General features: G+C 42.5%; 4 protein-coding genes and 1 long non-coding RNA gene across 11 annotated transcripts; 1 reads left to right on the forward strand and 4 right to left on the reverse strand.

The window, feature by feature from the left end:
* Positions 1–13,754: 13,754 nt before the first annotated feature.
* SINHCAF (SIN3-HDAC complex associated factor) lies at positions 13,755–32,022 on the reverse strand. 2 transcript variants are annotated; one of them, XM_027668368.1, is made up of 6 exons: positions 31,968–32,022; positions 21,530–21,677; positions 19,765–19,864; positions 18,705–18,831; positions 17,125–17,275; positions 13,755–16,285 (listed from the first exon to the last, which is right to left on the reverse strand). In XM_027668368.1, exons 2-6 carry the CDS (start codon positions 21,655–21,657, stop codon positions 16,123–16,125), a joined length of 669 nt encoding a protein of 222 aa, XP_027524169.1. In that variant the 5' UTR covers positions 21,658–21,677; positions 31,968–32,022; the 3' UTR covers positions 13,755–16,122. The 2 variants fall into 2 exon arrangements, with proteins under 2 accessions (XP_027524169.1, XP_027524179.1); XM_027668378.1 differs by lacking the exon at positions 31,968–32,022 and adding an exon at positions 28,917–28,934.
* A 16,108-nt stretch (positions 32,023–48,130) lies between these two features.
* On the reverse strand, positions 48,131–161,984 carry DENND5B (DENN domain containing 5B). Of its 4 annotated transcripts, XM_027658895.1 has the most exons (23): positions 161,861–161,984; positions 116,368–116,433; positions 109,753–109,862; positions 103,931–104,597; positions 91,627–91,814; positions 87,857–88,387; positions 86,222–86,453; positions 83,978–84,128; positions 73,016–73,109; positions 69,574–69,705; positions 68,312–68,464; positions 67,978–68,010; positions 67,704–67,782; positions 66,424–66,505; positions 61,330–61,458; positions 59,886–60,007; positions 57,973–58,118; positions 56,169–56,287; positions 54,908–55,095; positions 54,161–54,243; positions 53,889–54,015; positions 52,902–53,076; positions 48,131–52,088 (listed from the first exon to the last, which is right to left on the reverse strand). In XM_027658895.1, exons 1-23 carry the CDS (start codon positions 161,970–161,972, stop codon positions 51,905–51,907), a joined length of 3,903 nt encoding a protein of 1,300 aa, XP_027514696.1. In that variant the 5' UTR covers positions 161,973–161,984; the 3' UTR covers positions 48,131–51,904. The 4 variants fall into 4 exon arrangements, with proteins under 4 accessions (XP_027514696.1, XP_027514705.1, XP_027514698.1 ...); XM_027658904.1 differs by lacking the exon at positions 116,368–116,433; XM_027658897.1 differs by lacking the exon at positions 67,978–68,010.
* A 14,267-nt stretch (positions 161,985–176,251) lies between these two features.
* On the forward strand, positions 176,252–183,424 carry ETFBKMT (electron transfer flavoprotein subunit beta lysine methyltransferase). The gene is made up of 4 exons (XM_027654537.1): positions 176,252–176,379; positions 178,392–178,827; positions 181,663–181,793; positions 182,498–183,424. Exons 2-4 carry the CDS (start codon positions 178,520–178,522, stop codon positions 182,860–182,862), a joined length of 804 nt encoding a protein of 267 aa, XP_027510338.1. The 5' UTR covers positions 176,252–176,379; positions 178,392–178,519; the 3' UTR covers positions 182,863–183,424.
* Positions 183,425–184,071: 647 nt separating this feature from the next.
* AMN1 (antagonist of mitotic exit network 1 homolog) lies at positions 184,072–209,445 on the reverse strand. Of its 3 annotated transcripts, none has more exons than XM_027654512.1 (7): positions 209,407–209,445; positions 193,992–194,124; positions 191,729–191,873; positions 191,146–191,363; positions 189,620–189,676; positions 187,846–187,957; positions 184,072–187,237 (listed from the first exon to the last, which is right to left on the reverse strand). In XM_027654512.1, the coding sequence occupies exons 1-7, from the start codon at positions 209,409–209,411 to the stop codon at positions 187,164–187,166; spliced, it is 744 nt and encodes a 247-aa protein (XP_027510313.1). In that variant the 5' UTR covers positions 209,412–209,445; the 3' UTR covers positions 184,072–187,163. The 3 variants fall into 3 exon arrangements, with proteins under 3 accessions (XP_027510313.1, XP_027510329.1, XP_027510323.1); XM_027654528.1 differs by having other exon boundaries at positions 209,326–209,412; XM_027654522.1 differs by lacking the exon at positions 209,407–209,445 and adding an exon at positions 203,081–203,265.
* Positions 202,335–202,826, reverse strand: LOC113952450. The gene is made up of 2 exons (XR_003529550.1): positions 202,624–202,826; positions 202,335–202,541 (listed from the first exon to the last, which is right to left on the reverse strand). It is a non-coding gene; the product is annotated as an uncharacterized LOC113952450 (long non-coding RNA).
* Positions 209,446–235,067: the final 25,622 nt, after the last annotated feature.

The raw sequence follows: 235,067 nt of genomic DNA on the forward strand, positions 1-235,067 counted from the left end.
ATCACCTAGCCCAGACCCTAGTGGATCTCAACTCAGTTTGAAGCAGTCACCTAGAATGGAAGAGTTCATCTGGAATGGAAAAAGTGTTAAAGCAAAAGCAAATTTTAAAAGTGCTGGGTAACCTTAGTAGTAAGAGGGCCCAGCTGAGGAGGGAGATGATGTGGTCTGAGCAGTGTAAGCAGCGGCACCTGCCTCTGTTAATGTCTCTGTCCTTGCTTAGGATTTCATCAAACCTCAGCTGCAAAAAGGGGAACAATGCAGAGCAGGCATTCATATGGGATTTCTTTTTTTGTGTGTACACGAGAAAAAATTTCTAAAGAAATTCACTGATTTCCAGTGGTGAGATCAAAGGGAACGTTTGCCCATGAACACTTTGCAATAAGGATCAATCCATGGAAGTGGATTTGTTATTTGTGTCAGAAGCATTTTTTTCATTGACCCTATAAAAAAAGTTTGTTTACTTTTGGAGGTTGCAACTCACACATATGCTTGTTAGGGTTTTTGGCAGCTAAACTCTCTCCAGACTTCATGTTCAGAGGACGTGCAGACTGTCAGGTTTTGGATGGCCACTGTGCTGTGGGATCACTCTAATTTTCAGGATGGGAATCTTACTTTTCAATTCTCTGTGTTTCTGCTACCAAGCACATAGGCAAGATGCTTAACTCAGGTGCAGAGGAGATAAAAGGGTGGAAGATAATATATGGAGCAGAAGAGGAGTCAGAGTGATAGACTATTGCAGAAACCTTGGAAATTTGATTCAGTTAATTTTATGTCTATCTGATGGTATTTTGATATATTGACAAATGAACACATTTAAAGTGTTATTTTCTCCATGAAACTCCTCCCTTCCCCTTTCTTTGTGCCTGGCATGGATGTGGGCTTAGAACAAAACTGGATTGTGCATTAAAACTGTTGAGTTCAGGACAGGAGTTAGTTTTTGCAGGATTTAGAACACTTAGAGTGAATGAGCAAAATAACTGCAGAAAAATATATTTTTATGGATAATGCAAGCAAACATTGGCTTTTAAGCTAAATTAAGCTACTTATTTCTGCTACATAATTCTGAAGAACTTTACGTGGATATGTTCTTCATTTTCTAGATGAATTAGGATCTGGTTGTAGGTACAGAGCATTCACAGCTGCAACTAGCATCAATAGGTGGGATGCTTTGAGCGTAACATAGCCCTCTGAATATAAATCTCCTGGACAATGAGGCATTATACGTCTTGAATTACGCACTTAAGGTTTGTAGCATCTGTGACTTTTTCCTGTAGAAAAGGGGGATAATCCCACCTCCACCATTCACCAGAATGCTGATAAAAAGCTGCCCAGTGTATTTGTCCATTTGAAAACAACACTGTCTCCAAAACATATCTTTATTATTTAGTTTTGGTAGTCTGTGGAGAAATGTTTTCCTTTTCTTAAATGTGAAGGGGAGTTTTGTGGTGGAAAGAGTTTCTTACAAAGAGGAACTGTAGAACTGTACATGCTCACCATTCTGCACAGAGATTAACCACATGATACTCTGAGGTACTGGGTGTCCTACCTTCATTTGCTCCACTGGCAGAGCCCAGATAGTCCAGGGTTTCTTTGCTTCCCAAAAAGTAGCTATGAATTGTTCAGTGACCCTGTCCTTCCATCGCAGCCCCAAAGAACCCTTTGATTCTGCCGGCTTCCATTAAAATTTTATTCTGTTACATTTTTCTGTTAGAGCACTTCTTTTTCTATGGTTTTCATATCCATTAAAGCAGCTTCTCAATGGTTTGTAAAAACCTTTCTCAAACACCTGAGGTCCATCATTTTCAGATTTCTGAGTTCTTATGCAAACACACTTTCTTCTCACAGAATCTGATTTGCTTGTTCACTGACTCAGGATCCTTAATGGCTCATGGCTCCAGCTTCTGTGCAGCAGAGCATCTGCTGGCATCTCACAAGCATGAATCTCAGACTGGCTGTACGCTTACAACTATGATGCATGGCTCAAAAATATTTAAGCCAAATAGGCCTTAAAAATATAACAGCTTGACTTTGTTGGGTTGTTTTATCCAGTTGTTTATCTTAGGTATGGTTTAGATAGCAGTGATTTGGGCAGCTTGCATGCCTTTCATCCTAAACCCAATAACCCTGACTCCTCCAGAGAAGCTAATGGATTTTTATTATTCCCAGGGAAATACTAATAACAGATTTATTTCCTTCCTGTTGCCACGTAAACACCTTTGATCTCAGGCTTTTCAGGTGGACCAATGAAAAATATTTTCATTTGTGTTTCCCTTTGACTCCTACTATGTCACAGATGCATTCTGGGACTCATTTAAACTTAATTTATAAGTCTGGTTTCAGACCATAGCAGACTATCTCTACAATCTGGTAGCTTTCTCTGCATCACTACCCAATAAGTTGTGAGGAAAGAAAAAAATAGGCCCCACTTTCTGGTTTTTTTCTCATTAGGAAGAAAGGATGGATGGCAGACAGCTGACATTCCTGAAATCCATCTGTGACCTGAATTTAGGACGCAGTCTCTGTGGCTTCATTTTTTTTGATTCTGCAAGTTCTCAGCAATGTAATATGCAAGATGTTGTGTGTCTGTATGTAACTGAATAAAAAGAGGGGAAGAATTTGGCAACTTCACAAAGTGCTATTATGAGACTCAGTAGGGAAAAAAAAAACATCCAAAATTACTAGGGAACGAAGCTTGAAGACTGTAGAGATTTTTATTATAGTTATTTTATTTAATTCGTCTGTGTTCCTGTAAAAATTTAAAACTTACATGAAAGAATATGGTATTTCTATGCGGAAGATTTTAACCAAAGTTTAAAATGCATGATAAATAGAATTTATAGGGAAAATTAAATGCAGAAACCCAAAACACCCCTCTCATACTCTAATAAACTGGAGAGGTGTTTTCTAAAAATGTGCATGCATATGCTTAGTTTTATGTTGGCCATTTTCTCACAAAATAAAACAATGTTGATCACATGAATACAAATAACCATGTTTAAGATTTATAGGATAGGGCCTGACTTTCCTGAAGACTTCCAATAATTCCTTGTAGAATTCAAAGTATAAAAACCAATTTTCATCATAGTCTTTAATTTTCCCACTTTTTAATAAAATTCAGGCACTTTATTAATTTATATTCTAAAAAGATCTTATCTTGCTACCATTATTTGCTTAGACTCAGCAGCAAATAAATTGTTCATAAATCTATCAGTATCTTTCTGATAAATAGGAATAGATTTTTATGAGAAATAAGAATATTGTTGACAGTTTTTAACAGGGCTGAAACAATTTCATAAAGCCCTTAGAGGGCAGGATGCATTTATTCAGGGATCCTGGCAAGTTGGGTCTTAATATTTTTGTACTATTAAAATGAATTAAATATTGGCCATTGTTTTAATCCCCTGCTTCATCTAACTCCTATTTTCATTTACTCTCGGTATTTGTTACGAACAAATCTCCCTCTTAAAGTGCCTGCATAGAAACTAATCTGGTTTTCTCCTACCTTATTAAGTTTTGCTACAAGAAGGAAGCTTTCACTTGGAACAATTTGATTAAGTACTTTGCATTTTTTATGTTGGCTGTGTTGATATAAGTGCAGTCATTCACATGAATGTTGGAACATGGAGCCACAGGGAGCATAAACTGCAGTAGAGCCTGCAAATTATTTTTTTCTTCAGGACCCTTAGTAACCATTTGCATAAACCCATGCTTAACTCTGAGCAATTGGCTAATCCCCCTGACTTCATTAAGACAATATACAAATTTAATTTTTATTAAAGGTTCCTATTGAAAAACATGGGGGTTTTGCCTTTGCTGTTTTTCCTGTTCACAAGAATTGTGATCTTAATGGAACAGTTCATCTTCTTAAGGAGGAGCAGTAAGAGCTTCCTTGAGATAAAAATCTAGAGAGCTTTCCAGCACAGTATTAGTATGCTAATGAAAGTTACATGAAAGAACTTTACTTAAAGTGTTGATGAATAATAATTTACTCTCTGTATTATTCATTCATATAATTCAGATACATATGTATCATTAGATTTTAAAGGTTACAAATACCAGTCAATTCAGAGATCCTGCTGAAAGAAAAAAAAAGAAAAGCAAACAAAACCTTAGGGTTTCTGCAGCACTCGGAATATCGAGACATAGTTATGAAAAAGCAATGAATAATGTTGTCAAAAGCATACTGCTGTTATAGCTCACAGACCCAATGGAATATGAGGAACATTTTCTGGTAAAAAAATACCAGAACCATCTCTGAAGATTGCCAGAATAGAGGAGAATAATTTCAATTTTCCTGTTTTTCAACCAGCTGTGCACTAGCACGATTGAAGACAAAAATCTGGGAAATTATCAGAGCCTTCAGCCTCCAGACAAGTTACCAGCAGCAGAGTGTTTTCAGATCCTCAGAAAAGCAGAGCAGTATTATACTCCTGCACCACTCCCACTGCTGATAACAAAACAAAGAGCCAGGGGTGAGCCTGGGAGGGAGAGGCAGAGATTTAGTGACCATCCTATAGCTTAGAAGGAAAACTACAAGAAAGCACAAATCTTCTCTTCCAGTAAGGCTGAAAGGCAGATGTGGTTATCTTCATGTTTCAGTGGTAAACAAACATGCTCTCATTTCACAGACCTTGATTCACTCAGGAGTCAACAGCATGATGATACACAGGATCGTTAACACAAAGTGAAAAAAAATTCCGTTTTGAATGCTGCCCTGTCATACCTGCCTAGGTTATGGCCACACCATCCTTGCCACCAGCATGTAAACAAGAGCAAAAAATGCAGGGCCGTGTGCCTGGATTGTGGCCATACTTCCCAGGCCTCAGAGTCCTCTGGAACCACTTGAATTATTTGGTGTTACATGTAGGGACGTGAGCTGATGAAAGTCAGCCTGTTTGGCACCCGAGTTTCCCTCCCGAACAGCCAGTTGCACACACCAGGGCCCAGGCTGGGCACGCTCCAGTGGGGGTGTGCAACTGGTGAGTGGATCAGATCTTGGATGCAGAATCAAGAGCCCTTTCATCCTAACACCCTCCAAGTCCCCTAGGGTAGGTAGACCTCCAGGTAGCCCTAGACCGAGCAGGCAACTCTGTAACTAAAAGCCTCCACTTCCAGAAATGCTGAACCACTTGCAGCTCCTTCTGACATCCATGGTAACCAGAAAGGCTCAGACACTCTGAAAACTAAACCCAAAGCCCCCAAGTCTGTAAATATTTGTTCACAGGTTTATCTTTAAATACATAAGTAATTTTGCAAGACATTATCCAGCCTTCATCGAAGCCATTGGAGACTTCTGTGGGCTTCTTGGAGGGGCCTCTCAGTATTTTGCCCCTGACTCTCACTGTACTTACGTATTCAGTGGAGGCCTAAATTTGACTTATGTGCTCACAAAAAAACCCAGCCAACCAACAAACAGAAAGTAATCCCCACTTTGAATATTAGAATATATTTTATGAGAGAGATTTTAAATTAAAACCCTCCACATTCCCCCTTACCTTGCCATAATGCCGCTGCTAGTTTCACACCCAAAGGATTACCAGTTTCAGCTTCACATTTTATTTGGCTGCTGTTAGAAGTTTCTTCTGCTGTGTAGTTCAAGTACATTGTATCATTATAGAAAGGCACCTGAAACAGTGCCTGACTGCAGTTAGGTGGATATTTTTGCTCTCTACAGGGAAACATACAGTAAAAACTCACAGGATCTCAAAAAGTCACTAGAAACTGCATGACTTTATAAAGATGATACTCAAGTATGATGGCCAAATGAAATGCCAGTATAATTTATAACTGTTCTTTTGGGCTTTTTTATTTATTTGTCTTTCTTCAGTGGATCACAGGCTGAATCTCAGACTCTCTTAATAGCTGTGGGTTGTTTTCAAAAAACACAGGGGATCCACAGACCTGGAGCATCCCCAAGTATAAAAGGGCTCTACACAGAGCGGTACAGTACTGGTCAGCTCCTCTTCTGCCCTTTTCTTTACATGGTGGGAAGTAGCAGAGAAAACCCAACATACTAAACACCAACAATTATGAATGACCTCGGGGTTGAACCTAAATTAGTTGCCTAAATTTCCAATGCAGAAATATTTATTTTCTTTATTTCCAGTAAAGAAAATATTTTTATGGAACTCCTATCCCCCCCCCCAGCCTCACAGAAAATTACCTTTCTCACAGCTAATCAAGATATGATTATTTACTCTGAAATTCTATATACAGACTTCAAGTAGAAAAATTATAGCAGTTTAATGAGCTACAAAACATTTTACATTACAATCATCAGAAGAGGAACATGTGCTTCTCTCCATGGGTGTGGAGGAAGGGGGGCCATTTACATTTTGTAGATTGAGAAGAAACAGGGGTATTTCTGAGTGGATACATTTTATATGATTACTGTCCAGCAAAGCACAGACTTCAGTGCATAAGAGATTGACTGCCTCCAATGTAATTTAACACCCTTTTTTTGGTGATTTTTTTTTAGTTTCTTTAGGTTTTTTAAAAAGTATATTGTTTAGCTAATAAGAGGTTTGTTAGACTCACATCAATTGTTCCAGCAAATACTGTAAGTGCAGCATTCAGACAGAGCTCATTAAATTTGATCTGGCACCTTTTATGGGAATCTCATGGTTGTCTGGAAGTTTCCCATCCTGGGTGAGAGCATCTGTGGTGATGGGTAGCATTCTGATGAGGGAAGGAAGTTAAACTATGTTTTTAGTAATCTGTTGATTAGTTTCATCATTAGTTTCCTTTTTTATCCATCGTCCAAATATTCCATAGGGGGTGTAAGACCTGTGTCCAACACTTTTTCATTGATGCTGCTTCCCTTCTTCATCAGACAATTACACAATATGAAGTGTGCAGCATGCAGCTGAAGTGGTGCGAAGGAAAAGATGTCTTGAACTCATTATTTGGAGAGATGTGTAACAATGAACTATTTGTGATGCTGTTGGAATAACATATGAAATAGATTAAGTGGAACTGACTTTACCATTTTGCATATGATAATGGAGAGTTTTAAAGCAGTGTTTTAAAAAATTATGAAGTTGATTGAAATTATTATACATTTGGTTTCTACCTCATACATTAATAAGAGAGTTGTGACAGTGATTTCTAAATAGATAATAGAGAACAGTGAACTCATACACATGCTTTAAAACCATGATTTGAAAATTTTCCACTTTGTTGCATAGTCATGAGGCCTGTTACTTGCACAATTAATGTCCTTTGAATCCTTTTAGCACAGTGAATTATTATAATTATTAAATGAATGTACTGGAGACTGAATCATTTGTTATTTTTACTGCTATCTACATAGTAAGGCAGGTAGATGTGATGAAGAAGGTGGGGTTTTTTTGAAGCCAAATGTTCTATTTATTCTGTTGGCCATAATTTTTCAACTAATTTGAAAAGTTAAGTGAATTTACAGCTTACAAGAGATGACAGAAAGACAGTGCTAAAAACAGAAATCTAATTTTCCTTTGTGTTGGGTTGTTCACAACAACCAGTGTACTTAAATGGGCTATGGCTGAAAGTATGCATGGAGTAGTGGTCAGCTAATACCCACAATGAATTAGCATGTTTGGTTTATTGTCTGGTGGTTGGTTCTTTTGTTTTTTTTTTTTTTTTTTGGTTTGATTTGGTCTAGGTTTTTTGGTTTTGATGTTTGAGTTTTCTGTTATTATTATTTTTAAAACCCACAAGCTTTTAGAAAACCTAAAATAAATTTTAAAAAAAGTTGAAATTAGATGGAAGTTCCAAGGGTGGGTTCCAAGGGGAAGGGGTAGCTTTAAAGTTAGCAAAGGGCCTGGGTAAACTCCCCATCTCATGGACATACACCTGTAATTCACACTATTACTACGCTGTAAATGAGAGAAAAGACTGAAAGATAAAGATGCAATTTTCAGTTTGTTCTAGTTTAGACAAGAGCAGGGGTGACAGCATAATTTTTGAACAGTCCTCTCACTAGGTTTGGCAATAACTGTCCAAACCCCTCTAAACAAGGAGGCAGGCAATAATTCACACAGTTTAAAATACCATCTCCATACTCATTACAGGATATAGAGCTGTGACAGGACCCATCCTGGGTAATGGAATGGGTTCCCCTGCAGCCACCAGAAAGCATAATCCCTCATACAAACACTGCCTTTTTATTTTGGTCACCTCATAGGTATGTAATCTCCACATTAGAAACTTAGGAGAAATCTACCTCGTGGTTTACAGCTTGCTGATTTTAACCTAATTAAAGAGATGTAGAAAACAGTGAAGAAGTAACATGAGAGGGGAAAGACACGACTTTCCTGAAATTTTTGTGTTAGAAGATCGAATCAACTCTAAGTATGTATCAGAGTGCCAGAATCATCTTCCAAACCACACGGCATAAAATTCCCCTCAATAACTTCTCCCTTGCCCCTCAAAGCCTACAAAAGTCTGAATTACCCTTTCCTGCAAGGATATTAAATCATTCCTATTTAGTCTTAGTTTCTTTTCTGTTTTCCCTGCAGGCAAAAATAGGTCTGAGGAACCTACACAGGGTCACTGTGGTTGGAGATTTTGCTCCAGGGAGGACATATGGGAAGATAGCTCTCTCTGCACATACTCCAGCGGGTCTCTGCTGTGTTGTGTGCCTTCCCTGCAGCCCCACGCTGTCCCGGGGCAGCCATCTGCAGCTCACAAGCTTCCCATGTAAGCCTGGGAGCCGTGCATCGTGCTGCACAGAGCTCTGTTCACACAGGCACAGACAATAGCCGAGGGTTAGCTTGTGTAAACGGTGGGAGGCGATGGGGAGGGGATGGGCTCTTCACTCACCCGCCTTCAAAAGAGGAGAAAGTGCCTGCCCAGCAAAGCGCCTGTCTCACATGGAAAGCTGGTAACACAGACGAGGTGAAGCTCCTGCCTCCCGTCTGCTGACAGAGGCCTTCCAGAAGCAAAAGAGAAAACAGATGGTTACTGTGTGCCAACACCACTGCAAATCTGTTCGAGTCCTGATATTTCTCAGCTCTAGTTTTATTCCACATTGTCACATATCTCTGTATTCTCTCATACCTTTCCTAAAAAGCACATTGCTCACCTGCAATAGGAACATGCGTTATATGAGTGCCACTGTTTACATTTAGAAAAACCATCTTTTTCTTCATTTAGAAAACTTACTTTTTTCCATTTTCTCTTAAGAGGAACATTAGCTTAGTCTTCTTGTGAAATCTGTGTGGATACTCTCTGTTCCCATTTTCCATCTGATCTTTGTTTTAAACATTCAACTTGTATCAGGACTCCCATCTACTCCCAAAGGTGCAGAGCCAGCAGTGAAAATAGAACCAGTTATCACTCAGACTTCAAAATTCTGTCCAATGGGATAGACAGAAATTACAGAAATGACAGAAACACTAGAAGAGACAAAGCTGAGAGAAGGAGAGAAAACAGGAGGTGGGATCAGACTAAGAAGGTGATGTTACAGAGGTGATGTTACTTAGGAGAGCTAGTATATAATATGATTAGATTTTGCTCAGTTTTTCTTTCTAGGGTACCTTGACCTCTGTTTAAGACTATTTTAAAATTTCTAGAAGCTCTGTAACTCCAGAAGATGAAAAATAACAGAAAAAAAGGGAGCAAAGAGGTTTCTATATTTGTGTTTTATTTCAACAGAACATAAAGGAGGACAATAAATCTGCTATCCCTTCAGGACATAAGACAAGATGTTAACTCCAGTATCCTCTATGCCACAGCAGCTCCAGGAACAATTGCCCGGCTTGTTTCCTTCACTGGCCTTTCTGTCCCTGTGGCTGCTTCAGTATGAGCCCATGGACTGACTGTGTGGCATTGGGGCACACATAAAGGCTGTGGTTTGCACTCCAATTCCTAACAAGGTGGCCTTGCCATGAAAGCAATCCTTGTGAGGAGGCATTAATTAATGACTGACCTGTGATGCTTCACCTGGATTCAATTCACTGCATTTTTCCAATTACTTAGTAAGGTTTCTCAAGCAGGTGAAAGACCTCCTCCTACTAGATCAAAACTCTGCTTCAGTACCAAACTGCTGTGGAATGCCATGCCCTAATTAAGGCAATGTTAATGAGCAGCAGCAGTACATGGCTAAGAAATCTCATTGGAGTGGAAAAAAAGTTGTTAATCCTGGTTACATTGTGTCTGAGAATCAGCTGTAAAATTCTCAGCCATTTAATTTGCACCTGTTCTCAGATGAACAATTGCAGATTGATTCAATTGCAGTGGCCTGCATCCTTCAGCAGGATTTGGCTCTTGATACTTAGTGGACTCCACAAGCGATAGATGCCACGTGTTCCTCCTGTGTGTCCTGCATTTTCATTTCTTGAAGATAAAAATCACAGAAGGCATACCAGCAGCTAAGGGGAAATGAAGAACACCAGAGCCTCTTGATGTAACAGCAAAATTCACCTGCTGATTTATGACCTGATGTGTGCTCTCCCTAAAGCAGACTTGAAAAGAGGCTGTAGATGGGTATTATATCTGTTTCTCTCACAGTCACAGATGGTGAGGAAGAGGTCATGGTCCCTGGTCAGCTCCATTTCAGGTGGAAGGGGAGCCCAAAGATCATCAGTTGGAGGCAAACACCAAGGATCAAGCTATGCCAGATCAGTCAGAGTCATCAGGGAGCAGTTACTTCTTAGATGTCAGAAGGTGAAACACTCAAGATTGCCAATCACCAAGGCTCACTGTTTCACAGTTTAAATTCTTGGGAGCAGACCTGGCAGCAGAAGCATCTCCAGCCCAGCTTCTAAGAAAATCTCCTGCCGTGCATACCAGCTCGCAGCAGCGCTGGGCCTGTGCCCTACTTTGCCGTGGAGGGCGGCCAAGTGGAGCGCTGCTCTCAGAGCCTTGCAGGGCAACCACAGGCTGAAAACAGCAGCACCAGGGGCCAGCACTACTGTGAGTGTGGCTGTGGCTCTCACATCACCACACAGCAGCAATGAGAGCTGACAGACATGCACGTCACCCACTGAGCTGCTTTCCCTGCTAAGTGATCCCGCCAGCAGCGACTCCCCTGCACCCCTTATAGTCTCTGGCTGACAACAAAGACCATCACTTTGGGTTTGCCCAGGTAAAAAAAAAAAAAAAAAAAAAAATTTTTTTTTTCCTAGTAGCTCTTTGCTGAGATGGAATTACAACGATTAAAGCCCCAGCTTCGTGTGCCCTTGGAGGAGGTCCTCACCGGAGGCGCTGGCCGTGCCAGTGCAGAGAGCCGAGCGCTGCCAGCAGTGCCTGAGCGGGGGCAACTCACGGCTCCATCCCAGGGCTGCGCCGGGGATGCCCTGGATGCTGTGACTGCCAGCCGGGAATGCCCAGGCCGCTGGGACTGCCAGCCGGGGAAGGGAAGGGACGGCCGGTCTCTGTCACCGGGATGGGCCGGGCCGGGCCAGCGCCACCTCGCGGCCACCGGGAGGGACCGGCCCGATGTCCCTTCCCCAGCTCCCCCTGTCCCCGGGGACTGAGGCTTTTCGACCTCCTCCGAAACGTGGGTGTTTTCCCCGGTATCGTCAAGCCACGCTGTAGAGGTCGGCAATAACAGGCACCCGTGCCATCCCTCTTTGCGGCTGCAAAGGGCCCGATTCCACCGTCCCTTTCTGACGAGTCTCACCTCTCCCATGTTTCCCAGTGCATTTCCAGCCTTCTCCGTTTTGTCTTTGCAGGGAGCCAGGGCTAGGTTCACAGGTTCCGACAGTGAGAGTCCCTTTTCGGCTGAGCAGGATCGTGAACAGTCCCTTCCACAGAACTGAGGTCTTCGGGACATCTGGGCAGTCTGTTCCTTTCCAGTCGATCTTCTACTGGGCTGGAGGCTATGGCAAAGCAGATATCATGGACTCCTGTAGGGATAACTTCTCTCAGATACAGTAGAAAGTATTCTCCAAATAACTCTCAGTAATAAATGTAAAAGAGAAACAAAACCTAAAATCATTGCGCTAAATGCCTTGAAATGTGTCACATGCACTCCAAAAACATTCAGGATTTGGAGTACACGAGTGCTCTGCATACCATTTTTTTATTCCAGAAAGTGTAACTTCTTTGTAAGCCCATAACCATTAACTTACCTGTTCCTCACCAACAGAATTCAAAGCTGCTGCAGGTCAACACAAACATGGAATTTCCAATAGAAATACAGACTGGAACCTCTCCTCCAAACGGCAAAGTGGGGTTTACTGAAAAGGCTGGATTGGCTACATGATGCCCATCACAACCAAATAGATACCTCCAACAGCTTTACAAATCCTATATATAATTATCCTGAAAGGGAGCATGGGTTTTGTGTTTGTTTACTGTAGACTGTTTATATGGAGGAAGCATTTTCTGGGTGCCATTTCCAGTGTCTGAAAAAAGGGAACTGGACACGTGCTCCCTTTCCTCCTCACCAACAGATTTTTACGGAAAGAAAATAGAAAACAAGAACCAAAAGGAGATAGTTGTGTCTCTGATGTTGGTACTTGCAGGGCCAGGTCTGCAGAATACATGGCAGATTGCTCTTACCTCTGGTCTGGACAGCCTAAAAAATTACATTATATACTGCAAGGACCATTTAGGAGGAGTTTCCCTTTTTCTTACATCATAGTGGAACTAAGTTTTTATATGACTTCATAAGAGCTGCAACTTTTGGTCACTGGGGCTGGATGGCACCCAGTCACCTGCTCAGAAAGCAGGTCATAGGCTCAGTGTTGTAGAAGTCACAAAGAAACTTCAAAATTGCACAAATCGGAATAAAATTGCTCTTCATGCAGCACCATACAAAAGCAAACAGAACTTGCCATTGCATGCTTCAGCAGCAGCACTGGACACCCAGCTCAGGCTTTGGAAATCATGGATCTGCTCCCTGTCCATTGGTGGCCTTTGACAAAACATTTTGTCACGTGCCAGATTTTTCTTGTCTTTTGCTTCTCTTCAGTAATTTTAGATAGTAAATTCATTTTAGGTGAACCGAACTATGCTCAAGGTATGTTTAGGCATCTTCAGCAGATGTGTCAAATACATCAAAAATAGATGCTATTGTACTAAAATCATGTGGTCTTGCAGTTTATGCAGAGCTTTCTCTGAAGGGATTTCTACATGAATCTCTGGATATCATCAAACTCAATTTATGAGAAAACAGCCAGTGTCTCAGCAGGAATAAATCAGCATCTCCACCAAAGTCCAAAATGGTCTCTTGCAACAAACTTAAGTTGCAATGTTTTCCCCATTATCTTCTAAACTCAGATACTCACGGACAGCTCCTACCAGACAGAGACCTTGCTCCCACCAGTCTGCTGGAGCTTATCCAGCTGACTATGCCTGTTGTGGAAAGGAACACTCCAGGTTCCAGCTTCAGTAGAGGAGCACCAGTCTCTTCCACCGACTCCGCTGGATCTGGAAAGGGATGTTTCCAAATGCTGTCAGCATCAACCCTTTAATGTTGTTACTTCAGCTGGCCTTCAATGAATGATGGTGAGTCAGAAAGAGAGCAAGCTCCCCGTGAACACCCAATGTCAGCACCACCCATTCCCAGTGAAGGAATGCCTGATGCACACGTGGAGCCAAGGGAAAGCTCTGGGATTCCGCCCCAAGACAGCTGTCTATCATAACAAACACACTCTCCTTCCTTTGCTCTGCTTTTCTTTCCAAATTAAATAGGAAGAGAATTACCTCACCCCACCTCAAAAAAAAAAAAGTCTTGGTCTTGTTCAACATGGGTTGCCTGGACTGGTTCCAACACCAAGTCTAATTTAACAGAAGAGAGTTGAAATAAATAGAGGAGAAGTTGCTTATTTTCTAAATAAGTCTAAATTTATTCATTACCCTAGTAAAAAAAAGTTTGGATTACAAGTGTCTGAACAGTATAAAAGTACAAAACAGGTTCCATAGATTTCTAATACATTAATACAAAGTGCATGACTACATACAGTTCTTTTTTTTTTTTTGCATTACTACCATGAATGGAAGAGGTGGGAGGGAGTAGGGGAAGCAGTTGGTGGTTGAAATCTAGCAATAAATAAATAAATACAGAAGAGATGATTCGTATCAGAGCACATCCTACCACCAATACTGCAGCCTCACGTGTACAGAATTACTGATGCTGAAAACACAAATTCACATGAAACAAGTGTCTGCAAAAAATAGCGAGGACTCTTGCTCAAGCACTTATTGGACATGACCAACCTAATTATGCCTTTATACAACCAAGTATCCATTATATCTATGGCTGGACTCGATGCTCTCAGGTCTTCTCCAACTCAAATGATTCTATTCAGTTGAGGATGAAAGCAAGGTAAGCAGCTTTGTCCTCCCTTCAGAATCTCCAGAGTTTAGGAAGAGCAAAATAAGTCCAATGAAAGCTCTAAGCTGTAAGGCTGTGATAAGTCAAAGCCCTGTTTCCCCTGATTTTCTTTCTCTCCAGAGGTTGGTTTACTCAACAGATGGAGAGGAAAAAAGAAAGAAAAAAAAAGCTTTGAAGGCAGAGGCTCCTCTTAAAACCTGTGTATCTTTCCCTATCTATATTTTCATTTGCTAAGTATTCCCATTTCAGGAATGGAGACTACATGGAAATCCAGTCCTAAACCCTACCCACCACAGTATTATGCTGATGACTCTCACAAAAAGGAAAGCTTAGAATCATAGAATATGCTGAGTTTGGAAGGGACAAACTCAGGATCATCAACTCCAACTCCTGGCCCTGTGCAGGACAGCCCCAAAAATCACACCATGTAGCAATCCATTGTAGGATATCCCAAAAGAGTAATCCTAAGAAAAAAATCCCCCTCCCCCCAAAACCAGAAAAAACAAACAAACAAAAAGCAGATTTCCCAACTCACACAAGTTAAACCTTCATAAAAGGAACATGAAGCAACTGGGAGCTAAAACTGCAGCACGATCTTCCAGGAAGCTGCTTCCACCCCACGGGCAAAGGGGAGTTTGAAGGAGTGTCACAATGATTTGCACATGAGCTTGTCTGGGAATCTATGTAGAAAGTATTATCTTTTGATCATGAATGCAAACAGAGCTGCCTTGATTCAGCACAGAACCGTTCTTAGCAGAACTTTTCATATTCAGTATTCACAAAAGCGTTGATCTGGCAGTTGCTTAAACAAACAAACAGAAAAAACAAAACCCAAACACAGAGAAGCACTGTAGGGGAAGGGTTTCAAAACAGCAACTGTGAATCCAGACCCCAGGCTGCAATCAGATTATGTCCCTGGACCAGAGCCTGATTTGCTTAGCAAGGGGTTTGGTTCTATGTCAGGTCCAAAATCAGCAGGAGTTTTGTTTGTGGTCACAGTGCAGCTGCACTGGGCCAACTGGGAGCAGTTACTCAGTTTTGGCCATCCCTTACACCTAACTTGGGCATCAGGATGTTTCTTGGTCCATCTCTCCCCACCAGCTGGTTACTACACCATGCCCAGGGTGTCTGCTGATGGCTTAAAACAAAGTAACCTCCGCTTTTGCTATGTTCCTCCTCAGCTAAGGTGGAGAGCTCTCCCATCTCTTCTGAGGAGGACTGTATGTTAGAGGCCTTCTCAGCAAGCTACCACTCATAGTAGAGATGTCTGCAGTTTACCAGTCTGTGTCACAAGGGAGGGATGAAATATTTGTCTTTGTTACGTCAGTAGTACAGGGTGAAATCTCCACACCTTTAAAAATATATATTTATATAACTAGAGAGGTGACTTATAACATTTCTATGTATTAGTTCATCTTATTGACTCATACATGTCTAAGAATGAAATATTTTCTTGGGGATTTAAGGGAGTTTACCAACCAACTTTTAAAGAAAAAAAAAAACCTTACAACCACTGCTTCTTTCAATTACAGAAACATGAACTACATATACTTTAATATACAAACCCCCATCCTCATGTTCACTTGTGAAGTGAGTGTGGGGGGAAGATCAGACAACCTTGCAGCAGCATTCAGCTTTGCCAAGTGTTCCACAGCATCTTAAATATTATGTACAGTCTTTCTGAAAGGATACAAACTGGCTTCAGAGTTTGTGGAATTGTAGCAGTAAAACCCAAAACAGTTCTAGGGAATAGTCTTTTGGCAGCACAGCAGGTGTCCAAAGTGAAGAGTCACTTTTCTAGTATTTTTCCAGAGAATAAGAGGATCTGTGTAACCTTCTGCAGCTATCTAAGGAAGTCACCACTCCTCTTGGGTGGAGATTGCTGGAGACTGTGGTCCTTCTTGTTCTGGCTTTTCAGTGGCAGACTTTTTATTGCTACAGCAAGGTTTGAAGAGATGAGTGTCTATGAGGACCTCCCCAAAACGACCTTTGTAAATAATTCCACAGCAGACCTTTTGCCTGGAAGAAATGGCAGGGAGACAGATACTTTGTGTGTTTAGAATATACAGAATTTACAAACATGCAAAAAATAAGTCTGCCCCCAGACTCAGAGGATAGGGGCAAAAAGGCTGCTCACATAAAGAGAGAACAAGTCTGTGTCTAAATGCACAACACTGCTTTGCGGAAGAAACGAAAATATGGAGAAAAAATCCGAACATATCTCTGCAAAACTAAGTCTCCCACTTTGCTTCCCAGAGAAGTTTCAGATACACAACTATCTGGGCTGAACTAACCTTGGCTACAATGCACTTGCAAACATTATTTGAGAGGAGGCAGTAAAGTCACAACAATTTCAATGGAGCAATTAGCTAAACAAGGGATTACTGTGTCACAACATGCAATAAAAGATAACAAGCTAGTCAGCTCCCAGAAAACCTTGTGGTTTTCCTCCCACTCCAGGATTTATTGTTTTTTTCCAAATGACTACCATCACAGGTCAACCCAATCAAATGCTATGTTTGCTGGCAAGCTGAGAACACTCTTGTATTTGGCAACACATCACATCTACAGGGCATAGTTTTAAGAAAAGATAATGACAGAGAGGAATATTATCAGTTGCTCCCAAAACCAGTAAAAATATTTTCCAGCAACTGCATTAGTATTTAAGGAACTGGAAGGAGATAGGGGAAAATGTCTCAAGTACATGGCATTTCTTCCCAGGTATTGTCTAATGCTCTGTGACTTAAATTATATCCTTAAACTAAAAACAGTTCAGCAGCAACAAACTCCTGAAGAAGCAGAATCAAGCAGTGTGTATGTGACGTTAGTCACCACCTGCACAGAGGGCACCTTTTTACCTTTTCCAATATGTGAGATCTAAAAAGGAGAACACTGGTGTTCTGCTGGACCCAGCGCTCATCTCTGTGTCAGAGCCATCGTCAGACTGGTTACTGTAACAGGGTGACTGAGCTGGGGAGGCACTCGAAGTTGTGCTGTGGGCATCAGAATCTGCAGGGGAAAGAATAAATGCCACAATGAGGACATGCATCCAATGACTTAGCCTCTTCCTGACTTGTAAAAAAGGTCATACATGGACTGGGAACAGAGAGACAGAGGTTTTTTAATCAACAAGAAAAACCTAACAATGACAACCCGTTTTTTTTAACTTGCCCCCACCAGGTTTCAATACAGAGACGATCTGTCAGCATTTCCAAAGTAGACCTTGGAACTGGAGGGGGTCCTTGCATGTGAGAGATTGGAAAGAGGTTCAGGATCAGGCTTCAGTTCCTGGCTCTCAAACATAGCCCACGCAGGCCATGCTCTGGAATCACTGAAGATCCTTCAAAACAAAGGGATCTGCTCTTCATACCTAGTAACCTTTCTCTCTTACTGTAAATCTTCTTTCTCACCTGTTCAGGTAAAGTCTTGTAAAGCTCTTCTCTCTAGTGTCTGTGTGTGCATGTGTATATTTATATATACATATATTTATATTCTCATCATGCATTAGATAGTATTGAGCTTTTGCTGGGTCAAGACTGTAAACTATGGACTCTGTGCAGACACACACCTTAACAGAGTGTCTACTCCCCTACCTTTCAGCTGTCATCTCTAGCAGACACAGTAACACAACTAGATTAACTACAGCACATTGAATGAGGAGATACAAGCTCTTTGGGTCAGGACCTTTACTAATTCTTTGGAGACTTCTCCTTCAAGCCAGGTAGGATAATTGAAAGAGAGAGAAGACCAAGTCAGCAACAGTTAAGAAGTTAGGAGGTTTGCTTTAGAAAAAAACCCTAAAGGACCAACATATATTTAGAATATAACTGGCAGATGGCTTTGTTGGAAAGCTATGAATCCAAATCCATTTGAATAGTCCATGTGCTACTGGAAAGAAATCACTGAGACCAGCAGAGGAAGGTACAAGGAAACATGGTAAGAATTTAAATTAGGGGTGGGCGAGGGGAAGTCTAGGCTAAATACAAAGCCTGGGTTGAAAACATATATGCAAAAAAAAGATTGAAATCTTCTTGGGAAAAGAGAGCTGAAAAATGGCCAGAGCACATTACTGAGAGCAGGGGGAAGCCTCTTCCAACTTCAGTTTCAAAGAGGATCTTGCCCAAGACGTTCTTTTTAAAGACATGTCATTTAAGTGTTGGACATAAGCTACAACTGCCCACTCTTTCAAGCCAGGCTCCACACTCCCCCCTTGTCACTTCCCCACCTCTGTCTTGCAGCCCACTCTGCACACACGTTCTTCCTCCTCATTCCACCCCCTCTCCAAGGTCCAAGAGAACAAGAGGTTGTGAAAACAGGCAGCACCCAAATGTGTGAGTGTACAGTCAAATCTAGATGGTGATTCAACTTGGCCAGCTAACTGTAAGCTATGTGAGGGGAGGCTAAAGTTTATTGCCAAAATCTCTCTGGATCCACTTACTGTGCCGCTTGAATTCCTTTTGCAGTTTGCTGATTTGATTGCTCTTTATTCTGCTTCCAGACAGAGTTTTCATTTTCTTTGGTTTCAATGTTGTTTTAAGACTGGGTCCAGCCCTGGCATCTACCACCTAGAACACAGAAAATGCATGCCTAACACTTTTGCATCATGCCCAGATACTGCCCCAGTCAAGGCACCTGTACTGACTTAGCTGAAGGTGCTCAAAACCAATTTAGTTAATCCAAGGCAGTTCTGTGCAGTGACACTCTTACGTTTCATTTAAATCTGGGTTGTAAGAGGCTGAGTCTGTAGGGAAAGGCAAAAACTAGTTTTAAAAGCACATTTAGTTCAACTTTTGCCGACTTACCATTTTTGACAAATTCAGTTTAGCCAACAACAGTTGTTTAAACTAATACAGGTACAGTTAGGAGTGTCTGCCAAGCATTTGCCCTGCAGTTTTTGGTTTTTTAATCATAAATTCAACCTCTGAGCAAAGCTAGTGGTAGTGATAGCTATAGTTCTGGCTCCCATTACCATCAAGGCTTCCTGGATAAAGATTATTACATACACAAGGAATCCTGATCATCTTCCCAGCCCTAGGCCCAAATTGAATTAGGTGTATCAAACCAGAATATATGAGTGGGAATTGCTGCGAGATATTAGTCATTGTAATTATCTGGCTAAATGACATTGATTTATGTGTTGCTGGAGCAAGTCACTTGCTTGGAAAAAGAAAAAGCATCCCGTTTTGGATAGAGGCCAAATTTGAAATGTTTTGAGTGTCATAAGAGACTTCTGGACAAAGTTATGAGCTTGTGAAAACAAGGAATTACAAGGTAAGTCAGTCTGTGACTCCATCTCGGGCTTGCATAATCACCATTTGCACATAAGCCAAACGAAGGCAGGTAAGAGCCACATAATAGGAAATACTCCAGGAAGGATTTAGAGATGCTGAGAGTGGGAAGAGAGAGCGTGGGGGAAACAGTAAACCCCAAATCTTTGCCAGCACCTCCCCTCTCTAGAAAGAGGTGGTCTGGGGAACGAAGAGAAATAGATTACTAACGTGATTCCAGTTTTTTTTGGATCCTGCTGGCAATTTTTTCCATCTTTTCACCAAAAGAACACAGGCATTGCAAATATCTCCTGAACGGGCCTCATGGAGCCTGGTAAAAACAAAAGGAAAAATCACTTAACTACAGTTAATAAAAGCATACCCCCACTTGATAACAGCAAGCAGCATAAAAATTGATGAATAAGAGGAGTTCTGAAGCTCTGTTTTTCGGGCATTACAAGTCATCTGCGGTGTTCAAACATTGCCATTTAAAGACCAGGTCTCACTTTCAAAAAGCACTATTCCACACAGAAATAAAAGGTGTCATAATCTGCCTCCAGAGGGGCACTGAAAACAGCAGTCCTGTCATCTTCAGGTTCTGAGGTTTTTTCCCCCCAAAACCAGAAAACAACACACAGTTCCAGTGGGTTTGTTAGTTTGATTGGAGAAGGAGGAATAATCATGTTCTTCAAACGTACATTTGGGAACAAACATGAACGGCTTACTCAGGTCTTAACTTTCTCACAGAGCTTCAAGGATGAGTAACAAATACCACCTAACACACTCCCACATAAGCACAGGATAAGGTTTCAGAAACAGCAGTCACTGGAATGACAGCAATACTCGCTCCCTTTAACAAGCCTTCTTCAGGAATCATCTCTACTGCTAATCCATGCTAAAAGAAATATAAAGGGGAAACCTTGTAGAATTTTTCAGCTATTTAAATAGGAAGACTTTGAAGATTTATAGATGAATGGGGCAGGCTTAGATATTTGCTCAGTGTTAAGACTGCATTTTTACCTTGGCAAACAGAAAGCATGAGACCAATGGCTCTGGTACACTGCAAGCTGCTTTACTGCAGTTAACAACAACCAAAAAAAAAAAAAGCAATGTATCTTCACACAGTCTTTGACTGCCAAGGACAGTAGTCAAGAAATATGATAAGGAAAACTGTCACCACCAGACTTATGTACAAAAATCCCTGGTAAATAAAAAGCACTATAAAGTTGTACATGAAAGTAGTGTTTCTAGAAAAAGAGGGGAAGAGGGAAATATTTATACATAATTTCAAAGCTCTTCGAAAGTATTTAAAAAAAATTAAAAGGTCACAGTAATTGGCACAAGAAATCACTCATATTTAGTTTTATTACCAGTGCTTTCAAGCAACATTACCTAATTTGAAAGCTAATTACTTGACGCTTATTTTTTTCCATTAGAAGGGGTTTCCAATGAGAAGTTGAAATTACATGTTGACATGTCCTATTTGAACAAAGACACCAATATCCATAACAAGTACTTCACATAAACGCTGCTGAAACTCCTAAATATTTCTCCTCAAGTTTTATCTAACATTCTTGAATCTTCAGAGCCACAGAGAGCCTCCATGGACCTGCACAGTTCATCATTTTGTGTAGGTATTTACACCTCTGTGGAACAAGTGGAAAATGCACAGTTTGAGAGGGGTTTAAATCCCTGCATGTGCTGTGAGCTGGGTGAGGCACGAGCCCAAAACTTTGCTGTTAGGAATTAACAGTTCTCCATGGGCAGTGACAGCAGACCAAAACTAAAATGGTACCGTACACAGCAGCAGAGGATCCAGCCCCTCCTTGTCTGCTCAGGAAAGCTGCGAGGAACCCACAGGCAGCCCTTTCCCACCACTCACCTCTGCTAACCTAATCTTTCAGTCTTACAGAGCAAGAAGGACAGCACACCAGGCTGGAGGCCTGGAGATCAATGCCACAACTGACCATGACATTGACTAAAGAAAGAATCTTACCCAAAACAATTCTGGAAATCCTTTTCATAACGTTTGCTGTCAGTGAAACGGGAACTGGAAGACTTAGCTCTGCAAATACAGCAGCCCTCTATACTGCGATACATCTTCGGTTTGTGAAAGCCAAACATCTTTTCCTCCCAGCAGTAGCCTGTGAAAACAAAGAGAAACTGGTGTTACTTATCACTGTAGATACTGAAAAAAAAACCTGGGCAAAGGTAAACTATAATTCAGATGGGAAACTGCTAGAGTGGGGCACCATTTTTTCATGTCATGTTGCCTCAGAAGAGCAGAGGCATCTAGAATGCACTTGGTAAAAAAATTATGTAATTAACAGCTGGAATATTAAGCAATACCCAGCAGGACTTGTAACAACCTCATTTACTGCACAAATCTACTCTAAGGGCACATCTAGAACAGCGCAACCCAGAGGTGTGAATGCAGCTGACTTGGCTAATGAAAGCTCTATGTATGTGGTAAAACAGGCTGCAGGACAGGCCATGTGAATCTGCCTGAGCCCCTGGATAAGGAGCTGGCAGCTGAACTCCAGGTCACTGGAACTACCTCGTCACTACCACCGGTGTTGGTTGGAAACAGCCCTGCCAAACCTTGCTGAAAGTGAGTAGGAGTCATTTCAAATGAGCTGCAGTCATACCTCCAGGCTGTAGGGCAGACATACCTGAAAAGCCACTCTAAAAACAGCAGGGTGGAGTCCCACCCAGCCCTCAGTGGCCATGTCTGCACTGCAGGACCAAGGAGCACTGCTCTGTTCTCAGGCCTGGGTGAGCATCCCAGCCACATCCCAGATCCATGTCAGCACATGCTCCGTTCTCGCCCTCCTGCCTTCCCCACCCTGCTTTCCATGGGAAGCAAACCTAGCTAGAAAAGGGCCAGGGAGCAGGACCCTGGGGCACATCTCAGCATGTGCCTACCACACAATGCTGCCAATAACACTGGAACTCCAGTTACAGGAAATTTTTTAACCACCAGCTCTGCAAACTCAGCACCAACACAGAAGGCCAAAAATGCCATCCTGCTCTCACAGGTCTGCCTATTCTTTTCCTAAGCTAGGATTTGCTATCAGAGCAGGTATCATACAGTGAGGCTGTTTTCCAGGCAGAAACTTTTCAAGTTACTCACAAGTGGATTTACTGCAGTCACAACGACACAGACCCTTTCAACACATGATGTCCCCACCACCAAACAAGTTCTCCTCTGGTGCCAACTACTCCCCAGCGCAGATTCCTGTTAGGCACAGTCTGACACGGCATGAGAAGCTGTCAGAGCAAACACAGTTCCCACAGCACTTCAAAAAACCAAACCAATAACTGAGCAAAGCTGGTGCTTTTCTGGCGCTGGGCCTGGACACACAGCAAGTCCTCACAGGCCACACAGTCTCTGCCTCATAACACAGGCAAGGACTGTTCCAAGAAGCTCTCTTTTGAACAGACCCTGGTGCAGGGTTTGCCTCAACCACCTGCTGCAGGGAGTGAGCAGCCACCCCTGCTGCTTATCACACACTATCTGCTCAGAAGGGGACAGGCCACTGGCTGCAGAAAGCTCCGTGAGAACAGGTTCCCACTGCTGAGAACTTCTGCTTTTAAAACATTAAAATTGGATGGAGCCCTGCAAATAACACATTTCCCCCTCTTCCCTTAACAAAAGACCAAGTCGTTATATTTTCATAAACTACCAGAAAACTAACTGGCCTTCCCACAAATGCTACTGAAAGACCAAGTAGCTCAGGCAGGACTTTTGGGAAAGCAGCATCTCCATCACTTGTGGGCTAGTCTAGTGAGAGGGAAGTCCCAGTCACTTCCCAGTCCCAAGGACTGCCAAGTCCCAGCAACCCAACCTGGGTTACTGGTTAATGTATGTGGCATAGTCATCTGTCTCCAAATCTTCCACCTGCAGGAAGGTAAGGAGTGTCATTCTAATATCTTCCAGTGGGACAGAAAATTAATCTCAAATCTTCAGTCTACGCTGCCAAGACTTGCCACATCATTATGGCAATAAAATAATTTGAAAGGCAGGTTCAGGTGAGGTCAAAAACATGCTTCCACAAAACAACTGTATGTAGCATTGTGCTTACCTTACTGACAGAGAGATTTTGTGCAAGGAAAAGAGATCCTGTGCATTTTTGTGGGACCACAGCAAAAGCTAGTAAACCACCCAGGTCTAGCAGTCTTCCACACACAGAGGTGAAAACACATCCCCCACACCAACCCCAGAGGGGAAGATCAAGAGCACAGCAGTACTGCAAAATAAACACACCGTTTCCCAAGCTGCTGAGGATAAGAGAAAAGCAAAAACTGTATCCAATATTTTTGGTTAATACTCTTACACAAAATCCATTAAGGAACCCATATCCAGCTGAGAGTGTGTATGTTCACATTTCGGTATAGCACACACAAGACCACTTGGTGCCCACTGAGGTTGAGTCTCCTTGCAATTACCACTGCAAAAACACTTAGAAAGACATCAGTCAACTCCCCACAAAGCTTGTCTTGACTTTTTGCAAAGCCTGTTAATGGCAAGGGACTAGTGCAAGCTGAATGCCAAGGAGATTCTCCATGCTGAGGAGAGAGATGGAGGGGATAGGTGTCTCCTTCCCCCCATCCCACCTCATGCTGTCTACCACAGGCTTGAGGCGCTGTATTCCTTTCTTCACATTCACACCACGCTCACCTAGGGCTACGTTCTCCCAAAGATGACTTGTGCAAATATCCAGCAAAGTCACCTCAAACTCTGCCAGGCTTTTTAGAAGATACACCGCTCCCTGCACTAGCACAGCTGTGGCCTGGAAGCCCTGAGCAGGTACAGTATCCAGTGCAGGTGGCAGCAGGCACGCAGTCCATGACCTGCTGAATGGGCTCACTGAGGGATGGTTACTACCCTCAGCTTCTGCTGGGTGTGTTTTCAGGGACACGTAGCAAGCTAAAGCACAACCCAATCAGGTCAGTATCCCTACCCTGTGAAGGCAAATACACAACACAGTGCCTAGGCAAACACTCAGAAGTATGTATTTTGTTTCTTAGCATCTGATGTCCTTCTCCAAGAGACACTCTATTATGAACACTTTAACAAGCCTCTGGAGATCCAACAGCATACTCACCTGGGAATTTTCAACTTCCAAACAGCAATTTTAGATACTGTTTGACTACCCCAATGTTAAATCCATGGTCTGGTACTTTTATTTAGAAAGTCCAAGACTGATTGCAGACACAAGGTTCATCAATGCTGCAAAACTTATGCAGCAAGTACATCTTGACTGCTGCATGGCAAGCACAGAACTCGTATCAACATCAACAACGTGATTTACTTTCTAATCCAGATTCTTCCAGAAATCCAGACGCTGATAAGATGATCTCTGTCACCAGCTGGTATTTACACCACAGTAGAACAAGATGTATTAATGTTCTGGCAAAGACTGGCATCAAACACATATTCTGAAAATATTTTGTTTTGCATCATTGCTGCCATTCTCACAGGAGCGGCCTTTCAACACCATCCTTCAATAGAAGGGAAACTAGTGCCATCTGTTTCCCACTTGATGAATGGTCAGCAACAGTATTACCATACATCATGCCTGAATGGGGAAGAGCTAGTAGCAAAACCACAAGTTAAACAGATTTCTCTGACAACTGCATTGAAGTGCGGTTATAAATGGAAGGCGTCAGTTCAGTCACACATTTAATCCTAAACAGTTGCCATTTGACCATTATACACTAAATATTCTGTCAGCTGGAGAGCTTAATAGCTAATATGCACTTAGAAGTACATACGACTGTGCCCTTTGAAAGGTTTTAACCTGAAAGTTTTGCAATTTAGATCTCAAATTAGAACCAGGGAGTTAGACTGCCAGCTACCCTAACACCTGAATCTCAGCTGTGGTATTTTAACCATGTGAAATCTGGGACAGATAAAAAGATGGCAAGTAGGAAGTAAGTAACTTGCATAGAAATTAGAAAGAATTACACAACATAATTTTGCCAAATCTAAGCGCACTAATAATGTTACTTAAGCTTGTTATTATTTGCCAAATTTAAGCATGTTATTAAAATATATAGGACATTTTTTAAATCAGCACTTGCGCAGAAGCGAAAGGGACAGCTCACCAGCAATGAACCAGAAATTTCAGCGGAGTGTATCTGTCATTCTACAGAAATGGAGATTTACCTGCATTAGCAGGGAAGCTTTATTCCTTCAAGTCAGGGGAAAAGTGTTTCTCCTCTTCCTCCTCCCTGGTCTCCCCCTCTGCAGCTTCTCCCTGCAGAAGTTCCTATTCCCCCAAGTTCTGCTTTACGTAACTGCTTTAGCAACTTGAATGGATTCAGAAAAGACTCCAGGAAAAACCTCTCTCCATTATTCTACCCTCTCACTTTTGGAAAAGCAGCCTCAAAACCAGAAACTTGTCTTGCAAAAAAATCTGGAGTTAGGAAGAGAACAATAAAGTAAGTGGGAAATAAAAGAATCCCCACACCCTGCTTATTACCTTTGTGAAAGGCTGGTACAAAGCAGCATGCATCACTACATGTGTGAAAAAAGTTTCATGCTTTTGTTGCCTGTCAGGACTAGAATTTGGTGCTTAGTTTTCTTTGCAAAATTTAATTTGATGATCTAAATTAGAAGGAGGTATTGCTTTAGATGCTCATTAAGTTTTCAATTTATGGAAGAACTTCTGAACTCTTAGATTTTAAAGTAAGCTGAGCCACTTCCATTTGCTTTTCCAGATTCCTTCTGCATTCTTTCTGATCACCCAAGAAGAATGAAAACCTTTTATAACAGAAAGGATGGAATTCCTAGAAGGCAGGCATGTCTCCCTCTGTAACACAATTATCAGGCCAGTTGGAATGAATGTGCTCACCTGCTTCTTGCAAAGATGAAAGAGAAACATTCCCTGGACTTATGGGAAAGCAGAGGGATGCCAGTCCAACTACTCAATACCTTCCTCTCTTCCTATTTCTTCATTCTGACCCTGGATCATTCACCCTTCGTACAATCCAAAACTGCCAGTACATTGACAGAGAAGAGGAGAACAATTTGATTTGCCTTTATGTGTACAAAACAGCCTTGGCACAGCCTCCCTCAAGTTGGTCTACAAAAAAATACGATCTAGCCTACATATGTTGATGCAGCCGGTTCCTGTCAGTAAAAATCTCACAATTGTTGTCTCTATAGCATTTCATTGGAACTAAGAAACATAGCCAAAACGGTATGATTTTTTTTTTCTTTTAAAGGGAAGGAAACATGCCTTAATATAGAAAGAATATACATGCTCTGCCTTTTGCATCTGCAAGTGCATACACCCAGGCACATGCACACACACGAAAAATGCTTCCAGAGCTGTCTAAGGCGCCAGGAGCAGAGTTGTTTCTCGCAATAAATTCTTGGGCCTGTCCCTCTGCGGAAACAAACTGCAATACCTCTCCTGAAAATCAACTGTAGGACAGAAAACTGTACATCAACAGAGGAGCTGATCTATATCAGAGACTCAACGTAAACATACCTCCACCATGAGTTTACACGCTGCAAAAAAACCCCCTTGGAACAGAAGTTAAAATTGGACCCCCCAAAAAACACTTTAACGTGCACAAAGCCAGAATGCTCCAAGGACATAAGAGACCAATCTAATTGGGGTCATCTGAAAGTGCAATTTCATTATCTGCAGCAACATTTCTCTTACTCGGTCATCTGTCCTTATAGCTCAAAAAAGAGTGACTAGTTTCCAACACCCATGACGTAGAATTGTGCATACTTGTACACTCCTCTGGCCCCCTATATCCTCAGATTTTCCTTCCACTTCCCTTCCTCTCTCCATCCAAAACAACTTTACTTGGAGGAAAGCTGTATTTGGCCATTACAGCCTAGGACACATCTGAATATAACAGCATGCTGTGGAGTTGTCACTTGATGTGCTGAGTAAAACCAGCAAAACTCAAAACTACATTTTCTCTGCCAAAATAAGTAACTCACTCTTTTGCTGGTAGTTGTCTACAGCTACTGTCGTGTGCTCAGAGCTGCAGTAAAATCTTAGCACACCAGATGCAACTGGCAGCAAATACTAACCACGTACCAAAAATCAAATTGGACATTTCTTTCCTGTGTTTGAGCATTCACAGCATCCTGGCTGGGTCACAAGCTGTTCTGAGTTAAGTTTTCAGAAGCAATTAAGTCACAAAGGACCCTAGTTACCTGTTGATCTTCACTGGGAAGTAAATTCCTAGCCCACTTAAACTACAGAATTGAAGGGCTAAGTCACTTGGGTGTTCCTCTAAACTGTCATGTGGTTAGTTCTCCAGAAGAGATAGGCCAAAGCATGAAAACAGTAATCAGTAAGATTTGCATAGGGGTTAAAAAGAAAAAAAAAAACCACCCTAACCTACCCCACCTGCAGACATTCCATCTTGAAAGATGATTCCCCCTGCTCCCTGTTGCATAACTAACATCATGCTCAGTCTGAGCACGAGCCCAACAAGGAGAACCTGGGATGTTCTCAAACAAGCGCTGGAGTTCAGTCTGCGATGCTTATCTGAAAGCAGTCACCACAGCTGTTATGATGCTGTTTGCAATCACCTGCTACTGAAAAAGCATCACAAACACTTGTGATCATGAGACACTGAACAGTTTTGGTTTGTGTTTTTTGGCTGGGGTTTTTTGTTTGTTTGTTTTTAAAGAGGGTAACATACCTAGACTGGGATTTGAACAGAAGGTGTAGTAATTATTTGGTAGAACAGCTGAAGTGACTTCATTAAAAAGGATACATTTTCATTTTGTTAAGTAATATTACTGATAATTCCACGTGGACTTTGGACTGAGCACATTCTAAAATGGCAAAGGCTTAAGTTGTGAAATGGAGTCCTGCTCATGCATTCTGCATAACCACTCAATTTTCAAGCCCCAGTTCCGTGGCTGCTTTTTTGTGTTAAAATGTAAGTGCTACAAGGGGTGCAAGTGTGAAGCTGATTGTCAAGTAGAAACATCTGTATGTTTTTCATCTCGTTAAGGAAGAGGTACAAAGCATCAGGTGTTAAGAATCAATGCAAAGCAGAGTTTGGTAACAGAGAAAGAGCTGTTCAGTACGAGTAAGACAACAAACCATTAGTTTTAACTTTATTTTTAACATCTGAGAATTTATCATCTCTTTTAATGTCTTCTACTAAGAAGTCAGTGATATTTTCTTCTTAAAGGAAGACTAATCACATAGGCAATTAGCTTCTTTTAGAGAATGAAGTGAGGAGGAATTTTTCCCAGAGGCACTGGCACTCAATCCCACCTACTTTCAGTGGGAGCTGGATGCTACATGCCTGTGGGTGTGTTTGAAAATTCCGACTTGCTACTTGCTGATTCTTTACCACATACCACAGATCCCAAGAAACCTAGAATTTACCTGTGTGCCAAAGGAGGTCAGTGTCCACTGGTGTCAGCAGAAAGGTTTCCAGTTCACTGTCTGTCCCTACGGTGCAGAGTTTGGGCGATCTTGTTCTCTTTAAAAAAGCTGTAAACTACACAGTGAAACTGTCTGTGTCCAGACTGGGCAGGGGTGCACACACCCAGCACATGGCTGACAGAAACTGTCTCACCTCTGTAAGTACACACACAATAGTGAAGGAGTTTGCTGAGGAAGCACTGCTCTCCTGGCATGCCTTATCAATGAGTTAAAGAGTAGTCTCTATGGCCATCAAACTGCCACCTTCCTGAGCGCTGAATTAAAACTCAAAATGAAAAAGAGCATCCCTGGTAACGCTCAAGCACGTTACTCGGTCTCCACCCCAAGTGCAATGCTATTGCAGTTCTGGGCTCAATTCAGGACGCTGGGCCTTCTCCTCCCCACTCCCCAGCCACGAGGGGATGATGGCAGGGCCCGGCCTTGAGCCCAGAGAGACACGTGTTCCAGGCGCACAGCGCCAGGTTGGGGGGCAGCATCCTGCGCCAGCTGCCTGCACAGCCACAGCGCAGCTCCAAACTTTTTTGCAATTGTAATGATTATTAAAGAACTTGGGTCGAAAGGACGGGCCGTCAGCAGACAAGGCTCTTTATAGTACGAACCGGGGCCGTTCCCGCCAGGAAAGAGCCGCTGGGGGAGCCCCGGGGCAGGCGGGATTCAGCCCAGCCCGCTGCATTAAGGGACGGCCCGAGTAAACAACAGGTTTGGCAGGTCCCTTTAAATCCCCCTCACGAGATGGATGTACGAGAGGAGTCGGCAAGTTTTACCTCACGAAAGGGAGAGCGCGACTGGGAAGCACTTCCCCGGCGCAAAACACCGCAAGTTTGAAACAAAAACAAAACAATAGCGAGTAAGAGATGCCCGAAAAGGAGAGCCCGGTCGCGCCGCTCCCGCCGGGCACCGCGTGGCGCGGAGAAAGCGCCGGCCCCGGGCACGGCCCCGCTCCCCCCCGTTAACGCCGGCGGGGCTGGGGCCAGGGCCGGAGCGGGAACAAAGACCCCCCCCGGGGCGAACGACCTACTTTAGCGGGCGGCCCCGCCGGTCAGGTGGAGCCGCGGGAGCGCACACGGGGGTGGCCGCGCCTCCCCTCCCTCCCTCCCTCCGCGGGGCTGCCAAGCGTTCAACTCGCCGAGAGACGAATAAAAATTAAAAACTAAATGAGAAGAGCGCAGGAAGGGGAAGGCGGCGCGCCGGGGAGGAAAGCCCCGAGCGCTCGGTGGGCGCTCCGAGGCGGCCCCCGCGCTGCAAACGCCGCCCCACCACGCGGTCTCGGTGCAGGCGCCCCATCCGGCACCGGGGGGAGCGGCGGGAAGCGCGGATCCAGCCGCACCGCCGAGCACCGGGGACCCCCGTCCCGGCGAGGTGACGGCCACCGCCCCCCTCTCCGGTCCCGTCCTCAACCCCCCCCGCCCCGCGCCGGTTCCTCATGGCTCGGCCCTGACGTAATTCAAACATGGCAACAGTTTCACTTCAAAGGGCCGTCGCAGACCTCCCAGCAACGCGGTCACGCCGCGGCGGGGGCGACGCGGACCCTCCCCCGGACCCCCGACCCCGCGGCAGCCCCGGGCCGGCCGGCGGGGCTCCCCCGCCCGCCCCGGCGCCGTGCGAGCGGCGCGGCGGTGACACGGGCAGCGCGGGCGCATCCAAAGTTTCACCGCCCCTCCAAACTCCTCCAAAAACGGCAGCCAGCCCCCTAGAACAACACCATCCCGCGCGGAACAAGTGTCACCCCCACCGACGCCCCCCACACGCCAGGGCCGAGACCCCACCCCACCCCCCCGCCCCGGCGCGGCCGAGCGCTGTCCCCCGGCGCGCCGGGAGCCGCGCCGCCCGCAGCACATGCGAGCCCTTTGTTTTCCCTGCAGCCGGGCGCTGCCTACGTGCCGCGCCGGGGGCACGCCGCCCGCCCCGCTCCCGCTCCGCACAAACGCCTACCGGAGCCGGGAGTTAAAACTTGTTGGCGCCGGGCACAGGCACACGCCGGCGGGGACGGGAGCGACTTGCAGCGGCGCTGGGCTGCGGGAACGGCAGGACGCCATCGCCGCCCGCCACACCGTCCTCCCCATGCCGGCAACGCCGCGCACCGGGCCGGGGGCAGGAGGGGGAGAGGCCCCACGCCGCGACCTGCGCGACCGACAGCACGTGTCGCACACCAGCCCACAGACACGCGTTTTGCCCCGTCTCGGGGCGTGCCCACACTCCGACCCCTCCGCGAGTAGTAGCGATAACAGAAAAGCAGCTGCCGGCTCTCCCCGCCGTGAAACACGGTGAGGGAGAGAGGGAGGGATGGCGGGCACCGGCGGGCCCCCCCTCCCCTCCAGCGCGCCGCTGGCACCAAGTTGTGCTCGCCGGCGCTACAGGTGTGCGCTGCGGGGCGCACCCGGGGCCGCACCTGCGGCACCCGCTCCGCACCGGGCAGGCACGGCCGGCGGGGACACGCCGCCCGCGTGGTGGCGAGGATGGGCAGCCGCGGCCCGGGAAAGGCGCCGTGCAGCCCGTCATCACCAGGCAGCCCAGTTTTCCCCACTCGCTCCGCATCTCGGGACCGCTTTCGAAGTTAAATCGCAGGAAAACTCGTTTCCCCTAAAGGCTTTAACCGTACTTTGGGGTGGGGAGGACAAGTCAGAGTTATCGGGATGGGTCTGCAACAATGCGGGGGGCGTTTCTCCCCGCCCGCACCTCATTTAAAACTCCACTAATAGATGAAAAAGAAAGGGGGGGAAACGCCGCGCGCAGAAACCACGCGTGTCAAACAGTTTCAAGGCGGCAAAGTCTTTTTGCCGCTGCAGAAACTGCAGACACGCTCCGGGAAAGTAAAAGTTGTGTGGAACAGAAACCACCGGCTGCTGGATTTAAAAAAAAAAAAAAAAAAAAGAAATCCCAACAACAACAAAAAAAATAATAAACCCCCCAAAAGCTCAAAGTTTAAACCCGCCGTCCGCACTTTGCCTCCCTCCCTCCCCACCAAGGAGCCAAGGGACAGCAGTCACTCACCGCCGCGCTGCGCCCACCAACACACACCCGTGCGGTGCGCGGCGCTCCCGCCGCTGCGCGCGCTCCCGGATCCCCGCGCTCTGCCGCCGGGCGCGGGCGGGCGGGCGGGCGCGCGCGCGCGCGAGCCTCCTCACCCCTCCCGCCCACTGGCCCGCCCCGCCCCCTCGCCGGCTCCGCGCAGGCGCCGTTCCCACGGCCCCCATTGTGCTCAATCGAGCCCCCTCCGGCCGCGCGCGCCCCGTTGTCCTTTTAAGGGAGAAAGGGCCGCGCGGGAAGCGCGGGAGGGGGCGGGGCCCGCGGGGACGGGCGGAGGTGACTTGACGTGCCCCCCCCCCCCCCCCCCCCCCCCCCCCCCCCCCCCCGCCTCCCGCCCCTCCCGCGGCCCCGGAACGCTGCATCCCGCGAAACAGCACCGTACAACACCACACCACACCAACACAACACGGCACCGCAGCCACTGCCGCCGTGAGACGCCGCTCCCCCGAGCGCGGCGCGTCCCGTCCCCGCAGCGTGGAGCGGCCGTCGGCGCCTCTCCGCAGAGGGGGGGACACCGGCCCTGAACCCCTCGGGCGGAGCGTCACGGCCCCCGGGAGAAAGAAGGAAAGTTGTGTTTTGTTGGGGGTTTTTTGTTTGTTTGTTTTTGTTTGTTTGTTTTTGTTTTTTGGTTTTTGTTTTTGTTTTTTTTTTTTTTAGTTTTATTTCTTTTTTTGTTGTTGTCGTTGTTTTTTTTTTTTCTTATCTTGAGGGGTTTGGGTTTTTTTTTTAATTTTTTTTTTTTTTTTTTTCCCGCGATGGGTTCATTTTTTTAAAGCGCTTTAAAAGTCGTCATCGGCGCCTTATGTAATTTTTTTCCCGCGGCGTCAGAATGAGCGAATTACCAAAAAAAAAAAAAAAAATCAAAAAAAAAGTCGGTTCACGCTCTTTTGTGCGATTTTGGAAGAGCTGCTTCACGAGGCGGCGGACGGGCTGTGTTGAAATAGGTTTCCTTTAAAAACTGTGTCAGACGGATTAGCATGTGATATACAGGGTAACACCTAAGGAGTTATGACTTAGCACCATTACAGCCGATAACTGCAATAAAGTTGCAAGCTACTCCCTCCCGAGCTGACACTCAAATCAAGCCCGAAGATGGAATGCCTTCTTTCAAAGTGTTTAAAACTTTCCTACTGAATGAACAGCAGCTCAGGCACAGTGTGCAGTTGTTGAATACTCTAAAATACTAAAATAATGCCATTTCTATATTTCTATAACAATTTCTTTCTTTTATCCTGCTAGTGACCTTTTCAGTCTAATCCTGACTTAGGCACAGATTTAGCAACTCACGAACTGCTGAAATGATTCTTCTTCCAGGAGCAGCACTAGCTAACCTCCGGAATTTTCAGGAGAGCAGGACAGGCCACTTCTCTCTCCTTACCTTCGTCTGAGCATCTCACATCTTCTCCACTTGTGTGTAAATATCTGGTAATTCTACACCATCTCCTTCCTCCATGCTGCAAAACCAGACAGTTTGGGCACACAGTGTGGGAGGATGTCTCCCAGGGAAGTCTCCAGGTTATTATGTGAATTTTTTTTTTTTTTGAATGAACATAGTGTGCTGCCTTTGGTACCAGTGCTTCCTTCCAGACACAGCTAAACCAAATCACATTCAACTTGTGCAGCAAATGCTGAATATTTTCTCAAAATACATCTATAATTTTCCTGGTTTTCCTAGTCTAGGGAACTCTTCCAGTGCTTTTGACAACCTTTGTTTGCACGTAACATGTGTCTGGGTTTATCTGCTTCTTTCTTTTTGGTTTGAGGGAGTGATTCTCCCAGATTTTCTCCCACTGTTTCCCAATTTTTTTGTTCTCCATACTTCTCAGGGCCCCTTAATGACATTCCTTTTAGTCCAGTGCCATCTAGTATGGCATTTAAATCCCCAAATGAGGATGAAACGGCATTTTCAAGGAGAATTCTCCTAGGTATCAAGCTGCCTTTCAGCACCCAGTGGAACAAAGCTGATCTCTCGCTGCCAATCAATTGCTGCCCTTGTCATCACCGTGCTGAACATCCATGGAACAGCTCAGGGTGGGCTCTGACTGCAAGCAAACCAGGGCCAGGACAACTGCTCGGATATTTATTTCACAGCTTTATGCCCTTACACTCTGACTTTCATGAACACAGTTGTTGCTGTAACCTGGGGAAGATCTGAGTTTCCCAACACTGTGTTGCTCCGGCCTGTGAGCAGCTTGGCTGCCCCTGGCCTCTCAGAGGAAAACAACTTCTGTCCACAGAAGGCCAAATGGCAACAGATAGATGAAAAACATGGTCAAACCCTTCATTTCTGAAACATCTCCAGTCTCCTTGAAGTGTTTGCTGGGGACATTTCAGGGCTACCCTGTAACTCAACAGTGGGTTGAGTTCTCATTTTTGGCTAGTAGCCGGCTTGCAAATAAATAAAAGGCACTTAAATAGCTAATGAGCTTTCACCAAGGTCCCTCTAGCGACTTGCCTTTGAGCAGGCCACTTGTGCTCCCCACACCATCAGAGGGACACCTTGTCTGACCTTGCTGTGTGGATAGAGGGTGATGAAAAATAGCTCCAAATTTGGGACTATTAAACTCCAAGCCTAGGGAGTTTTATTTGGAAAATGCAGAAACCACATGTGCACCTTTACACTGTGAGTAAAGCCTCATTTGACAAGGCTCTGTTTTAAAAAATTAAGCATTTTTCTTTCCACTCAGAGCATGGTATAATGGAGGAATATGGAATTTCATGTAGATCCCAGGTGACCTGGAATATGAGCCTTAGTCCAGGGAATTTATTCTCATCTAGATCAATTCTAAAAAATATTTACTTTCAGAATGTGTGTGGTCTCTGGAAAACTAATGGGACCGTTCTGTGTTCCAGTTAAACTGGTACCTTTCCTGCATGGGCTCTTAATTATTTTATCTAGGAAGCTAAATTATTTAAGTGGTGTCATAATAAAGCTAAACATGAGGGGCTTTTACAGATAAAACATACATGTATCATCAATGCTGAGGCAGAGGTGCTAACACAGAGGAAAAGTAGGGCATTTGCCAGCAAGGACATCTGATCCTATTGTGTTATTTTTCAATATTAATGAATAAGTAAACACAAATAGGCTGCTTGTTGTGAGGAGAAGAGCAGCTGTCAAGATCAAACCCAGGCAGCTGTTCCTGCTTTGAGATTTCACTGTAAAATATTTTTTGTAACTTCAATAATCTGAAAATTTGCTTTATTGGCTATATGCCTGGCCAAAGGATTTTGAAAAAATTACCAGGAGTTCTTTCAGGAAAAAGAAAAAAAAAAAAGTGTTGATTGACTTAGAGTTGTAAATAAGATTTTGCCAAGAAGTACAATTTTAGAGGGAGATATCGTTGACAGATCCATTCTTTAGCTCCAACTTGCACCAGCGGCCCATATGAGTAACAGGATGTTAATTTTTTGAAGGTGCAAATGCTCCCATAACTGGTAGTTTAAACAAGCTAATAAAGAAATGTGATTTCCCCCTCTGTTTTATGTTTTAGCCCAAATAACAGATGGCTACAAACCATGACAGCAAAGTCTGATGAAAATAGAAATTGATACTATGATATACATGCTGCCAAAATGAAGTACTCAAGTTATGTGGCTCAGAGACACAGGACCCTGAACTAGTTTACTCCTAGGAATAAGGCAGATCATTTATAGCCCAGCCTAAGAAATCCATCAGGGCTTAACACATGCTTTCTGAAGCATTTTTAATTGACATTTCAAATTCCTTAAGAGGAAGATAATTCTCTTAAATTCTTAAGACTTGCTCAAATTGTATTGCAAAATGACCATTTTCTATTACTTCTTAAACACCTTTAATGCAGCTTCTCAAGTGCTGCTCATTTCTTTGCTTCCATACCTATTAAAGCCAGTAAGACTATTCTATGGGGATTTATATTAAAGCGATTTGAAGACACCATTAAGAAGATCAGTCCTCTCTGCCTGCCAGGCTGTTTCCTGTCAAGAAAGTTATCCTCCCTCCTCCTGTCATTTGGGGTGGTTCTGAAAACGGAGACCAAGTGTTCGGAAACCCAAAAGAGATCTCTCCTCTGAACCAAGAGCCCCATCTTTCCCAACAGCATGGAGAGAAGTTCCAGCTTTTGTACTGATGATTTCAGAGTAATCTTTGGGGAAGAGAAAGTTAGTAACTCCTTTAGAGAGTGTTGTGTAGGCCCGGTCTCAGGTGAGATCATTTAGGGGACAGAATTAGTTCTTTGAAGTTCCTTACTGAACCTAAGACTCCTGACCAAGTTAATCCATCTCCTTAACCCTATTTACCACTGCATGGCCCTGAACACAGACATAGGTGGCTGGGAGAAAATGAAAAGCAAGGGTAGGTAGCTGAGACAGCATCCATAGTGCCCAGAAAGCAATACCTCAGTGTGACAGGCTTTTTCCCTTGACCTCTTTCTCAACAGGAATCAAGCAGGTAAATAGGGATGCCTGGGAATGGAAACACCTAGGGAAGCAAATTGATTTTTGTCATGTTTCAGAAAAGAGGTCATGTCCCGATGCCTGATATCCTCTCCTGGGAGCAGCCAGCACGTTCAGCACGGGGGGCAACAGGACTCCTAGTGGGAGCTGCCAGGAAGGATTTTCTTACAGGTGTAGGTGCTCTATGCTCATACCCAGAACTCTGCTAAATAAAAACAAGCAACCTGAGGCACTATCTTTCCAGGTTAAAGCATCACCCATTCTTTCTTTGGAAAGGTCTGTCCTCAGTGACACCACTTCGTAATCTACAGTAAGAGCAGACAAAACAAAGTTCCCTTTTCAGGGGGAAAAAAGCTACACACCCAGAGAAAAAAAAAAAGAGAGAGAGAGAGCCCTAGCAAAGGAGAAAGGCATTTTGTGGAGGTGACAAAATTTCAGATTTTGACTACAGGGAGCCAAATAAACTAGGAAAAAAGCATATTTCTCTGTGGGCAGTTTTTACTCAGTCAAAGCAAGGCAGAGGATGCGTACAAGGAACAAGTCTCACAAGGGGATAGCACTTTGCTGACCTTACTGCCAAGCTGCCAGAGACAGACAGAGTACTTCCAAGTCTTCTGGTGAGGAAGAAGAGCTGGGGGCAGACCTGGCTAACCAAGGAAAGGAGGCAGTAGGAGGAGATAGTCCTTGAAGGAAATATGCAGAACCTGCAGTCTCAATCACAAGCTTTGATCAAGCAGCCAAGAACCAAGTGGAAATCTACCTCCAAAATCTGGAGGGGGGAGCTGGAGGCAAAAATTTTTGCAGGGGTAGGAGGGAATGGAGTTGACTAACAAAGCCACCACATTACAGAGATAACTTCAGATAGCTTAATTGGATTGAGTCAGCTAATTGGACTGCAACAAATCAACCAAGTTTGACACTTAATATCCTCTAAAAAACAAGCCAAGGGCAGGTAGAGGAAAAGAGCCATCAGGAAGAGTGCAGCACAAAGGAAGGAGGCAGCAGGATATATCTCCCCTCCTCAGGGCAGAGGCATCCCATTCTGAAAACAAAAAGAAGATAAGGAAAGGTGAAAGACTTTCCAGGAGGAAGTATTCACTCACTTCACATGTAGATAGGGGAAGGCAGAGGCAGGATGGGGAAGCTTCAGGCAAAATTTGAGCAGATGTTGATCCCGGAGATCCCCAAAAGCAAGTTGGGTCCCATAATGGATGTTCATAGTCAGGAATTAACTCTACAGGGTGATGAAAGAGACTTAAATAAACCCAAACCAGGGCACATGTCTGACCATAGTGCCTTCCCTCAGGTCTAACTGCTCCTTCATATTGCAAATTACAGCATGCAGAGAAGTCAAGGGACCCAGATGCTGCCTGCAGGGCAGAAGTGGCAGAGCCTGAGCCACAGAGCCAGTGTGCAGCATGAGCCCTGTGCTACACAGGCACAGAGTGATCTGATAAACACCTCAGGGCCAGCGGGAAAGCTCCTCTGCCCTCACTGACCCAGTGATGAAGAGACCACCAAGGACACTAGAACCATGTGGGTATAGAAAAGAAGGGATGCAAGAGAGCACAACCCTGCAGGGCCAGAGAAGGTATTTTGCAACTTATTTCCATCCCCAGGAAAAACATATGAAGCCTCTAAGAAAGGATAGGGCAGCTTTTGAATCAGGAAAGTTCAAGACTCCTATACCACATACATTTTAGCTTCCAAAGTGTCTTTGGTTAGAGGCACAGTTGGGTTTTTTTCTTTTTCAGTCACTGGGATGTAACTGGGTTTAACTGTGAGGGGTTGTGGCTGATTAGGAGCTGTGGGAGGAAGGATACTCCAGCTGGGACTGAGCTTACCTGAGCAGGCTGGGGGTTCAGCCAGGCAGCAGTGCCCTGAAGCACATGGGAAGTGCAGGGAGCCCAGTCTCCTCACAGCATGGTAGGTGAGCATGTCTAGGGTGGCTCCTTGAGCAATCCCCAGGTTGGACTCCTGGGGACATTGAATAAGAGCATCCTGCAGGGATGACCAGGCTGTGAGGAGGTGTCCTAGGATGGCACTGTCCTTGAAGCATGGGCATTTTTTAAAAAACAGTAAACAAGTGATAGCTATTTACAGAGTAACAAGCTGGCCAGAAACACTTCAAAAACTGGCTTTCCTAAAACCAACTAGCAGTGTGGTTTCTGAGATGCTATTTTCAGCATGCTGTCAAAACAAATCTCTATCCACAGCTGAACTGACTGCATCTTCTTGTCAGGATAACTACCCTTAGCAGTGGCTGAACCACTCCTAACACAAGGTTTCAAAAGCAAGAGCAATATTTACTGGTTGATTTGTTATCTGTAGGAGGGAAGATGGAAAACTGGATAGCTCTGGAAGTGACCTCTTGTGCTGATCCTTCTTTGCCCTGCAAATGCCAGGGCTCAGTACTTGTACTCGGAGTCGAATGGGGAATCATGAATATCCCATTCTTGCCATATAATAAAAAAGAGAAATGTTTGAACAAGGGCTAAATCCCTCCTGCTTGGGCCAACTGCTGAATGGTGAGCAAAACAGTTTGAGGTTTCAGGCACTTTTCTCTGTGCCATCTAGTACCAGCCATGGCCCCAGACAGACCCAGACTGCAGGTCTGACCAGCCTGGCTTTCCCTCTACTTCTAGATCCTCAAGCTGTTTCAGAACAGAGAGAGACCCAACACATTTAGCCACACCAAGAAGGCAGAGGGAGTGGCTCAGCGGAAACCCTCAGGAGCAAGGATGGTGGTGCCCATCAAGCAGACGTGTGTGAGCTGTGAAAGTCTTTCCTAGTTGTGTATGTGTGTGTGTAAGCATTCAAATGCTTCTCACTTAAATAGTTGGGCCAAGTTTACCCTCTTATAAACACATCCTGCTGTAAATTAGAATAAATAGCCATTCATAGGAGGCCTGCAAAACAGGGGGTTTTGTTAGTGCCACTCTTTAAGGCAGCAGCAGCCCTTTAAAACCTCTTTTATAAGCTGTGGCAAACGGGCTTCCAGCATGCTCCTTACACTGAGTCAGCATGTAGACGCTGACTGGAGCATGGAAACAACGTTTTGAGGGTGTGCTGGGAGGTTTGGGGGACAGATACCGATAGATAAACTCAAGAGTCCACTTCAAATCAGTGTCACCTTTTTATCTATCCCTAGACAGGTGTGAACCTTGTGGAGGCACAGCATGATAGGAACTCAGCTTCATGGGGACTGACTGAAACAGGTCAGTGTCATAGTCCACTTTCCTTCAAGACTTCTGCATGGATCCCCCTGTACGTAACAACAGACTTTTAGGTTTGGTAAATACTGCCTTGGTTTGTAATCTCTGTGCCATGACAGTCCACACTCATGTTCATGGTCCCAGGCTCTCAACATTCCCTGCCTTAAGGCTGTGATGCTCCTGTGCTGGCTTTTACACCCATCCCAGCTTCTGGGGGACAGCAGGGTGCAGCAATGCCTCCACAACTTTTTGCCTTCCAAATATTTTGGTGCATCTTCATGCTGGCCAGCTTCTGCTCTGCAACACCACGCCTCCTTGCTGGGTTTATATAATCTGCTGTCATCACTGCTTCCTGCTCCACATGTTTTTAGGGCTTTAAATGCACAGAGAAAGACTCAGACTCCCCCCCAACAGGTACATGCAGTCATGCTTCAGGCAAGTCATACCCTAAATGATACAGGACTGTTTCCAGGCAACTCTTGTGGTAGCAGTTATTCATTTTCCATTCACCAAGGCTGCCATGATAGGTAGACAGGAGTAAAACACGTCATCTGCCTGTGTGAAATTCACATACAGTCCTTGCAAAAACACTGAGAGTAGCTGGTTATGGCATCTTAACTACATTCCTCATAGAAATTCAGGCTGAGTTGATGGAGTGCAACCTGTTACCATCAGTCTGGAAGCCCTACTAAGTGGTTACTCTGATGTAGTGGGTGACAGCTGTTTCAAACTTGAAAACATCTATAAATCTCTTCAAGAAACATGACAAGTTCCCTTCAGTGCTAGTTCTCTTTTGGCACTGAGGGCTCCTAAAACTCACCTATATTCTAGATGTGGTCCTGGTGTTTCCCTCTCCATAAAAAGGAAATGGGAGCACCCAGCTTCCCTAAGGTCAGTCAATAACCTGTTGCTAGAAAACTCCTGTTTCTCTCTGAGGTAGCACAAATAATGCCCATAATAACATGAGTTACAGGAAAATTAGAAATAGTACTCAGCTATAACCAATTGCAAAGTACATGTACCACAAAATGATCTTACAATAAAACATCTTCCAAAGTAGTCATCAAGTAAGTGACAGCATCCATTCCACATAGCTGTCAAAAGAGCCACACATGGTGTCTGAAGCAGAGTGGAGTCTCCTGTCCTGGGAAAGTAAACTGCATCATTGTGTCCAGCTTAAAAAAAAACAAAACAAACAAAACGCCATCTCTCCTGAAGGATTTTGACACAGGCCTTTCAGTAAAGAACAGATCTGGACTATGTTATTGAGCCAAAAGTCACCAGATTTGTGCTTAGTCACCTGTTGTCTTCGCGGACTTTTAAGTCTGGTTTTATCTCTGCATTTCAAGGGTTTCACTTACATGTCATTCCCCTGCTGAGCTGTATGGAAAAAGAATATAAAGATACATCCTCCCTCCAGCTCTCTCCTCCTTCCTCCTCCTCACAGGGGCCAGCACCACCACTGCTGACGTGCTGGTGTGGTCTCTGCCACGCTGCTGCTCCTCCTCCAGCTGCCTCTGCCTTCACCCAGGTCTCTGACTCATGCTCCAGTACAGCAGCAGGGAGCGAGCACCAGTGTTTTGCCCACTCTCCTGGCATTTTTTCCTTGTGCCTTGCCTTTCTCACTTTAAAAACTTTGTGGAATAGCACTGGCTGGCTGCCTGTGAACCTAGACTCTCCACCAGCCCTGGCCTCATCCATGCTGCCACACAAGCTGCCTCAGGGCTGGCAACCCTATTGATCTCAGTTGTGGTTTTGTTTCTGCATGAAAACAGAAGCACTTCTCTAAACATTTCCGCAATTTCCTTCTAAGAAACAGGGGTTTAGGATTGCTGATGCTGTTCAGCTCAGCAAGGCTAGAATGTTCACAAGGCTTTACATGCTCTCGTAATCCCAGAGTTCTTAATTTATTTATCTTTTAAAGGTTTGATAGACTCAGATTAGAGTGCTCAGAAGTCAGATCAAATCCTTTCAAGCTAATTTGGCGTTGTCACAACTGGAGAAGAATTACATCAGGCCTGTTCTGAAACATCTTTATCAGGTGCAAAGAACAACCAAGGAGTTTCACTCGCTTTTGCACCAAAGGTTCATTTTGTTCTTGTACAAAACACACCTGGGTTTTGATATAAATGAGAATACACAGGAGCTGTGTGTCCTTATATTGGACTGAACTTTGTTCCTGGCTTCACATTCACATTTTGTGCCTTTCTTTTACATTACAGCAGATCTGCTATTGAACATGCATTGCACATTTAGCCAGAAATTCAAGAACACTCTCCTGTCTCATCAAAACTTTTTTCACCTGCTTTAATGTGTTTAATGTTTCATCTTCCTACTTACTTGCTGCTTGTGCTAAGAACAGAATGCCCTTGGAAAAATCTTGTTTCACTGCATATATCAGACCATGTATATCTGTGCTAAATCCAAAGATGGGCAAAGCACAATACAAAGGTGTTCAGACAGCTTTGGCCCCTGCCAGCTGTTTGTCTTTGCACTTTTCATACGTTTTTAATTGTACACACTTCTGCTTGTCCACAGCTTAATCCTTTCATGAAGAAAGCCTGGTATACACTTGATTTGCAGCCATCCACTTCTTTGCAAGCAAAATCCTGTTTCATAACAGCCTTACTGTAACTCGGGTGCTGGTTATACCACAGAACAATGTTTTAATAAATGTTATTTACATTTTTCAGAGTAGCTAGAGGGCTTTTGGTTTTAATTAGCTGAGTAAGAGAGTCATGAGTTATTACACAGACACAAACAGAGCTGCTACCATCATCTACCAGCTCCTTACCCATGGTTCCTGTGCCAACACAGGAAAAAAATAGTACAGGCCCTTGCAGGCAAGTATTTTTTGAAAGAGGGGGAAGGGGAAATCGATTAAGATGTTACAGGGAGTATTGTGCCTGGAGTCCTCAATAGTTTTTCATTATTATTGAGAAACTGCCTAAGCCAGAGGTAGAAAGTCTCTTTTACATTTGGGAGGAGCAAAGGGAATACAAGCCCTCCTGCCATCCTCCCCGAAGCAATACTTTGGTGGGGGAAGTCAGGGAGGTTGCTTGCATGGAAACACTGCCTGCTGAGAACCATTTCAATGAACTATGGACTCCTTCCTCCCCCATCTTGCTGCTGGTTCCTTCTTCCCTTCCTAAACCTTACTCTCAGCACAAAAGTCACTCAGAATCCCCCTGCTTATGAAACCTGGAAGAAACAAAGTCCAGGTGAGAGAGGGGCATATGAGGAAACCCTTTAGAGAAGGGACCTTGCTCAGTAACAGCTTAGGGCATCACTAGGAATGTGGCCAGCTTGGATGGCAAAAGAACTAGACAAGGCATTATTAGGCTTGCAGTCCTTGGAAAAACTTGTAAGTAGCCCTGCATAATTTTTTGCATGAAAACTTCCCAACACTTTGGGCATTTGCAGGAGCTGGTACCATTGCAAACAGGTTTAACCTCCAATGTCAAAGGAAAACTTAATTCGGCTACAGGCCAGATGTGAATGGAAAATGGACGAGTGCATTTAGTTGCAAAATGCTTCTGATAACTTGAGCCTGGAGCAACTGTGGAGAGGAGGAAATGGACATGCCTGTACTGTTGTCTTCTGTGGCTGGTTCCTGCTCTACTGTGGCGAATGGGGTCTCAGATTTGCCCACAAATGTAATCTGTGATGCTGGGCTGGGAGGGATCTGCCCAGAACATCCTGCACTTCGTGATAAGACAAGCCATGCCATTCACAATTCTACACAGAGTCAACACCATCAGTCTTCTTGGTCAATCTTCTGTTTGTCAGACCCTGTGTACTTCCACTTTTCTCTTCCAGGCTATCTCAACCAAGAGATGAACGCAAGGCTTTTGAATATCTTCATTAGCACAAGCCTGGCCCTTCACAGAGATAAGTATTTGTACTTAAAATGCTGAGATCACCTAGAAGCAAACTCTTATGTATAAGACTGGGACTGTCTTAATAAATGCTGTGTGTTGAAAGTAGCAACAGTAGTCACTTTATTATTTTCCCATAAGAGAGTTGCTTCTCTTCTGTGCACAAACTAATAGGTTTTGCAGACTACAGTGTTCATGAATGCCTGTCTAAACTCATCAATTTTAGGAACTTTCACTGGCTTCAGCAAGCCACAGTGGATCAACTTGTATTTGCACTTCTCAGAACACACATTTGAATTGAAGATCAGCTAGTTCATTCCTCACTTTTTAGCATTGTGCCAGTTAAATACAAATAGCTAAGCCCAGAGCAGCTATCCTGTTTCTCACTGAACACAGCTACCCACACTACCCCTGTCTAGCACAAATTCCTGCTGACATCTGAAATTCTCTTCTAACAGAGTCCATGTCGAGGATGAATTAAATAGCTTCTCTGGTCTGCAAGTTTTTCCTAGTTCTCCCGTGTTCCTGTTAACATGAATGGAAACCTTTTCCACAGCTTTAAGAACATTAAAGCTGGGCAGAGCCATGGAGTGATGTTTCCACTTATGCTCCCTGAATACAGTTTTTCTGAAAGTAATTTTATGGGTTGGGAGAGAATGTCCTGTGCACTACACCCACTTTCAGCCAGCTTCATACTATTTAAACAATCAGGAACCACAAACCATCTGAGAGAAGTTTAGATCCCAGGCAAGCCAGTAGCCACACTAATTCCAAGCTGGTGGGTTCATATTCATGGTCCAGTTTAGAACACATCCTATTTATCACATGGGGTAAGGACAGTTCAAAAGCTGCATGTGTGCAAGCAGGTAAACTTAATTCAGGTGAGACCATTGAGTAGAAGGAACAGGCTAAGGACACTTCATGGAAGAGTTCACAGCTATTTCAAGTACAGAAGCATAGTCTTGGGTCTGACTTCCCAGTTCATTTGTAATTAAATCCATGCCTTAAAAAATAACCCAAAAATCACAACCAAACACCACCACCACAAAGATGATTCTCGGTTGTACTGACAATTTCTGACTACTACTCAGGATCTCTGGTGAGCACTACATATGTCTTCCTCCATGCATTTTCTGGCTGATGATCTAGTTGGCCTTACAATGAGCAGGGACAGGTTGTGGGGCAGAGAGGGGACATGATTTACCCAATGTTAATGAATGTCTGTACCTCCTAGAAGAGCTATAGGCTCAAGATAAAAAGTCAGGGAAGTTGCTTTTGCAAAGTATCTGTTTCCTCTTCTTCCCTTTTGGTAGGGAATTGGCTGCCATCCTCACACAAGCAAGTATTTATATGCATTTCTGCAGTGCTTAATCACATTGCAGATAGTAACTGTAATTACTGTATTGTAGCTAAGTAGGAAGAAAATCTGTTCTTTTCTCCTAATGATTACAAAACTCTCTAACAATATACTGCTTGACAGACTGGCACATGCCCACACCAACACCAATCAACAGGTTTTACCAATGCCTTTAAACTGGATTTAACCACAGGTGAGACCTCAGGTCAATTCTGTCACAGCAGCACTGAAAAGCAGCTCTCAGTCACACACCAGTGGATGCAGGATGAGCAGTTGCTGACCCCAAGGCTGAACAACCTACCTTGGCGAGGCAGAGACTGGCTCCACTGAACTCCCAGCACTCCCTAACTGCAAGATAGGCTGTAAGCATATTGCCTAAAGTTCTTGGTGGAAGTTAGAGAGACCTAAAAATTGAAGCCACGTTTTCTGGTCTCTCTCCTGTGCCTCTGTAAGACAAATAAGGACTTTGTCTTCATATCTAAATTATCAGTATATTGTAAAAATACAGCTACCTGAGTCCATCACTTTAACCTTTCACGCTTGTAAACTCTTCATTTTTTTAATGTGTAAAGAACATGCCAATATATCAGTTGGATGCCTTTGAAGGAATGAACTCAGTATGGGAGGACAGTGCTGGGGGGAATATTCGTAAAGATTAATGCTAGCTTAGCCTTCAGGGACAAGCTGCCTCTGTTGGACTTCTCTAGGCATAATTAAAAGCAGCCTAGTGAGGTTTCTCCTTGCAAGGCCTACTGAAGGAGCCCATCTTTTCCCACTGGCTGCAGAGGCAGGGCAAGGAAAATGGCTTCCTTAGGCTAACACCAGCCTTTGTGTTCCTAAGCAGGAGAATGCAAGGATTGCAGAGCACCAAACCCAACATCTGGCTACTACTGAGCTTATTTTTTTTTCTTTAGTTTAGGCTTTAGTATCAGCTGGCTGTGGGACCAGGAGAAAATCTATCACCGAATGCACTGTGTGAGGATTGGGACATCTCTTGCATTCTCCATGCCTGCGTCTTGCTGAGAGAAGAGATGCTCTGTGATAAGCATTTGAGATCTTCTTGGGGATTATATCTGTTGCACAGTCCTGCCAAATGCACTTTGCAAATAAAACTCAGTTGTCCATTCACCATCTTCACTTATTTAGCCCTTCACCCTACACAGGGCTTGAACACTGGAAACAGGGTGAACAGACCACTCCACAATTCACCCATTGTAACTGGCTGCTTTGGCCACGTCTAAAAGTCAGTGGATTCAGGGAAGAGGTCATGTAAAACCAAGAGGTCCATATATTACTGTATTACTCAGAGTAACTGGTACGAACACCTGAGTCTCTCTGATAGAACCCACAACTATTTTACATTTATGGATCCCGCTGAACTCATTATTGAATGATAACAAGGTTGTCACTAGATGACATAGCAATGAGGTCATTTACAGCAATGTCTTTTGAAAAATATGCTGTGGGTAAGGACCAGGGGGGCTTTGGCTGTGTTTCCCCCTGTGGCTTTTTCTCTGCTCCCCCCAAGACAAAGATGGGCTTGGTTCAAGGAGAAAATAATTTGTCTGGTCACATTCTGAGAGAAGCTCCTTCAGAGGATCTGAGATGCCCTATGAGGTCTGCAGGGAATACGGATGGGCCCATTAAACCGTCAAGCTTTCCCACAGAACTCCAGCTTTCCACTGGCAAATCAGCTCTGCAGTGCTTCGGCGGATAGTTTACCATAACCAGCCACCAGATAGCAGACCCATACAGAAATCTTCCCATTCCCTACAAATCCTGTGCTGAGATCAAACCGGCTTATAATGATACATATCTGATGGAATAGCAGGAGAGAAAACAGGAATGTCAGCAATGAAATGCTCCTTGACCGCAATGACAGGAGCCTCAGCCTCTGATCTGATGGGGTGACAGTCAGGGAAGCAGCTTCACTCTTAACTTGAGCATAATTTTTTTATCATACAAGCTTACCTGAAATGCTGGAAGGAAAAAAAGCTTGGTGAGCTCTTTCAACTCCTACCATTTTCTCAGTTTTCTTCTGCTTACCCTTCACAGAAAACATTGCAGTGTTCCCAGACTTCATCAAGGACAGTGCAGTGGAGAGGAAGTTATTTGCACTTCCTCATCTGGACAAGCTTAGTCCTGCCATACTTCAAGTACTTGCTGCCTTTGAGATCTCAGATCTCACTATCTCTAATTTACATACATAAGCCTAACACATTTAGTAAGCAGGTGCAGTATTAAGCACGGCCACTCCTCCCATTGACATTTGACAACAAGCGGCCCTACAGATTTTATCCACAGTTATGGGATCCTATAATTTTTCTGCAACACTGTTGATAAACACCAGCATAAGCGAATAATATATTTCAGGATTTCCACATATATAATCCTAAGGTCTGAGACAGTCCTCTCTTGAGATTCTCTGCCTTTTCAAAACTGAGAGTTAACATGAGTGAACAGACATGCCCCACACACATACATGCAGGGGTCTGCATTTCAACTATCAGGTTTTCAAAAATTCTATTTTTGCAAATTCCACCAAATCTACAGCTGTGAGGGACATGGGGGAAATTTCTGAAAATCCAGTCCAACCTGGAAAAGCAGGGCATTTCATTATCTTTTTGTTGCAGGCATCCATCTCTCTCTTGTCCATCAACCCTTCTTCTTACACAACACACTGACAGACTGGAGGACATGAGTTTCATTCCAACATTTGAAATTACCAGAGCAGCTCACATCAAGAGAGGAAAGAGATCCGTGGCTACAGTTCCCATTTTGCTTCCAACACTTTTGCTTCCCACACTTGCCATTTTGCTGCCAACAGGATCCTACCCTCCTTCTCCCCAATATTCCAGATACCAAGAGCAAAGGAACACAGGGTGCCTGGCAAATACCACCATGGTTAGAATTCAGCTTCACTGGGATCCCATTTCTTCCCTTTTATCAGCCATGCTTTCCACCTAAGTCTGCTTTCAACCTAAGAGCTGCTCAGGCTCAGCACAGTCTCTGCCTCCCCTTTGTGTCAGGGGAGGTAGAAGGACAGGTTTTGAGAGCAGGCCCTCAGACTCCCTTCTCCCCCACTTTGCTGCAGCAAGTTCCCACTACCAGGAGTCACCATCAGCTTAATCATTTCGTTGGACTCGTTCCTTCTGTGGAACATGCCCTCCAGGTTCAGAGCAGCTCTTCTGCTTGAGGCCCGAATCTCTTGGTTCCTCTGCAAGGAGAAAGTGACACCAACCATTATTCTCACAGTTTTATTTGTAAAGGACATAGCATGAAAAGCTGTATTTCAATGTACTTCAAAACCTGAAAAACCCATGTCGGTTTGTGGTATGTATGTTAAAGTGCTTGATATAGCAATACTTTTACTGATGTCGTCTTGAAAATAATCCAGTTCTTATTTCAGTTAGTAGTAATGTAAAGACAAAATATACTTAATGGAGACATTTAAGGATCATTTTAAGCTATACAGGGCACATTTGTACATTTCAAGTGTAACACACAATATTTCCCCTTAAGATGCGCACCTTCATTTGATTGAAAGAAGGAATTTTCTCAAATATGCTGTTGCGCAACTATCCTAAAAACCCACATTTTTGAACAATGATATCTAATTACACAAACCAACTTGGAATAAACATGAGCAGATTTTTCACTAAACAGTACGATTTCATTTATTTCAGAGAATTATAAATACATATTTTGTACATAGTGAGGCATTTGATTCTCTGACTCCCTCAAGCTACCATGCTGGGTGTTAGTATAACAGGACTATGCAAACTCAGACATCTGCAAACGGGCATGGGATAGGAGTATTTTATTTTTTTAAAAAAAAGCAGATACCAGAGAGCTTTGGTCTTTTCCAAGATTCCCTTTCTCAACCAAAGAAGGTGCTTTAACACTGAAGTAAAAACTGTGTTAGCTTAGAAGAATCCCAGTGGGTTTCTCACCGTGGGTAGAATGATTTCTGTAAACCTTACAGAAAAAACCTCACAGTTTCCAATAAACAAAAGTAGTCCGCTAAAAAATTAATCATACATAGTGGAATAAAAATTCACTACGAAGAGCTGTACTCCCAAGGTTGTCAAAGAACTAGTCTTCTAGGAATCCGAGGCACTCAGCTGTGCCCCTTTCAACATATCTTAGGGTGGTTTATTGCCTACAAGGAAACATGAGACATACATAATTTTTATTGTATTATTATTAACATGATGTGAAACCTGACAAAACCAAACAAGTCAACACTTGCTGAAAAAGCTGATGAAGTTGTGTTAAGTGCTCAAAGGTTTCTTAATGTAGTTTGAAATGGGGAAAGGCCCTGATTTGAATTTTTAAAATTCTCAGGTTTTCTTCTTCTAACTTAAGAAAGACTTCACGTAGTTATTGCCTTTTTCTCTTCATGTGGATTATTCATTTAGATGAATGACCTTTAGAAGTGCCCACATTTCTACTTTATTCTGCTTGTGCTTAACCCTTGTCATGTCAGATGAATGTTACGACTGCTTAAGTCATATATAGCCTTTGGAGAAGTATGCAGCAGTATACTTTGGGAAGCATCCAGCTAGTAAATGCAGATGATGATGTGAAGAAATCCAAAGACTAAAGAGGTGGTTATTTCAGTAAAATGAAAGTCACTTAGACTGGGTTGGGCGTGAAAAAATCCTGTATAGCAGTCATTAGACATAAAAGGCCTGAGCTGTAATAGAAATCAAAACATCCTAAGCAGTCATTACCAAATAATGCTGCCACATGGTTTCTGGTGCTAAATGTATAATTCATTGATAGAGTTAAGTACTAGGAATGCATTTTCAATTGCTGCTGAAGGTTTGTCATGCATCATGTGCTGACTTTAAGCAGTCTTGCCTGGCCACACAGAAAACCTTAACACCCCAAATTTCGCATTTCTGGAAACGTAAGAGAGATGTCTAACTCATGATACCATTCACAGACTTTATGTTAGTTACTCACACCCACAGCAGTGACATGGCAGTGCTGCCTACAATGTTTGGGATGAACTTAGTTTAAGGAAGCACAAGCCCAGGAGGAAAGAACGGTTATGAAATGCTGGAACCCTCATTAAAGTTGAAGACTCCTTGACAGCGTTATTTTACTTCTTTCTTAGAAACAAAAAAAAAAACTTCTGTAACATAAAACTCTCCTTTCCAATGAAACAAAGTCACATGAAGAGTTTTCTTCTGGCTAGGAATATAATGTGAAACTTTGACACTAAAGTAAGTGCCGTTTTAAGAACTGGACAGCAGGAGGACCACAGGAAAGTAGAGAAGCTTGACAAAAGGTAGGTGAGAAAGCAAACCCTAATTCTCGTCCTCTTTCCTTTTCCTTACCTCTCATCCCTCTTTCCACAATGTGCACACTATGCCAAGACCTGCTACTGTCCACCATTCCCAAGTCCCTTCTAATGCCACGTGAGAGCACAGTGCGAGGCAACACACTTACAGTACCAGTCAGGGGCCTTTCCCAAGCCACAGTTGACAGTGAGACTGTCTTTCCCAAGAAATCCACTGACAAAATGCCCAAGATCATAGGGAATAAACAAATGGAATCAAACACCTATATTCAAACTAACCTCCAAAACCTAAAACCAGGTGAAGCTAACTGTGTCCTCAGATCCTTCCAATTCCCATCCACAAGAATGGAAAATACTCTCCGTATTTGCTGCATGGTATTCACAAGATGATCTTTATACAATCTCTTGTTCAATTTGTAGCATACAGGATTTCAGTTGCTTCCAGTTCCTCATTAGGAGCTGCATCTATATATATGCTCCATATTAGTAACACATTAACTGGAAAAAGTGCAGGAGAGAAGCCTCAAAATACCAAAGTGAGATTCATTTTTTTCCTCCTTTTACTTAAATCCTTTTCTTTTTGTAGCTGGATCATTTAAATTAAAAAAAAAAAAAAGTAATCAAAGATCCTGTACTCCCCTAGGAACACTGATTCTGCAAGATAAAGGAAGACTATAATCTGTCAGCATTTCAAAGCCAGCTGATAGAGTTCAGAAGCACAGCAACATCGGTGTTTGTGGCTCTACAGCAATGATTGTTCTCGAGTACAGCAAGAATTTGGTATAAACCAAATTCCTCAATGTGGGAAAAAAAGAAAAAGGTCATCCACAACATAAACTGGCCAATGGTGAGGAGGAATCATCAGGATGTGCAGAGAAGAGACACAGTGAGCGAGTCAAGCAAGCCATCATTCCCCATCTCAGGCTGCAGCAGCACTGCTTAAACAGATGTCTCATGGTGCCTCAGGTTCTGAGGCTGACAGCAGTCCTCCTCTGCATTTTTTAAGCATTTCAACATGTTTCTCCTCCTGGAGATCAACAGAAGTGACACAAAAGAACTTACAGGAAAAAAAAAAATGGATGGCTCACAACTTCCATGCGTGGAAAGGTGAGCCTTCAAACAAACTAAAAACTAAGAGAGACCATGTACAGTAGGGTAAACCAGCATATGCTTACAACATTTCCAAGAGTAACACAATCACAATGGCTACATAAGGATATTTGCTGTATTAATCTGCAATACCTGAAAAAAGCCCTGCTGAGTTTGCGCTGTATTTACACACTGATTGGCTTCTTCCTTACAAGCAAGTAGTGGCATCCCTTCCCACCTTGGTCCTTCCCTCCCCCAAGTCCTTCCCCTAGGTTTAACCTACTCATAGTCAGAACAAGAACATTCAGTCTAAGAAAAATTTCTTAGAGTAATATAATTTCTTAAAGAAGATAGCATATTTACACACATCTAAACACATGAAAATACTCTATTTTTGTACTAAATTTCTGTTTCAAATAAACTACAATACTGCATCTTAGCTTTCTGCAGCTTTATAGGACAGTCCCCATCGGGCACAAACCGGGCTTCCCAATTCCGCTTCAACCGGCAGCTTTGCCTTACAGTGGTGCACTACCATCGTGTTCAAGTCCTGACAAGTCTCCAACAGTGGTTTGCTTGCTTGGGAAAGGAATAATGAAGTTCTCAGCAAAGCCATGCTAAACATCCACTCCTTTGATGAGTGATCCTTCTAGGATGATGTTGAAATCTTGCAATGTCTGTAGCACTCGGATAAGGGAGTTGACAGTCATGCGGTCCCGTAGGAGAGCATTCTCCTCATACATCCTTGTAATGGGGGGGCACTCTGCCAGTAATGGGATCCACTGAGAGAGCAAGTGGTCCCTGAAAAGGGGATGAAAGGAAATGTTTCAGCACCAAGCAAAACGGATCTCAAACTGAAATTCTTCCCCAAGAACACAACCCAAAACACGCAGTCCCTCTTTGTGAGTGGCGTGTGTTGTTTGCACATAAATGTTTCCTGTGTAATTACAACTCCTGATTTTGTTACTAAAATACTACATACTGTAGAAATGAAAATGGAAAGGTATCAGCAGAACTGGACACATATAAGAATTCAGCAACATCTTCAGATCAGGAACAGGGAAAGTAAAACTCAGACAATACCCAACAGACTGTTTTCCAACTGGCTTTCCAAGTATCCAGGCAGATGAGACAAAAATGGTACCTATTTCTAGACATATCAACTTCCACCCTCCAAAATACAACTAATCCCCCCTTCCAAATGCAAGACGGAAAACATCCTATTAGGAAAGAAAGGTTCATATAGAATAGTTCTGTCAAAATTATAACAGACAACCTGTTTTCATAGGCAACTCAATAAGGATTTAGAAATTCATCAGCTCCTGAAAAGAAACTCTGCATTCCCAAAATCAGTACTTCATCAAAAACAGTGTTTCAAGGCAGATTTCATACATATGACTGTCAAGCTAACAGTTATAAAAAAGCTCAAAACATTTTTAGCAGTTTAGACACTATCCATGTATCATTACTGCTTCTTTGATTCAATTCTCACATAGTATTAGAGCTGCCTAAAATAGGCATGCCTTAAAATGGAAGTCTAAAGGTAATAACATCGGTGTAAAAATATTCTAGTCTAATGCAAGAGGACACATATAATGCAGAGCAGTCAGGTACCTTGTCCCCAGGCAAACCAGGATTTGGAATTTGCCATCCTTTCCAATGTTCCTTGGAGCTGTATTGATGGCATTCACGTAATGACAGAAGGTTTTGCATGAAGATCTCTGAAGCAAAAGGGCCTCCTCATTGTCTCCAATCTGATCACTGGTTTCCAAATAAGCAACAGCTTTCTCTGTGGAAGGGAGAAAATCAGAACTCAGTGAGCAGAAGTACTTCATTATGACACAGGATTACACGAGGGAGGCCTTAAAAGAAAAACCTGCTGAGAGGTCTTGAACAGTTTATATAAGGATTCCTCACTCTGAAGATCACAGGTAGGTGGTCATGTCCACATCTTCAATGACACAGCAGTGGTCAGACTGGCTGATGTCTAATACAGCCAGGTAACATCAAGGAGCTGCTCCAGAGCACCTATCTAGGGTTTCACTGTAAGTGATATCATCAGCTTTGATTTTTCACTTTTTCTGAGTAAGCACTGAACCTCACGCTGGGTATCTCAGCCTGTGAGCCCGTTTTAAAGGGGTAAGTACATCTTGAATTACTGCAACATAGGCCTACAGGTTAAGCATCACCAGAAGGCCAGCACAGGGATTAGGAGAGTTCTCAAGAGCAACTAGAAATCTAAACCTTTCATTCCCTTCCCTTTCCCAGCTCTCCTCCAAACATCAATTCCTACTCTACCCCAACCTCCAGCCTACTTTCTTTCTGGGTAGAAAAGCAGCTGTTTGAACATTCATCTACAAATAAATTACAAGAATCTGAAGTACTCTTAAATTTCTGCACAGGCTCACACTCTTCCCTTACACAGAGTTTAGTATTTCTCACCTTCCATCTGTTTTCTTATTGACTTTAAGCAACCTGGAGCAGGTGCTTGGCAGGAGAAATGGCACCCTAGCTGATGAGAATCCAAGGTCTGTGTGTGTGAGTAGTCATTTTGCTCTAATCTTTCTTTCCCTTCTGCTTCCAAATCACCTAGCAGCTTACCTATGAAATCCCAGATGAAGACATTTTTATGAAAAATGCGAGCTGATTTGAATCCATGGTGGAAGACCTGCTCCAGTGCTGCAACCAGACCATTTTCTCCACACAAGAGAATGGTAAGGCTCCCCCTCTGTGGGAAAGGGAGAGTTGGTAAATACAACTTGCCTTGTTTGCGTGCCAGAAACTTCAAATCTAAACGTAGTGCATCTACTGGTACTTCAGTTCCATTTCTGTTTATAAAAATATGCAGGTAAGTAATGAAAAGAAGGAATTACCTCTTTCTCTGGCTTGTGAAAGTGTTTCACAATATTGTTCACAGCTTCCCCAATTCCCTCTTGGATCTGTCCTGCATTAGGCTCTGTGAAATGATGGAGAACATACTAGCTGAAGTGGTGGTTTTTAAATGCTGCATTACTCTTGGACGCTAATCTTTCCCGGCTTGGCATTTCAGCAGTCATGTCCTGTAGTTTTACAGGAGCTGGACAGAGGTATGACCAGGATCTACACTATGCTTTAGCAGAGAAAGCCTTGCATGACCTTTACATTCCCATGTCCTGTTGTAGCCAGGTGCAGTTACTCATAAAAGTTAATTTTAGGGATGTGAAGTTGATGTCCCCCTAAGTCCCCCTGGAGATATGCTCCTCCGGAAGGCAGTTCACAGCATCCACATCAAGCTCTGAACTGCCCTTCTGAGAGAACTTCCCACTGACTGCAGAGTGAGCTGGGAAGCTGAGCAGCATCAGCTACTGTAAATTCTGCTGCCTCCTCCTGCCTCATCTCACATCTCCATGCTCCATAGAAAGAGATTATTATCCCTCAATTGTCAAATGGGGACATTGAAAGAGGCAATGTGTGCATCACTGAGCAAACACAAACTGGGGCAGGAAAAAGTCATCAGCTTGCAGCTGTTCCTCCGCACCAAGCCTTGCTTCAGGACGACCTCTCCTGTTCACTGGAGATTTTTCTTCTCAGCAATTGCTGCCCCCTTCTCTAGGGCCCTGGGGAGAAAGGAAAGGACTTACTGGTGTTCCTCCCTGTGAGGGAAGTGATGCTCAGTCGCCGAGCCACAGTAGGAGATTTCTGCTGGGGTGGGGTTCGGCACTGCTTTCCCAGTTCTTCGTCAGACGTGGAGGACACCAGCTCTCCAATGAGTATCCGTTCCAAACTGCCATCGTCGACACCTTTTCCCAGCCATCGCCCACAGGGAAACCTGCCACACACCCAGGACAAGCACAGGTCAGACACACAGGTAGTGCAGCTTGATCTCAAAGCTAGAGGGACAGCTAGCACTCAAAAAACACTGAGAACAGGCAGGGAGTACTCGGTACCCTGAAACTTCTCAGACCAGAACCCTGCAGGCAGCATCCCCTGCACCCCAACTGATCATCCATAGGAAAGGAAATACACAAAGCTTGGGTTATACACATATTTCACAGTCCACATCTTGCTTTCTGCCTTTTTCACTTGCAACCACAACTGATATTCAGCCTTTAAAAACATTGTGATGATTAACAACTAAATCCCCACAGAGAGTTCCCACCCAGATGAAGCTGTGACATCTCCTTATACTCACCTCACATTTTATTGCTGTACTCTTTGAGTCCATACACAGTCCTAATGAAATCCATGAACATGTCCACACCCCCAGCCCCTGTACCCCATTTTCTCCTACTTTCCCCTGTACGCAGTGGCCAACTCTGAGCTCTGGAGCTCACCTCTCTGCATTCTAGTTTTCCAAGTTCACATTTAATAGAATTAAGTCTGCTTAGCCAGATGTTTTGTAAAACCAATGATGAGTTAGGAGACTTTTGACACAGGTATGTACTCAATAGAAGATTAAGAAATCATCAAACCCTTTTATTTTCTTGTAATCAGAGTTTCTTAAAAGAAAAAGAAACCAAAGATCTGCCAACTCTGATTTCAGCTCTTGGGGTTTGAAGAGTTAATTTGTGCACAATATTATCACACTACTTTAAAAAAAGAGATTTAATTATTAGACACAAACACATGAATCACTTCAAAAGTATCTATACTGTCTGTCCTGTCTCAAAATGATGCAAAGAAAATCCTACATTCAACTCTCATTTATCAGATTATCTAACTTCAACTAGGCCTTCTGAAATGAGAGAACTGGGGGTGGGGGAGACCAACCCAACCCTATCGGGGACCCAAATCAGCCCACACAGTGTTCCACCAACTAAGGAGAAGGTGAATGCCTTCTTGATTTCTTTAAATTTAGCACAGAAGAATTTCAGACAAAGAAAATTAAGGCTTGTTGCTTACTTGTACGTGTGTCCTGTTATTTCATTCCTGACCATGACACAATCAACCAGCCACTTGGCCAGCAGCCCTGAGTTGTCATGGCCAATCTGAACAGTCGTCAGCTTCCCTAAGTTCTGGCACTGAAATGAGTAACAGTTTTTACTTAATTTAAAAAACAACAGACAACACACACCCCCACCACATGCACACATATGGTCTCAAATGTATGCCTTTATTCAGTTTCCTTTGATTTATAGAGCAAGTATTTTTGACCAAACATGTAGAGCATCTTGAAAAACTGCATAATTATTTTAAGACAGGAGCAAAGAAATAAAACTATTAAAAGCTTGTGAAGAGACTATATTCTTTGTTGTGAGCACTCACTCAATATTTTTGAGAAGTATTAATTACAAATTTCTGAGCTGAGATGATAAAAAGGTGTGCTTTTGTAGAAGAAATAGGTCTTCAATAAAAACAGCTTTTCAAAAATGCATTTAGAGCATACTGACCTTCAGTCAACTCACTCTATACTACGAAGCAGTCCCTAGATCTTTTATTATTTTCAGAGATTGATATGCTTATTTGGGGCCAAACAAAAATCACCTACATGAGACTTAGCACCATAAAGTCACAGAAAAAGGAAAACAAGGGGCTGTGAATTCCAGTGCTCTATGTAACTGTAGGTGGGGCTGGCAGCAACATCTGTTAATGTCACCTAAACACTTCCCTTGCAAGACCTTGGTTTTCATTGCTTCTAATACTGCCAAACAAGCAGCTTGGGCTGACGTTTTCCATAGTGGGTGGCTACCCAAGTTGATATTTTAGGAAAGTTTCAGCCAAAAGAATAATCCAGAATAGCATTAATACAGTCCTTAGAAATATGTCATTTTGCTTGTTAGAAGCCTGGAGATCTTTTCTGCGAAATAGTAGTATCTGAATGAGAAGCAGGCATTTATCACAAAAATATCCTCCCTATGTCAAAATCTACCTATATTTGGCAACAGTGGTTTTTTTGCTATTGTTGCTGAAGGTCAGTCTGCATATGCTCCATGGATACAACCTTAATTTTAGCAGCAGATTTTCCTACAAAATCACTCCTTAATGGATATGGTACAGCCTGGAGGGAGCTGCAGGAGCTTGATGGGGCTCTCCCTGCAATTCCTGCTAGCAGCTGCTTTGGTGTGGCACAAAGCCAACCTGTAATTGATGGGCGGGAAAGCAGAGGGGAACACTGGGAAATCAAACCTAAAGAGAAAACCCCAGCAAGCTCAGAGAAGAGAACCCGGTGGGGATGGCAGCTCTTGGGTTTTCCAGGGGCCAGCACCAGAGGCTGGGGTGTTGAAGAGCTCAGGGGTTAGACTGCCTGGCTGGAAGGAAAGCAGTAATGCTGGACAAGGAGCTGGAGCAGCAGAAGAAATCTGGAACTGCCCAGATGTAGAAAGGGACCTGGGTGGTGGTAAGTGGAAAGACGGACTGAAAGAAGGGAAAAGAAACTTGGAAGGCAGATGAGGAGCTGGAAATGAGGGGTGAAAGGGAAAAATAGGCAAGGAGGCATGGAAGAGAATGAGATATGGAAACAGACTGGCTAGGTGAGGAGTCCTGGGCTGGGACAGGGATGGCAGTGAAGCCTGTGCTTAAAAGTGGTACGTGCTCATAGGAAACCTTCATCTCACACAGGAGGGGCAGGCAGCACTATTTTCTTGTACATATTAAAAACTGAGACAGAATCTGAAATACTCTGCTCTTAATAACCCCTGACCAAATTAATGTTTATTTGAAAGCACGTTTCAAATTGAAAAGTAAAATGTAAAGAGCATGTACTCACCTCAAACGTCATTTCTAGGTGATTTTTGGGAATTTGCATTACCCCAGTATCTCCTAGTTCTCCTGACACACATATCCACGGGTTTGATGTGGTTATTGCATTGCTCAGTTTTTTGATGGGAATTATCACTGACCTGTAAGGGATCACTGAGAACAGGGCGGGGAAGGGGAGGGGGGAAGTACGTTAGTCTTGATTTTTTTTTTTTCTTTCTTCTTACAGTAAACTCGATTCCTGGAGCAAAGCACACCTTCCCCTTGAAGGGAAGTTCTTGTTCCCTGTCTCAGCAAACAACCAAGGAGAACCCCTCCTTCCCTGTGCTCAGAGGGGGCGGCGGTGCCGCACGGTGGTGCTGCAGCCCCGCGGCAGAACCCGCAGAGCCGGGGCAGCGCAGGGAAAGTTCCGCAGCCTGCCCAGGGAAGGGACGAACCCGCCTGCGGCAGGATCCGGGGAGGAGGGGGTACACGGCAGGATACGAGGGAAACGAATGTCAGAATCATTGAACAGTCTGGTTTGGAAGGCATCTTTAGAGGCCATTTAGTCCAACCCCTTTGCAGTGAGTAGGGACATCTTCAGGTAGATCAGGTTGCTCAGAGCCCTGTCCAACCTGATCCTGAATGTTTCCAGAGACGAGGCATCCACAACTTCTCTGGGCAACCTGTGCCAAGGTTTCACACCCTCAAAATAAACAACTTCTTTCTTATAGCTAATCTAAACTGACCCTACTTTAGTTTAAAACCATTACCCCTTGTCCTATTGCAACAGATAAATGATAAAATGTTCGTCCCTCTCTTTCTTACAGGCCCCCTTCAAGTACTGAAAGGCTACAGTAAATAATGCTGGCGTGGCCAAAGTCTCAAGTATGATGCGTCTCTGTGGATACCTCCCCACTTATTATTCTTATTATTTTGGTTTTAAATCTGTACCATCTATACATGCTTAAGACAAGGACTGCCACCCACCCCAATTTGGATTTGACTCCCGATACTGCACCTCTAGCACTGCAAGATTCTCTCTCTCCTTATGTTTCACAAGCTGCCTTTTTGACTGGGGAAGCTAAGCCAGCCTTTTTTACTTTTGTGTGCCATCCAGTGATACTGCACTCAAAAAATACTCTCAGATTCCAAGCACTTGTCCTACAGGGAAGAGCTGTCAAGCCAGATGCCCCGCAGAAATAAGGTAATCAAGGATGAATAAATCTCTTTGCGCTGTGTTAGTTCTGAGGGGATTTCTTGCTTTAAGAGGAGAAAAAGTAGAATGAGTGCCTGCTTTGACAGCCACGTAAAGCTTGCTTCACTTCACTCTGAACAGGCAGGGAAATGAAGACTAGGAACTGCCCAGGTGAATCCAAATAATTAGGTCATCTCATGGGACCCTGCCTTTTCCACATTGACCAGTGTTGGAAAGACGAAAGATTCTTTTTCAGATATCAGTCCAATCTCTGCTCTCCTCCTTAAAAGAGAGGATGAGAGAGGGAATCTTTCTGGCATTTAAGGAGAGACAAAACGAGATTTAAAGTACACAGTGGAGCACAAAGTCCCATGTATTTCATCCTCCAATCTTCCATCTCCTTCTCAGTCTGAGGAGAACAGACTGTTATGGTGCATGCTTAATGCAAGACCAGAAAGAAGCATTAGCATGTAGAGGACTTGTCTGGGAGGGAAGATGAAAGAAACTACACAGAGAGCGGCACTCTGATGATTACTCTCCTTTGTGCAATGCTCTTATCCAGAGCACTTCCATACAACATTGCCCCTCCAGCTGGTTTCCCAGAGCAACACCCAGCAGCCTCGCAGCAACAACCAAGGTTTCCAGAGAACGGCTCAGCTACTCAGGCACCAGCAACACCGTCTCTTACAAATCATGACAGCAACTACTTTTTATTCAGGGGGAAAAAAATTGATTCTCCAACTCACTGATTGTGGTGAAGACGCTTGTGAAGCAGAAGTAATCCACAGCATTGAGTGAGAGCAGGTGATACAGAAACTGTTCCCGTTCTTCCTCGCAGCGCAGGAAAGCGTAACGCTTGTAAAGCTTCCTGGTAGAAACAAAGACATTGCATATTTTTGTAGCTGTTGTTGAAAAAAGCACCACGTATCTTAAAAGGTGTTTGAATCTTGAAATATCAAATGAAGAGTGGATCTTAATGGTAGGCATGATTCCCCACCAACACAAGCTGCTAGAAACCCACGGAGGGTGTGTAAGTCTGCTACACATCTGTGTTACAGACCACTCTTGGCTCCACGCTCCCACAGCAAGGCTACAGAGTTCATATCAGTTTTGGGTTTGCTGCAAGGCACAGATATGAACCAACACTACTCACAGCAGCAGACGTGGACCAACCTAACAGCAACCTCATTTCTTTCCCATATCTCCCCACTCTGGAATGATCTTGTCTAATCTTCTTCTCCATACCGTGGCAGAGAAAACTAAGCCGAAGGCACCAAGCAGCAGATGGGATCCTCCCACTACTCTCTCAGTTCAGGGACCCAAGTGTACATCACCAATTGCCCTAAGCAGTGCAAAGGCACACCAGGAATTAAACTGGCCCCGCTCTGAGACAGCACAGAGCTTGTGACAAGGTCTGTAGTCTGAAAGGAACAGACTCCTGAAGAATTGCTGAGGTAGGTAGATGTAGATGCACCTTCAGGAAAAGACAGGTCTGTCACCATGCCTTTAGTTGAACTCCCAAAAGGTGACTGCCTCCAGTTACTCTTCTTTCTTCCTGCTAGCAGAGTATTTGGTAGCTTTTGGCATAAATCATTAATGCAACCCATTACAGAGCCAGAACTACTTGCAACAGCTAGGATGTTTTCTTTTCCTAATGTTTGAGGGTTTTTTACTAAATGCATTGCTTTGGGAAAATGAAGTCAGGGGACATCTACACAGGTGATCCCTAAGTGCCTGTACTTGCAAAAGGAGGCAAAGCTGGGAGAACAGGCTCGGAGGGTTGGCCTCTGACCCAGCTCATGGGCAGTCAGGATGGGGGCCTGTGCTTGGCTGGAGTCAGCCCAAGGCAGGGCTGCTGTGAGATGGGGCATTCCTGTCCCTGCTGCTTCATTTGCAAAAGACACAATGAGTGTAGGGGCTGTGATGTGGCTTGGATCAAGGCACTGATCTGACCATGATCTAATGCCTCCTTCCTGAAAATTGTGATGCATTTTCCATGCGGACGAGCAGAGTTCTGCCCTGCTGGGTGGGCAGTACCTCCTCCCCCAGCTACCCTCTGCCCTTCAATTACTTCTAGCTGGAAATCACAGTACCCAAACAGGGTGTGTGGCTGTGCCACAAGCAGCAGCACCTTGAGACATCACTAAGGCAGACATGAAAGCAAAGCACTGAGAAAAGGAGCCAGCTTACTTTGCAAGTGCCTGGTTGGAAAGCAGTTGCTTCAGGTGCTGAGATAAAAGCTTCTTCTCCAGAGAAAGCCTTATCCAGGCTCTGGCTCTCCCCACATCAGTCTTTATCTCACTCATGTTCTGAACATGCCTGAAATGTGTGGGAAAGAAAATAAGTAGATGAATCATAAAAATTCTACAAATGGCAACATCAAGTGTGATGCTGTAGCTGAACTGGAAGATGTCTTCTGACATCAGTTCTACAGAGACCTCCAGCAGAACCCCACAGAACCCCTCATTGTGGCACTGAGATCCCTGGCAGCCCCAGACTGGCAAGAGAACATGGGGCAACTTTTCCTGATGCACCACAGCCCAAATTAGCTTCTCTGTGTTTGCTTGGCCAAGGTAAGTAGGAGTAAATCTGCTCATCCCCACATTGCTGGAAGTAGATGTCCTCATGGACACTGCTAAAACCTAAAAAAAGCAGCTACCTCATGACACTCAGTTATATCACAGTTGCCCCCTCAGGCTGCTGAATCAAAAGGGTGCATCTGGGAGGGCAGAGGACAAACATGTATCTTGAGAGTTTCTCCAAATGACAGTCTACTTGGAAGGCTCTTACAAACCCCTTGAGAGCAGCAGCAATGGGAAATCTAAGAAAAGGACTATTGGGGCAAAAACAGCAACAGGAAGCCTCAAGCAGAATCACATTTTCAGAGATATAAGAGGCCCTTGTGTAAGTGATAATTTGAACAGCCTTCCACATGCTTCATCTGTAGGAAAGCAGAACTGTTCCACAGGGGCTTTCTTCTATGGTTTTGCTTTTCTCTTTTTTTAAACTTCCCACATTTCAGTTTGGAGAATGCCAGAAAACTCTCATTTTAGAGCACAGGGAGTTTTATAAGAGGAAGAGAGCAGCCATGGCAAGGCCAAGCTGCTTCCAAAAACCCCCCACTTGGTTAAACAAACAACAAGAAAAATGAGTAACGGTTTCCAGCAGGAGAAAGAAAAGGCTGCAATTTCTTCATTTTCATGCAGTTTGCATGTTAAGTGCACAGGTGATTCAGCCCTCCAAATCTCTGTGGCAGGCTCCAACTACCATCAGCTGGTCTGAACTGATCTCTGCTGCGATTTCCTGTCCAACTCCTGCATCTTCCTTGACAGCCCTCCACGCGTTGCTGAGTGCTAGGCAATATTTACACCAAAGGAAATCCAATGAAGTCATGCTGTGACTGATGCTTTTTACATTGACTACCATAGTCTCACTGTCTTGTGCTTTCCCCCATCTGTTACACCCAAGCGTGTGCTTTATGTTATATTTAGATCCTGCATTATTTGACAAAAGTACTCTCTTGTTTATACAGCCTCTAACGTGACAGGCTCAGGACCTTTAGGGCAAATTTGCAAATACAACTTAGTGCTGTCTGGAAATACAAGTTCACTCTGCACAAATGAAGTGGATACTGGACACAGTCCAGCTGCACTGCTCTCCGTCAGGCTGCCCCAACTCTCAAAATACGGGTCTACCTTCACAATCCACACTGAGGTGTCTGTATCACACAGCTCAGTGCTGTACGTACATATCTGAAGCACCATCAATAGGAGTGATGGTAGCTTGCCAGTGGCAAAACCTAGGTTGCTTAAACCCTCTTAAAAAAAAAAAAAAAGAAAAAAAAAGGCCTTTTTTTTTTTTTAAAGAAGCTTCCTCCTGTTTACTAACACACAGGGATAGTTTTCTGATGGACCAGATAAGTTCTAATTCTTGCTGAGCTGTAAAACAAACACAGGAGGGCACATTACACTCACACACATGTCCTTGCCCTTTATAACCAAGCTCAGCAGCCTCCTTTTGTCAGCAGTGATGCCTACCATCTGAATTGCTGCTCAGAGCCTTGCTCCTGGCACTGGAAATCCCTGGCTCAGGATGTGGTAGCCAATGTTAGACCTTCCAAGCCACACAGCTGGACACATGATCCGGAGTCCTTGAGAAACTGGATGCATATTACACTCAACTACATCGTGTTGAGACACTCTTCTCAGACATTTCAAGTCTTTTGAGATGGGAAGATCAAAGCACAGACTATCATCCCCCTCCCTCTCCTTCCCCCAGAGTGCTCGGCTTGAATCACATCTAATATGAAACACCGAGCAGAATATGTTATTTCACTGTGAGAAGATTCAAGTACAGATGGACTCAACCTTATTCCATGCATGCTCTGTGCCTCTTCATTACCTGCTTCTGGCTCAGACTAGATTAGCATTAATTCTGCATTTGGGAAAAATAAGGATCTGCAACCATACAGCTTGCCAGAGACATTAAAAAGATCCAGTAATCAGTCTTGGTGTCAGCAAAAGCAGAGTGTAACAGAACAGGGCATTCAGGAACCCAAATTTAATTCGCTCTCAGCTGTGAGAGTCAGAACAGCTCTATTTTTATCAGTGACCTCAGCATAAGTACTGTGTGCTCAACACTGCACAGCAAACTCTTCTTGTCAGAGCACTGAACAGCCATTTCAATGCAACTCCCTTGGCTGGGACTTGCTTTTAATCCCATTAGTAATAACAAAAAATCTATTTACCCTGTCAAATGTAAGCCTGGGGTATGGGAGGACACCCCCTCTGTAAACAGCTGTGCTGACAGAAAAGGTTAAAACTGCTCAGTGCTGCCATGCCCCTGAGGATGGTGTGCACGCTCCCCATCCCAGCACCATCAGGAACGAGCCACATTAGTTCATCCCAGGTAGGCAGCAGGTCTTGGCTAAGCCTTCTTTTTGACCACAGCAGATTAAGTATCACTGCTGTGGGCCCAGCTCCCAGCTCACATTCTCCACTTGCAAGTTCCCCGCAGGAGGGGAGGCACAACACGGGCATGAAAGCAAGCGCTGATAGCAAGGAAGAACGTGCCTGAAGGGAAAGGATCAGAAACCTGAACCCAGCTGGACCAAAGGCTTTGGGGAGTTGCCTTGGTGTTGACTGGTTGGGTTGGACGTGCAGCAATGTGCCCGAGGGCTGTGGCCATGCTGGAAGCAGGTTGCAGCAGGAGTCTGACGGGGAGCTAGAAGAGGGGTGGGAGAGATGCTGCAGATCCTCGCCAGGGGAGAAGCTGAAGGGCATACCCCCAAACATGCTTGTGCCAAGACTCCATGCACAAAGCCAAAATAAACACCTTGAGCATCTTCCTTACCACATCTAAGATGCCTGGCTTGGCAGGGGAGGTAGAGGACACACCACTTTACCTGTAGCACAGGCTCATGGCACACTCAGAGCATGACTGTGACTCAGCCCTGCTTTCTAAGTTGTTTACATAACCTTGCATGAGCCATCAAAAACAAGCCATGCTTAAGGCAATGCTTAATCCTCCAGCCACTAGTTCAGTTAGCACCGCAACCCCAGCAATTTAACAATTACCCATCCTTCTAACTTCAGCCTGAATCTGTGTGTGCAAACAAATATTAAGTGGCATTCCCTCCAAGCAGGAGAAAGTATGCCAAGAGATTACAGATGACAAATTCAACTCACCATCTGCCCAGCATTTTCCATGACCAGACATGTTTGTGCACAATCACGAATACCCAAGATATTACAGAAGGTAATGTTCTGCTTCTGTACTTTTTCCTCTGAAGAGCAGCAGAAAGAATTTTGTGATTCAAACAAGAGAGCTCAGATCCATGCTGAGCTTTCATTACTCCAGTGGAAGTACGTGGAAGACAGAACCCCTGCACGCAGCAGTGAGCACACACAGCCTCCTCTGTCAGCAATTCCCTCCCAGCACGTGAGTTTCCGCTCCAGATCCTCTTTCATCCTTTCCTCAGACTGACCCTCTGCATGCCTGTCAGCCTTGCAGGACTGAATTAAGTAGATAGCTGCCACATCCCATGAGAGGGATGCTAAAATGACAGACACATGTTCAAAATGACCTCTTGGCACCATACTCCTAATTACACTGTATATATTCCCTCTCCCACTTTTGCATGTTGTTTTAGCCTTATGTGACATGTCATATTCTTCAAAATCAGAGCACAAGACTCACACTATGTAGCATCAAACAAAAAGGTTGGACACTGCAGGTGGGAAGTACAGTGATTTTCTTTCAGAAAAGTCTGACTAATCTGTGTGATCTCACATCAGAAAAAAAATATATCTGTATCAATACACATAGTAAAAATCACACTGCCGTAATCACGGTTTTGTGAACTTACTACAACTAATTTTATTTTTGCCATAAGATTTTTTGCCATATTTTTATGTGGAAGGAGGACATGTATTACAAGAAGAAGTACTCATATTGTCTCACACGTTAAATTGCCAGCAGTTGTTAGCAGCTCTTTACAGATGTGCATTATTGCGTTAGTCCTCCTCTCTCTTCATGGTACATTTAGCCCACTGCAATCCTTAACCCCAGCAAAACAAGTGTCAAAAAAGTAGCCTGACCTGGCAGTGGCTTGATCAAGAAGATGCCCTGAAGAACTTCTGTCTGGTGCTGTCACACCAGCCTCCACCTCTTCTTACCCTCTAACCCTCCTGGTTCCAAACTAACATTGCTTGAATAGGTCTCCGTAGCTAGGCTGTGGTCTCCTGCAGAGCACCTGCCCTAACTTCACATCCTAGCTTTAAACTCATCCAAATTCTAAATTTGAATACATTTCTATATTTGTTCATTTATTACTATTTGCCATAAAATGCTAGCTGAGAAGAAAGAACGTTGCTCAGGCATTGCGAGCAAGTTTTTACGTCCCTTTGCTCTATTTATCAACTGTACTTGCTCAGTCAGTACTTTGACACAAACAAAAAGAAACAAACTCAAAGAACCAAGGAATTCAACATATCTGCTGTCAGTTATAGAAGTTGGCTTTACTGCTGGAAGAACCCCACCCAGGGAAAACTAAAATCCAAGTAAAACGCATGTGGCTTTCACTGTCTTTTAGATAAAATAGATCAAGTGAACATGCAAAAAAGGTTTTTCAAAATAGAAAGGCAATATGTCATAGATTTGAATGTGGGCTGAAGAGAAGGTTTAATTCTCCTTAGCCTTTGTAGACCCAAAGCCAGGGTGGATCTTTACCTTATGCTACACAGTTAAAACCACAATCAATGCTTTAGGAACCAAATTGCGTACCTCATATCTTGTATCAGGGAAACCCTCAATGTAGGCAGAGTAATTCCTGTATCAGACTTTCGTCTTTCTGTTCCAACACCAACTACAATGGAGAAAACACATGAAGTTAATGCAACACTACAGAAATAGTCTGCAATGCATTTGTTTCACATACAGCTGAAACAATCATAAGTGGCTGGTAACTGCAGAGTTTCTGTGCATTATCACTAACTCCATCCTGGAAACGTAGAAATAGACAAAATGAAAAATGCTGAATACATTACCTATTCCTTCCTTAATCCAGCACTGAATTCAGAGATTTAGCTTCCTTTTTTGTATGTGAAATACATTAACATAAATCTGATGTTTCTAGGAAAAACTCACAACTGAGAAGAATTCGATAAAATTAAGCTACAGTAACATATTCAATGCTAAGAATGCCATGCATTTCTATGCTCTGCTACTGATCAAACCGCTTTTTGGTGACACATTTTGCTCTCAGGAATTTGTGCCTGCCAGCCAGATTGTTTAGTGCATTACTCATTGAAGCTTATTAAAAAGTCTTTTCATGGGAGAGACTAGTTTTTCCATAAATGCATCTTTGAGGACTGACCATACAAGTTCCCATCAGCAGGATTTGGATTGGAGAGTCCTTGGAAGATGACCAACTAAAGTTCAGAGACTTTCACTACAATACCCCAGCCACTGGGCAGGGAGATCTCCAGGTCATCAGAAAACCAATCTCTCTCACAGCACAGAAGTAATTTAGTGATTGTGAAGGGCCAAGCCAAAGCTTAAACTGAGCACCTAGACTGATGTACAGAGATGAATTACACAGTTTCTGAACTGTACCATCCACCAGTATAAAGATTTAGTGAATATGGAGTTATTCACATTGGGATCTGAGAGACAGATTATGCTCACTGAAAGAAAAATATCAGCTGTCTTACCCCCACTTCCACACTTTCAGCTTCTACAGAAATCATCTCTTGTGGAAGCACTGCTTCTCACACCTCACTCAATGCTGATTAAAAGGAAATGTAGGTAGTGAACATACATCAAGTGATTTTTCCAGACAAAGATAGTTACTATGTTCCTTTGCCTCCAAGGATTTCAATCTATTTAGTCCAGACATCAAGACATCCTCACAGTGATGATGAAAATCTCAAAATGTAAATGTGATATTAGCAAAGAAATACACCAAAAATCCTGCATGGATTCCTACGGTTGCACTGTTCCTCCCATGCCCAAGTTCATTCACTGTGATGGACCCTTCACGGAGTCAGTTGCCAAGTACTTACCTGGTGACTCTGCACTGTGCTCCTGCTTCTCTTCTCTCTCTTGGTACTGAAGCAAATGGGACCACAGAGCAGATTTCCCCTGAAAATGGAATACACAGCACGCAGCTTTAAATAAATTCAGGCAAAAGAAAAGAGGCCAATAAACACAGCAAAATGGAATGGCATTTAAATGGGTAAAAGGTTCAGTAATTATAATCAATCCTTCTCTCTTGGATCATGAAATCTTAGGAAAAAGAGAGGACCATCCCACTGACCTAACAGTCACACCACCCACCTTGTTTCTTTGTCCTCTCTCTGGGTTTTCCTTGTGAAGGTTGAAAGAGAAGAAATCAAACACATACTTGACAACATCTCTGCAGTTTCCAGAGGCACCTCTCAAATAGAAAAAGAAAAAAAACAAAAACCCACCCCCCCCCCCCCCCCCCCCCATCCCTAACACCCAAAACTCCTCAACCTTAGCAAGATATGAACCAGGGACTCCAAGCCCAAAGGTACCTCCCACTTTATGTTGGAATGACACCACTGAGTAGCAGCTTAAAAGGTAGTGATGGCATTCAGTGTTTGCTAGACTAGTGTTCACACAAAGTTCCAAGTTTCCAGCTACCAACCTGCTTGACCTGCAGACCATGGCTCCAGATCCTTTCTAGCAGATCACAGAGACTAGCAATCAATGTATTTTCCTCCAGACCTGTTATGTTGGCTTCTCCATGTCCCAGCTCAACTGCTTCATGGCCCATCTTCTCTACCAACATGCGTTTAGTCTACAAATAAATAAAAAAAAAAATCCCCAAAGGTTTCTAAGAATATTATCCAGCAAGGGACAGAATTTCTAGATGAGTTCACTTAAAGGTGCTTAATACAGAAACCATTGCTAATAGCCTGACCAGAGAAAGTCTAAATATCTTTACAGGGTTTGTAAATTAACAAGAATAATTATATTAAAAAAAGTTTGCATGATTACTTCAAATCACAGACTATCCTGAGCTGGAAGGAACCCACGAGGATCATCAAAGCCCAACTCCTGATCCTGCACAGGACAGCCCCAAGAATCACACCATGTACCTGAGAGCATTGTCCAAACACTTCTTGAACTCTTTTTGAACTGATGCTGTGACCACTTCCCTGGGGAGCCTCTTCCAGCTGTCCTATTTCTATACCCTTTATCCATTGTCCTATTCCTACACTGTTGATCTATTACCAAGCAGAGTATAGAGCAAAACAGAGAAAAGCACTAGATACATTTTCAGTCTTACTGACTTTCTGGTTTTCTTCTTGTTACAACCATTAAAGTTTAACACTCAGGTAATGCAGTATAACACCAGCTGCAACAGACACAAGCTACACTTTCATGTCTATAAAAGCTCCTTTAATATTTGAAACTGCTATACCTCATTTGCTCTGCATAAACAACATGCACAAGTGACACATGCTGAAGTCTTCCCTTTTGACTGAGGGTCTCGAGCCCGTTCTGTTTAGGCTACATGTAAATACTAACAACTAAAAGAAATCCTCCTGGAGATGTCTGATCACACTGATTCTCCTTCCTGTCCTTTTTACTCTTTCCATCAACTTCAACTGCATAAATAGAAGAGCGAGGACACGTTCCTTTCTTTTCTAGCTGTTGAAAAATGTAACACTAAATTGATACACTAATGTACCACTAACGATACGCTAAAGATACACTTACTGATATACTATATTACACTATAGGTAATACTAATGTAAATGTTACACTAAAGGGATATCCACTCTGGTGAATAGCCTGGTATTCCAACAGACTAATGCGACTCCAGCTTTGAATCAGACCACCATCTGCAGATGCTATTTAGGCTCAGTGTAATTAAGGGGAGAAACACAGGGGACGACCTACCTTCATGCGACATTCCTTCAGCAACCCTTCCACAAACTTCCAGTTGGTTTGTGCAATCACAGCTGGAGAGAGGTCTGAGAGTTTGGGCTGCCTTAAATTTTTCCCCAAACTCCTTGCCTCCTGCATGTATTTCTAAAAATAAAGAGAATAATTTTAGATATTACAAGTCAGAGGGACTCTCCTCATCCTAATCCTAGGCAAGCAAATGCTGGTGGAAAGGAACGAGCTAGTGTTAATCTAGGAACAAAATCTTGATTTGTCTGATGTTTAGGTGTCAGCCTGGAGGAGTGGAGCGATTCCTTCTGACAACAGAAAAAGCAAGATATTTTCCTGTGTGGTACAGAATCAGTCAACACTAGCTAGTGAACTGTGCTGTTAGCCACCAGTATGAAGTTAGGCACAGCAGGTGCATAAAGTGCAACACCTTCATTAAGCAATAAAGTCAAAACACTCAGTAAAGTTTCTTTTCACTGTTAAGTCTCACTTAAAAAAAATAAATAAAAAAACTGACTAATTTGTGATCAGACTATATGTGAATAGAAAAAAAAAAATCGTCTGAAAATAAATTACAAGAAGTAGAAATACACTTAGTGAAGGAGAAAGATTTCATCCATTACTTTTCATCTGGATAGTTTATGTGGGAAAAATGAGACTTGTCTTTATTCTCAATTAACTTCTTGATTACGAGTGAAGCTCATTTTAAACAGAACTGACAGTAAGGATCATTTTTATATGGAGTGGTAATTGTGAAGTATGGACAAAAAAATCAGCATACTCTTTAAAGAAAGATCCAAGCTGTAATAAAAGACTTTTAAACTTTCCTGCTCCACTGCCTTGTCTTCAGGGGTGGGGTATTTTTTGGTTCGGCTTTCATTTGTTAAGCCAAAAAACACATCAACAAAAAAAAATCAACAAGTGATCTCTGACCCAAACATCAGCGAGAGGGCTGAGCAAGGATGAGAAGCTGGCCAGTTGTTCAAGCATTATTCATAAAGTTTTTGTTAAAAAAGAGTAAGATAATAGAATGATGCTAAATAAAAGTCTTGAAACACAGTGCTCATAGCCTGGTGTGGGAATGCTCTGCTTCCATAGTGTGCTTTCATCCAGTTAATGATGCCTCTTTGGGGGATGGTATGTGACAATGATCACTCCTTCCCAGAGAGGGCTGGATCACATCTCCCCCAGGGACTTGGTGCTGCTGCTGGCTGGGTTTTCTGGGAAACTGAGAGGTCACTATGGCTGTTGCATCCTTGGAGCTTTCTGTCTGGGCAGAAAATTTATTTCATAGAATAATAGAATGGTTTGGGTTGAAAGAGACCTTAAAGGTCATGTAGTTCCAACCTTTCTGCCAGGGCATGGACACCTTCCACTAGATCAGGAAAAGTAAAAGCAAAATCCAAACATATTGAAGTTAATTGAAATAGCTCACTTTTTTTTTTTTTTTTTTTTTTTTTTAGGGATTGTACAGTTTTTCTGACACAACTGGATTTTTTCAACACAAAATTTGGACAAGAACCACTTAAGGTCACCCCAACAGGTCAGACAAGAACGTAGGGTTCTGCCATGAAAAGCTGTGTTCATCAAAAGCGCTCAGTTAGGCGATTACAGTTGCACCAATACCGTAAGGATTTTAAAATAGTTGAAAAACTACAGGTGGGAATTAAAAAAAAAGTCACAGATGATGAAAGCGTGTTGTCCATCAAGCAATCTCACAAGTGACTTCCATCTAACTCGGTGCAAAAATTAACAGCAAAAAAAGTGAAAAAAATAATAAAGGGAATATATAACTAGGAAATCTAATATTTCTTTTTAAAGGGATAAATTAAATGCAAAGTGTGGTTATAGTCTGAAGAGTACAAAACATGGATAACCTTATTTTATTCATGATATATCTTATTACACTAAAATAAAAAAGAATAGTATTAGCTCTTGTAAGTTCAACAGAAGAACAAGGTTGATTGCACTTTGCCTGTTCATCAACATCCACCACCACCTTCTTCCACACTGGGATGCAATGATTCAGCAGTCAGAAGGTGATGATTTTTGGATTTGACACCAGCTTAGCAACACGGGGAAAAAAAAAGACAGTGAAACAAATTCTTGTCTTTCAGCCTTGGAGCCAGTGTATTTGCTAGGGAACTGAAGTGGAAGCTCATTTCCAGCTACTTTTCTGATTATAACCACACTTCCAAGCACTACAGGGACCGTGCTCCTACTCTACGAGAAAGGGAGAGGTTTGAGGCGCCGTGAAGACAGAGGTTCCTCATGCTAGCAACATCTCAAAAGCAGCTTTCAACAAGAAAAACTAAAACATACCAGGCAGCATTCAGAGAAGGATTTTTTAGGAGGCCGTGCAGGAGGGGGTGGTCCCTGATCCCACTCCCAGAAGGCCATTGAGTTCTGACGAAGCAAAAGCTCCTCCGATGGCTAAGAGGAGGCAGATGCCCCAATGGCAGAACAGCCAGAAAGAAAGAGGAGACAAAGCAAAAGAAGCATGCATATGATCCACAGCCAAAAAAAGAAAAAAGTAAATACATGACAAAGTATTGAAAAGGCTCTGCTGAGATACACACGAGGCACTGTTTAAAATATACTTGCAAAGCCACATTAGCAAAAATAGCAACAAATATGTAAAAGTGCTGTTTTGCTGTGTTTCCATTGAAACGTCATTTGAAGCTATAATTGAAGAGTCCACTCATCTGCTCAGGTCCTTTCAGAGGGCAAACTCCAACACTGTCAATGTTATTCAGCAAGATTTACCACAAAACAGCATGAGTGTTTTATTTTTGCTATTGACATACAAAAGAAGCACATGGACATCAATGGAAAAATGTGGCAGAAAATATTTAACGAAGGACAAGGAACTGAAAAGATGGGAAAGAAATGCATGTATGTGACTGACATTTAAAAGATGCATGGGAGTTTCCAAGCTTTAGGCATAAAAAGGCCCCAAAGTCTTAACCTTTCAAATAGGCTTACTCATGTCAGGAATCTACACAAGAGAAAGAAAAAAAAATTCCTTTAAAAGAAAGGAAAGAACCCTGCCTCATTCGTTTCTACAGCACTGACATTTATTCAAGGACTTGACTTTTCCAGAGACTGGCTAGAGCTCAGCAGCTGCACTCAGGAAAGCACAAGGGCTCTGCTGCCTGCATGCAGCAGCATGACCAGAGTCTAAACCAGCAAATAAGCCATTTTTTCTGAAGACAACGGGGCTGTCTTTTTCCTAAATAATAAAAGCACTTTATTTATGTTGCGTACTTTGAAGTTATACAACATATACAAGCATCTGTGACAAGCAAAGCGGGCATCTAAATGGCTACAGAGACCCAAACAAATATCACAGTAGCCACAAAACTGCCCTAAGCAATAAGCACATTGTTTGTCCAAACCTCCACCTCCTGGATCACAGCTTGTGCTGCCCGCAGATGATGCCACCTACCTCCCTCAAATCATTGTCCAAGCCGATGTGCTCCGAGTGCTGCCGCAGGCGGTCCTTCCTGCGCTGTGTGGTGGTGCTGCGGCTGGCCCAGCGGCTGGGAAGTCAGAGAGAGAGAAGACACACATGAGCAGCAAAAAAAAAAAAAAAAAATCAGGAGGGAAAGCCTAGGTCAGGAGCCACAGACATCCGATGGGGCTGCAGCAAGAGAAGGAGAAGCTGAAATTTGGACCGTGCAGTAAACACAGGTGCAAAGTGGTGCCTGACCTCCCCATGTGAAGCCATCTGGCAGGTAACAGGCCACTGTGCACCCAAGGGACAAAAATCCTCATGGAAATGTGCCCACTGCCTGCCATGGTCTGCAGTGAGAGCTCCTGGTATCCAAAACACAGGTCATGCAGTGCCACTGATGCCACCACCAGGTAAACTGTTGTACTTAATTACCCACCACCACTGCTGCATGTGATGAAGTTTGATAAAAACAGTGTCTGTAGAAACAAACAAAATTACAATGATGTCTTTTGACCAGCAACTTCTATAATTTCCCTCTTTTGTGAGAAGTGCTACTTCTCCTTTCTGCACTTCCAGGAACTATTTGAGAGAAATTTCTCATTGCAATAGTAACTACTGTGATATCGGGTGCATTTCTGTCTAAAGGTTATAAACAACATTTATGTTCCTGGGATTAATCATGTTGCTATCTTCATCTTCTGGTTTTTTTGCACCAGGTTTCTAAATACCAAAAAAAGGCCTCGTTATTTTCCACATGTTCATATATGTCCAGTCGAATTTTTCCTCATCTGAAGCTGTCACCTGAAAGCAGCCACCTGGTAACCAGGTTTGAAACTGGGCAACGTTGAAGCTCTCAAGTGTCCAAACTCCTTTATGCCAAATCCTTGACAACAAAAATGCTCAACTGGTGCAGAGAAAATGAAGTTAATGCAATATTTATAAAAGAAAGCGGAAATAACACTGTATAAAGCAAACTATCAAGTATTAAAAATAAGCAGCTTAATGCACATAAAGGTTATATCTTCAGAATATCACTTGATTACTGTAGTCGTGTTTATTAAACTTAAAATTATCTTTCAAATGCAGTTTAAAAAAAGCCTTTAAGTGTATAGCCTTTCAGTCAATTCATGAAGTCACCTGCCTCTCTCCTGCACTCAGAAGATAAAGAGTGAAACCAAGGTGAAAGAGAACACAAATCCTGTTCAGAGCAGTGCTCCAGCTCTGGTGCCTGGTGGGATGTATGAAAAAGGCTCTACCTACAGGAGGAAACTGCCTGGAAGAATTTGAGGGGATAACCTCAATCTGGAAGAAAAAAATAATAAATAATAAATAATTTTTAAAAAAGCAATAAAAAGAAAACAGAACCCACACTTGCCAACCTTGGCACTTGAGTCAAAGGGACCAAAGGAACCCTTCAAAATCCATCTCCATCCTGGCCCCTCTACTCCAGACTGAAGTGTCCATGCTGGGCACCATGCCAGAACAACTGCTCTGAGATGGCTTTTTCTATAGGAATTGTGATCAACAGGCAAAGCCCCTCAAGATTTGGTTTCTCTGCTTTGATAAATCTATACAGAGGGCACCTGGAGATGTCCACATCAAAGACAGAAGTGTGTGCTTTGTGAGACTCTCCACATTGGTGGTATTGGTGAGAACAGCAGTCTCCAGATCCCAAATCCATCAAATTCTCTGTATGCACCCCAAACAAGAGCATACACAAATAAGATCTGGGATCTGAACTGTTTGGGCAAAGAGTTTCAGCTGGTGACATAGGCAGATACATGCCAGGGGGAGAAAACTCTTGCACTGAGCTGGACTTGGGCTCTGACATGTCTGACAAACCATTTGGGATATGTAGGGAGAGGAGCCTGACCCAAGAGAAGTACAGAGATGTGACCCCTGATAAACAAACCCTCCTGTTTCCAGAGAGAAGGACTTTGCATACATGTACCTAAATAACTATCTCCACCAATTCCTCTGGTGGGTCAATTGAAGACTGAATTTTGGCTAACTGCACAATAAAAAGGGGAGAAAAAAAGTCATAGGAACTATAGTTTTTATAGTCAAACTGAAGTCCCGTCCTACCTCCCAAATAACATCAAGAAAACAAGTACAAAGGAAGAAATCTGGGTCTGCATGTAATTATGGTTCTTCACCTCAGCATCCCATACAACAAGGAATTTATTTTTAAAGCAATGTAGCCTCAAGTCTCTGGTAACTAAATGAAACAGCCCAATAGGTGTCTGTACAGTAAATGCTGATACCTTCTCAGAGGAATACATTACTGACATAAGTGTCTCTGCACCTCTGCAGAAGTCTTAAAAATAAACAGCCTCGGAGTTTATTAAGTCACAATTTTTAATTTTTTTTTCAGAAGCAATAGCCAAAACCTTATTAGATGACTGAAAGGGGAGAAATAAAATCCTGCATTTTAATAATCTCAACAAGTAGAAATGTAGCATAAAACCCCACACCCTTGAACAGAAGATAGCAGACATAAGTGACTTTAGCTACCCAGCTCTGGAGACCTTCCATTTATTGCAAGCCAGTACCATGTTTATGTTTCACATGATAGAATGCCAATAACACACTGGAAAGTTAAGATATAGATCAAACATTACCATATAATATTTTTCTGCTCCAATTTATATGGTAGTTTCTGAACTGTAGACAGAGCTTGGATCCCTCTCCATCTGCATTTCTGCAGTTAGTGGAAGACAAAAGAATTGCTAGAACTGTCCTTTGAGGGAACACGTCTCACCAAAGGTGAAAGCAGAATGAAAGCTATAGAATAATTACAGCTACTACACCATCATTAAAGAATCTTCAGTTCATTCCAGTGCCGCACTTCATCTGGGAGAAGGCACAGACTATTCTCCAGATTATTAATCAGAACCATTTGAACATTTTAAGGATACAAATGTAAAGATCATTGGGTGTTAATGAAAAAAATGACTGCTGCTCATTAGCTGGAGCAATTACATACGCAATGAGCTGCACGTTCCTTCTTCCCCAACCTCTAAGCTGAGGAAGAGGAGCTGTTGAGACACTGAGTGAGGTCTGTGCATTGAGATGCTGCTCTGAATCTCTCCAGGAGATTTCGTGAAGATCTAACAGCAGATAAGCAGGATTAAGCAGCTAAATCTTTTAAAGCCTTTTCTTTACTGGGCCACATAGAATTTTCCCAAAACAATGCTTCAATATTATAATAACCACTCCTCTTACAAGCAGCAACTGCATTTTAAATTACTCTTCCTCTCCTTTTGACTACTCAGAGTGATTTTAAGGGGTATAAAAGCCCATCCCAGCAGCCACACCACCTTCCCTGAGCTGCCGAAATCCCATCCGGGTGCTTCTCCTGGCACTGCCGTCAGCTACTGCTGTATTCACACCTCAGCCAAAGCAGTGAGAAAAGCTGTAATCCCACCAGCAAACACCTGCTTGTCAGCCCTTAGTCTTGGGCTTTTCAGCTGAACCACTACCACCCATGTCCTTATGGAGCAGGTACTTGAGGAGACCAAGCCCTCCTGGCTGGTCCCTACCTTGGAGGGATGAGCCTGGCACCTGGGAGTGCACAGCACTGCAGTGCTGCTGCTCAGCCTGAATGCTCCCCAAGTATTTCCTGACCCACAAAATGCCCTCTCCCCTTTATTTTTTGCTGGTAGAGCCGTGAGCATGGACTACAGGCATGTTTCATTTATTCCTCACAGCGGAGGCATTGCTACAAGCACCAAGTCTCTGGGGATTAAGCAGATACAGCTTAGGCACAGTATTGTGGGGAGCCCAGGGACAAACTGCCTATATGGAGAAGTGAGAAAAAGTTTGTTTCAGTATGTCTGCCTGTATATAACTCCCATGTTCACAGATGAATGGTCGTCACATTCAGGGACCATGAGAAAGCAGGGATATTTCAGAGGAGGGATCAAGGAAGACTGTGCTCTGTTCAATATAGAGAAATGAAATGAAGGCATCTCATAATAAGATCCTTCTAGCACAAAAACAGTACATTTCAGTCAGTGTTGTTTAATATCAAATGAGACACAACAAGCATAGGAATATGTTTGCAGAGGTTGGAGGAAATGCAATAGTGACACTTGCAAAAGAAGATACTTAACCTGTGATGCTTAATTTCTATAACAAAAGTGATAAGGTAGTCAGCATCAAAGCTGTCAGAAACAATCTAGCAAAGCAGCAGCCTCACACCAGGGACTGGCTGTGTTGTATTGCAAGACTGTGTACATCTCTCTCTCTCTCTTCCCCTTTTCCCCACCCTGCTTTTTAAAGCTCTATGGAGAAATGAAGAAATTATGTCTACCCAAACCAGACATGAGTTTAATAGGTAGGATATATACTGCAACACATGAACATGCTGCTAGAGAACATCATTCACAGATGGATTTAACCAATATTGGCATCACCATGAAAGTCACTATCGTAATTTACAATCTATTTACAGTGTTAAAAGAGAAGGAAGCAGACAAATGCACTTGTCTATAGGACGGAACCTAAATCTCCTCATCTAAACCATCTCATGAGGCAGACTGCTACTTAGGTCTGCAAATCATGACAATACCCTTTCTACCTAAATATGCCCATCAAAGAGTGATCTTTGTTTCTGTATCCACAAATTAGCACATACCTGTACTACACCCTCCACCAAATCTCCCTAAAGCATGCATGCAGCCTCCATACATTAAACACACACAGGCTGCACATGCAAACTGCTTCGGTTCAGATGCAGTTTGTGTGGGACTGCACAGAGATTCCAAATCAAATACATGTCAGACCAAACAAATTAAAAGGAATGTCAAAACTGAGCTCCACCCAATGGAGCTCACGGGGCTGACAGGGGAGGAGATCCACACTATGAATCTGCTTCACAAACACTGCTCTGTGGTAAGGAGAATGAAGGCTCAGAGAGAGACATGCACCTTTCCCAGCTCTGATGTAGGGTGGAACAGGAAAGCTTTGAAACTGCTCATCGGGTGGACAAAGATGAGCAAAATGCTTTAAAGAGAGTGGTCTTGCACTGACAGGCTGTCTCATCAGTTTACATGAAAAGAAGGGATTTAAAAGGGTGGCACCCACAACCGCCATCCTCTGCAAGGAAGAGCGGTAGCAAACCAGCAGCATCACCTCTGGAGCCCCGAGGAACCACTGTCCTAAGCAGTATTTAATTTGCAAAGTCCCTTGAGACAGTAGCACTGCTCAGGGGAGAGCAAATGGAACAGAGAATGCAAGGATTCGATGCAGTTTTCCCTGAGAACTTTAATTCTGCAGAGCTGTGTTAAAATGATATATTAACTCAGAGAAGTTAGTTGCACTTTCCCCACCTTGCACAAGTTGAGCAGAGAATCAGCAGTTCAGGAGACTTGCCCATCAGGTTCCAAGTCACTACAGCACATATTTCCTATCTCAGAAACCATTTTTAAGCACAGATTGTCAGTCACACCTTATTCTCAAAAATGCATGTATTTAAATACAAGTGGTTCCTGTTTTCATTGCACCTGTCAGTGGTTTGCCGTATTAGGTTACCTTTTGTGTAGTAACTGCATCTTTCAGATTTTCATATGTAAAAGGTGAGCTTTTACTACTCACAAAGTTTAAATAACATCAGAGCTGTGTGGGGATGCTCGTTGCTGACTCATTTCATGCTCATTTAGATGCACTGCAGAGATGCTATGCTATATTACTTGAAAATGCAGTTGTCTGGTTTGATTAAAAAAAAAAAAAGCTTAATTGAAAATAGACAGCCTTGAAATGGTACCCAGCAGATAGGGAGGTAATAAAAGACCACATAATATGAACTACTCAGTGAAAAAAAGACAATCTCTCATACAAAAACTAGTTCAGTTAAAACCAGAACAAATTCTGTCATCATATAGAGATTCACTGACTCCTCTGCATTTTATATATATATATACACATATATAATATTTTCTTAAAAAATATTAACTGATGTTAAATGTTAGTAACAAGCAAGCAGCACTCCTATTTAAAAATGAGGAGAACCAGAGCACCAGGCAGCCCTGGACAGTTCCCAGCTGGAGGAGGGGGCTGATGGTGGAGGCCACAGGACAGTGTCCACACAAGTTGTGCCATAAACTGGAGCACAAAAAAGAACCAACTTCATACACTCCTAGTGCATGATTTTTACAAATAAATACTGACACACACAGTGGTGAGATCAGCAAAATACAGATCAGGAACAAATGCCTGGAGAAAGCAAAGAATTTTGAAATCTGCTTCATGGGCAAGAGCAACTCATCACTCAGCTAAAGCCTGAGGTTAGGGGGCCAAGTATAGCAGGATTTGTGCTTGAAGACTCAGACTGTGCCCTCCTTTGGGGATTGCTGCAAGTCAGGCAGGACACAGAGGACAGACAAAGCTGGGATATAAGGGAGAGGACTCAGGAGAGAGAAATGGCCAGGGTAGGAAGAGGAAACAGGCTGGTCAGGGAAGTAAGCAAGGAGGAAAGCAGGGCTCAGATAATGAAGACAAGAGAAAAAAGACCTAAAGAGAAAGGAAAGCAAAAGAGGGTAGTTTAAGCCATTTTGTAAATGTGTAACAAAGCAAAACCTTCATTTGAAAACCAAAAGCTATAAGAAAAAAATCAGCTCAGTTGTTCTTTGCAGGCATTCACTTCAAATCACCAGAATGCAAATATATTCCCATGCTTTGTGCACAATCAATGTTTTCCTCTGCAATATTTAATCTCATTTATCAAGCTTCTTAGTACAAATTAAGTTACAAGGTAATCAATTAGGTTGAAAACACAGCTTGTTTCATTGTTTTAATTTTGCACTGTAAGCATATTCCCCCTAATTTAACAATTAGCTAATCAGAAACCATGAAGTGTTTATGTAGCTTGGTTTTTTGTCATTCAAATTCCACTCCTGGATCATTGCAAATGCATCAGTCAGTAGAGCCCCAGCTACAATTTTAAAAGCCTGGCAGAAAACGCACACAGAAGAGGAAGAAGGGAACATGTAGAAACCACAGTGTGGTGCTGAGGTTTGAGAAAGGAAATGAGGACTCTGGAAACCACAGCTCTTTTCCAGAATAACAGACAAATTGCCTAAGGGACTGCAGCCTGTTTTCTCCTGGGACGCTTTCTAGGAGGACTTCTGCAGAAGCCACTGCTTTACAAGGTTAGAGCAGCATGATGGGGGATGCTTTTGTACCCAGAGGAAGCTGCAGCTGCTCTCTGCAGATTCAGAAGGTTTTCCCATGACGTGGGGGATGTATCAAAGGCAATGAGAGCAGAGGGAGTCCCTCAAGTGGGACACCGCCTGATGGGAAAGAGAACAGAATTGGGTGAGGTGATTTTTGTTCAGTTGCTGCTAGCTGGGATGAATTGCTGTTTTCTTTACAGAAAAGTAATATTCCTTTAAGTTATAGAAAAAATTTGGATACAACAGTAATCATCTTTCATTTAAGTTTAGATCAGCATATTCTGCAGCTATCCATGTTCTGTGGTCTTGATCAAAAAGATGATTAGGGAAACTAATCATATACCTGGGACCCTGTTCTCCAGTTTTATGGAGCTAGGGGGCTGGGGTGGAGTGTTTTGTTTGTTTGTTTGTGGGTTTTAGTGGTTTTGATTATTGTTTTGTTTTTTTTTTTAAATTATTTGCTTACCTTTAAACTTTTCATTTCTTTTCAGTAAACTGAAGTTTGGAAGCTTTTTTCACTGAAGTTCTTCTTTAGCTGAGCAAGTCAACATTTCCACACACCACCACAGGGGAAGAGGTGAACACCAGCCCTAAATGACACTGGGTAGGTACCTACACCCTAACAGCTGGTAAGAACAGGAGCAAGTGTAAGAACAGATGCTCTCCTGATCCAGAAATGACCAAGCAGGTGAGAGAAAGCAGCAAGAGCCTGATGCTGGCTGGGGCCAGAGAGCACAGGTTCATCCCCTTGTCCAGTCCTTTAAAGGACACCTGTAAAGGGGAAGCAGGAGGAGGCAGCTGAGTGACAGAAGTGGGGCAAAGCACGCTGCTAAGCACGGTCGTGGGCTGATAGATGAAACATCAGTGGACTTCCTTTGATTGACAGACTTCTTTAACACTTACACATCCTAATGTGATCAACCCTCCAGCATCAAAACTGACTATTTACTCTGATTCTCTCTTTTTTATCATTTATCCATGCAGGAAGCTTCCCTTTTTAAGCCCTCATTGTTTAGATAGGTTCAGGATCCCCATGCCTAATGTTGTCCCTAAGGAACCTTTAAAGGCCTGCCTTCTGCTCCCATGGAGTTCTTACTCTCAGTTCCACCATCCCTGTCAGGTTTGTACTGAAACAAACCTTAATCCCAGTCTGGCTAGGGCTCAGGTTCAAACTGTGATCTTAGCAGTGGCAGGTTTACTGTTGGACTCTATGATCTTCAGGGCCTTTTCCAACCTAAATGATTCTATAATCCTAAATAATCCTATGTGCCTGTCGACCCCACCTCTGTGCCCAAGCCCTGCCCTCCAAGCCCCCAGCAAGTAAGTGCCAGACACCTCCCAAACACAATTTCTGCCCACCTAGGCAACGTGGTTTTCTGGGATTAAATACAGGATCTAGAACTGAAACTAAAAGTGTTTGTTGTTTGCATTTTATCTGTGATTTTGAAGTAACATATTACATATATAACAGCCCAGCGACTGACAGACGTATCTTTAGTGCTCTGCCTGGTTACAGGAACATTATGAGCTCTAGTCAGTTTATCAGCCCAGACAGGGAAGCAATAAGTACCTGATTGCTGGCCACTGAGCTGAGCTTTTCAGCAAAACAGCTTTGAATTGGTTTATTTGCTACTGTTCAGCAACAACTGACTGAAACACGGGAATGGATTTTTTTTTCCCCCTCCAAATACACTTCCTTACAATATTCAGGACAAAATTTGCTATACTAAACTGAAGCTGCCTGCAAAAATAATTCTCATTGACATAACAATATCCTTTGCATTAACTTGATAATATAAACACACAATAGCTACATCTGAAGTGTCTGGGAATGCAGCTGAAATGTTCTCTTACCCCGCACCCACATGCAAAGGTCCAGTCCTACAAGCAAATAAAACGTATCTCCGAGAATTATACACTGGGAAATTCAAATTAATGGAAGACTATACTTCAGTTGATTTTGTGGTCAAAAGACTCATGCTTTGTGGTCAAAAGACTCCCTGTATTTGCAAGGAGCATGAAAAAGCTATCTGTTTTATGCATGGGTGTAAATTCAGCAGAATTACACATCTGAAAAGGGAGAGAACGTCCTCTCAGCTGCTCACATGAAAATCAGGAAGCAGAAAGATATAAACAGATGGTCTTGAGATTTTTCAATTACAAACCTTTTTGGCAATATACAACTGGAGGACTTTCAAACATTTGTCATTTTGACATCACTTTGCGATAAGTAATGGGAGTTTTGTACTTACAAATTCTGAAACATGCTGCAATCTAAATCAAAATTATCACTCGAGGAGTTAGAGTCACATTTTAGAGTAGGTACCAATCTAACAGAAGCATCTCAAAAGACATAGGAAAACTATTTTTAATTTGATGCTTATTCATAGATAAGATGCTGCAATAGAGCCAGAAGATATAACAACTTCGAGCAGGCTGGGCACACTCACACTGTTACTGACACTGTAAAACTGAAACATTATAAGGATAAGAGGCAGACTGCTAAATACAGCATCCCACAAGATGAAGAAATCCTCCATTCCTCAAGGGACCATTACCCATAAACTTTTGTCTCCATTTGGAGGATGACTGCAAACAAAGGACCTTTGAAATACATGTAGCTCTTTTTCTCCTTTTTTTTTTTTAAATTTCTGTTAAAGAATTGCAATTCTTTAAACATCAAATCCTAAAGGGTACCATTTGCAAATCTTTTTCCCAGCAGGTTATTAAAAAGGGATTAGATAGCACTGGGGTGCACAAAAGGTGTATAAATAGAAATGAGTGGGAACTTCATACAGCAGCTCAGAGTACCTTGTGTGCATGCACATATCTCAAACAAGAACTTGCTTTAACATTTGGACAATTGTAGCTTTTGAGGCTTTTGGATTTATCTGTGCTCTCACACTTTGACTTACCACAGAAACTGGAAGTGAGAGCTTGAGCGAATAATTTAATGAATTTGTGATCACTGGTACACAAATATTTCATTTTTGAAGAGGGAGAAACCCCCTTGGGGGAGTGTTTGAAGGAAGAAAGATTAAAAAAACTCACAGCACTTACTTTGTATTATAACTGTACAAATGTAAAGTGTATCAGTATTCCAGGTTGTCATTTTACATTAGGTACATTAACTATGTACTGGCACGCTCAATTACATAGCTATAGGTACCCCTACCTTAATATCAAAGGGCACCACAGAACCTTATCAGACTTAAAAGAGAAACCCAGGAACAGAACCACATCCCTTCTACCTTCACCAAGTTATTCTTCCAGGGTATTCCAATGAGGAAACTAAAAGAGAGCTACAAAAATCTCTGGGTCATGTCATAACAGTTAAAGAAAAGAGAGGAACAGAGAGGGCATTAATTTCATTCTGCATGATGGTGTGAAGGTTTCAGTGCCAAAATTTCTTTCAGAATCTGAATTTTGGCTTGGGTTTCAAAATTATCCTACTCAGTGCAAACCAGCAAAGAAATTACTTTTAAATTCATAAGAGCAATGGTAAAGCTAAAAATATATATGAGAAGAGAGAGTACTTACCACTTAACAGAAAACAGTTCTGAGGAGTCTTCCCCAAACCAGAGCTGACACTTCCTAACATAACCCAAATTATAGTTATAACTTCAAAAATAATAGCCCATGCAAACCAGAAATGGAAAGAGTTGCTGGGTTCAATAAACTGGAAATATGCCATCCAAAATTAGGACTTCTGTTCAAATGTTGAACCTATTGTACAAGAAATGTGCTTTTAAACACAGAAAACAAAACCTGTGCTTACTTGTTATTGGTGGGTCCCGTTGCCAAGACATCCGACTGCAACTTTGGGAAAAATCCTTGTTCGTACTTCCCTTGGCCGATCTTCATGTCGAGTAAGTGCGGGTGGATTGCTGTGTGGTCGATCTTCATCAGCCTCTGCTCGATGGACTGGGCTGCAAGTTACAGTCACAGGTGAAAACTGCACTAGAGAACCACCTGAGGGCACGCGCTGCCACAACAGGAGGGGTCATGCTCACATCCCTGAAGACCCGCTGAAACAGTTAAATAGTGACTTCAGACACGGAAATCTGTCGCTTACAGAAGTGAGGAGACACTTGGGGTTTTTTTTAATTTTGCTTTTAGTTTCTTTACCCAACACAACTAGCGCTGGCACAAGCAGGTTAGCTGTTAAGTAAGCAGGTATTTACAGGAGCCTCTGGGATGCATTATGAATTGGCAAGTGCAGTGTAACCATTCCCTGCAATTCCTTGCTTGGTTTCAAGGCTCCTTCAGCAGAACGGAGACCTCTGAGGCCAGCTGCAACTCTCTGTGGGACCAGGCACCTCGCTTTGCCCAGACACATCTCCCTGGGCAGATGCATGGCGGGAGGAAACCTGAGTTTTGCAAACATCTGGCACCTACAATGATCCTCCTCCTGAAATCAGATATGCCATTACTGGGTGACAGGCCGTCAAAAAACCATAGCCAACTGTAGCAGGGCCTGAGCAGCATCAACAAGATGAACAGATGCTTGGAAACAGAGGAGGCTATGGAAAGAGGACTCCCTGGGAATCCTGGCTCTGCTGAGACTAATGCTCAGTTGTTTGCTTCAAGGAAACGAGGGTTTCAATCTCAAATCTTGAGCAGGATGAAAATAAAACCTGTCACCCTCTCAACACTGAGTCAGATGAACTTGTGAAGGATTGGGGTGTATGAGGGAATTGAACATTTAATTAGCAACTTTAATATTCAACTCTTTATAGCTCACCCATTAATGGGTAGGCCTGTTCTTTTGGCTTATCACAACTAGTGAATAAATATGCAAAATGTGGAAGCTAAACCCCTTTTCCATTTTTCAAGAACAACACAGAACTCATTTCCTAGTTTATAAAACTGTGATGGGAAAGAAACTGTCATAAGATTTACATACATTATCATTAGAAACTTGGCAGGGTTTTTTTCCCCTTTAAAAAAAATAAAAATAAAAATCACTTTGTATGATTCCATTTTGGAGAAAAGGAGTGGGTAGTGTGGGGTCAGAGGGTTTGAAGGGTTCTGAAAACAGCAGGTTAAACAAACAGGTGCTGGATCAGTGCTGAGGTGATATATATTGTGAATGGTAAATATGAAGGAAAGTTGGTATTACTATCAGGTTGCTGCTTTTCACAAGATAGAAAATGAGGTTCTGGTGCCACAATATCTGCCAAAACTAGACGCTGAATAGACAGTTGACCTGCAAATTAGAATTGGGTTTAGACAGAAAAAGTTAAGCACACAGAGATTTCTATTTCTGCCATTTTTATAACATGTAAAACATTCTGAAGGAGTTAAACAAAAGAACCCCATGAGAAATGTGTTTTCCTCAGTTTATTAATATATATCCCAACAAATTTAAGAATATAATTTCCCTGTATTACTTAGAAATGAAATAAATACTTGTACATGTACTGAGTAAGTAACTCCAGTATAATTTGAAAATGCATCCTGTGACTGTAATGGAAAATAATCTAAGCCTTCAGTACACAGTGTTATTGTTCGTTAACAGTGAACTCTACTGCTGAAGGTACTAAATATGCCACAGAGGATTACATCCCCAGCACCCCCTGCTGCTCTAACCAAATGGCATAAGGTAAAACAAGGTCTTTTTATGGGAAGGGGTAGACAAGGCCAGTGGAGCAGGCACTGGCGCTCGACTCCTTGGCGTGGCTGGCACTGGTCCCACCACCACGGCGAAGGAAAGCTCTCCTGGCAACAGAACAGGAGCTGCCTGAAATGAGAAACCCTGAGCCCAGTGCCATGGTTTGGGTTGTGTTTATTAATGGCACCAGCCCAGGTGAGCTCAAAGGGAACGTAAAGGCTCACGCTGTTGCTGGTGTTCAAAAGCATGCTGAAGTTTTTGCTTAGGGAAGATAACGGCACTGCTGAGCCCTCCTCAGGTAGCTCTAGAGCTTCCTCATTGACTGCAATGCTCAAGTGACTGAGGACCTATATTTCTTTGTGGCTAACATTGTACTTTTGAATATCTTACTATCCCGTCTGGACGTACCTGCTTCCTTCAAAGTGCTGCATTTCTGATAGTTGGATGTCCTCAGTGCAGGGGCCCTTACATTATACAGCTTTATTTTCTCAATTCGGGAGTCAAAAACTCGTAGGAAAGGGTCCTTCTCTTCCCACTGGGAGATTATCTTATTATCTATGAAGGTTGCAAACATCTGTGTTTCGATGAAGTGTGAAAGGAATGGGAGGTAAGGCTCAGGTTGGTCCGAAAGGAAGGAAGCCTGAAATACAGAACAGCTGGTTAGTGCCATGTTCCCACCCAGCGCTGACATGACGAGTCATCCTGCAGTAGCAAACCGATCCAGCAGCCAGCAGGAAGGCTTGGGCAAGGCTTTCCCACCATAAAACCACCTCTCAGATAGGTTCTGACTCCATCTACTAAAGGGGTTTGGTTCACAGGTCACCTCTTTGGTCACAACAGTGAGAAATAAGCAGTCAGGGAGGCTTCCTAACAGCTGGAGCAAAGGGGAAATGGAGTTACTGAAGAAATGCTCACGCTGCCAGCTTTTGCAAAGCAACCTAGCAGCTATCACTCACAGGAACAAGCCCTGTGCAACACATGCCAGAACACCACCATGTGTGCCCACTTGGGACCTCTGGTCTGGGCATTCCAGCTTGGGATCATATCCCATATTAAGGTGTCATACATATCAAGGGATGCACAAGTGCCTTTCAGCTAATGCTCTTTTGTGATGTTACACAGGGCAATTAATCACGAATTTCCAATTAGAACTGACTGTGTGCCTACATCTCTAACTGAGCTTTGAAAACCCTAAAATTAACAGCCCATTTTATTGTAGAAGTACTAGCAGAGATTGCCTAAATTTCCCCCTTCTTTTGGATGCTGCACTGTTTAATGCCTGAATACAAACAAACCAATAAAAGGCAAGGCAGCAGGTTTTTTTATCAAAAACTGACTCAGATCAGTATATAGCCTGTTCCTCATTGCTTACCCTTCTAACATTCTCCTTAGAGAAGGACTTGTATCTGAAAAAGCTGATGGCTAAAAGCCCTATCTACTTTGCAGTCCCTAAGAAAGAGCAACTGTGTGAGCTTCCCAACATTTCTCATTCCTTTTGCTAGCCTGCTGTCTCTATTTCTCCATTTCTAATCTCAGCTTCCTTTTCACTCTTCTATACACACTGTAATGGAGTCATAACAGTACTCTTGTGCCACACCAAAGTGATGACCTTCAGAACAACACTACCCATTACCAACAACCTCTACTGTGAGTTTAGGTAACATGAAAGGCTGGATTTGGTTTTTGTCTCATGTGTGCATCTGTCCTCTCAAAAAAAAAAAAAAAAAAAGACAGACAGAAAAAATAGTCACTTTGCATTGCTACCCTTCCACCAAAGCCAGAGGAGTAGCCCCATCAGCAGGCAGAAGCCTGCCAGCTTGGTTTGTGCCAGCTGGGACAGCTCTGACCGGCTCCATGGATGTGCACTGATGTGCTTTGGCAGGTGATGTGGGCCTGTGTAATGAGAATGGACAAATCTCCCGGTGAGGCAGAGGAAGAACGGCAGATTAAAGAGTGCCCAGGCTGTGTATACATAACACAGCTATGCTCCCTCCCCCTCAAAAGCACTTTTAGGTGGAAAAACGAATACACGGCTATCTTTACTTTGTCAAAGTTTTGCATTTGTTCCCTGTTTGTCAGCCACGACTCCATGTCGGGGGCAGCCTGGATGACAAAAGCCTCGTAGTCTGCAAACATCTGCGTGAAGCGGTTGGCGAAAACCTCGCGAAGCTGCACGTTCAGTTTGTAGTCCCTCAGCTCCAGCTCCTCGCATGACAACTTGCCATCCTTCTCCTTCTCTGTGAGGGGAGTTGTGATTTTTTCCATCGTCACACCCGTTCTTTTGGCGAGGGCCTGCAGGCGGGCGATCGTCTCGTTGCCCTTCAGCAGCTCGTACATGTTGAGGGCGTTGCTGGGGATGTTCCCGTTCTTCTTGTCGTTCACCAAGTCGCTAAGAACCAAGTTCTTGAGTTTGGTGGCGCTGTCACTGCAGTGTAGGTTGCCCTCCGGGGGGATCCCAAACTGTAGGAGGACCTCAGAGATTTCCTGGATGAACTCCAGCTTGTTGGGGAACTGGGGGAATTCCTCTGGCAGTTCGATAAAATGGTTATCGATGTCCACAAAGCACAAGTTTGCCTGAAATACAAAGAAAAATTTCAAAATGGACACTTGAATTGGCTTCTCTGTGATGCAGCCTTATTTTCCCAGCGTGCTTCAAGATAGAAGGGTAAGTGCTCACACACAGAGGAGACTTTAGCTGTGTTGTCTAGCCTGTGACATTTCAGACTTCAGTCAAGCTCAGGGCCAACTGGATGACAATGACTTAATGAATAAATAAAGTCTCCTGCCCTCTCCTGTAACATCACGACTTACAGATCCCAAACTTTGCACTACAAAGATTTGATAAGCCCTCCCAGACCAACCAAGGACACAGCAGCAAGTAGGGTAAAATAAAATTCTCAGCCCCTGTAAATACCCTCTGTGTGAATTACTGCACCTCATGGGCCCATTTATTTTACCATGATCCAATTGCAAGAAGCCTCTGTACCTGTGCTACCGAGGAACGAGATGTTCAGTGAGAAAGATGACATTGCTAGGAACAAATTACAGAAGAGGGTCCCATGTAAATCCTTTGGGATCATGTCTGAGTACAGCCTGTCCACTGGAAATAGTGCCCTATTTCCCCACTCCCCTGACCCCCTGTTTCCATGGAGGCTTTTAATCTTGGCAATTCCTCTGCCTGAGATTTAAAGAGAGTGCTTTTAGCTTTGCTATGAATGGAGATGGATCTCAGCCGGTAAGATTAAAGTTAAGTGAAGACATTAATCTAGCAGAGCAGATACTTTTACTAGGAAAATGTCAATGGAGGGATGGAAGAACCCCATATAAAAATTAATTACATGGCAAATGCACCCTCAGGAATAATAGCAGAATGAAAAACAGTAATTGATCTTCTGAACTGAGGCTTACATCTGAAATTCGCTGTCTGAGCGCACTGTGCTGAGTAAAATCTTAAACCAGGTCAGATTCCCAAGCTGCTGAGCATTGACAGGTTTCACCCTGGCATAAAGCTGCAGAATGGGAGATGCAGAAACCCACAGGACAGCAGCAGCAGGTCTTTGTTAGCTTGATTTGACCACTAGCACAGCTCCTCCGCCTTCTCCAAGGCACTTTGACTGTTCTTTACTTCTTAGCAAACACTGTAGACTAATCTTCAGATTATGTGAACAGAAATGACTTGTTTTCCTCCTTTTCTGAAAAGGTTAATTTTCAGCAGAACAAGACATTCCACAGTAAACATGTTTATAATATATCGGATATTTCAGGGACATGTTTGACATTAATCACCTTTCACATAGATATTTTAAAGGGTATTAGGATTCATTTGGTGAAGCAGAAGTGTCCCTTCAGCTCCCTTTTTCATATTAAATTCAGTCTGTACAAAGAAAAGCATTTCTTCTTACAAAATGATTTGCTTTATTTAACTATGCAGCTATTAAAGAGTTGTGGTATGCATCAGTACGGTTCTTTAGCTCAGGGACTGCCTTCTTATCTATCAATATTTCATTTCAAAGGCTTTTTAATTTCAGCTCTGCATATCATTTACAAAATTTGAAAAATGAGATTTGGATTCAGAAAACCCCGGGGGAATTGGTCGCACTTCTCTCTTCAAAAACATCTGATGATTAAAGTTAAAGCAGAGAGATTAGTAACCTTAAGACAGCATGATGGCCAGTTGTTAGAATTTTTATCTCTAACAAACAAATGGTTTATATTTAGAGCAAGAGCTTGAAAAGCTAGCCCCTGGCCTGAACAACAAAGCAGTGCTAAAGCGAACAGCACTTCACCACTGCTCGCATGCTGAAGGATTTTTCGGTTTTTTACCGTCTACAGGAATTTGAGATTAAGATCTTGTCTGTTCATTATGCCTTCTTTCTTTCCCTCTCCCATAGTTACTGGACCTGTGGTGTTCATAAATGCTGATTTTTTCACTCATTTGTTAAACATCAGGGGTGGGGGGCAGATTCTGCCCCACTATTGCTCTTCTCTCCCTGGTGATACTTAATTTGTTATTCCAGCGATACTTCAAGCCTGTCACATTAAAACTTTAATTTAAGGAAAATGACAGCTTAATCCACCAACTAAAAGCATGTGACTAATAATTTTTAAAATCACAGTAATTATATAATATTAGCATGATTTTACCGAGGAGCGTAGCTAGATACCAGCTCCATTTCCTCATCAATGCAAACTTCATGTGCTTTGGTGATTGCACCCATGAGGTAAAAATTGATTTGCAGTTACATGCCACTGAGGCTAAGACTCAGTCCCCTCCATGTAATATTTGAAACAGACCTTTTTAAAAAAACGTATTATCCTTATCCTGTGTGTATCCCTCCACTTCCACATACAAACTCTCTCTCCAGCATATTCTCCTCGGTTGCTGCTTCCAACCTGCCTTCTAAGTAAGAGGACATATTTGCAAGCCTTAGGGACTCTGCTCCCAGGAGAGGTCTCTGCACATAGCTGAGCTCAGCTCTGCCACTGTCATACTGCCATATGAACAGTTATTTTTGGTGTTCCCACCGATTTTAAGAAGAAACCCAAGTTAAAAAGCATGGTTTGCTCTGCTTCCAGTCACCATCTGGAATGCAGACAGGTTAGCCACATCCCAAAGACTTTGCTGTATAACCAAATTAGAATGTGAAGCAGTTTTCACCATCCTGGTCAAATTTCAAGGAGAAAAATATCCATTTTACTCACTACCATCACCTAGGATTTTAACACCCAAATGAGGAAGATGGCCTCTCCTTCCTTTTTTTTCCTCTCTAAGTGGTTCACAGGCACAGTATCAATGCAAATCTGGCTTGTTTGAAGCCAGCATGCTGGTCTAGTAATAGACCTCAACCCAGCCATGAACACACGGGCTCACAATGGATAGGACGAGGTTGGCAGGACAGGGCATGCTTTGTAGCAGCAGCAGCAGGGGGACAGGTTTACACCATCTAGCAACTGCACCTGAGATCCAGATCCATAAAGATCATCCCCGAATGAAATGCTCTTTAGCCCTCTGTCAATAGGACTGTGACACTGACAGAGTAACAGAACCTGGGGGAGCATGTGATGCAGGGAAAGCAGAGAAACTTTCAGCATCACAGCAAAAAGCAGAAGTCAAGACAACCAGTGGTACTCATTAAATTCAGAAATGGACCAGGAAGGGCTGCAGAGAATCCCCCTACTATCTCAATCCTGCTGACAAAAAGTCTCCACAACGCCAGAGAGGCCTCCTAACACCAGGCACGGCATTTTCCAGCAGGAATTCACACATATTAATAACACGCTTCAGGATAGCAACCCCAAAGACAGAGACTGACCTCCTGAGGCAGCTCCAGCTTGGAGCGGTCAGTTCCCTCCTTAGACTGCAGCCCCATCAGGTAGGGAACAGGAGCATCCAGAAAATGCAGGAGAGAGGCAGGAAGGATGGGGACGTACACATGCTGCCACTGAAACGGGAACAGCAGCGTTGTGATTCCCTCTGCCACCGTCATCAGACGCTGATAATCTAGACAGGGGGAGAGAGAGACAGATACTGAATTATATCCCTGTGTTTTGCTTTTGAAATCTGTTTGGCAAGGACATCAGTGACAAAACAAGACAGAAACCATGTTTATATGGTAAGATGTTCTTTTGAAAATAAGACAGTACTTACAAACCTTAAACTTAAAAACCTTAGACATTATTTAATTTGTCAAAGCTCATTACTCCCAGAAAAACTGCTGAGCATAGATATTCATATCTTATCTAGATCTATTCTGTCATTAAATTAATTTATTAAAAAGATACCAAAAGTTCTTTCTACAGTACAGGATAATAATACTGTAATTCTATAAAAGGTATGTATTTTTACAAGGGAAAAGGAGGAGAAAGAAGTGGACTTCAAAGAAACATTGTGGTTTCTTGCTTGCTCCTGCCTGCCTGCTTCTGCTCCACTTGCTACTACTTCTAAGGCTGAGTGCACTTCCCAGAAGACTTGCCTTGGTCACATACCAGCAGAAGATTACAATCCCTAAGTATTTAAAAGTACTGCTTTCAAGTAAAATCCAAACAGAAGCCTAATATAAATTTAGTCCTCAAAAATATTCTGTGTAGATAGTATATTTATATTGCATCGCTTTTCCAAATTTGTATTTAATCCACTAGTTCATTGCTTTGCAACATTTTGATTCAAGTAAACATACCACGCATTATTTTTTAAATCAAAATTTATTTTGATCCAGCTGAGCTGCCAAAATATTTCAGAATTTTGGTAAGAACAAATTATTTCTCAAATATCCAACTGGCATGACGGAATACCACAACCTATTTATTAATATAAATAAAGGAATATATTGAGAACAATATTTAAAAATATATAAATAAATAAATCACACGTTGGTATTAAAGAGATCACCCTTACAGCAAATCTCAAACTGCAGACAATCCATCTGGAAACAGGTAAAGATCCCTGGGTCTTTTAAGCTGCTGGTGAATGTGAAGCCAGATGACCAGATGTTTGCTTCTACCTCATCTTACTACAGCATCTGAATTAACAAAAACTCCCCCTAAATTTCGCACAACATGAAAGTACTTAACCCCAAATTCCTTTCGAATCTTAGCTGATAATGAAGAAGCAGCACATCTCATTTAAGGGTAGTGGTTAAAGACAGGAACACCAAAGTGCAAAGCTGTGACAAGAGAGGGAGTTAGTTCTGATTCCCACCCTGAGCCTCTGCCACTTGTGAAAGCTGCTCTTCACTATTTGCAAAAAGAATTGTTCCCCTCAGCTTCAGTGCATGGGTATGTCATCAATAACCAGCAAGAGTGGTAAAAGGGACATGTCCTCCAGCCTCATCAGTGCCAGGTGAGTCTCACAAGCTTTGGCTTGAGCATCCAAAAGACTTTCTCTCTCACCAAGGCCAGACCCAGATCCTTGGTAACGCTTGGATTGCTGCCCATCTCTCCTGATCCCTCTGCTCTGCTCCAGAAAATTAAAGATACATGTATGAACACTCTGGTTTAGAGCCAGGTAAGAAGGTTTTTTTCCTATAGCCCCACTGACTGCTTTTGCCTGGAGAGAAACCCAGCCTGGCCCTTCCCGTTTCCTGAACAAGCAAGCCAGACACCCTGGAAAACATCAACAACAGCAAAAGCGCTGTCATCTGACACTGCTCAGCTATTAGGAGGTCACTGGGAAGATACACTTGAATAAATATGCAAATTAGGACAACAAATTGCATAAGCCATTCTCCTTGCTAGCACTTCTCTGTGGAAAACCAGCCTCGATCTGCAGAAGGTCAGTCAGCAGGGCAAGAACATTTTTCATCTTGTCTTACCAACAGCTATTCACTCAGTCTTCAAAATTAATTCATGCATGCAAGTCAGTCTCAAGGTTACACCTCAAAATCACTCCCAGCTACAGATCAGCCATTTATGAATCCCTCCCCACGCTGCAATGGTCTATAATTATACATTTCCATTTGCTGTCTTGTTGAGGAGCACATATACAAACCCAACTTACAGTACCTACTGGCGAAGCTTAGGAGTCTCATAACATTTCATAACTCTGCAAGCTTTAAAGGCTAAAAAAAAAAAAAAATCAAATAGAGAAAGTAGCATGTCTTAGTATGCATGAGAATTTCAAAGTCCCTTCCGATCTACGTAGCCACATGAAGTAACAGGTTTTGACAGCAAGGGTGCAAGTATCTTCTAGAATAAGGGCATTCAGCTCAGGAAATGCATGCTCACTTTTCTCTGGTCCTACTGATAACATTTAACATGGTCACTAGCACTAATTTTGTAACCACTTTACTATGAGGAAATCTGTTTAAAAAAAAAAAACCAACAAAACAAACAGCCAAAAACCAACTAGTGATGACCAAATTATTAGCTAATTGTTACCATCTAGCAATACTTGTCAGTGATTAGTACAGGTAATCAGTTCAGTTTTGACTGAAGTTCCCAGGTTCCTCCAGAAAAATAATATAAAAAAATCTGGAAATTATTCTTTTGATATCTGTTCAAAGAAGTCATAAACTCGAATTACTTTTTATGTTCTTTCAAACCTGTAGAAGGTTAGACACCTATCCTGTAAGGTCTTAAGTGTTTTTTCTGATGGTGAGGTCTTGTACAATCATCACTTGTGGAAAGTTTGCATGGTTACTGAGGGAAACCTGGAAACAAAGGATTACTCCATTTTCTCAAACCAGAGACAGAAAAAGGGGAGGCAGAACAGAAAACAAACAAACAAACAAAAAACCCAAGGGAAACAAAAGTGAATGGGAAAAACAGGGTTTGTGTAGACTCAGTGTGCTTGTGTAAAGGGAGAGAGTGTTTCCAGATTCTATCCCACATCACCATTACACTTTGATAACAATCTCCAACTTCATGACAAGTTTTGCCAATTATTTTATGAATTACAGGTAGGAAAACTATTCTCTGATCCTACTCCAACCCATTCAACTGTCATCAAGAAACATTTAGAAAAAGATACAAAAAGTAAAAACACTGTCTAGGTGATATCCACAGAAGGTCACAAACTCAGATTGATGAATGGCTCAGATCCAGGCAGTTTCCTGAGATCTGTGAAACAAATCCTTTCCTCTTCTTGGGGCTCACCCACCTCGTGGGGTGCACAGCACACTGGTGCAGTGAAAGGCCCTGCCATGCCAACAAGGAAGGTTACTGCCTGACTGCTTTAAATGCATGAGCAGAAAGTCACAGCCCACGGTGATGGCCCACAGCAGCAGCTGCTGCTACCAGAGCAAAGATCTGACCCATGCAAAATCATCCCTGGGTACAGAAATTAATAGTGGACAGTTGAGACCTAAGCCCAGGGCAGTGCCTGCCTTCTCTTTGCTGTGCAGCCCAGGACAGTGGAGAAAGGACCCAAAAGATCCTGAGGCTTGCCAAGTGTCCCAAACAGTGGATGTGTTTCTCTAAAGCATGCAGATGGGCTTTGAGCCTTAAATTTTTTCTGCCCTGGATCTCCTTCCATCTAATTGCTCCATCTCTCTTACATGCATCACATACATTACATTGCCAGTGATTGTCCCCCTGTCCTCAGCACTGGTGAGGCCACACCTCTAGTGCTGTGTTTGGTTTTGTCCTCTCACTACAGAAAAGACATTGAGGTGCTGGAGCATGTCCAGAGAAGGGCAATAAAGCTGGTGAAGGGTCTGGAACACAAGTCCTATGAAGAGCAGATGAAGAAACTGGGGTTTTTTAGCCCTGAGAAAATGAGGCTCAAGGGAGACTTTCTTACTCTCTACAACTACCTGAAATGAGACTGTGGTAAGGTGGGGGTCGGTCTATTCTCCCACGTAATAAGCAATAGGACAAGAGGAAATGGCCCCCAGTTGTGCCTGTGGAGATTTAGATCGGATATTAGGAAAAATTTCTTCACTGAAAGGGTTGCCAAGCAGGGAAGGGGTTGAGTCACTGTCCCTGGAGGCACCTAAAAGACATGTAAATGCAGCACTTAGAGATATGATTTAGTGGTGGACTTGGCAGTTGGACTTGGTTTATGGCTGGACTTGATGATCTTAAAGGTCTTTTCCAATCAAAATTATTCTACGATTCTTCGTGTTCAGAGTTAAATCTCTAATTTGTTCACAGAACACTTTCCAAAAGAAACTGCTCAGGAGGATAATCCCAGAGCAAAGTGGTCCCTGGGGCTTCTATTGCAACTGCTGCCTCCTAACAGCCGCTTAAGCTGGATTTGGCGCAGCGTTGTCTCTCACACTTAACCTTCTCCCTGAGTGAAGAAGAGGGCAAAACAGTCAAGTTAAAAGAGCCTGGATCAAACTGCCTTTTCTGGCATCATCTGCTGGGGGCCCTCAGCCAAGTCCCTGTATCTCAATTCCCTATGCAGGACATGTAACTGCAGTGGGGGACCTGCTCCGCCGCAGGCTGCCAGTGCTGCACGAGCACCACACTCCAGCCATGCTTTACAAAGGTCTGGTAACATTCATATCTCTCATAAAATACAATGTAGTGCTTAAAATGCAAATCCTGAGACATTCCTGTATAATTATGAATCGCTGTTTTCTGCTGGAGATGGAAACGGTTTCAACGTTTGAACATCAATTCCCTATAAATGTGTTTCTGAAAGAGGACAAAATTTGACAATTATTTGTCCTGACGTTGATTCTCCACAACACAATAACAGGAAAATAACCAATCAGCACAGTATAACAACAGATACTGAGCATGCAGAAATATCTATCTCAAAGAGCTTGAAGTTCAAACAGAGGCAGTGACTGAGAAAACAAAACAAAATTATCTTCCTTGCATTTTACAGGCTCTGTAGAAGCTCTGAGAGGTTAAACAATTCACAAAGCTCAACATAAAAATTACTTTTCCTGCTACAGAGGCGTCTGATATTTCAAAATCCTTCCAGTGCTGCAGCAAAGCAGAACCAAAATCCTTCTAAAGGGAAATGAGACATCAGTGTTTTCCCTGTCAAAACAGCTAAGATCTCATTCAGGTGCTACTTCCAAAACAGGTTCAAATCTTCAGTCATAATCAAACAGAAGAGAATTTCACCTGTGACCTTCCCAGCAAATGCCCAACCACAGGAATTTTGTATATAGGGCATGTGTAAGAGCACACATGCTCATTCAAACCAGAAACGGCATTCCTGCTGTGATCAGTACACATTCCAGTTTCAACACCCCCCTCCTTCCCAATGAAAGAACAACTTGGCAGTATTCCAACTCTCTGTTCCTGTAACCTACCAAAGGTATGGCAGGAAGCCTACTGCAGAGCTGGAGTCACAGCCTGGATCTTCTAAATCCAGTCCGATGCTTTAAAAATAGACCATGCTTCTTTCCTTTCCTTTTAAAGTCTGGCTTTACATACAGTTTAAAAGCACTTGGAAGTATTGGAGACAACGAGTTAGCTGGACACCAGTTCCTTTCCTCTACTGCTTTTTGAACATGCATGAAGTATAACTGCAGCTTTGCAAACCTACGTATTTAAATACGTATCCTGGAAGATGGTAATCGGATGATGTTCTCAAAGAGTATCTTATCAAAATGCACAAAACAATTCTAAGCAATACTTTTAAATAAAACAAAGCAACAATAGAGAGAAAAAACCATCAATGAACCTTAATGCATAAAAGGTAATTCTTCAGAGTGAAATACCTGTACAGGCTTTAAAAAATTCTTGTGACCAATAGTTTTTCAACATGCTACCCCTTCAGTCAAAGTATTATAAGCAATTGCTGTTCAGCTGCTTTTTTTTTTTTTGTAACAAGATATGAATTAGATGAGCCAGGAAAAACTGGAAATAAAAATTAGTATTTTGCTTTGAGCTCTGAGCATGAGTCAGGAACGGCATATAACTGCTATGAGACCTGTCTTGGGGCTTGGTACCTTCAGATCTCTGATGTTTATATATAGCCTACTGCAGATGAAAAACAAAATCTGAAATTCACATCTGAGACAAAAATTGTTTATGAAAGCAAAGGTTTTCAAATCAGATCTCAGCAGCTTCACAGAAGCAGCACATATAAGGGCTGCAGACATCAAAGCAGCCTGGAAGCTTCCACCTTTCATCTGCTTTGTATACTGGCAGCTGCGATGAGCAGCAAGCCAGTCCAGGTGATTTTCAAGAGATGTTCAGATAAAAAGCACAGAAGTGGTTCAGGAAATGTTTATTCACTATACAAATCACCTTGTAGCAGTGCTGCATTCAGGGAACTTGGGCAGGTGCAGTGACATGGGGTTGTAACCAGCAGCCTGTCCTGGGGAAGCACCCCATGGTACCTCAGTGCCCTTCATCCCCAGCGGAAGAGTGGATTTACCAGTGAGTGACACAGCACAGGAGTTACTCAACAAAAGCAGAGTGGCATTTTATGCAAATATCAAAATACATATTTTCTTAAACAGAATGGTCAAGATGAGCCTGCGTCTAATTGCCTGAAGTAAGAATTAGCCTCTCAGACTGGGGGTCAGCTCTACCCACAGGGAAACATCTCAAGGCCAATATTCACCGAAGCCAGTTCTTACCCTTTTCCCTCATTGGCAAATGTATAATGTAAAAAAACCATCCCACTTCAATGAATTTCCATTTATACGATTTATCCGTGTCACAGCCTGCCATTAGTGGTTTAGCATAAATTAGTTTATGATTAAGAGCCACATTAAGAATTAGCTCCCATTACCAGCAGGGTTAAGTCTCTGAGAGGAAGGCGAAAGTCCATGACAAGGCTGACAAGGTGCCAGCAGGACACATGAGGATGCTCCTGAAGACACAGGGAGCCCCTTGCTTGTCCCTGCAGCTGCTGGGACACAGCAGGCTCCCAGCAGGCAATGAGGTGGTGGAGAGGACACAGACCCCAGCAGGGAACAACTTTGCTCAAGACCACTTTTGACTGTCATGATATTTATCTGGCATTTGCCATAACTAGAATGAAAAGGCCTAATTTAACTTTCTTCCCCTCATTCTTAAAAGGAAAAGAGGTTTCATCATGGAAAATAATGAGATCCAATTAATGAGGTGGTGGAGTGTGTGTGCATGCATAGCGTTAAAAGCAGTGACCCAATCTTCCTTTACAGCTCATTGTGAACAAAAACAGGAGTGGAGTTGCAATACAGACCTGTACTACCTCCTTTTCCTTATTTCCAGATGCTTTAAAACCTTGACTTTTCAGCTTGTATTGACTTTGGCTAGCAAAATTGAGCAACTTGTAATTAAAAAACAGTTTTGTCTTTTCACCTGAGTTAAAAAGGAAGAGTATAATTCATTCTCTGATTATTCTATCCAGTTACTTGTCTCCTTTCCAGGGGAACATGCACTGTAGCCTCCTCTGAGTGTGGTGTTCTTGAGGCCCTAATCCCAGGTCTCTTTCACAGCACAAACAGATTTTCACAGAATCACAGAATATGCTGAGTTGGAACAGACCCATGTAAATCGTTCTCTGCAATAACTTCCCATTGATTTTGATGAATACTAGTGTGGGGGGCAACTATTAAAACAAGGAGCAGAAGAACAAAGGTTTTCTACATAGCAATTTGGTGTAAAAGTGCTTTAAAAGACAGACACATCATGTGCATATTAGTTTTTAAAAATCTCCCCCAAAACAGACTTCATAAGAAAGATCTTTCAGACACTACCTTTTTCTAGGCAATGACTTTATATATGCATAGTCATTTGTATTATAATTTTTAAGATTAAAAAAAAAGGCTAATAATATTTCAATCTTGGAGAAGCAATTACTCAAGCCCTTGGAAAAACAACTTGGAAAATGCTCAAAAATATAATGAGTAGAAACAGTCTAAGCTCTAAGAAGTTTATCTTTGTCTCATCCACACGTTCCCCTCTTGTGCTTTAATCCCTGGAAAGGCAGACATACAAAATGGATTGCTGAGGTTTCTGCAGAGCTTACAGTTTAATTCATCTCTCTCCAGCAGAAGTCTCACACCAGTGGCATTTTGTTACCGATCCTTCAGAAATTGTAGCAGCTATTGCAGAGTGGACATAACAAGACCCTTACATCTGCGTGGTCTTACTGGAGAGCTGTGCTCTGAATGAAAAAAAAAGGGCACTTGCAAGAGCATTGCAAAGACTGCAACCCCAAGAATTGCCAGGAAAAAAAATTTCTAATCTCTCTCCTTGGTTTTCAAAGCCCCAGTGTTAAAATCTGTCCCTATTTAATCTTAAAAGTGTTCTTTATATGCAGAGAGATGTAACCTGAAGACATGGGAGTTCAGCTTCCAACGCTTTCAGGTGCAGCTTTTTATATCACCTTTGCAGATCAAAGCTGGCACTTAGAGCAGTCTATTACATCTACCCACCAACAGTGGTTTTGATTAACTCCCTGGAAGTCCACACTGTCTCCATGAACAGTAAGGGCTGATCTTTTCAGTCTCGTCATTGGGGTGCAAGCACAGATCTCTGTCACTCAGCCATCTGTGTCACTTTGTTCTGTGTTTTGCCTTAATGCTGCCACAGCACCATTTGCTGCTCCCAAGAAGCACGGACATTTCAAAGATTCAGACTAAAATGCTTTGGTCAGAGTGGCTTTTGCCCCAGAAAGATACAGATACCTACATTATTAGTTCCCAAACTGTGGTTTGTAAAGCCACAGGGAGAGCTCTGTACCACCAGGCTGCTTTAAAGTATAAACTGTAAACTTGAGGATTAAGGTAGTTGTCTGCAGTCCAAAATGCAGCTTAAAAAATGAGCTCATCATTCTTTCATGTCACTTTGTCCAACCTTCTGCTTGACCACCACAGCTGTAAATTGAAGTTACAGTTCACCACAATCCCTGCATTTTCCCAAGTGATGGGATACCACCCACAAACAATGCAACCAGATACCCAGAGCTGACTGCAGCAGCCATGGTACAAACAGCTACCTGTCCTGTCCCCACTGCAGAGCTGTGCCAGACACTCTTGTATCATGCTGGGAAAATATCCAGGGCAAGCTGGGTAAAGTCATCCAACACCCTCACCTCCTCATTTAGTTAGGTGCCTTTGTTCAGGCTGCTGGAAACATTATGCCTCAGTTACAGGGTTTAAAAATAAACTTTTTCATCATCAGTTCCTGGTTCCCTTGAGAAAAGCCACTCCAGAAAAGCCAGTACAGACCCTGTGCAACCTTTCTGCCAGCTGTTATCACCAACTAGGCTCATTGTATGGTCAGGGTTGTGCACCCAATTATATTTTCAGTCAACTTTCCAAAATAACTATTTATTCTTTAAAAGAATAACAAAATTTTGGGGTAAGACTGAATTAAAAGCTTCCTTCCAACAGGGCTAGGAGAACCACTAAAAAATCAGCTTCCATTTCCCATACATGTTATTAGCAGCTCTCCCACTGAAATAGTTTGGTGAACTAAAGCAGGTTTTGGTCCAGTGCTCTGATTTCTTGAGTATTATAGCAGTAAGTCAGTGAATTCTGATTTGGGTAAATAATGCTGTCTTGCTTGAGATTGCAACCAGTGGATGCAAGACCATCTCCTACTAATTTCTTGTTGAGTTTAGGAATGTCACAGGGAGGCCAGGCTACTGGAAACACAGTCCAACGAGTCCATCCTCTTTTAAAGCAGGAAGGGAAGGAAGGATGAACTTGCAAAATCCCTCTCTCATTCTTTATTTTGGAACAAGAGATAAGCCAAAAACTTTTCCTCTTTTGCCTTGAAAGAACTTGCGAGTTAAGAAAGTGTTTTTCCCCAATGGATCTCAAAGCTTGGAGAGATTTCAGGGGTATCTAGGCTGGTTACATCTCAAATAGGAAAGTAGCTGCCGTTTTCTCTTTCAGGAATTGCAAGACTGACATTTAAAAGAAGCCACAGTGCACAATTAGCCAAGTACTCAGCTGTCAGGGTATGCCAAAACTGAGGCTTTGCACTTGCCCTCCACTCCACACTCCTCACCTCTGGGAACTGGCATTATGATGCTATTTACATAATCACAGAATTTCCCTAATACAACTATGCACTTTTCCCCATGCACCATTAAGTTGTGCCTATAATAAATAGGGAAGTAAAGGTCATGTCAAGGACATCTCTAGATTCACAAATTATAGAGGGAGAGAGAAAAAAAAAAGTAATCTGAGTTTTGGAGAGTGGAAAGGATTACTTCTCATTATCTCATTTTTGTTTAAAAAAAAAAAACCTACAGAGAAAACAAAAAAAAGAGAAGACTCTTAAATTATAGACAGTAATTGGAAGAATACATTTTTCTAACTTATGGTGGCACTGAAAATCGAGTCAAAATTATTTAGTGTGTATTTTGTATCTGTCTGAAGGACTGTTACAAAACTAACGCATACACAGGTTGCTCTCTACAAAACATTAAAATACAACCTGACAAGCACATTTTTGCTAATACTACTACCTTAGAGGGGAAAAAAAAAAAAATCAGTTGTCAGTGAGTCCATTAGCAAGGACCAGGGTGGGATCAACTAGAAGGGATGGGTGGGGAAGCATTTTAGTGGTGCTGCTATTTAATGTCAAATCCCACTGTAAAGTGACAAAGGCAGCACAATTCAAAGCAGGAAGAAAGGGGGTAAGTGCACAAACACACACACACACACACAGGAGCAGAAGGGAGTGGAAAAGGAACCTAATCAAAACTAACAGCAGGATTTCTGCTCATACTTCAAACTGAGAGCAGATAAACCCCTTCATTTTCAGTTCTTGCAAGCAAACCCCTGGAGCTCATGTGGAGAAGAGCTCTGCAAAGAACTAGCAATCCTTTGAATTCCATCATTTGCAGAGGAACTACCCTCTTTCCACCTCCCTGAACTTTCTTGCCCGTTCTCAGTCATTTAGTTATTAGCATTACCATTACATACTTACTGACCTTTTCTTTTCCATGACAAAAACAAGCATTCCCTTTTGAAGCCTGAGGGTTCACTACCTGTACTCATTTTAGATGACTTCCCATCCTCTCTCCTCTCTCCATTTCAAACTGTGTGTTGCTTGAGCCACATCTCTCGAGAAGCCTAGGTATTCAGCACCTTTTCCTCTTTTCAATAAAAGGTATGTATATCTCCTGGCTTCATGTTTTTCATTCTAGTCTGATGAAACCAGCCCCCTCAACACCCCAAAAATTTTTCCCTGAGGCACTGTTTCCTAGTTGAGGGTCAGCATTACAGATGCCATTTGAAAACCCAAATAATATGAACAGGGATCCAGTGAGACTTGGAGGAATCTCCAAAAACTCTGAGCATCCCTTTGAAAGCCAGCAGGAGACTTGAATTTGACATGTTTGGACACCCTGGTGCATTGAAACATTTGCAGCACTTACTTTTAGAACCTGAATATCACCAGGGATAGACCCACAGCAACCAATATTGTACAGGAAAGAGGGTGTAAAACCTCAGAGCATTCCCAGCGCTAAGTCGGGATTCCCCAAACCTGTAGCAGAGTTTTGCACTATTGCAGAAACACACAACCATAAGAGAAAAGGTACAGATCAGATTTTCAAAAGATTACTGGCACACTTCAACTGCATAGGCTCTGTGCAAGCAACTTCTGCCAGTGTCACCAGCCTTGGCCAACTGCAGTCTTAAGTGTTTCAAAAAGAAGTACCAGCACCCTTGTCAGCAAAGGTCCCAAAGAGCAGGACTACAAAGGGATTACCTGTAACTCCACTCAGTTTCAACCCAGCATTACATCTTCAGCCTCCAAGTGCTAAAAAACTCCCAGCATTTTAACCAGAACATATCCATCACACAGGAGGGAGGAAATTTCACCAAACATCAGTATGCTGCTGAAATTTGAAAAAGAAAGTAGCAAGAGTGTCTTCTTCAAGATGTATTACACTTTCTGCTGGTATTCTTGCGGAAGACAAGATTTGTCTCATGCTGTCTTGCAGCATGATCAAGGGCAGTGTATGGATAATAATCAAATTAATTCTACTGCTAGCTTTCACAAGTGATAAATACAACGCACAATTAAACAAGCGGCACCAAGACTGCCTGGAGGAAACAATTATTTAGTGCTTTCATTAGGACAGACTCACTTCTCTCACATTTTTTCTTTCCATTCTCACGTTTCACAAATCCCCTAAGGATCAATGTTAGCTCCACATAACATTAAATTATTGTATCTCCTGTGGCTGCAGCTGCCCAGGAACTGCCCGATGGAAACAGACCCAACATGCACCGCTGGACAAGCGCCCACCTTGTGAGTACAGAAGGATCTGCATCTCCAGAAGAACGCAGGTGAAAACCTGGACCAGGTTCTCCAGGCCCAGCAGCTCAAAGACCTCTCGCAGTGGGTAATCAGAGAGCGGCAGCTCGTTGGGCCCAGGCCTCTGGCAAATGATAGGCTCATAAACCCCATAAAACTTGAGCGACCTCCCTGGGGGCGGCAGGGGCACCTCGTAGAGGATGTTGTGGATGTAGCTCTCCAGGGGCAGCGGCGGCGGCTGCTGGGAGGTCACTGCCTTATAAAGCTGGATCAGGAACTTCTTGCAGGCTTGCATGAAGGGCAGGGGGGTGATGAGGCATATGCACTTGGAGACGTACAGCGTGTCTCTGCTGATGTCGTAGGAGTTGTACCGCTGGAGCTTGGCGAGGGACGTGGCATCGCCCTCGTCGATGCTGCTGGCCAGGGAGTCCATGCTGCACGAGGAGGAGGCACAGACGCTGCTGTACTGCTCTGCATTGTGCATCTGGTACAGTGTTTGCATGGCCGTGCAGATCTGCTTGCTCGTGACCTCCTCGTAGAACGTGAGCACAAACCCATACGTACGAGAGCCGTCCTCTCTGGTGATGATGAACGAGTGGAGCTGCGGATCCCTGTTATCTGCCTGCGTCCTGAAGGACAGCCCTTTGGGCATACACAGCTAAGAAAAGAGAGAAGAAATAGACATAGTTAGCTAAGCTACAATTTTATTTTGTTATTTTTGCTGTACAGGCACATTCTTTTTATCCGCTGCATCACAACAAGTCATTTATTATTAAACATAATGCCCCTGAAAAGTATTCAAGAACAAACAGCCTGAAACTGATGCTACTTAAAAGAAGAGGTAGATACGACTGAAGAAAGGAAAACACCCTTCAAAATTACCCATCTATTAAGTCATTATGAGCCATTTTCGTTACTTTCTGAAATTATTTTCACTGCTGAATAGTCTTTGTGTCGTTTACTTAAGCATCATATAAAAACATCCAGTTTTGTTCTCATTTCCATATATCATCCTCACAGTGCTCTAAAATCAGAGAGCCAAGGAATCATCTTATACCACTGAATTAAAATTAAACAGACTTCTTAAAATTCTTTGATCTTCCCTAATTTTATGGAAAAAAACCTCAACAAACCAAACCCCAAATTACTGGCAGCTATTAAGCTACTACATTTACTTTCTTCTTTAAGTGCTACAAAATAGCTTAGACTGGAAAAAAAGGGTGTAGGAGGGGATGGGGAGGGAAACACCCAAAATCTATGACAGCCTCCTTTTTGATTTACCATTCAGCAAAATCCTTTACAGTGATTCTACTACACTGGGTGTTTCTCTGAAATATGGTCCTGGTGATAACTGGAGGCATTTTTCCAGACATTCCTCGGGAATGCTATCAGCCATCTAATACAAAATAACAAACATCCAGCAAAACTTGTTTGAATGTGCATCAGCAGGAAACTCTTCATGTTCTAGCTAAATCAGTATGTTTATAAATGAAGAACTAAAGCTGCCTTTGTACCTTCCAACTGAAGAAATAAAAAAGAAAGAAGAGAGGGAGAGCCTTCAAAGTGTTCCTCCTTTTCCAAAAGGCAACAGTTGAAGTCAACTTTCCCAAGGGATGTGAACCTACACACAGCTGAGCGTATCCCCTACTGCCTCACCTTGACCTGGAGTAAATTCTTCTGATGGTAGAAGAGGTCAAGAGAAATAATCATATATTTTCAGGCACATCCTACCCTGAACTTCTGCAGTGCACCTTGCACAGACCACTTGAAAATCTGATTAAGCTGCTACCAGCCCAGCTGGGATTCATGCAAGTGGTCCAGACTCACTTCACAACAGGCTATCAGGCCCCTAAATTATCTAGGACAGCTCTTATATATTGTTCAAAAAGGTAATGTATAGGGAAATAAGTAGCATGGAGCTGACAAAAGAATTTAGTTCAACTGATGGGATTTGTTGATACATATCATGAAACTCCAGCTTGAACCATTTTTAAACAGCAGCCACATTTTCATTCAAAAGCTTTATAGCTTTTATTGAGACATTAACAGTAGTGCCATGGTTAAGGCTTCTCCAATAAAGAAGTAGTAAAAAATCCTTGTTTCGCACTTTATTTAAGTTTATTCTGCCCAATAAATATCTCTCTTCACCTCATTTTTTTGACAGGCTTGCTTAATAAAAATTTATTTCTAGAATGCAGGTTTTCAATGGTGGCTATAAGCCTTATCAAAGCCAACCAGGCTGAAATCACAGGTTTAAATCTTAATGCTATCAAAGATTATATTTTTCTTCACTCTACAGAAAAATACCTGCATAAGCAAATTATATATATGGCTAAGATCAAGAACAGATAAGCATCAGGGAAATGCAGACCAGCTGAGACAGTTTCAGAAGCCTGTTTAAATAAATTTCCTCCAAGACTTAATTATTATTCCCTTGTCCTTTATATACTGAGTATATACACACAAAGGGATACTCATCTATTAAGTTTCAGCCACAGCTTGACATATGTAGAATAACAACATTTTAAGACTCTGGCTGCAAACCCTGGCACAGAGACTGTTGCTGTTGTTAGACCTACAAGAGGACATGGGAGAAAGCAGAGGAAGAAAGAAAGAAAGGAGATGGGAAGCACCGAGGCAGGAAGAACAACCAGGAGACACTTAAGAAGCTGAGATCAAAAGGAAGAGCCTGCACTCATTTACCAGCAATACAGAAAGCTTTGAATTTGCGGTTAATGCATGAAAACTTTCATCTTGAGGCCTTGGACATCAATCACTTCCCATCTCATCTGTGTCACACATGCCACAGGAGAGTGTTAGGGAAGGGTAGCTTGGGATGTGCTAAGGGGGGTGAAATCTTTGCCTGCTGGTGTGAAGCTGGCTGGCTAACAGTGAGAAGGCAGTCAGTCACCTGTACTGCATCTCTGTACAAACACTGAAAACTGTCCAAGGTTACTGATCAAAGGACAGGATTTTGGTTTCCAGAGCACTTTACTATTTGCATTTAAACGTATTCATCAGCAGAAAAATGTGGAATTAAATTGTATTTGCAATAAGGCTTATAACCAAGATGGTTTGTGAAAATAAAAGGAAGCTGCACCAAGACAGTTAAAAAGGTATCAACTAATCCATAACCTGTCTCTAGAAGTCATGAGTAGGAGATACCCTTTCCCTAAACACAGAGGCAGGACACAGACACTGTAATCCTCCCCTCCTTCTTCTCCTGGACATCATCCCTTCCAGATATTTCTGAAGCAAAGGTCCCCTCTGGACCTCTGCCCACTAGCACTGGTTCATCTCTTCTCCATTAGATCCTCCATTTCACTTTTTAAGCCTCTATATATTTCTCATGTTCACAATATGCAGCGGCAGCAAGCTCCATACCCAAATTGCACTGTGGGTGAGGGGGTGGAGAGAAAGATGCTTTTGTTTGCGTTAAAGCTTGATCCTTCAAATTACACCAGGGAACCTTTGATTCTTTTATTTCAGTACATGAGACGTTAAACAGATAACGCCTCCTTGGAGTTCAGAAATACAGGCAAAGATTTATATAACTTGATGAATCAGAGGGCTAAATAGGAGGCTTGTTTCCTAAAAATTCCAGTTTCCTCTCTACTGATAACTTAGATTTGGTACAACACATCACTTGCAGAGTGACCACAGAAGATAGCACGTGAGGCTAGGCAGGGATAATCACAAAAAGTATGGGGGGAATGAAACACTTCCCTATTAAAGAGAACTCTGTACTTTGATACATACTTTGAAAGTGAGAGAAAACATGACTTTTAGGCAGTTTGACTGCTTGGAAGTTCAGGGGGTTATTTTTAAAGCAATAGGATGGTTCCAGAAGGCAATTGAAATTCCTTAAGCATCCAGCAAAGCCAGAGTTCTCACTAAGTTAACCTTCAAGGATTTGTGCATTTTCTTCTCTGAGGAAAATTGCTTCTGGAAGCTCACATAAAGCAAACACATAGGCAGAACTAATACAGCAAGGCAAGATCAGAAAGGCCAATAATTGCCTCAAGGGATTCTGTGGAGGTGGATATTACTTTAAATGATGCTTCAGATCAAAACAATAAAGAAGTTTTCCAAAAGATGATTTAAAATATCATTAAATACTGCTGCTGTTAGTAAATGTGTTTTTTTTCCTCCAAGACACATTGCAAATGAAAGATGTGTTCTTCAGCTGTTTGATTTTAGTTGAATGAAGCTCAGTTCAATTATTTTATTTTAATAGGTCTCTTGCTGGTTTTAGCATTCCATTTTTTTCTGATACTATGACTACATTTCAGGAATATTAGACATTTTCAACTGTAATGTGAGAGACAAATAATGCAGCAATTCCAGCTGCTATATTCCTGCTGCACAACCCCCATCACAGCTCCTCTTAACATCCCCAATTCAAAGGCAGAACTAAAAGGCATAAATAGCCTTGGCAGTTGAATTATTACCATCTTAACTGCTGATGAAGCATCACTCAGAGTCCTCCGTGACTTCTGTATAAGCAAAGTGATGTGGAGACCTGCCCAAATACCACACCAGCTCCATCAGTGCACATTTGGAAGCAGAGGACAGAAATCCCCAGCTGTCAGTAGGCAGAGGGAGTGACTGGGCTCATCTCTGCCTTTCAGTGCATGTGCAGTGCCACAGTATCAGTTCTATGTCACTGCTACTTCCAGCTCCTGTATTTCCATGTTAAATATTTGGCACAGTGCTTAAAAAGAGAATTCAGTGAAAACTGCGATGAACTTCAGATTTCTACATCTTCGTGATTGCAGGGAAGTTACAAATTCATTTTTGTGTTTGCAAAAGCCATTTTATTGTGGGGTTTATCTATTTTTCACCTCTCCTGGGTGAGGGTCAGGAGATTCTCCTGACTTCATACCTGCACCATACAATGAGATCAGGTCTGTTTTGTAGCTAGTATGCAGTCCTACCCTATGCAAATGCAAAGAACATCTAAACCAGACTGGGGGGTAAAGGGGCTCCCTAATTTTCCAATATTGAGTTAGATCCAATACACATTTTTGAAAACAGCAAGAAGCTGGTTGCTTTTAAGTTGTAAAACAAATAGTATTTTCTATACTGGGAAGCTCAAACACCAGTAATCTGTTGTCAGGTTACATTCCTAAGAAGTGCTTCGCTGATATTCAAAATATCCTTTGAATATCAGCTCTTCAGAGAAATTCCCAGTGGATCATCAGTCTTTCAGTTGCCACTGCCTCTCCTACAATAACTGTTTTTTCCTCCCTTCCCAGTCCATGGGACTTAGCAACATAGATCCCCACATCAAATTTAGCTGAGAGGAAAGAGATGTACCAAAGATGCATTGATGCAGAGGTGCCATTAAAAGTGATTATCCAGCAACAGCTGTGATTAAGGTAAGTTCCAGTTTCTGCATAAAGATTCCTCTTTCCCTTGCTATATGCAGAATCACAAGGTGTTTTGTACTCAAAAATTTCACAGGGATATTAATATCTTAAAAATTCCTTGTTTTGCCTCCTGTGGATATGTATCCCTTCTCACCCAGTCACTGGGACGGTGGTTAGATTTGTTCCATCATGGAGTAGATTTAAAACTACAACTAACAAGGGAAATTCAGTATTTTACTTTTGCTGCACCTGAAAGTATCTTGTATTTTCACAATACCTCCTCCTCTACAGCTTTCTGACCAGCACACCCAGTGGGTCCTCTTAGTCCCAGCAGAAGCACCCCGTTCATCACATCACAAGGGCTGGTTGTAAACAACCCAGGAACTGCTTAAGAGTTGAAATTGTCAGGTAACAGCTTGAGAAGAGAGTTTCTCTACCTACCATGTTGACAGCATCCTGGTCAAAGGGGTTCCACTCGATGTTCTGAGGATAATGGGCCAAAACTTTGGACTTGAAGGTTCTTCTTAAGGGACTCTGGTCGAAATTCTCTCCTGTAAAAAATGAAGAAATAATGACTTGTCACAGGAGTGTGGCTTCAGAGGGAGCTCACTTGGGCAGCTTTTTTTTTTTTTTTCTTTTTTTTTTTTCTTTTTTCTTTTTGTTTTTTTTTGTGAAATCTGAAGGGCATTTTCACTTCCAACAGAGGTACTACTCTTAAAAGAGAAACAGAAAAGATGCACATTCGGTCTGACCTTACCCTCCTTCCCACAAAATCTTAAAAACCAGTTTCCAGCTTAGTATTTACAGCATGGAAATATAGTCAAGAGAAAAATGACTGCTGCGATTTTATAGAAAAAGATCCTGAAAGGAACTGAATTCTTGACCTTCCCCTATAGCTTGAATATCTAGAGATGGCTTTACTTAGTCACTGAAATAGCACTTCCCCTCAAGTTTGTTAGAAACTGTCTTAAGGTCAACAAAAAAATATGAGCACCTCTTGGCTATTATAAATTATTCAAGGATTCATTACAGATGATCTGTTTTATATCACAAGTCCTGTGTGAAAAATTAAACATTTACTTTTCTCTACGTCAAATTTCGAGGGCAGACATTTTCCACACAAAGAATCCAGCAAATGCAAGGAGGAAGATCGAAATTAGACTTCAAGCAGAAATGCATCCAGTTATCAGCATACAAATACTGTATTTCACAGTGATATTTTTAATGGAGTTTCCCCCACTGGATTGCCTACAGTATGCAAGAGAGCCATCAAAACAAGAAGTTAAAGTCTATTAATTAAATTACCATCTACTACACTTTTTTCAGGTATCAGGTTACTAATTCCAGTGTTCTTGCTTTAAAAACTACGAGTGTATCTTTTCTATTCATTTGCTTTCTGAGAGAGATGAACGGGATGGTGCCTTAGGTTCATAACGTGGAAAGTTTTTCACTAACTCCTGCTTTCCACTTAAAAGCTCCCTCTGGGGCTTCTTAATGTTACCTAAGTACTTCTCAAAATACATTACTGAAATAGAATTGGATTTCTTCTCTTTACAAAAGAACATTATTTCTCCTTATACTTAAAGAGTGAACCAATATTTCACTAATGTTTTTAATGAGAGATTATTTTGGATTAAAAAATAGTCAATCGCTTGGTGAGTTCTAAAGGCAATTCACCAGTCCTGAGGTCACTAACCCCTCTCTGAAGGCAACATGGACCACAGGTGTATAACCTGTGTTTTCTGAGTTACATACAACAGCTAATCCTTCGTGCAGCGAGCAGCCTATGAGGTGTTGCAAAATTCACAGTTCAGGAGTTACTCGAAGGTTTCTGAGGCTGCATCCACTCGGCACATTCCCTTTGCTCCTTGCAAAGCACAGTCTACACAATTATTTGTCTCAGAGTGAATTGATTCAAGGAACTTTCTGTACAAACTGACATGTCAAAGTAGAGTTTTTTGCTTTTTTTTACCTGGCAGAGCTTGGGGTCTGGAGGTAATTGCGGGGAACACAAGGTAATGGAGAAAAACACAGTGGTAGTTCACCAGGTAAAAATTATCAGGGCAAAGTTTTAGGAGGGTTGAAAACCATTTTTGTATGAAACCCTTAGCACATCTTCAATGCAGAGGGCAGAAGCTGCACTGTGTCTCAGGGGCCACAGTGGCAGGGCCATTGCAGCAGCACCTGCACAACAGAGGCAGGTGGAGGAAGAGGAGGCAGAGGTCAGGCATTTCTTACACCAACACCAGCTGCCTGTTTGGTCAGGAAGGGGAAGCAGAGGCTTATGCTGGAGTTTCCCTCCACAAGGGTGCATGTAGGTGGATGGAAATTCCTCAAGACACGTGTCAGTGGTGCTGGGATTGCATCTCACCCTGCTGTGAGAGCCACTGCACCAAGTTCAGGAACCCGGTGGAGCAGAGCAAACCAGCTCCTCCAACAGCACTCACATGCGAATGCATTCAGAGGGTTTAAAATCTTTTTCTTCCCAAGTAATCGCTATGATTTTAAAGATATCGTTATTTTTACACAATGGATCATTTTGAACACAGGATTTAGACACATTGCAGCATTGTGGTGAAATCACCATGTGGTGAAATGTGGTGTTCAAAAAAAACATGTGTATGTGGCACTTGGGGACATGGTCTAGTAGTAGCAAGGCAGTGCTGGGTTAACGGTTGGACTTTATGATCTTAAAGGTCTTTTCCAACCTTAATGATCCTATGATTATTTTTCTTCTAGTCCTACACCTGTCTCACTTCGTTTTGGTGAGTAACCATGTGGGGAGAAAAGCAAATAAGCTTCAAGAAGGCTGTTTTGGGCTGGGGAGGAGAAAAAGTCTGAGATGATGCAACACTGCAGCTGTATTTCCTGGAGAAGGAAATGGTAAGGTGAGGAGTGGATGAGGGGACTGGGGAGATCTCACTCTGTACAACTGCCTCAAAGGAGGTGGTTGTGAGGTGGGGGTCAGATTCTTCTCTCAGGTAACAAGTGACAGGACCAAAGGAAACAGCCTCAAATTGCATCAGGGGAGGTTTATACTGAATATTAGGAAAAATTTTGGGTTGTTAAGCATTGGAATGTGCTGCTCAGGGAAGTGGTTGAGTCACCATCCCTGGAGGCATCTACAAGACATGCAGACATGGTACTTAGGGACATGGTTTAGTGGTGGACTTGGTAGTGCTGGGTTAATGGTCGGAGTCAGTGATCTTAGAGGCCTTTTCCAAACCAAATGATTCTATGATTCCACATGAGGAGCTCTGGTAGGCAAAAGCAGCCTGTTTCTGGAATTGCTCAAGGCAAACCAGAAATCCAGCAAAAGTGTATGCATCACTGAAATAAAGAAAACTGAAGTTATTAGCTAAATTGGATCAAGTTCAGAAACATGAAGACCCTCTCTCCATGCTCAGTTACAAAGTCAGATTGAAATACCAAAAAACAGAGACCATTACTCTACTGCAGAACATGGCAGTAGAATAATGTCTTATTTTGGTCTAAAAGTTCTTTGCAGAGGCATTAGAGATAAAGATAAAATGCCACCCACCAATTCCTAAAGCTTCACAAATAAAGATCCCAACAACCAACATCAGCAAAAATTCTCTCTCCGGGTATGTACTTAAACATACTCAGCAACATTTTTAATTCTTAGTATCAACCATAATTAATGTGCTTGCATAATCAAACAAATATGGATGAGGTTATTGCCTAATTAGATCTTCAAGAATTCTCACATCTGACAGAGTTTACCTGACAACTGTGAATTGGCAGAAAGGCAGATATTTGATGCTAAACTTGTTTGGTTGCTTCTACTAAAATTTAGAAGAACTGGATGACTTCATTAAGTTCTCCACTACTGACAGCAAATGATTGCTGGAGTCCAAATTTCTTTAAAGTGTTCCTTTTCCATAACACAAAAAGGTTACTGTAACCTCGTGGATGGATGCTAATTGGGTAATGTGCATGCTTCAGAGGTACTCATCACTTTTGCAGTTCAACACTTGAGTCCTTCAGAGGTTCTTTGGGGGCTAGTGTTCCACTCTACATCACAAAGATGTTGTAAAAACACCTTTTGCTTGAAAAATTTATTTCCAAGTTAGACCAAAAACTATCACTGGGGATGCAAGAGCAGTGAAGGCCCTGATATCTTGTTGTTCTTATTATTTAACATCCTTCATCTCATTTTTCCTATAAACCACCACCACCCCCAACTTGGGGGGCAATACTCTGGAGCATCTAGAACCAGTGGAGAAAAACAAGGCGTATTTGCCAATCAAGCACTGTAATAATGATAAAATGAGGGTTTCAGTCAGCTTTTGGAAGTGACCAATAATTTGTATGCTGCTGAAGATATTTGTGCAGTTGTTTAGATGACAGATAGGTCTAAAATGTTTTGGTTGTAAAGTACAAGCAATGCTTTAAGAAATCCAGCTTCCCAAAACCAGCAGTTACAATGTTCTAGTAGGCTGACAACATGGATTCATTTTATCCAAGAAAGCAGATGGCACAAACAACTTACCTTTGCAGAGTCTCTGCAGTGTTTGCATTTTACTACTCCGAAGGTTTAAAAAAATATAAATTAAAGGTAAAACACACATGGACAAAATACAATTTTCTCAATCAGTGATCACAAAACGAAAGAGAAAAAAAGCCAAGAACCCACACCGCAGTGAATCAATCAGTTGTTAGCTCAAAAGAACTCAACATTGCACCCCCCATACAAAGCTACCTCCCAGAAAGTCAAACAGGGTAAGCTTTTAGAGGAGACACACAATTTAGGAAAGAAACAGTATGAGAATATGACAGCAAGCAGCCAGCATGTCAGGGTGAAATGGCATCCTTTGGCCAAACTAGCAGGAAACCCCTCAACTCTCACTGAAATGAGATGAGAGACAAGGACCACGACAGCCAGCCCCACACTGACAAGCAGCTGGAAGAGAACCACAGGGAGCAAAACCTTCTTGGCAAACAAGAGGGAAGGGATCTGGACCAAAGGGTACCTGATAGTATCAGCTCTGAGCCTTGGTAGTTCTGAACTACTGAGCCACACGTGGCAAAGAATTTACTTAGCTGTTATTCTAGACAAACAGCGAATTTTCATTAAAGTTACTATGTGCTTTTAAGTGCTTGCTTAGTAACTTCCCAAACAGGATTAGCAAGGCACATTAAAAATGAAGTAAGTATCAAATGTGAATTGAATCCATATACTAAAATATTAATGGGCAGATAACAGTACTGTGAATGCAGACAGAAACATCTTATTTGGTGTGTGGTGCCCATTCATGCAAACAGTATAACTCATAGGGTAAGCTGGCCCTCAGAGGCAAATTAAAAAAATTGGGTTCGAATAGAAGCCTTTTGCTCTCAGGATATTTTAAAAAAATATTCAAGTACTTTTCAAAATTGTATAAAATGTGTCACACTCAATTTCCATTTCAATTGGACACTACATCCTATGTAACTGTACTCTTCACAACCAGTCCCTTTAAGGCACTGGTTTTTAAAGGAACATTTAGTTTCAAATTAAAAGCAAATGGTGAAGTGACAGATGCTAGATCAAGAAAAACTGTGCTAATTTAATTTCAAAATGAGAAGATTTCTCAAAATTAGAAAATATCTGTGTTTTGGATACAGGATACAATTACTAGGGAAATGCAGCTACAATTGTGAGGTTGTCAGTCATGATGGCTTTCATAAGAGTGATCCTATGTATAAATGTAGTGATCTTAAGGTTTAAGCAGATCTGTTTCAATTAATAATCACAGCTACAGAGGCATAGAAAGCCATGTACCAAATAGGCAGAGGCATCCCTCCACCCACACCCTCTGGTCCAGGGAATGCAAGCTATCTGTCTCTCCTTCCAAGCTCTGGAATGTCAACAGGAATGCCTGTGACTACAGAAATAAAAATATCTTTTATTCCTTTAGAGGAACATACTGGCAGCACAACTATGTACAGTGCTGGGCCTCGTGGTGACCATCTCTTTGATAGCTATTTCCAGTTAAAAGTGTTCAGCACATCCAGCTACGTTCTCTGCCTGCAGACGGAACTTTAGGTTTATTCTGGATGACCCTGCACAAGAAGCAAATAGTATACAAGGTGTGAGTGAGAAAACAATGTGGGAGCAGCAGTAACAGCGCTTGGCTTGGGAGCAACTAAGCTGTTAATTGTTCAGGAGCTGGTAAGTTTAAGTAGCCCAGAAACTGCTCTGCTGGTTTTACTCTGAGCCCCACTAGGATGCCAAGGTGGCAGTGGAAGGCTAGTCAGAGCTCAAGGACATTAACTCAAAGGTGTTATTTCTGAGCACAGTCTCACAGTAGAGAAGGGAGACAATATGAAAGAGAGGACTGGGACAAAGCAGGCAAAACAGTTTTCATACCATATTTTTAAAATCTGCATTGTCTGTAAGACGGTGGTGGCTGTCTGGGGAGCGGTTGAGGAGGGGGTCGGTGTCTAACCTACCTTTTGCACATTGATACATAAAGGAATTGATGGATCACATTTAAGCAGGAAGCCATAGGGGGTTGTGTACTCTTCAATACATTATTTGGATTTTTTGAGGGCAGGGGTGGGGGTGTGTCTGTGTGAACCTCACCAGTATTACTATTTAAATCTAGACTGCAAAACATGCTTCCTTGAGATGTCAGGAAACTTTGGGTCTCTGCAGCAGATATTGGTGCAGCTGGACCTCCCAGTCCCCTTTGTTCACAAATCCACACAACCAAGCCTATCTAAATTTGTAGATAAGTATCCTCCAATGCAAGATATTATTCAGTCTTTATCAAGCACAGAAAGATCTAGCATATCTCATCTCCACCAATATACTGACTCCACTACTGGGATTTTGCTGGAGAGGGGAAGCACATCTGCCGAGAGAGCATCAAGAAATAGAACAAAATTTACCAGATATTGATTTAAATTAGGTAAAGAAATAAAAAAGTCCAAGGATTTTGGCTTTGATTTTGATCTCTGATCCTTAATTTGATTCAAGGGGAGTTGGAAGACTGAAAATAAAGAAACAGAGAGGGCCTGGTGATTGTTTTGTCCTTAACTCCTTTTTACCTGAGGTTTTGTCTGCAGTATCTGAGCTCTTGCCATGGAGATCTGCTTGTAGCCATTTGTACAAGACTACACAACATAACAGACAGAAATAAAAAAAAACAAAAACAAAAACAAGTATGAACAAAATGAAAAGACATCCAAATGTACTGGGGAAGGGAAAAAATGTGAACCAGACATTAAATACTCCCCCTTGCAATCTCTCTTCCCCCCACTACTGGCAAGGGTAAATCCATGTGACAAATAAACCCCTCTATGACCGTATTACTACAGAGGTGTTGAATGCAATGACAGACATGGTAGAATACTTGACAAAATTAGTAACAAGATTAAATTCTCAGTACTTCAAACAGCATCCTGCCTTACAGCTTTCCTATTATGAAAGACATCTTTGTTCACATATTGAGCCATTCCAGAGCCCATGAAACTCAGGGGGGGAAAAAAAGACATCAGTTCTTCAACTAGTGTTGAACTAAACCCAAGAAGTTTTATTTAACATAATACTGTTAGCTATGTTGTTACACCTTCAATCCTGTACTGCATACCATTTTCAGGACTTCCTGAAGTTACCTAATAGCTCTAGTCATCATTTCTGTCTCATAACTGGGTGTTTTTAGACTAAAATTTGGATAAATAAGCTATGTTTAGAACTTGGCTGAACAATTTTAATGTCTTCCAGCAACAGCTATCCCAGCAGGCACTTCTAATGGAACAGCTTCCTCAGTTAGCCTGCCTAACTAAGGTTTCTTCCAACTGGCTTGCTCATCTCCTGCAGAAAACCAAAAAATGTTTTCAGATACCATGGAACTTCTTCATCAAAAAAGTTGCATTTGCACACTACACAAAGGCATTACACAATCCTTCTCAAGGTAAATCTATTTTTATAGACATGGCACACACATTAGAGCTGCAATACCATTGGCCTCTCTAGTGATTCAGTTCCTAGGTGTAAATTCAGAGTATTTCCACCACAACCTCATACTTGATCCTGTTCAGAGGACCAAGACAGTTCTGCCAAGGCCAGATTTTTTTGGAAGGTAGCACTCAGCAGAGGGCACAGGAGTTCTTCCAATAGAGATTCTTAGATGTGAATTTGTATTTTAGAATAACTTTCTCTTTTCTTTAGGATACACCTGAAGATAGCCCACATTAGAATCTGCAGGGTAATGTTTTCCCACCCCACGCATCTTAAGTTATTTCATTCTACTGTTGAGTTGCTTGAACTAAAAAGTTTTGTAAATATTCAAATTAAAGAAACAAAACAATTGTCAAAGTTAGAGAAGACTTGCTAATTACCCATTATCCACACTACCTTTACAACTCTCTCTGCCAGGCTGTCCTCTCAGTTCTCCCCTAAAGATTATCATACAAAGAGAACTGGGCACTGAGCTTCCACGGACTTTGCCACCACCTCTGCAATAGGAAGGGTGAAAAGGGAAGATGTAACAACTTTGTGAAATAATGTATAGCTCAATGAACTGGGACAGGTTTCTACTACCCATTTCAGCACTCTGACCATTTATTATCATCAATCATGTGGCTAAACAGTCACAGATGTTACGTAAAAACTCCTGCACAAGAAGTCAAATTGACAACAGACAGAGCTATGGACACCGTTGTACAGCCTAATTCTTTACACAAACACAATGTAATGGAATAATACCATTGCCACAAACTAATTACACTTAGGAAAGGCTCACTATTTCAAAAATTCTTTTAAAAAGGAGTTTTGTCCACCCAAGAGTTATGGCACATCTAAATAAGGATAAAAAGGCTCTAACATGAGAAGTTTAGGTTCCAGCATCCTTTCCTTCTGACCTTGATTAAAATACTGAACTCTCTGCCTACAGAGTAACACTATACAGCACCAACATTATCAGAGTCTTAAAATAGCCCCAAGTCCCAGCTGCCAACAGACCACAGACATCTCACTACACTCACCAAGAACTATGAACTATACCACCCCTTTTACATAAAACTTGCATCATAATCTCGTCAAATTAAAAAAACCTGTGGCTTAAATTACGTCAATTTGGCTGATTATTTGCATTGGGGTGGGCAGAGTTAAAAAACCAGGTACCCAAGGCATGGTGCTCCTACACAATTGCCTGCTATCTTTTTGTTTAGTTACACAGCAAGTGAGCATTGTACATAAAACCATACGAAGGGTTAGAAATCCAGCTCTCAGTTCCCAGAAGAACAGCAGAGTGAAAAATTTTCAAGCAAGAGCAAGACACCAGCACAGGTCCCTAAACACAGCAGGATGCTAAAGCCTGTCTAGCAAGGGATTCCTGGCTTTGGAGCAACAGGCACCCAGCTACAGTCTTGTGCTGAACTGTCAAAAAAGTGAAGGTGTCTAAAAAGATGCCATCATATTCTCTATGAAGTTTGGACAGATTCCTACTCATTGCAATCCCTGTTTCCCACTCCTCATTTCATGTGCTCACCTCCCTCCATGAACAGAACACAGAATGAGGTACCCAGTCATGCCTTTTGCACAGGACACCTTTCACGCTTGAGCTTTCTACTTATTTACCAGGACAGGATCGAGTTCAAATAGACCTGATTTCTGTCTCATTCTCAGTCTGGTTTTGGAAAAAGACTCACAATTATAATTTTTTATTCAAATGAATCTTAAAGCAGGTTTTGTTCTCTACTCCACTATAACAGAGGTAGTACAAGCGTCTTGTCTCAGGATCTGCTTTGCTACAGTTGGTATTTCTGGAGAAAAGGGGAAGAAAAGACCACAACCCACAAACAACCAGAACTTGTCATCCTAAAAATCCCTGTATTATTACTGTTTAGGTTTGTGTGCGAGAATGCAGGAAAGAAAGGGGAGTTTTTCAGTAAACTTTGCTTTGGGGCTTTTTTATGACAAGAACAGCCTTATTTTTATAATTCCATCAATCTAGTTGTCTTTCAAACTGGGCTGTACTAAAATAGATATTTTTTTTTTTAAAACCACTCTGTAGTACACATAATATCATGCACCAATATCAATCTCCACTCATCAGGATAGCAAGTTTCAGGTGTTTTGTTACTTGAAGCAGTTTCACCAAAGCTGTGTTTATACAGTGGCAGAGTGTGAATGAATTCACAGATTTAAAACCTTCTGCCGCCCTAATTAAGCTTAGTTTGCAAGTCACTACAAGAAAAGAAAGAAGTTTAATTTGGGCTGGAATGTTTTCAGCACTAAACAACTGTGATATAAACAGAGTACAGAGATGCCCATACTGCAGCTCAGCTAACCAACTATGCCTGACTGGGGTTTTGCTTTTTTCTAGCTTTCCTTTTACCCATCTCACACAAGTTTGGGGTCTCAGTTCCCTGGACTCAGCACTGTTGCACTGCATTTCTCCAGTTTAAAGGAAGCCCTTGCTTTCTGATGTCCCCAAGAGCTGTCCCTCGGTGTACTCAGCCATGAAGAGGATCCAAAGGACTAGTGGTTGGTTTTTACTCAGCACTTTCCATAGGTTGTGGTGATAAGAAGGAATTTATCCCCAGTTTCCAGGGAAGATTCTTCTTCTTCAAACAGCACAATCCACAACCCACTAAAGGCACTCAAGACAGCTACTTAGAACACCCTGAGCAGGGACAGCCTCTTTGCAGTGCTCTGAAGAACTGGCCCACACATCTGTGAGGTTTAGACAGCTGGTTTTCTCAGTGGGCAAAAAGTGGATTTAAGGAGAGTGGGCCCAGAAGCGGTCCCTCACTGTAGTGAGTTACTTTTTTGCACACCCTTTACAAGCAAAGGGTTACAGGAAGACAACTGTTGCCTGTCAAAGGCTGCAGCTGCTAAGCTTTATGAAAACTTAGTTAAAAAGTGGTTTTGATGAGAAAAGGGTCTGGCAAAGAAAAAACTTTGCTTCTTGTGGTCAAGAAAGCTCTTTCATCGGCATAAAGCAGAAACACTCCCTTGTGTAGCACAAACTTTGTTTAGGGAGTTCTGAAAAACTGCTGTTTAAGCTGCTGCCAATAAAGAATTGTCCTTATGACAGTCTCCAAGAGCCAGTCTTCCGCCAGTTTTCAACAAATGAATCCTTTCAGAGTAAGAGAAGACAAAAAAAACCTTCTCCACGCTGAAAAGTCACCAGAACCCTCAGGCAAGGCTTGAAATTACCAGAGCTTCTGGACGGAGAAGGGTGGTGAGCAGGAATGAAGATGCAGAGAGACAAGGATCTGCTGCCCACGCAGCCAATATTGGTCCTTAATGCTGGTACTTCCACTTAAGAACTACCCCAGAAACCATTTCAGTTTGGAGATTCTTCTCAGCTGCTTCAACCCAGTGCTGCACCACAATAACTGGAGATCAGCATATCACTGCAAATGCTTCCAATGCAGGAAAAGTTGTCACTGAGACAAGGCATTTATGCAACATGCTGGATGATGCAGTTATTATTAGCTCTGAAAAAAACCCAACAACTTTAGTTTTGTCAACTAAAAGTGTTAGAATATTGTTAAGAGGTAAAAAATATCACATTGAAAGAAAGATCAGTTGTTGTAACTACTCAGTTAAAATACCTTTTCTGCCATGAACATCTCTGCAAGAACCTACATGTCTTAGTCAACACCAACTTTGTTTACAATCTGAAGAACAGGTTGCTGCCAGTGAGTTTATAGAAGGGATCATTAAGAAGCTATCAGTGTGCAGCAATTGTGCATGTAAGGCACACGAAAAATATTTGTTATGCTTGTGCAAACATTAAGTAAATCACTGCTAGTTAGATACAGCTTTAGTTTTTTTCACTGCAGCAGAGCTCTAAGTATTTCAGACAAAGTATAAACAAATAGATATATCCTTAATCAGTGCTGCCCATTTTGTGGCCAGTTTCCAAGTCTACTGAAAATACAGAAAGCTGAAACCAGGACTCAACCACCAAGTCACTGTAAAGTGTCAGGATTCAAATCCAAAGGCATGGACAAATATTAATTTCTGGATCCAAACTAGACTCCAGGTGGGAAACTCAAAGCATAGCAGGATTTCTATTTTGCCTTTAGATTTAGTTCTGATCCCTACAAAGGCTACCAGAAACTAAATCCTTTGGCTTCCCTTAACACCTTGGGGAATATTAGGTGCCAAAGCATCTGTAGAAAGATGGATCTCATTTGAAAAGGCCAGAAGAGTAATTGTCTCTGGGTTCAGCTCACAAATGCCCCTGTGCCTCAGATCCTTTCTTCCCTTGTCCCACTCATCCCCACAGACATCTGGAAATGGAGGATATTGTGATTCTGCAAGTGCAGTCCTAACCTTTGTGCCTTAAAAGCACCACTTCAAGGCTTCTATCACATTTCCTCTCTGGTGTATTTTAGGATTGCCTGCTCTCCCAACAACCCAGTTGCCATCAACAAAATCTCTTAAAGAACACAGGCAAAAACTCAAAAGGGATCAGTGCAAAGGGCTCTGTATCTTAAAAGTCTCTCCTTTGCCAAAGCCCAGTAATTAAAACCAGTCTCTTGCCTCTCTCTCCCCTCACATTTCCACTTCCAATCCTCTAAAAATCCCTCTATAGAGTAATAAATATCCATGTAAGAACAGTACGTTTCAGGGATGTTTTTAGACCCTAAAGCTAAAAAGACTGCAGAGAACAACAAATGGGAACTGTGAACATTTCCTGGCCTCAGAAAGCATTGAAAAGAGCCAGTGGAACTCTGAAAGTGGACCTGGAGAGATGTACAAAAAGAGAGTAAGAAACTGAAGTCCACTTTCACCCAAAGTGCGTGTTTTGCCTATTATTTCAGTGCCCCACTAGTAGGGATGAAAGCAGCAGAGGACAGAGATCTAAATAACCCTAAAAATTACTTGGCATTTGAGCAAATGTTTCGTCTTTACCACTAATCCACTAATCTTTCAGTGCCTGGATCCCAGGTTGATTGGCATGCTAAAAATACATAGGTAGAAGGCACGTAATTGCTGCTCTAATTTTTACGTAACCGTGAGCTGTCACCAACTCCAGAGAAGCTACTTCTAAACCAAGGCTTTTAGAGCCAAACAGACACTTGGAGTCCCCCTGGCCACTGCACACAACCCCTGCTGTTTCTGCATGACATATGTTATTGTATTTTACACATTCCTTTCGCATAAAGTGGAATTTTATGGAGTTAAATAAAATGCTTCACCTAATGAGGCAAGACATACCATGCTGTTTTGGAGACCTCGGTAGCTGTTACAACATTACATATTAGAAATGGAGTATTTTTGTGCTGAGCAGATCAAGGCTGCATTAGGCATGGGCCATAGCTAAACACATTTTAGTAACTATGGTTTCTGTGAGTATACAGAGGTCTGGAAAGTCTAATAAATGCAGGGAAGTGCCATGCAAAAGGAAAGACAACTAACAAAATGTATGGGATCTGAAAACAATGGTGTCTTGGTGTGACAATGTGCAACAGCTAAATCTGAGCATCCTGTTACAAAAAAAAAAAAAAAAACAACCAAAAAAACAAGAGCATTTCCATTTTGCTTGGGAAAAGTTGCTATTCCTTCAAATCAAGTCAGGAGAGACTAGTTTTTAATGCATAAGGATGGGTTTCAATAGTCCCCACTCAACATTCCCTATAAAACATAAGCCCACCAACAAAAGAGCATTATTCTGTGTAAAAGAGAGTGTATGTGTAATGTATTCACAAGCATATATATGTGCATGCTCCCTCTCTCCCAAAGAGAGGGGACTGGCAGGAACAGTCTGTTATGGTTCAAAAGCTGCACCCTGCACCTGGGGCTCTTCCACAAAATGGCCCCAGCAACAACAGAGAGTCCCCAAACCTGGGGCACCAGCTGGCTCATAATTCCTCACAAGACTGCGGTAGCATCAGGAGTTCCTGCATTGCTCCCATGGGATTAAAATTCCCATCTCAAATCAAACAGGATACGCACATGTCAGATTGAAGAGACGCAGGCATTTGCATACCTCTTCAGGGTTTGACAGGTTTCTGGTGATTTATTCTGCAACATGCAAATACACCAAGAGTATCCCTGATGGATACCTCCTCAGTGCACAGGTTAACAGGGCAGCGTGCCTTGGATTAAATATTTACATTTAGGAAGCAATTCTTTTTTAATACTTAAATAGGAAGCACACACAAGAGGAAAAATCGAAACTATAAATATTTGTGACAACAAATGATGTAGATCTCAACAGTTACACAGCTGTTAGCAATAAGTTTACCAGAGGATAGCTGAGCAAAAGTATTACTGGATATTTGCTGAAATAAAACCTGTAGTTCTATTATCAGGCTGAAAAAATACTTTCTTGTTAAGGGCTGTAAAATAATTCACTAATATAAGATTACCAGGACTATAATGAATATTTCAAGAGCTTCACATGTACACAGCCAGTCAGTCCAACGAGGCTGGTCTCCAAGTAGTCACAAGAACAGGGAGTGCATGTGGGGAACAGAATTCCCCTTTGAAATCAAAAAGACTATGTACGTATATGAGATTAAAGGAATTTGAGCACTTACATACATCTTACAGCTGCAAATTCAAGGGTCATGAAAGAATTACGAAACATTCAAACTTCTAGCTAAGATTATTTATAAGCCAAAACAACAAAGCTTCCAAAACACACTCCTCTTGCCTTAGAAAAAAGCTGCTTGCTAAAGTAGGACTCTACCTCAGGCTTTGAATTCAGCAAGTTTTATTCTGTGTTTATACTGATATGACAGCCTGAAAGTGACTTATTTTAATACAGAAATATGAAACTTCAACCTGAATCTGTATCTTGTGGCATCAGAGTATCAATTTATAAACAGCCTGAGGAACTTTCTGTTCTAGTGGTGCTTCTCGTTAACCCCTTCCCAAAATTAATGCCTCCCCAAAGAAACATCCTTTTGCCACTCATTCCAGAGCTCTAAACTCTTTGGTGTATTTATTCAGGTATCCCCCTCACCCTTCCTGCTTCCTTTTTATACTGGTGCTTCCCAACATAGCTGGTTTAGGCTGCAGGTTAGTGCTGAGCCACATTTCATTCAGGTCAGGAACACTTTGATTTTACAGTGAGGGTAACAATCCTCCAACAGCACTATTCCATATCACCTTCCCACCTCTCCACTGCTTCCTCCATGCCTAAAGAGATGATGGATTTTGATACAACCCATGGGGGTAAATCTTGAGCAGTTGACTTAATGGCAGGAAAACCTGAGCCTCATATAGGCACAGGCCCTCCTCCAGGTCAGATCAAAGTGCAGTTGCCCTACCCAAATGATAACACACAGACTCACATGACTCCACAACAGTCATCCAGCTGGACTCCCTGACAGAGGTTTGCACTTTCTTTGGCAAATTACAGCATTGCTTCATCTCCCTGAACCATCAGAGAATGTCAAAGAAGCCATGCAATTAACACTGTCTAAAACAACTGGTGTTCCCCAAGCCTTTTAGTTTCTGCTTTGAAAATGTGTTTAATTGTAACTTTGTGTTAACCTGCAGAAGCAAAAGCACTTACTTCTGTTAAGACACAAGGTCAGTTTTTCCCTTTCCCCAACCTTTCTTTTACTTAATATTTTGGAAATTGTGCTCCTTTGAGAAATATTGTATCCTATGCAATTGTAGTTCAGTAAGCACACCACAGTAGAGTGTAAGTAACACAAAGCTGCACCACCTCGAATTTACTGGGAGGGTGGTGAGTAACTGGCACAGATTGCCCAGAAAAGCTGTGGATGCCCCATTCCTGGAAGTGTTCAAGGCCAGTTTGGATGGGGCTTTGAACAACCTGTCTAGAGCAAGGTGTCCCTGCCCATGGCAGAGGGCTTGGAACTAGGTGATATTTAATGTCCCTTCCAAGCCAAACCTTTTATGATTCTATGAATTTTCCTGAAGAGCCCTTCTACTTGAAAATCAATAATTAATTCCCTAACATGCAGAACAGCTCTGCACTTCTCACAGGATGCCCTGAGGCAGAAAGCAAGAAACTGAGATCTGGACAGGAGGGGAGCCCTCAACATAATGATCTGTCAGGAGAGCGTGGGTAAGCAAGTAGGACCTCAGGCCCCAGCATCGGCCATCACAGGGAGCATCAAATCCCACATTTGTCAGGGAAACAGGTTCTGTTCAAATAGACTTGCAGAGTCTTGCTGCTCTCTTCTGAAACCCGGTTTGTCATCACCAAGGTAAGAGTGAAATCATTCCAGCATCCCTTTAGCTGCCATCTGCGCTCCCACAGGGAGGGGGCTCAAGCTTGTCAAATGCCTTGAATTAAAAAAACCAACCTCTTACCTCAGAAGTGTCAAGAAGTGGCAATTTCAGGATAACAGCCTGAAGCCACTGGCCATCAGCAGAGCACACTGCCTATCATGGCTGGGTTTCGTGAACGAAGATTTGGGAAGGCTTTATCCACATTTGTTACAGGCACGTCGGTGACTTATGAGGCCAATACGTGACAGACATATCCGATTGCAAAAGGCACACTGCCTATGATTAAGCATGAAAAACAGGTCCCCAGAATCCAATCCCCAACTGCACTGGGGACAGTAACTTTTGAAGATTCAGAGACTCACAGAGAGACTCTGAAATTCAAAGTGGTAACTTGTTTAGGAAACAGTACCAGTCTTTAAGGACAGAAGAAAGGGAGTTTGGATTACAGCAAATACAGTTTCTGTTACTGGCCCTCCCTCTTTTAAACAGTTATTTTTGATCCCTATTGTCAGGGAAAGAATGAGACATATCATTAGCATGAACATGGCAGGAAAGATATTGCTGGAAGATGACCAGGGAAAAGGAGCAACCTGAGATGAGGTGTGCTTGGTATGGAATGGTCCAGTTTGCCCGGCAGTGTGGGACGTGAGACTGATGAGGAACCAGATCCTGCCCAGCCCTCCTTGTCTGCTCTGCCTACCTGCAGCACGGGCACAGCTCACACACAAGCCATGATTCTCTCATCCAGGACAGGAAAAAACCAAAACCAACCAATCGACCAAACAAAAATCAGAGCTACCGGAGTTGGAGAGGCTCATATATATTTTCCACAGATGTATGTGAGGACCAACCATTTCAATGACTGTTTAAAGATGTGCATTGGAAGCTCCCTTGAAAGGCCACCCAGTTCTGTTAGTACGCAGCTGGACAGCAGGTTTTCAAAAAATCAGTGGCCTTTTTGTTCAGTTGGGTTTTTTTTAACCTTTTACTCCCGCTTAAGAGTCTACCACAAATCATTTCACCTCCCTTCAGGAAAACTATGTTTCAGAAGGTACTGCTGGTAGCTGATACTCTTCTGCCTAATTAATAACCTCACACTCACTAAATATTCCATGCTGTCAGACACTGCCTGAGCAGACAATCTTGTGTACCAGTAAACATAAGGCAAGGTTGGGCCTTTGCTTCCTTCTTCACCAAGGTCCAAAGGATTTTTCTCGTGATGAAAGCCTTCAGAAAGCCACTCTGGTCTTGTGTCTCAGTTCACTCAGACAGGTTTGCTGCTAAAGATTTTTCCCTAAGAAGGAGGATTTCTTATGTTGCATAGCTTTTAATTAATTGGGGCACCTCAGACCAGAAGGTCTGCTTGCTCCCCCTAAGTGAGCTTCCTAAACAACAAAAACATGCTTAACATGTGGCAGGGTTATGGTTCAAAAGTTCATTTGGGCTTAGCTTTGTGCTAGAAAACAGTTTTGACATGTAAATTTACGCAGACTCAGATTTACCAGAGGTCTGGGAGGCCTAGAAGGCATTTAGAGCATGGCTGTGCTGGCTGTGGATAACACATGAGCGTGCCCATTTCATGTTGTTACACAATGCACTGTCATAGCTGCAGTCAGAGAAGGGATGACTAATGCTGAGCAGATACACAAACAGACCGACCCCTAACAGAGTCACAGAGGAAACTGGAGGAATTCAGATGTAGAATCATCCAAAACATGTACCTGTAAAAGCAAGGGGATCGGGATTGAGTGGATCAGAATAATTGGGTCGGGAAGGACCTCTGGAGGTCATCTGGTCCATGCCACAATTTGAAGCAGGACTGACTTCAAAGCCAAATCATGGTGCTCAGAAGCAAGACAAAAATATTTTTTGAAATGAAAAGCTGCAAAGAGAATTCAATAGCTGTAGGGAGGGGAGTGCAAAGTAAGACATCAACATCTCAGCATCTTTGGAGCAAACAGTGTTAAGTCAGGATTTCTCTGATTTAATGCTTTCAGTGCAAACCAGGAGGCAGTCTTGAACCTGCAGTGTAAATACCAGGTGGGAAAACAGAGTTTGTGAGGCATTAAAGGTATGAATCACCCCTTGCCAAGCCTCTGGTCTTCTCTTTGAAATACTTCCACCTCCCAACAGAAGCATCAGTAACATCATTTTTTGGCTGGAGACCATACACTGAACTTATTTCACTGTTTGCCACCTTGCCTCTCCAGGAGAGGAAAGCCCGGCAATGCTCAAAGGCACCATTTGCATCTCCTGGATATTACAGCTCCACGGTCCCTGTACCTTCTCCTGTGACCTCTGGTCACATCCAGCAAATCATGCCCATTTCTCACTGGGAAGCCACTTTTTTTTGGCAGTTGGTTGCTTTCACAACAACAAGGCCCAAGAAAAATAGTCCGCACAGTTTTGGTGCCTTTCCTAGCGCAGCTGCATCCCAGGCAGGACTTAGGCTAATCCCTCCTGAACAGCCTTGTTGCTCTTGCCTTGCTACAGAGCAGCTTGCTGCAGCCCTCCTGACATTGGTTTAATGCTGATTAGTCCCGACACAATTCTGGTGCAGGCTTCCTGCCAGGCAAGGGAACGAACAAAATTGGTTTGTGCACAGACCAGACGACAGCTGCAGTCACTCCAGCTCAAATCTGTTGAATAAGGACCCTTTTCTTGTTTACCAAGATGAAGCTAAATTAGCCCAGCATGAGACAGAAGGACAGAGCAAATCCTAAAAGCCAGCAATGCCAACCTGGCTCTGAAGGTGCGAGATGTGACTTGGTCAGGCCGCGTTAGTTGTGCTCAAAGAAGCCACCGGGGAAGCATAAGCTTTGTGTTAAGTGAATCCCCCAACTCAGGGAAGAGCTGGAATTTTAAAAAGGAAGTATTTTTTTGGGGGGGATAGCTTACAAACAGAATGCCCTCAGGTTTTTTCAGAGCTAGAGAGGCAGTTGGTGCACACTTGGAGCGTATTTTTCCCCTTATCTTTTTCTTCCAGCCCTAAGAGGAGAAAAGCCTCCAGCCCTCATGAGCCCCCTGTTCCCACAGTGCCCTTAAGGCAGTGTCAGGCCCTAACCTCTACCACTTTTTCCTCCTGTTGTGATTTTTTCTTATGCTGAAAGACTGGAATCGACCTGCATTTCTCCAGCTGACTTCAGATGCTTGTATTACAGTATTTGGAGCACTATAAAGCTCATCAGGCACACACATATCACCACACTGTTGCCAAAGCAAAATTCAACATGCTTTCTGTCAAAAGTCATTCCGGTACATGCTTAAGGACAGACAGTCTTTAGGTGCAAAACCATTAAAACCGATAATATACTGTTCAGGCTACAGAATATAACTAAAATTAGGAGGCATCAAGATTCAGAGAAGTAGTACAAGTAAAGATGCACTTAGATGATTGCTGTGCTTGGTTTAGAGATGGGGAAATAGGGAAAGAAGGAAGAATGAAGACAGATTCAATCACAAAAGAAACAGCGGCATCCCTGTCTATGGCACGGGGGTGGGTGAGATGGTGGGAACTCTTAAGGTCCCCTCCAATCCAAGTCTTTCTGTGATTCTACAAATCAAGTTATTTTTCAACAAGATGCTTGTATCTTTCTCATTCACCTGTTCTCTTGCTAAAACTGCATTACACATAGCCATGGAAGATGCCTGAAGAGCAAAAGGTTAAGGGTATGCTTTTTGCTTGATGGTGCAGTTTGAAGGGAAATTTCTATCATCTCTTAAGCATATGCTTCCATGTTCCTCTCCTTGGAGAGCACCTGGGACTCCCGTGTGCTGCCCCTCCACATGCAAAAGACACTCAACAATCTCAGAGATGCTTTAAAGAGAGTGTCCACAAAGCTATGAAAGTGTCTAAAATCAGATGCCCTTATCAGCATGCTGTCAGTAAGTACCTATATAACAGTATTAGCTATGATGCTTGTTTTTAAAATGCACAGGGTATCCCGTTTGGAAGGTTTTCCGCTCAGGAGTGATCTATTGACTTGATCTGGAGCATCATCTCTGTTTGCAGAATGACACACAGATCTCTTGACATGAATTACAGAATCCATCACCTTCCCAGAGGCAGCACATGCACAGAGGCAACAGTTGCACGTGAGCTGCATTCCCAATTTTTGTCAGCAAGGCTGGTATTACTCAGGCTCTTACAAAGTGATTTAATGGAGAAGTAACACTGCTCAGCTCTATGGTATTTGCAAAATCTTTAAACCCATATCCAAAAGTGGATACAGCACCACAGGATTTTCCTTCTATATATAAGAAAAGCCTGGCTTTTGGCACTTGCAGGGTTGGCTGCTCACTGATTGAGGTTTATGGATTTGCTAAATAACAACTCCTTCAGCCTGGGCATCTCAGCTCTGCAGGATGCTCCTGCCCATCACATTTCCTTCCTCAGTCACCAGAAACAAATCTCCTGCCCATGTCAGCCACAGTTTAGGCACCGCTTTGCCTGGTTTCCAATCCCTGCACGACCTGATCCAGCAAGGCAGAAGGTAAGCTTCCAGTGTTTTACAAGCACAGCACCCTCAGAGAATGCAGCTACAGCTTTGTGCTGGTTTTGGCAGGGGTAGAGTTAATTTTCTTCACAATAGCTAGTTATGGCTTGGATTTGTCTTCCGAAGTCACTGTTATGTGTGATGGAGCCCTGTTGTCCTGGGGATGGCTGAACACCTGTCTGCCCATGGGAAGGGAAGAATGAATTCCCCTTTTTTTCCTGCTTTGCTTGTGCATGCAGTCTTTGGTTTACTCATTAAATTGTCATTATCTTAGCCCACATTTTCTCATTTTTACTCTTCTGATTTTCTTCTCTACCCCACTGGTGGAAAGTGAATGAGCAGCTCTGTGGGGCTGAGTCACTGGCTGGGGCTAAACCATCACAAACTTCTTTCTAAGGGAATGACAGAACATGGTGCAATAGGTAGAACATTTGCCCTCACGCATGAAAAATTTGTTCAGTTTTTTGCTTGCTGGAGCAGGGTGAAACTGGGTCTAAATTTTCCCTCTCCCACCTCCCGGAAGAGATGATATCCACAAAAAATGGCTTGCTGCACGATAACAGAAGTGCATCATCAATAAGTTGAAAGGGAGACATGCAAGAAGGATCTCAGCCATGATCCAGTGGTCAGTATTTTGTGCAAGTGCATGAATATTCCTGGGGTCTGCTCCCTGCCCAGCCTCACGTGCATGGGGATCCTCATAACCAACATTTAAATAGCAGAAGTCTCCAGGTGGTACCTCTCAAATGATGTGTCTAGCCATCAAAGGAGATTCCAGCAACTAAAAGCATCTAAAGAAAGATATTCCTTAGTTTAGGCTTACTTCATATATCACCTACAATACTCCAAAAGAGTAATATAGTATCTTTTATAAAGGTCATTTAAAAAACAAACAAACAAACAAAAACCAACAAAACCCAAACAAAAATTTTTCCTGTTAACAGGATTTGGGGCCCATACATTCTTGAACAACAGAAAGAGCAAGGGAAGAAAAAAAAATTTTGTTCAGGACCATCAGAAGGCAAGCTGAGGTAGGGGAAAGGTAATTGTGTCTTTGAAAGAATGGAGAAGAAGTGCAACAATTAACTTTTCTTGTAAGTTTATTAGTGCCTACGTAACTTCTGTTTTACATATACTTATCATAAATGAGTAAAAACACAAAGCTTAATAAGAGTTTTTCTTATATCCTACTCATTTTAAAAAAAAAGATGTCTCTCCTCTCTGCTCAGGTATGGCCCCCAAGTTTTAGGACAACTCTATCACCTTGCCTAAAAATGCAGAGCCTTTCTCCGCTTTATAAAGACCAAATAAAGCACAGGCCTGAAGGACTTTGGCAGCTATCTTTGGCAATGAACAGTATCCTCCAATGACTTGGGTACCTCCAGAAGAAGGCATATCACCCTTCTGATGGCACAGAAGGGCTCTCAATATTACAGCAAGGTTCCCAGAGCTACCAGCTGCTACTTCATCATCCCCACAAGCAACTCCCACCAAAACAGGCAGCTTTTGCTCAGAGGGAAGAGGAAAAAAAACAGTCTTATTGATGGATGCTGAAAAGAAAAAAAGTAACAGTTTTAAAAGACAAAAATGGACACAAAAGGGGAGGGGAAAGTACAAACCGAACTTTTATATGTCTATATATTGACAAGACAGAAGTGTTACTAATTTTAAATTCAGAATTTATTCATGCAGTTAACAGCTTTTCTGAAGTTCCTCATTTTATCTCCAAGACTTACTGTGTCTACGTATCAAAGACTGAGGAAGATTTTAAGCATCTCAAGACGAACATCAATAAACCACTGGTTTCTGGAACAGTAATTTCACTTCCCTGAAAGTTGCAGCTGGGGCAGAAAGGCCAGTCTTTTAGCAGTCAGCAACCATCAGTAAAGGGTTCAGTAAATTTACCATGGCAGACTTATTTACTGCACCAGTGCTGAAAAGTCACTTCTGCTAAAACATTATTACAGATGAAGCTCAGCAGAACTCTTGGATCCAACAACGAACAAGCAGTGCAATCCTCCTTCCATCATCCCTCTGAGAACAGGCACTCAAATGAGTTTCTGGTAATCCCTTTGCTACACTATTGCCTTGTGACTAAGTTGCACAAGTTACCTTCAAACCGACTGTCACCTCAAGTGACTGACTAACATCATTGCTGGTCTTGTGTGAAACTTCGTAGCATACAAAGTGTTTTGATCACTGTTACATATAGATTTGTAAGATTTGATATGGAAAAATCTAGTGATTTGCCACCAGCCCTTTAAGACATAAGGCTTAGTCAGGTACCAGACCAGCATGCAGTTGGCTGGCTCTTGGGGAGATTGTGGGGTTAGAGGGATATGAGGATCTCCAAGGCAGGGAGGTACAGTCAGCTGTTTGGCTAGCAGGAGGTAGTACAAGAAAAGAGAGCCCTAGTCTTCCTTTCATCCCTGTTCACCTGTTTTTCTCAACTTCTCAATTGTGTTGTCCGCATTTCAATCTTGTGATTTATTTAATAAAATAAATTTAAACCAAAATATCTTCTATGTTGACCTCAAACTGCTTCCCAATAGAAAAGGTTTCAGGCCAAGTGATGGACATAAGATATTGTCTTCCTTCAGGGTAGCTATCCCAGAAATCACTGTGTCAAACCCTCTATCCTCCAGATATTCTGGAGAAAACAATGCAGCTCTGAGGTGGCCATCCCTGGGCTGCACACAGCAGGACACAGCCGGGCAGGCTTCCTGGTACCAGCAGGACAAGGGGTGAGAGCACCCCAAGCCCCAACCCTGGTGCCAGGTGATACACACAGGCCAGAGCCAATTTGCTACTCAAAGGGCAGAGTCCACAACCAAAGGCAATTATCACAAAGTGTGATTGACAAATAGTTGAATATTGCTACAGTTTGTTGCTTTGCTCCCTTCCCTCTCAATAACCGAACATCTTATTCCTATTCCTAATCCCACCGGCCCCAGGTAATCCTGACACTTCAGCACTGGTAAACAAGCATAGATTGCTCCAGTAGGCACCATTTTATGTAACAGAGCTTGATACTATTCAGAGCAGAACCCCAATTCCCAGTTTGCAGTCCTGCCACTTTCCGTTCAGTCCCCCCTAAACCATCTCTGTTACAACTCCCTATTTCTTTACTCACACGTGACCTGAGTCACAAACACCACTGTAAAAGAGAAAGAAAGCTTGCATTATATGATTATGATCAAATTTCCTTTGCTCCTCATTTGCAATAATCTTCTATCCAACCTTTACAATAATCTAAAAAGTAAGGCAAACTCAGGCATCCAGAGAGAAGACGGAATAAACATTGTTCTGTTTTCATGTGTCCTCAACTGTTATTTATATAGATGTCTAATTACCCCAGGCTTTTTGCAGTACAAAAGCTGACTTCAGCCTGTGCTCATGCCACAGGGCTTGTGGATGTTTTCACAAGGCAAAGCTTTCGAACAGAAACCAGAACAAGCCCCAAGAGGTCAGTTCCCAAGCAGATAACATGCCTTCCCACTGCTACTATTCACCCTGCTCCCCTGTGGAAACTCCGTGTTCACCGGCATTAGTGAGATAACAGCAGTGACATCTCAATCTGCTGCCCAGGGGAAGTCAGGCAGAGGAAGGGGCTCCCTGGGAGAGGCAGCTCGAGGCCAACCCAAAGTGGGTAAGTGCCACAAGAAATGCTGGCTGCCTGCTCGGCACCACTCGATGGAGAGGGGCTGTCCCAGCTTCTCACTAATGTGTGCAGGGGTGAGAGGGACGTGGGGCAGTCCCACTACTTACTGGCAAGTGTTTCTCCCTTGCATCCCTTCAGTGGCTGCCCAGACCCTGCCAGGTCCTCTCTTGTGTCCTCTCCCATCTCCAGACAAGAGCAGCCTGGTGACTCAACCTCCCCATTTGCCTCTCCAGTGAGCTCAAGGGATGAGCACCTGGAGATGGCAATGGTGACCTGATATGCACTTGTGCTAGCAAAAGTAGATGGCAAAACTGGGGAAATCCCTCTGCTCCAGCCAAAGGTGGGTGTAGAGAGAAGATGAGAGAGAGAAAAAGACACCACAGCTCCCACCAGTGCTGCCAGGTGCCCTTTCTCCCCAGAGACGCGACACAAGGGAAACACCACAAAATGCCCCAGCTGTGAGGAAATGCTTGTGCTCATTCTCAGATGGCAAAAATCAATCATCCAAAAGGCAAATCCACAGGAGACCTGGGCTCCATTTGTTCCAGCACTCAAGGAACTGCTGGTTGTTTGCTTTAAATATGTATTATTTCCACACAATAGCAGTTAACGTACCACTTATTACTCCCACCATCTGATAGGAAGATGTACATTGATGCTGGTTTGTAGTTGGCATGCAAGTCATCTACTGATAACCCAGGAACTGTCTTAGAATTGCACACAAAGAGCACTTTGCAATTTAGGTTAACTGGTAGTAGGAGAAAAAAAATCCTCTTGCAAGCAGAACAAAAACCTGTTTCCAGTGTCTGTCTCCATTGTCTTTAGTTACTGTTTTCCAACAGTAGCAGCCCCTAATCCTCAGAAAGATACACTTCCACTTAAAAATACTGCACAGAAATGAAAGAACAAATTGGAAACTATAAACTTGCAATAATGACAGGAACTGCTACTAGAAGATTTTCTGTGCCCTTCTGGCTCCTATTTAGCAGGTTTCTGTTCCAGTGTAACCATAGGAACAGCAGTGAAGAGTCTCATTTAAAAGCCTTCACTTCAGCTGGTAGGTTAAGTTATGAGACTGCAGTGGGCTTGAATATTAAAAACATTCAAACGGCTCTAAAAAGAGCTCAATTTTTATTGTAGGAGACAGACATCTGTGTTGTAAACAGACACAGTGCCCCACCAGCAAATAGAACAAACCAACCCTACTGAAGGAGGTTGCTAAAAATCAGGCTCAATAAACAGGTTAAGAATACAAATTGTGAATTGTTTAACACACTAAAACTGAAACCATATGTTTCCTGTGGCTGTTGTTTCGTTTAACAGACCACAGCGAGACAACTGGATGAACAGTGACAGTCCTCAGTAATACAACAACTTCACAGCAACGTTCACCTAAACCAGCAAATTTAATATCCTAAATGTTACCTAATCATTCAAAGTAAAAAATTCCACAGTTCTGTCTCATCATCTTTCCTTCAGGAAATATGAAAAAGCACATGTTAGCTATCTTAAAAGAAAGCCACAGGAACCAAGCCAACCAAATACACAGCCCAAGCAGACCAGAGGTGTTAAAGGGAGCACTCGGGAGCAAGTGAAATAAATAAATTATGAATCAAAAAGGTCTACCTAGGTGCCCTGTACCTATGCATTTACACCTTTCTCCTTAGGAACTTAAGACAGCCACTCACCCTAAAGCACCTGTGACTTTTCACACATTAGCAGTAAGACAGTAAGCAAGCAGTAAGCAAGCAGAGTTGGAGACACATTCAATTATTCAACAAAACCTATTTAATATATTGTACTATAATAAACAACTGGACAAAAACCATATGGGAACATTTGCATTGCACTCACTACAAAGGACAGGCCTGTACATCATAGGAAACCATAATAACCCTTTTTTATAGGTTAGTGAATACGGTTTCTTTTAAGCAATTATTATGTCCACGGTCTAAAGAAAAAGTAAACAATCTTTTGGTACTTATCTGTACAATTTGCTGCCTAAATTCAGAAAGACCATAGACATTTTTCAAGCAGTTACAAAAACTACAGGATCTCTGTAAGACCACATCAGAGATGAAGCAGAATATAAAATGAAGCTTCAGTAACCATCTACATACATTTTAGGGAAAAGGATTTGCTGTCCCTAAAGTGTCTGCAATCTTCTGCTTAATTTCTCATCCATGCTCCTGCTCCACAGGCTCCAGCTTGGTAGAAGGCAGGAAGAAATGAATACTTTGTTCTCCAGGCTGCCATAGCATCACTTGTCAAGTATTCAGAAAGGATCAGACACATCCATATTCTTCTTCTCATAACTTGAATCATTACCATTTTGCTGGCTCATTTACAATCTTCTGTCTATTGCTACTGTTCCAACATGGTCTTTGGTCTGTCTTACACACATTCACTTTTAACTAACGCAGAGGCTTTGTCTCCACAGGCCACTATCTGCTTTGTCTGCAGCAATCAAATTTTCAGGAGTGTTTGGGATCTCCCTGCAAAAGTATAGCTGATGTGGTAAGTAACATGGAAAAGCCCCAGCACTTTTATGTTCTGTGGTATAATGCTGGTCATACCTAATCAGAGCTTCAAAATTATGATCTTTGTAGCATTAGAGAAACCAAATAAAATGTAGGATCGTGCTTCTTTGAGCTTTTCACATCCAAGCTACAGCCAGCAGCCTTTACTGGCTGGACTGTCGTCAGGAGGAGACTACAGGTGTTCTACCAAGAAGGTTTGTACCAGCTATAAATAGGCATCACAAGCTGTGCTTGTAGTTAATTTTGGCTTTATTTTAAGGGAGAAATCAAAGTTCTAAGCAACTGTGCAGCTGAGTCAGTTCCCTTTGCTACAAGTGCCACAAAAAGATCTCAGACATCCCTGGTTCAGGTTTTCGCATTTCTTTCAAATAAACTCCCTCATTATTAATGTAAAGCCCTGTGCTTGTTTTATTTACAGATGGTAAGTGATGCTATGTTCAGATCCACATATAAAATTTTCATGTTAGACATCTGCAAGTTAATTACGAGATAAAAGTCTCCACAAGCTCCAGTGCATCGTATGGCAGGCTGGCAATGCCTCAGAGGTGATTTTAGCCTCTTGTGTTAAAAAGAGGAGGATGGGAAGGATATGGAGAAAAGGAAGCAAGCAGCATCAGCTTTAAACAGTTCAGGGAAACTGTTTCTGATTTCACAGACAAAAGAAGCTTTAAATTTCTGAAAAGCGGAAATTTTTCTTTAAATGAAGAAAGGTTTTAATGTGTATGGATTCAAAAAACGACAACAAAAGACATTTTCTCTAGAATGTGAAACCCCAAACTTGCAAAAGAAAACTGCTAGGATACAGAAGAAAGGAAAGGAAGAATGAAATATGTGAAAACCAACCTGAAATGGGGAATGATGAAAAATATTGAATTACCTATTTTTGAAAGAAGGTTCCCATAGCTACCTTACCAAAAGGTGGCTTACGAAGGGATAATTGTGGGGGTTTCTAAATATATAGCCAGAGACTCCCTCTCAGGAGGATACTGATCATTCCTGCCCTCCCTCCCACTCTCTCTCTCACACAATCTACTGCAAGGCAGGCCAATACTATGCTGCTATTCAACATGACTGCATTTATAATTTACACCAAGGAAACCACAGCAGTGAGAGAAACCTGCCCAAGGCTCTTCACTGCTTTGCAACAGCCATCCCTGCGGTGAGCTAGGGACGTTTTATTATTTTTTTAAAATGCATTCATTATTTTTAAATAAAGGATCAAATGAAGAGAACTACCAGTTTTACAGAACCATTGAACCATAACTGCTACACACATGAACAAAAGGCCCTGTTGGAGACGTATGCAACAGTTCCTGAGCTCTGTGTATCGCAGACACAGACCACGTCGCTGCAAGTGGGATGCTCCAAAGCATTGCCAAGTCAATCACTACCCACAGTCCTTCATTAAGGGTTATGCAGTACTTCAAATGGTGCCATGCCATTGACAATACTTTACTAAAGGGAAAACATCATGCCTGGCTAAGCCAAAAAGCTAATCAAATGCCCACAGAGAAGACCTGTAAGGTGACACCACTCACCTGACTGGGATGAGCTCAACCCTGTCAGGTGAAACACCTGGCCGGATCCTCAGATGGACAAAACACAGGATCAAATCCTGGGAGTGTGGTCAGGGACTTCAATTTCATGTTGAACCTTGTAACTGCATTACAGAATTAAGATTCTTCTTGTGCTCTGCAGCTTTCCTTAGGTCAGAGAGATTTATGAGCCCCACTAAGGAGGTGGTGATGAACAACTGCTTTTTATTTCCTGGAGCAAGCTGTTTTATAAATACAAACTCAGTGTCTTAAATCCATGCAGATTCCTGTAACCGGCACTGCTAATGTCATACTTTATTTTCTGATGCTTCCTCTCTACTATTCTGAAGGAGAAGAAGGGCAGGGGAAATCCTGTTCACATGCATATTTCAAGATGATTTTCGCCTGCTTGAACTCACACACTGAACATCAAGTTCTAACATTTTAACGCGATGGCTCAACCATGTTTGTTGTAGTTAAAGTTTAACAATTTTTCAAAGCAAGATTTTAAGCTCTACATTAATATTTCACAATGTACTGCATTACCTTGGTGCCATGCCCTACCAAATACTTTACACAACCTGCAAAATCTTTTTATTCAGCCAGATTCTGGAGTTCTCCAAGACACATCAAAGCAGTGACTTGTCTCCTGCCCTGGGAGAATGCACTTCTTCACACAGCCCCCCAGAGCCACTACTGGCCTTGCAATACAATCAAAAGGTTTGTCCTTGTAAAGTGAAGGTAAACCTTGGAAAATGAACCACAGGATGACATTGAAAAGATGTATCAATTTATGTTTTATACCACAAGGATATTTAATCTTCTCATCAATGACAACTGAGCCAGGAGCTGCTACTCTGAAATCATACACAGCATCCAGTCCTAGCCATTCCACATGCTCACACAACTTCCAAAGAGATTTTCCCACCCACCCTCTTTTCTTCCATGATATACTTGCTGTAGGCAACCATCATACACAGTGGGACCTTAGCTTTCCTTAAATAGCCAAAGTACTTAATAGTCCCTTTGTGAGGAGAGTTTTAGCACAAGGACTTACTCTTTCCTCAATCCCACAGACACTGTGCATCAATGAGAAGGCAGTGTTTTAGTGTCACCACTTCTCTTGAGGGGCAGCTCAGGAATACTGCTTAGAAAGGAGAAGGGAGAAGGAAACAGCAGGGAAGAGCATGCAGCCTGGGCACAAGACTCTTGAGCGGAGCCCTCCCAAACCTCTGTCAGCCTGTGCCACTGTTTCCCAGGTGCTTGGAGGTGCAGACGAATCCTCAGCCAACCACAACACAAAACCACAAATTAAAATAGGACCTAGAAGCTCTCTTTGCTGTTCCTAGAAGGAATCTGAGCAGCCTGAGGAATTTTCTATAGTCAAGCCCAAACTTAAGGCCTATAAACAGCTACGTGTCTACTTCATCGGCAGACCTGCAGTGAGCAAACACACTGATAAACTAAGTTTTGATGCACAAAGTTGCTTCCTGTGAAGCACTAAGACTGTCTGGGGAGAAGTAATAACTGCATAACAAATGAACTGGATAAAATGAATGCATCAAACAGCAAAGTATCGATGGAATCATTCAGAAATGAATGGAATTCATATTGATGAGTCCATTACTTTGTTGCAACTGCTTTTGTGCTAAATAGGAGGGCAGTTTTGATTAATGTAATGATTGTATTGAACTTCAGTCTGCTTAATATTTTATTTCTTCATATTCTTGCCTCTGGACCACGGCTTGTTGAGCATGAGTAACCATGCTGTACCATTTGAGACAGGTTTCCAGAAGGGCAGGGTGCACCAGCTCCCTTTTGGGGTAATGCATGCACTGCTGCTGCAGTTTCTTAAGACTACTGGAAAGGCCCAATATCTTCCTGAGCTAGGACAGCTTCCTAATATCGTGTAAAAGTGTAGTGAGCACATTCTTCAAAAATGCCAAATCTGCCTGCACTGGGTACAGTCTTCAGAAAGTCAATATGGTAGCCTCAAGGAAGCAATCCAAAAAGCTACATTCCCCTCTCTCTCACTTCCAAAAACATCATCATGTCTCAACAAGTTATGTCATTTCCCTCCCTTCCTCAACTGACTAAACAACTTTCCAAAATAAGGTTAAAAATTCCGATAGAAAGGTAATACAGTGATGGGGATAAAATCCGATCCATCAAAGTTATACAGGTATCACCTGAATTATTTTACATGTTGGAGATGACCATGAAGAGAAGAACTCTGGATTCAGGATTGGAGACAGGAAAACAAAAACTCACTGATATCAGTAGAGGATGAAAAGCTGACTGGCCATTGCCCATGTCTGCCTGTCACAGCACACTGCATGCCTGTGCAGAAGGATGCTTGTGCACACACACAAGCTTCCTACTATTTCAGTATGTAAATCAACCTTTCCAAAGGGTAACCATAAAGATGTGTCCCTGCAGAATAGTTATTTCATAACATTGTCCATGGATCATACTCCATAGCAACAGCATATACCAGTTATTAGACAAGATGGACAGTACCCCTGATCAGGATAGGAATTCCCATACAAGAGTTACCCACCGTGAGTGGGTAATAGAAAGCACTCTGAATCCTCTCTGGCATTAGGTTGACCCTTTGGCAATCTAGACAGACATTGATATGCAGTGTAGAACAGCATTTGATGCTCAAGCTACTTAATCAACATGTGGCATTGCCTGGAGGAGACAACCTAGTTTTTAATTCAGCCTTCCAACAAAATTTAACTCAGTAATACAACATATGGCCACAACTACAATCTGTATGGTATGTTTCAAAAAAGAAACTACTTTTCTTTGGAGATCTAGAAAGGTAAGACAGAAAGCAAAGAGAGTGGTAAGACCTTTTCCCTTTATCTTTGTGGAGAAAGATGAAGCTCGGAGAGCAGAGGACTCTTCTGAAGGGTATCTACTGTCAGAGTAAGTCCTTGGAAGCCTCTTCCACCACACTCCTCCTTGCAAAATAGGCTTACAGGCCCTGAGATAATCCCTCCTTTTGTTAATACTCCAATACAAGGGCTAAAGATTGGAGGATAAGAAAATTTATTTTGAAAATTGCTTTTGAAGGAAAGAATTTCAGATACCAGTGAATGGACTCAAGACTTTGAAAACTGTCAAAGTCCATCCCATGCTCCCCACAGGATTTTAGCATGATAGTTGAGCTAAGTCTTTTTGTGCAGTTAAGTGTCACCAGACAGGTCAGTCACAATGAAGCCAAAAACGTCTCCCTGAAATTTGTCCTCAACATTTGCGACTCTCCTCTTCCCCCAGTCAGTGCTTTGCCGGTGCTGCAGTAACCATCACCACTGCTCTGAAATGGCTCAGTCCTCACTCACTGCTACAATAGCAGGACAACTTTTGCAGCCTATTTCAGAAGCCACAACTATGTGGTGCCTTCAATGCAGGGACCAAGAGGATGCAGCCCTGAAAACCACCACCACCTTGGCTGATGACATGCCACGTGCTTGGAAGCTTCAAAGGGAAAGAAAAAAAAGGCTGCTGTCAGCCATTAGTTGCCTCTAATACCACTGAACACCTTAGTGAACGTGGATGTAACTGAGCTCGTGCTTCTATAGCATAACCCAAACTTTCTGGATAAGCTTGTGGAAATGACTCCACATCAAAGCCATATCACAAGAAAAATGTAAGTGCTGTATCCATTTAAGAAATACTGTGATTTTGTCTGTCAGAGGTTTAACATCAGATCATCTTGCAGTACAAATATATATACATATATATATATATATGAGTTAATCCCTACATGCCATCTATCTCAACAAATCCTCTTAGAAACATTTATCAAAAGGACTTCCATTTACGTCTTTTTACTTCTTACCTCATAGATTTTGAAATATGGATTTTATATTCAGAGTCCTAAGGAAATTAAGAGCATTATCTTGACTTATCATGAACATAGATACATATACAAGAAAAAAAAAATTGATTTCTTTTTTCACATTTTCCTAACTGTTAGTGAACTGAGGGACAGAGTGAGGGAATGAAGTGTCAAAATTTCTGCTGTTAACATAAATGAAAAGTTTGGAAAGATTTAGAGGTTCACTCCTAGTGGAATATTAGGATTTGTGGAATAATGACGCTCTTTGACAAGCATTAGAGTCAGTTGTCATGGGCCACCAAGGAAAAGCCACTGCACATTCTTCATCTGCAAGGGGCCTCAGCACCAAATGAGGTAGGTTTCTTTCCTCAGATCACTGACTGGACACCCCATGCAGAAAATTACTATGGTTTTCTGATCTGGTGCACAAAAAACCTTCACAAGAAGCTTTTAAGTTTCCAGGGTTCTTTCTGAAGCTGTACCTGTTGGCCATCAAGGTCATTGTTTCTCACTCAGGATGATCGGAAATCTCCACTGAATTCTCACCTAGTGAGCATAAAACAGTCACAGAGTTGTGAGCCTGCAGAAGCTCAATTTTATAACAAACAGGGTTACTTGGGGTCCTTTCAGCTGTGACAGAAGAGAGTAACTTAATTTGCACGTGTATCGGTACACATACACACAGAATTCCCCATGATTTGGAAAAAGAACAGCCTCCACTACCCTCAGCCTCCCAGGCACTGTGCATCTTTGCTGTAAGGATTTTTGACAGTGTTGGAAAACTATCTGACTTTCAGCATCACCAAGTCATCACTTCCATTTGATAATCTTTTTTTGCTTTATAACCTAGAAAAACCATCAGGTCTATTACCAGTATTGCATATTTCTTAGGCCACAGACTTCTCCTTACCTACAAATTTCTGCCAGTTTGCTTTTCCAAACAGTAGTCTATATTCCAGTTTTAGTGTGCATTTTAACCTCAAGCTTTGTATCTGGGCTATTTTAATGCAGCTCATTAAATAAAAACAAAACTTAAAAGATAACCTTAAGTTAGGAAAAGGCTTGCATTCATTACCTTCTATTCTTCATACACACAACCCCCCCAACACTATTCAATGCACTTGAGAGTCACTTCCTCTGGGTCCCACAGAAGCACACACCGTGGTCCTTAATCCAGGGTAGGAATCTCACACACCCAAAGAGGCACACCCATGACCACAGACAAACTACATCACTCTTCCTCTGACTGCATGCAATTCCCCCTTTTTATCAGAACTTCATACTAATCAGCATTTTGGATAGCACATTCAGAAAGCTCTCATTCCAGGACTGGGAACACAAACTCAGCAGAGATCCTGCCCATTCTCACAAGGAAGTTATATAGTCTTCTGTCTTGCTTGGCTGGTTGACACTTGGCTTGTTTCTCAGAGGCATCTCAAATACATTCAAATATTATATTTAAGTATACCTAAATAACTTGAAGTCTCTGCCTTTTTTACCTTCAGAACTTTGAAGAACTGGCATTTATCCTGAACTAAAGCAACATGCATTTGACAAGGTTATTAAAACCACCTTCCTGCTCAGGCTTGAGCCTGTGCCCTCCAACTTCCTTCTCCACCTCAATGTATCTTCCTCCAATTGAAATCACTGTTACAGCAGATGAGGTTTATCAGGTTTATCAAACAAAAACAGCAGCTCCTACATCCACAGCTCCAAATGAACTCAGATGAAAGGCATTCATTTGCACACCACTCCTCTCCTTCCTGATTAAAGTAACAACTAATTTGGTAGGATGTTAGTCCCCCACTATCCCACTAGACAGGCTGAAACCACTCAGAGCTGAACTGGTTCAGAACCATCCAACTGTACATATAAATGACTGCAGCTTTCATAGCCAATGCTTTCATTGCCCTGTACAAATAACACATTTCTTCCAGTAGACTGCAGGAAAGCCAGAACATAAAGCTCCTTGGGACCTACAGTCAATGCCACACCAAGGACTAAAATTTAGGATTTAGACTCCTCTATTATAACCCTTATTCTTCCAGACACAAATAATGCTTCTATATAATGGGATGTGAAAAATCCTGGCTTCCTCTTGCAGCTCCCAAGTAATCTCAGTTTTCCTTCTCCACAGAGAAGGAATCAGATGCAGAAGGTATCAGATCAGATGCATTCTCTGGAGCACGGCCTGCGCAGGCGCCCGCCTGGGCGGTGCTGAGTGCACACACAGACTTCCACAAGGAAGAAAATCCCTGTGGTGGTAAACAGTGCTGCCTGCAGTACACAACTCATTTCTGTGTGTTGGATACATGCCAAATGTCCCAAATTGACTCAGGAGGAGGAAATGACCCACCACCACCACCAGGTCAAGAAGGCATTTCAGCGCTGACTTTCCAGTTCACACAGCATTTGCTCAGCATTTTTCATCACTTCTCTGTAGCTTTGAATGCTGCTGAGTAGCAAAGGCAGGGGTTGAAACTGCTATGCCAGGGCTTGTTCCAGCTTGGCACATTCAATTAAATGCAGCAGAAAAAGTTCTCCTCTGATAGAGCCAAAGATTCTTTGGCTAAACCAACTAAATCAAGCGTTATTTCTACAAATGATGATTCCACCATTTTTGTCCTTGCTTTTCAGTAGTTTCAGTAGTTTATTCTCTACTGCTCCTCCTTTCCTTTTTTTTCTTTTTTTTCTTTTCCTTTTTCTTCTAAAGTGTAGAAAATACAAAGACTACACAAAAAAGGAAAGATACAGAAGGTCATACAGCTACCACTTCAATAAGCTCGATAGCTCCCAAGGAGCAGTATAGAGATGCCGCCAAAAGCTTGGAGTCCCCAAATGGACCATAAAGAGGATGTCCAAAGCTTGGAGTCCCCAAATGGACTATAAAGCCAATGTTGGCTTCTCATACTCAATACTCATTTTAAATATAATGATAACACAACTATCTAGAGGTACTCGATGCAAATTTTTCTTAAACAAAACTCTTTCAATTTTTTATCTGCTCCTCTTAAGCTAATGGTTGCACTTCTGTGAAGCTTGTTGTGTTACCCCACATTTTAGTGAAAAGAGAGTCAAGAGAATCTCAGATTTGAAAATTTAAAGTTGACTGCATGAAAATGATGGGCTTCCTCAAGCATAATTCCAAGGGTGCCACATAGGTGTTTGGACTTGACGCCACAGCACTGCTGCACCTTACAGGAGACAAGAAGTTTTTCTACTGCTTTAAAGGAGTTTAGAGGTAGCTGGATGGGCTGACTCCCAGCACATATATTTGATGGCTGAACTGTCATCACACGTCTCCAAAGAAAATCACTAACATCAGCTATCCCAAGCTGGCTAAATTACACGGCAGGACCTGACTAGCCATTGGCAAACTATTTAAATTCCACAAAATGCCTAGCACTAGGAGCCTGTATCAATAGAGGCAGCCTATCAGTGTTTAGACTGCCTACTATATACCAGCTCTCCTCTTTATGTAAGAGCTGGGTACACTCTCATTTAAATTAATCCCATTGGCCAGGAATGCTGCTTCCCTGGGCCCTTATCTGTAGTATATTCCAGCCTTCACAGGAAAATTTGGCAGAGGGGTAAGCTATCAGCTCCTGCAGCAAAAAGCTTGGCACAGAACCAGGCTACCACATCAAAGGCAGTCGTTTTATTCCTTTAATTCCCTCAAAAAAGTTTCCTCTTTTCACAGCTGCCCACACAGTAGAAAAGCCCTCATTGCTCGAGCAGTGCTGGCTCAGGCACAGCACTGTGAGGAAAGCCAGGGCACGGAATCAGAGCTGGTCATGCTTCTGGCCAGCTGATGGCTTTGTTTCCATCTGCCAAGCAGCAGGCAGGGCAGGCAAGCCAGCGAGCCCCTTCTCCCATGCCAGCCCCCAGCACCAAGACACTTGCCAAGGCTGGGAGCAAATTTGGAGAAAAGGTAATTCCAGTAACAGCCAGAAACACAGCACTCAGGCAACGAGAGCACGAGTCCCCAGGCAGCTTTGCCAGCTTTCTGATCATCACTGGCAAATGCTGGTTTGCAGGAGAGTGCTGAGATGCCTGGGATGTTTGCAGCGGCAGGACTTGGGCTGCTCTGTTTGGGGCCATTGCCACCACAGTCTTAATGTGACATTCAGCAGCAGCAAATTAACTCTTCTCAACAAGGGGAGCACTGCACTTCCAGCCCCATTTTCAGTGATGCTCATGTGTATCTGCATATCTGCACAGCTACTGCAGCCACACCAGTCACTCCCCTTAATAAAAGGGAGAAATGCACCACAAAAGCATTAGGAAGCACTGCACACACATGCACCAGCTCCGGGTACTGCATCAGGAGAGTAACAGCCCAAATAAACGGGCAGGACTGGATGGCAAGCCAGGACGTCTTTATCAGTTCTCGGGGTCCTGTTCATCTCCAGCTGGAAAGAACAAAACTGCAGAGGCTTTACTCGTTATTTTTGCTAAGTCCTGCAGCAGGATGTCTTCCTGCCCTCCAGACCTGGACTGCGCAGCTCTATGCTTCCTCCAGCAGTTATACATAGAAACAATCCATTAACAGTCAGGTTAACACACGGCACAAATAGATCATACTTGTCAGCATGTCTAAACCCTACAGGTCAGATGGCCACTTTATTTAAGAGACTCTGCAGCAGGCTCATGGCAGGAAATCAGGACTTTTCAGTCTGGATTATAGGAGTAGAATATGATCAACTAGTTTTTACCACTGTTATTAAAACAGCACGGGACAAAATTCTGCAGAATCACAGAATCAATTAGGAGGGAAAAGACCTCTAAGATCATGGAGTCCGACGTATGACCTAACACCACCTTGGCAACTTCAGCACAAGTAAAAAAAAAAAAAAAAAAAAAATCAAATGAAAGCTGAACATTATTTCTTCTCCAATCTGTGTCTTGCATGCTTATGTAGCAGAATAAAGGCAAACAACCTGAATGTGGCCAGATGTTGCATTTCAGAGAGCTTGGGTGGGGGTTGGAGAAAAGAATAGGACCCACTCTGGGGATCAGTACATGCATTCTAAAATACAAATATTTTAGAAGACATCAACACATCACTAATGTTATTTGTATGTTCATCTTGCCTGAGGGAGATCCTGCTATTAATAAACTGTGCTTAGTTTTGAAATTAAAAGCTCAAATACAAAGGCTCAGCAGCTCTCAAGAAAAAGACCCACAACTTTTTCAGCATGCAAGCTGCATCCCTTCTCTATAAAAACTTGCTTTTAGAAACAGATGGCAGCCTGCAAGACCTACAAATCCTTTGTCTGGAGTGGCAAACTAGGCCCTATTGCCCATCAAAGTCAACCATCACATTGTGAAGCACTGACCCTAACAAATCCATTATGTTTCTTTCTACCACAATGCTAAACCAGACAAAATGAGTCAGACTTAATAGGAAAGGGTGAGGGATTTTAAATCCCTTTACCCCCATCCCCACAAAAATAACGACAAAGGGGAGAGTCCCTGTCGACCCTTCACTGCCAAGCCCTGCCATGAGGGTTGCCTGTTTGGGCCAGGCTGCCCGAAGGAGGATGGATTTGGGGTTGAAGCATTTCTGTGGCGCTGTGGAATGGCTTTGAAATCAGCACACTATGTCAGTCAAAAGCGAATATCCTGAGCAGGAAAGAAAGGCCCTTATGCTGGCTGAATAATTAGGTCTGATGCGCTTTGTAGCTCCTCGGCCTCCCCTCCCAGTTCTGCTAAAGTGCTGTGCAGATACACAACACAGAGAAGGGAAAAGCTCTTCACAGGTACTGCAGGGAAGAGAATATAATGTTTTTTCTCCTCTGTCAGCTGAATACAGAAAATGTAAAAAAAATAGGAGCTCATATCAAAGGACTGCTGCCTTCAGCCAAGGGAAAAAACAACAGAGAAGCCTGCTGAGGTGATGACGGACGAGGCAGTGGTGTGGAAAAGACCAAAAAGCCTTTTCCCTGCTATGGGTATTTGGTGCATCTTGACACACAAAAGGAAACACCCATCACTGGTACTGTCAGCAGACACCTCCCAGCAAGGAATACTTTTATCAAAGAAAAAAAAAAAAAATCTCTCTCAGTAACAGTGGGTGAGTTTATGAACAATCCAACTGCTTTCATCTTGCATATCTAAAACTAAGATACAACAAAAGAGTCAAAGTCCTCAGAGCAACAGTTTGGATGGATTCTTCACACTCTCAGAGAAATTGCTTCCCACCCCACTCCTTTACTGGTTTTCTTCAGCATAAAACAATCTCTCAAGGACATGGCAACAACGACGCTGAAATTCAAAGCACTGAGATCAAACACACGAAGCTGACGCTCATTACGGCTAAATTATGTCACCTATCCGAAGGCCCAAGCTTATTATTTAAGACAATACAACAGTCATTAATCACAGCCATTGTGCATTGCTCCAAAGGCGTCTAGAAAGCTAAAGAATACAACAGAGATTTATTATACTATGGTGCCAGATTTAATTACATGGTTTTCTCCTCAGCATCTCGCCACTTGTAGTTCACCACCTGTTTGCACCAGAGGACCAGAAATAAAGACATGCTGGCCCTTGAGGCCAGGCACGCAAGAGAGGGCTTGTGCTGTGCTCTTCTATGGCTGTTGTAGCACAAGACCAGTGGGCCAAGAGAACAGACCGTTTTGGGGGAAGCTGGCAAGCAAATCACTTGTGTAGGGCTATTGTTTCTCTTGTGAAGTTTTACATTTCCAGTTCCTTTTCACATACATTTACAAGCAGAAGAAGTACACTGTTGAGCCCATGGGCAAGGAGAAACAGCTCGCCGTCTTCTTCCTAGAGCTGCAACGCAAAGATTCGTGCCCTCACCACCACAACAATGTATTTAAGCAGTATGTCTGTCTGCTGGCAGCCTTCTGAGTTTGCATTTTCTTCTATAAATATTTAATGTAGAAGAACTGTTCATGTTACCCACTTTGCCCGAAGTGTTTTGACAGCCATGCTCACCACATGACAATGATGCTCTATTTAACACCGCAGCTGCAGACAGGAGGATTTGGTTTCAGTTTTACACAATATTGCGAAACTGATGACCTCCTACAAAATAAACCAGATAATACCTTTTTAAGGAGTATAATTTAAATGCATTAGCAAGACAATTGTCACTAAGCCACTGCAAGAAAGAAAAACATGAATTTAATTCCTGAATTAAAAGTTTGCTTAAATTTAGCTGCAATTTCTTTTTTATTAAACATACTCAGATAGTGAAAATAAAAGACAATCTAGCCTGCAAAAGCTAAGTAACCTCCTGAAATGGTTTCTCTTAAACCTAGAACAATTTCCAAATTTTCTGAACCACAAATTATCACCAGCCTCAGAGATCTCTACACACGTTTGCCAACTAGTTAATTGAATATACTCAAAAGACAGCAACAGCTTAGTGAACTGCTTGGCTGGACCCACGAGAGGTTTGATCCCAACCTCTCTCTAACATACAAAGACTCAGCATGGTCTGGCAGCAACTAACCAAGAGTCAGTCACATCTGAAGCTCACAACATTTTTCAGATAGAGAAAGTTCAGGGAAACAAAAAAAGACATAAATAACCTGGCTGGTCAAACCCACACAAATAGCTCTGCTACTGTCAGTGATGTGGAAAGGCACTTTTAATACTCTCACTTCAATGTGGAATCAGTTAAGCACTGTTTGGAAAAAGATATAGAGGTAACTTAAGAAAGAGAAACTGAGTCAGCAATGTTTATCCTTTCCGATGTCCCTCCCAGCTCCCAGGAGTAGTCTCAGTTACCCAGGGGCTCATTAATCCATTCATCTATTACAAGCTTGCTGGAAGCATGGAGGGATGCCACTTTGGTATGAGCAGATTAATCAAGCATAGATTGCCAGCCTTCCACTGCAAGGCAATGCCATCTCCTTCTAAGCCATTTCTGCAGGCAGATCCAGCTGAATATTGTAATTTACTTCCAAGACAACTCATAAATGCAAAGTGATTAGCCAGCCCTTGCAGCACCTTTTACTGGAGTTACTCAAAATTTAATGCACTTAATACAGTTTTATGACTCCTTATGCATCATTATCACTTTAATACATCTGAATACAGATCTTGGTTCTTACCAATATTATCAGAAAGGTCAGAATAGCATTTTAAAACAATAAAGCATAAGGATAAGTCAGTTTGGTTTTAAATGTGGGAAGGCGGAAGAAAGAAAAAGGAAGTAAAGAAGCCTCTTCCCCACCACGTTCTGCTGCTGTATCTCCCATTCAGTGCATTTTGAAACAATACAGAAGCATTTTTTCAGAGACACATCTCTGGATGCAATAGCACCAACACAGCCAAGCTCCTACATCCTTTCACTGAGCTCCAGGAAGGACTTGGACCCTGCAAAATCTTAGAATTGCTATTTATTGCCAAACGTAGCTTTGCTCCCATTGTCTGTTATCACATTGTAGGAGCTGAAACTGAGCAAGAAAGACTAAGCACAATGGCATTAACACACTGTACGGTTTCACAGGCATGGGTGAATAGCACTAGGAATTATGTGACAGGATGCCAGGACAGAAATCGTGGTCCTCTCACCTGGAGCTCCTTTTGCTCACACAAGCCTGTGAGCTCCGATCTTTCTTCCTTCCCCCTCAGCACCATGAGTTACCTCCATTCCCAAACCCACCAGATGGGCAGAAGGCAACGCTCGCTCTGCTCGGATCCCAGCTCTGAGGCTGCCAATTAGCCTGCCGGGATACCCACATGGAGGGGGCCTCTCTTGCTTTAGAAAGTGCTGTTGCTTTTCCAGCAGCCTTTGTATTATTGGAAGGTTAATTAGGATCTCTGCTCTAGTTGCAGGGACTTCACCAAAAAAACATACCCTATCTTTCCCGTTTTCATCTCTGACAAAATTAAATTGACCTGTGGGCTCAGAAGGTGGTAGATAAGGATACGGTTTGGTTTGGGGGGTCGTTTTTTTGACTTTTTTTAATAAAAAGGAAACAAGTCTAGTGCAATCATGTTATCAAATCACACAACCTGAGTTTTGAGTGTGATAACACTACACTATTAACAACACAGCTGGTCTCCTGCTTACCGCCAGCTTCCCTTTTGAGTTATTCAGTGCACCACAAGCAACCCTGGGTCACAGTCAGAAGTCATAGTCACGAAGAGCTGACAAAATATTAACTAATAACCAAAACCTAATACAGATTTTGAATTGCAAATAGCTTTCAGATCGTTACCACCATCAAATATGAGCTATATCTCGGACACTGCAATGTGATAGTTGCTCTGAGCAATTCACTCTCCGCATTGGGACAGACCTAAATCTGCGCCTTTTCTCTCTGGCTCCTGGACAAACGCCTCTCCCAGCGCTAGCACAGACCTGCAGGCGAGGAGCATGAATGCATCCAGGCCCCCAAGACGAGATGTTTTCCCATTCTTATTCCCGCCGAAAGCACAAGAGCTGAACTAATCGGGTCCCCGAGCTCCTGGGTCACAGCCAGGGCACCCGCGCCAGGGACCTCAGCTCTTTCTCACCTGCTGACAGGGACAAAGCAGGGCTGAGGGGTCCCCAGCTCATTAAGGCAGAGTTTTCATGGGAAGTTCAGTCCACATTAAGCTGGAGGGACTTTTTTGGGAGGTTGTTTTTTTTAACAGCGTGTTAGACTGAGCAATTTGCAACAGGGCTCTTTCTTTCCTCACTCAACTTCTCACCCTATGAGTAGCTCTGAGTAGAAAGAACAAAGACACGGGCATAGAAACAACTAAATTATTACCCAGAACTGTTGTTGTGCAAGTTAACATCTCTCATCACCATTCCCCTTCTGCTAAGTGCAACATCAGATCGCAGCTACAGCTGCCTCACCCTATGCAGATGTTCATATTGACACAGCAAAAAAATTATTACTTAATAGCATTCCTTACACTGTGATTCTTCAACTCTTAGTCACTCTCCAATTTGAGACAGAAACGCTAGACTACACATTCCTACTTGAATTAAGAGTCAAACAACATCTGCTATTCACACTCACTAACGCCAGAAAGAGTTAACGTATTTGCAAATGCCAGTAAAATAAACCTGTCTTGAATAGCACCATCTTGGGAAAAGGCTAAACACCTAATCCATCCATGCTGAATAGCTACTATCCTGATTTTCAGAGATATAAATATTCTACCTTAATAGATTTATAACAATAGGCATTATAGACAAATGCTGACAACACAAAAGGGGTGCACTAGAGACATTGTAGTACCGTTCTTCCTGGCCTTGATATTCTTGCAGTGTTTACAAGGCAGAATGTACAGCAGAATACACCCTTAATGCCTTTGTGACAGAGTACACATCTACCAACAGTCATTTTACAAAACACCTGGTAGTTTTTAAGCATTTAATCTTCACATCTTCACAAAATTTTAAGAGATCAGGTGTTTTTGGTGATTTGTTGGTTTTGTTTGGATGTTTTTGGTTTGGTTTGATATGTTTTAAATAAAAAGCAGGGATTCTTCCCCAAACACTTGGTGTTGGGTATTTTCAAACACTTATACTGTAAGAATAAACAAAGTGAGAAAGCACAAAATCTACATTACAAAGAGTCCTATTCCAGAAACAGTGCAGCAGCACTTCATCTCTCCCATACCAGCCATCATCACAGCTGAAAAGTCTGTGTTAACAGAGCTGTTGTTTTGTTTTTAAGCATAAAATTGTTCTTAATTTTAAATTCATGTCACAGTATGGTACAGCATAAAACAAACAAGAATATCAAGTGGGAATACTGATGGAGAAATAGTATTGTGTGAGTAACTAACTCATCAGCAAATCCTCCCCTCCCTCAACAAAACAAAACAAAAAAAAAGCCAAATATTTGCTCAATTGCATATTGCATTCTTTGCTCAAATACTTCATAATTTGAACTCAGAAAAACAAATCTTGATTCTCTTTCCTGAGTACCTCATGAGAAACCAGAGGGCCCAGCAGAAGGTATTAACACCACCTGACTGGATTAACCTCAGCAGCAACTTGGAGAAAAAGGTAGGAGAGGTGGGCTACTAAATCAGTGATTTGGATCCTCCAGACAGCATCCAGGTCAGTGAGAACACAGGCTGCAGAAGCCATCAGACACGTGAAATCAGTGTAAGCAATACCTATTTGGACCATGACAGCAGCATCCTCTCCCAGCAGGCTCCAGCTGCATCCCAAACATTGGTCAGTCCAAAGCAGACTGCTTGGCCCATTTGATCAATATTTCATTGAGGAATCACCAGCTCAGTGAGCGCTTGGTTTCATAGTTTCATTACAAATTGCTCAGCCCTCTTATCTTTCAGTCACAGGAGACTTGAAACACCTCTGACACTTGGGCAGCCTCGTGTGAGGAGCATCCGTGGTGATACGTGATTTTTTCCTTGTAACTATAGTTACTGCTAACACAGGTAACAGGGCATCGCATCGCGTGCCAGCGCATGCCAGCCCGTTTGTACATGGAAATAGCTATGCATGGAAATGAGCAGAGGCTTATATAGATGCTAAGGGGAAAATGCAAATTTATACAAATAATTTCAGTCATCCGTGAAAAGCAGCAGCCACTACACACCCATGACAGTTGAGCTTTGCTTTTTTTTTTTTTTAATCCTATCATTGTTTACACAGAATGGTGTTTCAGATTAAGCCCCCTTACCCTTCCACATGTTAGTCCTTAACATGACAAGAGAATACCAAGAAAGGGGTGGACAGAGAATTCTTCCAGCTTTCACGTTGTGCAACCTACCACTCACACAGTTTCAAAGCACGATTTTACTCCATTTGATATAAAGCTTTGGTGTTGTTTTTGGTTTTTTTAATTGCTAGATTAAAAGATCCCAGAATTATTATTGCAATTAGATGAATAAAGTGACTGTAAAGCAAAGTCAAATTCATGCTCCAAGGAGGAGGGGGGGTGCTCTCACTCTCCAAGACTGACATATTTAAATATTGCCTCAACACAAAACAAGAACTGCTGACATTTTTGTATGAAATTGTGAAGGTTGTTCTCCAGCAAGAGAACAAGTTTTCTTTGCAGATCCACAAAAAAACCAGACCCATCCCCCCCATATATTCTACTAAGAGTTAATTTTTATACTATCACTTGAAGCACTAAGATCACTAAGATCCAGCAAAGTCCTTCAAAACAAATCAGACTATATATTAGCAAGGAAATACTCTTTTTATGTCACTCTTTAAACATCTGTTTGGATGTTCCAATGTTATTTTTCATGGATTGGGTAGGTAGATGGAGGTAGAAGCTAAACCTCACACCTCAAAAGAGCATGACTTGCTTCATGTTTTCAGCCAGGCACCTTCACTGAGCCTAGGACACCCTAATGAAAGAACTCTCAGATAAGCTATAATGATCAGACTGCTGATTAAAGTTCTTTGACTCCAAATAAGAAGCACAAATGGAGTTGTTTATATTTTCATCTTGTAATGTAACAGAAGCTTCTTCCAGCCATGCCAGTATCTGACACCTCAGCAGTCTGCCACACATCAGCCATCTCCATAGTATGTTTCTTTTACTATGATGACCCATCACCATCTTTTCCCTAATTACTTTCTGAGATTATCAATATGGCTAACATGACCAAAACACCACAGTGAAGGTCTACTGTTTCCTGACCAAATTTGGTTGTCCTCAATGCAACTTTTCCTACCATACGTACTTTTGCTATTTTCTGGTCAAGAGATAGATAATGAAAAAAAAAAAAAAAGAAAAAAAACTGTAGGTTATTTACACTCATGAACTTTATGTAGGTTCGCATATTTTGACTACAGCAATTCCTCTCCATACACACAAGAGGTGGCTGAACAAGCTACCTGTCATCTTCTTCCCACTTATAGAAGTGGTGTATATGATCTCAAGTAGCACAGCCAAACACCACAGCATTAACTACATCAAAGTGCATGTACTGTTTGTTTGGGGTTTTTTTCCTCCTTCATTCACATTTCTCCTTGACTCCAGCCCTGACTGCAACAGACCAGCAACTGCAGTGGGGAGCAGTGTGCCAGCCACATATCCAGCATCAGCCCACGCAGAGGCTTTACAGGCTGTACACTTGCCAGCATGTTTCAGGGACGAGCTGGCATTAAGGACAACTTGATTAGTCCCTGACAAGCGGGTGAAAGAAGGCAGGCAGGAGAGGCCTCCTGACACCCTTGTTCTGCTGGCTTACTTGCAGCCCAGCCCCTCCCAAAGCAGCTCGTTTTGGAGTTATTCCTGTGTCAAGCTCTGCACTGGCACAGGAGAGCTGTGGGCAGGGTGTCAGGGCACTGGCACAGCTCCTGCAGCACTGGGAAATGGCTCTGGAGAGGACACGGGAAAACAGCCGAGCAGAGAAATCAATACTGGAGTCACACACGGCCCTGAGCAATTTGACATATTTATGGTTACTGCTCTTCCAGTCTCAGAGGGGTGTGTATTGCCTTCCCCCAGATGCCACCATCCCCCAGCACCCTGAGGACCAGGGCAGAGATGGACGTCAACACAGGAATCTCTCTGCTGGCAACAGGCACCTTCACATAAGGCTCAAAATCACCATCTCCGTACCCTCCCTCCCAGCACCCAGCCGTGGGGTGAGGCCTGATCTGGCACTGCTGGGCTCTCCAGGAGGTGCACACCTTTGCCTTTCAGTGCTCTTTGCCCGAGGCAGGTGGCTGCAGTCCCGGGGACCCCGTCCCTCCCCAGCCACTGCACCGCTAAGCCACCAGGATGGGGCCAGCACTGACTTCAGGCTGATGCGCAGGAACAAGATTAGGGCTGGATTTAGGTCGTTCTTATAAAGGACAGCAGCTCAGCCATTCTGCCCGCCAGCGCTTTGATTACTACTGCAGTTTACACTATGTGAAGGAAAAAGGCTACCTACTGCAATGTTAACAGAGCAGGTGCTGGGTTGTCACTGAAAAAACCCTTCACATACACTATCACACCTTCCTCATCTGTGCTACTGCAACAGCCACTGGCAGCAAAACAGCCTCTGAGCATGCAAGAGGCTTTAGTCCTTCTAAGTGGAAATTAAAACATCAGCTTATCTGGCAAACAAAGTACAAGAAATTCTCTTTGGTTTAGCATTAGTGAGCCAGTGCTATTGATAGGAATAATGATGTTTTTCCAACCCAATCAATACCTTATTTTCAAAGGAATACAGTATAAAAACCTTAGATGAAGGTAAATGTATAACAGAATAGTCACACCACGGCTGGGGGAGCATTTGAATCCAGTGCTTCTCTGGCATATATAAAGATAGAGAATGAAAGTACTATTACTAAAATATAAGAATACACCACAGCCATTACCAATTTCAGAAATAGTCTGTAATCCAAGTGAGCAAGAAAGTTACTCCTTATTAAAGGTTATTGCAACTGGAGATCATAGTTGTCAATAATATTGACAATTCTTTATAAAAAGCACTGTTTCCTTTGGCTGTAGTTCCTCTGGCTGAAAAAGTCCTCCCACAGGAGCTAAATCTTCAATGTATAATTCAGACATTTTTTTTTAAATAAAATAAAAATCTTTGTGGTATTACAATGGAATTCTGGTTTTCCTCAGTAGTAAAAAAAAAAAAAAAAAAAGAAAAAAAAACCAAAACAAAATTAAGAATAAACCATTACAGCAACTATCCATGCCACCACCTTTAAAGACGTAGAAGAGAGCAGAAACATATTTCTATTTCAGCATCAAGTCAAGGTTGTCCAGAAGCAGCAATTATCTCCATACTTCTTTAACTAGAAAAGCAACATTTTGTGTATGCAGAATAAGATTTGGTTTCACATGAACAAAATATTAACCCAGTTTAGATTTTTATCAAACGGGTTTTCTAAATATATACTATGACAATTCACAGAAAAACGACAGTTACTTCAATAATGCAGCTACTCCATCCATCCCTGATCCACAAGATTTATTTTTTTTCAAAAGTCAGAAGACTTAGTGCTGTCTTTGAGCATCACTTCTTAAGAGGGGTGGCGAAATGCTTGAATTCCATCACTCCAACTAGCCCCCCAATGACCAGAAATCCTAAGCAATCTACATCAACTGCTTCTGAGGAGCAAGTCGAGTTTTGTTAAGTTCTACAGCATAAGCCATCTCTGCCTCCACTTGTACCACTCTTGTCCACATCCAGGCTACTTAACCCAGACAATTCTTCCAAAAATGCTTTGTGCAAATCTGGACTGTACTTAAAAATGAAAAGCAAAACTCCCACAGCCTGCTTTTCCTTTCTGTCAGCTGAGTAAGTCATTAAGAGGAATCACAACTGTTCAGATATTCCTCAGTAAAGGGAGATTTCTCAGTCTATTTCCAGTGAACTAGGAACAAACCCAATTGCCTATTTTCAGAAAAGCCATGCGCACAAGACGTTGTATCGCTGTAGTAGTGCCACCAAGTTTTCTGGCAGAGCACTTTGTGTGCTGACTTGGCACAAAGGAAGCACGATGGAGAATGGTGCAGGATGTGGGGAGACTCTGCAATGAGCGAGCACGCGGGTGCCAGGCACACACAAGGACAGAAAAGTCTTTTAGCTTACTAAAAATAAGAGCCTACTAGATAAGAAAGTCAGCCAGACTGCAATATGCCTTGTTTGGATTTTAACATTTCACTGGGGAGAAATTAGTTACCAGTATCTGGATATTTGTAGGGAAACAGTATGAGGTAGAAGTAGTGTTTATTTTCTCCAAGACATTCAGCAGTTCCAATGAGCATGAACAGTAAGCACTCTCAGCTTTGCTGATCATAAAAAAAAATAATTTGATCTTAAAAGTAGAGTAATGAAGCTCTCTGCAGTTTTAAAGTATACATTGAATGGGACAATAAGACAGTGAATCTTTATGCAATGGTCAAAACTAGACAGTGTAAAATACATTTGCTAGACAAGATACAATAACTACAATGTCTCCTCACCGCAACCATAGTCTTGAGGTAATATTTTACAGTTCATGTGTGGAAAAAAAGCTATAAAACTTTTCATATCACACAGCAAGAAGGCTACCACAACTCCACCAGTATTCATGTTCTAAGACACAGTAAGCAGCATCCAATACGGCCCTTCAGGCCCCAGTTCCCGAGTTGGCTTCTGACACCTTTTCTTCCTCCAAACTGCTCCACCAACAGCACCCTCAACAAAGCACAGACCAGTCCTTCCACTGCGGAACAAAACACTCATCCCTAATTCTGTGCTTTCCTCCAGAGCACTAAGTTACTTCCCCAATAAAAGATATTTAATTTTATTTTTAATTGAGTCATGTGTATTCTGGATTTTTTCCAAATTGTAGTTTGTGACACACTAATGAAATACTACAAAATTTAACTTGCTCTCAAAGCAAAAGGCGAAGGCTGCTACAGCTAGAATAATCTTGTGCCTTGTAGACACGCTTATAAAGTTTATACAGTATGACAAAATATTTGATAGAAACAATTTAATGAATAATTAGGTCTTTCTGTTAAATGCAATGTTAAATATTTACTTTAACGGATTCATTTAAGCGCATAAAATTCCAAGGCTGATAGTCTCAAAACGGCTTTACCTGGGAACAGATAGGCATGTAGAGGAAAGTGAACTGAAATTTATTTTTCATCAGCCTTGAGTATGAGAGAAAAGCTCCCTTCATTCTATTTTAGTGGAGTTCAACAGGGCACTGAAACCAACACTGAAATTTTCACACTTTTCAAGGTATTTCACATCAAATACCCTGCTTTTTTTTATGACCTCTCCAACTATTAAGTGCCAAAAAATCCTTAGTTAGTTTCCTTTCCTCTCAGAAGTCCCTAGAAATTGGCATGTTTTTTCCCTTCATCCTTGACCAAGAGCTTTGTGACAGTGTCACAAGTGTTTTGACAACATCATAATCTATATGCAACTTCACTGAGTGTTTGGATACACTACCAAGCTGAGCAATAGGTAAACAGCTTTTAACTTCTCAAATTAATTCACTTAAAAACCCCAAATCAGCCATATGAAAAGCCAGCTGCGGAGCAAGTTGTTAAAAAAAAACCTAGGAAAATCTGTACAAGAAGACATCATACATGCAAAAGAAAAAAAATAATCTAAGCAAAATGAACCATCTGCTTGGTGGAAAATTCTCATCTACCAAACTTATTTTAAGCACTGAGCATCCAGTGGAACAAGAACTATAGAGCAAGTTACTCTTCCTTAAAAGCATGTCAAAACCTTACACAACTTTAAAACCTTGATTTTATTTAATTTTTCTGGACAGACCTATCAACCCTACAAGATGAATTAAAAAGGCAGCTCTTTGCCCTGCCTTCAAGAGTATCACTGAAACATTTCACTTCATGTCTGATGCGGTTGATGAGGATTTTTGGTGGGTTTTTTGTTCGTTTGTTTTAACTGCAGAGAGTTTTTATGGAAAATGATTTTTGGTTTAAGCCATCAGGCAAGGAAAGCCTCCACGCAGGGGTGAGTCCTGGGCTGTCCTCAGCAAAGAGAGGGCACAGGTCAGGGAGCTCCCAGATGACGCCAGAGGTGAGTCACCGGCAGCTCCACGAAACACCGTGTGCCCCAGGGAGCTGCCTGTGTCTCAGAGGATCACCAAATACATCTGAAAGCTGAAAATCCCTCGAGGATTTTCTAACTTCTGCTGCTCTGTTCACAGGAGAGGCCCTGGGGCCTCCAGGGTGGCAGAAGAGCTCCTCTTGTCTCTTCTCATTCCCCTTTGCTCAGCCCCAACGCAGCTCCACTCAGTCAGACCTGGGCTGAGCAAGGCCCTTTGTGTACACTGGCTGCTAAGGGATTCACAGATTTGGAGATAAGCAGGTTCTTGATGACTTTTTTTTTTTGCTAAACTGGGGATGATCTGTGCAGCAGCTTAAGTCACAGCCACTTTTCACTGATGCCGTGACTTACCTCAACAAGCTCTTTAAGCACAGGGATAGCAAGACTTAGCTATCCCAGCTACATAACTCAAAACTGAAAGAACAGCATCATTTCTTTCTACAAAACATTTTAAGAACATTTTCAGAAAGAATAGCCTTCATCTGTGGGTTTCCTGTGATACAACAGACTTTCTGTTCCCTCAAGCTTCTTTCTCCCCACCCATTCCGGCAATGAATTCAATCCTAGCAGCTTGGTGCTTGAAACCTGTAACACAGATTTGTAGGTGGGTTCTCACTACTGCCTGCCTACAGTGGCATTAGTACTCCCCAGGCTTTAACAGAAATGTTTTCTCAGCTATATCTCAAACCAGAGTTATTTTTTTCATGGCTGCATTATATTCGTGGCTCCCAGTACTCCCTGTTCCTCCCCAGCATTTCCCACTGTTGAGCTCCCAGCTGATAGCAGAAAGCTCCTGTCACGAGTCCCTAAAAATACGACATTGCTCAGTGGCAATATTAAGTCCCATCATATTTCTGTTACTCCACTTCTTCCTCTATCATATTCCAACCCCCCCTAGGTATTAAGAATGCCTCCCAAAGTGGCATTTCCAAAAATGTTTGTATGCACAAATCATCCTGCTGGACCTTGCCACTTACAAAGTCACTGCTTTAAAAACAACTACTTTTGGTAATTTCTCTTTGAAATCATTCATAGCTGCATTACATGCCAAAATGTCTTTCTTTTACTGAAAAATTAAGAAGGAGATGCCTTTTGCTTTGTGTTGCTGGAGCAGTTCAGCTAAACCTACCGAATGACCACGAAAGATGAGCCCCATAGTTGAGGCACTACACTGCATGAACCCACCACACCCAGGCTGTCCCTGAGCAGCGCTCCCCAAGAACACACCTGTCCATCTCCCTGGGGAATGGTGCAAAAAAATCAGCAAGAGACCAGTTTGAGAGTCTGGGTACTCATCAGGGAAGGCACAGCCTCCCAGCCAACACGGCTTTAAAAACAGTTTCTTTTTGGATAGAAGAGTTAGAGCTGACTCAAACTTTACGTAGCTGAAACCCCAGTAGATCATATCATGCAAATCAAACCCTGTACACCATCAGCTGGGAGATGGTGATGAGCCAAGAGTTTTCTACTAAAAGCAGCGAAACTGAAAACATATAACTGCAGTCACTAGAACATGTAAAAAACTCCCAAACCAAGAGATTAAAGCACATTTGGCTAATGCTTCAGCTTGGAGATCCTGAGGTTACCTCCAGTGTGCACTCACTGCAAAGGGTAGAGATTTAGATAAAGTGCATTAAGATAAACCTCCTTGGAAAGTCAGGTATGTGCATCCACCCCTTTTACAGATGACAAAAACATGAACTTCAACCAGTGTACATTGATCAGTGATGTAGATCATCAAGTCTTTGTCTTGCACAACCTGACGGCAAGGTACTTCCTGATGCAATAGCTGCAGAGACCTCACCAGGCTCCCGCAGCCAGGATCTCATGGCCAGGCAGAGGTGCTCGCTGTGACAGTACAGCTGCCTCCAATTTGAGCCAGGTACAGCTCAATCGACTGCAGTGCAAACGCACAGGAATGGTCAAACACAGGCACCTGAGCACTTCCAAATTGGTAAGATCATGACGAAACGTTTAGCTTCCATGCAATTAAGCCCTGCTATTAAGCCTGAAGTCAATCGAATTTTATATGTAGAAACCTGACTTAGTTTCTTTTACATAAACAAAAGTGACATTGAGGAAGAACTGCTGCCTTATGCCAACATAATCGGCTCATATACAGCCATGAACCCACCAAAAATAAACGTTTTAGAAAATGTGTTAGATCCTATAGCAATAATTTTGTTCTCTGATTCCGTAACAATTTTGGGGTGGTGGGGGATGGAAGGATGCAGGAGGACTATTTCTGAACAGACATAAAATGTGAATAAACCGGCATAATAAAGATGCGATTCCATTAATTTATTCAGTTCTTCCCAGATCCCTCCCCCTCCTTTCCAGTGCAGATAGAGAAGAAAATGCATCTGCCCCGACAGAAAGCTCGGTCATTCGGCTCCCTCCAATTCCATAACCCTCGGTACCCTTCTCCCGTCAGTCGCACCCTGACGGCCACGGTTGGGCCGAGAGCGGGCGAAGGCTGCGTGTCCCCCGCCACCAACCGGGCACCGGGGCCAGCGGCGGGTCGGCGGAGCCCGGCCTGCGGGGGAGGGCGCATCCCGGCAGGAGCTGCCCTCGGGGGGGATGCTCCGCCAGCCCCTCCGGGAGGATGCTTTATCCTTCAAAGTCGCGCCCTCCCCGCGGCTCCCACCGCCGCGGCGACCCTCTCCTCCCCTCGCCCCCCTCCCTCCTCGCGGGGCGCAGACATTTTGAAGCCGCGCATCCCCAAAGCCCGGCGGAGCCGCGGCCGTGCGGGCGCGGGCGGAGGCCTCCCGGCGGCGGCGCTCACCTGCCAGCTCGTCGGGCTCCAGCCCGCTCTCCGCGTCGATGCCGCACAGCACGAAGTAGTGGGCGAAGCGGCAGGGCGCCGCGCCCGGCCCGGGGGCGCCGCTCCCGCTCATCCCGCCCGTTCCCGGCGGCGGCTCCCGGCGGCAGCAGCGCGGCTCGGGCCGCTCACGGCGCGCCGCCCCCCATCCCCGGCGGGGCCGCGCAGGCGGGCGGGCACCGAGAGGCAGCGGCTCCGGCGGGCGGGCACCGGCGGCCCCGCTGTCAGCTGAGCGGGGCGGGGACGGGCGGGAGGTGCCGCACTGCCGGACCGCCCCCGCGGGGCATTTAAACCCTGCGTGGCCTCTCCCCCCCCCCGCCCCGCGCCTTAGCCGGGCATTCCCGGCGCGTGGGGTGCGGGAGAGCCCCCGGCGGCTTTGTCGCGCGTTTTATCCGCAATCCTCGGGATACGCGATTAAAGCTTAATCTTCCTTCCTCCATCCCCCACCCCACCCCGGGTGCGAGCGGGGGAGGTTGGCTTTATTTAAATAAAAAAGGAGACGGTGCCACTTCCTATCGGGAATGTCTTTGGCCCCCCCAGGAGGGAGCTCCCGGAGCTCCGCTGCCGGAATGGGCCGAGTCCCGCCCGGCTCTCCGGCTGCGCTGAGCGCTTCCTGCGGGAATCCTGCCGGGGGAAACGGCTGCTGCTTCTCCCCATCCGAACGTCGAAGCAACAACCACCGCCCGCAGCGGATGGCTTTTTGTGCGTGCTCCATCCCCGCTCCCAGACGGATGTCGCCCGTATCACGCTAGTTTGTAGGACGGAGAGCTATTTCTTCTCTACCCGCGCTTCCTTTCACATCAAAACCCTAAAATGTCGCTTAGTTCCCAGTTCATTTAAGATTTACTAGCCGTTCTGCCGCGTCCAGGAAGAAATCAGCGTTATTTTACTCGTATTGCTAAAACCCCTCTCTTTAGGATCAACCGATGCCAAAGTACTTGCAGCTCTCACCGGGAGCGGCTCCTATTTTTAAAGGGGCAGAGATGATTCTTTTGAAGTTCTAAGATTTTCGTCTCCAAAGGGATGAGATCCATGCATATGTCAGATAATTCTGACATCTGTATATCGTAAGGAAGTTGTTGGTAGAATTCAATATGCACTTTCATCTTTTTCTGTTTCATCTGTTTACTAGTCTTGGTCCATGCTGTCTGTAATAATTACAATCTCATCCTTTGCTTACTGTGGACTCCTATGACCCCTTTCATTTAACTCCTAGCAGAGTGAATCACATCTCTTCCTTTTATGATTTACAATCGTCCTTGTTCAACAAGGATAAGGAAATGCCAACAAGGAACCTGTTATTTCATCCAGTATGTGTTGTTTTATGGAGGTACATGGAGTAACTATTCCTACCTAGAGGCCACCTAGGTCAACTTCTCTCTCTCTTCGTTCCTTCAAATTAACAAGTTTTATGCTCTTTTACTTCTCAGCTTCCTGTAGTGTTCTACTGACAGCAGACAAGGACTAAGCAATTTTCTCACGTTCCAATTTAAAAAAAATAGAAGAAGATGGGTCCTCTATCACAATCACCAATTCTTGTAGTTGCAGCACTCAGGAACAACCTGAACCTTGCTAGATCCACAGAGAAATTTTACAGGAGACAAGTCATTGTCTCGACTTTGCACTGTGAGCTACATTGTTTTGTTTAATTTGGTTTGTTTATTAACTCATATGTATTTGCTTATTCAGCTGTAAGTCAGATGATAAGAGCTTGACAAGTCAGTCTCTGACTCTCATTCAAACCCAATTGCTCTTACTGTGGAGAAGTACCCTCTTGTTCTGTTATTGTAGGCTGGTTTTTCTGAGGCCCAATGGCATGGGTGTCTCCAGGCAGTCTGAGACAGAGGCTTCACCAGCCTCTCTGAAGGATGTATGAGTTAAGACTGCTTCTAAGATTAACCCAAAATTCAGTACAGTGGTTCTGACCTTTTCACCTTAAGTAGCAGGTAGTTCTAGGTTGCTTTGGTTTAGGTGTCTTCTATACAGGACAGTATTTTTGCTTGAATAAAGTTCAGTGCACAGACACCTGTGCACTCACCTGTATCTCAATAAAATCAATAGTACGTACAGCATTAAACAAGAGGATAAAGCACAACACATGGGATTGGAGGTATAAAATCTAATAAACTCACTGTGAGGTTGAGCTCCCACTCCTCTATGTACAGGTCCCACAGACACTCTTATGGGAATGTTGGGGGGGAAGTGATTTCTTCTTCTAAGACAACTGGTCTTCTGGGCACAAATGTCATCCTAATGAGACCACTCAGGTCTGCTGAGCAGTGCCACCAGACCCAGCCGTGCCTGGGCTCTAGTAAGTTGTGTTATGTCCCTGGATTTTTTTCATCTAAACCCTTCCATCTAACTTGTTCCAGTCTTTCCCTCCAAGCTGGTCTAGCTTTAGATACTACATGCTGCCTTTGGGTAGCTCTTCTTCACTCTCATGGGTTTTTTTCCCTTCATCCTGGCTCTCATTCCAAGGAATCAGTGGCTCTTTTGAGATTTTAGCAGTGAAATTAGGCTTGAAAGTTAACTCACTGGACAGCAACTGCAATTATAACAAAACTTTTCCAAGCTCAACTGCAGGATTTTAGTTACATTAAGTTACATTTCTTCCTGCCCAATGTCAATACTTTCCTTCATTCCAGGAGGTGAACTGGATACCAATCTACAGCTGTTTTTTCATTTGTCTTCTTTCACTTTCCAGATACACTCATGTCACCACAAAGTGGACAGAAACCCAACCAAGCCCATTGTAAGCCACTTCCCCCTTGTATCTGGGCTTAAACAACTGCTCCCAGGAAAAGCAGCAGAGGTGTCTGCTTTGGCTGGAGCAAACCTGCCCAGCAGAGCAGAGGTGGCTGAGTTGTGTTGCATGCAGCACCCAGGAACGCCTTGTGCCCACTCAAGTTCTGTTGTGCCATGAAGTTTTCCCACATCAGGTGTGCAAGCAGAACACAATGGCACCTCTCTCTCAATATAAATTTGGTTCAGGTTTCCCTCTCCTTAACCTCTCAGTGAGTCTTCGTTCCTCAGAACCTGTGTAGTTTAAATTGGGTCAAATGCTAACAAGCCTGTCAGCCCCCCCTGCCCTTAGGATCTGCCATAAAAGATCAGACTACGGGCCCATCAAGCCCTTTGTCCTACTTCTGCAAGGAAGCCAATGGTCAGGCTTCAGAGAGGTGAAAAAAGCCTGCTATTTAAAGGTTAGGTCCCCTCTCCTTGCTGTGACACTTGCTTCACTTTTTATTTTCTTCAACATTCTTCAATGAATTGGAAATCATGCTGCTGGTGATGGGTTGCTCACTCCTCCACACAGCTCTACAACTCCCTGTAGAAGATCTTTCACAAGCTGCCAAGACACACTGATTTTTTCCATTGAAAACCTCTCCTGTTTTGCTCTAGTATCTATGGGGTCATGAGATCCTGTAGGGTGGAAGGAAGGAAAACCACTAAGATGCAATATGAATGTTTGTAATGCTTAGAACATTTTGACTTTTGGCTGACTTTCAGTTGAGCAGTTCACAGTGTTGTCAGCTACTTCATAAGGAGCTGGGTGTGATTAGTCATCAAAGAGAAATGGGAGTAAGGAGGGGTTAAGGATAGACTGTAAGACCAAAATTTAAGTTGTGCTGGCACAAAGTGCAGAAAAGCCTATAGCAGAAGTTAGAAAAACAACAGCAGAAGATTTTATAGAGAGGTTCATAGAGAAAGCAATTTTCATTCTCTGAGCTTATACAAGAAGACTACTTAAAACGTGGAAAAGGTATTGGCTGCCTTAGGGTCTAAAACCAAATAAACCAGATCGCGAGCCATAGAGCATAAAGCGAAGAACATTTCCTCCAGCCCAGTTCATTGTTGCTTAGAAAGAAGACACTGCAGGCACATAGTCTAATATTTAATCAAATTGTAATACCATTAAAATAAGTAGCTCATCTTTTATACTGGCCTCATATCTATAAAGATTGAGCTTGAATAAAAGCACATGGCCTTCCTCTGTCACATTGTGTAATTATTATTCATACAGCAGACTTACAGATAACAAAGTAAAAGATAACTACTTTCTGGCATCTTGGCCATAGGACCTCTGAAGCTTTGGTGATTCATAATTCAAAGTTTTTAAATCTCTAATTCCCTATTGTAGCCCATTGTGTTTTCTTAATTTTATGTACATTCATTGTACAAATGCCCTTGCATTGCAAACACATATAGATGCATTCCACTCCTATCTGCTCCCCAGGAGAATCCTTGGGGGAGAGGTTTCATGAGGCAACTGAAATTATTCAATAGTTTACTGCACTTTCTTCCCTCCTCCCTCCTGAGACTGACCCTATGTCCCTGCTGCTTTCTTCACAAACAAGTCTGTAGCCTTGTCTGCCTCTCCTGAGTGCACCCAAAGCACCATCAGAAAACAGATCCCAAAACATAGGCAGGGATGGAACTACGTTGCTCATTTTCATTCACATCGTTGTTGTGCTGCAAACCAGACTTCACAGCATGCAGCTTATCCATCTGCTGAGGAGGCACCTCCACTTCAGGTCTGGCCTCATCTCTGGCCTTTTAGACCTCCCTTCAGACTCAATCAGCTTTCTCAGCGTCTTGGAAGGGAGAAGTAGCAACAACACCTCAGACAGACAGGGCACACAGACTTTGAACACCACCTCAGAAATGACTCCTAGGAAAGTCCTGCTGTTGCCATGCCTGCTTTCTGGAGGTGTGTGTCCTTTGCCACCCTGCCTTTTCCTCTTCATGTGTTCAATGGCACAGTGTGGCAAACATCTGTGGTAACTCCTGTCATTTCACTCCACTTCTTCCTGTGATTCTATAGTGAGTTTGCAAGATGCACCTCCTCCTGCTGAGCAACTGATTAGGTGAGGGCTTCCTGCAATCCTCCCCCTCCTCCTATGAAGTCAGGAGAAGGATCATATGCAACCATTACCTTTTGTATGATTCAGTGCCAAGACTGAGGTCAAAGACCATATTTTACTCAGAGTAAGGTACACTTTCTGCTCTTTGGATGTAGAAGACACACATACTGTTCCCACTGCTACCGAGATAAAACCTAATCAGCAAAGCATGCTGCTTGGATAAATCACTAGCATGTCATGCATTAATGGAGGTGTTGTGCTGGGACCATCAAGCTAAAGCACCTACACAGAGATTTCCATCCATCTCTGACAGCATCACTCACTTGCTGCATGACCTTGGCCAAATTGCTCATAATCTGACTTTGCAGAAACACCAGCCACCCTTTCGGAAATCAGGTCAGTACACTCCCTGTGCTTCAACTGCCCTCAGGAAAAGAAAGCAAATACTGCCTCTTCTCTGCCTGAACATCTGCCAGGCACAAAGCTCTATTGTTCCCTCAGCCAGCCCGATGGTGTTGCATCAGGAGGCAGATGCACCTCTACACAGGCAGCAGCTCTGACGCCGAGTCCTTCTGGCCCTCGCGTCCCAACACCATCATCTGCTGACAGATGCCTTTCACACCGGGCCTGGGATGAGGTGGATATTCAGTGAGGACAGCAAACTGCTGCTCTTCATTTTGAAATAATTTTTGCTGTCTGCTGAAGGTGTTTTTTTCCCTGCCTCTAAACTCCAGTTCCTCTGTTTTCAGTGCTCCAGGACCCCAGCACTGAAGTCTGCTTGGGAAAGATCCAAGAAGGTAGAAGAGTCTTGCAATATAACATACCTGCCCATGTAAAGCATGAGGAAAGGGCTGTGGCCTTCTTTTTAAACCACTAGAGCTTCAAAGGCACATATTCTGCCAAGGAAAAAGGCATGAGGAGATCCTGGTGAGCTGCTTGGACCATATGCCCACAGCAATATTGTCTACAGTGGCAGGGGTTCAGGCGCAGCTGTGTCAGTGGTCTGTGCTCCCAGTCAGATGATCTCTGGCACTGGGAAAGCTTCCAGAGAAGATGTATTCATGCTGTCACATCTACCTGAGTAATGGCATTTTGTTCAAAGCCTACTCACAAATATTGCTTTCCTTTATCTCGGCTTCCAAAAATCAGGTAGTCCCATGTCTGCCAATATCAGTGGGAGTGTGAACCAACCCCACAATTTTACCATGCACTCTGGACAAAATCTGTCCATGAACAGCAGGTAATCTCTTCCTCAAAACGCCTTTGGCCTCTGTACAAATGTAATTAGAGTCTGATTTCAACTTCCCTTTGAAGCCTTATTCAGTAAGAAGTGCCAGACACCCTGCATCTACATTACAATGCATCCTAGCACACTTGAAAGCCCAAGGGCATGCTAAAGAAATCTAAATCCACCAAATCCATAGCCAATATACAACATGCAATCAAGGACAGATGTTTCCTGCAATGAATATGCACTATGACTTGTTAGGTCATTTAGCAAGGACTGCTGCTTTGCTGCACATTCTGCTCCTGGTATCATTGCAGTGATGTTATATTATGAATTTAGAATCAGTTCTTGCTCATCAAAGCACTAAAGGGTCTGTTTTAATTCCCCTACTAGTAATCTAAACATTTATGTCTGTAGGTACAGCCATATCTCTCTGTCACTTATTCCTCATGCCCAAAAACAGCACATTGCCTTGAAGTACTTGTTGCTTAAGAGACTTACTACTGACAACAGTGGGACTGTAACCTTTCTGTGTTGGCTGACTGTGCTGTTGCTTTGCTGGAAATCAGCTCTGAACTCACACAGAGGAGCTCACCCAGAAGGACAGAGATCAAAGCAGTTTGCTTCTCCTTGAGGATCATGTTTCTTAGTGACTTCCTTGCAAAGCAATAGTCACAACTTATTTAAGCCTGGATCCATGCTGAGCAATTCCAGCAGTTCCCATCAAGCACATCCTTTGGAGGGTGGGAGCATTTGACACTGTCTAATGTGGCAATGGGCTATTCCAACACCTCCCTCCAGGCTGAAATTCAGCTACTACTGGGAAAACCCAATAAAAAAAAGTATTTTCCCAGCTAAATCAGTGCCACTGGCTTCCTAGCACTCAACACTACCAGGCAGGGATGAAGGCAAGAGATCAGTAGTAGTCTTTGGTGCCAGGCACTGACAGTGTGTCTGGCTGCTCTGACTCTGATGTCAGCCCATGGGTGACAGTGAGGGGAACCAGCCTAGAAACACAGCCTTGGGATAGTCAGGAGGAGGAGGATGGCTTGGTGAAGGTCCATGAATGGGCAGGGCAGGACTGTGGGGAGATAGAGACCAGGCCTGCAGTGACATTGCTGGGGCAGGGACCAACAGCCCCAGGGGTGCTGAAATACTGTCCTGTGCTGTGGGCAAAGTGTGGGGAGGCCTGGGGGGTAGCCAGGGCCAGCAAGACCCATTAGTGCCCTCAGGGCCCTGATACTTAGCACATCCAGCTGAGATGCGCAGATTTCAACGGTGGAAGTGGTTACTTTCTTGTCTGGAAGATGGCAGAGCCTGTCTGCTCTGTTTTTCTTGGGCCATTTATTCAGACTGAGGATTAGTCTGCCTGCAGGCGCTCCTGGTTCCTCCAGCACCAGGTCACAATGCCACAGCTGAGGAGCTATGCTGCGGGGTCACAGTGACACTGCTGCTTCCACTCCAGCTAGATGCAGCCGCTGGCACGAAGCTGGACACCTCAGCTGATAAAACTCAAGAAGTGACAACACACAGTAGAAAGCTGAGGGTTCTCAGGCTACCTTTGCCATTGGGAGCCCCGGGGCTGTGACAAGGAGGCATCCAAGAAGCTCTGTGTACAACCTGCCCAGCCCTGCAGGTAACAGATCCAGCTGGAAGCAAGCCCACTCCCAACAAGCCATTTGGGTGTCACTGCACCATGTCCTCTGCTGCAGTGAAGGAAATTGCAGTTCACTGCCAATGCATCAAGCGTGGAGAAGAAGCTTGAAATACACCAAGACATTATATAGGGGCTACTGTCAGCTTAAGTTGTTCTGCAAACAAACCCCATAGAATCATTTAGGTTGCAAAAGACCTCTAAAATCATTGACCCCAACTATTCATCTGGGCATATGAGTGTTTGAAACCTATTGATACAAGTGACAGAGTTGCCTTATCCTAAAGGAGAGGTATGCTAACACCCCTTTTTAGAGGTTATGCTACGTAAGTATGGATGGGAAAGCCACTGGAACTAACACTTTGTCTGATACCACTGAAAACTGAGAAAAGTTTCGAAGACTGAGTTTTTCAGCCCCTTGTGACTTTCCCGTGCCTTCATGTGCATAAATAGCAGCTATTCTGTCCTTGGTCACGTCAAATTTCAGTCACTCTGTTCATCATGAGCGAGAGCTGACTGGTGCTGTGGGTGAGTTGTGTTTCTATTCCTTTAGGCATCCTTGTAGTGGTATCACTTGTCTTCTGTGTCCCCTGGACATTAGTGCAAATAGTGAAGAGCAAATTTCCTGACTTAGCATGATCCTGACTCACAAAGAGGTTGCTTGAGGAACCTGAAATCCTCCTAAAATGCAACAGCAAACATCAGCCAAAAGAGGAGGCATATTGTGTCAGATCCTTGGCAAACAGTTTCCTCTAGATGCTCTGGAGAGTAAGCACCACCTGTCTGTCTTGTCTGTCTCAAATCTCCATTGTTTCCTCTGTCCCCAGGTCCAAATATTTGGCAGACTACCATGTGGAAGGTAAAAGGAAGAGTTCTGCTGGTGCCAGGCTCTGAACACCAGTGGAAAACTAGAAAATTTGAATTGCAAAACTAACCAGCTGCTGTGAACTGATGCAGCTCCTTGAAAACTTGATTTATTTACCTTCTCCCTGGGACCAGTGGCTGTTAGCATGATCCTTAAAATCAGATGACTAGAGGTACTATAGCTTCAGGGTTTGCTTCTGGAGCAAGCCAAAGCAATTGCTCTGCTTGGAGAAAAGTTAGACAGAAGAAGAATTAGCTTAAGAAGAGTTACAGGTTTAAACATGGTAGTGAATCCAGCCTACCTGGTAAGAAAGAGCGCTAAGCTTAGGAAGCATTGCTTGCATTAGGGCCCCAGCTGGTGGCCATGATCTCATGTTCCAGACTAACTGTTGGCTTAGCTCTGGCATTTGACTTAGTTTCTGCCTGTCAGGGAAAAGCTAAGGATGCATAAATACACTGAAGTCATGGGACTTGCATATTGCCCTTGGTACATCACATATGGAGGGAATGTGGGACAAAGCCACAGAGAAGGCAGATGGGATGAGTTTTACTGACACAGGAAATCAGGAGGGATGAGGACATGGAGAATGTCTTTGTTTCATTCAGGAAAACTTAGGTAGCTACAGGTTATCTGGAGACCAGATGGAGATGCTCCATAGTACTTAAGCAGCCTCTTTCCCTGGCTGTCCATATTCACTCGTCTTCCTCTTTAAGGGCTTTGCAGGAAAACAAAGAAAAAAACCCTAAAACAATGAGAAAAAGAAATTCCCAACAAATAAATGCTCTGATGCCATTGTTCAGCTCTGTCTACAGTCCTTCCTGTAAATAAATCTTCCCCCACCTTGGGCTAGCTCCAGAGCTGGCCCAGACTTGCGGATACCTAAAAGCTTCTTGCAGACTGCTGTGACCCAGACCCCTGCCCTCCTAAGATAAGACACTAGCATGTTATTAACAGAAAGTTATTACAGATGACCACAGCAGCAACGCAATGGTATAAAAACTATTACATGAATAGTTTGGTTTGTGAAAGACCAAAGTGAGCTACAAATAAAGCCCACTGCAAACTGTCCACCACCTCTTTCAGTGTACTACTACAAGTAGTTGTATCATCAGAAGCGGCTGTGCCAACTGGTGACTGCTTCCTCTTAGTTGCTGCCTGTGCTGCAATCTTTTTGCTGTGCAAATAAAACTATCAGAGCACCTGATGTTTTTACAGGACACAACTCTGGACACATTCGTTAACAACAAATAAGTTCATCAGGTTGGACTGCTTCCGTCTAATTTTTACCCCATGGCAAGGTTCAGTCATGCTGGATGATTGTCACAAGATATTGCTGTGACCTCAGGAGCTCAAGGATCATTACTGAAGAGATATATGAGAGCCAAAGTCCCACCAGCTCAAGGAGACTTCAAAGGTTCAAAAATAGGGCTTGAAAAGACATACTCTGTAGTTTTAATAGCAAAACAAGTGTCCAAACAATACACCAAAAGAAGCACAAACCATCTGACTGTGCATCTTTCCAGTCTTCATTCATGCTATAAAAGTACTCTCGTGTAACCGTGCATGAACACAAGCAGTCAGCTAAAGCCAAGCATGCTTTAATCACACACATGGACAATAGACAAAATCAAAAATGAGCTCAGAGATAAGAGTTTTCAACATCCCAGTCTCACCATCAAGGCTCTCACAGGGACCTCTCATGGAGAAAAACTGAATCTGCAGTGGCACAAAGGTCAGAATAATACAACTTCTCATTTCATCACCCCATCTCCACTTTGAAGAATAGTTGCATGTTGCAAATTCCCCTATCTTGTATCTACCACTGCTAGAAGGTACTTGATGCCTTCATCTCTGCCAGCTGCTGCTCCTTCCTGCTCCTAATGTAATGCAGCTGCCAAGGCAGTGGGGAAAGGTAATCCTATGAAGAGAACATCTAATGCTTTCAGGACACATTACATATAATATGTGGTTGTTGTTATGTTAAGATATTATTCTTCAACTGCAAAAGATGTCTTGTTATTCTGAAATTGGATTCTAGCTGAAGGCACAACAGAATAATTGAATTGTCTCTCCCTTACCTAGCCAGAGCTCTCAGCTTCAATTTTACCTTAGCTACTAGCTAATGCACCAGCTACATTTTGGTAATGACTTGCTCCCACAGCCTCTGGGCAACCACAAATTGATCCTCATGTGCAAAACCCCTGACTATTCATATTGAGTTGTTGGGATACTTTTTACAAATCAACAGCGCTCTGAATTAATCCATCTTCCCTTTAGTCCTTTCACTGCAGCAAACTGGAGCAGCTGGCTTTGTCACCTGTACCAGCTGGAAAAGAGAGAGTGAACAGCAGAGATCAGCTGGGTGCTGAACCACAGGCCTGCCTTCCTTTGAGTTTAACCTTTGTATCTGTGAGGAATCATGAGCTGAGGGCTTGCTAATGTGTCGGGTAGCTCTTCTCTGTCTTCCCCTTCTATCTGTCCTTGTGCAGCTCCATTTCTTTGTTATTAATTGGTTCAAACAAGATTTCCCCTGAGATACAGGCAGTTGTATCATCAGCCAGTAATCCCCTAATTCCCTTGGACACGCAGGAGTCCCTTGTGTGTTACTCTATAACTGTATTTTGCAAGTGTTGCACTCCTCCATGATATGCTGAATCGATGTTATGTTGTGATCAAAGACGTCCTTGTCCTCGGAGCGAATTCCAGCACAGTTATGGTAGTTGGTTGCACAGGATGCTGTAGATTTGAGCAGCAAAAATTCTGAAGATATCACCATCTAAAGCAAAAAGCCTTTGGAAATTAAACTTTTTTTCTCACGGGGGACAGACTTTGCTGAAGTAATCAGCACAAAGCATGTTCTGAAAGTCTAAGTGGTTCCCCTAGACTTTCACAAGAGAGATGACAGCTATCACTGCTATCAGAGCTTTCTTATGTCATTCTAGAAGTCTATACAATCATAATTAATTATTTGTAGTTAAATAAGAAATACTGGATTTCTGGTTTTAACATTCCAGCCAGTGTTAATGGGAAGCAAGGACTTTACCTCTCCTTTTTCACCTAAGAGATCCCGCATCTGGGAACAGCCAGGGAACATCTTTGGAAGGTTTGAACTAGATGATCTTTAAGATCCTTTCCAACTCAAACCATTCCATGATTCTATGATTATATCCTTCTTACCTGCCTCAGTGTGATGTTGGTCTGTGTTAGACAGCAGTGACCTCACTGAGGCCCCCATAGCTACTGAGTGAAATCATATATGAGGAGTTAAAAAAAAAAACAGACTTGAGAAGATATTTGTTAAAATAGTAATCAAAGAGGCTGGAGATCCAAATGAAAAAGCTTTCCTGTCAGACTTCTCTGAGAATATTCTCAGGTATAAGATAAAATGTCCAAGGTAGAAGTGTATCTTCATCTGTCAGCATGCTTAAAGCTGGTACTGCATCTTACATGGCATCCTGAGCTGATGTTGATAATGATTTTCCTGTTACATTACTGAGTTCTTTAGTCCTTGCATGGTGATGAGTGTCTAGAGGGCAGAAAACTCCACGTCCTGAATTGCACATTTTATGCACAATTTTAGGTATTATGACTGTTTTCAACATCTCCCTCCTTGGAGAGGACCAGCCAGAGCTGCTGAAAGACCTTTGAAAATTCAGTTTCCCTAAGGGCTCCAAGAAATAACACCCTTCCTGAGCTTAAAACACAAAAGTCAACACCTTTATACAATTTGAAGGATCACTTCTAAAAAGACTGAGTGTGAGTCCTGCTTCCCAAGACTAAAAGGCATGCAAGTATCCCTGTAGCTTAACATATCTGTGGATTTCAGGCTTCTTCATGTGGCAGGTGGACACCAGCTTCTGTCTGGGTCCCAGACACTCTGCAGCCCAACTTGGAGGGGTCACCTTCTCGTGGGAGACTGCGGATTACCCTCGTTTAAAGAACAGGTCCTGGTTTATAAGCAGCTTTCCCACCCTGGAGAGCACCTTTTAATTGCAACAAACCAACAGGTCACTAGATGGCCTCGTATCCTCAGAGATTTGGGCAGATCCAGGCCTGGGCTGAGAAATCGCCAAGTTTAAAGCCCTGGCATCCTAAGTGCTGCAGAATCATCGCCTCGGGCAATGCACAAGAGCCTTTTCAAAACGCAGCCTGAAAAATTTGAGACGCTTTGTCCCATAGGGAAACTAGAGAAACCGACATTTATCACTCTTGTTGTCAGAAGCCGCTTGTATTTCCTAAATCCTGGCAGATGGGGCAGGAGATGGGGCAGAGAGTTGGTGGGAGCTGTTGGAGAGTCTCCCTTGGATGGAGCCAATTAGTCAATGTAACAAAACCAGCTGTTGCAGGAAGGACAGCCATCGACCAGCGAGCAGGGATCCCAAGAACCACCTCCAGCCCCAGCCTGGCCTTACTGCACCCTCAGGAGGGGCTTGGGCTTGGCTCTGGTGCTGAGCCCACCTGGGAGGGAGGTGAGCCCATCTGGGTGGATCCCTCTGTGATGGTCAGTGGCTCGGCAATGGGAGGGATGCAGGTGGGTTTGGTTCCTTGTCCAGCCACCAGTGAGTCGCAGCCACTGCCACATGAAAATCTGGCCACTTTGAGGCCTCAGAGGAAACACCACTGTTTGTAGGCTGTTGGGCCCTTACCTGCCTCGGAGCTGTGCCCTCCTGAGGGACAGCAGCAGCATGGTGCTGTAAAGGAAGACCCCTCCCTCCTCTCCACACTGGAGAGGGTCTGGGGTGGAGGGAAGCGAAGGGATCTGTAGAGCAGCAGAAATATGAATGGAATGGGTGGAGCAAGTGGAAAAGGAACATGCAGAGGGGTAAACAAAAGGTCCAGCTTGTCTGAATAGCAGAGTCGGCACTGGATGCTCTTTTCGGTGGCCGGTGCCCGCAGCTGTTGCTGCCTCAGAGAGGCTGGAGAGCTCTGGCTGAGCCACACCAGATTGACAGAGGCCTTGACCTGACGTGCAAAGGGGAAAAGAAACCCACATCATTTTCCCTGCTGTCAAATCTGGACATGTGTTATCACTCCCTTTCTCGAGTGGATTTTTATCTACATTTTTAAACACAGAGCTAGTTCAACTCTACAGCTACCTGAAAGGAGGTTGTAGCCAGATGGGGTTTGGTCTCTTTTCCCAGGCAAATATCAGCAAGTCAAGAGGGCATGGTCTCAAGTTGTGCCAGGGGAGGTTTAGGTTAGATATTAGAATTTCTTTACAGAGAGGGTAATCAGACATTGGAATGGGCTGCCCAGGGAAGTAGTGGATTTTCTGTCCCTGGAGCTTTTTAAGATAAGACTGGATGTGGCACTTAGTGCCATGGTCTAGCAACCGCAGCGGTAGTGGATCAAGGGTCGGACTTGATGATCTCGGAGGTCCCTTCCGACCCAGCTGATTCTATGATTCACATTAGCACAAGCCTTTCAGAAAGGCGTCCTAAACGAAGCAGGAGCGCAGCAAGCGCACGGCGCCGACCGGGGAGCGAGGAGGACTCAGAGCGGGGCAGGCGCTGCGGGACGGGAAGGAGAACCACCCCCGGGCACCAGCGGAGCCCTCAAGGGCGATGCTGCCGCTTTAAGGGCGGGCGGGAGCGGGGCCCTCCCCGGCCCGGCCCCGGGGGCGGTGGCGGAGCGGCGGCGGCAGCAGCAGCAGGTACGTGTGGGCCGGTGCTGGCGGCGCCGGGCCCGCCCCGCCGGGGGTGGTGCGGCACAGCACGGACGGGTTCGGCGGAGGTCCCGGCCTTCCCACCGCTCCAGCCGGGAGCTGCCTGTGCCCCCCGCAGAGCGGAGCCCGGCACGGGGGGTGCGGGGATGGCGGCGGGGCGGCCCCGGTTTGCCCCCCTCGCTGAACCGGGCGGCCTTCGGCCCCGGGTAGGTCTGGCTTACCCCGATGGGGAAGGGGGTGGGGGTGTCTGTGCGGTTGGGCTTTGGAAGGCACTTGCTGCCTTGGGAAAAAAAAAAAAAAAAAGAAGCAGCTTAAATTGCATAATAATTGGTGTTTGGTTTTGGTTTGGGATTCGTTCTTTTTTTTTTTTTTTTTTGTTTGTTTTGTTTTGTTTGGGGCTTTTGGTTTTGGTTTTTGTTTCGGTTTTTGTTTTTGTTTGTGTGTTTGTTTTTTGGTTGGTTTGTTGGGGTTTTTTTTCGAAGGTGGGGTTTTTCTCGTAGGTTTCGCTCGGTTTTGTCCCCTTTTCCAAGTTCTACTCGCCCACTGATTTTATTCCCAGCAAGATGGGCAGGAGTGTCAAACACAGGGATATCCATCCTGCTATCCATCTGGATTTTATTCCCAATAAGGTGGGCAGGCCAGGAGCATCAAATGTAGGGATGGCCATCCTGCTATCGATCCTGATTTTATTCCCAATAAGATGGGCAGACCAGGAGTGTCAAACGCATGGATATTCATCCTGCTATCCATCCTGATTTTATTCCCAGTAAGACAGGCAGGCCAGGAGCATCAAACACAGGGATACCCATCGTGGTATCCATCCTGATTTTAATCCCAATAAGGCAGGCAGGCCGGGAGTGTCAAACACAGGGATAGCCATCCTGCTATCCATCCTGATTTTATTCCCAATAAGGCAGGCAGGCTGGAAGTGTCAAACGCAGGGATATCCATCCTGACGCCTTCCCTCTCACTAAGAGCTTGAGCCCAGTTTGGCATTTTGAGCACAGAGCTCTTGGCAGGTGTTTCTCTACTGTCCATTAATTTCAGGAGAGTAACCATCATGGCAGGCGTTGCAAAATAAACACTGCGGAGCCTCAGCCCTGCTAATTTGCAGCAATTCATGGGGAAAAGCCAGCATACAGCATTAGCTGACAAGATTTATCTCTCAGATTGATTGCAGTTAACATCATGCTTCCCTTAGGCAGATGAGGATTATACTGCTCTGCCTTCAAGAAGGAAGGCATTCATTAATTACATTCATTAATTATGCAGACTCTGCTGAATGGAAAAATGTGTGGAAAAATGCAGTATGTTCGATTGTGTGTATTTATTTCTAATAAAACCACAAAGGCCTTTAGCCAGTGATTTAAACAAAGACTTAATGGGAGTATCAGCCTCAACAGCAAAGTGTTAGGGGATGGAAGTTCACAGCTTAACATTTTGGCAAGTGATCAAATTTACCAAAGCCAGTACCTAAAGCAGAGGCCAGCACACAACAAAAACACCACTAAACACGTATGGACTTTTACTGAAGACACAGAAAAATAAAGAGAAACAGAAGTAATGAAATACAAAGTGTTAAGACTTCGTTTTATTGGCATATTTTTCCTGTTGTCTCTTAGTCTAGCTTTTTTTTAAGGGCAACATGCATAGCTCTGGATGGTGAAGTGGTCCACGATTCTTCTGTTGTGAAAAATTGGCAGGGGTGGGCAGAATGATGGAGCTCTGCTTTCTTCTATAGCTGACAGCAACCACATGAGACTGTTGCACTGTAAGACTAACTGATCCTTTAAAATACAGACTGAAATGCAACAAACTGGGAGTACTCTGATTAAAGATCAGTTTTGCTATGTCCATAGGCCCTGCAATGCCAGAGCCCTCCTACAAAATCTGAAGATTCAATGGAAGAACCTGAAATGATAGTAGATTGTAGGGGCAGAGGGAGGGAGATGTTAAAAGGCTACATTTAATTTTTGCCTGTATCAGCTGTCCTACTAACTGGTTGTTTCTCAATGGATATGTTTATAGTACTCTCCTGAATGGGTCTCTTGAAAGCTTCTTCCTTGAATACCCCATCTTCCAGACTTAAAAGACCCTGGGCAGGGGCAAGGCATGTGTTTGTGGTCACACAGCAGCACAGTGACCTTTCCTTCCTAAAGTCCCTGGTGGTGCAAAGCCTTGAAGAAACATCACTTACGGAGCGTTTTTCTCCTCTCAGGAATTGTCATCCATCGCTATAGAAAACAACGTCCTGTGAGTTTGTTTCGAGTTTTCTGCCTCATCATCCTGCTTCAGATAAGCTGTGCTCTGAGCTCTCCTGGGGAGGGTTCATCCCCTTGGGGAAGCATGGCCTTCCGTGGCTGGAAGTGGCTGCTCCTCTTGGACAGGCAGAACTTCTTTGCCAAAGCTTGGAGGAGCAGGAGGGGAGGCTGGAAGCGCTGTTGCCATTGGAGTGCTGGCAAGTCTCTGGACCCCGAGGTGAAAGCATTTTTGGAGGAGAACACGGAGGTCACCAACAGTGGGCACCTCACACCAGAGATACGGCTGCGCCTCCTCACCCCTCGCTGCAGGTTCTGGAGAGAAAAACCCGACCTGTGGCCTTACGGGGACCCATTCTGGGCAATTTACTGGCCAGGAGGCCAAGCCCTTTCCAGGTATGCAGCACAATGCACCATAATTGATAAGTCCAGTCTGCTGCAGGCTGGGATGTCAGACCTGACTCTGTTTGTAGTGATTCCTAGCAGTGTGTATTTGCCTGTTGTGAGGGCATTATCCATACCCCTCTCTGCTTATACAGGAGCACTGCAATCTCTGCTGGTTGGCAGTGATGTTCCAGCAGCTGCTATACAGAATACCTTACATCTCTTAAGTAGAAATCTGTTGTATGCAGTGGCTGACAATGGGGCTGAATTTGGATCCGTGGAAGGGCAGTGCAGTTGCCATCACAACCTAGTGAAATGTTAATTCTGTCACTCGTTTTTGCTCCAAACAGGAGGATTGTATTTTGTCATAACGCGTGGGAGTTTTTTGTAGGAGACAGACGGGAGTGTGGATGTGCATATGGTCTGGTGAGAAAAGTAGGTTTATGCTGCTGCACTTGGAGTGCTGGTTAGCCTGAATCACTCTCCTCAACTAGGATTTCAGCAGCCTTATTGTCAAGCCTTACTGTGGGTGTCTTTTAGTCACATCAGAAGCCACATTTTGGTTTTGGCTACTGACTGTCAAAATGTCTTTAATGTTCCTGATTCTCAGGAATTAGTTGGAGTTCTTTTATTCTGTAAAATCAAATCTCTCACTTTGAACAGCAGAAAAAGTTCTTAATTTTTACAGCAAAGAACAAGCTGTCAGACAATCCCCACAGAGATGAAAGGGAAGGATCTGAATTGAGGCTCTACTGTTTATCTGCAAGAAAGCATAAATAAGAAGGTGTTTTTGTCCAGGGAAAAGATGAGTCTTACTGTTAAATTGTGAGTTGCTTAGCCACGTAGATAAACCACAGCACTCCTGAACACTGGGTAAATAAATTAGATAAATTAATCTCTATTTTGTTATCATATGATACATATGCCTCATATATTTGGGTAGCAGTAATTATCTGGCAGTTCACTACTTTACTGTCTTACTGTTTAAGCACTTGTTTGATGTATAAGGAGTGTCAGAGATTAGCTGCATAATCTGGAAGGTAAAAAGGGAGTATGACAACATATGGCTGCTTCCATAACTGTGCTCTTTTCACGTCAGGAGTCTCCTATTTCAAGCTACTCCTCTTGGTGTAACCTAAGATACCTCGTTAGCCCAGCAGGGCAGACAGCAGTCTCCAACAGCAGCTTGATGCACTGTGTGCGTGCCAGGGGATACAGCCAGGTCCAGCTGTCCTCAGTCACTACAGTCATCAGCAGTAACTCAATAACCACTCAGATGGAAACAAGGCATTTGCAGCATTAGGCAAGATCATGGCCTACACAAATTACTAGTGGAAAGTCATGGCAAATCCAAGCAGAGCCACTAAATAGGAGAAACAGAGCACTTCTGTGGAGACCTCACCCCAGTCTTCTACCTGTGGTTGGTAAACCAAGCCCTGTTGGTAAACTAGGGGCTGTCCTCAGTGACAGGACCCAAGGGAATGGCCTGAAATTGTGTCAGGGGAGGTTTACATTGGATATTAGAGATTCATCATCCAGAGGGTGGTTGGGTTCCCCAGGGAAGTGGTCACAGCACCAAGCCTGACAGCGTTCAAGAAAATGTTTGGATGATACTCTCGGGCACATGGTGTGGCTCTTGGGGATGATCCTGTGCAGGGCTAAGAGTTGGACTCGATCCTTGTAGATCCCTTCCAACTCTGCATATTCTGTGATTCTGTGAGCAATGTCCTCAGTGGAATATTGCCAAACAGCTGAGCTGCTGAGCCTCTACACAAGTGTCCTGCACTTAACACTCTTATTAGGCCTCTTTGTGCCATTCCTGCTGGTGCTACCAGGCCCAGACATTTCCATTCATCCATTCCCTATTTACACCAGTCTTAACATTTCCATTACAGTTCTCTGCATTGAAATACCCCTGCAAAAGCTGTGCTTACCAGTAGCCCCATGTAAGGACTCAGCCATTGCTCTCCCTGCCAGAATATAACACAAATGTAGTATCCTTTCCAGTTTCTACTTCAACAGAAGTTATGGAAATTGGTAGTAAATTTATGGTAGCTTTGCAGTAATTCATTTCACCCAGGGCTCTTTTCTCTGACACTGAGGGCCTTCCCCTTCACAGCCAATTGAACGTCAAGGCAGTTGTTAAAGTTCTGAATCTTCTGTAATGGCTGTAATATGATTCACAGTGTTTAACAATAACTGCTGCTTGCCTTCTGTCAGTTCCCCACTTCCAGCCTAGAGGTTTTAGAGGATTCCTTTTGGCATGTGTCAGCAATTAGATGAAGATACTCCTGCTCACCACAGCATTATTCTTTTTCTTGGTGCGACTCAGGAACAACATTAAGCAGTCTTGAAATATTTGCATCTGTGTCTGCATGGCTCAGGAAAAGAAAGAGGAGAAATTCCTCTTCTTCCAAGCAGTTGCATAAGCAGCACTTCAGGGCGATGGGTAGGCACAATATTCACTGTGAATACATCATGTTTCTTCAGGCAGATTGTTTTTAATTTCTATAGATCCTTACTTTCCTATTTCTGATATATTCTGATTCATTGTAGTCATCTTGCAGTTTGTGTCTATTTAACAGAGAAGCTCATCTGTCAGAGAAGGAGCTGATTGAAATAAAATGTTGCTTACTTGGCTGGATTTCTTTTCATTTGGAGGGTGGGGAACAAGTAAGGAGGAAAGATTTTCTTGATTTTCATATCAGCAGAGATGACCAGCTGCACATGTGGGATAGTGTTATTAAGGTATCACACTTCATTACATGTATAAGAACTCTTAGTGTAACACAAACTTGAGACATTTGCATCATCTTGTTCACTGCTTTAACAGCTTTTCTTTTTCAGGTATATTTTAGATAATCCCCGCGTTGTTAAGGGACGATCGGTTTTGGATCTTGGAAGTGGATGTGGAGCAACAGCAATAGCTGCTGTGATGAGTGGGGCATCCCAAGTCCTTGCTAATGACATCGACCCTAGTAAGGGCTTTTTTCTTTTCATCTCTGTGTAAAGATACTCATTAATTTTTAAAGCACATTTAACAAGGACTTTTCTTTACTCCATTTGGGAGAAATTCAAGTTCCAAACAGAGTTCTAAGAATGCTAAAAAGAGGAATGGATTTTGCCAGTATTAGAAGCTGGGTTGTACCAGCCTCTCTTTGACCTTAGAATGAACAAACAGCAAAGTTTATGTCAAGTGCTGCCTACACACCATCATGGCTGCTTTGGAAGAGAACTCCAAGTGCAAACAGCAAGTTGGCTTCTCTGTAGAACTGTAGCATTTTCCTGTGCTTTGATGTTAGGACCTAGATTTTGCCTTTTCCCTCCAGACTCTTCCATAATTGACTTGTGAATTCAGTTTATTCATAATGTACTTACTCATTGTTTAGGGAAGAGGTATATCCATAGATTAAGGCAGTAAGATATCCTAATTCAGTTCCATGATTGTTTTCCACTGGTATCCATTCCAGGAATAGTTCTTCCCTGTGCCATGGTGTAATGGGAATAAAATTTCATCACTCTATGCCAGATTTTAACCCATCACGAAAACTGTGGAAGTCCCTAGATAGGATAAACAAAAATATTTAAGAGATGAAATTGAAACCTGTCAAGGAAATTTGTAAGGGGGCTGAGTGGCAGAATCCTAAAATGTAACTTTCATTTTGCTTTGACTTTTCTTCAGTTGCAGGAGTGGCAATGATCCTGAACTGTGAACTGAACCACCTGAATCCCTTCCCCATCACCATTAAGAACATCATTAATTCAGAGGCTGGCAACTGGGACCTCATTGTTTTAGGAGATATGTTTTATGATGAACAACTTGCTGATGGTCTGCATCACTGGCTGAGGAAGTGCATCAGGATACAGCAAACTGAAGTGCTGATTGGTGACCCTGGCAGGCATCAGTTTTTAAGCCACAGCATTCACAGCCATTTGCACAAAGTTATAGAATATTCACTTCCTGAGTACACTAGACAAGAAAACCATGGATTAACATCAAGTATTGTCTGGAGTTATCAGCCCTCGAACGGCTCAGAAGACTGTTGAAGTTGGCTTTGTAAGGAATTTTGTCTTGCTTGGTTGGCTTTTTAGCGAGTATGTAAAAAGGAAATGGGAATTAAACACAGTACATTATCTGTTGGTGTAAAGCAGATTCCTGTACCTTCACTGAACTGATTTCAGTCATACTCACTGAGGCTTTTGCTCCATCTGAGGTAAAAGCTACATGCAAACTGCATTCAGAGGGGCCTGCACTGAAGTGCAGACCCACAGATGAATCACACGTAAGAGTTTGCATGCTTGATGTTTTTCATGTATATTTGTGTCTTGCTCTCTAACAGTACTGTGAAATGTTTTGGATGTCCAGTACACTGCTGTGGGAAGAGGACCATGGCTGACAGACTACAGCACTGCTTTCACAGACTTTTGCAGCTTATTTATAGAGAAATTGTCAGTGTCCTTCGTAAAATTCTAATTCATAAGAGATTAATAGCTCTTAATATGCTCAACTTAAAGTGCCTTGCTCCTTTTCTGGATATCTCTTCTGAATGTCAGAGTAACTAATTTGAGTCTCCCTTTTTCCCTCTATAATAAAAGCTTACTCTTCCTTGAAGCTGCCTGAGTGATTATGTAGGAGTTGCATACAAACCTAAAATAGCTTCTTGACTGGTAGCCAGTGTAGAAGTTTTTAGTAAGTGGAAAGTACCTAAATAGTACTAGCTATGGGGTAACTTGATCATCTAGAGTGTAGGGTGAAATTATGTACATACCTGAACTTTGCAAGGGTAAACCAGGCAAACTACCTTGGGAAGCTGCTGAAGGATGAAGAAATCTTTCCTTGAGAGACAAACAGAATATAACTAAATAAAAACAGGGAACAAAAGTCTGATATAATTATTTTGCTCTTCTCTTGAGGAGATGCTGGACAACAAGCTCTAGAATTATTCTCAGTTACATCTGCCAAGAAAGAACTGTCTGCAGGGTCAAAAAAATATTGTTCCACAGATAAGAGGCTGTAACTGCAGCCATTTGAAGAAACCACCACTGTTTTCAGAGCAGTCTTGCAAGAACTGTCCCCTTTAGCAGTCAATTACTGAACAACCATTGATGGGGAACTAATACCTGCACAATCAACACAATGCACCTACAACTATTCAAATACCAGGTTATGTGGTAGAAGCTTATAAGTGTGAACAAGTATGTGGTAATCACTCAGAAAACCATGGTATTTATGAAGCAGGAGGCTTAAGAGCACAGTCAGATGTACATGGTTATGTAATTTAACAAGTTTCCAGAACTATCCAAACAGATGTCTTACAAACTTTAATCACCTTAACAATATGTGAATATTCTGCAGTGCTCACCCAACATTTTGCAACAGTAACAATATCCAAACAATACAGAAATAGGAAGTGGTAAGCACATACATGATGTTCTTCTCCCACTTCACCCAGTGCTTGCCAACACTTGTTGAAAATTACTGTGATTTAACCTGAATCAAAAAATACTCCAGTAGAGTTACGCAAGTAATAAACATGTAAAAGTCCTACTGGGGAAGGATTTAAAGTGACTTACATTAAACTTCAAACCTAAAAATGTGGTGTTAACCCGTTGCCCCGTTGTAGAGATTTTTTAAGCACTAAGTTACACATTTAGAAGAGGCTGTAGGGGAAGATGGTAAATCTACATGTGCATTTAAGGACACACTATGGGCTGCATTTGCCTTCGACATGACAACATGAAAAATCCAAGGTTACATTAGCAAGGGGGAAAAGGACAACTTTGCCAGTGAGGTTAGGAGTAGTATTATCCCACAGACAATTTTTTTTAAGTGTCCTTTGCTGTTACAGAGTTTGGTGGTCTTCCACCTCTCGCTGCTGTACATAAGCTTAATTTGTAACTTACTTTCTAGATGTAGCACTTGGGAGTCTGGTGGCCACCACCTTGTAATGTAACATGAATTGTTACATGACAGCAACAGAGTGAGGGAACAGGGCTTGTTCGGCTTGGAAAAGACAGGGCTTCAAGGAATGTCTGAGCAGCCTGACCACACCTATGAGGAGGCCATCACGATGACAGGCAGGCTCTACCAGCGAGAAAAAGGGTGTTGACACAAAATAGGGTCAAACAGAACAGAAGGAAAAAAATTTCCAGCATTAATACAGTCAAGCAGTGGAACAAGTTGCCTCAAAAGGTTGTGAAGGCTCTGTATCTTCAGTTTTTCAAAACCTGGCTGGATAAAGCATGGACTAAGCTGGTCTGAGCTTTGAGCTGGCCCTACTTTGGCAGGAAGTTATACTTGAAACCTCCCAAGGCTCCTCCCTTCTTCGGTTAATTTTCAATTCTACTTAGTCTTTTGGCGGCAACCTTCCTGAAACCAGGAATGCTTTACCCATTGGACACAATTACCAAGCCTCTCATTGCTGCTGCCTAATCAGCTGATGGATCAATATCAAAAATAGTGGAAAACAAATTTATTGCTAACTCATGTCCAAGAGTTCAAAGGAATGATGGGCCCTGATTGATACCAGGGACTACACAGGGTATAAAAATAAACTTAGCAAAAAAAAAAGGAATAAAACTTGGGAGATTAGGTTATTAATCTATCCAGTGCAAGGATCTGCTGCAGTTACAGCTTTCAGGTGCTTGTGGATAATGTAGCAAAATCAACTCCTGTTTGCAAGAATGGTTTGTGCTGGTGCAGCTGTACCTAGAGGGATCACAGGAACACACTCATCACTGGGCTGAGCCCTGGTACTCCATGCAACAAGAGTAAGGGATTTAGGCACTGGAGTTGGAAAATTATGCTTTTAGTTACACTTGAACAACTTTTCTAAATAGATTTGCTCTTTCATGAACCATATAATCAACACAAGAATGAGATCCTTGTCAGACATCATAATATCCTTTAATATTGGCTGCAACATGTATCTTGCATGCAATTTGACTTGAACTTTGAATAGATTAGTAGAAGACTGGTTTATTTCTGCAACACTTAAAATAAGTGTGGCTATGACAGGTGTTAAATTGTAAACATATTCATTATAGTTGCCTAAACTCATAAGTTTCCAAATGTCCTCAGATTCATCTAAGACCACCCTAGCTAAACCCTTCTACTTCCACATACAGAGTATCAACCTAGTGTGCTCCATGCCCTGTACAGTGCTAAAATTGCTAGCATTTTAAGAAGTTTAATGCAGAAATCATAGAATTCTCATGAGAGATTATGCTGGTTCAAGAAAGCCAATAAACATGACTTGTAACTGTGATGAGACCACTGCTCCATCATGTAATAAACTCATTCTACAATTCAAAAATTTTTTCTTTAATATGACTATAATTAAACAATACATTTATTGTTATTTTCAGCTTCTGGGGGGGCCTGGATATATAATAAACCGCATACAGCAGAACACATACTCTACTGAACTCTACCATCCTGAGATTTATATACTCAGACACAAAATTTGGTCCTATTTCACTCACAGCTATGCTTATGAGTACCAATGTTTTGTTCCCTAAAAGGATTTTCATGTAGAAACATAGGCAAAAGCCAGAGCAAATTAAATATCTGCCCATATACAAAACTCTTTTACTTGTCATAGCTACTACTATGAAATTTTAAAGTCACCATAACAATTCCAAAGCAAGTTTATGTTCACACATTTACAGACTGTAGCTTTGGATATGTAAAAATCCAGCAAGTATTTGATGGTAAATAAAACCAGAAATCTGCAGCATCAGTAACATCAGAAGAAAGGTACCTACATTTTTCATTCCAGATCTAGCAGAAGTACATGGTGAAAGGAGATTGTTTGTTACTACTAAAAATACATTTGTATTACTCTTAATGCCACCTCCATTCACCTGTTCTGTCTGATGACTTTTGTCAGATTTAACTGCCAACTTTACAGACACTTCTGTGTGAGTGTCAGTGATGTGTTTAGGCTTGGTACTTTTAGTTGCAAGTACCTTCCCAGCCTACAAACTCAGAGTTACTTAAAGTGGGTCTGTACATGTAGCTAAATTGCTAAAGGATGCCAAAGAGCAGCCAAGCCTGATACTTCAAGGAGGCTGAGCTATGGCTCAGTGTAGTGTTAATTACAGTTTAACTTTCCTCTTAATGAAGTATCATCAGCGATGCAAAGACAGACAGGGCTCCAAGCAGAGACAATGGGGAAGCCCAGACTCACAGGCAAGGACTGGAATAGCAACAGAGACCTCCAGTGGGAACCTGGAGGGACACAATCCGGTGGTACAAAAGTCACCAGCTGGTTCTCCAAGGTGCTTGCTTGCTGAAAGGGCTCTCCCATCTGTAAACGTGACACTCATTCCTATAGGATAAATAATCAGTAAACAGTCCATGTGACTTGCTTGATTTTGTTTGATATGATGAGCTCCTCTAAAACATCTCGGGAACGATCTGCAAAAGCACAAAGGAATTTCTTGTTATTGATTCAGAACATACACAGGTGGTGTTCAGAAATAAGCTACACAACACAGCAAAGTAATTCAATTATACACCCGCATTTATGCTTATTTTGCTGTTACAATATCACACTTCAGATACACCTGTAGTAATCCAAAACAACTTGGTTCTTTCTCCACCCACCTAACTATAAAGCATCACCAACCAACAGGACTTAAAAAACCCATGGGCTATCCTGCTCCATTCCACTGATTCTTGAATGGGTGCTGTTCCATGCTTTTGGAATAGAGTAGGGATTTAAGATGCTAACATTTTTCTCAAGTCTTTGGATCTTCATCAGCATGCTGAAGGTGCAAAAAGGGACATAAAAAAAAAATCTAATTTCAAAACAACAACAAAAAAATCCCTCTCTGAAGGTTGCCATATTTCAAAGCAAAACTCTCACCCTGCTTTGAAAAATCTCAGCGTATGATTGATTATTTTATCTACTAAATTATTATTTGTTTGGGATTATTTACAACGTATAGTGTGCTCTTCCAGAGAGCAAGAAACTACTATCAGCAAGAAATTACTCTTCTCACTCCCTGCATGATTTGACCTACCTGTTATCAGTGGGCATCCATGGAACAGAAAAATGTGTATCTTCGGACAACAGTTAAGGACGGCTTCCACGGCGACGTCAGTCAGGTTCACACAGCGCTCCATGTGGATCTCCTGGTATGAAAAGAGCAGCAACAAAAGCTTGTCAGAGCACCCATAGTTTTAGAGGCAGACCTTTCCTTTGCCCAACCAGTTTCAGAGATCCCCCACCCCCACTCCTCTGTGCACTGCCCCTGTATGTGGTCTTACACGGACCGGGAAAATACCCTCAGGAAAAACAAAACAGTTTTTCTATGAAGAGTCAAAACTGAAAACTTATATTGGAGTTTTCCCAACATGCACATATCATTCAAGACAACTGAGAAAACTCTTCAATGACATTCCATGGTGTTTGAGTCCCATCACTTTTCCTATGACACACGCTATCCTAGCAGTTTGTTGTCCAGGACCCAAACTGAATTCTGGTGTTTTCCAAAACAGGTAGAATTCATGAGTCTCTGGTGAAGTTTCTAATATCTATCTACATGGTTCCTAAAAGAAGTCTAAAAGCTTCTTCAAGACTAGACTAAAACCTTTCTCTGGAGTTGTATAACTATTACCTCTTGTTTGTGCTAGAAAAAGAAAATCACAATAAATTTACAGATTATTACCAACCTTTTTTTCCTCCTCTGAATTGCCTTATATATCACTAAATATAACATAAAAGAAGAAATGCGAAAAGAAACTATCAAATCTAGTGAAAATCTTGGTAAAACGTACTTTGGGAATTCGGGGGTAAAAATAAAAAAAAATAAATTGGAAAAAGACTTTCAAATAAAAAACTCTAAGGATCTTTAAAGAGCAGAGAAATGAAAGAGACCTTTTGTAATAAATGCAACTTTGTACCGAATGATGACACATAAAACAAGATCTGTACTCAGAGAAGCAATATACACAAGAGCTGATATACGTATAATTTTTGGTTTATTTTATTAAGTGAAATGTGTAATCTGCCTCTGAATGAAGTAAAAGTATTTATAAATCTACCTGCTTGTTACAGTTTGAGAATTTTAAGACTTCTTTTTTCACTGTCTACCTGACATTACACGACTGACTATATGTCTGCACTTTGATGATATGAAACAGAGGTTATGAAGACTGTGACACAGAATAGGAGAAGAGTTACACAGAAGAAGAGATTGCGGCAAATAATTTCATATTCTCTACTAGATTTCTTTTTCTTACTGCTAGTAAAACAGAAACTGTTTTAGAAGTTTATGCTGAGAGAACACAACTTTTTTTTAAATTGTCATCCCACACAAAACTTAAATTTTGCCTTATTAAAACTGCAGAGACTGTGAGAGTTACATTTACCCATGCAGAGGTGCTAATTGATTTCTTCAACTCGTGAAGTTTTCCACATTACAAATTCTGCCTCTGTGTTCAACAAAACCAAGAAATAACTCCAGAGAAATCAAGAGTAAAAGTTAAGCATTCATTTGCATTTATTATATAGATCTCTCCAACACTGTCAGTTAAAATAAGCTTGTTATAGTCAACAGAAGGAAACATTTTGAAAAGACTGAGGTTATCAAAAAACACTGGTCTGGGGCACTGCTACAGAGATACAGAAAATATACAGTTCACAATCAAGATCATGGCAAGTGTATACATAAACAAAGGCAAAAAAAGGCTGTCAGTGAAAACCATCCCTCAGAAGTAATGCTGATAACAATAATTTTAAAACGCAGGTATTTGTTTTTGTTCATCCACTTGTTACTAGGTTAAGTAAATTACCTTTAAATTCTTCGAACACGTTCCACTCACTAGTGCTACAACGCCATCATCTGTTACCTGGAAAAAACCACAGTGGATTAAAGCTCAATTTTTTCAAACACAGCTATTTGGGTGGGAAAATTATATTAATTTATCCCCTCCCTGCAATCAATGAATACGCTTAACATTAGAGTATTTTCTTCCCAACTAAGCTTGTAGAGAAGATTATCCAAGGGTTTGTTTGTTGGTTTTTTTTTCATTTTCTTAAAAGCTGTTTCATTTTCCTGCCATGTGATCCTGCCTGGCTTTCTACAGGGATGTTTCCAACTGTGTAACTGCTACTTCTGCAGCTTCCCTGTCTCATTTAACAGTGAGTACACTATTATGGTCAGAGCACAGCCCTTTTCCTTTATAAGGTTTAAAGCATTTCTGCTCTACCTAGACCAATTTCTCTCCTGTTTTCAGGACCGCAGATGTTCTCAAAGGAATTGAAGGAAGTTTCTTGGGTTGGGAAAAAAAAGGTAATCACTGCAGAAAGGTAAAAAAAAATGTGGAAACAATTAGTTACTCAAGCAGCTTTCATCTCATTTCAAACATATACAGGGAAACTTAGCTATTTCCTATAAAGGGAGAGAGAGGTAAGGAAATAAAGAAGTAATTAAGTTTGAAGAAGTAAGAGTTAAATAATAAAGATTAAAACTACCAAATGAAATATTAAAATTCCTTTGATACCCTACTTCTAGAAAAATTGAAAGAAGAAGATCATCTAAAATAAGAACCTGATATGTGTTTTCCAGATCTGACACTTCATTACAAATGCTCAGTACTGGACTCACATGCAACAAAATTATTCACCATCACCCTCAACTGAACTACACTTCCTGCAAAAAATCCTCTCCCTGGCTCATTATCTCAGTGTATGTTACAATATTGCTTTTGCAGCTGATTTCCCACTTCTCATGCTAAATACTGTTTTTAAATCCCCTTGCCTGCCATTTCTGACATTTCAAATGTCATTCTTTCAGTGTTGACTCCATAACATCACTCTGACAAGCCATTCAGAAAGCACAATCGCTCTTGAACTAGAACTAATCATGGAGTGTTTACTTTTACTAGGGACTTATACTGCTTGACATCCTATATTATTATTATTCATGTCACTTTGTCCTAACTGAAAGCAGACAATAATCAGTCCAAGATTCCACTTTCTTTAAATTAAGTATTTTGGATGACATTATAACTTGAAAATGAATGCACTAAATAAAGATACCAAAAAAAAAAAGCCCCAACCCTCCAATATTAAGTAGATTCTAACAAAACTTTATCTTTGGTTCACAATACGTGCTGTAATACCAAAATGTATATTTTTCTGGTTACCAAGATGCAAAATATACCTTTCCTTTTCCTTGAGAGGAGGAAATTGGAAGTAAACTGTGGTCCTAAATCTTGTGAAGAATAGAGCTAAAAAGATCCCTTTTCAATTTTATCATGACAATCCTAAAAAATAAACAAACAACAGTCAATTGGCCAGTTGCCACCACAGTTACCTGAGTAGATGAAAAGTCCACACTGTGAAGAAACTTGCAGTTTTCTCCTAGTGCCTGCAGAGATGCATCCATGATGCCTGAACAGCTGCCCAAGTTCACTATTTGTAGGAATTGGCAGTTGAGGGCAAGAGCAAGAATTCCACTGTCAGTTATATCACAGCACCTTTTAAAAGATGCTTCTTGCAGGTAAGGGCAGGATAAGGCCAGTGCTATGACACCTGCCAAAGTAAACAGAGCAATGGAAAGAGGTACTCCTTTTTTAACATCACCACCATGCTGAGTCCAAAGGCTCTGGGACAAGTTTCGAGGAAGGAACAATTAAGATAAAGTGGAAAATATGATCTACATAGCATAGTTAAACCAGAAACTTAGCATGAGAGTAACCTGATAGCTCTCTCATAAGATAATCAGTGCTCTAGGCCTGTAATTTACACCGAAGAAGAGACTTTTAATTAGCGTTGCTGTGGCATTGGGGATTTTCTAAAGCAATATTTACCCTGGATATTTTTTGCAATTCACTCCAATCTAACAAGAAAAACAAACCAGAAATAAGATCCCAGTTATCTGTGCACAGACAACATACCTTCTGAAGTGATTCCAAATCTGTTTTCCTTGCAAGAATTCAAGTTGATTTTTTTCAGCTGCTTGCAGTTATAAAGCTGCAGCAACGCATTATCTGAAATATCACAGTCTCGGAGGTCTAGAGACTCGACAGCAGGGTGCAGTACCTGTAATGAAAACCTGCCATTGCAGTCACACTCTGCTATGCCATCAAACATGCACATTTTAATCTAAAGAACTTGTAATATAAGACACCACATAGAACTTTTTACTAGAGGACGGGGTTACCAGTCCTAGGAACTAGGAAAACATGGTCTATTTGCTGCAATAGTTCATGTCCTACAGCATGAATGGTCAGCTTCTGTGACATACAGAGTAGGAACACATTAATACTGACACTTAAACAGTGGAAATAATATCTTGATGGTACAATTGCTACCAGTAGTGCTTCTACCAGCACAGATGTTTACCAGGGACAATACCCTCATATTTACTAGCACAACTTTGGTGGCAGAAATCTGCAGTGCAAGAAAACACTGATTATCATCAGAACTTAAATCTCCAGAACAGATAACAGTGATATTTGAAAGATATCCCAGAGTATTTTTCTCACCTACAGACACACTCTTTTGCTCATAAACAACCAACCTCATTATCATACCATGAGGAGGTACCAAATCCTCATTAAATAGGCTCTTTTACTCTCACAAGACCATAGGACGGAGTTTTTGTGAAATCTTCCCCAAGAGGACATTTATGAAAAGTTAGACTCAAAGCAATGGAAGGCCTCAGATTTTAGTAATGATAGCCATATACTCTCTTCAGCTTGTTATTCCCTTCCTTAACTCCCAAGGACAAAAGCATAAATTTCCACACACAAGCAAAGATAACCACATAGCTGACAGGCTTGTTAAAGGTCTATTCCTTCCTCAGGTTCACTCTAACACAGTACCATAAAGATATTACAAGCAATACTGGTTTTCTGTTTCACAAATATAAGATGCTAAAATATTTATTAACAAGGTCAAATAAGCAAAAACTTCTAGCAGTTTCCAACTGCAACCTTTCAGCAAAACGAATGGCAGACCTCAGACAGCTTTGACAGCTTTTCTTCCCCAAATGCTATGAGCCTTTATGTGTCTCTTTATGGCATAAAACTGCCAACATGCTCCACAAGATACTTGTGAGCAGTTTTCACAAGATAACATTCAGTTCTTATTTCACTCATATTTCTGAATTCATATCTAAGGAACTAAAGCAGACAAATACATCTTAAAGCCAAAGTGATCATCATTATTTTTTCAAGATGCTTTCCTTGACTGTTGGCTTTCTTTCACAGTTCTGAATCGTCTAAGACACAACAAAAAACCACCAAACTGCTGATTTTGAAGCAGAATTTTTATGAGGAAAAAGAACTATTAGATGCAGAGAAGTCTAAATGAGAAGCAAAGGGCAGAATATCAAAACAATGGAACATTATAAAGATAAAATTTTTTGTTTGTACATTTTCCACAGTACTTCTGCTTCTGCCTCTAGCCTTGGCTTCACTATCCTGAGAAACTGATAATAATTGTCTCTTCTGAATTACAGGTCAAAGCAGGAATGAACAGGGAGTCATTCATTCTCTACTTCACCAAAGCCAACCTTTAGCTTTCCTCAATTTTCACACCTCCCTTTGAGGCTGAGTAAGATAACAGTAGATAGATAGGAAACAGATGTGCCCCTGAATTTACAGCTGAAGGAAAGTCATTAACTGGTTTCATTTTGAAACACTGGCACACATCAGTAAGCAGAAAGGATGAGAGAATTTGAACTATCAATTTCTAGCATTAGCATCATCATATTTCAAAGAATCAAAATTTAAATAAATTATATGGGGATCGTGTACTTAATGCCAATAGAACCTAAGAGAATTCTAACAAGTTCCTCAAATCCTTTCATTACTAAATTATGCATAAGCTTCTTGAAACATACTGCATTCAGGAACAGAGACTGGTGTGCAATACAGGTTATTTTCCCATACTGAAAAGGGATACTATATGTCACCTGATTACACAAAAGTCAATTATCACCGAAGGGAGAACATTTTTAATTTACTTTTTACTAAAACATAATCTTATTACTACTAATACAGGACTATTAACATCATGAAGTTTAAGAAATAAAACTGTAAGGACATGGACAGAGTAAGAAGGCTTTCAATTTATCTCATGTAAACGGTTTTAGTCCAGCTCATCCTTGTCTATTAACTATCACAGACAGTATAGTTTTGAATAGGTTCTTACCTCACTGATATTTGAATCAGTTATTTGCCCTTGCCTACTCATTAATTTAATCAGTTTATCCTTTATGTTGGGTGGCAGTGACTTAATATCTGCAGCATATCTTGAAAGGTTCTTTGTCAAACACTGAAGGCATCTGAAATAAAAGAAAGTTACAGTACAGTCAAAAAGAGGCACTCAGAATTAGAAAAGGCAAGCCACGAAATGTCATCTTCTGCATGCAGCCATGGTGCTGAAACAGAGCAAGGTTTTAAAGCATTAACTAGGATAGAGTTGGTACCATGCTCTGGTAGGGGTTCTGCTTCTGTTGAAATATAACAGAGATAGCTTGTTCTGCTCTGCTGAAGTAAGAGATAGTAGGAATGTACTTTAAGTAACTTAGCTGTCATAAATAAAGCTAAGGTGGACATCTGAAGGAGATAAGAAGGTTGTGAGTCAAGAGGTTTTGCAAGCCCCAGAAAACTAGGTCTATGAACAGAAAAAATTGAAAAGTTCAAGAGAGGAACAAGAGCGAGCAACCCCCAAAGTGAGGTTGAAGAACGGAAACCAGAAACAACCACCCCAAAGTCTTGCCCATTATGAATATGATAATTAGATGTCAAAATCAAATGAACACATTTGTAAAGATGTTGTAACCTCTCATGAAAACTGTATAAATTACCTGGCTTTTCACTGAGAACTTCAGAGCTAGTTTGTCCAGTGCAAGCCAGCTGGTTCCCCAATGTTGCACCAAATCACAGATCTTATCAGTTCCAGCCGTTTTCCATGCTACCACCAATTCAGCTGTTGCCCTTCAGGGTCAATCAGCTGATCCTTCTGTGAAAGTGTTCCCCAAGCACCTGCAGGCAAAGATTAGCCTCTTTCACCGCAGTCACCAGCCAAATGAGTTTGCTGGTAGTAGATTCACCAGCTTTAAGAAAAGCCTTTTCAGCAGCTAAACTCCATTAAGTAAGAACTAAAATCTTTAGTTGGGATAGATAGATCCAGGGAAGGGACACCTCTCTTTCACCTCAGATAAAACCAATGAGATATTTTCAGTGTAGTATTTTGTGCACTGTCTAGTTTGTAGTACTCTTTTAATATGAATTGTGCTGTGTAACCCTGTGCTCAACACTTTTATCTTTGTGCTTAAAACTAGATCTGATCACAGGACAGCCACTTGAGGTAGAAAATTTTCTGTCACAATAGGGTCCAGAAAATCTGAAATCAACAGGCTCATAGTCCTAGAAAGTAGATTAGTTACATAAAGTAACAAGTGGACACACAGAAAATTTAATATATAGAGGATAGTGAACCTTACAAGGTATTAAAAAAAGCATCACCAGCAATGGTTCTTCAAGAAATTAAGCTGCCCTAGGATTAGGAGGAAGGTTCTCACACAGCTTATTGAAATCCTCTCACAATCAGAAACACCGATTAGTTTAAATCAGTTTAACCAATTCCTTTTCTTTTAATAGCAGTATTTTAGGCCTCCTCCCACCCCACGTATTTATTCATCAGAATGATTTATCAACATGAGGGAAACAACCTGATTATCACACACACCAGGACAGAGATTTTGAACTAGCAATAATGCCAACACATACTGCATTTTCTACACATCGTAAACACCCTGCCCTTTGGGCAACTTTTGTATTAGGGTCACAATTGCTTCCCTCTTTGGAGCAATCTGTTCCCTTGGCCAGATACTGAAACATGACTTACACAAAGTTTCCATAATGAGATATTGATGCAGGAGAAATTACAAAACAAATCTCAAAGACACATAGGGCTTAAGTATTCATCCAAAAAAAGAAAGGACTAAGCAGAAATAAATATTAATAGGCCTACTAGAATCACAGAATGCTGGGTGATGCTTTAAGACATTATTTGAAATCCTACAATTTTATCTGTGTGAATGCAAGAAAAAGGGATCATTTTGCTCTGAATACGTTATGAGACTCTAAATGGAACTCTAGAGCTTTTTGGGAAAAAACATAAAAAACTTCACTTAAGCAAAATAAAATAAAGATCAATATTATCCAGTTATATGTGGAATAGTGCCCAACTGGAACACCTGAAATCGTGCTTTTCAGGGTCAAATATACAGAAGAATATTCACTTTTGCAATATTGAGTATCAGAGAAGGACATTAATCATGCAACCCTATCTTTTTAGGATTTAAAGCACTTCAGTGTATCATAGAATAGATAAAATATTAATGTTCCAACCTCTGCAACTTAAAATCACAATCACAGGCTTACTGAAACACCAGAGGCAAGTCCGGGAAGAGTTTAGGAATAGCTTCTAAGCACCCTGAGCATACTGACCTTCAGAGCAATCACCACTCCAAAGCCCCTGGGTAAATGAGGAACATAAACTAGAGTGAAGCTAATCAACATCCAGAGATAACCAAAAAGGTAATGTTTGTTGCTTAGGAAATGCCAAAAGTTTAAAAAGCATTACCATACAGCAAAACTGAAATGGAGGGAGCTGAAATGGGGGAGGAAGAGTAACTCTTCACTGTCCCCATATACTTAGACATCTGAGTCCACAGAAATGATGGAATGTTTTGATTTGGAGGTTCTATTACCTATTGATCATAGCTACCTGAATTACATTCCCTAGGCAAACTTTTCTTTTTAAATCCTATCCAAAGTGTTGAAAGAAAACATTACCGTCCTACAAAACATTTTGCTTTTGTAGAATCGACATTTTTCCACTGACTCCCCCTACGAGTAAACTCAGACCAGCGACTGAAACTGCACAGTATTTCTCTCTACTGTAGCTGGCATCTAGACTTAATGGGATCTGGATACACACAGCAATAACTAAGACTGGTAAGTAAAGCCTGTAATGCAATCACCTGGCAGACAAACTTTGACCTAGTCTAACTCAATGAAAGAAGTCATGATTCCTGTTTTTCAGGGACAGGGAAAACTGGCTGATGTTTTACTCCTGCAATGGCCTGATAAAAGACCATTCCTTCTTGCAAAGCCCCCAGGCTGCTTTTTTCCCTGCTCCACATCATCAGACTTGTTACACCGGATGTTTATAGTTCAGAGTTGTCTATCAAATGTTAAATAACACATCCATTTGTTCCAAATGTGTCTAGAGGTACAGAAAAGAAAAAGGTATAGGATCTTCAACCTTAAAGCCTTATGACAGTGTTGCCCATAACAAAGACACAAACCAACTGAGTGCCGGTTTATGCGGTGCTTTATTCGGGGCCCGGGAACCTGAGGACTAGCGTCCCAAGTCAGGATTCCAAAGACCCTCATTTTTCGTACATCTTTTATACTCTCACACAAACATGTCTACGTGCAATTTCTACACGAAAGCAGTTACACTTAGTCACACACAAACTCATATTTCATACTGATAACAATTGGTAATCATCTACTCTAATCATAAATCTGCTTAAGTTGTCTTACCCCTAGAAACTGTGTAACAGACCCTTACCACATCCAAGGTAACAAATCATTATATACATGCTTGACTAAATCCTTTGATTATTGTTTCCACTTCTTCAGCACATTCCATGCTCACAAGCAAGGTTGCTAACTTACTACTTTGGAGTGTTGCTTTCTAGGCCTACTCTCTTACTAAGCCTTAGCCATTCTACTACTAAATTTAAATTGCTCTGTAACAACAGGACAAATATTTATATTTTGATGGCAGAGAAAAGCACAAAAGGAGTTAATGATGGCTTAGTTGGTAAAACACCTTGCCCTGCTGAGCCAGGAGAAGGTATTGCCTAATGTTTGTTCTGCCTGTTTTGCTAGAAGTACACTGTAGGAACACTGGTAAATGTCTTGTTCTGTCCTGCTTACCGGACCAAAGTCTCATTATAGAAAGAATGATAAGGAGCAGTATATAACAGACCACCAGGTAATAAATCAGGTAAACCAGATGTTTAAAGTAGACATAGGAGGCTGAGAGTCAAGATTTTGCAAGTTTGAAGAATCTAGGTCACCTAACAATGAATGTTGAAAAGTTCTGCTGATGAAGACTCTTGTATACGACCAGGAGACCGAAGTACGAGAAGATCACCTAAAACTTGAACCAAAAGAAGATTCTTGAAAGCTCTGCCTAGACTCAGCCTGGACTCCGCCTACCTAGTAACATGGGTGTTAGAAGGTGTAACTGTATATCTAAAATGTATAAAGTGGCTTGTTTTGCACTTTTGGGTCAAGAGAGTTTGTGCAGTGCAAACTGCCTTGCTCCCAACGTTGCAACAAACCAAATACCTTGCTGCTTAAAGATGCAAAGTCTCTGAGCAGTTCTTCTGTTCCGAGGTTTTCGGCATCAATTTCAAATATATAAAACAGAAATTAGATCCTTATGACTAATTATTCTACAAATAGCCTATCTTACATCAAGGTGCAGCTTATATTAAGTTATGTCACACAATACAGAATAGCAGAACAGTTGTTAGGAGTGGGACATATCGGAAAAAATGAACCAGAAGAAAAGATATTGAACTGGTTTAATGGCAAATAACAAAATGGATACATCTGCCTGCATTCTTTAGGAATAGATAATTTATATTCATAGAAAGACCACAAAAGGAAGCTCTGTTTTGAAGTTGCTATTCTACCTCTGTTCTCAGTTTTTTTATACCCATCTCCAAATGTTCTTATGGCTTTGTAGGATATTCCTTTTCCAAGACACTGACAGATTAGTCACTAACACATTAGTCTGCAATAGCCTGACACTCTGTTAAACAAGAGCTATATATCAATGACACATGGAGCAATCCTAAACAATACCTAAATACACACTCTTGTGACAATTTACATGTGTAGCGTGCTTTCTTCACCATGTAGTAACTAACTGAAACACCTTTAAATCTTATCTTTTATTTGTGTTCTAAGAGTCTGATGCTTGATGGTAGAAACTCCCTTCATTCTGATCTCACATCTGGGCATGAACAAATCACCCTAAAACACCTGCCAGGATTGAGAGATTTGTAACACCAGCCTCCCAAGAGCATGACAGCTAAAGCTGTTTATCTGCTCCAGCTGCCCTCTCCACCTCTCCAGCAAGTGTTGTTGCTGCCAGGCATCCTCAGTTTGTCATGCTCTGCAACTCCTACACTGTCAGTTTTCAGCCAAGTAGAATTATGTAAACCAACTGCAAATTTGACATAGACTGGTCTTAAAACTGCATCAGCTAGGACTGCCTGTCTAAGCTAGTGATTTCTCATCTTGGGAGCAATAACTTCAGGAAAGAGAAGCTAATATAAGATATAGCTTGAGAAAAAAAGAACGTTTCTAAGTATTTTCAATATGATGCTCTCTTTGGAGTGTTAATTACTCTTTTGGGGCAGGGGGTAAAGGCCATTAAGTGTCAGACAAGCAGTAGATACACCTTAATAAATGCACTTTGTTTGGAGATCTTAAAAATAATGACCTTATTAAAAGGACTACTCCACACATTAATAGATTTGGGTTTGGTTTTAGTTTCTCTTGTAAGTTCTGCTAGTTAAACAATAAGCCTACGAGCCAGCTTAAGTAAGAAGCTTAAAGTGCAGTCTGGCATCAACAGATGGCCATCACCTGACTGGTATTAAGACAAGAAACAATACACTAAATTACATTTGTTAAGAAGTTGTGTAATTACTAGTTCTGAGTAGTGGTCTTATGGACCAATAATTATATTATAATTACATTATAATATACTGCAGCAGTATTAATAAAGTAGTGTAAAAAAGATCAGTAACCAATCAAAAATAGAAATTGTTTACGGTATCAAGCACTACAGTGCAGATGAAGAGAAGTTACCAGGTTTAAGATCTAAGGTTAAGCATGTAGCATAATACACTGTCTTAACTATCATTAATGTGGTCACTACACCCCACTCTAACCAAATGTAAAGTCCAGAGGTTGCAAAGGCTATTTTTCCATACCCCACTTGACTTCACAAACAATTTTTACTGTGTCTTTCTCATGCTGTCCCTGAAACTCGCAGTTGCAGCGTGAGCTGTTCAGCATCTGATCTGAATGCAAAAAAACCCTTGACTAAAGCTGTGAGGACACAGAAACAATGCTGCCAGGACAAATGGCTGAGTGCAGGAGGCAACAGCAACCTAGAGTTACACCAAATCTGATTTAGCATAAAACCACAGCTCTGGAGTCCCTATAGACAACTGGTTTTGCAACAAAACCTTGTCTGGCATCAGAATGCCACCAAATCACAGCAAATTAAACTCATACCAATTAAAACCTCTAGAGAGGTCAAAACATTAAGGCTCTGTAATCTGAAGCATAGCACAGATTTAAACTTGGAAGGAAACAAGATTTCCAGTCTGGAAGCACAAAAAAACCCCCCACTAAAGTTAGCACAGTGTATTAAGGGCATCTCTAGCAGGTCACTGTAGAAGACACTCAAGGAGGAGACTGTGATTTCAAGCAGAATCTGGGCAGAGTTTAACCCAGGCCTGGCCTGCAGAGACCTGTATGTCAACATGAGCAACATTCTAAACCTAAGCACGCACCAGGGCCACCTTTAACTCATTCCTGTGTGCAAAAATGCAATCCCTCCACAGAACCTCAGTGACCGCTGGATGAACTTGGCTCCCTGACCAACAGAGAAGCCTGTACCAGGCTCCGACACAGTGTAGATTACACCATCCACATTCTCTGTTTTGAGATTAGCCAGCTAATCTACATTCAACATTCCTGAACTTGACTGCAGAAATGAAGAATAGTTGTTTACTTCTAAGAAAAAAAAAATCTTATCAAGGCTCCAAAGACCACAAACCTGAACCTCCCCATAGGCAGGATCTGTGCTACACGCTGATCACTGTGAAGGGGTTGTCTCACACTGTGACAGCCAGGGGCCTCAGCATCAGAAGGGACATAAGACTGCTGTCACCTTTACCAGTGCTACTATTCCATATGCAATAAACCAGTCAACAAGCCTTGAGAACCCACGCCTTTCCTACTGAGATCCCAAATGAACCGGCACCTCCTCGCTGCAAAACAGCATCCTGCCATTGGCTGGGGTGAGTCAAACAGACTTTGAGCCTTTGGGGGGCCTTTTATGCACCCACCATGTGACTATTTCCTCTTCTATGATGGATGCCTACTGAGTCATGTGAATAGGCAGCAGCAGTCTTTTGTCACACAAGGGCACACACTTCATTTATGTGCTAAATACATATTTATGATATTGTTACAGAGCAATTTAAATTTAGTAGTAGAATGGCTAAGGCTTAGTAAGAGAGTAGGCCTAGAAAGCAACACTCCAAAGTAGTAAGTTAGCAACCTTGCTTGTGAGCATGGAATGTGCTGAAGAAGTGGAAACAATAATCAAAGGATTTAGTCAAGCATGTATATAATGATTTGTTACCTTGGATGTGGTAAGGGTCTGTTAAACAGTTTCTAGGGGTAAGACAACTTAAGCAGATTTATGATTAGAGTAGATGATTACCAATTGTTATCAGTATGAAATATGAGTTTGTGTGTGACTAAGTGTAACTGCTTTCATGTAGAAATTGCACGTAGACATGTTTGTGTGAGAGTATAAAAGCTGTACGAAAAATGAGGGTCTTTGGAATCCTGACTTGGGACACTAGTCCTCAGGTTCCTGGGCCCCGAATAAAGCACCGCATAAACCGGCACTCAGTTGGTTTGTGTCTTTGTTACGGGCAACAATATGACACCTACATTTTGGCCACTGGTTAAATGAACTTTTCTGGCAATTCACCCTGAAGGAGGCAGACTGTCATCATATATTGCAGCACATTAAAACAGTTATATCTAAAAACTTAATGTAAGCTTCAGATTAATTTTTTTCTCTTAAAGACGTTAAATGGCTAAAGCAGCCATGTTTGAAAAGAGGTCTGTAAATCGACCAAATACTTAGTTCAAATTTGCAGAAAATATTCCAAAACCAATGCAGATACATGGAAATTGATGTGAGCTATGCCAAGTCTTCCTGTTACATTTAACTCTCTTGCCACAGAACATTAAATTCAGCTTGAATGAAAAGATTATTAAGATAAATCACATTCTTTTCAAAGAGCTGGTTGATATTCGCAGAGTAGGTTTCTGATCTGCAGTTTAAACAATCATTTAAATTATGTTTTCACTGTTATTCTACCTTTATAGGAAACCATAAAACATTTATTGCCTACACCCCGGCAACTATAATCTTATCTTCAGTGCTTTTAAGAATAAAAATGTTAGACTATCTCTACTCTTTGACAGCTATTTTTCTTTTATTTGTCAAATGAAATATTTTACCCCTACGCTGTCTCTAACTCCCTCCTAAACACAAAGGAATTTGGCATAAAGAAGAACCTCAAAGCAAAACAGCATTCACTGGTGCCAGGCAAAGCCAGGGATCCTAAGCCATCTCTCCACACCCAGATCTGTCCAGGAGCATATTGGTACCTACCTGCCAAACCTCATCACCACCACCAAGCCCTGCCAGTCCTGTCAAACCCTGTCACTTGTCCTGTAACTCCTCCCAAATGGTCACTTCTGCCAAACTCCATCACCTACCCTGCCACCCCAAACCCTGTCACATCTGTCAAGCCTCGTCACTTCTCCTGTAGCTCCTGAACTCTGCCAAACCCCGTCACCTCTCCTGTAGCTCCTGCTCACCTCTGCCAAACCCTGTCACCTCTCCTGTAGCTCCTGCTCACCTCTGCCAAACCCTGTCACCTCTCCTGCAGCTCCTGCTCACCTCTGCCAAACCCTGTCACCTACCCTGCCACACCACCAAACCCTGTCACTTACCCTGCCATCCTTTCACCTCTGCCAAACCCTGTCACCTCTCCTGCAGCTCCTGCTCACCTCTGCCAAACCCTGTCACCTACCCTGCCATCCTTTCACCTCTACTAAACCCTGTCACCTTGTCACCCCTCCTGTAGCTCCTGCTGACCTCTGCCAAACCCTGTCACCTACCCTGCCAGCCCGTCAAACCCTATCACCTCTGCCAAACCCTGTCACCTCTCCTGCAGCTCCTGAACTCTGCCAAACCCTGTCACCTGCTCCACCACCGCCGCCAAAGGCCTGTCAAACGCTGTCCCCTCCCTGTGCCTCAGTCCCAGCCCTCCTCCCGAGGCGGGCGCGGCGGGAGGGTGTCGGGGCGGCACTCACAGGTCCAGGAGGAGCCGGACTTCCTCGCCGGCGCCGTCCCAGCCGCCGCTGAGGCGGCTCATGGCCGGGACCCGGGAATGCGGCCGGGACCGGGGAATGCGGCGGGGACACCGCCCCGACCCAACGGTGCCGGTGCCGAGATGGCGGCGGCGCCCGCCGGGATGCAGCATGACGGGAGATGTAGTCCTGCTCCCGCCTCGGGCGCTGTGCGGGAATCAGCAGGAGTGCCTGCTGCCTGCCACGTCTTTCTACCTGAAATTCGTTGTATCGCTCGCTCTCTTTTCTTTCCTTTTTTTTTTTTTTTTTTTTTTACATTTCTGCTTGGATGGTGTGACATAAATTGAGACCACACAGTCCTCAGAAGTCAGCAACATGATTAGGACTTTATCGCTATCTTCAGACCCAAGACCCCTCACCTACCCACTACTAAAAAGAACAAGTGACTGAATAAGAAAACGATACCTCTGTTCTCACAAAATTAACTGAAGGATCCGTATCTAAGAGAAACACAGGTTGCTGCTGATGCCTGATAACTTTGTTGAAGTCAACAACTGAAACGTCTGGACTGACAGATAAACCACAAGGATGCAATGGATGCTGCTGCTGCAAGAACATATACTTTGTCATTGGATAATTAGAAATATGCATTAGTAGGTAATTGGGTGATTCATATAGTAGCCTTGTGAGTGTAAGCTATAAAACCCCCCAAAGAAAAATTGCTTGCATGTGCCCAGTTTGGCTGGGACATCTCATATACACAATGAAATATGCTATTCAGTCATCATGGGCCAGTTGTGAATTTTGTAACAAGAGCAGGAGACACACAAAGCCATTAGATTGAGGTTTGTTTTAGCTTTCCTCTGGACAGCACAAGCAAGATGCCCCCAGGCAGCCTGAGCATCAGGAATACTACAGGAGCAGGCTGGCCCTGTCTGCCATGGAGAAGCCTTTGTCCCTAAAAAAATGCAGGAAAAAGCCAAGCTCCATTGAGTAGCATTTTAGCACTGGGAATGCAGAAACCTCCATGCTGGTGGTGCTGGGTTGAGCAGAGAATGCTAGCGGGCCTCCCTGGAGATCCCTTTCCTTGGGTCGGGGGACGTGATAAAGCTGCAGCAAACTTTGTGGTCCTGACAAATTCTGTGTGCTTATGTGACAAATGTAAACAGCATACATACCTGGCTGATGAGCAACCAATTCTCTTGGTATTTTTTCCATAATATTCAGTTTACCACATTCTCCCGTCAACAAGTTTGGCAGTGCTGAGCGTACTATTCATCAGCTTCTGGGCTGGAAATAACTACTAGCCCACTGACAGCCTTTAGCTGTTTAACCTCAGGAGTTGCTTCTGAAGCAGCTCATGAACTGCCAAACTTCACATACCTGTGACAAGCCACCCTTAAGGGGAAGGAAGCACACACGCAGGCTGTATCTCCAACTGGCATCAGGCTATCCCAGGGAGCAGACAGTGTAAGAGTGCTGCTCTTACACTGGTTTGACTGCAGGCAGCTGCAGAAAGGAATTCAGTCACATCAGCCTTAACATGGTGAGAAACTGTACTGATATACACCAGGCTATAAACAGTGACTCATGAAGTGCTTGAACATGGACTCTCCACAGTCAGGGCCTCAGCTTGTGCTGGTATATGGGGTTATTCCTCCCCAGGGGCAGGACAGCAGCTGGTTGAATGTCATTAGGTTCCTATCTGCTGATTTCCCCGACCTGACAGATGTCTCTGTTCAAAGGGACATGAGGTACATCAACCACTATTCCCAGTTTTGAATTATCAGCAAACTTGTGAGAATGCACTTTCCATCTTCATGTAATGAAGATGTTAAGTGGTATAACCTTAGTATTGACCACAAGGGACTGGTCTCCAGCTTGTCTTTGTGCTGCTGATCCTTTCGACTTAGAAGCTGAGACTCCTTCCAATCTACCTCACTATACAATTATCCAGTCCATACTGAGCTGGATAGAAACCTGATTGCTTTCAATAGCAACCTGATCTAGTTGAACAAGTCCCTGGTTATTGCAGGGAGGTTGAACTAGATGACCTTTAAAGGTTCCTTTCAATCCAAATCATTCTATGAAGACTAAGGCAAATAAAGCATTGAGGACCTCAACATTTCTATGTCTGCTTAGTAGTGTGAAGTTCTGGTTCTACTATATCTCAAAAAAAAACCCACACCAAAAAAAACCAAAAAACAGAAGATGTTTAAGAGAAAAAGATGTTTTTAAAAGTTACAGTCTTACATGTCTCTTCCAATGCTGAGAAACATGCAAGGATACAGACCTGGACAGTTCTCTCCGGTAGAGCCACTGCTTCGCAGAATTCTTTGTGGTGAGATTCAATAGCCTTATTGTTCATCACATCTTTACAGTATTCATTGAAGTAAAACAAATCCATCAGTCTCTTATTGTGTGATACCAAATGTTCTAGAGGGTACACCGAGGTTTGCTGGAAACATTACACTTTTACACATTCCCATGGGAACAAGCCCTTACAAAGAGCACACACAGATTGCATTGTTAGTGGCAACACATTGTATACTCAAGTTCAGCAGTTCCTCATGCTAACAACACATGCAACTCTACAATCAAAACCTAGTTAAATTCTGCCTAAAATCTGCTTGAAATAAGTCTCTTCTTTACAATACCTTCTGTGTTGGCCTACTGCAGCATTCTTCTTCACCCTGTCCCACGTGAGCCCACGTTTTCTATTGCAGAAGCACTGCTTGTTTTTCACATTTCTTTACTAGATTCAACTCCAGATGGATTCGGTTTTCGTAACCCCCATCCTTGCACACATGGACAGTGGCCCTATTCCTTCTGAGTCACCTGTGCTTATGTCCACCTCCTGTATGCTTCCTTCGCGTGCTTGAGTTCAGTCAGGCCCTCCTGCCATCTTTGCAGGTTTTCCTGCACACCAGAATGGACCATTCTTGAGCTTGTAGAAAGTGATTCTTTGCAGGGTAAAAAACCCAAAAAAACCAAAAACAAACCAGCTCTTCTGGGCCCTTCTTCTTTTCAGGATCATATCAAGTGGATTCACCCAAGTAGATCTCTGAACAGGCTGAAGTCTGGCCTCTTGAAGGCCATGACAATAGTCCTGGCTTTCATCTTCTTCCCTCTTTTCAAGATCCTGAACTCTATTTCAATAAAACCACTCTTTTCAGTGTTGAAGAATGCTGAGACCAACCCTAACAACAATCCTAAATTAATCCCATCACAGGGATATGAAAGACAGATGTTTCCTGACAAAGACTGGCACTGACAAGGATGGGAAAGACAGATGTTTATAGAATGAGAAAAACAAACAAGTGACAACATCTTATTTAAAAATAAAGCATGTTCTGTTGAGTTGACATGACAATGGCTAGCCTAGCAACACATGACTGGCAACAAATGACTTTGTACTATAAAGGCATGGTCCCATTTTCCAGCAGAGAAGACTTCTAGGAGTATGTGTGGAGATTCCTCCCTTGAGTAGGGACATCCTTCAAGGTAACTCTTTGAGTATGAGCAAAAAATATTTGCCCACAGTCATCAGTATGGGTAAGCAACATCAAGCTACTTGATAATTATTAAGACAGCTTTAAAACTACTGTTATAATAAGTAGCGCACCGTAATTAGTTATAACTATCTATATTGTGTAGTAGACAATTTTGCTTATGATATTTTCCTTTTTAATAATCACTGGCTTGATTCTCATCACTACAATTAAAACACATACTGTATTCATACTAACATATTTCATTTGCCATGTTTAATCCTGGAGGACAAAGTTATACATAGAATCAATTACACTTATCACATCTGGGGTTGGTATAGATCCAGGCACACCTAGACTCCTCCTTGAGGACTTTAGAAAGCAAGGGAGTCCTTTCTGAATCTTGTGCTCATATGCATGTACTTTGGTGACACCCAAATTGATGATAAAGTCCCCTCTGTTTGCATAAGCCCTCATCTTTTGCTTGATAACCTCATCCACAACTTCTTCATTTGATTGTCGTCCTTTCTTTCCCCATCGTTCTCAGTTTAAAGCTCTTCCTACCAGATTAACCATCCTGTTGGCAAAGACGCTCTCCCATCTTAGTCCAGTGTATCCCAGTTCTTCCAAGTGACATCTACTCATCAAAGAGCATACCACGTTCATAGAAAATAACACCCCACAAGTTGACTGTTGGATTCCAAAATCTGGATATCAGAAAAGGAAATTGCTGGCTTTAAACAAAAGCCATGGGCTACAGAAGCTGGGAAAAACCCCTTTTCATTAACCTCATCTCTGTGGAGTTTTCCTGCCTTCTCCAGCAGGATGTGAAGAGACTTTTTACATAATGTTATCACATGTCCTATTTTATCTGCTCCTCCCTGTATAATCCTGCCTCAAGAGATGTGAATATCTTCCCCCCATGTAATTCCCCTAAGATAAAATGGGTTTTCCTCTATGATATATGTGGTAAGACCCCAAATTTGTTAACTTAGGTTTTCCTCTTCCCTGAACCCCCCTAATTGTAATAACTGTAATAGTTACAACCCCCTGTTGAATATGTAGACCCTAAATCCTTTAAATATGAACTTGTAAGTCCAATAAACCATTCCAGTTTCTTGCCTCCAAGATGGGATCTTCTTAGCTTTATTGACCTCCACAGCTGACCAGCAGGTCTGAAGACACACCAGATAGGCCCTTATGCACTCTGGAGTGCCATCACTCCAGAGCTGTATCATACTTGATGCTATCCAGGTCTCTCCAGCAGTTGGAGAGCATTTGATGATAACATGAAAAGGCAGCAGGGATCAATAATCAGATAGCCAGAGATGCCTCTGCAGGCTTTTCATGCTGTCATAAATCACAGACCCTCAAAAGCAGCAAAGTCCCCTTGTCCACAGGTCAGCAGACAGGCCTGTTCCCTACAGCAGAGCTGTCAGTATCAAGAAAGCAACCCTTAATGCCTCCTTCTGCTGCTCCTGTTTCCTGAAAACTGGGTGTAAAGAAACTCTCTAAAACCCTTTTTTACGTTTTAGGGAGCAAAACATTCTTTTATTTCAGCATGCTGGATGCACAAGAGAATATTGTCTCTAAATTGTGCATACCTGAGTCAAAAAGCCTCCTGCCTTTATTCAGTTACCAAATTAACAATTCAAACATTACCTGATCCTGTCCCTCCCCTTGACACAAATCCCATTTTGAGCCAGTGGTCCCTTTGGGTGGTCCTTCATGATCTTTGGGTTGTTCATGGTCCCTTTAGGTGGCTGTGCCTCATCTTTCCCAAATTGTCCTTTTCTTGAACTCTTGTGAACTTTGGCACATCTTCATGCCCTTTGGACTGCATCAGAGCACAAAGCCAGTTTTGACTTGTCCTGATAGCTGTGCTCCTTTTATCAGTTCTGCTTCAAAATATGGAGACCTTCTGTCACTTAAAAAATTCCTTTCTGCTGAGAGTACTGACCTTTAATGACAAGCTATATAGGTCAAGCTACATAGTTTTAAGCTACATTTGTTATTCTCTAAGGTTACACTCCTGCAAGGCTCAGGCTCAGCCAGCTCAGATAGTTCACTTGACAGTCTTTTCTACAACCACAGGGCTGAAAATCCGACGGATTAGTGGGAATGGGGGAGACCTCCAGGCTTTAGGCTGCTAGCCCATTACCTGCGAGGTGAATGCCCTTCCCCCCGCCCCAGCACGTGGCCCTGCGACCCCGCAAGGAGCACACAGACCACCAGGGAGGGACGGACGAAAGAGGAAGTTTATTGTGGGGTAGGGGTTTATAAGGCTTTCAGGAGGGTCAAAAGGGGACCAATCACAAGTTCAGGGTCACATAGAAAAAACCATCAGGTGAAGGGTCAACAGCCAATAGAAAGGGGTTAACAAAGGCCAATGGGAAACATCTCAGGACACCTTCCCAGGACACCTTGTGTGGGAGCACAGGGGATGTTGGGAAGAAGATCAGTGACTCTGCAAAAAGGTAAAAGCCATTTTAAAACCTGTTTAAACCACCTTAAAAACTTTAGTTTCTGTAACATTTGAACTGTTTTCATTTTCTTCACTAATCCATCTCTGACAGGACTTCTTCCATCCTGCATATGGCAAATCCATTGCCACAGAAAATATTTTGTAGTTACAAATCATCAGGCAGTACATAATCATTCCTCCTACCAACAGGAATCACAGGCTTTCACCATCCTGAGAGTTTTTATTTCCCACCCTGATAGTCAGACTCAGCCTGCCCCTCCTTCAGTACATACCTCCATGGTTTCTCAAAGCCAGAGGATCTCAGAGAAGATCCAGTCTCTTCCACAGCCTCTGATGATGCATAGCACACTAACCTCATCCTGTAGCTCCTTTGCTTAATAAAACGTCTCAAAAGGTGTGCTTCTCCCTTCAGGCTAAAGGAAGGGAGACCAGCACCTTTCTTCTGAAGGTCTGTCTTGGGTTGAGACCTCCACCGTCGCAGGGGAAGTTTTTCCAAGAGCTGCTGAGGACAGCAGCTTATAGCACACCCTGACCTCTGCTGAGGAAGCATGTGCTGTTACAAGATAAGGCACTAGCCCTTCCCACACCAAATGCCCCCCAAAGCCTTTGTGCTTTAGGCCCAGCTCTTATATAGCCTTCAGCCTGAAAGGGTGTCAGACCCTCCCCAGTCAGTGTCAGCTGGAACTAAACCTCCAAGGGCCCTTTAATCAAAGACAGCTGGGGAGTTGTTAGCCCTGCTAGATCTTGCTGCAAGTCAAGGCCTCCTGCAGCTTTCTGTTCCCAACAGCAGCAGGCAACCTCAGGTTCCTCAAAGGCTTCCAAAAGGGTTCCCAGAGGTCCTTTGACAGTGATTCCAGAAGAAGACCCCAGAAGATCTAGAAGCAAGACCCCAGAAACTGCTGTGCTATTTGCTGCCTCTTCTAGCTGTGCTTAAGAAGGAAGGTTTTTGTGACCATTAGATTTTATTAGCAATGGTGTTAAATTTTGTTATTGCTCAGTATTAACATGACTGACAATTAAGTTAGTAGGGAACAAGGTACCAGAATGGATGTTGGAATAGTAATTTTAAAGAGTTGAAATGGTTGGAAAGGTATACTGCAATATCATCATGATCTGATCTAACTGGCAGCCTGTGCTGACACCTGGGAACAAAACTAGACATCCTTGGGGGCTGTCTGACACTGAGTACAGGCAGAGGGTATGTCCTGGGCTTGGCTGGGATAGAGTTAATTTTCTTCTTAATAACTGGTACAGTGCTGTGTTTTGGGTTTAGGATGAGAATAATGTTAGTAACACATTGATATTTTTATTGCTGCCAAGCAGGGGTTACATTGACTCAAGGCCTTTTCTGCTTCTCAAATCACCCCATGAGTTAGTTGACTGGGGGGTGCACAAGAAGTTGGGAGGGGACACAACCAGGACAGCTGATCCCAACTGACTCAAGGGATAGTCCATAGTGTCATGCTGAACAATAAAACTGGGGGTAATTGCCCAGGGAATGGTGACCCACTGCTCCAGACTAGCCTCAAGAGCTGGTTACTAGATCCTACCCAAACATTTGTGGTTTGTTTTCTTTAGTGATAGCAAGATAACACTTGCAAACAAAGCATTAAATAATGTCAGTGATTCTGCATACCTAGTTCTGAAACAATGGCACCCACATAAGTAGTTCATTTTGGAACATAAAGATTGTGCTGTTCCAACAGTTATTATACAATTATTCTTGTCCAAAAGTTATGTGACTCCTACACACTGGTTGGCTGATTTTCCCACAGGGAGTGTCTTTCTTTCTTAGACATCCATCAAGATACACTTTTCTAATAACACAGATTGTTTTCTGGATGTGGCATATTGACAATCTTTGCCCATGCTACTTATGTGTAACAAACATTTTTGTTTTAGGGTCAGTGAAAAGGTTGTGCACACATTCTTGCCAAGGAAAGGATGTGTAGAAGTGAAATAACTTTTAAAATAAAAGCACTCTCCCCTTCTGTAATGTCTCACCGTGAATTTATACATTTATTTTTGGTATTAATAGCTTACAACAGTCAGACAGTGTATTTGATAAATCATCTCAGCTCTTAGACACTTCCATAACCTAGGAATAAGGCAACAACATGTACTGTAACTAATCAAACAATTAATTCTTGTACATCTACTGCTGGGTGAGCTCTGCTAGGCTGGCTTGTACTGACTTCCAGTTCCCGATAGTTAAAGGATATATAGGATGTACTTTGATGCCAGAAGGTTTCTTTGCCTGGCAGTCACTAACTGTTCCTGCTTTCTGATTCATTAGCCTGTATGAATTGTTAAATGTTCCTTCCATGTGAATAAGTATTTCTCTCAGGACACAGTATCTGCTGCTCTTAGCCAGTGCAGCTTGTGTCTGATCAGTGGACTCTGTCACTTGAAACTGGACTTGATGTACAGCAGTAAGAAAGCAGTAAGAAAGCTGCAGTCCTGCTTACTGCAGATAATGGGAAGATGGTTTGTACAGCCCTCATTTCAGAGCTGGAGCTGAGCTGAGGTGATATTTTTGTAGGAGACCACAAGCACTGCTGGGGTACAGTGAATTCAATAGTGGGTGAAGTAAAACCAGTGTTTCCTGGTTTTTATCTCCAACAGCTCCAGTAATGGTCTAGCCTAAAGAGAAAAAGTAAGCAGAACTATGTTGGTGAGTATATGAGAACCTCATTATTTCATACAAGGAGGAAGTACGGAGAAGGAAGGTGTGATGATACGGAATTTGAGATGGAAGACAAGTGTTGAAGGCAGGTTGTGTTGTGTGCATTTGTCTTTGAGTAGTGTAGAAGTTGATTTGAATGGCTAATCACTGTGTTACTGAGGAGCCTGCCTGCTCTCCAGTAGCATGTTTATCTGCTATCTGCATCACAAAAAACATGCTCAATTGCGAATTGTAAATGCCATAAGCCTTTAAGAGGTTGATAGGTATTCATAAATGGTAACAAGATGTGTTAGCTAAAAGGGGGGCTCTGCACAGGAGTGGCAACATCTAGGTTGGAGGCAGCTTTGATACTTGGAGGCAGAAGCTCAGATTTGGGAAGGATGAGTAAGAGCAGTTTAACTAGCAAGTACCTGAGATGCTTTATCAGAGGTCTAAGGCTTTAAGGAAGGGTTTGCAGTTTAACAGGCTGCTGCATAGAAGCAGCAGGCTAGAAGATTTAACTGAAGAAACCTACTCATTATGTTGAACAAATCTGCAGTCAGACTGAGTAAATAACATTTGACTTGCAATTCCAGGATATAGCCACTGGGACTCAAGTTTCTACAGCAGGACCTTGCATAGAAGCCTGCAGCTAGAAAGTTCAGGTTTTTAAGTAGTGTGAATTTTAATCGATGTGCCTTTAAGATCTGTTTAGACTAAATTCACTTAATTAAAGCAGTTTTACACAGAAGAATTGATGCCAATGTTATTGACAGGTATGCAGCAGACAATAAGAAACTGAGCACTAATGAGTTGCTTAACACTGGATTGTTTAGCGATAAGAGTTCAGGTATGAAATTAGGGCAAGAACAGTTCAGGGAGCCAAAGAGCTGAAGCTACTGGACGAGACCAGCAGCACAGAGAAACCTGGCACTGAGATGGATTGTGGGCAGGGCTTGTGAGGGAAGGCTTTGCTGCGGCAGAAGCTGATCAGCCATCCTGAGGCAGCGGGTGGTGTCACTGTGGTGAAAGGTTACAGAGGAGTTGAAGCTCGTGGAGTGGCTTTTCTCTCCTTTCCTTTTCACTCATTTTCCCAGTGATATGTGGGAGATGTGCTGCACTTGAACTCCTTCCTAAAGCTTTATGCTCATCCCAATGGTCCTACACACATTACTGTATTTTGCATCTTCTTTAACAGACATTGTGCATCTTCTTTAACAGACATTTTCCAGCTGTTCTTGTCTTCTCTTATTCTGCAGGTGTTTCAGCACTCATGCTGTAGCCCTCACTTAAAATGCTCTGCCTCCCCTAAACACTTAGGTTCGTTCACAAAAAATAGCTGTAAGTGCTCCATTGCTTTGTCCAGGCAGAAATACGTAATTTATTTCATTTTTATGAGCCCCTGTTGCCAGATGAAGAACTATTTACTCAGCTGGTGTTAGTAGAATGCCTATTTTGCAAAATCACTAGCCTATGGAACTGCACAATTAAAACTATGTTAAACATCAACCAAGAAGGGGAACAAGAAGTACACTTCATTGATCAAGGGACACCAAATAATGGACAGTGCAGATTATGCCAACTCTTCTTCATATTTTGGAAGTAACATTGAGTTCATCGAGTGATTAGGGATAATTCTTGGGTCAACAACTGCCAAAGACCACTTGAGGGACACTCAGGACAAGAAAATGCCTGTGTCAGTGGGAGGGGAAATATGTTAATAACTTCAGGGAAAATTATTATCATATGTATATTTCTTCTAGGAAAATCAAAGAATATGCATGTAAACTATAGGATATAAACATAAGCCTTTTCTGTATTTGGGATGCCCAATATTTCAGAGGAAATGTCCCCTCATGCATCCAACACCAAATAAAAGATGCCTGTTTCTTAACACTGTGTTGGGGTTAAGGAGTTTTTAGGCTGTTTTTCAGTAACACACTTACTAATTCAACTAATTCACAAGCACTGGTTGTTTTCTGTCTAGTAAATAACACTTTCTCTGAAATAATGATGAGATGACAAATATAATAATCTCGATGGTGATCTGCCTTGTAAATGTTTAGATTTTATTTGAACCTCTCTGTTGGGAGCTGATCTCTACAACCACTCATAATTCTTGTAAATTCTAACAAGGATGTAGGAAAGAGGGCTTTACCCCTGAGAATAATAATGTAACTGGCTGTAATGTAAAAGGAGAACAAATTTAAAGCAAAACAGTGTAAATGGGACAGATGTGAGAAGGGTCATCATGGAAAGACGAAGATCTATGAAATTTAGAAAATTTGTGGTGTCCCGTGAGGGCTTGGAGCTGGCTGACATATTTCTCCTTCCTTCTGTATGGTGATGCTGGGGCTGAAGTGCCTGTGAGCAGGAGTATGTAAGAAGGGCAGCTCCCCAAGACACTTCTCCCTGGCCACAGCATGTGGCTTGGGTCATGAGCCCAGCTGGTGGACAGAGGTTCCCAGTGCTGAGCAGTAAACAAAGTTTTGTCTGCTAAACTGTGGTTTAGATGTGCCTAGGCACTTCCTAATTTTTCCAGTGGCGTCACAATGTTTAAGTGTTTGTGGTTGTTTATGAGGCTGGTTAACTTAAGCTGAACAAGGTGCCCCTGCTGTTCAGGTGTTTGTGAATGACAACAGACAGCAGCAAAGAAACTATTTGTGAGGCAAATGTAGATCTTCTGTCTGGTTTGCAAGTCTCAAACAAAAGCAAGGCAATGCTGCTCACCTTGTGTGCAAAATATACATCTCCTTGGAAAAGCTATGGGCTACTGCTAGAAACTATGCAAACAAAAGTCAAAGATGATTGAATATTTAGCACATTGCAAAGGCTCTCAAATGAATTAAAACTTGAAAGGCATACCATGTAGATCTGTGAAGGAAGTGGAGAGTAATTGGAGCAATGCAGGTCTTTTTCCATGCTGCTCTACAATTAAACCTCTTAAAACACCTCTAAGAACAATTTGAGGGCCTGATATTGGTTGCAGGTGAGTTATTTTGATCAAAGTCTTTGGAGAAAATAATTTCTTTGTTCTATTCTTTGTGCTTCACTTGGAAACTGTCAAAGATGACAAGGCTTGAAAATTCCTGCAAATAAAGTTCTGGTTTTTAATTAAAATTAGCATAAATCAAACTTTCACCAAACGCCCTAGAGTTTACAAGTGACTGCAGGGAAATTGCTGGCAAATTCTGTTGGCTGACTAAAGGGCATGTGAAGCAGAAAAACACACTCTTCAACTTCACTGCTTCTCTGAGGATGGCATCCATCAGGAATTTCTGTGCTTGTCTTCACTCCCCTGGTCTCTGCTTTGCCTCAAGAGCATTTCTTTAGCTTAGGCTTAACCCCTTGAGACTGCCAGCCCAGCTATCATGTCCTTGCCTTCCCTTTTTAAATCCAATTAGCTCACATGTGTTACGTAATTGAGAGAAATTGCATAAGTATCAATAATACTTCCAGACTGATTTGTTTCTGTTAAGTTGGCACCAAACTTGTAACACTTGCTGCTGATGAAATAACATACCAGAAACACAGGGAAAGGTGGATGATGCTGCGTTATTCATGCCATACAGAAATGTGTATTCCATGAAATGTGCCAGATGTTAATACAAACATTTTTAAGCATTGACTTGTTTCTGGGGTATTCTGTATAAATCAAAAGAAAAGCTTGCAGAAACAGGTTCTATGGGATGTTTAATTAGTGGTTGCTGTAGGAAAAGCACTTGGGAAATCCGTTATCAATGCCTGAGGTAAGAGACAACAGTAAAGTGTGTCATGGGAAGAAATCACAGGTGGTAGAGGATGAAGGTCAGAGAGATGCTTTTGACTGCTCAGACATCCATGAAATCAGTAAGAAGTAGTCTAACCTATTTTAGCTTAAATAAGGAGAAACTTCCTGTTAGCTACATAGTTACACAATACTGAAACTGTTGAGAAAAGTTTGTTTCAAGTATCTTCCTCTTTGACAAAGGGGGGAAACAAAAGAAAATTTAAGGACTAAATGTAACTTATGAAATCTAACAACAAAAAGCAGTGGAAAAAGGCTATTTCTACTTCAGAGTAGAATGAGTCAACCTAGTTTTGGAAAAATCTAGTCTTATGACTCCTAACCACTCCGACAAGAACAAGATGAATGTGTCTTTCCAGACAAGCTCTATCTGCTTGCAGATGCAAGGAAATGGTTAATTGTGGGTAATAAAACAGCTGGTTTTGGGTGATAAAATGACTGAAAGGATCAATTAACTTGTAGAAGAATAGTGAGAAAGGAAATAACTTTTTAAGAATAATGAGAAAAGAAATGCTTGTATGTAATAGGCATTTTTGGGAAGTCTGTACCTTCTGAGTACTTTAGCCAATGAGGAAGGGAAGAGCATTATATGACCAGGAAGAATTTAGGACAAAAAGGAGGCTACATCCTCCAGTTATTCAAGAGAGATTTTCACTGGATGTGCTCAGTGAGCTCTCCCTTTATTCATGAACAAAGTTACTTTGTATCCTCTGTGGACACTAACCTCTGGCAATGAGAATTTTCTCCACAAATTGCTCACACTTTGCTTTACTTACTACCTAGTTATGTCTTGTGCAAAGCCATATTACCTGTTACAATGCTTTGTGTCTAAAAGTGACCAGAAATATCATATTCTTAAGCTACAAGAGCATAAATATTGAGGAATACACCTAGTGCAGGTAGGTCAGTGTGAGCTGCAGGCTGTGCTCTGGGAGCCCCATGCAATGAGATGTGAACTTTGCTCAACAAAGGGCACCAGAGCCCCTGTGGTGCAGCCCAGGTGATTTGTTACCCAGAGACAGAGCAGGAGCTGAGGACTCAAAAACCCTGGACTATGCGCTTGGTCTGGGAGGGTATAAAGGGCCCAGGGGTTCCTTTGTTTGAGGTCCCTCCCCTGAGGCACAAGTTCGAGCTGTTCCCCTGTTGCTGCATCACAATTAAATTACTTAAAGGAACCAGACGCCTGTGACCCTGCTATGGTACACCTGGGGCCGAACTGGTGAGGGAAACTTGTCTGACTGTGTGAGAGTGGGGTGTGCAGGGAGTCAAGGGGAGCACCTGTCACCTCACTGGAGCCATCCCTGTGAAGGGGCTTCAGTCCCAGCTGTGAAAGTCTCGAGTGGTGGGTGCCAGAGTGGCTGTTGAATGGTCAGTCTGGGGAGTTTCCTTTACAATATAGTACGTAATATACTATATTCCGTATTCTATTTTATATTCTACATTCTACACTACATTATACTATATAGAGTACAATAAGCTCGCAGGTTTACCCTCCAGCAATGGGATAATGTGATGGATACACTTGACCCTTGGCTGTACCTTTGTTCACACTGACCGAGAAGCAACAAGGCCTCGTGTCCTTGGGGTGCACTCACAAGCTGTAAAGCTCCTGGCTGACGTACATGGGAGTGAAGGTGTTCTGAAAAAATATTTCAGAAGATGTTCTCAAAACCCAATGCTTCAAGATATCCAAAAGTACAGAACAAGATATGAGAGCTAAAACAAGGTATCTGTCTTGTCTACACTGTTGACTGGCAGCCAGCTATTTCACCGTACAAGCATGGGCAGCCCGTGCAAAGCTTTGAGCTCCCTTTGCTGAAGCAGCAGTCTGCCTGGCAATGATATCTCCCTGAGCAGGGGTGGCTCCCAAGGTTACTCCTTGAGCTTGAGAGATCCCTTACCCATGGCAGATACTCACAAAGTGACTGAGAGCATGCTGAATTAATACTGTGAAGCATTAGTGATCTATGTAGCTACTCAGGTGTTATAGTGTGGATAATTTCATTAGATGTGAACCAACTAAGACTGCATCCAGCTCTACCTGGGCTCTGTAAGAGAGCAAAGGGGTCTACTCTGGACCTTGTGACTCAACAAGAGGGTCCTTCTAACATTTCATCTTCCAGTCCCTCTGTGAGCCATTGTAACTCAATTTTTATTTGTATGTTTCCTCCATGCAGTAATTAATAAAGTGAATTTTGCCACTGAACTTTGTTAAGTTCCATCAAACATTATCAAGTTGTTTTACCTCATTGTTTTTTATTGTTTTTAATAAAACATATTACTGCTTCTGTCTTTTGAGTGAGATCATCCCTCTTCCATGACAGAATCTTCAAATATTTAAATTGATCCTGGAAAATGGACCTGATTTGGTAGCTGGCCGGTTTCTAAATGGATGTGCTTCACACTTACTGTGAGCACAATAGAAGTAGTAGGTGAAATTAGACATTTCATTCACCCATTGAAGTAAAATTATTCTCCTTTGCTGAAAAAAGCTTTGCAAGATTAACCAATAGAACTGTAATCACTGACTTGCAGGGCAGAGTTTATTGGGTGTTATTATTAATCCTTTTAATCTAAGTTTCTTAATTGCTTTTTAACCATTAGTACATATAGAAATGGCTAAAAATGGAGAGTTGCTTTTCAATCATGATTTGTAGGGCCTAAGTCACCTTAAATCAAACAGCTGACACCCAGTAATGCAGGGAAGAACTGCCAGTTTTATTGATGGTGCCTGAACTTTATCGTATGAGCACACTGAACTGATTTAGTGCCAAGAATCCCGCTCCTGACATACTGAGTTCACTGTAAGTTCACGGGTGGATTTTTCTGGGCTCAGTCTAACAAAAATCAGAAGTATGGATGTGAGCATTTAGAACTGTTATGAACATTTTATAGACATGATATACTCCTATTCCTTTTCCATCCACAATACAAATCAACCTGCATGGGTACCTTTTTCAAATGTTTCTCTGGCACACAGCACAGTAGTATGGTTTCTTAGCCCAGTTTAATCTCTTAATAAAGGCTTAAAAATTTAATGTTGGTGTTTTGATATATTGGATACTATGGGAACCAATAGAGTCCCTGATAAGAGATCAACTTACAACGGGGATTTCAGTGAAAAAGGGTAGAGAGAGACAATTAGGTGAACAATCCTTGACAAGACCAATTGTCAAATTCTGACAAAGATTTTAGAAACATGGTATGTCTTAGCAAAGTGATGCAGCTGCTGTAATATTAATGTTATGTGTAATGTGTTAAAGTTTACCTGTATTTAAAAAAAAAAAAAAAAGAGAAATAAAGTGTATAAAAAGAATCCTTGTGTTCTTTGACTGTTCCTTTGACTACTATAAAGGATTTCAGTGTCTTCCCTAATTTCCTGGTTTGGGATTTTTTAACCTTAATATTTTACCTTAGTTGTGAGATAACAATGGAAAAAGTCATCTAGTTTCTCACGATTTGAACCAAACTTTGTGATATTTTTGTTGTTAATCAGTAGCTATATCTAGGCAGTTAGGATTAAGCAGCTGCATTGTGAAACTTACTGAAACTTGTAGGCTTGGCTGATCCTTTGTTTTAAGGAAAAGGAGAACAATCCCAAGATGAATTGGCTGTCTGGATGAGAGCCACCAGGACCGAAGTCAGCAGGACTGAGCAGTAACTGAGGGAAAAGAAGTTTTGGTGGGGGAGGTTGTGACTGCTGACCCACTGCCCACCTACTCAGAATAGACTCCCGAGTCAAATGGAGGGAAGAGCTGTGCACGAGGACTAATTAGCATGAAAAGTGAGAGATACAACTAGCAAATAAGGGTTTGAGTAGTAAATAATGAAAAAGCTATGTGATTTGTAACCAATTAATGCTGATGCCTTTGTTTGTTAAACTGTGTAAATAGCATAAAGTTTTGATGACGGGGAGCCAGACTTTCGGGGGTTACCACACAGCTCCCTACTTTGCACAAACAAGAATAAAGAAACAGAAATACCTCTCCTTGGTGTGTGGATTGGCTGCACAGCAGGAAATGAGCCCATGTTTGAGACAATAAAAGCACAGTGAGGACACAAGAAATATGATAAAACTAACATTGATGGGGGTAAATGTAAAAATTCATTTGCAGTAATAACAATGGTTCCATCAGGATGGAAAAGAGCTCCTCTCAGTCAATGAAACTGGAGATAGTTAAAAAATTGGATTGACCTGAAGAGGCTTTGGTAAGAAAAATACTAGTGCAATATTGTATGAACTGCATAGGAAATAGCCTTGTGAGAACTTACAGGAGGTGACTTTATTTAGAACAAACTGAAACAAACCGGCTTTCATTTCCCCAAACATGTACCAGAGTGTGTGTGGTGTCTATGGAGTCTGCCCAGAATCCAGATACCAGCGCCTGGGTGTTCAAGCTATCTGACCAGGAGTCTCGACACCTTAATCTTGTGTCCAGGTCTTGTATTCACATGTGACAGGGAGAATAAGTGATGCTAAGTGTCAAGCATTCCTCACATCCTGTGTGATTTTTAGGTTAATGACCATGGTCAGGGTTTGGATGTGTCTTTTTGTAGTTTTGTATCTTAACAGTGATCAATATGTTTCTATCTCTGGGCATCATCAGGAGTCATTGCATGTCTTTGTCTTCATGCCTCATTGTCCTGTGAAACTGGATGGTTCTTGATGACTTGCTAGTTGGGTGCTGTTAACAGCTGTTAAGTGAGAAAGTAAAAGACTGTGAGAATACTGTACCTATATAAATTTTTGTTGAGCTAGTCAGTCTTTAAAGGTCCCTTCCAACCCATTTCGTAATTCCGTGATTTTAGTGTATGTACCAGGTATTCCGGCAACGTATGACATTTGATTAACAGGGTGCAGAAGCTTCAGGTACATGAATAGATGAGTAAACATAGTTTAGCATGAAATAATTGGCTAGTTAATCTATGTTTAAATTGTTGAGCTGCCTGTCCTTTAAACATGATCTGACTAAATGCTCTTCTTGTGAGAAAATGTATTGCTACTGAACTCTATTATTTTGATAGCAGTGCCTCTCTAAATATATTCAGTGATAATATGTATCCAGGAAAACAATGGGATTTTATCAGTTTGTTCCCATGAGACAGAAGTAAATCGTGGCTCCTTTGTGTGACCTTGCCTCCCCACTTTGTTTTTCATTTATCAGGGTAGGACAGTTTACAGTTTGGTTTGATGTAGCATTTAAGAAAGAATTCGCCTTGTTGCCCTCTAATGAGCTGTTTATATTCTAGCAAAAGAAAAGGTATTCATGAGAATTCACAGCCAAGACCAAGGCTGTCTTTAGCTCTACAGAAGACAGGAGCTCAATAAAAGAGGCCACCTCTGAGACAGAGTGATCCCACCAAATCTCCTGAAGCTCTGTCTTTCTTCCAGCAGATGATCTTGGACTAAGAGTACATTCAGAGAGTGAAAGAATAAAAGTTGTCTGAGAAAATTAGTTCAAATAGTGCCTACACGCTTGGGATCTCCAAGGTCCTGGGTGGCAAGCATTCAGGTTAATGTCCAGATTCCTAGTGAGACACATAAGCCATGACAGTCAAAATCAGTCTTATTGGACAGAAAATCAAATACAGGAACATGAATGTACAAGCATACACAGTTTGCTACAGGGCTCCTTAAAAATCATTGCTGGTTGTATGGCCTAGAAGAGTTGCTGCTCAGTGTACATGAAAAAGTGCTGGTTTATGCCAGAAAGTCAAGGTGACCTAAAGAGATCAGTAAATGATTCAAAAACATACTGAGGAGCAATGGCTTCCAAGGCCAGTCTACAGATCCTGGCTAAAAGGCCCATCTCAAATCAAAGATATAAACAACATAGTTACATAGTTAACTGCTTTGGCTCAAAAATGATGTCCTCACAGGAAAAGTAATTCCAGCAGTGGGAGATTGTGACTGCTGGCTCGTGGGCTGCAGACACAGGAAACCCTCTGACTCAAAGGATGTGCAGTTATGTCAGATGTGGGACTAGCTAGCAAACATGTAGCCAATCAATTATCAGTAAACAACGAGACACAAGCAGATCCAAAGTGTCTATTTATGCATATATTCTTCAGATGGTGTGCTAGCTTTGTGGAATCACCTAGCACCCATCTTTGTGCAAATATGAAATACACCAAATATCCCATCTCTGTGTGTGAGATTGTCTTTACACATAGGGTACCAAACCCTGTTTGGGAGTCAACAGTAATACAGGATTTCTAACAGAAAGAAAGCAGTGTCTCTTTAGTCAGTTCTTTGTCAGTTTAGCAGCACTCAAGTCCATCAAATAGGGCCTATGTCTTCAGGAATTTCTCTGACAAAGGTATTGCAAAATGTGGAATATGTCAAAATTTTCCTAAGTTAGGATGTTCTTTGATGTCAAAATTATCTTACGTTTTTGTACACTTCCAAGCCTAACCAGCAAAAAAAGACCACCGGTGGAACAGGCAGCAGCTAGCACCCCTTAGTCAAGGACTTCCTGGAACTAACCATCTTTAAGGATGTAGTAAATCAAAATGCTGTTGTATATCAGTAGAACAGTTAGCATCCCTTAGTCAAGGACATTTTGGAACTATCAGGCTTTAAGGATGTAGTAAATCAAGATGCTGATGTATGTCTGAGTATACATTGCTAAATTGTCAAAAGACTCAAGGTCCAGGTATCCTAAAGCTGAAGTATTTTCATTATAATACTAAAAATCACACCCAGCGAGCACCCAGGCTTGCAAAGCTCTGAAATAAAGAAATAATCAATCTCTCTCTCGAGTGTGTAACTATTGGTCTGTTGCATACCAGATAATTAATCCAATTTTGCAGACAACTGGGTCCCCAGAAACTGGGAGGTTACCCAAATCCAGTCTAAAGAAACTTACAGCATAGGACAAGTGACTAAAAACTGAAATCTCTGAGCATTCAGAAAAGAGAAAGAGTGTTATAGAGTGAGACTGAGCCAGCTTCACTTTCTTTTCTGAGTAAAGTGAGGGGAATTTATACCTGTCTTTCTGTTTGTGGTGAATGGAGTCAAGGTCCCTTGTGTGGGATTTGGACATGCCTGCCCTGCTACCTTATGCTATTTACACTGACTCTTATGAAGCCTTTTTAGGTTTACCTGCTTTAACTGAAAGGGGCTCTTCACCTGGCAGCAGTGTTTGGAGCAGCACCAGCAGAGAATGAGATCCTGGGATGAGTCAGGGAATGGTAGATGGCTGCTCCTCCTGGGAACAGAAGGGAGAATCATTCCCTTGGAAAGGCCACTCAGGGCAGAGGCATCAGCAGCTAACAGCTCTTTCAGCAGTTAAAAGCTCTTTCTAGCTTGTTCCAGTCACTTATCTCCCAAAGGAGACCTGTGGTACCGTGCCTGGAAGGGGAACTGCACCATGATGCATCCTCAGTCCATGCCCATCAAAGGTACTGAGATTCCTGAGCTGATTCCGAAGCAGTGGAGCCTGAGGCTCATCCAGCCCATTTCCTTTTCTTTATTGCCAGAGACCTCTCACTTTCAGACATAGCTGGGCAATCTTTCCTGTTTAACTCTTGCTGAGCTTCTGTGAGTCAGTGGATTACCCAGGAGCAAGCTGGAGCTCTGTGTTACACAGCAATTGCTTTCATCCAGGGTTTTTTTCAGGGAGTTTCATTTCCCTCTCAATCAGGTGCCTCTCCAGAATAGTGTTCTCAGGATTTTCATAATTTCTTAGTTCTTTATTTACTGATAAATATTTATTACCTGATCTGCATAGCCCAAGTATAGTATTAAAATTATGTGTTTCGATTCACTTACCTTACCTTTTATTCTGCATTACCTTGTGCTTAGCCCTAATGGGATCCCTGCCCTACTGTGAAGGGGGAAGATGCACACAGCCAGTAAGATCTACAGAAACATGACAAGTGTTCTCACAGTTTTTCACTCAGCAAAACTGCTGTGAGGGCATGTTCCCTGCACTACCAAACAAAGAATCTAGGAATCTAGGAATTCTATTGCAAAATGAACCTAAAATAAAGGTGATGATGAGCCCAGTCCTATCATGGAACTTTACCTTCTGACTGTGGTTTCACAAACAGATGGGGACAGGATTACATCTCACTTCTCCATACCTCACCTTGCCTCTTATCTCTGTGTTGCCAACCTCACCTTTACACTTCTGATTTTACTGCCACTTTTGATTTCACTGATTTCACTGCCACTTCTGATTTCCCTGAGAGCTGATGAAAACAGCCACCTAACTTGTGTGTGGTCTATTATTTTTCATCATTGTTAATACTCTCTTCAGTATTAAACCGATTTCATATGGCATATTTTAAAGTGGAAACTACAATGTGTATGGCAGCAATCAATATAGTGGAAGTGTGGTTTAACACAGCCCCCCACACACCACCCCCCCCCACACACCCATCCCCTTAAGGTATAACCACCGGTAGGGTCTGTGGTGGCTGCATCCAGCTTACTCTGGACTTTGGAGGATGGATGGTGACATGGTGACCAAGGGCTCTCTAGAACAGTGACCCAGAAGCCTTGCTGGTCTACAAATGTGACTATGAGTCAGTCATCCTACTCCATAAATAGTGGACAGCCCAGGGCCCACTGAACTCTCCTGCAGGTCAGCAGGCTGCACATTGTATGTCCCACTGAGTATGTTAAACTTTGATATCTTAGCTAAATGATATAAAGGATTGATTGTGCACATAAAATCCTCTAGACATAAACATTGACCAAATCTGGGACTAAGCCTGGATCCAGCCACACTCAGACTCCTCTCTGAGAAGGAGTTTAGACAGCAAGGGGGTCCTTTCTGCACCTTGTGACTCAGTGGGAGTGTCTCTCTGTCTGACCTTGTTCTCTATGCAATAAATAACAAATTGTACCTTGCTATTGAATCTTGTTAAGCCACTGTCACATTTGCTTTGTTAACTCACTGCTTTATGTCGATAAAGTATGTTTTTACTTCCCTCTTACTAGTGAAGTGCATCATTCTATCCATGACAATATGGACCCGAGACAGCCAGGGCACAGCTGAAATCCACACCAAGGGCACAAAATGCAAAAGGAAAGTGCCCCACAAGAAAGGTATTTTCCTACAGTGTCTAGAAAATTAGAACAATGATGAGGTTCAAGGGAGAGTGAGCTCAGCATTTACACTGCTGCTTAGAAATTATTAATTTGTAAGAATGAGGGTACTTTCCTGGGAAAATACTATGGAGGTGGATTTGCTTTTGATTCAATATGAGTCAGGTTTAGATTAAAACCTGGGCTGCTGAGCCAGCAGGTCTGCAATAGCAGTTGTTTCCAGCTGCTGACAAACAGCTATGAGAGGTTTTGGGCATCTAAGGTCCATCAGGCTTTAGATGTGCACCACGTCAGGTTTGCATTCACGTGGGCCACAGTGGGCCATAGATTACAAGCACCTTCTACTTCTTCAGCTATGGCCAGCAAGAAGGTTACATGCAAAAGCCAGTCTATACTGGAAATTTTATAGTATAAATCTAGTAGAGTCATAGAGATATTTATTGACTGAGTAACCAATGATAGATAGTCATGTGAATTTTATGTTTTATTGGTATCATATATGAATGATTATGGTGACTAAACAGTTGGTAACTTAACATGAAACTTCTGTATGGTTTGGTGCCTGGGGCAATTAAGTGTTGTATAACTTTATCTAACCTTGTGTTTGAAGGAGGGAGGGATCACTGCTGACTCCAGGAAGTCCCTTTCAGACCACGATTAACATATGTTGATATGACTTCAGAGCAAGGCATCTCTCATGCAAACTTCTTGCATGGCAAGAGACATGGATCCCTTTGCCTTATCCTGCACACACATCTCCACTTGCTCATCTACTCAGAATTCTGTGCCTAAATCTGTTTAAGGTATGTAGTTAAGGCAGGTGCTTTGTGGCTAAATTTGCCTGTGACAAACACCATAAGATTAGTCAAATGATATAAAAGAACTCATCATAAATGTTCTGTACGACATAATGTATGTGCGCACAACAAATTGTTTTAAAACCCCACAGAAGTGTAGGAAATTTACAGAAGCAGAAAGCCAGTTATACTGGCCATAGCAGGTAGTAGTTAATCCAGCAATCCTGAGAATCCTCCAAAGAAGCACTAAATACCTATGCTCAAGGGAAAAAAAACCAACAACAACAACAAAAAAACAACCAAAAAAACCCACTCCTCACTAAATACCTATGCTAAGGGAAAAAAACCCAAACAAAACCCACAAAAAAACTTCAATGCCCCAAGGCTTAATTAATCAGATAAGCCACAGCTTTAACAAGCCAAAGGAGAATAGAGATTCAGTACCACAAGACTCATGGTTATCACCATGACATTTGCATCACTTATACAGGGTTCCTGGAAGCTACAGCAAAGAGAAATAACGATTTACTTGTCTTTGTTGATATCACTAACCATCAACTAGACTGAAACTCTCTTAGAAAGGGCAGCATGGAGGTTTATGCCCTTCCATACCTGACAGAATACATGATTTCCAGATAAGTCATTTTCATAAAACTAGTCATACTTCACAGAGGAATTAGTTCAACTCATTTATAAAAAGGAGCTTATAAAACACCTTTTCATGGTAGTAGAAAACCCTCAAGTTGATGGAAATGCAGAGAAATCACATCAAACCATTATAAAAACCGTAGGAAACCATAACTGTAACATTTAAATTACCACAGGTCCCTCTGCAAATGCTTGAGCCAAGCTTAACCTGTCTGAATCAATGGCTAAGTGGTAAAGGTACCCTTCAGAGCTGGGATACTCCAGACAACCTCAGACTCTTCTCTCAAGAGACCAATGTGCAAATAAACTGGGCTGCAAAATAAACTGGGCTGCAGGCTGACCCTTGTAAGACAGCTTGCTGTTTAGCATTTAGGTAAAAATCAAGTATGTTTAAAGAGGGTTTGTAGGCAGGAACAGATCTCTAAGTTACCTCTGAACCTAGCCCTGCACAGGTAAGGCATTACCAGTCTAGCTTTGGGATGAAGTATTTCCATCAGACCATATTGTCATTGGGACTCTTTCATGCGCAAATTATGGAAACCCAAGAGAGGAACTGAACAAATGGTTACTGGGGTTGTGTGTGCAATAAACCCCATCTCTCCAAGATAACCATAATAAACCAAGAATCAAGGCACCACTGAGGAGAAGTGAGAACAAGATGATGCCGTAAATCCATCAAACAAGGAGATAACAGGGGAACAAAGTGTTGATAAGGCCAAAGGAGAATTTTGCTTGAACTTTCCTGCTACCCTTTAGTAATTTGCATAGTAAAATACACCCCCATAATCTGTAGTATCCCCTTACTCAAATAAGCCCCTTTCCCATAGAGCATGCATGGCAAAAGTAAATAGCTACTGTGCCTTTAAATGAAGGTGACAAGATATATTCACAGTGATTGCAGGTTTACATTGTTGTGTATAGGGGAAATGTTTTTCTTTCACTGTTTGAAGTGTAAAAAAGTGGGTAGCTGGCATACTGAGTGGGTGCTAGCTTTGGATTTACCACTCAACACCCAGCTCTGTGCAGACATATAATGAATACATATCTCAACTCTGTGTAAATTGGCTTCTTGCGTGCTGGGTAGAACCCATACTTGGGACTACACTGGGACTGTTGTAGATGACAGTCACTAGCTTGGTTTTGCTCTTGTTTTGTGGCAAAACACTCCATAAAATTTCAAGTTCTCTGCAATGTGTGTGCACACGTGTTCTTCAGAGGGGTAAGCTAAGAAAACTGTAACCTTATTTTTAGGGCATTTGATAAGCGTCAGCTCTTAAGACACTACATGATCCTAGGTTGATAGGTCCACAAATCCCGAATATACCTTAGCAAATTTTATGACAGTATATTAGTCTATACTTCTTAAAAAGATACAGAAGGACTGGAAAGCATAACAGACAAAACATCAGAGAAGGAAAGAGCTTTCCTGTGGTGAGTCCAGCTAGAACTTGCTTGACAACAGAATAGGCAAATACAACCAGCAATTTAACTTACATTATGTTAGTGATTGATAGCATTCTTTGAAATCCTAGTCTGCAAATGACCGCAAACTTTTGTTTGGAACCTATGCAGACATTTGCATCATAAATACTATGGTTGTTCCGGAAGCGAGAGTGGAAGCGTGCTTGGGCAAGCAGAAACATGAGAAGAAACAGTAGAACAAGGACTAAAATAATGGCATATATTGTTATCTAAGGTCAGCAGTTCACCTGGATCACAGCACAACCTATGAATGGTTTCATTCAATAACCAGAGAGCAAGAAAATGAAACCATAGATTAAGATGACAGGAGGATAAAGGAATTGGCCTGGAGCCAGAACATAACCAGAAAGGGAAAACAAAAGCAGAGCACTGACACAGCAGTGTTGTCTAAGACTGGAGTGAAACTAGATACTAAGATCACAGAAACTGTTGACTCTCAAAGGTCATCCAAATGTAGTTTGTTTTGAGCAGTGAAGAGGAACTTAGAACATGTAGACAGTATTCAGTACTGGCATGTCTTGTCCTGCATGTTGAGCACAAATTGTCCTGGCCAGGTTAATTAGACACACAAATACTGATACTTCTGTTGATAAAAATACGACTAAACAGAGTCAGCTGATTCATGAAGTTAAATAAAAATCACTTTCCTTATCTGTATGGTCTCCTAGTGAGTTTTGTTTTCTTAACTGCCACATAAGTTGGCAGAGAATCCAAAGCAAGAAGGTAAGATGAAATCTTTCCACCATTGTTTCTTCATTGTGAAAGGAAGTGGTTGGATCCATTCATTGAAAAAGAAAAAAAAAAGGTAGGAACCACACACAGTGACTCATAGTTTAAACAGAGGAAAAAAAAACAATTTCTATATAGTAGTTAGGTCTGTTGATGCAGAGATTTGTGATAGGAACACTAAGGCTGGCAAATACCAGTGTGTCTGAAAGCACCAGCAGAAAAAATTTACAGAAGGGCTAAAAGAATAGTGAGTGTTGGTGGCATAGAGATCAGATGGTTAACAAGACCTCAGAACATCAGTGAACATACTGGGAAAATGAAGGACAGAACTAAAGACGTGGAGAATGGAAGGAAGATAAAGAACAGGATTTGATAACCAGAGAGGGAGGCACAAGGAGGAGTACATCAGCAAAGTCAGTTGGTCAATTTAACATTTAAGGGCTTCTATGATTAAGTGCTACTAAATTCTTTAGACATATACCATCGACCAAGTCTGAGCCTAAGTTTGGATTCAACTGCACCCAAACATCTATCCGGGAAGGAGTTTAGAAAGCAAGGGGGTCCACTCTGAATCTTGCAACTCAGTGAAAGATCTTCCTTACCCTTTTCTCCCTTAAGCCTTTTAAACCCCTGCTCTCCACATAAATCACTCTAAATTGATTCTAATTTACTTTTCTTTTATATGTATTATCCATGTAGTAAGTAGTAGAGTGAACCTTGCCATCAAACTTTGTTGTGCTTTTGCAAATTCATATTAAAGTTTGGTTTCACTATTACCTTTGATGGTGATTCTTTAAGTGACCTAAACCATTTATTTTGTGACAGGTCCAAGGCACGAAGAGGTTGTAAGACAATTGAAATTGGAAACTTTTCAGGCTGCAAGCATAAAAGTGCCAGATTCGACATGTCCTTCTTAGTCATCATGCCAACCACACAGGCAATAGTTTTGCCACAAAAAATGTCAGAAAGGCAAGCTGGTGGCAGCTTCAAAACACCTCCCCCCCCAAAAAAAAAGAAAAAATCCAAACAAACTAGCAGTGAATCAGGCAATACACTCCATGTTTGGAAATGTTTGGACAAAAGAAATATTCCAGGTTGCAGAAAACAGACTTTCTTAGATTTATATTGCCTGAAAAAGCAAATACTCCTGAAAACTCATCTCCTGGCTCACTATTGCATCCATGTTACAACAGGCTTCAAGTGGAAGTAATCAGAGGCAAGACAAACGTCAGAGGTCTATTTGGCCTTACTAAGGTAAAACCGAAACACACAGCACTGTATAATGGCACTGATTGATTCTGCACATCCTGAGGCAGTGGTGCCTGTGCCATTTGTAGTTATTATTATAGTGGAGTTATAACCATTACCCTGCTAGTGGTATGTGGGTTTTGTTGCTATTGTTGTTGTTGCAGTCTTAGGTGTACATCTAAAGATGGTTCCAGTTCTGGTATCAGTTATACACATCCCCAACAGATTCTACGCATGATCATGTTGTGGGTCCCTTATGCAGTGTTTGAATTACAGGCGTTTTGGTTTCATTCAGTATTGGGCTGCAACATGTACCATTTGTGCAGACTAAAGAAATACATTGTACTACTACAATTTGTTGTTTGAATAACTGGAGTCTCAACAGCAAAGCATTGCTATCAATCTGGTGACAATGGTACCAACATTAGTAGTCTAATTAATATAATTATTACAGAAAAAGCCATATTAATTATCAGTTAAAGCAGATGTACGGAAACTTTCCAGTACCTACCTACCCTGTTCTTTGGTGTAAGAATCACCCTTCCACTACCACTCTGGCCCCAGAACTTGACAGTGAAAAAGGAGAGTTATGGTGATTTGTTGGTGTCCTTTGTTCTTCACTGGGAGAAATGTGATGCTGTTGGTGGGGACTTCCTCACTCTAGGGTCTGTGCTTGGATTTATTTTTATATGTCCTGTAACATGCACCACATCTTCCTCTTTCTTTATTGCTTCACAATTCCTTATTATAACAAAATTCACTGTCTGTGGTTCAGTTTATGTTAAATACTTGCCCCTTGTTCTCTCTCTCTTTTTTTTTTTTCCTTAAAACCGGTTTTATCCGGCTCCCAAGGCTGCATTCCTTCAGTGACTGGTAACTGACCACTGGTAACTTGTTTATGACCCTGATGTCTCTGGTACCATCCTGTGCTTGTACTTTCAAGGCCTCTGCTATCATCCTGTACTCAATACTCTTCCAGGAGCTTCTAGGTCACAGACACAGAATAATGACCTATTTACACTAACTATAGTTACATAAAAAGCTACTGTAACACTATAACACTCATGAAGTTAACTAACGTTAAAACAAGTTAGATAATACTATATGTAATCTGATTGTTAGGCAACTGCTGTTACAGCTAAATAAACAAATGCAAAGCCCCACGCAGGCCAAAACAAGCTCAGACAAAGCAGCTGTTGACAAATCTCAGCCTTGAAGCAGCACAAAACTAAATCACAGCCTCTGGCCTCTGTACCAGCAATGACACCACCACTTTACTTGGGCTTCAAGGCTATACCGTCAAGATACAGTTTCCTGAGAGCATTTCCATTTGTGACCCCATGAGTTTTGCATCTATCAAGATACCCTGGTAGCATAGCTCATGTTTTCCCTGATGTAGCTTGACATACTTTAACATACAGTATCATGATAGTTTTAGCTGGGTGTAGAATCCTAATAGTCGAAGCACATTCCAATATGGTTCCCTTCTAGGGTTAATGACTAGATACTTCCCTGTTCTAGAAACCTTCAAAATTCACTTTCAACATCAATGGTAATACAATACGTGCGTACAACACTTTTCTTTTCAACTGCTTTTCCTTAATATCTGTCTAACTATGGCATATTACCGATATGAGTTTAAATCCAATTCTGTTCAGGTTATGATACCGTGCCTTTAGTAATGAAGGACCAAAACAAGAATGTCCAACCACTGTAAAAGAATACCTTGTGGGTAGAAGACTTTGAAGAGTGAATGCATAATTTCAGCCTGAGCAAAATGTGGCTGACTGTTGGAAGTTCAGTGTTAAGTGCATTGGATATATAGCTGTGAACATCCATGGAGATGAACTTCTGGGCAGGTAATTCCAGTATGCTGACCTGCAAGTGATTTTAGAGAGGTGATAGAAGGATGAGTGGTTTGAGATTCAGATTACTGTGTGCAGGGAATACGGTTTTGGATATCTGCTTGAGCCAAAATGTGAAAGTCAGGAGATTGGAAGATTATTTCAAATAAGGATCCGTGCAGAGAGATTGAGAAATGGATGAGTCAGTCTAGGAACCATTTGTGGATCAGACATGTGAAAGCTCATCAGAGAAACGGGATTAGGGAACTGAATGAAAGAATGGTGGTTATGCCTGTTAGAGAGATTGCCAGCCTGAGGCACGTGATGCAATCAATAACAGCAAATATCAGTGCCCAACAGAAACATGAAGATTAGGAAAACAGGAAAGGGAAAAGAAGGCATAGGAATAAAAAAACATATAATGCATTAACATGATAACTGGAAGTACATCCCACTTGTGTGACTTGACAAGTTGCTGACTCAGCTGGAAGCCTTTGTTCCGAAGGTTTAGTGACCATGACCAGCCTCCAAGGTCTGAGGATGAAGCAACAGTTGCAAGTCCTGAATGACCTTCAGTCATCCTGACTGCACAAGTGGTGCATGAAAACCATGAAAACTGTTACAGATGCATGACAGAAGACAGTGAACAAGAGCAGGAAGAACTGAAATTACCAGTTATCCCTGACCTTGACAGTTTTAAGAAGCTCAAATTTGAGTGGCACCTGGGATTTAGTTCTTTGAAACACTTTTCTGCAATTAAGACGATGTTCATTATGCCCTTACCTTCACAAGAAACTCCTTCAGAGTGAGATATTCTAACCTGGATAACTGAGTTGCATCAGGAATGGTCAGAGATATAAAGCAAAATAGAAAATTGCTAGAATAGGAATGATAGAAGTGAAGGTGCCCCTCCAAATATATATATACGTATGCAGAGGTTGGGGACACAGTTTTGTGTTTGAAGTTGTTGACAGAACACAATTTGCAGGATAAAGGTGGAGGTCCTTCTGTGACTATAAATAGAATGGGTCCTCTGTCATATAAAATCAATGAAATGTCATAATGAAAAAATCAGTGTGTGCATCACAGTTAAGGTATATAGAATACTAAAAATATTCTGCTGGTTTATAACCCTTTGATATACATTGCAAGGTGAGGACCTGAGAGGTTGGCAAGGAGTCAAGGACAGGGCTTGGTGTGCACGATCAAGTCTCAGTCCACAAAGTGAACATCCTGTGCCTGCTGATAATCATCAGTTCACAGTGACCCCAGCTTCCAATTACTGCAACATTGAATTGTTTGATGTGCAACCACGTGAGCGGGATAATCTCCTGTCAAAGAGAAAGGAGTATGTAAGTGGAGGCAGGGTCAACCCTGAGCTGTCCCTCAACTGGATGCTTTCCCTGACTCACTGCTTTTCCCAAGGGCAGCAGGGCAGGGCTGGCAGCCAGGACTCTCCTACCACCCCAGCTGGGGAGCAGGGTGGGTGGGGGCAGTCCCAGTGACTGGCATTGGGCACTGTTGGGACATCAGCCCATGGATCAGGGTCAGGGCCAGGCCCAGTGAGGGGAACCAGGGCCAGACACAGCTCCAGGATGGCTGGGCAAGGCCCTGGGTATGGATCCAGGTAGGGACATGACCTGGATCTAGGTAAAAAGAGAAAAATGGAAACAGTTTTTGACAGCATCTCCACAAGTGAAACACTGTTTCTTTCAGTGAAAACAGATTTTTCACCTATTATTGGTGAAGACGATGGAAATGATGAGTCTGTCTGCCCTCACTATTCTGAGAATTGTGGAAAGTCAGTGCAATGGATCAGTAACATTTTTCATGTTTCAAGATGCAGGGAACAATACTGTTACTGATTGTGGGTTTTGATTGGAAGAAAATTAACTTGTGTGCACTAATAATGTTAGTAATCTGACCTAGAGAGTTTATTCAGACTTAATCTTGTAAAAAATCATCATAACTTAGAGCAATTGTAATGGAATCTGGACATCTAGATGAGCTGAAACACATGAACCAAGACATGGCATGGACTGAGATTAAAATGCATGTGACCCCAAGACAGAATGGAAATTGAAACCAGGATGGGGTTAGTTCATGTTACCTCCATTTTTGAATACCATCATTCATAATAACTTGCGATCCTAGTGCCACAAGATCCCTTCTTTATTCTTTATCTCATATTATATCTAATTACCCGTTTTCTCTTCCCCTGAGCCCACCTCTTCACTGTCTCTAACCAAACCTGCTTGTCTCTGACCAGATTTCTCCAAAAATAAACAACATTCCCCATAGTATTTCTTTCAAATTGGCCCTAATTTGGCTACTCCTGATGTTCCTTTTCAACCTTGTGTTTCCAACACTGTTACCTCGGCAATTTGGCCCAGTGCAGTGTAACTGATATAATTGCTGTATCAGCCTTCAAGAAGAGCAAGCTTATATCCTGACACCACCTTTCAATAATTAATTCATTATTATTATGTTTCACAGACTCCCTTACTTTTTGAAATTGCTCTCCTGTCCACAGTTCAGCCACGGCACACAGCAGGGTCATTACACCCAGTTCTGGTTTATGTTGCTAATTTTAGGAGCTCTCTGAACACAGGCACAGAGTGTAGTTTACAAAAGAGAGATTGTTTGCTCTTTGCAGGGTGCAAGTTTCCAATTCAAGCACACCATGGGCAAAAAGTTACCTCTTTCATACAGTAAATTTCACATAAACCCACCTATCTAATACATATCCTCCACTTACCAAATGCATATTTATTTGGGTGATGTAATCTTAGATTGCTTTATTTGGGTGAATCTTACAGGACAAGAAACCCAAAGTTCTTTTCTTCATTAAGCAACTTCTATTGTAGAAGTTATCTGACAAAATTAGTTACGCTTAAAAAAGATGAGAAAATTCAGCCCGAGGAGGGACAGACAATTCCACTCAAAGACGTGAACTGCATTGTCCTGCTGGTCACATCTCATTGTAGATAGCTCCTGATTGCACAGTATTCTCAACTCTTGACCAAGGAGAGGCAATGTCTGACAGTGGAGTAAAGGGACAGGGATGCCACAAAAACAGCACTAGGCTGGGAGTCATGCTGTGACAACTTGGAATCTGGAGAAGGCAAAGGTCAAGGATCCCCAAAAGATTAAGCACTGACCAGCAAAGAAACCAAAAAGCCTTGTGCAACAAGAAAACCATTACAGGTTAAGTGTAGAGAAGCAAGATTCAGGATGGGAACAGTTCCAGGCATGGAGAAAAGCATACAGCAATCGACAGGACTTTCATATGGACTTTACTGTTATTATGTGGTTTCATTGTATCCATACTACACAGTGCACAACTGCACATGCCCAGGCTTCCTCCTCCCCCTTTTACCTGTGCCCTGTTCTGATTTGCTGCCCCGTTTGTCTGTCTGATAGCCCACCCGATGTTCTGCCCCTTCCCCTGGCGGGAGGTTTTAAGAATCAGAGAGACGCCTGAATAAAGAAGTCTGCTTGCACCAGTCCTCGTGTCCTGTCTCCTCTCCCTTCGGACCGCGACAACATGGCGCCCAACGTCGGACAGACCCCACGCCACAAAGGGCTCAGACAGCGCTGAGAGAAGCGTTTCGTCTCGCTGGTCCTTCCCGGTAGAACCCCAGATTACGGCAAGATAGCCACCGCACCGAGAAAGGTGAGCTCCGGGAAAACCCCTAATCCCATCTCCCACCCTCACAAACTTTAAAAAAAAAAAAAAAAAAAAAAAAAAAAAAA

Source organism: Corapipo altera, unplaced genomic scaffold (assembly GCF_003945725.1).
Source record: "Corapipo altera isolate COAL_440 unplaced genomic scaffold, ASM394572v1 1, whole genome shotgun sequence".
Classification (NCBI taxonomy): Eukaryota; Metazoa; Chordata; class Aves; order Passeriformes; family Pipridae; genus Corapipo; species Corapipo altera.

What these genes read in the sequence shown, in the direction of transcription:
- SINHCAF (XM_027668368.1), bottom strand. Translation starts at nt 21,657, where the DNA reads ATGTTTGGCTTTCACAAACCGAAGATGTATCGCAGTATAGAGGGCTGC. An exon ending in CCAAAAAAAACTGGAATCAC is followed by an intron (nt 18,832 to 19,764) that starts GTTAGTAATCTA and finishes TCTGTGTTCTAG; the next exon opens with GTGGTAGATGCCAGGGCTGG. An exon ending in GATCTCACATATTGGAAAAG is followed by an intron (nt 16,286 to 17,124) that starts GTAAAAAGGTGC and finishes CATTTCTTCCAG; the next exon opens with GCAAAAGGTCTGCTGTGGAA.
- DENND5B (XM_027658895.1), bottom strand. Translation starts at nt 161,972, where the DNA reads ATGAGCGGGAGCGGCGCCCCCGGGCCGGGCGCGGCGCCCTGCCGCTTC. An exon ending in AGCTGGAGCTGCCTCAGGAG is followed by an intron (nt 88,388 to 91,626) that starts GTCAGTCTCTGT and finishes TTTGTATTTCAG; the next exon opens with GCAAACTTGTGCTTTGTGGA. An exon ending in TGAAGGAATGTCGCATGAAG is followed by an intron (nt 68,465 to 69,573) that starts GTAGGTCGTCCC and finishes ATTTATTTGTAG; the next exon opens with ACTAAACGCATGTTGGTAGA.
- ETFBKMT (XM_027654537.1), top strand. Translation starts at nt 178,520, where the DNA reads ATGGCCTTCCGTGGCTGGAAGTGGCTGCTCCTCTTGGACAGGCAGAAC. An exon ending in GGAGGCCAAGCCCTTTCCAG is followed by an intron (nt 178,828 to 181,662) that starts GTATGCAGCACA and finishes TTTCTTTTTCAG; the next exon opens with GTATATTTTAGATAATCCCC. An exon ending in TGCTAATGACATCGACCCTA is followed by an intron (nt 181,794 to 182,497) that starts GTAAGGGCTTTT and finishes ACTTTTCTTCAG; the next exon opens with TTGCAGGAGTGGCAATGATC.
- AMN1 (XM_027654522.1), bottom strand. Translation starts at nt 203,250, where the DNA reads ATGCTGCATCCCGGCGGGCGCCGCCGCCATCTCGGCACCGGCACCGTT. An exon ending in CTGATTCAAATATCAGTGAG is followed by an intron (nt 191,874 to 193,991) that starts GTAAGAACCTAT and finishes TTTTCATTACAG; the next exon opens with GTACTGCACCCTGCTGTCGA. An exon ending in TGGATGCCCACTGATAACAG is followed by an intron (nt 187,238 to 187,845) that starts GTAGGTCAAATC and finishes GTGCTTTTGCAG; the next exon opens with ATCGTTCCCGAGATGTTTTA.